This window comes from Chlamydotis macqueenii, chromosome 5 (assembly GCF_036417535.1).
Source record: "Chlamydotis macqueenii isolate bChlMac1 chromosome 5, bChlMac1.mat, whole genome shotgun sequence".
Classification (NCBI taxonomy): Eukaryota; Metazoa; Chordata; class Aves; order Otidiformes; family Otididae; genus Chlamydotis; species Chlamydotis macqueenii.
Genome location: NC_141560.1, coordinates 42,822,136 through 43,110,493, shown reverse-complemented (window position 1 = coordinate 43,110,493; position 288,358 = coordinate 42,822,136). Strand labels below are relative to the sequence as shown.

General features: G+C 45.4%; 2 protein-coding genes and 1 long non-coding RNA gene across 7 annotated transcripts; 1 reads left to right on the top strand and 2 right to left on the bottom strand.

Moving 5' to 3' along the window:
• The first annotated feature begins 50,173 nt into the window (after positions 1-50,173).
• Positions 50,174-59,402, top strand: CHST1 (carbohydrate sulfotransferase 1). 2 transcript variants are annotated; one of them, XM_086748874.1, is made up of 2 exons: positions 50,174-50,372; positions 57,420-59,402. In XM_086748874.1, the coding sequence occupies exon 2, from the start codon at positions 57,464-57,466 to the stop codon at positions 58,715-58,717; it is 1,254 nt and encodes a 417-aa protein (XP_086605000.1). In that variant the 5' UTR covers positions 50,174-50,372; positions 57,420-57,463; the 3' UTR covers positions 58,718-59,402. The 2 variants fall into 2 exon arrangements, with proteins under 2 accessions (XP_086605000.1, XP_086605001.1); XM_086748875.1 differs by lacking the exon at positions 50,174-50,372 and adding an exon at positions 50,530-50,635.
• Positions 59,403-61,933: 2,531 nt separating this feature from the next.
• LOC147600559 (transmembrane protein 263-like) lies at positions 61,934-274,449 on the bottom strand. Of its 4 annotated transcripts, none has more exons than XM_086748851.1 (5): positions 273,822-274,449; positions 272,862-273,326; positions 258,382-258,469; positions 66,201-66,762; positions 61,934-65,907 (listed from the first exon to the last, which is right to left on the bottom strand). In XM_086748851.1, exons 2-4 carry the CDS (start codon positions 272,922-272,924, stop codon positions 66,476-66,478), a joined length of 438 nt encoding a protein of 145 aa, XP_086604977.1. In that variant the 5' UTR covers positions 272,925-273,326; positions 273,822-274,449; the 3' UTR covers positions 61,934-65,907; positions 66,201-66,475. The 4 variants fall into 4 exon arrangements, with proteins under 4 accessions (XP_086604977.1, XP_086604978.1, XP_086604981.1 ...); XM_086748852.1 differs by having other exon boundaries at positions 272,862-273,081; XM_086748855.1 differs by having other exon boundaries at positions 273,131-273,326; positions 273,822-274,446.
• LOC147600560 (uncharacterized) lies at positions 197,225-243,270 on the bottom strand. The gene is made up of 3 exons (XR_015258672.1): positions 243,201-243,270; positions 239,320-239,446; positions 197,225-197,546 (listed from the first exon to the last, which is right to left on the bottom strand). It is a non-coding gene; the product is annotated as an uncharacterized LOC147600560 (long non-coding RNA).
• Positions 274,450-288,358: the final 13,909 nt, after the last annotated feature.

The following is a 288,358-nucleotide window of genomic DNA, read 5'->3' as shown; positions in this document are numbered from 1 at the left end:
GTGCTTCTGCATCCCGGTCCCCAGCAGGCAGTCACGCTGCACGCTCACAGCTGCGGTGTTGACCCAGAGCTCATTGCCTACAGCCTCCTGTCCCTGGGAGGTGCCAAGCCAACAAGCCCTTGCACTGGTGGTGTTGTGGGGTTATCCTCCCCTTGGTAGGGAAAGCAAGGGTGGAAGAGCCAGAGCAAAAGCAGAGGCATTTCTTTGCCCCTCAGCTTCCACCAGGCTACTTGTTCCCTACCCACTTTGCTGGACTTGGCCATCTTATGGATCAAAGGCCCAACTAGCAAAAAAAAAAAAAAATCACACATAGGGGGGGAAGGAGGCACGATGCAGCCCATGGGCTGCAAAACTCTGCTTCCCTCACTCTTTCTGCCTTGCAGGACTGGTCCCATCCCCTCCCAAGACAGCCCAGGCTCTTTGTTTAACTCCCAAAGCACCTGCGGCAGCTCAGCTCGCAGAAGTCCTCACCTCTACGGAAACCTCCTCTTTTTTATTTTTTATTTATTTTTTTTTAATAGAGGCCTTTGAAGATGCTTGTTGCCATGGAAACATGCTTTAAAGAGTGCTTTTCCCTTCATCTTGAGAGCTTCTGTTGCCATAACAGCCGCATCCGACTCCTCCCTTCTCCCCACCGGCTGCCCCACTACGGAATGCAATGGAGTTCTGCCTTTGGGGTCCCTGAGCCCCCCATGGTCAGGGCCAGAGGAGATGCTTATACTCCCACAGGTGGTTGGTGTCCCACCTTGTGCCCATACGTGCGGGGTGTGGAAGAAGCAGCCCACTTGAAGAGCATCTCTGGGCCACACCGCTGCCTGCAAGACCCTTGGTTACAGAGCGGAGGGGCTCTGCCCTTGCCCCTGGCCCTTGAGCCCCATGGTGATGATACTGAGAGGTTTTCTGCACCATTTATCCTAAAGCCCTTGACTGAACAATTCCCCTACAGCTCAGCGGGCAGCATCGTGGCTGAGCTCAACGAAACATCTGCGATTACGGGGGCTTTGATCTCTGTGGTACCCAGTGTTGGGCAGCTGGGGATATTTTCTGGTCCTCGCAGAGGGCAAGGTCTCTTGTCTCAGTGCCAGCCTTCCCTGGGCAGTGGTGCAGGTAGGAGGAACACGCTTGCTCTGGGAGCACCCATTTTCAGGGCATGCTGGCTCATGGAACCCATCATGGAGAATGGCAGAGACCGTCGTTTCATTGCTGCTGCAGGCAAACCACAGCAACTAACCTGCTTCTTTCCAATTTGTTTTGCAGCCAGCAGCTGCTGTGGCTGTGGCTCCTGGTTCTTCCCCAGCAGCTGAGCAGCCTTGGACTACCCTTTGAATCCTGCCCTGGCAGGCTTGGGAGTCTGAGGTGGCAAGTCCAAGCTTACCAGCGATGGCTTGAGACAGAGAAGTGAGTGGCATCATCCCTGCTCTAGCAGCTTGGCTGAGTGGCACCAGGCAGGATCTGTGGTCACAGGGAGGAGGCTGTGAAGTGACAGAAAGCAGGACCTGGACCACATCTAGCTGTACTCCACTCCTCTGTCCCACTGTGCTTTCAGCCAGCCAGGTCTATGGTCACTCACCATCTCTGAGGGGCCAAATTCCTGCCTTGGCAGCCCTGGGTGGCCAAATTTTTTCCTTGGTAGCCCTAGGCTCCCTGCTCAGCTTCACTCAAGCCCCACACTCCTGGCCTGCATCACTCCCCTCTCCTCCCACTCTCATGTGTTGCCCAGGCATCATTTTCCCTTTGCTGCGATGAGTCATTTGGGGACAGGGTGCTGCAAACACCCCCAGGGCCTGCAGTACCTCCAGGCATGATTCTAGCACAGGTGGGAGGAGAGGGGGCGAAAAGGGGGGGCTGCAGCTCCCTTCCCCCTCCCTGCTGGGCACACACATGCCTGTCACAGATGGCTGCCTGCCTCCCACCCTGCGGCTGCGGCAGGCTCCTGCATCTCTTTGGCAGGATGGTCCATGGGGCAAGGATCCCCCAAGCACACGTCAGCAAAGCCAGTTCCAACGCTGGACACGGCGCAGCCCACACCAGCATGGTGCTGAACCGCAGTGATCGGCAGAGGGGCACCTAATGGGTACTCAGAGCACCAGGGGGAAAAGGCAGGTTTGGATGCCTGGAGCATCACTCTAATGAAACGGACCCTGTCCCCTGTCCCCACGGGTTTTCTGCTTCCCCACCAGCTGCTGCAGAGCCAAGACTAATGGAGAGCACATTGCTGACTGCCGTTATGTCAATTAATGCAGCCCAGCTTGCTTTAGCAATTACCTGCCAGTGGCTCGCAGCCCACTTCCAGCTGGAGATCTCCTGCCAGCATTTACAGCTGACGAGCAAAGTGGGGAGCAGACATGGAAGGCACCTTCCTTCAGCCTTGTCCAGATCCTGGATGCCCTGCGGGCTGGATGCCCTTTCTGCCAGAGACACCTCCGTGCCTGGGACAGGCACCCAGGAATAGGGCAGGGACCAGCTGGCCACCGTAGAGCTGGAGGCGAGTGTATTAGCCCTTGGCTAATGGCTCCCAGGAGCAAAGCCACCCTGGCCAGAGAAGGGTGGTGAGGCTCGTTGCACAAGCATGGCTTCTGTGGCTGTGCCCCACACTCATGGTGAAGCTCTCTATCATGAGAGGATGTCCATGAGAGCAGTGCTATGGTCGCCCGTAGCCACCAAACGCTGGCTGGCGGGTGGCAGCACTAGCCAATCACCGGGAGCCACTGAGCATCCTCAGGAAGGGGCACAGAGGCCACACTGGCTTCTTCTGCACTGGCACCACAACCACAAATGTCCCAGAGGCACCAGCCTTAAAAGAAGAGAGAGAAAAAATTTTCTCCTGAATCAGGGCAAAAAGGGTTTTAGGAGATTGCAGAGTTTTTTTTTTTCTTAAATGCGATTTTTTTTAAAATCAGAAGAGAAAGCGCTCTTTTTATTTACTTGCTGCTTTCTGAGCTTTTAGGGTGCACCGGGGTCAGGTTTTCAAAGTGTTCCTCTGAGCAGTAAGGGATAGAAGCTTATTTAAAAGCGAAACGAGGTGGGGGAGAGAGAAAAGCAAGCCAAGCATCTCCTGCCATTGGGAGCTGGGTTTGCAGTACAAACAGCAAGTCCTGAGAAAGGCACAGCACTGGGAGTACACATGTAAGACCTTGTCTCTAGCCAGATCCACCCTTTGCAGCTCTCCAGCTTGCTGCCAGCCTCAAGACCTTGTCCCAGAATCCTCATATTTTTCCAAATATCTCCTACTACCTTCCTTTCCCACTGCGGCTTGCCTTGCATGGCCCCGTGTGGACTGTGGTACGCCAAACAGCATCCCAAAAACCTTTCCTCGCCTGGAGCTCAGCTCTCCAGTAGCCCTGCGTCAGCTGAAGTAGTCACGCAAAACAGAGTCACAGAGACAAACACTGTTCCAGGAGAGGCAGTAACATCCTCAGCCTTGTCCAGAGGGCAGCAGCAGCCGAGATTTAAACGGCCACAATGCAATTTTCTTAAGATGTTGAAAACTGTTACCGGGCTTCACTTCTAAAATAATTAGAGCTCTTTACACAGCATTAGTATTTTCTCCGCACCAGAGCAAGGTCTTGCCACACTTAACTCGATCAGAGCAGTTTCCCCTTTGGCTGTGCATGCACGAGGACTGTGTGTACGTACGCGTGTGCACCGAGCCGATCAAAACACCTCTGTTGCTAAAAATCAGAGCTCCTTATTGCTACCCAAGTCTTAAGATTTTGCCACCGATCAGCATGATCAGAGAACTTTAAATAAGAGGTTTAGAGTCCCTGCACATCCCAGGATGCCCCTGTGCCGCAGCTTTTCGTGGTCCCCAAGACAGCTTACACACTGGGGAGCAGCTGCTGATGTGCCATCCTTCTCTCTCCGTCAGGCAGGGAACGGATTTCGGGAAGCAGCTGTGTTTTCACTAAAAGCTGTCACAGGACCATTAATCAATAGCTCTTTGAATGACGATGCCCATCAACTCTCCTTGGCTTTATGGGGACGGTGGTCCTGGCGGCATGCGTCTCCTTCAGGGTGGGGGACAGTGGGTGATGGGGCTCAGTAAGGTCCTGCAAGCAGTCGTGCTCTCCTCAGCCCTGTTGTGGCCCATCAGCAAGCAGGGAAGCTCCATGCCTGGCTCTGGGGATGGGAGATCTCTGCAGGAGGCACAGATACCGCAGAAAGCAGCCTTGGAGACAGGGCAGGCAGCCTCCATCCTCGCAGTCAGCACCAGCTCCCACCAGCTCAGCTGTCCTGGCCACCTATGCCTGGCCACACAGGCACCTCTGCCAGCCCAGGACCTGGCTGTGCCCAGGGGACAGACCATGCTGTGGGGCCATCTTTAACCTCTATGTGGTTGGAGCAGTGTGGATATCAAGTGGCTGCTTTGTGATACCCCAGAAGAGGCTGGGGGCAGTGCTGGCTGCAGGGTTCCTGGGTGGCAGGTTGCACTGGGAGAGGTAGCGGCGAGGTTCTTTTGGATGGCAGCCCGCTGTGTCCCCAGGCAGGGAGCTCCCAGCCACCTGTCAAGTGGTGGCAGCCGAAAGGATGCTGCGTGCGCTTGCTACAACATGTGAGTACCAGGCCCCTCACACAGGTCAGAGGTGCAGCAGCTGGACTTCTCACAACAGGGCTTGGCTGGCAGCCCCAGAAAACCAGTTTACGTATGCACCTGGGTGCTTTCCAACCAACTGTGCCTCATCCCTACATCTGCCATGCCCGGAAACTAGATTGAAAAGGGAAATGCCAGCTTTGTCTGTCTCCGAGGGGTTGATGCTTACCTCTGCCTGTGCTGTACAAAGTAGTCCCATACATTTTGGGTAACAGGATTGCAGAGGGCCAGATAGCAGGGGACCAACCACGAGGCATCGTGGCTCAGGCTGGGGCTCACGCAGTGCAGAGAGGTAGGGTAGCCAGCTGGGCTGTCGAGCTGTGTGAGGCCGCAGGACCAGCTGCGCCAGAAGAGGGTCCTCTCCTGCTCTGTTTGCCACATCTTTCCTTCAAAGGATTTTCTTGGCCACCTCTTGGCCAAGCAGTGGCTGGGTCTCAGTGCCACTGCCCCAGGAAGGCTGCTGCCCTGTGCTGTGTGGCTGAGGCAGAGCTACCCTGGCTGGGAAGGAGGGCCCGGCAGCGACGGATGTGCCTTGCCAGCCTTGCCGAGCTGGCTGCTGAGCGTGCGGTTGCGTCTGACAGGCCTGTGCTGGCACCAGATTGATGTCCTTTTTGTTCCTGATAAGGATCCGAAGTCTCCTCTGGGTTCCAGCAGCAATTCTTTTATCCTTCCTGATTGTGGCATCCGCGCTCCCGGAATCCCCGGAGATGCATCAATCGCGGAGCTGCAGGCGCCGCGGCTGCTATCGGCAGAGATGATGGAAAAGCTACAGGAACAGCTGTCATTTCTCCCTGTTTGCGTTTTGTTCTCGGGCTATCAGCAGGATGTTTTCTGCCAGACACCTATCAATCTGCTACGGCGGAGCCCGGCTTTGTGTGCCTGCCGCTGCTGGTGCCAAAGCTTGCCTGCAGCCTCTTGCCTGTGGCCAGCCCGCTCCAGTGCCTTCTCCCTTGCTGTGGCAGGGTGGCAGGGAGCCAGTGCAGGGCTCCATCCTGGGCCCAGGGGAGCAGGCAAAGCATTGGGATGCAGCTGGGGACCTGTGCTTGCGCTGGCCCCTTGCCTGTCCCCATGTTGCGTTTGTTGCTCTCTTCCTCAGGACTTTGTTTCAGCAGCCCCTTGCTTTGGGCTGGCTAGGCTGTGTCCTGCAGGTCCCAGGAGACAGGAGGAGAAGGGCACTGGTGTCTCATTGGTGTCCCACAGTGGGCAAATCCATCCCAGCTCCAGACGAGGAGGAGCGGAGAGGCAAGGTGACAGGCAGCCTCCACGGCAGCCTCAGTGCTAGGTGGGATGGCAGCTCCTGAGACAAGCTCTGCAGACCCCAGAGTCAGGGCTGGGATTTAGAATTACACTGCGGGTTGCCCCATTGTGGTGGTTTAGCCAGGACACCCATCCACCCTCTGCCATGCTGGGCTCACTCTGGAGCACTGCCCTGGGAGCAGCTGCAGCCCCTGACAATGAGCCAAGCCCATCCCCGCAGCATCAGGGCTGACAGTGCCAGGGAGAGGGGATTACAGGGACATTAGTGGCAGGGGATGCCTCTTTTAGCCTCATGTAATGAAGCAGAATATCTTATCTAAAAAGCTAGGTTTGATTTGCCTTGTGCTTCCTCAAATTCTTTGAATTTTCAGTGGCTTCTGGGAGCACATAAGACTCATGGTTCAGATTTTAGTAAGCCTGGGCAGCAAGAAGTCCAAATACATTTTGTTCAGAAGGAAGCTTCCAGAGCATCGTGCAGCAGAGAAGGCTGCAGGGTCTGCGGTGCCCCCAGCCCCTCCTGTGCTCTGCTGCTGGCGTTACCGGCCCCCAGGCCAGCAGAAGGGAACAGCTCCCAAAGCCTCAGTGCTCAGCATTTAGCTCACCCTCGTCCGTGATAGCTGGAGACAAGATAAAGACAGGCACCGAGTCCCATTTAATGCCACTCTCTATCCATCACAGAGCTCACAGTCGGATCTTGCCTCATTACTTAAAACCCTCAAGGCAAGACGACCTGTCTGCCCTGCTACCCTCTGCAGGAGGCAGCACCGAAACCAAGCTCCTGCAGAAACCCAAGCCCTCCCTCCCAGGTGGGACAGGACTCCAGCGGAGTCACTGTCCCCCTTCTGCTCCCTGCAAACGGCCGGAGGAGGACGTGGTGCCCTCTGCCCTGTCCCACTGGTGCTTTCACATCCTCCCGCACTGGGCTTTTCCCCTCCATACGAGACTGCCCTCCTCCCTCTCCCCAGCCTCGCCTGTGCTCCTTTGCCATCAGTGGAAACGTGCTCCTGGTGTTCACTCCGGAGGGTGTTTGGGCTGGCAGGTGGCGGCTGGCACGTCAAGGTTACGGCTCTCGCCCTGTCACTCCCGCTCCTGGTTTGGTTGGGGGTTATTCAGGCAGAGATGAAACACCCCAAACGCCAGCTGGGGGAGCAGACTATTCTTAAGTCATGTTTTTTCTTTCTCTTTGGGTTTGTGTTTTTTTTTTTAAGCCTCATTTAACTCGAATGAGTGACATATGCTGCCTTTGGTGAAAAACCTCTGTTTTCTGCCACACTTGGGCTGGGATTGCAGACTGCCACAACAGCCCCTAGCTTTTCTTCCTCAGGCTAAAGCAGCTTCTGTCAAAGCCAAGAGCTGATTGCCCTGCTTAGGTACCACGTTGGAAAGCCTCTCCCGGCTGCTTGTGCGGGAGCGATGAAGCCATCCCAGCGTAGGAGGCTCTTCAGCCGCAGCCTGTTCTCTTGGGGGTGCCCGGAGTCCAGCTCCACGTTAACCTGGCTCTCTGGTGCAGCTTTTCCATCCAAGTCTGTGTTGCAGTGGTGCTAATTAAACAAAGACATCTCAATTTTGATGAAAATCTACATGGAAATCTGTGTGATGCTTCACAGCAGGCTGCATTTTAACCATCAGCTCTGCAATCTCTTACACGTCCCCAGGGAGCGTCAGCTGCATGATCGATGAACCTTAATGGGGGCTGAAACCCCCCAAGCCCTCCTGCTTGGGAAGCAGCACTTTGCTGTCTTCACACCCTGCCAAATCTGGCTCTTCCCCCTTGCCTCCCTGCACAGGACTGTGTGCCAGGGCAGGGGCTGATTTTTTCTGGGCGATTCACTGAGCCTTGCTTTCGCCTTGTGCAGGAGCAGGAGATCAACCGCCTCTTCAGCTGGGACAAAACCCCCAGGTACCAGGTGAAGGCTGAGCCAGGCCAGTCAGGCTCCATCTGCGACACCCGGGGGCTCCAGAACAGCACACGTTTTTTCACTACACAGCCTGACCGTGCCACCCAGCCTCTGCATCTCTTATTAGGCTTATTTGCTTTCCTCTCTTCTCTGGTGAATGAACAGAAAGGGGAAAGAGAGAGAGAGAGAGAGAGGGCTTTCTTTACCTGTTTATAGACTCAAAGTAATTAGAAATAGAAAGGTTGCCTGCCTTTTTTCAGTGAAGATAAACTTCTTGAGAGACAGTCTTTGTGCATATTGAACACTGCTCTTGAAGTTTCCTCCCGCTGCTACCGGGATGCAGGCTGCACGTGAGATGTATCAAAGGCAATATAATATGGCTGAGATGCTATAGGGGGTACTGTGAACTATACCAATGACATTTTCATCTGGGGAAAAGAAAGAAAGAGTGAAAAAAAAATTCTGCTTAAAATTCCTGCCTGAGAAGATGAATTTGCAAATGCGTCTGATCACAGAAGGGAGCTCTGTGGGGCACTGCCAGCTGAGGTTACCCCCCCTCTTCTTCCCACAGGGGCTCCTCCAGCACTGGCCTGGGCACCAGCAGTGCTGGGTCTCCCACTTCACCGCCAGCTTGGGACTTGCTAGCATTTGAACTCTCCCTGCTAATACAGAGTTTGGACGATGAAAGGCTGGTGGGGTGCTGCTGCTGCTGTTTGTCCCTGCTAAGCCTCCTGGGAGGAGGACAGCAGACAGCTACCAGCCGCCCAGGGCTTCTCCTCTCCCTCAAACCAGCACTGAGATGTAAAAGCACAATAGAAATTATCATCCGTAGTGGCTGTGTTACCATACTGGGGTGTCCAGCCCATAACCCCCACCCCGGGAGAGGCAGACTTTCCCTCCTTTTACCCTGTTTTTTCCCCAGCAACTAGGAACTGGGAGAAGTTTCCATCTGTCTGCACCATCTTGGAGATTTTAATCATCAGCCATGTGCTGGCTTCTCCACCTGGGACTCAACTTGTTGCAGCAGTGGCATGTAGGAGAGAGAGAGACCCGTCAAAGATGCTCCTGGAGAGATTTGCCAGGGCAGGGTGGGAAGGGAGTCAGAACACCCACCTCATCTCCCACCTGTGGGTCAGGCAGAGGAACCATGTGCCAAACTTATAATGAAGCTTTGCCTTAACTTCTGCAACATTTAGGTCCCAGTTAAATGAGGTTTAACTTCAGCTGGTCAGCCAGAGGCTGGGGCGACTTGAACCAGACCCCCGGGAGAAGGGATGAGCCCTAGTGTGTGCTTGCTAGAGCTGCAAGGGGCATACGGTCAGGTGTCGGCAGAAGGTGGCCCAGGGCACTGGGTTTACACAGCCAGCGCACATAGGCCAAGCGCATCAAAGGCCCTGCCGCCCGCAGAGATCTCCTTGGGCTTTTTTCTAACTAGCGATCAAACTGCACAGTCAAGCAAAAATGTGGGACGGGGACTGCGGAACATGGGTAGGCTCCATCCCCGCTACCTGCATCCCCCTTCCCTTTTCCCTCTCAAATCCACCCTGCTCCTTTGCATCTCCGCCTTGTAGCGCAGTTAAGCAGCTTAACATCTTACCACAAGCCATGCTCCAGAGCAATTAGTCAGTGCAAACGGGGATTTTAATTGCCCCTGTGATTTATTGAGCCTGGACAGTGTAATTAAAATTCATTCTCAGACACAATCAACGAGCTGTGGAGAAGCACCATCTTCTTATTTGTGTGATTGAGGAACCCGCCGCGGCTGGGAGGGCTCACACCCCATCCCTGCCTGCCGGGGCCCCCTGTGCGGTAAGTGCCCCCATGGTGGGGAGGATGCTGCTGTGGCATCCTTGTCGGCTGCTGTGCTGCAGGCCAGGGTGGGTGGGCCTTGGGGTCCAACGGGCTCCTCTTCCTCCATCTGTTGTCCCACTTCTTCCCTTTCAGAGCAACTGCTCCCAAGCCACTTGGGCACCGGGGGTCCCAAATTACGCCATTTCACTCCCCTGCCCCTTTTGTTTCCCGCATATGGGTAAAGGCAGGCTGCATGCGCGGGATTTCCAGCCGGCCCTCTCCCCACGGTGGCTTGTGAAGCTGTCTGCTGCAAGCCATTTGGCAGCCACACGTGCCGGCTTGCAACCAGGTGCTGACTGACAGCAGCTTTGGAGCAACCAGCTGCGATTTGCCAGGTTGCTGGGGAAAAGGTTTGGCAGCCTGGCGCAGCCTGAATAGGTTCGATCCCAGTTGCTGTGACAGAGCAGGACCCCTCTGAGGAGCAGGACCAGTGAGGTTCACCCTTGCCTTGCCCTGCTGCCGTGTCTCTGTTGCAGGGGCATGGATTTGCCTCTGGCATGTTCTTTCCATCCACAATCTGTAAGAGCGAGAGCAAACCAGAGCAGGGAAGTGGCAGGGTTTGTGCTGGGATGGCACTTCTAGAAAGTCGGGGTTTGTGCCAGGTTGGCACTTCCCTGCTCGAGCAGCTGTGGGGCTCGTTCTGTCCCTCCAGCCGTGGCCGGCCAGGACCCTGAGCAGCAGCTGTGGCAATGGTCTCTGGCTGCTGCTCTGCCCTTCGCTCACAGCAACCGCAGGCTGCGATGAAACTTTGCGATTAACCATGCAGGAACTGTGCTTTCCCCTTTCTTCCTCCTCCTCTCGTCGACATTTACTTCTCCCTCCCTGTGCTGTAAATAAGGAGCTTCGTCTCTTGCCAAATCCCCCGTCTGTGTTGGGGGATTGGGGTGAGCCAGGCGTAAAATGAAAATAAATCACTAATTCCTCCTAATAATGCCTGATTTCCTGATTTGATATCCCACATTAATTCTAATTACTCACCCAGAGTCAGGGCATTAATCAACGTGTTAAAACTTCTCCTTGCTTAGCAACACTGATGTGCCAGGCATCTGGCACGGCCGGGGCGCCGGGGATTTGTCTGTCACACCAGCCCCATCTGCAGCAGCACTGCGACAAGGGGGTGAGGAGGGGGCCCTTTCCCAGCTGGGTGTGTGGGGGGCACAGGAGTCTCGCTGCGGCTTTGGGGCGCATGGCATTGGTGGCAGGCGCCCAGCATCCTGCATCCCTCCTTGCGAAGGTGAGGACCGCCTTTGCTTACGCCATGCTGGCAGCATCCTCAGTGTGAGGCTATTGCCAGCGGCACGGCTCCGTGGCATGATCCAGTCGCTACAGCTTTCTCTGTTCAACGGGAACGCCCTGCTGAACAGTATCTCCTCCATAGAAATACTGAGAGATGACCCACTCATCTCACAGTCTGTTGGGTTTTTTTAATATAAACTGCGTGAAACATCCCTCTATGGAGAGAGGTGAAGAGGGACTGAGGGGGATCACACGTGCCACCATCCCTGATCTGCCACTGTTGTCATCTTCCTGAGCAAACACCTTCCAGGCAGGAAGGATGAATTGATTTCAATGCAAGTTGACCTAAATCTGTAAACAGGAAGCCTTTAAATAATCCACTCTAATCTTGTTTCACATTTCAGCTACTTCGCTGTTTTCCTAAAGCAAGCAGACTGGCGCTGGTCAGCAAAACCCAGTACTTGTTTTTCGCCAGCTTCCATTGTAGTTAAAGCAGCTTATTAGAGCTATTATGTAATTAACATTTATTCAGATTTTTTTTTACTTTATGTTGAAAGGCTTAATATTGCATTTATTCACTAGCTGATTAATTTTTTTTTAAATTAATCAGTTGAATAAGCTTTAATTTGGATGGTAATTAACTGAAACATGTGCAAACTCAGAATCTACACTTGGTTTTATGAGCCTGGCTTACCTGTCCTAGATACAGGACAAAAAACGTCTCTCAAAATACATTTGTATTTAAAAGCCATACAATTTATTAAAGGCAGCATTAGAGGTAGCTAATGAATTCTGCTTGGTTTCCAGCTCTGGGGTCCTTGAGGATTTTCAGCAGTATAGATTTCAACCTTGCGGATGTCACTGCTAAGACAAGGGTGGAAAATGAGCCTTTGTGCTTTTTGGGGTTTGCAGCTTCTCAAATGTACCAAGCTCCTCCTTGACCTGAAAACAGTCCTTTTGCTGCACTTACAGAGCCCATTGCTGTTGCCAAATTCTGGTTTTGTATTTCAATTCAAGCTTCGGGTGCCTCCTGAGTTGTTGGCTTAGCTTTAACTTTTGAGCCACAAACATGCATTTTGTGAGTGCTGATATTTAGATGGGGTTTAATAACCTATGGTAATTTTGTGCCTCGACTTTGAGTTTCAAATCAAGAGAGTTAATTTTTAGAAGAAATATAGACCTAAAATACTCTCAATTAGCAGTAACATTTAAATACATCCTGCCTCTAGGGCTCAGGCACCAGCAGCCATCTGAGCTCGAGGAAGAAGCAGAATCCTCCCACGCTCAAACCTAAAACTGGGTTGTTGATTGATGGCATCAAACCACACTCACTTCTGTCTCCTGGGCTGCAACCAGGCAGTTGTCCTTCCAGTGGTGACAGCCACTGGCCTACTGACCAAGCCCTCCAAAATTTTCCTTTAAAAAGAAATCAAACATTTACATCAAGACAATAAACGGAAAATCATGCTGTAGACCATGTGCATGTGAACGCCATCGCATACCAAGCCTCATCCCCTGCCGGAGCCCAATGGAGGTGGGACAGCTGCCTGCTCCCCCTTGGAATGCTCCCGGGATCCTAGGGACCATGCAGCCCTTGGCCTGGTGGTGCCAGGTTTATAATGGCAGGCAGCAGTTTTTAAACGAACAGGCTGCCCCGGCACCTTCGGTGTGCACGGCTTTATCTGGGTGGAAATCATGGTGCTGCCCTCTCGTTTTCCTCCTCTACAAGCTGCAGGTCGGTGGTTTACAGCTGGGGGTCAATGGATCCCGAGGGTGCCATGCACTGTTTCTAAGTGTAACTAAGAAAAGTGAGCCTCTCGTCAGCAGCCTTACAGTTACTCTACAAGAATTTGTGGCTCCATGGGAATATTTTTAGGAGGTATACAACTGGGAAAGCTCGCAAAGCTCAAACCAAGATGGATGCATTCACACGGGAGAGTTTTACAACCTCCATATTCAAACTCCCCTTCATCCCCTGGGTAGCATGCAGAATTAATTACATTTCAGCAATGCTAGCATTGCCCTATAGCAGCTGAATTGCCATCATCCAGCCCAGCTGGACAAATCTGTATCCCAGAGCCCCTCATCACCTGCAGAAGGAGGGATCGTGCTCAATCCCACTAGGCAAAGAGGAACTGGGGACTTAGCTGTACCCCTGCCCAGGTGACAGCATGCTGGTACTAACAGGGACTTCATTAATGTGCACGGCCTCCCCCTGCCATCTCCAGGTCTCTGCGTGCCACTAAATCATCTGGTTTGGAACAAATTCACTGGGAAGAACTATAGCAAGTCAAGCAGAGGTCTTGGGCACGGGGAACAACGGCCCATAAAGCAAACGTGCAGCAGCGTGCTGAGCTGCTGGAGATGCTGTTGGCACATGCGCTCGGGAAGATTAATATGCACCGAGTAACCAGGATTCGGGAGGGAAGCTTGCAAGGTTCCTCTCATTAGCTCATCCTTCCAGCTGAATTAATGACTCACAAGTTTTGCCCAGCCCTAGCTGGCTCTGCTGTTAAATGGCACCATGGATTAGCGGGGAGTTTAGTGGGTGCACATGTGAGGGGGGGCTGAAAAACCTCTTAGTTCCTCTGTGGGGAAAATGAGGGAGAGATCCACTCCCAAGATGCTGGGATCAAGTGCAGACAGGCAGGAGGGGAAGCGCTGTGCTCTGACAGTGTCCTTCGTTGCTCCCTTCCCTCTCATGTGGGGATGGAGCAGCAGGGTCTAAGATGCAAGAGGAAATCACAGGTGAATTTAAAATGAATATGCTTTGGGCAGAACAAAGGGAGCTTGGAGGAGAATATGCATATGGGATCAGGGAAGAATACGAGGAGTACGGGAAATATGGGTAGTAACAACTGACACGCTCCCTGCACATACAGCGAGACTTTTGAGGGCCCGTTGCCCTCACCGTGGCACCATGCCTGCAGCCAGCTCCAAGTGAAGGTGAGGTCCCTGCTGAGATGCCCCACAGGGTCAGCAGCAACCTGGCTGAAGATCCAGTGTCCCACTGGTGCCGAGGGGGACGTGCCAGGGGCGTGAACAGGGAGCATGGGCACAAAAGCATGGAGGGCTTCAGCCAGGCTCTGAATTCAAGGTGCTTTTATTGGGGCAGAGATTAAGTCAAGGCAAAGCAGAAGGGGGACGAAGCAGACTCCTACAGAATGTTCTGGGATGTCTGGCAGGCAGCAGCTTGGAGCTGAGGAGGGGAGGATTGCTTCTGTGGAGAGCACTGTGTGCCAAGGATGTTTTTTATACTAATGATCAGAGGCCAAACCCAAAGAAGGAACTCAATAGGGATTAGGAATAATACACTGGCCTTGTAACCCAAGGCAGCTTGGGGCCAGATCCTGCTCCAGGCCCAGCTGCTTGGCAGGAGCTGTCCTGGTCCAACGTGGGTGTTCATTCAGACAACCTGGAGCATCCCTGAATCGGAACAGTTCAATCCCCATGGCAGTCTCTGACCGAGAGCACTCCAGGGCAGGAGTGGGGACTGGGACCTGGGAATCGCTGGCAGAGGTGGCTCCCGAGCCAAGGGAGCTGGGGTCCCCGGAGGGTGGGCTGGGGCAGCTGGGCAGGGCAGAGAGCGGGACCCTGGCTCGGGAGCCTGCAGCCTGGTGGGAAACCCTGCGGCTGGCTTCACAGGGCATTACAGAGGCAGCAAGGAGTCCCCACGGAGCTGGGAGGAGGGGGAAGCCAATACCTCACCCACACTGCTGGAAGGAGGAAATTGGCTCGTGCCGCATCAGTTTGTTGGCCGAAGGGTCAAGGCACCTGGTCGGAGGCTTGGCAAAGCCAGCTGGCTCCTTCGGCCCTGTCCTGCCCAGTCCTGCCGTCTGTTGGTGCAAAGGTCCCCGCTGGGCTCTCTGGCACGTCCCAGGCCCCTGCAGCCCCTCTGCCTGCTCTGACTCACCTCCAGCCACTCAGCCTTTGCTTTCCAGCACTGTCCCCTTTATCAAGCCAGCGCCCTTTGATTGCCTCCTCCTGCAGCACAGAGAGGGCCAGCCCAACGGAAAAGCCGTGAGCAGCTGTTCTCCCTTATCGTTCTCTCTGATATTTCTTTCCTTTCTCCTCTCCCCCACCTTCTCCTCCTCCTTTATTCTTTGACTCAAGAGCTGAAATGAAAACACCTCCTTCTCCAACAGCCCCTGACAACTGCAGGAGGGAAACCAGCTCCATTCTATTGATTTGCAAAAAAAAGAAATACAGAGAAGCGTCTTGATAGCGTTGTATCAAAAAGCTGACGCTGTGCTGTGCTCAGACATCTCAGGAGACCAGGTCTCAGCTCCTCTGACTGTTTGAAGACTCGCTGAGTCTCCAGGGATCTCGACGACTCTAAAGCTGCCGCAACGGAGTGAGAAAAATCAGACACATCCACTGCTGGCAAAGGCTTCCCCTGTAGAAATCAAAGGAGGCAGTAGAGAAATGGAGGCTGTGAGGGGACGCCAAGGGAGCCACACTCACACTGCTCAGGAACGGGGCTGGGAGAAGGCATGCCTTCTCTCTTCTGCCTCTAGCTATTATCCAAGTGACAACCCAAAGAAAGGAGGAAGGAGGTGTGGTCAGCCTTGGCTGATCAAAGGACTTGGATAAGTGAGCTGGGACCAAGCGGGAAAGCCAGGACATCAGAAACCTTGACTACCGGAGGAAGGAGACGGAGGTGAGCTGCATGCCTCAGAAGAACAAAACCAGGGATGCTGAAATACATCATGATGGGTAAATTGTATTACTTTCTTGCTCCTAGTTTGCACCATTCGTTAGGAGAAGTCCTACTGGGTGCACTATTTTCAATGTATATTTTCACATTGTGTTTCCTAACCCTTGAGAAGACAGTGATTCAGGGACATCATTCCCCTTAGATTTACTGCCGCCTCTGGACAACTTCACATAAGGGTGCAAAATCACCCTGAGAGAAATCCAGGGCAATAGGCTCTGTCCTATGTCCTATTTCTGGTGCTCTCTGCACATTCTTCCTCTGTCCAAACTGTAATTGTTCGTATTCAAAAGCTCTTGCTTAGATTTTCCTGCCAGAGAAGGAAGCCCTTTCCAATCTTCCAGGTGCCCTATGCTTGCAGCCTCTCCTGAGCTTAGAGTCAAGCACAAAGAGGCATTAGGTGTTTGAGCAGAGCCTTGTCCCACACTCACCTTCAGCATCTCTGTGTCCCGGCAGCACACCAAGAGCACTGACCAGTGCAGGGTTGCTCTCTTTGAGAGAAGGAGTGCAGGCAATGGGAGCACAGGAATTTCTGGGGAAGAATTAGCCACGCTGATAAAGATTTTTTCCTCCTTTCCTCTGTGCAGTAAGCACCAGCATGCCAGGAACTAGGTGAACTCCAAATTGCTGCAGCAGGACTCCTGCCTCCTGTGCTGCTAGTGTGCCATCCTCCTGCCCACATTTCTGTCATGCATGTTCTCCAGCCCATTCATCTCACCATCTTCCCACCAGAGAAACATGAAGTCACTCTAAGGTAGACATCTCAGGAAGTCAAACGAGCTATGCTCCAGAAGTGCCAGTTTCTTTACATTGTCATGCAGACCAGAGAGTTGGTACAGATGGAAGGAAGCAGGACACACTTAGTGTCTTCAGGAGGAAGATGATGGGTCCTGTTTCCCACAGGTTGGGATAGGCGTCCCAGGGCTGCTTATGGCATCAGAGCCCTTCTCTCCTCAGTGCCTCAGTAGGATCAAGGATGAGAGAAGGCTGGATCTCCTTTCTGGGAGTGGCTGCAGTGTCTCCTGTTCACTGCCTCAGCATGGGCTGGAGAGTGGCCACGCTCTCTGGGAGGGAGAGAAAGTGTCCCTCTCTCTGTCCTCAATAACCCCAGCAGCTAACTCAGGATAAAGGCACAAACAGACAAAGAGAATGAAGAAGGCAAAGATAAGATGGAGCTGAGGGTCAAGGTGGGACATGGGATCACTCCTGCCTCACTTCTGATCCCAAGTAGGAGACCAGACAGGGACCAAACGGCCACAGGCAACATGGGATGCTCACCGTGGCCACCAGCAAGGAACCAGCCAGCTGGGCAGGAGAGAAAATCATGCTGCACCTCTCCAGATGTTTCCTAGCAGGTGGGCTGGGTTGGGAAATCAGCTCATCAAAATTTCCCCTTACCTCCCTGGAATAGTCTGTCCTTTCTGAAACACACACGTGGCAGCTGCAGAGATGTGCAGAGGCAGCAACAGCTCCTTCCCCACCTGCCTGCACTGCACTATCGTCCTCCATCACCCGGCTCTGACTTGCATAGCGGACTGATGGACCACGCTGGGCCCCACCAGGCCCAGAAGTGCAGAGACCTGATGGTTCCACCATCTTTGGGAAGGATTAATGCCAGAGGTTTTCCAAAGTGATGCTATAGTCATCTACCATTGCACAGACGCTGTTATTGCATTTACAGGCAAGAGCATCAGGTAATCAGCCACATTCATCAGGAGCTCATCAGCTTTACGGAGGTTTCCTCCTCACTGTGGACTCAGTTGTCCCTCCTTACAGACACGTTACAGCATTTGTTCTGCAAACAGCTCCAGCAAAATCAATAAGAGCACTCCCATGGCAAGATGCTTTGTGGAATGAGGAAAGGTGTTACCGTCTGGCCGGATGGAAGCACAACACAGAGCTCTCAGCTGGCAGAAAACATCCCCTCACATTCAAAAGCTCAGCCACCAACATCCTAAATTTCTTGAATGACTAACTCAGCTATTGCTACAAGGGCAATAACATTTCACAAATAACACACGGAGGTCTTAGCTCTTCTTCATTGTACCAGCTGCAAGGCTCACATTGCTGTTTTCTAAGAGATCCCATTACGTTTTCTTAAGATTCACTCAAAAGCTGCTGTAAGACCTCAGTTTTAAACAAAACACAATTCTTTCTAGCGCTTTGATCCTCCCATCGCTCAGCTCTTTTCAAAGGGCTCAGAATGTTTCTCCCTTTGAAGACATATGCTTTTAGCTTTCCTGAGAATGCTGTGGCAGCTTCCCCTGGACCAGCATCCTTCTACTGTGTTGGGGTCTCGGTTGCCCCTCTGGCTTCTGAAGCCTTAGAGGAGACCTGGGAGGCCTGTAATGACAGAGCTGAGCTGCTCCCTGTGACTCTGGGAGCCCTTTCTCTCTCTGAAAGCATCGCATCTCCTGTCCCTACTGCAAAGGCTTTTGTGCCCAGAAAAGATCTAACGTTACACAAAAGGGAGCTGAAAGTAACCTGAATCCCTTACTTAGCGTTGCAAGCACCAAATTTGGTACCAAGGGAGCTATACTGACACTGAGAAAGGAGAATATGCTGGCTTATGCTGGGGTAAACCAGAGGGCATGACCATAGAGGAGTCTGGATGGCTCTTGGGGGAACCCTGCTGCAGGGGCTTGCCCTGGTAGGCAGGAGTGTAGGGAGGGAGGGGGCCACTCTATGTCCCAGTAAGCTGAAATCAAATCCCTTTCTATTTTGACATATCTGGGATAGGGTACAAGAGGCATATTTTGCGCATGTCAAGACATTCCCCAACTTTTTACGGGTGAGCATCACAGGGGCTTGAACTCACCCTGAGCTCTAACATTAATAGCTCTTTCCTGTGGTACCACAGAGCCCCTCCATGTGCACCCCACAAATCACAGCCCCTCCAGATGGCCGAGCATCCCACCATAGGAAAGCCAGGGGCCCAGAGCCGGGCCGGTGACACTGAGCAGGGACAGCCTCAGCCCAGCCATCACCAGGGAAGTCCAGGCTCACACCAGTGGGTCAGGGTCCCATCAGTGACGTGGATGGGCTGGCGCGGGTACAGCTGTGACATAGCTCAAGCAGAGAGCGAGGACTGAGCTGATTCCTGGGCAGCCCTCTGCCTCCCTCTTCTCCCCTATGCCAGCCCCACTGTGGGCAAGGTGGCAGCCTGAAGTGGGGACACCTGGGGGGCTACAAAGGCCTGGCCGTGCCTGGCGTGGATGCAAAGGAGTGGGCTGCCTGCAAAGCCACACGAGACGCACCTTGTCAACATGCCTCGCCATATGTTTGCCCAGGATTAGCAAATCCACTGCCAGACCCAAAGCACCACAATTTTGCTAGCAGAAAACCACTCAATATTCTCTCTCACGCAATTCACTCAATGCTACTTTATTAGCGTGACGAGCCAAGCCGAGGCTGCCAGCTCTCGGCCGTTTGATGCTCTGCGCTTGTGTCCAGGGATGATGCCGGCTGCCCCTCCTGCAGGGCAGTGCTGCAGGGAAGAGCTTCCCGGGGATGCAGGTGGGACAGCCTTTCCCAGTCCCCGCTGAGGGGTCCTGTTTCTCATTTGCTGGCCCAGGTCCCCTACCTCTGCCCATCCTCTTCCCGACACGGGCTGGGGCTGGCCTCAAGGTGGTGGCCGTGGTCCCACGGTGCTGCTGGGATGCTGCCGTGCCCCAGACACCCACCAGCAAAGCCAGAGCTGTCCCGGCTGCCGCTGCTGCTGTTGTTGTTTCTCAGTCTCTCAATTTTTTCCAGCACCGACATCTCTTTCCCTGGTGTTGCCATAACAACTGGCGTTAAGAGCTTGTTGACATTGCCCTGTTGTACTAATTGCACAATTTTCTGTCACTGTTACGTATCAGTTATTTCTTTCGAAGGGCTGAAATTGCTTTCGGCCACCTCGTCCGCTCCCTTCCTGCCTCCTTGGGCCTAGTTAGGGAGCTTGAGCAAGGGAGCAAATGATCCTGAAAAGCCCCAGGGAAGTGTCATTTAACCCCATCCAGAGCAGCTGTCGACTCTGTAGCTGAAATGCAAGCAGTTCCCAATATTTTGCCTACACTGGTGCTTTCACTGTTGCGCTGGCTGCGGGCATTATGCCTGCAGCAGCAGCATGAAAATTTAGGGATGAGCGGCTGCCGTGTGTGAGGTCCAGGACAGAGCTCAGGTAACATGCCATGGCCAGTCTCTTCCCCTGCCAGCACCACCACCCTGGGTTAGGAAACCCATCTCTGGGATGAGGGAAGCAGCCTGGAAGGGATGTGCTTTCCCCAATGCCGAGGGTAGCTGCCTCACACTGCCCTGTGCCCCCTCCCCCTGGACTGCAGGTCCTGGCACACCAGCAAGGAGCTGGAGGAGTCCCAGAGGTTCCCATCCACCAGGAAGGGCTCCCCTCACCCAAATGGGGGTTCCTGGGCTCCTGGCTGACCCCTGGGACACTGGCATGAGGCCAACGGGCTGCCTGTGAGCTCAGGGCTTTTGCTCTGCACTTTGACAGAAAGAAAATGATCAGGAGGATCGATTGCATTGATCCAGCACAGTTTTCAAAGGATGCTCAGGTCACCTTGAGATGCTTTGTTGTCTTAGCCTGTGACAACCCATCCTCTCTCCAGCCAGAACTGTCTGATCTCACCTGGACCCGTACTTTCGTTGTCCCTGACGGGTGCTGCAGGATGTCTGTAAACCCTGTGCCATCCCACTCTGGGCTCTCTCGCAGCTCTTCATGGGTCACAGCAGACAGTGGGAGGTCAGCCCCTCTCTGATGGCTGCAGGTGGCGGGGAGAACGCAGGCGTTGTACCGGAGCTTACAGACAGCGGTCCCTCGCGGTGTTTCCATGCAGGACGCTGTAGTTAGCGTTGCCACAGCCTCATGCTGCCGAGCTCTAGCTCTCAGCAACGAGACCCTGTGTGTGGAGCCGAGGTTGATTCCCAGCTACAGAGGTGCCAAAGCCCAGGAGGCAGCATAGCCAACTCGCGAGAGACTTTCCCGATTGGTGCACCCAGCTGAGAGGAGCAGGATTGTTACGGACATTTAATTTGCATACAGGACACTCAGAAGCTGCTTTCAGCCCAGCACCACTGTGCCAAGGTGAAGGCCAGGACCCAGGAGCTATGGGCTCAGCTGCGTCCCATTCTTGGTACCGAGTTTGTCAGTGCTGTCTGGCATGCAGTCCTTGCACGTGTCACTCCGTGGGCTCCCTGTTTGCCCCCTTGCTTGGAGGTGTCCAGCTCAGACACCAGCTCAGTCCAGGCATCTTGAAGTTTGGCTAGGGGAACGAGGGACCCTGCTTTCCAGCCCTGCAGACCTATCTGTCCCACAAAGCCAGCTAAATCTAGGGATGCTGGATGAGGGGCACAGGCAGACTGGATGCAGGGGAAGCTCCCAGTCCCCACTGGGCACTCCTACATGAGCAGCAAGGCTGCCCCGTTGTGTTCTTTGGTAATTTATCACCAACACACTCACTTTATAAATATTAAATAAGGGTTCCATAAATTTTTAATGCAGAAATAAAACTGCATTTGATGGATGGAAAAAAAAAAATCACTCTTCACCCCTTCCTGTTGTCTTTCTTCCTTTACCTGGCCTTGCCAATGGTGGAAAAACAGCGCTGCACTCTGTCCCACGGCTGCTAATGTGCAGACGGAGTTGATATTTCTGCAGGGTGCTCACAGGTGCTTTTATCTGCGCAAGAGCACATCATTAGCACACCTGCCTAACTCGCTGGGTACCGAGGAGGTCACACTGCAGAGCATCGTGCTCTGTTGCATCATTAAATGGAATCGTAAAAATGCTGCCTCCTGAATGAGTAGCACCCAAAGTGGCCTGGAGCCACTGCCCGTGTAACATCCGTGCCCGGCACCATTCTTCAGTGCTTGCTTCAAGCCAGCTGGCACAGTTTGGGCCCAAATTCAGTTTTGTATAGGACTAATCAATCCCAAAAAGGTCTCTGACCCACATGTGTGGTGCACAGGCGTGATAACAGGTCTCGAAAATTCTCTGAGAAGACCACGGTGAGGGCTGTAAGCAGTCCTGATGTGCTTGGGGCAGCTCTAAGTCCCTCTGTAAGAGTTCTGAGAAGGGCTCTTGTCCCTCCTGCTCCCCTGGGTCACACATCTTGGACCTAGCAAAACCAGCAGTGAGCATTGCTGTGTGTTTAACGCTGCAGCTGTGGCCACCACCCCGGTACTCCAGGCTCCAAGTAGGGTGAACAAAACCAATGGCAGTGGCTGTGTGAGCCACCTGCACCATCAGCGGTGTTGGTAGCAGGGAACAAACACGCCACTGTTCCCTGGCACACTGGCCAGCGTGTCACTGCCTGTGATCATTTTTTTTATTTCCCATTCAAGCTAGGGCTTGCTGCTGGTGTGCTCTTCCCCTCACCATGACTTTCTACTGGGCCTCTCCATTCCTGGTGCTCTGGAGATGGAGGAGAAAGAGGTGGCCACTGCTGAGCACAGCCATGTAGGCCAGGTGGCATCGATTTTGGACTGGCCAGGCAGCTGTTTTGGACACAGCCGTTTGCAGGGGCTGCTAAAGAGGGGCAGAGCACTCCCAGTACAGCCTTCGCACCTCTGGGAGCTGCAGAAACACACTCATTCCTCACTGTCAACCTGCTGCGATGAGGAGCACGGATGAATCACTAGGACGAGTGCTACTACAGCCCAAGTGCAAATCAGGGAAGATTGGACCTTTGGCAAATAGCAGCTCTTTGCTCAAGTGTGCTACTCTTCTGTATTCAACTGTGGTTCCTCGTGCTGACCCCGTGCAGCCCTTAGGGCCCTGCACATGCGCCTCTGCAGTCCAGCTGCAACTTGGTCACCCCGGAGGACAGCAAAGGAGTGGCCAGTCGTCAAATTGGCCCTGAAGATCGTTACGTCCCATCAGCCGCTGCTGTATCTCAGCATCTCTATGCTGCTTATCTAGTAGAAAATGGAACTCAGCTAGAGAAGCCTGATGCTTCTTGTTTCCCCTGCACCCTCTGCGAGACCTGCTTTCTCCCCTCGCAGCTCTCCGAAGTGCGAATGCCAGTGAATCCCTGCTCCTGCAATCATTAACTGCAGGGAGGAAAAAAAAAGTCTGCAGCTTTCTAATCAGAGTGGATGAGGTGGACTTTGCCTGGACTCCCCCCAGCCGGAGAGGGACAAAGAGGAATCCCACAGAGCTTTCTCCTTGCTGCTGAGTGCCCTGACAATCATCTTGGGCCTTACACTGCAGGAGGACCCTAACTCTGCAGCCAACCTCAAAAATACCCGTAAGAGTTCATCACTGCTTCAACAAACTCCAACATTTTGCCAAGATTTTGTCGTTTCTCTGCAAGTGAGAAACATCAGGGTCCACACTTAAAATTTCTGTGTTGATGCAAAAGGATTAATTGCCCCAGAGCCCCTGCTGAGCAAGGTAAAAACCAAGAGATGCAACTTCTCTGTGCACCTGTAAAGCATGAACGACCACAGCCAAGCCTTCCCACCCCAGGCTGCCCTCACCACGGGGCCACGGTCACCCAGGACCTCATCCCCATGGCAGGGGCTCGCAGGGAGGAGAGGGAAGCGGCTTGCACTCGGCGGTAACGTCCCGCAGCCCAGCAGGTAGGGGAGGATTCCCAAGCTCCCAGCTGCCAATCCGCACGACAGAGCCAGGCATTAAACAAAACAGAAACTCATAAAAGTGATTTTAAAAATAATAATGGCAACACAAGTTATTAAAATTTGCACTCAGCTGGGCGTGGGGCTTATTAAGCATTTTCCTGGCTTTTTGTCAGACTGTGGGATTGCCCCAGACACCGGGGCAGGGTGTATGACAAGGAGAGACAACGATCAATTTTTAATATTGCATATTTAAGCAGGCTTGGGCTCCAATCCATCATATCCTCCGGCTTTCCCTAAAATTAATCTTCAATAGCTTATCGAGAACTTCAGAAAATTAATATCCTAGCATTTCACCTTAGGGGAACAGCACTTTCTCTGCCTGAATATGCATGCGAGAGCGAAAGAGTGAGAGATGAAGTGTCTCCCTGCAAAACTTCAGGCTCAAAAGATGGTTTTAGCAGAGCTACCCGTCACCTCCACAGGGCTCCAGCTCTGCAGGCACTGGAGAGCCAAGGAGAGGCATGGCAGGAAAAGTTTGATGGGAAAGAGCATCCCAGGAGCCACTCAGAGCCTGCACTGAACCCACTGCTGTCTGGCCCCTACTCCTCTATGGTGTTGCTCCCACCAAGGATGGGACGCAGGGTGGTAGGCAATGCAGAAATGACATGACAGGCAATTCTGGGCACTTAACCTTTCCACTTCCTATCCAGGCCCCAAATGATTGGATTTGCCCTTGGTGTCAGCCCAGGGAAGCATGAAGGGGAACAGGAACAGGTTGTTTCCCTGTTGTTTGGCTCCAAGGAGCTGAACATCTGTGGTCTCACTCCCAAATTCAGCTGCAGGGGTGCGGCGTAAAGGCTCCTGCTGGGAACCTGCGGGGCACGGCAGCCTCCAAGCCCCACTGCCCTTTCGGAGGAGGATGGTGGGAAGTCAACAGGGGAGTGCAGGCTGTCAGTTGGGCATGGCTCAGGTCCGCCAAGGACCACATCGCTTGACTGCATGCCTCCCAGGAACAACTTGTTCATGTTCAAAAAGCTCTTAGGGCCACACAGGAGGGTCAGAGTCCTCCGTGGGCTGGTGGCGACCCAGCAAGCCCTGGCAAGTCACTAGGAGATGTGGCCAGCTGAGCTAATGTGGGTCTCACCCATCCCTGGGGACAGTTTCAAGATGCAGAGCACTCACCGGGCACCCAAGGAAACTGCTGTGAATGTGTATCTGCACCCTCAGGGTCAATGTTTCCAAGCCCGCTCCCCTGGAAATACAAATGCAAACACATGTGTAAGCACCAGCAGGATCAGTGAGGAAGGGCTGTGTTTCCAGCTAACCAAGACCAGGAGGACCCAGCTGAGGTGGCCGTGCTCTGCGCTGGTCCCAGGAGAAGGGACCCACTCACTAGCAAGGAGGACGTCAGCGGGGCGGAGACACAGCACAGCGTAGTTGCTTTCTGTTTGCCCTACAGGAAGGCAGAAGCAGAAGACCACTCCTAACAGAGAGAAGATCTGTCTGAAAACCAACTTTATTCACTCCTCCAGAGGAACCCCAGACACACAGCAAAGGCTCAGGGACCAGTGTCCCATCTCCTCCATACGCACCCAGTACTGCCCCTTGGGATCACCTGGGGACACAGCTTGCCGTGTCTGTGAGTTGGAGAGGCTGAGCGTGTCACATCAGCTTGCTAAGAGACTTCATATATAAAACCACTTCCCTTTCCATCAGACCTCGCTTTAGGTTTTATAACCCCAATTTCCTCTCAGCGCTCTCCTTACCATTGCTGTCCGGGCACTGCCCTGCGCATCAGCCTCCTGCCCAAAAGCCAGGGCATGAGGGAGAGCTGCTCTTCTCTCCCCCTCCCCACCATGCCCCTTTCCAAAGCAGAGCAAGGCTTGCAAAACTGGTGTCTGGCTTGTGTTGCCAGACAGATCACCCACAGCTGCCCGGTAAATGTGTCTGGGAGCTGGGTTCCCCTTCCCTGCCTGCTCCTCGCTCCTGGGCAGCGGAGGGTCTCTCTCAGCTAGAGGGGAGGAAGGAGACCTGGGAAGGGGCCAGACAGAGAAAATTTTGGTGCCAGATCCGTGTCGGGCAGGAATAGGGGAAGCAAGAGGGGCAGACAAAGAGTTGGGGGCCAGAGGGATGCCCCAAGCCATTTCAAAGAAGCCCTCACCAGCTCCCCCATTAAAGAGGCTCCGTGGCAATAGGATTAAGGGGTCAGGGAGCATGGGACCACATCCAAGACTGGATTATCTGGAAGAGAATTAAATGGAGATTATCTCCAGCCTAGCATGCACTGCCAGGACCAGGTCGCTGTGCTTGTTAAATCTCCCTCTCCAGCAGCCCCCTGCCCCCAGCAGCACTGGCAGCCCAGGTCCCTTGTGATCACAAGGACTGGATTTAAACCTCCCCCACGTCCTTCACCTTGGCCCCATATGGGGGACCCAAGGGGCTACAAGCTCTTCTGTGGCTCCCTACGTCAGAGTGGGACTGGAAGGATTTGTTATTAATAATTAAGCACCCACAGAGCAAAGCAGAGGAGGGCTGCAGCACCCCGGGGGACGCGGGGCATCCCAGCAGCGCATGATGAAGCATGCCCTGAAGGACGCCAGCGTCAAGCACGCAGCAAATGAGCTATGCCATGGAGGAGTATGGGGAGAGCTGCTTGGGGTCCGGATGTCCTGGGGACACGGATGCAGAACTGGGATGCAGGGAGGCCTTTTCTGGGTGGCAGGGGCACAGGGACAGCTGGGAGAGGGGTCTGCCAGGCTGGCACTCGTCCCCACAGGGGATGTGCTGCAGGTGGCAGAGCAGGCTCTCTGGCCAGACATGAACTCCCTCATCTTTCTTGGCTTTGCTCTCCCATTTCCTGAGAGGAAATTGTGTCTCCTGGAGGAGACGCAGCTGACCACCTCCCTCCAGCTGCCTCCACCCCACGCTGGCAGCTCCCCAAAAGGAGTGATTACCCATCTCCGTAAAGAGGGCACTTATGGTACATTTGTCTTCCCCAGCACGTCCTGACTGCGCTCTACAAGCACTAATTAATTAAGCCGTATACCCGGAGCTGCGGTGGAATCGGTGTCTGCCTGCTACGGCGGGGAAACCCAGGCAGGGTTACAGCAGAAAGGATTTGACCGCAGAGCAAATCACTGCCAGAGCCTGGAACGGAGTCCGGGTTCCTGCAGCTTGGTTGCAGCACACCAGGGTACTCCCAAATGGGGAAACCAAACGCTGGTCTGGCAACAAGAAATTACAGCAGGTAACAAGAAAAAAAAAAATGAGCCAAAATGGATTTCTGGAGAGCAGATGGCTAAAGGTGTAAAAACAAAAAACAACAAGAAGAAAACCTTCCGCCCCAAAAAACAAACAACACATAGTTGGTAGCAAATGTTACACTGACAATAAAAATGAAGCCTCCAGGGGTAATTTGGGGAATTACAGATCAGTAAATTGCACATCTGTGTGCACCAAATTGATTGGAATGATAATTAAAAACAGAACATCTCATAATACAGCCCAGTGTGCATGTCTTGGAGGAAAATTGTGTCTCACTAATCTCCTAGATTTCCTTGAACGTATCATCTCAGTGGTGGATGCAGAACAACGAAGTGGCTATTTATTTAGAGCTCCTCTGACAAAAGGTTGTCCAGACAGCTGCTAAAAAAGCTAATTAGCTGGGTCGCAAAAGGCACCTTCTTTCCCTGCGTGGGAAGCTGGCAAAGAGTCCCAAACCAGAGAGGATAAATAGTTGGGGTTTGTAACTGCAAAAGATTAGCAGCGGTGAAGTTGGGATGTGTGCTAGGCTTCCTGCTGTGCAAGGGTGTTATTAACGGTCTGGATGGAAGAGCAGGAGATAGGAGCAAGCACAAACTTCTTCAGGTGATTCACGAGCACAGAAGACAGCAAGGAGTTTCAGAGAGTCCCAAATGTGCTGGATGGATGGATGCTGCACTTCGCAGCATCAAATGTGCAACCTGGGAGGGTTTCTGTACCCAGAGGAAGCCAGGGCTGCGCTGGGAACAGTTCGGTCCATGCTCCCTGCTCAAGGTGCAGCAATGGCTGGTGAAGCCTCGACACAGCCAAGATGGGTTGGGCAACGTGTGACAAATAGCGCAGGGATGAGCACAATGCCGCAAGGCGAGCACGGCAGAGTTGTGGGGAGCCCCAGGCGTGGGGAGCCCCAGGCATGGGGACCATCACTGTTGGGGAGGGGAGGCACAAGGGAGATTTACAAGATAACAAATGGCAGAGACAATACAGGGAAAATGGGTTTTCCCTGTCACCCGGCAGGAGAGCAGGAGGCTGGTCAGTGAGGTGCGCGGACAAGGCAGGAAAATGTCACTTCACCCGATGTGAGATCAAATGACAGTGTTTTTTCCCCAGGAAATAGCTGTTTGAGACCAGAAGCTCAATAAGATTCAACACCAGATTTACACACAGATACCAATGAAAGCCAGAGCATGACTATCACCGACGACACTTTTTGACAGTGTCATAATTTAGCCCTGGTTGGGACCAGGCTACACAATCCCCCTACACGTCCCCCACCCTCCAGTGGGACAGAAGGGAGAACTGGTAAACAAAAGGCAGCAAAAATGCCTGGGTTGAGATAAAACAAAAAGTAAATTTAAGAGCCATAACAGAAGAAAACAAAACAGTGATGGAAAACAAATAAAGTACAATGGCTTACAACAAATCTCCATACCCAGTTTCTTCCCACATAGCAGGAGTCTCTCCTCAGCACTCTCCTCACTGATATACTGAGCATGATGTCACATGGGATGGAATAGCCCTTTGGCTAATTTGGGTAAACTTACCCCAGCTGTTAGCTAATTAGTAAACTACCCCAGCTGGATGCCCCAGCCATAGGGGCCACCAGCTCCTGTTCTCCTCCCAGCTCAGGTGGATATTAACTCTATCCTAGCCAGAACCAGGACAGACGGGGATGAGAAGCCTTGTGCCTGGGGCTCTGGCTACCCTGTGTATGCCAGACCCCTGGGTGGCCAGGTCACCCCACGCCTGCCCTGCCAGCCTCACTCCTTACCCTACTCTAGTCACTGCCAGGGGCACGGCATCTACCCAAAGGCAGCAAGACTGCTTGTACCTGTCTGGGCCTTGCTAGCAAGAGTTAATTTTGCTCTGCTGAATGCATTGATAAATGTCTGATGGGAGCGGGGCACAGGTGAAGTTCTTGAGAGCAAAAACTCCCCTCTTTGGCACCCTGTGCCTGCAAACTCTTGATAGTCTTAAGGCTTATCAGCAGAGATCATCCCATAGTAGGGGAACTGCCCCAAACTTGGCGCACGTTGCCCCATCTGCACTATCCCATCCGCGTCCTGGTTCGAGTGACAGCTGCTTACCTGTCAGCCCTCCTGGCAGCACCAGCCGTGCTGAGCCGCGGGGGAATGCCACACCAGGAATATCCTCCATCTGTGCCAGGAGGAAACCTCCCTGCGTGAGAAGGCAGGCAGCTGGCTTCAGCCCTCCAGCCCACTGAAGAGGCTGGCAGCTTCGCGAAATGGGACAAAACCTTTGAGCCGAGACAAAATAGGAAGTAGAAAGCTTTAAGGAAATGCCGAGCCGGAGGCTCCTGGGGCTGCTCCAGCCCCAGCCAGCTCACACGCAACCCTGGCACCTCGGCCGCTCCCCAGCCACCCCCCACACATCCTAGCCCTGACCTACCATCCTCTGTTTTTTTTTTCTGCCCGCCAAACCCCCTGAGAAATGGCTCCACTCATGGAAATGTGGGGTTTTTTATGCCAACAAACAGAGCCTGCATTAAGCAAGTGAATCTTACAGCCACACAGGCTCGGAGATGGGCTTGCAGGGGCGAGTGCATCAACCCTTGGCACCTTCCCCCTTCACCCTTTCTTTGGGAAAGGTCGAAAGGCTCCTGGCTTTTCTCTTCGGCTCCTATCAGCCGCAAAATTATTTCCCATTGCAGGAAGCAGATTCAACTGTCCCCTTTCCCACAAGTCTAGCGATGCCAGCCGCATGGCTCACCTTGTCAAACACAGCGTAGGACGCTTGCAATATACTCTCCCAGCCTCCTCATGCTCCTTTCACGTTCATTTTTAATCAAAGGAAGAGAGTCCACTTATGCCCCAAGAACACGGCCCTTACACATCTCTCTCTGTATCTTTTCAGAGAGAAGAAACTCTTCCCCTCCACTCCCTTCCCAACTTCTCTCTCCCAGATCCATCATCATTAGCAACTATAAATGTCAGAGCTGCAGCCATTAGGCTGCTATTCCTAGATAAATAATGCTTTTCATATTTAATTTACAAGTGGTTGCAGAGCCTCATTGGGGTGCACGGGGTTAATTAAGAGCTGAATTAGATGGAAATGCTTCTCCCTGAGGAAATGCAATTAAACCATTCTGGAAAAAACCCAAGGATGGTCAGGATTTCTCCCCAAACAGTGATGCTGTGCTGGTCACCCCGACTGTTGTGTCCCCTCTGCCTGGAGAAGGAGCCTCTTCTCCCACCTAATGCCAGGCACATGTGTGCCAGTGCTGCCGATGGGCATGGCTGGCTGCCCCTAATCCCTGTGGGAAAGGGAACTGGGCACCGAAGCAGTGGAGGTAAATACGAGGTAGTGATGAGGGACAGCACTAAGGAGTGCCTAGCATCCACGGGGGACACACACCAGAACAACTCCTGCTTTTGAGTTTGAGTTTCGGTCAGACGTGCCAGTGATGATGCTTGCGGTTAATCCTTCCTCCTGTTGCACAAACAAGTTGCCAAACGCTCCTCAGGAAAGCGATCTCCAAAACAGGAGGTGCACCAAGACCTTGATATGCAAGTGAAGGAAGCTCCTGGCCTCCTCCTCCCAGACATCTGCTCACCAAAGCAACGCATGCTGCGAATTGCAAACTACCACAGGCCCCGTGCGAGCTACACATCCTTCCTGTGGTGCTTTATGGGCAGCAGCTCCTTTCCTTCGCAAGAAAAAGACCTATGGACAGAGCAGCATTGCTGGAAGAAACAAAATAAAATAAAACACCCCCCCCCTTCCCCCAACAAACCCTCTAGAGAAGGAAGTGAGATATTTTGAGATGATAGCAAAGTTTGTTTACTTGGGCTTTTCGCTCTGATCCCAGCCAAACGAGAAAGGCAGTGTGTCAGGGAGTGCATTTCAGTTTGCTAGACAGGCTGAAAAAGCTGAAATTGAAGTGCTCTGTGTCAATACACACCTTGTAAAGACCTGTCAATCCAAGGAAGCGTTTGGTGGCCCTGATCAACAGCTCTTCAAGCTCATACTCATTTGATTATACTTTTGCTTTGCTGTGTGTCCTTTCATCAGGAAAATCCAAGAGGCAAACGGTCTGGTGGCATCTCCATGCCACCCCATCCTGAGTGGCTTCAGCTTCAAGGAGGTGGAGGACTGGTACCAGGAGTCTCCCTGAGCAGCAGGTGCTTGATGGTAGGGACCTGTACACCCCACAGCTCCTTTCCTGGCTCCATCCCTGCACAACACTGGCTGGAGCCCCTCCTGAAAGTGATTCAGCTGTTCCTTTGACTCTCACAGCACAAGGAAGATGAACACCATGTCATCCTTTCTAATATCAGCCTCAGTGTTTGATGTGATTACCCACTGTGTTCACTTGGCACTTGAACATCCAGACCTATCAATTTTATCTTAATTGCGCCCTTAATTTGATCATTGTGTTGTTTCCCCTCTAACTGGCTTAGAGGAATCTGGTAGTAAATTTGCCCTGCAACGTGCTTGACTTAAATGTACATTTGCTTGATTGGCCATCGTACGAGATTCGCGAGGCAGAGCACTGAATCAGCTTATTCTGTCGACTTGCAGCACGGATAATGAACTTGGGGGGCGGAATTCCCTTTGGTAACATGCTCTGCTACCAAACTGGAGCTCCTGCCCCATTGTCCCCCTGGCCACGGACACGCTCAGGCGGAGACGCCTGCTGCCAAGCTGAGCAGCCTCAGGAGAGCCAGGCAGGCTTCCTCCAAAAGAATTTCCAAGGGTGGCTGGATAGGGAGAAAGAGAGCCAGGTATTTGCTAAACCTCTACCAACTCATTTTTCTCCCTTTGTCTTTCAGCTTGGCTGCCGCTTCGCCGTGTGCAGCCACTCGCAGTATCTCTCTGTGTCTGACATGCCCTGTCTAACTGCGAGGATGACAAGGGAGAAAAATCAGACTCTAGAAATTTTCAGCCCCTTTCTCCAGAAGCTGTAAATCCTCCTCTCCTTGCGGCTACTTGGGTGAAGTTACTCACACAAATGTAGCCTGGGCAGAAGCAGGAGGAGCTGAGAGAAAGTGGGAGCAGAGCAGAAGAAATCCTGGGCAGCACATTCCTTGTCCCAGGACGTTGCAAAGTCCACAGAGACTTCCCCCAGCTTTGCTGTGGGGAAATTGAGCACCTGCTGGACCAGTCCCACCTGGGCCTGTGGGTAAGTGGACAGGCTAATCTGAGTGCCAAAAACAAGCTTCTTGCTTACAAAAAGCTTCGGGAGCCTGGGCTCTGTGTCCTGAGCAAGGCCGGGCTCCCAGGGAGCATGCTAGGCCGGACTTGCAGGGAGAGCCAAGGATACCCTGGCATGCCATCTCCCTCATCTCCCTAGGAAATTTTTATATTTAATTAGAAGAGAGTTAAGGAACGAAAGACAAGTGCATGTGTAGGAGTGAACTGTCACCCGGGTAGCTGATTTCCTCCATGCAGGAGACAGAAGCAAAGGAACATTTAATCCTGCTGGCTGAACACAGCCAAATTGAGATCTACAGGGACTTCTCTGTGCAGATGCCGTACGGCGACGAACGGCCTGGGTAACAGGATAAGCTTTATCTGAACAATCAGCCACTTCAGCGCAGCCTTCCAGGGCCACCGGCACCGGCCAGCGAGGGGTCGCCTGGGGACAACTCCTCCAGCCAGGCAGGAGAGTTAAGAAAAGGAGCTGCTACAGAGCAGCCTGGGATACGTGGGAGACTTCGCCAAAAATCCTCTGCAAGCTCACCCTTTGTCTAGTAACCACCCTGTTACCCACCTCACCTTGGCAAAACCCTTCTGCTTGCAACCCCGGGACGGGAGGCTGCGGCTGCCTGCTCGCTGCCCACCTCCGCAGCCCATGTGCCCTCCAGCACAGCAGCCCCTCACCCATGGAACCGGGCTTTGGGCCACCGTCGGCGCCCCTGCCTGCGACTCGCCTGCCTTCTGAGAGCTCTTGCGAGCGCAGGGATATTAATGATGCTGCCTTTTGATATGCAAACAGAGCACTCATTACGCCTCTCGCCCCACATCCTCTGAGCTGTTAATTAAAGAGTGTGCAGCAGGCAGAAAATTATTGTCGCCTGCAAAATAAACCAACCACGCTCAGATGGCTGCACCCCACCCCCACCCCCCCCCCCCCCCAAAGCGTGTGCAGCAAGGCCCTGGCAGCAGCACGACGGATGGACAGATGGACCCAGGCCACCCAGCACTCAGGCAGGTGAACCCCACGGCTCCTGCGCAGCTGCAACCTGCGGCATGGAAAGCTGCAGCCAGGCCATGGCGCCTTTGCATTGGTACCGACCAGGCTGAGGGCAGCTGTGGCACATGGGACAAATGCCTGGCTCCCGGGCTGCAGAGGCACTAGTGCCACCTGCCAGCACCACCCTACTCTCTGCCTAGCCTCTCCTGGGCTCCAGGCAATCAGGAGAGACCTCTTTCCATCAGCCCAGGGAGGGATGGCTTTCCCCTTCCCCAGCCCCTGCCTGGATGCTCACCGCTGGAAGTGGAGATGGGATCAGGTTATTTTAGTGCTGACCTTCATAGTGCCTCTGCTTCCTGGGTGAGAGGGAGGCCTGGATCCAGCACAGCACTTTGCAGGGAGGGCAGCGATGGCTGGGTGCCCTTGATCGTAGAATCATAGAATCATTTACATTGGAAAAGACCTTTAAGATCATTGAGTCCAACTGTAAACCTAACACTGACAAGTCCACCACTAAACCATGTCCTTAAGTGCCACATCTACACATCTTTTAAATACCTCCAGGGATGATGACTCAACCACCTCCCTAAGCAGCCTGTTCCAATGCTTGATAACCCTTCCAGTGAAAGAAGTTTTTCCTAATAGCCAATCTAAACCTCCCTTGACGCAACCTGAAGCCATTTCCTCTTTTCCTATCACTTGTTACATAGGAAAAGAGACCAACACCCACCTTGCTACAACCTCCTTTGAGGTGGTTGTAGAGAGTGATAATGTCTCCCCTCAGCCTCCTGTTCTCCAGACTAAACAATCCCGATTCCCTAAGCAGCTTCTCATAAGAATTGTTCTCCAGACCCTTCACCAGCTTTGTTGCCTTTCTCTGGGTGTGCTCCTGCACCTCAACATCCTTCTTGTACCGAGGGGCCCAAAACTGAAGACAGTATTCGAGGTGCGGCCTCACCAGTGCCAAGTACAGGGTCACCATCGCTTCCCTACTCCTGCTGGCCATATTGCTCCTGAAGCAAGCCAGGATGCTGTTGGCCTTCTTGGCCACCTGGGCACACTGCTGGCTCATGTGCAGCCAGCTGTCAACCAGTACCCTCAGGTCATTTTCCCCCAGGCAGCTTTCCAGCCACTCTTCCCTAAGCCTGTAGAGTTGCATGGGGTTGTTGTGACCAAAGCGCAGGACCTGGCACTTGGCCTTATCGAACCTCATACAATTGACCTCGGCCCATTGATCCAGCCTATCCAGATCCCCCTGCAGAGCCTTCCTACCCTCAAGCAGATCAACGTTCCCTCCCAACTTCTTGTCATCTGCAAACTTACTGAGGGTGCATTTGATCGCCTCATCCAGATCATTGATAAAGATATTAAACAGAACTGGCCCCATTATTGAGCCCTGGGGAGGACCACTTGTGACCAGCCACTAACTGGATTTAACTCCATTCACCACCTCTCTTTGGGCCCAGCCATCCAGCCAGTTTTGTACCCAGTAGAATATGCCCATCCAAGCCATGAGCAGCCAGTTTCTCCAGGAGAATGCTGTGGGAAATGGTGTCAAAGGCTTTGCTGAAGTCTAGGTAGACAACATCCACAGCCTTTCTGTCATCCATTAAGCAGGTTACCTTGTCATAGAAGAAGGTCAGGATAGTCAAGCAGGACCTACCTTTCACGAACCCACACTCACTGGGCCTGAGCCCCTGGTTGTCCTGTACATGCCACATGATGGCACTCAAGATGATCTGCTCCATAACCTTCCCCAGCACTAAGGTCAGGCTGACAGGCCCATAGCTCCCCAGATCATCCTTCCAGCCCTTCTTATAGATGAGCATCACATTTGCTAGCCTCCAGTCAACTGGGACCTCCCCAGTCAGCCAGGACTGATGATAGATGATGGAAAGTGCCTTGGTGAGCACTTCCTCCACTCCCTCAGTACCCTTGGGTGGATCCCATCCAGCCCTGTAGACCTGTGTATGTCTAAGTGGTGTAGCAGGTCACTAAGCAAATGGAGAGGAGCTGCTGCAGCCCAGAGGCAAGGTGCTTTGGCCTTGATGAGCCTTTTGGGGAGGGTGGGGCAAGCTGAGCAGAGGCCAGGTGGAGAGGGATGCCCTAATTGCTCACAAAATGTGCACTCCTCTCCCACCACTGTGTCACCAGGAGAAGGGGCTCTCCCAGGCCCTTCCTCGTACTGCCTCTCGCCCTGCTCTGGTGTGTCGTCTTGCAAACAGCCAGCAGATTTTGAGGGCTCTGAATCCAGTCCTTGCAGAAAGAAGCAAGTGCCTGCAGCAATAATGACAGATCAAAGGGAAGGGTGGGAGTTGGAGCCCACAATTTCATTTTGCTCTGACGAGAAATCAAATTAACCTGTTAGTGAGCTGAGCAGAGATCGCCCTGACCCACTTTTCCTCTTAGGTGGATTCATGTTTAACCCTGGAGCATGCTGGCCACAGTGGCTCCCAGAGGCTGCTTCTCCCCACTTTGCTGGACCAGAACTTCAGCTGTGACTCTCCAGCAGAGAACAATGCTCCTGGAAACTCCAGGTCCCAGAACATAGCTTTCCTCCCTCCTTGTTGACCCAGAGAGGAGAGGATAGCCGTTTGCTCTTGGGTGGGTTTTGGGTGTCCCCTGTCCTTCCACAGATCCCCTGTGGCTGAGAAGGGAGCTGCTTTGAGGTGTAGCACAGCCTTTCGCTAGGATACATTGGATTTTTTTTTCCCCTGCCATTTTTTTTTGGACACAGCCCACATTTGTCTCTGCTGTTAGGAAACAGGGATTACTGCAGAAACGAGATTCTCCCACTCACTCCTCTCACGGCGCTGGTTAGAAGTGACAGAAACAGCGGGTGCCCTGTGGACAGCAACGGACTCACTGCATCTCTTTGCATCCGAGGAGCACTGCCTGGTTTGCAGCCCTGAGGAAGAGGGAGAGCTCTCACGCGGGAGGCAGGCTCAGGAGCTGCCTGATGCTTTGCAGAGAGGCTGCTCCTTTGCACATCTTTGCCTAGCAAAATAAAAGCAAAGCCCTGCTCACCCCTAGGCACAACTAAAGGTTTGCTACATGGGAGCAAACACCCTCTCTCTGTGTGCTCTCAGGCCCCCACCTCTTCACTTTTCTCCTCCCTCCTCCCAAGTGTTTCCATAGCCAAGAAGGAGGCCTCTCCGTGGCAGCAGGTTGCTCTCTGCAGCTGGAGATGGGGATGACGGAGCAGCTCAGTGCCATGGTACAGACCCTGACCCCCATGTCTCTCACACCTCCAGCGAGAAAATGCTGGGAGTGGGATCTAAGCAGCCCCTCAGATACTTCTACTGCTCCTAATCAGTGCTGTACCCAGGTGCCATCGTCCCTGCGGGGACTTTGGAGGTGCTGACTCCACAGGGTCTGTGCAGAGAGATGATTTGTCACACTCCCCTCTGGGATTTCCTCCTGCCTCCGCAGGTGACAGTGCTTCGTCCTCTCGGGGTTCGGAGTGGAGGGGGCCGGGGGAGCCAATACTGGGAGTTGCCAGCTCAGCTCTCTCCTGAGGCGGACGACAGCCGCTGCCTCCTGTGACTCTGACACCTCAGCTAACCTGGTAATGACAAATGTGTGACTCACCCAGGACTGGAGATCATGGCAACCTATTTCCTTGGGGCAGCAGTGGGCACAGGACAGTGGTATTCCTTCCCCTCGTACCCCATCCTACCCTTGCAGGACAGGGACAAGGTGGAAGATGCAACTTAATCCAAACAACTTTACTATTCCACCTCCTCCCCACTTGCAGCTATTTTTTCCCCCTGCACCCCAGCATCCTGGGACCCTGCTGCAATGCCAAGGGTCCGTAACCCCTCTGTCAACGATTCTGCATGGCTCCAGTGACCACAGGCTGCCACTGCCCTTCAGCTCCTGCTCCTCCCACAAGGGGTACCATCCGTCTCCTTGTCTCAGGACTCACCGTGCCATCCATCACTGCCTCCCGGAGCACATTATCCTTCACTTTTCCAGATAGCAGTCGAGGAAGGCAGCTGGGATGAAGCAGTTACTCTGCTGAATTCCAGACGCGCTCACACCTTGGCTCTGTGTGACTGTGCCGTGGGGCTGCAGCTTTGCTGACTCAAACTCTCCGAAGACCGACAAGGTCCGTGGAGCTGCTTGGCATTGCAGGCACCACCTGCTATCCATGGGGATGGAAACTGTGGCAGATGGGACAGTCTGAATAGCACTGTGCTGGACCACAGGCAGCTAAATCCATCCTTGTTGCCACATCCTGGCCGGCACCCCAGGGCTGCAGTAAAGGTTATAAACTGCCAGGAGGGAGTGCGGTGCCCTGTCTTTGCCCAAGGGCAGCAAGGAGGCTGGGAGTGCCCAGCAGCCCAGCACCGGGGCACAGGCGTGGGAGAGAGGATGGGGACAGTTTTTGCCCAGCGCTTGAATGATTTTGCCTGAGACCATAAAGTTTCTGAGGCTGAAGCCTATTCCTTACTCTGGGATTTTTCCCAGATGCTGCTTCTCTTGAGTTTGTCTCCCACTCTTTAACTTTTTCCACTCCTCAAGGCAGGGGCTTTTGCCTGCAGCATCCCTGCAGCCCCTGGGTCACCAGAGCTTGGCACTGCCTGCACTCTCAGTGCTGATGGCTTTGCTGTACAGCCCTCCTGCAGCGAGATCGGTGCTGGAGCTGCCCTCCCGAGCCCCTCTACCTGCAGGCCCCTCACCAATCACTCCTTCCCTGGCCACCAGATCCCCGAGAGCAGCTCTTGCCCCTGCTGCCCCCCATGCCAATGGACGTGGGCTCTGGGGGGAGAAGCAGGCAACCGCATACTGTTCCACCACCTGAGTACAGTAGAGAAATAATTACAACAGCATTTGCTCTGATTGGTCCAGCATAAAAACAACAGCAGGGAAAATCCCAATACTTCCAACTCCGAGATTGTCACGATAACATCTCCTGCGCCAGCGGAGAGGCAGGGATGTGCCCGTGGGGGAAGAGATGGCGTTGCTATTTCAGAGCCTCATCCATTGCAGTGACATCCGTCCGTGCTCTTCAGATGATATAGCTATCAAGTGGTCTCAATTTGACATCAGGCCAAAAATAAAATGGTCTTCTCTTTAGGTGTTCAGCAGAGGCACAGCATCTGACCCATGCTGACCCAATATCTCAGACATGTTAGCTAGGTAAAAAAGAGTTTGGAAGGACAAGAATCATCACAGCTTCTTGTGGTATATTATATACATTACAAAATTATTCTGATAAATTTATGGTTTAACATGAGTCGGTAGTAACAGGTGCTACAAATTTAAATACCTCACTGCACACTCAGTGCATAGCTATGCAGAAACACCAAGCACTTTGGATTAATACGCATTTAGGATAATGCACCAGCATTTAGTTTATATTGAATTGCTGCATTTCTATGTGCATGCTAACATTAAATGTACATCTACATGTTGACTGTGTAGGTATCAGCAGATATTAAGATGCCAAAGCTGGTTTAGAGCTTTAAATGACCCTAAAGCAATACTTTTGAAGCGGCATCTGATGAGCAAAGGGACGAGTAGTGGTCAGGCCCTGCAGGCTCCTGTTTGCGGGTTCTGCTGGTTTAGAAGAGCAGGAAAGGATGAACAGTCTTGGCTCCCATAAGATGCTTTTGGGGGTGACTTGACACCATCCCTCAGTGCAGGAAGCTCTCACCTGCTCGCCGGGGCTGAGTGGCACCAGGAGCGGAGCTCCGCTGCCCTTGCATCACATCCTGAGGGACCATGTCACCCATGTCCCCTCCGAGCCGCTCCCTCCCAGGGACAGGCCTGTCAGCTCCTGCCACTTAGCCAGCCCATCCTGGCTGCCACTTAGCTCCGAGGTGCCGCTGAGTCACTGGTGTCACATGAAAAGTTGAGTCCTCTAGAGATGTCACCTGGTCCTCGCTGCCACTCTGCTCACAGCAGCCCGGTGAGAAGCCACTCCACGTGCCCCTCTCGTGGTGCGCAGCTCCCTGGCAGCTTACTGACACTTGATTCCCCCAGGAGTTTTGTCCAGGCTGGAGCAAAAGCTTTCCACTTCCTTCCCAGGGACAATTCTGCAGCCTCGGAAGTGGGATCACCAGGCAGCTTCTCACCCCCTTTCACCCCTTTCTCTCTAGCTTCATCCCCCTTCTCCCTGTTCCCCTGGGTGTTTGCACCCTGCTACCCTGTCTCCATCTAGCCAAGCCAGACATGAGGCTTTTAAAGTTTTTCTTCACACAGGACCTTTCCAGCCTATTCTCCTGTTTTTCTACAAACTGCTCCAGTCTGTTTCAGCCTCTGGCAACCACCCTAGGCTGGCTTGCAGTGCCTTAGGACACTGGTGGGGCTCTCCAGAGGCACAGATTGCCCATTGATTGCTTCAGCCATGCCAAAGACATGCCCAACCTCAAATCCTGCTCTCAGTGTCCACCTGCAGCTGCAGGGACCCACCAGCCTTCCACCCCTGCTCCTGAGCAAGACATGAAGTACAGCCACCATGCCAAACAGGAGTTGTCCCTTCCCATGCCTCACTCTAATTTTCCCCTGGCAGGTGGAGGCCCAATTTCCCCACTTGGTTCACTGTCCTGGGAACTGGGCTTGGTGGAGGAGGAGAAAAAGTCCATAGATGTCGTGGCATCCTCCATCCTCAGAGTTTTGCAAGGCCTGACTGGATAAAGTCCTGAGCAACCCAGTCTGACCCCACAGCTGACCCTGCTTTGAGCAGAAGCTTGGGCTTGAGACCTCCTGAGGTCCCTTTTCCAGCCCAAGTTTTCCTGTGACCCTAACCCCCTGCCCTAAGCACACACTTGAGGGATGGCCCCAGACCTTTCCCAAGCTGCAAGGGGCTAAATTCTGTGCAGGCTTTGGTTGGTGGCAGCATCTTCTTTGAAGGTCTCCTCTCACAGCCAGAAGCAGGCACTCATGCCAGCCTCCCTCCTCCACGCCTTAGCCTGCTCATGGGGTGCGCTCAGGGTCTCCCTTCTTTGCAGATCCCCCCAACCTTCCCCCTTACCGCCTCCCTGGGGGAACCCCTCTTGCCCTGCCAGCACCGTGCTCCAACCACGTTGCGGATCAGTCAAAGCTTGTTCAGCAGAGCGGGGAGGCACACATCCTCTGCTGGGGAAGTCGAATAAAATGAGCAGAAAATGCACTAAAGCCCTTGCCTCTTGTTTGTGGCTGATAAACTATTTTTGCATTAGGTTTTTAATGTGCCTGGCTTGTCGGCTCTGCTTGGAGCGTGGCTGGAGCAGGCGGTGCAAGGGGGAGAGGGGAGGGCAGCGGGGGCAGCAGGGACAGGCAGCATCACGCTGGAGCAGATGGTGCCTGGGCATGTTGGATGCAACCCCATCGCCAGGTACTCGGGCTGCCCCAACTCTGGGAGACAGCAATGAGCCTTCTTCCCCACCACCCTCAGGGCTTCAGAGGGCTCCTGCCTGCAGGGGAGGAGGAAGAGGGGATGCGTTTCCAGTGGGCACCGGGCAATCCACGTGCTCTCCTGCAGCACTGGCATCTCCAGCCAAGTCCAGCCATACGCCTGGTTTTGTCCCTTCCCTTGGGAGCCACAGCCACCATCCTTTGCAGACTGGGGCAGCTTGCTGCTTCCACTTCTTCATCTGGCAAAGGTGGTGGCTACAGTTCCCCAGTGAGTGTCTGAAATCCCTGCCTAGCTCTCCTCGGCCTCCTCAAAGGCTACAGGAGGTCAGCCGAAACCCTGACTCTGCAGGCACTGTGACGGTCTCCAATTCCATCCCCAGGAGGTCGCAGGAGTGGTCTCAGGGTCCCAGAGTAGCAAGTGGGCAGGTGAAAGCCATAGTGAAATGGGGCGGCGTCCAATGTCCTCCTTGGGAAAGGGCAGTTTCATCAAACCCGAAATATCCCCCCTCGGCTCCCACCAAATTGCTGCCAGTTCTGGACCAGCTGTAGCGGGAAGTGGGTGGAGCGTAGATGAGGCTTAGCCAGCTCAGTGGAGGCTGTTTCAAATACAGCAGACCCAGAGCTGCTGTAGTTTACACTGGGGACTACATCCAGGCCTTTCATCTACACATAATCAGGGGTCTGAGGTGTCTTCTTGCTTGCAGAGGTTAGCAGGGTGAGCATTTTCAAAGGGAAGTGAAAGGATAGTGAAAGGTAGCATCCTTGGCTGGGAGCGAAGAGCAGCTTTTGTGGAAGTTACGCAAAGGGAGAAATCAATACAGCTCTGAAACAGGCACGACAAAAGAACAAGTGGCAAAAGCAAGTGGCCCACCAAAATCAAACCAGAAGGTGCAAGAAAGGAGCTTGACAGCTGCCTGGGACAGCAGGAGAAGCCACTGAGGAAGAACAAGGACAGAGTTAGAATCTGAAACACCTGAGGCTACAAAAGGGCTCAAGACATAAAACTTCCAGTATCGATTCCCCACAGTGTCCTGATGTGGAATTTAAGCCCCTTCTCTCTACAGAGGTCTCCTGCTGCCAGCCTGGGGAGCCAGCAAGGCCCCCTGTGCCTCAGCTGGCCTTTTGTGCTGGTGCCTCCTAGTCCATCCGTGACCCTGTCTTCTTTTCAGCTCCACTGTGTGACATCTAACCATGATCCTCAGGGAAGGACCAGGGCCCTGAGACAGTCCCAAGACGTGCTGCTGAGAAGCCAGGAGACTCTGCCTGTTCATTGCTTCTGGCCCAAGAGACTCCAGGACATCTTCTCACTGTCCTCTGGGGACACTAGCCAGTGTCCCTGCCCCAGCCAGTGTCCTTGCCTGCTCCTGTTCCTGTGCTGGGTCAGCAGCCTGGGGATCAGCTCCAGCGTTATGCCTGGAGGAGAAGCAGCACTGACACGGAGGCTCAGCAGAAGAGGTGCCTCATGGGGACAAGGGCTGTTCCCCTGTCCCCCCTCCAGCAGAGCCATCAGAGCAGCCAGCGCTGGAGGTTGAAAAGCTGCAGCCAGGAGTGTGGGCAAGCCCTGAGAGGGGCAGGGGGAACACAAGGCGGGCAGGAGGGCTCAGAGAGCTGGGGGACCTTGGAAGGCACCTGTTGAATCTGTATCACAGAGCTAATCTGGGATTTTGATGCTCAGATACCAACAGCAGCAGCCACAGGTACGCAGAGGAGACAGCTTGCAGAAAACAGCCCAGTGCACCCTGGCAGGCATGCCTTGGCCCCGTGCCAAGGCACTGTGGGCTCTTCAGCTGCCTGGTACCCACCTCAAGCACTCACATGGCCCTCGTGTTCCCTCAGGGCCATCTTGGACTCCTTATCGGCATCTTGGCCAAAGCCCCGTCCCTCCACCCTCCTCCCCAGCCTGGTTTCGGGGGAAAAGCCATGGATACCAAGCAAACCACTTGCCCAGGAGCAGAGTGAGCTGCAACAGTAGGGTGACAGGGTGGGAGATGCCCCTGCGTTTGTAGGAGGGCACCCCGACTCTCAGGGACCCCAAGCACGCAGCCTGCGGCCCGTTCATCCCCGCTGCCCATGCTTACAGGCTGGGCTGCCACGGCTGGGCTGGCCCCGGCTCCCTGAAAGAGCTCATTGTCGGCAGTGGCGAAGGCAGGGACACAGGCGGCATTGAGGGCGGCGGGTGCCCCACGCTCACGGACGGCGGCAGGGGCTGGCCTGCTCCGTGTCTGGCCACTGGCAGCCCCAGCCTCCCGGGCCCCCATGAAAAGGCTGGTTTGTAACACTGCCTGCAGGAGAATGAGGCACCCAGCATGTGCTTTTGGAGCTCCCAAAAAAAGAGAGGCCTCTGCACTTATCCTTTCACTCCCTTCTCCCCTGGCCCCACTGCCCCAGCGCAGCCTTGCATCTCCAAACTGGACTTTCTCACACAAGCCTGCCCTGGCCCCTAAGGGCAATGCTGCAGCTCTGCTCAGGACGGCCACCACCACCCCAACGCTTCTCAAAGTGGCTGCTGGACACTCCCCAAGCTCTTGGCTCCCCCGGTCCCAGCTACATGGAGCTTGGGATGAAGCTGAGCAAGACCCAGCCCAGCTGGGGAGGGAGCAGTGGCAGAACTCCAGCTCAGCCTGGGCCCTCCATGTTAAGCTCCTGTAGCCACCAGTAAACGTGCAAAAACAGAGGAAGGAAGGAAGGACGCCTGCCCTGGGGAAGCTGGCCCCAAGACATCCGGTGATGGCAGCCGGCAGCTGCGGCTGTGCGGGACCAGCTGCCCCAGGCTGGGCCGCACCCTGCACGGGACGGCACTGTGCTGGAGGCAAAGCCTCCTGGCCCACGGTGTCCCACAAGGTGCGTCAAAAGAAAAATTACTTCCGTGGTGACCTGGCTGTGTAACCCATCAGACGGCAAACAGCCTTTTCTCTCCCAGCTGTGGAGCCAGCAGGCTATTTCCAGCTGCATGGGTAGCGTGTCGGGGGGCCGTGGGCAGGGCAAAGCAGTGGCTCCCCACCTTTGGCAGCACAGACCTGGCAGGGAGCACGGTCACCCCCTTCCCTCCTGGGGCAGCCCCGAGCACTGGCAAGGTGGGGTGCATGCCCACCAGTGGGGGAACCCTTTCCCCATCTTGTGGCTACTATGGCGGTTTGAGGAGGGGGCATGGGTTGGTACCAAACAGAGCTCACTGCTGGGGTCTTCAGGGCACAGCTTCCTGCACCCTGTGAGCAGCGGCTGGAGGGTGTCCTTGGGGATGGACAGGGTCTCCTCTGTCCTTAGAGAGATAGGCAGATGCTCAGGGCACTTTCCGGGCTCGCAGCGTGAACGGCACTAACTCATGTGCATCCCGGGTGCCTGTGGGCTCCTAAGGAGCCTTTGTGAACTTTGCGTGATTTAAGACGAAATGAGAGACTCCACTGATGTCTCCTTCTTCCCCAGGGACTTAATGATGGCTAATTTGAGGCTCTGCAGAAGCATAACACCCACATCAAATGGACTGAGGAGGCGCAGTGAGTGCTGTGCGTGCCAGTTGTGTGGGTCACGCCTGGCTCTCTGGCAGAGGCACGGCTCCAGGATGCAGAGTGCTGCCGTCTCGGGCCCTCTGCCACAGCCCTGCCTCTTTGGGTTGGAGCTGGGGGCACAGAGGGTCCTGTTGCCTCCTGCTGCTCTGTGACCAGGCAGGTAGCCCCTTCCTGTGCAAGCACTCCGCTCCCTCATGCCCCTTTGGCAGCTGTGCCCCTCACCATGTGCAATCCCCCAAGTCGGGGCAGAGGCACAGCCACCTTGGGATAGGGCTACAGCTCTCTGACCAGACTTTTCTCCAACCTCAAGCACTGCAAACAGGATCCATCAGCCTCCCCCTCTTCCCTGGGGACTGGCTGGTTCCCCCCGAGGTCCCTCCACTCTGAGGGGATCCCCGTCAGATGCAGTGGACACAACCATACCAACCTCAGAGCAACTTTTAAAGAAGAAAAACCAAAACAATTGCAAGGAACAATAAGAACAACCAGCAGCACACAAACTTTAAAACCTTGCATCCTTCTTTTTCCAAAATGGGAAATTAATCTGACCCAAAACCCCGGGGTAGCAGTACCGGGACAGAGCTGCTCCAAGGTCCAGCAGAGCAGGCTCTTCCATGCCCAGGAGCCCAGCCTTGGGCAGCTAGCAAGGAGCGGTTCTCATTTCCCCCTACACGCAGGACACCTGGCATCCAGGCCTAGCAGGTGGCAGGCTGTTCCCCTTCTTAGTCATTGCAGAGGCTTTTCACGGAAATATTAAGACTGGTATGAAAAATGGACAAACACAAGCTCATGTGTGTATGCACTGGGGGACAGCAGAACAAGGGCTAAAAGAAGGGCTGTATCCATCACCAAGGATGTATTTCCAGTTAGTCAAGCTAAGCACCACCAAACACAGGTCTGATAAGTCCCAGCAGAGAAGCTATGTTAGCAGAAGACACTAGAGTGGCATTATTTTCTGTTAACCCAGCAGCAACATAATAGTAAAAGACAACTTTTAACAGATAAACAAGATCTGTCCAAAAACCAGTTCATCATTGCTCAGCAAGAGGAACAGAGCAGACACAAGGAGGACGCAGTGACCAGCATCCCCTGACCTCTGGATCACAGAGATCCTGAAGATCCCATGGGGAATGGCATCTTGGTGTTTGTACATGGGAGAGCATGAATGGGTAAAACCAACTTGCTTAGAGATTTTTCTGCAGTAAAGTCATCTTCCCCTTCTATACGAACTTGCCATCTTACACCATGATTGAATAACACTCCACTCTTCAGCCACTTACAGAAGTTTTTAAGACATGCAGGTACATGCAGAGCATCTTACCCTCGCATGGCACGGAGGTGGCACAGATCTCTGATGTCCCTGTCATTCGTTATGGGATCAAAGCAACCTATGTACCTAATGCCACCAAGCAGCCCTGAGAAAGAGTTTCCCAAGGGCTTTCATACCTGCCCAAGCCAGCTGGGGAGGGTGGCTGGGACTGGTGGGGAGGCAGCGGGGAGTCTCTTAGTAAATAGCCTCCTAGCCCCTCTCTAAATTCACAATACATGAATGAATTTTTATTAAAAATAACAGAATCAGTGCTAAAGTTATTTTGAACTCCCAAGACACCGGGGCTGCAAAAGATAACGGCAACATGAAAGTGTTGACTTGGCTACAGTGTGATTTATGGGGCATGTTGGACACTGTGATGCCTGATGTACACTTTTAGAGAAGAAAATAAAAATACTATGATATTTGAAAGTCTAATATGGTTTTGGGCCTCTGTCAGCAGGTGATTTGCCTGTTGACCTCACCTCAAGGGAGGTGGAAAGAGGCCTGGGAGGGATGACCATGGCTGGGGGCTGAGCAGCGAGGCTGGGGGACTACTGCGCTGTGTCCCATTTGCGTTGTTTTCTGTGCTAGGAGTAACGCAGACCCCAGGAGCTCATAAGGTTTGACCTTTCCCTGGGACATTTCTGGGCAGTAAGACGAGATGCTAAGAGGGCCATCCGCCCCGGCTGGTGACAAGGGCGTGGGGACCAAGGAGGGCTAAGTAGGTATGCCGAGCCAGGGTAGGATCCTTAGCTGAGATCCGTTAGCACAGCTGCTCCCGCAGTCAGTCCTGGGATGCTTTCTGTTCTTGTGGGGTCCATGTTTCCAAACAGACATCAGGCAGGCTGGACAATGATGAAAAGCCCAGAAAGCCCTGCTTCATCGTGAGAGATAAAGAAGTTTAGTCTATTTAACTTCTCAGAGAGAAGGTTAAGAGGTGCCTTGATCATGATCTATTAATACCTGCACAGGAGAAATAGTTCAGATGGTAGATAGCTCTTTAATCTAAAAGGCAGAGGCATAATACAATCCGGTGGCTGGAAGCCAAAACTCAATGCTTCCAGACTAGAAATAAGGGGCACGTTTCACCATCAGGCGCATCAAGCTCTGGAATGGCTCACCCACAGCAGCGATAGCATCTCTCCTGTGAGGAAGGAGTGCCTGTGCCCAGCTGACGGCTCGGATGCAGGAATTACTGGGTACAAGGTGGTAGCCTGTCACTCACAGGGACAGGGCTGAACAGTTGCAATGACTATTTGGCCCTTAAAATTTGGGATTTAACATACGGATAGTTGATTGTGTTTATCTTTGTACAGAGGAGGAGAATCTCCCTTCCCCTCCCAGCAATTTAAAACTGATCTGTATCCACGATGCTGTGAGTATGCTGAAGTGACAACGTAAACATCGAGATGGTTACTTTTGTCCCCATTCATTTCTTTTATGTTGTGTGCTGTATCAACTTGTCATGACTCTTTGGAAGGAAAACCAAAAAGGAAGGGGGAGTGAAAAGTTGGGATAAATAAACACAACCTTAGCTACATTACCAGTCCTGCAGACACGGAGTTTATAAGCTCCTCAAGAGAAGGGATTATAGCATGAGCTGTTTATCTCCGCTTCTCAACTACAGAAGGATGTCAAGTCTAAAGTCTTTTGTTAAAGCTTCTGTGCGAAGGCTAATGAGAAAGGACGTTTTCTGAAAGTCAAGTGTCCCCAAAATATTCCAGACTCTGTCCCTTAAGATCAAGGTATCAAAAAATCACTCTGAGAAATCTCGGCTGGTGCTCCTACAGGGCTTAGGAATTATTTTGATAACTCGGCTGGCTCTGCAAACTTTTGTGCTCTGGCAGACTTGAGAAACTCCTCGTGGGGAGGCTTGCACCCCACAACCCTGCAAAGGGAGCCAGCAGAGAGGCGGCTGCAGCCCTCCGGCTGCTCCCATCCTGCTGCAATGCCCCTGCCGTCGCCAAACAGCTGCCGAGCAGCCGCCAGCGAGCGAAACAGTGGCTCTTTCTCTGCAACATACCTGGCGATCCTCTGCACATACTTGGCCCATGGGGCAGCCGCAAAGTTTTTACCGTCTCGGCACTGAGTGGAGCTTCCTTTGGAGCATGGAAAGTCTCAGCCAGGCGAGGAGGGGACCTCCATTGCTGCTGGAACCCGGCTGGAGCAATGCCCTGGCACTGCAGCCCGCTGGGAGCCTCCTCTCCTCTGGTAGAAAAATCATAGGGTGCAGGTGGGTTTCCAGACGCTACAGTACAATCTGACACAGGCTCTCAAAGGCTGTGCTTAAGCACACAAACAGTATTTTCTATTAGTCTGCCCTTAAATGGATGTGCCTGAATATAGTACTCTTTATGTTAACAGCATTTTGCAAGATGCACGGGGGATATAACGTGGCCAGATTACTGTGAGAATTGTAACTTTGCTCCGAAACTGCATTTTGAGGGATTAGAACAGTAACCTTCATATCACCTTAACAGCCACGTCGGTATTTTACTACATATATTCCCAAGCAGATTATGTTGTTAAGGTAAATTTTTTGAACCATAACTCAAGAGGAGAAAATACAAAGCCTTCGCAGAAATCTGTTGCTGGAGAGCATGGAAATTGGATGCTTTCAAACTGCATTTGGGCTTAGATGAAAATTTCAAAAGGCGAGCTTTTTTGACTCTCCAAGTCACCAGCAGCCTCTCTGCTCTCCTGCCTAGAGCCACGCAGGGGAAAAACGGTGCCTTTTTAACAGAGGCAAATTTTCTTGATGAGGGTGAGGTACAGCCACAGCAGTCCTTCCCTCTGAAAGGCAAACTGACCATAAACACACACCACGGAGCCTAATTAATATTTTAATACTCAGTGGTCAGAGATACTGAGCTATAATATGCAAACTTTCAAACCAACATCATCTCTCTAGATTAACACTTAAAATACCAGGGAGCATTAGAAAATGTGATCATGCCCAGATGAAATTATCAGAAGCATCTGATAATTCAACCTTGCTTTTATTCCTCATTTTTTTGCATCTTTTCCTCAAATTTCTTTCCTTCGTACGAGACAGCCTCTATGGCCATGTTACCTTGGTTGCCCTGGGTTCAACATCACCGTTTTAAGCCCGGGTGTGGGGCAGTGATTGACGTGCGTCGCTGCTATTAGAAGTTCTCCAGGCACCCATGCCATTCCCACCTGCAGGTGGGGAGGGACGACTCCCAGCACCTGGAGGTGCGCGTCCAAGTAGCTCCGGGATTGCTTGTTGTGGGGTGCCCTGGATTTTTGCAGATGGACTTTGGAGGTGTGTCAGTGCCCAGACTGTTCCTGGGCTGGTGTCTAAGAGAGGAGCAAATCCTTACTCTTTGGAAAGACAAGGAAGCACGCAAGTGCCCGTCAGCTCTCATATTCTTACTGTGAGCCCCTTGATTTCCTCCTGGCACTGGTCCCTGGCCTCGTTTATGCCCCGCTTGGCCAAACTCCTTGAAATCCTGCCACTCCTGCACTTCCAGTGCCTTGGCCCGCAGTGGGAGTGGAGCACAGTGGTGGCCATGAGCCAGCTGGACGCCTGCTCCCAGCTTCTCCCCACCGCTCGCTGGAAGTGCTGAGCAAGTGTGAGCGTACACCAGATGCACATCATGGGCACCCAGAGCTGCTGGTGGCCTGCATGCCGTGTGGGGGTGGCACTCAGGGCTACTCTGGAGGTACTACGGGTCCATAGGTATGAGGTCAGCTATGCCACGGCAGGTGAATCAGCAGCTCATGTCCATGGATGGGGGTGGACTGAGCAGGTGCATCACCTGAGGAGTGCTGGTGATGGAAACCGCAGGGGCACCGGCACATTTCCAGCGGCAACCAGAGTTACGGCTCTTCCTCAGCTCTGTGAAGAGAGTCAGGACGCGCAGGAGCCTTGGTCCTTGTCCTTCACAAGGTGTAAGAAAACAAGCACGACAGTGAGCGGCTTCAGGGCTTTCTCACTCCAACCAGGGATACACCGATGCAATAGCACCGTATAGCGAATGCTACGATGGGGAGCTGTTGCTATGGTGAGGGAAATAATATTTAAGCACCAACTGTTTATAAATATAAAATCCCTACAAAGTTTTCTAAAATTAGATTAAGGGGGCTAGGGCTGTCAGGATTGTAAAAGACTTGAGAAATACTGGTATTTTTGGACACACAAGATCTGGGTACTCCTGAAACAGCAAATGCGAGTCCAAAATGCTAAACATCAAAAGTGACGACTCTGCTGTTGTGCTTCCTGAGATTTAAATGCAACCTCGTAGCCCTGAACTCGCTGTCACAGCCTGGCAGGCCTCTGAGAGCAGAGGCGAGACCAGCGTTCCCAGGGATTTATTTTCCTCTCCACGCAATTGCAGCGCAGGGACCTGGGCTCTGCTCTTTCTCGCAGCCCGCTCACTGCCAAGTGGAGTTGTTCCAAGCTGCCGATGAACACGCTGGTGCCGTGACCTCGCAGCAAGACTTTGTGAATCCTAAGAGTCGGAGGTGAAGATGTGGAAATACCTGAGTTCGGGGGGTTGTCAGGAGCTGGGTGTTACTCTCAGGGACATAAGAGGAAAACCGCTGTGATTCCTTGTAATGCCCAGGCAGCACCAAAACGTGCATGAAGTAAAACAGGGATATAGAAAAAGAAGATCCATTGTAGCGTCTCCAGAATCATAAGCTGGCTCTGGTGGGCAGCTGCCATTTCAGTGGAGGTGCAGTCAAAGCGCTAAAAACGCAGCTTAGTTGGCAAGCGCCTGGGGAGCGGGAAACGTGCAAAGTTGCCAAAAGTAACAGCCCGGCCCGTTCAGAGGGGTTGAAGAGAAGCAGACCCCGGGAGAAGCATGGCCACCAGACCTCAGCCCTCTCCACAGACCTGACACTCTCCTGCCTTTCGTCTCCCCTACCCCATCCCACCCTCCCGGGCTGAGGATGGCTTTGCTCCCTGCCCAGAGTGGGGGGATTCCTGGAGCTGTCCCCACGTCAGATTTTTTTTTTTTTTTTTCCCCGAGGAGCAAAGGCCACTGGAAAATAAGCGAATAAATGCGCACGGCCATCGCGGTGCCAGACCCTGCGGGGCAAAAGTAGCCTCAGCACCGGAGCGCGGGGTGGGGGCGGAGGCACCCGCCGCCCCGCACGCAGCCCCCGCCTGCGGGGTGGCCTGACCCGGTCCCTCGGCATCCCCGTGTCCCCGGCGTGGGGGGCACACACACGTCCGGCTTGGGGAGGGGCTCTGCTCGCTCCGGCCGGGCCGCCTTGGGGAGGAAAACAAGGAAACGGAGAGTTTCCTACTCCGCAAAGCCCGGCGGGCTGAGGGGCGCGGGGCGGTGCGGGGCGGTGCGGGGCGGGGGCTGTGCCGCTGCCGCTGCCTGTGCGCTGCGCTGCCGGGCGGTCCGGGGGAGGGAGGGAGGGGAGAGCGGGTGCGGCCCCCTCCCCTGCCCGCCCTCCCCTCCCTTCGCCGCCGGCGCAGCGCGGAGCGGTGCGGTGCGGAGCGGAGGGGCGCGGGGAGGCGGCTGCCCGCACGGGCAGGGCAGGGCTGGGATGAGCCCCCGCACCGCGGCCCGCTGAGCTCCGCCGCCAGCCGGCCCCGGGCCGAGCCGGGCTCGGCGTCCCCCGCCCCAGGAGCCGCGGCGGGGCCGCCGGGGATGCGGGGGGGAGCCCGCTGCGGGGCTCCGCCAGGTAAGGGGCGCGGGGGGCGCGGGAAGGAGGGTCTCCCATAACCGTTTCGGCGCCACCAACTTTCCAGGGCGCCGAGACATCGCCCGCAGCGGTGGGAGGGACTTTTCCCAGTGTCCCGGTGTTTTTCGGGAGCCCCGGCCCGGGCTGCGAGCGCCCGCCGAGCCGCCGCCTGGAGCTGCCTTGGGGCGGGGGGTCGGTCCGGGACCCGCGGAGGGGGAGCGAGCTGCGGCGAAAGTTGGGTGAGGAGCTGCCGCAAGGAAGAAGTGAGTAAAGTCCGCGGTGGCGGAAGCCGGGGCCAGGCACCCTGCCCGGCCGTGCGAGCCGCGCCAGCCGGCGGAGCAAACGCTGTCAGACCTCCAAGGGCTCAGAGGAACCCACCCGTGGCGAAAAAAACCTCGCCGAGCGGGGCTGCAGCACGCCATCGCACGGAGCGGCCCGTGCTTTTCTCCCCAGAGAGCCCCCAGGTTCGGGCTCCCGTGGGCTGGGTGCGTTGTTTCGAGGTGACGGAGGAGTGCCTTCATCCCAAAAAAGCCTTCCAGCCTCTGCCGGGGGGAGCGAGTGTGCACCAGCCGGCCCGGGGGGAAGGTGGAAAGCAGAGAAAAAAACAAACAAACAAACGAAAATTTTACCAGGTTTACCCAGAGCGTACGCATCCTTGGGAGGAGACAGATGCAGTTCAGCAGGTGAGGGATAAGCAGGCACAGGTGGATGTTGCGATAAGAAAACTCTGGGACTGTCTGGGGCTGGCGATACCTGATAGCGATTAATGAACTCACAATGTGTATGCCGAGCGCCAGAAGGGAAAAACTGAAATCCCCATTGAAAGCTCTGTGATGCTGTAAGTGCAGGTCGAAGTGGGCAGCAACCTGGTGGCAAGGGATCTCTCGGTCGGTCCCTCTGAAACACAGAGGGGATGGGCGGGGAGCGGGGACATGCCGGGAGTGGTGGTGAGCGCTGGGGTCTTGTGCCTTGGCGTTAGAAAAGTGCCCCAGGAGGTGATGTCCGCAACAGCAGAGCCAGTCTGGGTCTTTCTGGCATGAAGCACCTCTGCTCCGCGTACGGTACAGGAGGGTGACGGGTGCAAATCCCCACCTGGTATTCGAAGCTATGACCGTAGGGAAGCTCTAGTGCTGTACAGCTGAAGAGGAGGCAAGGCTGAAGGCTCACTCCTACCCTGTCAGGGTCTCATGTTGGTGGGCCTTGCTGGGGGGGAGGCTTGGGGACAGCGACCAGCCCTGCTGGGGGTCTGGGTGAGCAGGGCTGGTCTCTGTCCCCAAGCTGGCAGACGGGTTGACGTCTGTTGCAGTACCCAAAATCAGGTAGTGCCGGGGGCAAGGAGGGCTGCTCAGCACCGCTTTTCTCAGCGGTCCCCCTTTCCCCTGGGGAGTGGCGGGTTGCAGCCTGCTCACACCCAGGGCGTGTGGGCCACAGCCGCGCTCCGTGTCTGCCTGACTTCGCAGAGCCACCGGCATGACTAAGCCACTGCGACCGAGTCGGGTGCTTGTCGTCGTTAAACCCCGTCAGGAACCCGTCTTCCCCGCCTCAGTGGCCGCAGCATGTTGTTTTATGAGATAAACTCTTTGCTCAGTGGAAGGATGCTGGGAAGCGGCAGGGCCCGTGCCAGTGGCTCCCTGGCCCAGCGTTGTTTTGCAACCCTGCGATTTAATTTCCGTGCCTGGGTGGTGAGGCGGGGGGGGAGCGAGGCCACAGGAGCCAGGCTGGCTGGGCAGGGAGGCACCGTGGGGCACTGGCTGCGGCTCCCCGCTCCCTGATCAGCCCTCCAACAACCTGCCGTGCCCTGGGCATGGCACCCAGGGGTTCTGCTTGTCAGGCAGGGGACAGGGGTGTGGGGCTGAGCGACTGCTGAAGTTGATGCTGCGAACTCTGGGGGTGACTTATGCACGTGTGGGTCCCCCTCCCTGGGGGCGGGGATGAGGGGTTGCCTGCGATGAGGCGTGTTTTGGGATGTGTCCCCCGGCAGGCGTGCTGCAGTGATGCCTTCCAAGCACTGCAGTCGCGCTTGTGTCAGGAGAGAGCTTTTTTTGGCTTACAGCTCCTGGCCTGGGCTTCGCCTCATGCGCCCCTCTGCACTGGCGCGAGCATGCCCAAGCGCACAGGCAAGGGGGCAGCCCTGCCCGGTCCCAACAGCCATGCACCTTTCTTCCTTGCACCCAGACCCCGGCACCTCCCGGGCGTTTGCTGCTCACAGTTGAGTTTTCCCAAAGTCCTGAGTCACTCCTCTGTTTCCATGGAAACAGCCTTGCTGGCGGGAATCCGTTTTGGGGCTAGAAGGTGCCGGTAGCTGGACTGTGACTGGGGAGGCCCCGGGGAGGACTCACAGAGCATGGGCACTCCTCCGACACATTGCCCCGGTGCCAGGGCCAGAGCAGGCACCTGCACGGCACAGACCCTCGCACCTTCTTCCACTCCCTTTTCCCTTCTTCTCTGCCACCAGGAAGTGCAGAGGGATTTCCCTGGCAGTGGTGAGAGAGCCCAGGGTGAGCCCAGCCTGGCTGAGGGCACAGCTTTTGGGGACCTGTTGAGAGAGGGCATAGCCTGGAAAGCAGCTGAAAAGAGCAGGGATTTTTTTTACTGCCCTGTGAGAGAGCCCTGGAAACACAGCAATGACAGCGTCAGTTACTGCATGGTCTCCTGCCTAAAGCTGCCACCCCTCCCAAGTTGCCCAAACACAGCCACCTCCACGGAGTGGCAAGGGAACTGGCAAGGAAGGCTTGGAGGAGGCGGGGCTGCTGCGCTCCTTGAGATGCTGCGGGAGCCCCCCCATGAGAAGAAGCTTTGGCAAGTCCAAGGCACTGCCCCGTGTAGCACCTGGCAGCTTTTGGAGGGGAGAAGATGTGCGAGTCACACCGATCCCTGCAGCAGCCCCGCTGAGTCCAGCCTGCCTGGCAGCGCCCGCGCTCAGCCATCAGTGCAGCCTCCGGTGCCGCGGTCCTGCTGCACGGCTCTAAAAGCAGGTCATTCCCATCAAACCTGGGAAGTCCGTCCCTGAAGTAGGAGTCCACCACTCAGCATCTCCTCGCGGGCCTCCGCTGCGGCTGGCCGGCCGTGCTCACTGCTCCCTGCCACCGGTGACTCACAGATGCCATTCAGCTTAATTCATCACCTCCGATCTCCCTGGCGCTCCTGGGCTGTCTTGCTGGCTTCTCACCCACTCCTCCTCCCTGGAGCGGTGTTGGGAGTTAGGGGAGGAGGAGGAAGGCAGGTGATGCTGCCGTTTTGCGGGTGTATGGGGTGGGGGAGGCTGCACTGCTTTTGCCCATCCTCTCCCTTCCTCTCAGCTCAAGGCTGCGGGAAGTGGGGCAGGGGTGACGAAAGGCTCGACACTTTCCTCTTCCCATAGACAAGGCTCCTGTCCCTGTGCCAGGCACCGGCCGGCCTCCTGCAGTGCTCGGAGCCAGTTGCCGGATGCTGTGCATCCTTCGTGGACAGCCTGGTCCTGATGCGACTGCAGGCAGCCAAACTGAGACACGGGCAAGGCAGTGGAGCACAATCTGGCGTGCTGTGACCAGAGGAGGGGAAGGGGCAGTGGTGACCCCAGCACAGCACAAAAAAGAGCCCACATGCCCTCTTGCAGGCCCCTTGCAGCGCCAGCAGGACTGGGAGCTGGAAGGTACCAGTCGCTTACCCCCACCCCGCCTCTCTGTCTTGTAACCGAAACTGCCTGGAGGCATCTACCAGACTCGACTCCCACCCTTGGGCTGCATTTGCTCATCATCTTTGGTGGAGCTAAACTGGAGAAGGAGCAGAGGGAGATTTCAGCTGGGAACACTTTATAGCATGGAAATATCTGTGAGGCCAGCATTTCGGATGACTCCTGTGGTCGCAGCATCCCATGGTCTAGGACTGAGTAGCCAAAAGTCTGTGTTTTGCACAGGTGCCAGCTGCTGGTCTGGACTGCTGGTTCCAGTATCAGTGCCTGAAGGGGAACAGGTCAATTTAAGAAGAAGGTTCCCTGGGGCAGGGATGGGAGAGCAAGTGGCTGTCCTGCTGCCCGCGTGCATTGAAGACATCCTCCCACAGCGTCTCGGCTGCAGCCGCTGCTCGGCCAGCCTGCTCCGAGCCGTGCAGAGCCACGCGCGGCTCCTCCTCGGCAGGTGTTTCACACCAGCCTGGCTGGGTCCGACAGATGAGCAGGGGAAGCGTGAGTGGAAGCGATCCCCAGCCGTGCCGGCAGCTCCCGGGCGCCACGCGCTTGCGCTGCCCCAGGAGCTCCCCAAGAACACCCGGCTGCCGGCCACCGCTGCCTCTCGAGCCCAGGGCTGGGTTGGGCGGGAGCCGCAGCCCCTCGGGGACAGGCAGCGATGGGAGGAGGCGGGAGAGCCAGCTGGGGACTGAGAGAAGGCTCTGGCTGGCTTTAAAGGCCACAGATGAGACATCAGGGAGGGAAGCCTTCTCCCCAAACCTGCCCCTCCCTGGCTGGGGCTCAGCAGGCGGGCAGGATGAGGTGAAGGGCGACGAGGGGCAGCCAAGGCTGAAGCTGGGCTGTCATTTCACACTGCTCTGCTGAGGAGGTGAATCAGTGCCCTGTTTCTTCCCCTCCACAGCTCCGTGCGTTGCGAAGGGGAGCAGGTCTGGGTGGGTGGATAACCTGGAACACTTGCGGCCAGTGATCCAGTGGGACCAAGGACTCTGGTTGCCTTTTGCAGGGGAGCCAGCAGCAGGTTTTTGCCACATCTTGGGACAATTCGAGTCCCATCTGCTCCAGCATCTATCAGCAGCACAGCAAGGAGTAGAAGTTGAGGTTGTGCGTGAAGGATGCAATGTGGCTGGCCATCACTAGAGAGCAGGAAAGTGTTCCCACTGCAGCTTCCGCCTTGGCAGAATACGGGAGCCACCTGGGCTAGGAGATGCCAGTAGGGACCCTCCTGTCCTGCCGTCACTTAGCAAACCTGGAAAAACACTTTATCCAAGGGATAGAATATCCCATGTGGACACTGGGGCCAGGTCTTGCCTCTGCAGGGTGGGTTACCCCAAACCAGGAGCAGCGATAGCCAAGCATCTGCGACTTTGGTCCCCTGGCTACGTGCCACATCCCTGGCAGGCAGCAACCCAGAGGATAGCATCCTTATTTGAAACATCATTATGGGTCTAAAGCATGGCTCTTTGTGCACAGACATGACGGCGAGGGCTGGCAGGGGGTTGCCTGCAGCAGCAGTGCCGGAGCCCCCGTGCTGGGGTCCTGCTCTAAACCTCTGCTCCCGGCGCAACGTCTCTGGAGGTGATAGCTCCTGCCTGCACCGAGCAGCTGGGGCAACTGGTAAATAATAAAAATAATAATTAAAGAAAAAAGAAAGTAAGGAGATTTTGAACTCACCTGCAGGTCTGAGCAGCTCTCCTGGCTCCCAGCATCGCTTACCCAGTGGCAGGGTCTCTCTGGGGAGTGGGGCATGTTGAGGAGATGGGTCACTTACCCAGTGCCAGCTGCTGTGGGCTCTGTGGGGAATGCATGCTAGGAGGTCCCAAGCACGTGCACACATGTGTGGTCTTGAGCCCATCAGGGATGTCAATGTGCTCTGGGCTTGGACAGACCCTGCGTGCTGAAATCAGTCGCTGGCCCCATTGGCCTCCCTTGGAGACTTGCTGTGGGAAAGGCTCTGCTGGGTGGAGAGTGGAGACATTGGGTCTGTCCCCTTGGTTTTGCCCGAGGAGGGTGGACAGGTGGCTGCAGAGGCACATGCACAGGTGACCATACCACCGAGGCAGGGGGGACATGGAAGGAAGATGGGCAAGGGAAAGTGGTTGCAGGGGACCTTCAAAGCTGTTGCTGATACTGGGGTGTTCCCCCTGCACAGGGATTTTGTCTGGTTTGGGGTTTCAGGGACAAGTCCGTCACCTTTTCTGCCCCCAGCCCTGCTGCCCTTGGGGAACGATGGCATGTGGGTGTGAAGCCCTGTGCTTTGGAGAGCAGCAGGGCAGAGGCTGCGAAGGTTGTTTGGTTAGTGAACAGTGGGGAGATGTTGAAGCACCACAACGGTTACATTCCCTCCCAGCAATGCTGCAGCTCCCCAGGCACAGCAGCGGTGCTCCTCACCTAGCCACCCCTGAACTCTCCTCCCCAGTGTCCCCATCCTCGCTCATGTGTGAGCAGCAGAAAAGCAGAGGTTGGCACCACCAGACTGAAGTTGCCCTGTGCAGCTACAGCCCTGCTCTTCCCTGCACCCACCTCTGTAGCCAGGGCTCCTGCGGCTGCACTGTTGCCAATAGAGGATGGAGGGGATGCAGTTTCTCATGCCTCCTTCTTTGTAGTATTGCTTTTCCTCTCTGGCGCTCAGAATAGCAGGAGGGCCTGAATCCCAGAGCTGAGCAGGATCTGGCCAGCCCCACGAGCTCAGTGCTGGGGACACATTGGGCTGGCAGCTCAGACACCGCTGTGGCTCCAGCTGCAGAGCTCAGGCTGCTGCTCATCCCCAGAAGATGATAGACTGAGCTGGCCAGACCGGTGGACCTCTAAGCAGAGGCTTGCAGCTCTAGGAGAGCCATCACCCCTCTCCCAAGTGGGAGGTTTTTGGCCTGGATGGGCCATGCCTCGTCCTGCCAGCTGGCCAGAAAGGATTCAGATGAGCCTCTTCAGGCAGTGCTTGGCACCATCCTTCTGCCCTTCCCTGCACTGGGTGTTGAAGGCACTGGCTGATGGGGTGACAAGTGACTCACAGGGCAGCTGGGGAGGAGGGTTCACTGCAGCTGGTTGGAGGCACAGTGTGGCCACTGGGCTCTAACACCTCCCTGCCTGGGCTGCAGGGCACGGGGTGAGCTGTGGGGCACAGGATTTGTGTACACTCCCAGCCTAGAAGGAAGCAGTCCCTGGGGCTGAAGTCCTGGCTGGAAGTGTCTCTACAGGCTTGCCAGCCTCTAGCTGGTCCTCCTCTCTTCTGAAATGGGGCTCTGCAGTGCATGACTGGGGCCCACATGGTTATGGCTGACGTACGTGCACTGTGGGAGGGCGTTTACTGGTATGCTCAGCAGTAGGATACTTGGATCCTCCTTGCCAGTCCTTGTTCAATTTGTGACTTCTCTGTTGGGTTGCAGACACCAAGACGACCTGTGAAGAAGCTCCATGAAGGTGACCAGCCATGCAATGTTCCTGGAAGGCTGTCCTCCTACTAGCCTTGGCATCCATCGCGATCCAGTACACAGCAATCCGGACCTTCACCGCCAAGTCCTTCCACAGCTGTCCCATCCCCAACCCCGTGAACTGCAGCCAGGACACTGATGCGGCCGACAGGCTGTGCGACGAGAGCCCCACTTTCTCCTATAACCTCTCCAGGAAGACACATGTCCTCATCCTCGCCACCACCCGCAGCGGCTCCTCGTTTGTCGGGCAGCTGTTTAACCAGCACTTCGATGTCTTCTATTTATTTGAGCCCCTCTACCACGTCCAGTACACCCTGATCCCAAAGCTCACTCAGAGCAAGAGTACGACAGACAGGCGGGTCATGCTGGGGGCCAGCCGAGACCTGCTGAGGAGCCTGTATGATTGTGACCTCTACTTCCTGGAGAACTACATCAAACCCCAGCCCGTCAACCACACCACCGACCGCCTCTTCCGCAGGGGAGCCAGCAAGGCCCTGTGCTCGCCGCCCGTCTGTGAGTCCCTGGGAGCCGTCGATCTCCACCTGGAGGAGGGAGACTGTGTGAAGAAGTGTGGTACCTTGAACCTGACACTGGCCACCGAGTCCTGCAGAGAGCACGGGCACGTGGCCATCAAAACCGTGCGGGTGCCCGAGGTCAGCGACCTCCGGGCCCTGGTAGAGGACCCACGGCTGAACTTGAAGGTCATCCAGCTGGTGAGGGATCCCCGGGGTATCCTGGCGTCCCGGAGCGAGACTTTCCGGGACACCTACCGGCTGTGGAGGATCTGGGATGGCACTGGCAGGAAGCCGTACAACCTGGATGTGACCCAGCTCACCACGGTGTGCGAGGACTTCTGGAACTCCGTGTCCACCGGCCTCAACCGGCCGCCGTGGCTCAAGGGCAAGTACATGCTGGTGCGGTACGAAGACCTGGCCAGGAACCCCATGAAAAAGACCGAGGAGATCTATGATTTCCTGGGCATCCCCATGGACAGCAACGTCGAGCGCTGGATACAGAACAACACCCGAGGAGACAGGTCCTCCTCCAAACACAAGTACGGGACGGTGCGCAACTCGGCGGCGACGGCGGAGAAGTGGCGGTTCCGGCTGTCCTACGAGATCGTGGCGTTCACCCAGCACGCCTGCCAGCAGGTGCTGGCGCAGCTCGGCTACAAAACTGCCAGCTCCGAGGAGGAGCTGAAGAACCTCTCCATCAGCTTGGTGGAGGAGAGAGACTTCCTGCCCTTCTCCTAAGGCAGCCCCGGGAGGGCCCAGTTTTGATACGGACGGTTTCTAACTGTTGCCTTATTTTATTTTCTTTCGTTTTGTTTCCCCCTCTCTCTCTCTTTGTCTTTTTCTCTCCAAAATTTGCACTAAACCTTGAGTGGGAATCTCAACAGAGTCCAGGGGAAGTGACTGCTGCCCCTCAACACGTTTTGGACGCATCAGGATTCGGGTCTCTCCAAGCAAGAGCTAGAACTGTGGATGGGTAACAATGTTTACAAAACACACAAAATGTATAAAGCAACCTTCAAGCTTTCCAAACCGAAGGGTACCTGGGGTACTGTACTTTTGCACTGTTTACTTTTACAATGTAAGAGGTAAATATAAATGTAATTTATGAATGGTGTTGTCCCCGCCCCTTGCCCCCGATGAGCAGGTTAGACTGGAAGCTGAGCGTGGAAAAACCTCCTCGTTTTGGATCTTGGTGTGACACATCTGTCTGTTTAAGTTCTGTTACTGGGCTGAGCAGTTCGTCAGCTGCTCATACACGGTTGTTTGGTAACACCTGTGATGTTTCTTTGTGCCAAAAACCCACAAAAGAAGTAAAAAAAAAAAAAAAAAGGGAAAAAAAAGTGATTGGGTGGTTTGATAAAAGCCCAACATGTTTAATGCTTTATTTCTGTGTTTTCTGTAAATAAAAGTGCAATAAAACTGACCTGGGGGTGAACTTCAACTGAAAGACCTCAGTGACTAAACTGGGGTGGATGCAAAGAGCAGCATCTCCTGGTCTGCCCGGCCCCTACCAGGCTGGGAGCGGGTGGGGGCAAGGCTGGGGGGAGCCGCCCCACAGCCCCCCAGGGCAGCAGCGAGCTGCAGTCCCCTCCTTGGGAGTGTGCACGTTTGCATCTGGAGTATGTAAAAATGCAAGCAGTTAAGCCAAAGGTGAGAACCTGTGGTTATTTACAGACCTGAGAGCTTGTTGGCCTGCGCGGGGGCACAGGACCTGCCGCAGTGCCCGGCGGCAGAGCGCTCGCGGCACCAGCACTCAGCCGTGAGCCCGGCCCCATTGGGCTGCCCCTTGTTGGCCCCCTTGCCGTGTCTGATGCTGCTGATGCCAGTGTTGGTGTGCCCTGCTCTGGGGGACCAGAGAAAAGTGCTCAAGTTCAGGTCACAAAATTGCCAGAATGAAAACGAGGCAACCAAGACGACGGTCCTGGCAATGCTCGAGTTGTTCTTCGCTGGCCCTCGTGTGCAAGGCACCTTGCAGCAGCGAGAGAGCCCCTGCCTTGCAGGGCCTGTGGGCAGAGCACGGCGGCAAGCCACGGGACGTGGAAGCCGAACACGCAGGGTGGGAGCAATACAGCACTACAGCAGCGCGCCGAGAGCCTGACACAAGACGTTGCTGGTCTGTTTGACCTCTGCCTGCTGGAACAGCCGACCGGCTCCTCTGACCCAGCTGGGACAGACTCCTCCAAACAGCCCAGCCCTCGAGGCACGTCTCAGAACACCGGAAGATGCAGATGGGAAGGCACGGGGGCCAGTCCCCAGGGGACAGAGGACAGCAACGTCACAGCAGTTTCCTATCTCTGTTGCTCCTGGAACAGGGCAGGATGGGGACCCACAGACAGATGTGACCACAGCTGGTCACATCCACCCACAGCTGCCCACTCCCAGTGCTGGGCCTGCTCCTGGCACAGACGCCTTTGAGCCAGCTGCTGCCCGCCTACCTGGGCGGGTCTCCCCTCCAAAGGTGTCTTCCAAGGTCTGCTGCCCACCAGCTTCCAGCCCGAGCTGGGGAGAGGGTGAGGTTGGGTGCTGTTGTCACACAAAGGGAGCTGGGACACACTGCCCACACACGCACTGCTGGGCTGAGGCAGGGGAAAGCTGTAACTATTTGTGATTTTCCAGCATCCTTTTCCCCTTTTAAAGATGGCTGGAGGGGCAGCTTGTTAGCGGCATTTTGCAACCTGGCTCAACATGGCAAACCTGCTCCAGCTGGGCTGCAGAGAAGGTGAGCAGGGGTAATGGCCTCTCCTCAGGGCTCGCAGCTGAGCATCAGTAATTTGGCTGTGCTGTCCGCAAGGTGACATAGCCAGCTCCAGCCCCATGAGGAGCAATGGGGCAACAGTGCGCGTGTGCTGTAGGATGGACGCTTCCTCCACCTGCCTCCCCACAGAGGGCATGGGGGCAGCTCCTAGGAGGACCCCACCACCCCAGGCACCTTCACTCATGCGCAGGAGCAACCAGTGTCTTCACCATGTCACCTCCCAAACCTGCTCCTGCCATGGCTCAGTGCCTCCCAAGCCACGCTGCCCTGGCTGTGTCTGCGGGTGAGGACAGAGGAGCGGGCCAGGCTGCAGCGGTGGCCGCAGCCAGCCTCATCAGCACACTGCTCCCTGCTCTTACTGAGCAGCTGGCAGCAAAACGTCAACTAAATAAATGGCTTGATTGCCCCGTTATTAGTTACTAAATTAATCCTTTTGTCAGCACTTAACAAATGCTGAGCTGTTGGCTGCTGGCCTCGACCCAGGAAAAGGGACACCCTGTCTCGGGCCCGATCCAGCACAGCCCGGCCGTTGGGCTGCAGTCCTCCCTGCAGAAGGGCTGCGTGTCCCCGGAAGCACTGGCAGCTCTGCCCTGGGTAAGCGCCCGTGGAGCAGGCGAGGTAGCCAAGGTGACTGGCTGTGCCCCCCATCCCAGCACCCACACTGCCTGCCAGCTGGCGAGCAAACGCAGAGGGTCTGGCTGCCCCATGGGGCTCCCTGCAGCTCTGGGGAGGGATGTCAAACAGCCTTGTTCTGCTGCTGCAGTGGGAACCGGGCTTTCCCTCGCTTCCTCAGCTAGGAGAAGAGGCCATGCAAACATGCATGAAGAAACAGCGGCTGTAGAGGCAAAATTTCCCATCTTTGGCTACCGAGATCCCACTTTCAGGGCTAGCCCAGCTGCCCCTGGCCCGCAAGTCCTCTCGCGCACTGATCTTTAAGCCAACACAGGAAACTAAGTTTAGAAGTCTTATCCAAGCTGTTCTTATCATTCCAATCAGGAAACGCACCTGCAGCAAAATGGCTTTCGAATCACAGTTGAAAGCTGTGTCCTAGTTTAAGCAGGGACGGAGGTTCAACCCTGCTTGGTGCCTCATGTAGAGCCCTTAGGGGAGAGAGCTGATTTCCCAAGGAATCTCTAGCATCTTCCTTCAATTGTGCTTCCTCTCCTCGTTTTCCCCCACTGGAAACAAGACCCAGCGTAACCAAGGTTTTTATCCTCAAATTTTACTGTAATTAAAATACAGAGATGCAGAATATTCCCAGAAACACACTGCAAAACAAACCAAGCAAACAAATTCAGTAGGAAACCAATTACAGACAATGAAATGATAAAGAACAAAAGTGTTCTCCAGAGCCCAGCACTGTGCACAAGACCGTGTGGCTGCAGTGACGGTTCTGGGTTGCCAAAGGGCTCCTCAGCTCCTAGAGAAGCCGAGTTGAACCCCGGCATCTGTCCCAGCAGCTCTGTGTCTCTCTCTAGCCATCTCCACGTTCCCACTCATGCTGCTGTTTTTACAAGGATGACTTTGCAATGGAGACACAGAAATGACCCACCCACAGGGACAAGAGCCAACAAGGGAATCAAGAGGAAAAGAAATGGGTTAAGATGTACCAGATGCAAAACACAAGGGGACAAAGAGTGGTGGAAGACACGCACTTCTGCAGGGGCAGAGCCACCCTCTCTGCCCTCCCAGCCAATATGAGTGTGGATGTTTAACAAAGGTCTCAGTAAGAGCTTTGGAGAGCTCTACCCAGGGCCAAGACAGAAAGCAAAGGCAGGGATAAAAAAGAAAGTGAAGGATAGTAAGATAAGCAAAGGGAAAAGGGAGGAGAGGATGTGCCTGTGGGCTCTCCTCTCAGTCAGGCCACATTGCTTGGAACAGGGCTGCGTGTAGGGCCACATCCCACCTCCGCCACGGGGAGATGGTGACAAAAGCCTGGGGGAGATATGGGGAGGCAAGTAAGGAGGGAGCTGATCTGGTGCTTGGACCATCCGTTGGGCACATTGGTCTAGCTAAACAAGAAACCTCTAGCAATGATCATTACTGTGGAAGCAGGGCGCCAGCCAGGAGTGCACCACCACCACACATCAAAACCCACATTCATCCACTTCCCTTTCCATACTCTTCTCTACGACAAACTCTATCACTTTCATCCTCTGATTCAGAGCCTGTCCTAAGAAACAAATTCCTTCCATGCTCCTCCTTTTCTTGCTCCCCTACTCCTCACATCCTCCTGTCACCAGTCCATCCTCATCTTCTGTTACCTGAAAACTGGTGATCTTCCTTGTGCTAACGCCCTTCAGTCCTTCCCTCCACCTCGGTGCTGTCCCCCACCCCCCACATCCCAATCAATGGGATTTATGCACAATGTAGTTTTTGTCCATTTTGCCCCTCTTATCATGAAGGGGCGGTGGGAGAAGGGCAGCATCAGTGGCCCAGGTGGACTCTGAGCTCACTGGAGTCTCTGTAGGGGGGAGGAGGAAAGATGGGGCATCTGACAGGAGCCAACAGCTTCTCCATCCAATCCAGATCCTACTGTCCTGCAACCAAAGCTGTCAGGAGGAGTCTTTGCTCTTAGACTGGGAACACAGACCCTGTTTTCCTTCTGCTCTGGCACTGAGACTGTCCAGAAAAGCAGCCTGGGGCTGGGTCACCTGGATGAACTGAGGAGGCCTAGCATGCCAACAGAGACATGCTTTCCAGAGGCCTTTGCATCCTGCACAGTTATGTATTCCTGAATGCCCGTTAAGCAGTGTGAGGCCTTAGTTTTGGAGTAGATTTAAGCTTCTACCCCTGCCTGCTAATTTGATCTCTTTCTCTATTTATGGTGCGTGACTTCACCATTAGCTGGGCCGTAAGAACACTGATTTAGGCTGTGAGTTCCCCTCACACCTCTTTTCCCCTTCTCCAGGCCATCCCACAAGGAAATGGCAGTTCCAGACAAATGGAAAGCTTTACTCAATTTACTGCAAGGATGCACAGAAGAGCAGAAATAAAAAGATGGGAAACCCTCAGGACTCCTACGGCCTTCCTGAATGCACCTTTATCCCATTTTCCATGCCTGCTCTGCACACATGGGGCCTGCAAGCACCTCAGGAAGGATGCATCTCCTCCTCCAGCAAAAGCCTGTGTGGGACACTGGTTAGCCAAAAGCATGATGGGCTTCCCAACACCTGCCCAGGGGTGGCCAGTGAAGTAAAGGCCCTTAGATACTCTCTTCTGTCCAAGGCCTGGGAGATGCAGTTAGGAAGAAGACCATCTTCTGTCCCAATTAATAAGAAACTATCTTTCTAAGAGGGCTGGTGACAGCACGCAAGCAGCCATTAGCTTTGGGGTGAGAGCTGGCTTCAGGCGCAGCCGGTGATCTGGAATAAGAAACGAGAGGCGCTCAGGGAGAGCAGTGAGCAGAGATCCACAGAGTGCAAACAGCCCTCCCACTCTGCAGGGCATTTGAGACAAAGGAAGAACAGACAAGACTTCTTCTGGCCTTGCCAACTGATATAAGCATCCCAGCAAAGTGCAGGTACACATCAAGGCCTGATCTTTCTGTGAAGCTGCTGCCTTCAGAGACAAAACTGACACGTCTGGGTCAACTTAGCCTTCACCAGAACAAAAGAGACAAAGCGAGGAAATGCACATACATACCAAATGCTGCTTCCTCTTCAGAAACAAAGATGTAGGTTAAACCACTCTCATACTATCAAGAGGAACACACTGTGGAGATCAGCAACTTCTTGCCACTGCAAACAGCAGGGACTACCCAGAGAAGGGTACGGAGAGAGACTAACACCAGTGTGACTAGTGCAGGGACGCAGCGACTCAGGCCCCAAATGTGGATTTACTAAAGGTCAGAACCAAAACTGCTTCACAAGCCAAAGAACATTCAGCAAAAATGGTGGCGGGGGTGTGGGGGGGTGGGGTGTGTGTACTTAAATATTCCCTGATGTCTGAGTCCCAAGCAGAAGAGAGCAGCCAGGAAGCGCAACGACCTCCAACAGGAAATGAAGATCAAGGAAGTTGGCTTCAATGTCCAAAAGATAGGACAGAAAGCAAACAAACCGCATAGACGGGAGAAAGGGGATTTTTAATATTCCTTTGGTTTCAATAAACTACGCTCTTGGGCCACAAAGGGGAAAACATCCTCTAAAACATTATTTTGACCAGAACCCTATATAAAAACTACATGCTGGAAGTGCCGACGATGACTATGTAAGCTCCTCCGTGGCAGTGACACAGTTTTGTTTACCTGGCTGAAGACACGCATGTAGACTGATACACACACGCTAACGGATGCATACTTTTCAAATACTGCACAAGCACTGCTTCACTTGCCTATGCATCCAACACCTAACAACCTAGGCTAATCACCTGCCAAAGCCAGGAGCAGCAGGGTTAATGGCGGAGCCTGTGGCTTTCCTCATCCCGAGAATTACAGGAGATCTTGGAGTTAGTGAGTGTGAAAGTGTGTGTGTGTGCATGTGCAGGATGCCACGTGGCCCCTTGAGCATCACGGGCCAGGCTGAGGATGGCTGTGACCGCCAGTTGAATGCAGATGTCTGAGTTCCTGCGGCACTACGACTGTGGGTGGGCTATACAGTGCAACAAGGTCATTTAGAGGAGCCAGGCTGGAGCCCCAGGAGCAGCATGTGGAAGAGTTGCCACTGGAGCACGCTCAGCCCCTCAGGGAAGCGTTCTCCAATGTGGCACAGCCTGCTCACAGCCAGGCCACTGCTCCTGAGGTCACAGGGAGAGCATCCTCTCCTACTCTGCCGCAGAACGAGGGTGGCATTTGGGAACACGTTAGTAGTGACATCCATGGAGTGAGAGTGCGGCCTAGAGCCAAAATGTGCCTGTTGTGGATGGGGATACTGCCAGGACTTCAAGGGTCAAACCCAAGAGCTCAGTTTATCTCTCTGTGGAGCATCACCACCTGTGCTGCAGTATCACAGAGGCCTGGCAGATGCCATTGTCAGCTGGGAATGGGAACATACAGCAACTTTCATCTTCCTGCCTCTCACCAAGAAAATCTGTGTAGAAGTTGATGGCCTAGGACATATGATACTCTTGTGTGGCATCACCCCTGGAGCTGCTCTGCTGAGCTTGAGGGTTCCTTCTCTGAAGGGTGCAATTCCACCAGGGAGTAAGTGATTGGGAGCAGCTTGTGGGATGGGCCCTTCAAAGAAAAGGTAAGAGGTGCCGGGCAGGAGGGAGGTTTCCCCCTCTTCACAGTATCTCTCCTTTGTGTCAATGGGATTTTCTTCTATAGTTCTCCCCTAGGCAGACCCCTCAAACACACCTCCCAGAGCCAATGGGAGGGGTGTTTCAGAGGCTGTCTTCCCAGCTGAAGTTGAATTTGACTACACAACCCACACTTCAAGCCAGGCATAGTTCCTCCCCCTCCCCTGTTACTCCCCCCGCCTCCAGGCAGATGGAGCCCAACACCCTCTCCCACCCCTCTGTGCTTACAAGAGCAAGAAGGGAGGAAGGAAACTTCAAGACAGAGACAATGGTGCCTTTAAAGCCCTCGGAGTAGAGATGGTTCCTAGTCGGTGATGGGAGTGAAAGGCATTGACAGCGGCTCTGTGAGCTCTGAGCCAGGCAGGCGGTGCTTAGCAGGCTACAGCTGGAGTCTGCTCGGGTGCCTGACCCTCCCTGAAGCGGCTGGTTCCAACTCAAAAGAGGTGCTGTGTAGGGGGAAAGTATGGGCAGGTTGATCTTTTGGAAGGAGGCTGAGACAGGGATTAGTCAGCCTTGTCCTTCTTCTTTGCGGTGAAAGGGACTTTGCTGGCGACCGCGCTGCCCACGGCTCCGACGCCACCGGTCACTGCCGAGACGCTGCCCTTCACCAGTCCGACGCCAGCAGCAGGGACGCTGGTCACAGCTGTTTTGGTGAGCTCCAGGCTCTTGCTGCCCACCCAGGCAACTCCTCCCAACGTGGCCCCCACAGCTCCCCGAGTGATACTGAACAGGCCGCCCGTCACTCTCCAGATCACCCCTGCCTGCTGCTGCGGATGGTCCTTGCCGACATCTGTGGGGAGAGAGAGAAAGGGAAAGTCAGAAGTGCTCATGCCAAAGATCACCTCCCTGGGCACCTCTTCCAGAAGGGTTGTCCATCCCAGCACATGCTCCCATATGTGCAGTGCCTTGCAGTCCCAGAACTCTTGGTGCCTGAAGGAGGAAGCAGGGCAATCCCAGGCCTAAAGCATAGCAGGAGAGGGCTTTGGGAGGGCAGAGAGTGGGAGCAGAATTGCTCACATGACAAAGACGGGACGAAGGTGGCTCAGTTACAGCCCCAAACTCTCAAGCCTCAGCGTGGCAATGCAAAGCAATTCCCACTAACAAGAGATGTGATTCCCCTCCCCTGCATGCCGGCTAACGCCAGTAAATCACAATGACTAATGCCAGTATAGGAGGCACGAATTGGAGACGGCAGCAGCCAACGTTTGCGTGGCCTGCAGGTCCTCCGAAGCATGTTTGGAGGTAGGTCTGCGCTCATGTCAGACAAGGGGCCAAGGCACAGCATAGTCCTGTTTGCGAGAACTGTAATTGAGCTAGCACAGATAGCAAATTGCGGGGAAGATACAACCACACAAACGTCACCTCAGGTTGTACAAGCCCTCTGGAGATCTCAGCGATATATTTAATAGTGTTAAGACAGTTCTTAAGCTGCTACACTATGTCACTACTGGTTTACCTGTGCCAGCTGGATCAAGGCCAGCACGATATACCCACCCAAGCTGCCATCGCACCTGCCCACAACACTGCAGACAGAACATTCACAGCTCGCCACGTCTCGGGAAAGGGTTGACTCTGAACTGCTGCTCACGGGATTCAAACCTGACAGCTCTCCTGCCAGCCTCCACGCAACCCTCTCCCTTTGCATCAGCTAACAACGTGGCAGCAAAGGAGGAGCTGCTCTTTTCGTGGGGCGAGATATTCTGGATGCTCTGACTTCTGATTCACTAGCAGTTCCATACATGAGATGAGTTACTAATATTGCAAAAATACAATAAAGCAGTCCTGACAGGGAAAAAAGCAAGTGCCAGCTGGGAATACAGAATCCCTGGAGCAGCCTTTCTAACCCATTATCTACTCAGAAGAGAGGCTGCATGGTGCTGATACAGCAGAAGGGCTTTAGCCCCCTGCTAAATGTGCACCTCATCTCCTGAGAAGAGGGGGAATGACAGAGATGGAAGTGGCCTCCAGTGATGCCTCTGCAGAGATCCCAGGACAGGGGCTATGCCAGCACCGGCCACTCTCTCAGAGTAAAGCACTGCAGAGGCTCCACCAGCACTCCGAGAAAGGAGTCAGTCTGCACCCCACAGCTCTTTCCTTAGCCCCTTTCCCTAAAGCTCCCTGCTCCTCAAGAAGAAAACTCCCTTGTTTATCCAGCCCAGGCAGCAGCTTCTTTCCTCAAGTGTCAATAATATTCCAGGCAGCAGCAAATTCCACCTGGAACCCCTCTTTGATGTCTTCATCCACTTTCATTTCCACGCAGATTGGAGCCCGCACTGATACAGCAGTGGATTTCCTTTGCCAGCAAGCAAAGACCTTGCGAGCGCTGGGAGGCTAGCCCAAGCGCTCATCAAGTTATGGGGCCTTCACACACCGGACGCCTTGGTTGATGGAGATGTCAGACCCAGTCAGCCTAAGCAAACAGCTTCCTCTTACTGCTCATGCCGTGTCTTTACTACACCTGCTACCCAGTGCACTTCTGCCAAGCGATGCTGTGAATCCTTTGGAGCAGAGACCATCTTCCAACAGTCCATGTGTAATGCAACACAGTAGGGTCTCTAAGCGCTGCTGGAAAACAAGCTTTCTTCTTTTCTTTTTTTCTTTTTTTTTTTTACACAAACCAACCAGAAGTCTGACAGAAAACACTCAGCAGCAGCAGCAGGGCACAGATTTTATCCTTGGAAGCACCAGCTGCCCAGGGTTCCTGGATGCACACAGCTGAAGGGACAACCTGACCTTGCCAAACGGATCAGAGCCACTGCCTGTACCACAAGCACCTGGGCGGCCAGGAGGCCAGCTACTCACAGCGGGGACTCTCAAATTGCACCATGTCCTTGGTAGGAAAGGGGGATTTTCCAGGCCTCTTAGGAAACAAATTAAGATGTCTTCAGATTCAAATTGCTAACTTTTAGGCACTTAACATCGCTCTCTATTTCTAGCCAGGGAAGAGAAGGGGCTTCTTCAGAGGAGGCTGCATACAATAGCCTAAACTAGACTAGGCATCACCCTGAGTCAGGTGGTGTGATGATTCTTTCCTAGGTATTTTTGTGCTGGATTCTTCTAAAATTCTGCAGATTTCTGAGTATTCTTGGAGTCGCAGGTTTGCCCCTGAGCTTGAGCCAGGCTGTACAGAGCTCTCACTTTCGGGCAGGTCTCAGGACAGCGCCTGTGAGGAGTACGGTGTTCACCACTTGGAACAAGCCTTAGGTTACACACCCGTCTGATAATCTGTGCAGCAAAACGGAGTTTGAGAGGGGCCTGTATGGAGTTTTCTGAAGCAGCCACAGTTCTACTTAGTATACAACATATTGCTTGCCTAGTCCTCAACAATTTTTTTCCCTCTCCCGCAACACTGAGTCCCCTTGGTTCCATTTCCAGTCCCGTTGCCAGCCCCCCAGCTGCTGCGCACAGCTTACCCAGTACAGCCATTTTTGTGTTCTGTCTTGAGACTGAGGCCGGGAAGAACACAAGGATCCAGAAATCCATGAGACTTTAAAGCTGGACTCTACTCAGCAAAAATCAGACTCGAACTCCAAACAAAGACCATACTGAGAGGATGGCAGGTCTTCTGTTCCCGTTCCCACTGCCACATTCAGGGAAGCAGGATCCTTTGTGTACCATCAGAGGACTGCAATGCAGAAGCTCTGGGCATGTAAACACCCACCGGCGTGCTCAGCTGCAGAACCAAGAGCTGTATCAGTGCAGCAATCATCTTCCTGGCTCTCCCCAGGTAAACCTGTGTCTGTAGCTACCTGGAACCCCTCTGTAGAAAGATTTAGGCCTCTGCCCACATTTCAATCCACCCTGTCTGAAGAACACTAGTGTGAAAATCTCTTAGATGATATGTTGATGCTTGCAGGTGGATAGCCCAGGGACCAAAGGGAACAAGGCAACTGCAGATGAGATTGACGAGGGATGTTACTCTGCCAGCAAAGAGCTAAGAGATACTGGAGAAAGTGTCAGGAAATACTAATGAAAAAAGACAAGGACAAAGGTTCTTTTTTATTAAGCTAGGCAGAGACAACAAAGCTGCAGCACCCTGGAGCACCAGTGCTCGCATGCTGCCTGCACCTGGTCTCCAGCCACTCTCATGGTCCTTAAAACTCCACAGGTAGATGGGAGGAGGGATGCAGGATGTGATCCTAGGAAGCATCCCAACAGCTCCAACACAGAACAGAAGCTGTACCATAAAAAAAACCAACCAAACAAACCAACTTGGGTTTGAACAGATCTGAAAAGAGAAAGAGAAATCCCTTGTGACCCCAACCAGAAAGGACCACGTCCTAACCTGGCAGCAAGCTGAGACAGGTCGCACTCATTCTATACTCCAGATGATACGTCAAAAGCTTTCTAGCCATCTCGGTTAGTTTGTCTTCAGGACTGCAATAAACCCCACAGTAAGCTGTCATGTACGATAAGCATCAGATTTACAGTGCAAATTAGTCTCCCAGACAATGGACTGAGCTAAGCATTTTGTTGGCACAGAGGAGCCCAGATTAAGGGCAAGACAGACAGCAGAGATGAAATACACAAAATAATCAGAGAGACAGACACACAGCCTGAGCAGGGGAACAATCCTGTTCCCTGGAGCCTGCTGCAGCCCATGCTGCTCATGAAAGCTCTTCGCAATCTGCCAAGCCCTTTTTCCTTTCCACGAATGACCTGGCCTTTTCAAGGGTCCCTTCAGCTTCACGCACCCCATGTCAGCTTAGAACAGAAGACGAAGGAGAAAAAGAGATGAATAAAACACGCTGCTGTACGGACACTGGCTCTATGGGCTGGGGTCAGCACCCCACACAACAAGGTCTGCTCCTTGGCCACAGTCCCCACCGGCTTCTCCCCAGAGCAGGGGTCCTGCCTGCTTCTGCTCCAGACAAAACCAGGTTTTCTCCTCTGATCCTAGCAGCATCTAAGACTCGGGGCATAAGCGAGATCAGTTTGTCAGTAATAACCAATACAATTTTCAAAGCTGCCTGGGTGACTCCTCTGGGCTTTGCATTGCCTTTATTTGGTGAGATAAAATGACAGCCTGCGCTGGTACCAATGGCACAGGCGTTACTCTTCCCCTCGGCCCCTGCCGGCAGGTGACACGACAAGCAGGGAGAACCCTTTACTATAAGACTTACACAAGTTGCTCTTTCCTACTAACTTACAAAAACAGCCCTGAGCCAGGAAAGCAGTGTCAGGGAGCAGCACGTATGGGTTTGCATCTTTAGGACACTTCCACCTCTCCTGGGCCCCAGGAGGAGGAGCTGGGCTGGCTCAGAGACCAAAATGTAAACAGCCAATGTCATCAGTCTGTCCCTTCGCAGAGGCGAGAGGAAGGGATGAGGTCACCAGCTCAACTCTGACTTACGCCTCCGGCAGCTATTAAGTGACCACTGGTGGATTTAGGCAGGTTCCCCTACCTAGAAAAATGTTTGGTCTGGAGGAACAAGCAAGGGGTGGAGGGTCAGCTGCTCACGCAGTCCAGTCCCAGCTTTGCCCAGCTGATCTTTAAGCAACACTGAGCAAATTGCTCTGACCTTTACTGCCTCTGAACCAGTGTGACTAAGAATGTGTGATTTTCTAAAAGCCTTGGTTGTTGAGTGCACATACAAAAAAGTGTGTATGGGAGACAAGTTTCTAGTCCTGATGTTTCTTGGAGAAAAACCTGAAAGTTAGATTCAAGTGCACTCTTAAGGCTCTGAGAATCCCAAATGCATTATTGTTATTTTTAACCTTGTGATTTTTCTGAGCCTACCTCAATTTGAAATGCATGGGGCTAGCACTGCTGCTTCTCTTCCCCTTTTGTAAAGCAAAGCTGAAGTTAATGATCCCTATTTCCTTGTATTGCTGTGCTGTCGTGAAGGTTAATTAGGTACAGTTGGTGCCGTGCTTTAAACGGGAAATGGTGTTTGTATCGTCATGACTGGTGCTGACAGATTCCTGTTGACATTCTCTGCAGAGACGCCAATGACAACTTCCAATTTATCCCCGAAGAGGTTCCCCGTTCCCAGACAACTCACAAAGCCTACTGTTGTAGACCCACACAAGTTTATCCTGTAGCTGAGACTTTCCGTTTGGGCAAGACACTTCTAGCACAAGCAGCTGAAACAGGTAGAGACCTCTCTGACTGCTGGGCACAATCGGAGTCACGCTGCACACCTCCTAGCAGGGCCCTTCTGCAGGGAATGGCCAACAGCACCTTCTTCCAAGCCTTCTGCGTGCAGCTGGAGAAGGCTTAGCTAACCTTTGCAGGGCACAATTATAGCAAGCGTTTATGCCCGCGACGAAGGAACTGACATTCACATCCTTTCTGGCATTTTAGGCTCAAAGCTCTAGATCCTGCAGTGTCACAGACAAAGCATTAAAGGGAGCACTACAAAGCATTAGCTCTCTAAACACTCGTACTTCACTCCTGCCATCAGTTCCACGCTGCAGCTGGTTGGGAACAGCTTCCCAGGTTCAGCAGCTGCGCGCTGCCCAGCCCTGTGCTGCCCAGGCACCGAATGCTACAAACCAGGAAGGTTGCCACCAGCAAAAAGCCTAGAAATGCCACATTGAGTTTAGCCCTTAAGTTTAAAGTCTAACTCTGCAACCAGCAAGACGTACTCGCGGCAGGATTGTTCCGGAAGCTGCTGCACGCAGCAAAACGGGGCAGCTGTCTCCACAGCCTGGCTCACCTCAGGGCTCTTCACTGGCACAATGAGCCTTAATTGTTCCTTGCACATGCCCCAGGAGCAATATTAGCTGCTGAAGTATCCACCTTGAAGCACTGAGAGACAGGGTTCAGGAGGGTAAATGAACAGTGATATGGAGTGGCTTGTTTTCCTCGGCTGAGCCTCCGGGGAGAAGCACTAGGCTTAGACTTGGTTGGGAGTGTTCTGACACTTTTTGTTGGGAAGCGTCATGTCACCAAAACAGGAATTGTTTGTAAAGACGCAGTGGTACTGTTGAAACTTCCACTGAAAAGAGAATTCAGGGAGATCAGCCTCAGAGCAGCTAATAACCCAGCCTTGGGTCAGCCCAAGGGCACTCCCCAGCCTCACACACACCCCGTAAATGGCCCAAGCATCAGCTGAATCCCATTTTCACTCTTTTCATTCAACTGTTTCACTTTGTAAGAGATATTAATTGGAGAAGGAATACAAACTTGTTCTCTCACTTCCCAAGTGCTTTCAATATGAGAGCCAAGATCTGCCCTGAGATGGGTCTCTCTCTTACTCTTGGAAAAAAATCAGCAGTTCCTTTGCTTTGCCCTCCTGCAGAAGATGACTGTTTTCTTGATCCAGAAAATCTCTTTTACACAGCTGTAATGGCCTGCAAGGAACAGCCAGAGTCCCCCTTCAACTGGCATTCCGTTGGATCCTTTTGATTCTTAAATCCTTATTTCCCCTCTAGGCTTACAAGACTTCAGCTACTTTTGTGGCACAGACATGGCCTTCAATGATGCTGAATATCAGGATGGCCCACAGCCCAGAGGTGATGCTCCTTCTGCTCTAGAAAAACACAAGTCAGTTGCAGGACAGACAGCACTGTCTACTAGAAAGGACTTGGATCAGGTATGAGCCTGGAGACCCAGCTCTGTTCTCAGCATTATTGCTGACCTGTTGGGTAACAGCTACATCTCCTCTGCTTCCTCTCCACCTCACTGGTCTGTTTCAGCCATGGGTGGTGTGACTGCCCAGTCAGCATGCTGGGGACTCCACATGTCCTGCAGCAGAGCGGGCTGGCAGGTAGGAGCTAGTCCCAGCTCTGCTGAGCCCAGCAAGATGAGAAAGGCAGGAACCCACCCTTTGCAGAGGGGAAACTAATGAGCACTAACTGATTAGCCGCACGGTGCTTCCTAGAGTCAATCTCCTAGCTCCCACCCGCACACTTAACCTCTAGTCTCAGAGAGAAAGAAGCGCACATCAGGACAAAGTCCTTGCAAGTGTGCCATGCTCTGATATAGATCACAAGTGCTTAAGGATGAGGACTCACCTTTTTTATAGGCTTGTACAACAGCTGGCTTAAGGAGACCCTTGTCTCATTTGAAGCAAATGTCATCTCCCACTGCAGTGTATAGCTTGTAAGAAAGATGAGCCCACTGGGAAGTCCTAGAGAAAAGCCACAAGTGGCATTGCCTGTTCAGGAAGAAAGAAATCTGGATGTACCACTTCTATCTCTATTGTGACATCTCTTTTTCTCAGTGTGGAATATGTGCAGAAAATCAGGCTTTTGCTACTGGCCAGACTGGTCACTAAAAAACCTACAGGATGTCTCACGGCCCCTGACAGCGTGGAGAGATGATCCCGAAAGGCATGAGATTGCAACTCGCCCCAGAGAACTCTGCACGGCATCTGCTTCCTCCCCACCCTCCTGGTCCCATGTGAGAAACTGCTGTGGTACATTATGGCAAGTACTGGACAGCCATCAGCTGGGCTATACCTTCCCTCTCCATTGTGTTAAAAGCATCAAAAGTGGCCATCACACTTTGTTTGTTTGAACTTTATGTCCCTATCTGCCTTCAATTTCCACTCTCTGCTCCACCTACAAGCTCTTGAATCAGTCAAGGGGCTTGTTTAAAAGCCTGGCTAGAAAGAGCATATAAAGCTGCATCAGTGCAATGGCTCCTTTTCATACTGGAGTCTCACCACTGCAACACTGAAATTTTGGTTCATAGGGACAGGAATCACTTCTTGTTGTAAATATGGGCTCTTGATCCCACTTGGGGATCTGTGGGTGGAACTGGAATAATCCAGTGGACTCAGTGATTTTCAGCAGCCTCAAGCTTTAATGGCCTGAGGAGGAGAGCTTTCAGACATAAAATTTTATTCCTTACAAACACCTCTTCCTAGCATTTGTGCCTAGGCTGAAGAGACCATCTTTTTAAGCCTGCTCTTTGACCCATGCTGGCTCAGCTCTTGTCAGGGCACATCACCGACTCTGTCAATTCTGTAACAGTGGTTGCACATTCTTCACTGAGCTGCTTTCAGCTGTTTGTGATAGTACCTGGCACAAAAAGACCCCAAATGAATCAGAGGCTCTTGTTAAACAGCCTTGTTAATTCAGCTCTAATAAAGACACAGGAGAAAAAAAAAATCAATATTTGTAAAATGAAAAAGGACAAAATCCATAGAGAAATAAAGGTCATTTTCATGGTTCTATGAGGCCCTTACAAACAATGGACAGTAAATAACATAATCCAAGTTTATGTAAGAAATTACTTTTCTTCCATGCTCTAGTGCTACTCAGTGGATTTTAAACAAAGGCAGACTCAGCTAAGCCTCCTCTGTCCAGTGAGGCTAGAAGTCCTTCCCATGACAATATTGCTAACTCACAATTTATCAAAAAGTGCCCAAAGTTTGTTCCCAGCAGCAGTTTGGGAAGGGGCATGAGAGCCAAAGACAGTTACGGCTAACCAGCAGGAAGGTGCTCCAAGCTGCCAAGACCAAGACATCAAAAGTCTGCTCTGCTCATTCATCAATGGCTGTGAATATTTTGTGTACTCCGCCACCTTATTATTAAAGGCTTAATCTCGCTACCTTATAGAAACATGTGATCATCACTCAAGCATTTTACAGCTGAGATATCTGAGAATTTGTCCAAAAATACTCCCAGTAAAGTTGGGAACATATCCTGCCTTGCTAAAAGGAGAGGACCCAGGTTCAGGCATTTCCTCTTCCCACTCCCGGAGCAGCTGAGCAACGGATGCTGATGCTTTCCAGAAGGATGGCTGACACCAGTGAGAAACCCAGAAATCCCCCACTTATTCTGATTATGTGCTTCCCTCTCCCCCAGAGCACTTAGAGGAACTGAAGAAAAAAATGGATGGTGGCTCAAAAAGCAAGGCCACAGATTTTAACTGATCTGAGGTCTGAGTGAAGATTTTTCGACTCAGAGAAATGACCTATTCATCCCAGAGGCCTTTCAGGAGTCTTTCTGTCCATCCAAAGGATAACAAGGCAGTTAAGCTAAAAGCTGTGTGGTACAGAAGCAGCTGAGCTGGGGATTTACTGGGGAGGCACGAATACGTTTGCCTGCTCACATTTCAGCATGCCAGCAACAGGCAGGATGGGGCCTTTGTTTTTCTGCTGGTGGTAGGTGTTCGATGGCATATTCTCAAAAACTTGTTCCCTATATCAGCTGTCAAGAGGAGAGCGCCGCAGTGGTGAGTGGGCAAGCACGCTGCCTCTAGGAGCAGATGAACAGATAGAGCATCCCTCCCCCACAGCCAGGCTGATCGAGGAAGGACAGGACCCATCGGTGCCTCAGATTATTAGACCTATTCTAGTGCAAAAATTAAACCCCCCACTCTATGCCCAAACTTCTTGCATGTTCCCTCGCCTCTGTCGCTCTGAAGTGAGCTAGCTAGTCCTACCTGTTGTGTTCCCCATGAGCCTGCCACCTGGAAATCTCAGCCCTGAATACATAAATTAGAGGCAGCACTAACACTGCCCAAGGAGACATCAAACCTCCTCGTCTGCACCGCACAGACAAAGAGCTGCTGCTTAGGAATGTGAAGCTGCAAGCGTGACAGTTCCCTTTGCTTCCTTCCATATTCATGTTATTGCTCTTTCCAGGGCAGATTTCGGTACGGCACAGCAGGGATCCCATGTGCGCTCGGCTTCCTGGTGGTTACTGAAGGGCTCTGCCTGGTGCTGCAAGTAAATTGGATTTCCTCTTTGACACTGCAGCAGGACTGCCAGGAAGCCAGGGTCTAGATTGGCTCTCAGAGATGCTGGGATATCTAGGCCTCCCTTTGAGATCAGTGCTTCATATAGCTGGAGGAATATCCGGAATAAGAGAGACTCCTGCCCACCTCCTCGGCAGAGCCACTAGCTCAGATCCCCCTCTCTGGGGCGGTCTGTCAAAGCTTGCTTCCCTCCCTACCCAGCAGCGATAAACAAGCTCCACTTGATCTGAAAGGAAGGAGCTCCTGTCACCTCCCAGCTTTCTCCCGAGTCAGTCTTGACTCTTGCTCAAGGTACCCCCTTATCACTGCCCGGAGGAGACTGGCTGACCATAAAGTACCCGAATTGTAGTGTGTGCAGGCAGAAAGCCTGATTCCCCTTCCTCGCTCTGTTTCCAGTTTCCTGAGGAGTTTGTAGTCTGCAGTGCATCTCTAATCTCAAACAACCTCTCACCCATTTCAGCAGGACCTTCCTTAACTCAAAGACATCCATCCCTTCAGCCTGGTGAACCCAGCTCCCAGCAGGGATTTCATGTGAAGCCAGTATCAGAAATATTGCTAATACTTCTGCTCTCATTCACTTCACCAACTGCTGAAAATTCTCCCATATGCCTGGCTGGGATTGCGATGTGCTGGGGAAGGCTGAAAGCCTGGAGAGCCTGAGCCCCCTCTGGGATCGCTGCCCTTCTCCGCTACCTACCTGGTTTGAATCAAAGCCAAGCAAAGCCAGACTTTGCTCTCAGAGCAAAGGGCTCAGTGGAAAAATTCAGCTGCACACCTACAGCAGCCTTTCAGGTCTCCACGTTGAGACAACATTTACTGTCCTGATTCGGTAATGTAGCCCCTCCTGGCAATGCTGTCATGCTTTTGCTATCGGGAAGTGACAGGCAGCATTACCCTCCTCCACAGATTCCCCTTAAACTTTCTTCTGCAGTTCTACACACGTGGGAAGCATCAGGGCAGAGCAACTGATTCCTTTAAAATGGAGAGAGTGTCCAAGGATGCTTTCAAGTACCATGGTACAGAGCCGCGGGATCTGTGTGTCAGGTACCTTCCCAGCTTTCACAACAGGGTGCCCAGCTCAGCTTGTGGCCCACATGCACGCACACATTACCCTCATTCTCGACAGGATAAAACCTTCAGAAACTCCACATCCCAACATGCCACATGCTAGCTTGGCTGCTGCAATCATTACAGAAACTCATTTGCACCTTTATTTTCCTCCCTTTGTTTCCAATGAGATGCATACAGGGAACAACTGGAGTGACATGAATCTAATCAGAGGCTCATGCCACATCAGAAATCCCATCAAGCTATCTTCCAGTCCCAACAAGCCCTCCACTGAAAGAAAACATCTTGTCACGGCCTGAAGAAGCCCTGTGTACATTGTGTCCCCAGCAGGGATTTTTAACAGGCTCAGTAGTAAAAAAAACAGGCTTTATTTTAGAAAGTACAAACAAAAATCCTTTCAATACCCTCCTACTTCTTAATGTCGCTTTTCCAGACTTTTTTCCTAGCAACAACCAACTCTGTATTAAGGAATTCCAGGCAGAGAAATTTTAATTCTCCAACAATGCTACAGCAGAGCCCAAATGGCCTAGGAGACCCCGCAGACGCACTGCACGCCTGCTGTGCGCAAGCACACCTCTGCTCAAGCAAAAGCTGCGGCAGCAGGACATTTGCAGCCTTGTTCACCGTTCAGCTACAACAACCTAAGGGAGCCACTTCAACCCTTAGACACCTTCAACTTGGAAAATCCAGCTGACGCCACCAACCCTAGCCGAGGCTGCAGATCTTGCCATTCCTAAATGCTGAGCCGTTTCCGGAACGGAATAAAATGGCCCCTGATGTGCACCTTCCAGATTTCTGCTTGAGAAGTTTTACCAAGCCTTCTATGGCCGCACTCAAGCATCCTTCCAGCTAGGGGCCATCCTGAGCACGGAGAGATGCTGCCTGGTGAGCACTAAAGGCTTCTCTTCCCCTACAGCAACAACTGGGCTGCCTGAACTCCAGCTGGCGGATGGCAGCACCTGGATGCCATCCAAAGGCAGTAAGTTTCTTGCAGCTGAATACGTTTAGTCCCTCTCCTAAGGCACCGTCTCCATTACCCAGCTATTGTTTATGACCCCAATTATCTCCCAGAAACTGGTCCTTGCCTGCAGTTAATAACCAAGGCTAAGTGATCAACCGTTAGGACTCCAGCACACTGGTTGTTAACTTCTCTGTCGACCAAGTTCAGAGTCTTTTACTGCTATTAGAAACTCAGATTAATGATGCATAACAGAAATGAACTCTCCTGTGACACAGCTAGGTGAGGGCAGGTGAGGGGGAAAAGAATCACTGCTTTTTCCTGGAGGCATCAACTGAGCAGGGAGGAGGCGAGCCCTCCTTTAACTCTCTTCTTGACCTCCCTGATGTCTGGGAGATGACGAAGAACACCTTATTTTGTGGACTACTTTAAACTTTTCTTGGGATCTGGATCACATGAGCAGATCTAGATGTAAAATGGGCTCACTCTCCAGAAATTGCTTTCAGGGACCTCTTCCAAACTGTAACTCATAGAACCACAGAACGGTTTGGGTTGGAAAGAACCTTTAAAGGTCATCTGGTCCAACATCTCCAACCAGGATCAGGTTGCTCAGAGCCCCATCCAACCTGGCCTTGAATGTTTCCAGGGATGGGGCATCCACCACCTCTCTGGGCAACCTGTTCCAGCGTTCCACCACCCTCAGTGTAAAAAATGTTTTCATTATGTCCAGCAGTTAACAAGAGCAGGCTAATACTGCAAACCCCTGTAGGGCAGGAAAATGAGACCTCACTTCAGAAAGAAATGCTACATAGAAGCAGCACGTAGTGTACAGAAATGAATCTCAGGTTTCAAGGGGACATCAACATTCAATAGCAGACGCATTGTCAGCATTTTTCAGCCTACTCCTCACACGCAGCTTTGTAAAGCAGCCCTGCAACAACTCATCAGAAAATAGCAGTTTCAATTCAGAAAAAGCCAATGCTGCTTCCCTTTCACAGTCTGACACTGGAGAATTACCACCGTGGTCTCTGGCAGCCAGTCTGTCCCAGTCCATACAGAGACACCGAGAGCACCAGAAAAACAAACCCAAGCAGCGCAGCTGTGCAACCATGGGGCTCTGGGACAAACGGACAATGACATGGGAAGGGGAAGAGTGGCTAGAACAAGCGTAAGCATTCCTGGTTGGTTATGCACAACATTAGGAGTTAGTGCCTACAAACTGCTTTGGGTGCAATGAGCTCACTGCCTGAATCTTGGAGCATGACTGTCTCCTCCTGCTGCCACGGGGAACAGGGAAGGAACATGGCACTGTTTGCTGAAAGCTCTTCTGCAGCCAACCTCTCCTACTCAGATGCCTGCCCCTCCAGCTCCCTTCTGACATCTGAGGAGCCAGCGCTGGGACAGCTGACATTCAGGACCCCTCCTCAAAATCTGCCCTATGCTGTCCAAAAGTCATTTATTCTCCTACCATTCTATGCATCAGCTAGGAAAAGGCAAACAATGAAGGAAACCATCGAGAACAAAAGAGAGCACCTTTCTCCATCTGATGGATTGCTGGATGATAGAAGGCCACAAACGTGTGTCACCATAGGTGACAGGTGAGGATGGATGCCTCTGTGCTATCAGTAGATGGTGAAGGAAGACCCAGTGATAGTTTGAGGAAGTAAAAGATTTTCTGGCAGTGTGAAGAGGATGCAAGGATCATCCTGCACTGATGGAAGAGTAGGCAAAGAGTCCTGCAGAAGTTTGCTAGCGCTTTTTCTGTCCTGCCCAGTCCATTCCCAGCCACAGTCTCCAGAACCATGCAAACACGGTCACACTTTCTAATGAAACTGGAGCACTCACTACTTGTGTGTGGCTACCATCAACAGAGAGGCTCTGTCAGCAGACACCCCGGCTGCCCCACAGAGGCACCTGAAGTGCAACTGCCACAAGCACAAATGCTTGTGGTGTGAGGCCATGCCTATAAGTCAACGGCCACCAGCTAGTGACCACAAAACAACTCACGGAGCACCTGTGGGCCTGCGTGGTCCAGAGGGCAGCTGAGCAGCTGCTGAGTCCTCAGCTGCTGTCCTCCACCAGGGCTTGACAAGAGCGACACGGCCACCACTCCCAGAGACTGCTCAGGCTGCTTTAAAAACACACTCTTTCGTCCCTATGCACGGATTTACTTATTCATGTATTCTCAACAGAAGCACTAACGGCCATAATTGGGTCCATTACTGGGGTTATTAGAGCTCTCCGTCACTGCCTCCGCAGCCTCGCCAGCGCTGGGTAATGCACAGGAAGAACAAACAGGGCAGAGGCACAGCTAGTGGCAGGGGCTTTAAAAATTCGTTAAGTTGTTGCTGTGGCAACTAAAACAAAATTTCTGGCAGGGACTGCAATGTGTGGGGAACTGTAAACTTCTCCATTTGTGGAAAACATTGGTCATGTCTCTGAAAGGGAGGTGGAGGAAAGACAGAAAGAAGGGCTCTTTTCAGAGACTGCTACAGCAAGAGCCAAAAACGGTCTGCTTGCAAATTTATCCTTATGGCAAGCCCTGATGACGGCTGGATACCAGAGCTTCCCAGGAGCCAGAGCTGGCACATATGGAAGAGCACTTCTAGGTATTCAGTCCAGCTGGTCTGGAGTGCCAGGAAAGCAACTGAACTGCTGCACAGACACAGGCAGCGCTGGAGGCCAGTCACTTCTACCCTCACCTGTCTCCTCTGCCCCACAGCCTATAGAGGGTCTCCATGGAAAATGAAGCTCTTCTGGGAATTAACTTCCACTGAGACGATAGATTCTGGAACACCAAACTTTCCATCCATAAACAGTACCAAATGAAAAAGCAGTGGTTAGGTCTGGAAATACTAAAATTTGGCTAGAAAGACTGAACCTGATCTCAGAAAACACTGTCATTGTTCAAAATACTCAGTTCTCTCTGAGCAGTCAGGACAGCAGTAACCACCTGGATGCAACGTCACATACCCTGACAAACTTCAAGAGGTGTTCGCTACTTCAGCATCTCATCATGGGTTGCAAACTTTCAGGTTGTGCCCAGGTTGAGAGAGGTGATTCTCCCCCTCTACTCCGCTCTGGTGAGACCCCACTTGGAGTACTGTGTCCGGTTCTGGAGTCCCCAGCAGAAGAAGGACATGGACCTGTTGGAGTGAGTCCAGAGGAGGCCACAAAGATGATCAGAGGGCTGGAGCACCTCTCCTGTGAGGACAGGCTAAGAGAGTTGGGGCTGTTCAGCCTGGAGAAGAGGAAGCTCTGGGGAGACCTTATAGCGGCCTTCCAGTACCTCAAGGGGGTCTACAGGAAAGATGGGAATAAACTCTTCAGCAGGGCCTGTTGTGATAGGATGAGGAGTGATGGTTTTAAAATTGAGGGAGATAGATTCAGACTTGATATAAGGAAAACATTTTTTACAATGAGGGTGGTAGAACACTGTCACAGATTGCCCAGAGAGGTGGTGGATGCCCCATCCCTGGAAACATCCAAGGCCAGGTTGGAGGGGGCTCTGAGCAATGTGGTCTAGTGGAAGATGTCCCTGCTCCTTGCAGGGGGGTTGGACTAGATGACCTTTAAAGGTCTCTTCCAACTCAAACCATTCTATGATCCTATGATTCTAGGTTCAGCATCTTAAGTTCATGTTTAATTACAATGCAGGGCCTGCAAAAGCAGAATCAGCATTGATTTAATGTTGATTGATTTAACGTTGATTTAGGCCAACAAGCTGTGTTGTGCCACTATTTAATTTTCTGGGAGATCCCCCAGTTCATGTCTGAGCCTGCTTAGCTAGCAAAGTTCAACATCTCCTGCTCCCCACCTTTTCTGCCCAAGGATCATGGTTGATCAGTTTGTTACTTATGAAGTAATTAATTTAGTTTGGAAACTCAAAACGGCACAGATGCCTGATGCGAGACTCCGCATTCTCTCAAGCTTAGTGTATAGGCTGGAGCTACCAAATGGGCACTTTGCAAAAAGACTCAAGAGTGACAGCAGAAGCTGCCAGCAGAAAATTTGCCTACTGAGAGATATCGTATAAGCAAAATGATTGATGAGGATTTCAGTTTTTCTCTGGAGTCAGCAGCTGAACTGCAAAGGCTTTATTGCAAGTTAGACTCGCTTGGTGGGACTGATTACCGTTGCGAAAGGAGAAGCAGAGGGAAGGGGAGGACAGAGATATGGGACTGGCATTGGGTCAGCATAGGGGAGATGCATCCAAGCAGCCCCATTGTAATGCCGCTGCTCTCCTCTCCTCTGTCCCCTTGTGTCATGGAGGCTCATGGCTTCCTGACCCTGGCCCTCACGGCTCACACGAATTCACTGCACTAATGACCTCAGTGAGAATTTTTTAAGCTGACTGACAGCAACCTGGGAAAAAAAAAACCCCACCTAGGAGCTATGAAATTGCACCATTGCCAAAGGGAAGCTTAACGCAGGGCAGGAAAGAGGCACTGGCTAAGCGCACAGGAGGTGTTTAAGTAGACACCTGGGGTCTGCTCCACACAGCATTAAGGATTGCGGTGAATCCCTAAGGTCAAGGTAAGAAATGAGCACTTGCAAAGCTCAGTGAAGCTTATGCTTACAATATAGCTCTAATTATCCTGTTAATCAAAGCAAAAATCCTTCAGTTTTGCAAATCCAGTTCGTAAAAGGATGCAAATTCAAAGCTCAATCACTTAACCCCCAACTGCCCTACAAGCTAGAAAGCCCAGGAATAGGAAGTTTTGAAATACTTGGAAATTTTACTCCACTCCACCTCCTTACAACCTTCTACCTTCATTCCTAGCCTACAACGCTTGGATAAGGTCTTGTTAACACAGAGGTTTAGAGAAGAAATGTAAGGCATTACCTGTCTTCAGCTGTTAAAATCTTAAATCTGTAGTATATGAATGTTGTTTGTGCAGACAAAAATCTTTTGTTGGCATAAACATCACCTCAATCCATACTTCTGACATCCACTGAGGTGTACAGCATATATGAAAACTTTACATATTTTATTCCAGTAAATGGAGTTCATGGTGTGGTTACTTTTAGCGAGCAACAGAATTTTCTTCAGTGCAAACTGCTTATTTTAAAGTAGCTCGCTGCTTTGAGACACACACACTTTGGTTTAAATGCTACAGTAAGGTAGGAAAAAAAAAGCAGTCTATCAAATGAGAGAAAGGTAGACCACACAGATCACTTCTCAATTTCCAGAGTCACTGATGCAGTGAAGATATATGTTGCCTGAGAACAGGCTTGTCACTGGCTTTGGGTGGTGAAACATCAGCAGCAGTTAAGGTTGGCTGGGAAATTTTCACTGTGCACACATGACAATTTTAATCTTGATGTTAGAGCTGTAAACATCTGCATCTGAGCATTTTCAAACTTTTAAGCAGTCCTAGACTATGAGAAAACAGTCTGCTCTTACAAATTAGGACCCTATCACAGTTGATTAGGTAAATACAAGTTGTCATAGTTCAGCCCCGATCGGGACCAGACTATGCGGTCTCTCTCTCACTCCCTCCACCCTCTGAGAGAATAGGGGGAGATGATATAAGGAAAAACGGCTCGAGGTCAGAGATAAGGACAAGGAGAAATCCTTAAAGTTACCGTCATGGGCAAAACAGACTCAATTTGGGGAAAACTATTCATTTATTTCTAAAACTAGCAGGAGAATGAGACAGGGAACAAGATAACCTCCCCCCACCCCTCCCTCTTCCTGGGCTTAACATTATCTCTACTACCTTCCCCTCCAGAGCAGCACAGGGGGGAAGAGGAAATGGGGGTCGCGCTCAGTCCATCACGTGATGCTTTATGCCGCTACTTTGTCGTCGGGGGAAGAACTCCTCGCATTCCTCCTCTGCTCCATCGTGGGGTCCCTCCCACGGGCCACAGTCCTTTGTGAAACTGCTCCGGCGTGGGTCATCTCTTCCACGGGGTGCAGTCCCTTCCAGAACAGCTGCCCCAGCGGGCCCTCCACGGGCCAAGCCTCCTTCAGGCCTCCAGATGCCCCGGCGTGGGGTCCTCCACGGGCTGCAGGTGGATCTCTGCCCCTCTGTGGACCTCCATGGGCTGCAGGGGGACCACCTGCTCCACCATGGTCGTCACCACAGGCTGCAGGGGAATCTTGGCCAGGAGCTGCATTACTCCTCCCCTGACCTTGGCGTCTGCAGCCGTTCCTCACAACAGGCTGGCAGACGCCTCTCAGGATCCTTTTTACATCTTATTCACTTCTCATCTCCTCTCCACTTCTTGCAACCGGGCTGGGCCGAGTTGGGCCCAGTCAGCTGCCCGGTGGGAGGCCAGAGGGTGAAGCCTGCAAGGCCCACAAGGCTCGCACCTCCCCCTCTCTGCCCCTGCTCAGCTTCTTCTCAGCTGCTTTTTTTTTTCTGTTTTCCCCTTTTTAAATGTTATCGCGGAGGCGTTATCACGGGACATTCTGCTACCAATTGGCTCAGCCTTGGCCAGCAGTGGGTCTGCCCTAGGCCCGGCTGAGTCCACTGAACAAAGGGGAGCAACTTCTAGCAGTTTCCTACAGAAGCTACCACCTTAGGCCCCCCCTCACCAAACAAAACCAGAACACAAGTTTTACTTTAAGTTCATCATTTTGGGGGGCTGGCCATTTACTTAGGAACTCTTTTTAATTATGAAGAATTAAGTAGCAGAAATTATTGTGAAGCACACAGGCTAGACGTACGATGTCTCTGACTCTGCAGGTATCAAACATGGAGACTGCTTTTTTTCAGAGTGATCTTCCCCCACACATGAATATAAAACCACAGGATAATAATTTCAGTCCTCCACTGCCAGGTAAGGTAGTAGAGGCGCCACAGCTAAGCACATTATTTAATTCTCATATAACTAACCAAATCCTATCTTTGAAACAGCTAGGTTATTTGACCTAGTACTCTTACTTGGATATCTAAAATCTTACTGGTATTTTGCTTAGAAACTTAATTTGCAGATTAAATTTATTCATAGGCCATTTATACCCACTTCCTCCTGTGCCAATGTTGTCTTTTAGTTCAAATTGCTCTTTTCCCTCCCTGGTGTTTACTCCTCTGATGTGTTTATAGAGAGCATTCATATCTCTCCTTAGCTGCTGCTTTGCTAGATTAAACAAGCCACACAGTTCTAGTCCTCATGTATACAACTCCATTGCCCCCACCATCCCTGAAGCCTTTTTCTCTACCTATGTGCCAGTCTCGTGCCAGTTTTTTTTTGCAGATGGGTGTTTGGTAGTGCGCAGAGAACTGACAACGCCATGTATACTATCTTCTCCCTAAAGGGACAGCTTGCCTTATACAACCTAAGATTGCTTTTGGTTTTCAGTATATTGATAGGGTATAGTAATGTCTTTCACTAACTGACATATTCTAACATTTTTTGTCCCTCAACTCCCTAATGAGCTCACAGCTTACACCAGACATTCTTGCTATCAGTCCTTAGGCATATAGTCCTTTTTTTGGTACTGTTAAAAACTGTTACATTGCTATCATTTTGGTTGTTAGTCATTGGTTTTTGCTGTATGATACCCAAGCATTGCTATCAGTAACAATAACACGCTAACTGCTTTGTATCATGTCTTTTTGTGTGTCCACACCCAACAGAAAATCTACACTGGAATCCAGAAACTGCTCAAGTCATCCCAGGTGTCTGTTTCAGACTAGGAAGAGGAGTGGTTCTACTTCCACTCCAGCCTCCACCAACTGAGAAAACCACTACTTCATCTGCATGTGATCTCCTCCTGATAGAGGGCACACATCACTTTCTGCTACTGCCCGAGACGCCAAACCCTCTTGAAAGCAGGCTCAATCAACTGAAGACCTTGGGAAGAAGCCAGTCACCCAGGTGGTGGTTTTGCGTCAGTCTGGTTGCAAGGACAGAAGAAGGGCCTGTCCTGTGCAACAGTGTTTTCCATGTAGCAGCCGACCTTCCTGTTCTAACTCACGTGGTCAGGGGAGAACCACTCGAAGATCAAGCATGACTTCCTCTGTCCTCAAGGCTCCTGCAGCTTTTCATTTTCATTGAGGACTAGGCTTTTCACAATCTCCTCTTTCCAACATCTCTTGCTTGCTTTTGGATGCTGGGAAAAGAAGCACTACTTTCTTCTCTAACTACCACAGCTGAGGTATTTACAGCCCTCGTGCTACAGAATCTGGCTTTCCTCCCCTAATTACCTCTCATTTCTCCACCTCTAATTTACTTGTTTTGTTGAGTCGAAATTCTCGAGGGCAGCATGGCACTGTGACTACAGCACTCATCAGAGACCACAGAATGCATCTACAAAATACACCAAAGTCAGTAATACCTCTCTCAGATCGCTCACTGCCTCCCTACCACAACAACAGACATTTGGAAATGCTTATCAGTAACACTGATTACAGCCCAGATGCTTAGGCTAGGTAAATATTCTGTAGCGCTCACAAAAGCTGCCTGTGAATGAGAGTCTTGCTCTAGGAGGACTCAGGTTGTTTTAGATAACTTTGGGCCAGAAGCAAATTGGTTTAATTAACACCCTATCCATACAGGGCTGTAAGCCAAAGAGCAGAACGAAGCTCTTGCGGGAAAGGAAGAGAACAGAAAAGCCTGGTCCGGAGCCGGCTGTTTCCAAACCTGTTTACTTAACTATTAGTGAGAGTGGCTTCTCCTTAATTTATTTACATAGAATGTTTCTGTAACCATCTGCTCTTAAGCTAAATGAAAAATTATCATCTTTCTCCCACTGCTCCAGAGACTCCCTTGGATGTTCTTAATAATACAAAAAAAATCTATCATTTTAATGCAGACAGCTTGGCTAATAAAAATGATCTGTACCATTAGTAATTATGCCACAAATACAATGCAAACAAGCAGCCTTTCCCTGAAGAGGCCAAGCATAAAACACCCCTCTCACCAAACAGGGGCCAGAGATGACAGCACAGCAGTGGGACCTGGCTTCTCACTTCCCTACCAATGAGCACAAAACCAAAGAGGGGGGCAGCTTAATTAGGTTGCCATTACACCCTTCTTTAACAAACTGTAGGTGCTTCAGTCAAACCTGCCTGGGTCCCATTTTCCTAGGGAGCCTTTTTGCAGACTATTAACACAAAACCATATTCCTCAAGAGGGCTGCTTTGGGTTACCTGCTTCTGCAGCTCTCAGGGTATCAGAACCCTTTGAGGCTCTGATGTATCCCCCTTTGCTGTGAAATGGGCTGATGTGGCTAGCCCCAGCTGACAGATGGGAACCTGAGGCAGAAAGCAACTAAAAGTAACGGGAAAGATGATGGAAGAAAGCAGTGAAGCAAGAAGACGAATTCAAGCCACAAAATCATGACTGAGAAAACTGAAGGCATCACTTAAGGCAGCACCTACTTAAAAACACCTCCACCACGGGCAGTTTGCTAACAAATGGAAGGACAGTACTGCTGGCCCTCATGTTGCCTTATACAACGTCAGGGTGGCCAGCACCGTACTAGCAGGCATGATACCTAGATGTTGTTTCTTATCGACTGCTGTTCCCTTCTGTGAATGGCAGCAAATCACTTAGCCTCCACAACTCAGTTTTCTCCCACAAAAAAAAAAGGAATAAAATGCTTAGAGGCTCAGGGATGAATGAAAGGAAAACAAACCAAACAACACACAAGGAAGCATTGTTTTCTCTAAACAAGTGCTGAGGGAAAAGGAGTAAGATTACACCTCAAATTATATCAATAAAATATGAACATACCTCTTTACTAAATAATTCAATTGATAAAGAAATGTGCGTAAAGAAAGATAATCAATGTCTTGGGGATTTTCAAACACTTCTGTAGAGAGATCAGCATTGTAAAAAAATGAAATGTGAACAAATTGGAAGGCCAGTACACGCCGCGAATTCCTGCAGCCCAGAGGTCTGGGCGCTTGTGCCTGCTGCATGAGGAAACAGGAGTGCCTGCTGCGTGAAGAAACATGCGGCTGCGGCTGGGCAGGGGTTGCAGAAGGGCCACTCATGGGAACGTTTATAGAAGCAGAAGACTGAATCCCAACTTGGCCAACCCGTCTGTTGGTAATTTCCTTTGCTTCTGTTTCTCAGTGTGTAAAATGGGGCTAAGGGCAAGGCTGTTGTGGGATGCTGGGATGGGTCATATTTGCATATGATTTCAAAAGCTGAAGATGCATGAAGGATGGCAACTCTTTGCTAGGCAGGTAAGAAAGGCAAACTACAGGCAGGCATGAATTGACTCCTCTGTGAAAGTACTGCAGGAAAGCACCAAAGCTGGTGCATCATAGGGACAGATCGTGCAAAACACAATCAGCAATTTCCTGAGCTCCAGCAGAAGCAGCGATCCACAAGGAGGGAGCTGGAGCCATGGCCATGAGCCAGTCCCAGAACTGCAGGGAGATACAAGGACTTTAGCCGTTGATGCTTTATACTGAGGCTAGAGATGCATATAGATCATTGACACGGATGGTATCTCACCCATGAAGGGGGTTATTAAGGATAAGCCAAGCTGCTTTTAAAAACAACTCTGCATAGTTGGAGAGCTGATCTCAGCTTGCACCTGCCAGGGCTGCTAGGGAAGACTGACGACTGGTGCATAGGGATCGGATACTTCAGTTACAGTTGTACCTACACAGAGGTCACGAGCTGCAGCGCTGAATCTGGTTCAGGGAAGCTATCAGATTCCTGAGCTGCATCCCTGACTCTATCAGGGTTTGTGACTGACAGGCCGCAGGCAGATGGCGGGGGAAGCAAGGTGAAAGGGAGGCGGCTGTGCTACACCAGATAGCAGTTGCTTATCCCCCACACCTCATCACCATTTTCGCTTTGTATTGTTTCATGGCCTATTAATATTCATAAGAGCCTTTCTATTGTGTTTGCACTTTTCTATCATGCTCACAGGCCTGATCCCTGCTTGCCTTAATAGGATGCAAACCTCATGACATCAGATCTTATTAGCAAAACTCCATCAGACACCCTCAGCAACGCAGTACCTCAGTCCCACTAAAGTGAAAGGGAAGCCTTTCATGCTGTTGACATCTGTAGAGCTCTTAATGCAATATGACATTTCAATCTTAAGAGCAGAAACAAATAGGAGTAAAACACAGGGCAGGGAACGCCACTGAATGCTACTGAGTCAAGCCCCACAGCATCACAGCCAAGAGATGCTGAAGACCTTGAAAAAAAGTTTCTCATCCTGGCTGGCAATAAACCTGACAGAACAAAGGTGCTGGTTCAGTAACACCTTTATCTCACCGATGGAAGGCTGCTGATTTATCCCCAAATGAGTTCCTCTGAACTCCCAACTCTCTGTTCTAACATACGCATCTCATGACTTTCTCCCACATGACAGCAATGCTATCTTGGTACACAACCTCACCCCTGGGGGCTTGGCATAGACAGAAACAAGTGGAATTAGCAAGGAAAGGCAGTGCTGAGAAGTGGTGACCTTCTTGTCCACCATCTCTGCTCCCTGCCCCTCCTCACTTTTTAAACTACTGATTTGACCAACGTGCATGAATTTTCACCTCTTAGTCTTGCAGAGCCAAGAGAGGAGAACAAGTCTGGAGCCTGGAGTGCAGCACCAACGAGGATGCTCTGCAGTTCTAGAACATGTGCCTTGAGTCCTGCCTTATGTCTGCTCCATACATCATCACTGGTGATAAAGATGCCATAGATTGATTTTTCTAGATCCCAGGTGAAGTCTGCGCCTCTGGCAGAAAGAAAAAAATCATTGCTGGAGTTGGAAAGTGAACAGATTTTAGTTTGTAAGTCAACGAGTGACAATAAATACAAACCACACAGTTTCACATTCCCACTCAGTCATTTTCCTAAGTAGAATAGTACGATAGCACATTAATTTTAAAAGAATTTCCAGCTGCAATAGCAGGCTCTTACTCACTGAATAAGAGCTGCTCAAGTCTTGACCCTGAACTCCCCAAATCTTTTCTGCTGAATTAATGACCTTCACTCTATATCAACAATAATTGATAGCAATTTGATGGAAAATTGCTGACCTAACATTCAGGACACGTTGCCAGTCAAGATTGATACAGAATGGTTCTGTAGTGTATATCTCCTGCTTTCAATAGATGGGAGCATGAACTCTTGCCAAAGATCACATCTTATTCTTGGCACATGGTTGAGAAAATGAGAGTAGGCCCATATGGATCCAAATTGTTGAGAGCAGAGTTGGGATTTAATCATAGCCTTTCTTGTCGTGGAGAGGTGAAAAGTTCTCTCAAGCCACGCACATTACCAAAAGGTCTTGAGTGCAAGGACTCAGAAGTGTCTTATCTTTAGTTACTTCTAATTACACGGCTTTAAAATTTCCTTTTTTTTAACCTGTTGTGTGACTATCAAAGGAAAGGAGAAATTCGTTGCCATTATTATCTATTCATGCTTACAGCAAGGAAATTCAGCCATATCATAAGACCATTATCTCTGACTACAAAGATTCTTCCAAGTGTATTTGATAGGATTAAGGGGAACTCGCACTGGGACCAAAGGATAGCTGCAAAGTTTCAAAAGAATACTCAGACATTTAGATTTTCAAATTACTCAACGAGGTGCAAGCTGTAATTTATAGCCAATTGAATCTGCTAAAGTTACCCAGACAAGAGTGGATTATTGTATCGACTAAGGCTTTGTACAAGGGTGGCACCCCAATTCAGCATCCCAATTTCTAAGGTCAGGAGGGGCAGTGAATTCTGACATGTAAGAAGGTTTTAGAAACACTGTTCTTCTCTCAGCTTAATTGCCACTTTCTCTGAATCAAGATGTCTCTGATTAATCTGCAGACCTCAGAAAAGGTTTCTCCAAAACACAGGAATAGGTTCTTCACCTCTGGAGCAGAATTACAGGATACTGCAGTGGCTGCTACCTCAAGGTTGTACGTGCAGCACACTGAAATAATAATCTCAGCAGAGTATGACAAAGAATGCCCTCTAGATCCCAAATGTCTTAAACAAATGCAAGCTTTCCCAGGCCTTTCAATCAGTGTCACAGATACAGAAACTTCCCCCCCCTTGATATCATGTGGGGGTCATTACTTGGGTAGTGCCTGGAGGAAAAGATACACTGTGCTTTCCCTGCTGCATTCCACTAAAACTTGAAGAAAGCTCGTTCCCCAAGCTGTGCCAACATCACTTAGGTTGTTGGTGCGCAAACAAGGAGGCAAACAACAACCACTACAAAAAAATCATGTTAATTTCAAGCTCCATTAGAAATGCAGAGTTTGGGAGCAAGAAAAATCAATGTTTGCCCAGTGGAAAAAAAAAAAACCAAAACCAACCAGCACCGATAGGGACAAAAGGGCTGTTTTCAAGTTTCTAAGAGGATGTAAAAATCCTGGGACTCAATATCCTCTGAACCGGGGGAAAATTATTTACTTATCACAGAGACTATTTGATTCTGACACAGAGCGTATTTTGACGTGAATTATCCAGCCCCTGATACTGTCTGGTAATGCGTTCCTCCTTTGTACATTTGATCAGCTCTGACACTAGGACCAATTGATTTCCCTCCTTCTTTTCTTCCTCCCTAAAGATGTCGTCAATTCTGGTTTGTCCTGATGAGCTCCACAAATGCTACACCAGATACATACATATCTCCCAGGGCTGACTTCCAGTTTAGCTGGGCTGGATAACAAGCAGAAAAGCCATCATTCTTAGGTGTTACTAGTTGTCTGGGATAAGACTTAATTCACTGTGACACGAAAAAAAAATCTAAAAAAAGGATTGGAGGGCTGACCTTTCAGCAGCGCCTGAACCGAGGCCAGTTTGAGTAAGAAAAATCCTCCCTGGCCTCACTTGAGGAAGAAGTGTTGTGAAGTTTCAGAGAAATAGCAGGTCCCCATTCGACCCACAGTTTGTTCATCTTTGGGAAAAATCACCATCATTTGCTACCACGACTATGTTAATTTGTTTAAACGCAGCAAACCTCTCAAGCTCTGGGCCCTCCCAAAGCACCAGCATGCAAGAGGCGGAACTGCCGTCTACCTCATCCACAAATCCACCAAGCATCGGGGCTGCTGCCTGATGGGAAAATCCCCAGATCTGCACACCCCAGTAGCCCGCTGGCACGCTGCAGGCCACACCCTGCCCTTGGCCATGCAAACTCAGGAGGCCCCTCTCCCTTTTAATGAGCTCTGCGTGACCAGCAGCCTGCCCCCACGGCAGAATTCAGCACCAAGGGGTCGCTCGGAGCATGGTGACCGATCCACCCCCTGCAGCTGCCACCTTGAGCACTTATTTTTCCTTACAGAAGCATGAAAATATTCTCCTGTCTGAAAAAAAAAAGGCAAGCCAGAATGTCTAAACTACTCCATTTAAAATAAAAAGGTATCATCATTTTTGTACCTTTGCTGGACATTATCACTCTCCTGCTGGCACACTCCAGCGTAGACAGACAACTACATATTATGTGAGGAAGGGAAAATACAGAAGCTACAGCATTAGCTCCTCTCCTGTCAATGGTTGGATTTGAAACGCTCCTTGCCCGCAGGTCTCCCTACAGGAGTGTGAAGACCGGAGTTCAGCCAGAGATGAAATCTACCCGTTCTGCACAGCAGTCCTAACACGAAGAGAGACCTCCCTTCCAAAAATTGAGAAATAATTCTCCTTTGTTCCCCATAGATTAAGTCTGTTTTCACTGTCAAGAATGAAAAATATCCCAGAGAAGATCTAAGCGTCCATGTAGCATAGACTACACATTAAAGGACTCATAGCAGACAGGGCTAACCTTGTCCCCTGGCAAGTGCTCCCTAATTTTCTATGGGAAGTATCACATTGTGTGTCAGCTCTTAAACAGCTGAAAGATCTCAAAGTAACATGGAACTTTTGGCAATCAGAGAGCCAAGATCAAAATGAAATGCACCAACACTTGGAGTTAAAGCCTGTCTCTAAGTGCTGGAGGGTTTCGCAGCTTGCAATCTCTCCGTTAAGAGGAGGAATGCGGCTGCTACTGAAAAGGCCAACACCTGACAGCGAAATGCGTAAGCCAAGTCAGAATGGCTCACTTCCAGATTGAAGGTACAGCACTGGGATGTGTAAGCTTCCCCTTCCGCTTACAAAGCTAACTAGTTGCTTCCCAGCTTGACTTCGTGCATGTTTTTAAATGAGTTATGGCAGAAGTGTAGATGCTCAGTCTCCAAGGAAGACACGTCTAGCCCCGGGATACCAAGGAGAACGCATATGCTAGCATGTGAGGGAACCAGTGAAGTCTCAGATGATGTGGATAAGTAAACAGACAAACAGCTTTGTAAGTCTTACCAGCAGATAAGAATGATGTACACTTCAACAGCGATACAGCGTCTATTACGCACGATCAATTAAAGAAAAGACCAGGCAGTTCTGGTGAGGGAGGGTAAGGTCAGTAGCTGCGGAGTTTCAGCAGCTCTTGCTTCAAAGAACAAGCACCGCCATCTGTCAATTCATTCATGAATTCAGACACACCAATTTAGGCTAAGTCTGTCTTTAATTTATAACTTTTTGCATTTTGACAGCCCTCTGGGACTGTTCATCCATTTGTTACTTCCCTAGATTTCATCGTGTCTGTAGCATATATATCAAAGGATGGAAAAACAGCCCAAATATATTACCCAGGTAGCAAAGGGGGGAGAAAATACCTTCAGTAGGAAGCCTTTTTTTTTTTCCCCAATTAAAAGACTTACTTGTCTAAATGTAAGGTTCAAACGTGATTTTTCATTATAAAGTTATACTTCCAGGACCTAAAAAGTCCTCAAAATATTAACCTCTCATATTAAAATTCCGTATGCCCGCACTCTCTTCAAAGACACTCGTTTCTTGGGACGTTTGATCAAATTGCTTCTGACCTTTTTGAGTATGCTGAGAGGCAGCGAGGAAAGCAAGAGAAGGATGGTAGGGGAGGGATCTGGAGAACAGGAAAAAATCTCATAGAAGAAGAATTCTTTTTAGTCTATTCTTGAACAGCTCTAGAGTCAAAAGGTTTTGAAGTTGAAATTGGCACGGAAATATTTCTGCCTGGAGGATTTCAAAGAATAATCCCGGAAGGGTTTCTTGGGCATGGCCTGACTCCAATGGGAATTAGTTTTCATTTGATCCAATTATACATGTTTAAAAAGCACACGCTGAGTATGCCTGTGGGGTTTTCTGCTAAGCTCATTAAGGAGTTGATTTTGTCCTGCATCAAGTACTCCACCTCAGTCCTGAAAAATGCTTCATAAAAACATGAGACTCATAAAAGTCCATGGGACACTGCATATTCCTTAAAATTAAGCAGGTCTCTGCGTGCTTGCCTGGATTAGATTGGAGCTGTGGTTTTCCATGAACTGAATCCATGGTCCCAGAGTGGTTTTCTAACAGAGCTCTTGATCTCGTAGAAATTTTGCAGATTTAGAATAGTTGTCTTAACCAACTTTGCAGACCCACTCAAAGGAATCCAGAGCCTCCCAACTGTTCTGGTGTCACAGACTGAAAAGCACTGGGCTAGGACATGCAGTAGAAGTGGTCTCAAGCTATTAAATAAAAAAAAAGCCCAATAATAACAACAACAATAATAATAATCACAACCACCACCACAATAACAACAAGAATAATACCACCACCCCCAAGAGTGCTGAAATTGACATTTTATGAAAAAAATATTAAACTGAGATAAAGATCTGCTTCAAATCAAGTTCAATCTAAAATTCTTCACCACAGAAAGGAGGCAACTGGAAACCATTGCTTTGCTCCACAGAAAACACTCTAGTTTATCCAAAATAAAACATGCCCTTTATAGCACTTGTTAGAAGAAAAAAAAGAAGTTATGAAAATGAATGGTTGGATTCACAAAACTGGTGGTGCATTTAGTTTTTATGTAACAGCTCAGAGGCGAGAGTGTTCACCAAGGATAGATGAGAACTAGGCTTAACGGCCCTAAAGATTCAAATTTTTCTCTCCAAATTGCTTGCAGAGTACTATATACTGAGGCTATTCTGTATTTTGGGATGGACTTCTTTTAGTGTTTTCTTCTATGCAAAAATAATTAACCATGCAATGGAGCGAGAAGTGGATTTAAACCACTCTCTCTGCCAGCTCAGCATTCTCACCATTAGGCTCAGGATTTCCATCAGGACCTTCACAAGACTGTGAGAAGCACGAATAAGGGTAGTGGCCCCAAAACACTCTCTAGCTGGTTGGAAAAGGAGCTTTCTTACGGGATGGAAAGCCTCCTGACCTGAAAGAATGGACTTTCTTCTGTTTCTCCTGTTTTCTCCATGAGTGCTTAATCTAGAGTCTTAGATAGGTAGGACATGATCGAGATGATAATTTCTTTTTATATCTTTTTGATATTTATCTCCTCCCTCCCACTTCCTCAGTGGACATTACTAGAAAATGTGGTTTTAACTGAGCAAATGATTAAGTAATTACCTCCCATCCCTCTCCCTAAACTTACTTACATTACAAAAATATTGCCAAGCTTGACAATGTACGAGAAGTAACTGCAGTTAAAGAACATAATTTAAATGTATTATAAGCAGACTGACCTTAACAGATCACAGATCTACTTTATTCCCCTGGGGGAACAGCCTAAGTTGGACCACACATAGGGTTAATGCAAGACTGCACATAATTTAGATCCCTATTTATTTACATTATTCCCTAAATTAGAAGCTAAGGAGAACTGCATTGGGGATATGTACAAACGGTCAAATCAGGTTCATCATTAGCTGCTTCAGCTCCAGAAAAGAACACTTCTAATGAGGTTACTTGCAAAATTATTGGTGTAAATGATTTACTGACAACCTCTATAAGAAGTCTAATTCAGACACATTGTGATAATGAAAACAGGGAAACCTAGACCAAGAAAATTAAAATCCTACAACTGTTTCTAAACTTGCAGACAAATTATCATATTCCATTACAGTGTATTATTCCAGAACTATTGTCCCAGTATTATTAAATATAACATTGTAATGCAAATGCAGCGAAAAGCAGAGATAGGATTTCTCCGTGAAAACTGGCGATATGCATTTTCTTATTTTTGCACACTTTCCCTTGCATCCTTAACGTTCTCCTAGAGCATACTTACTCTTCAACTGTATACAGCCTTGTACTCTCTATTGACCCACGGTAGGACACAGCCTATCAAGTTCAAGTTCAATACAAGCTGCTCACACCAGAAGCCTACAACTCCCTGTAAACACAGCAAATAAAGAACTGCTGCTAGACCCCAGACTGCTGCAACACTAGGAGCTTCCAAGCCATCTGCTGAGACGGTTCCTAATGCATTTTCATCCCAGGGGGAAAAGCCATAGCTAGATGAATGAAACGCCAATACCCACCCTAAAACCACTCCTCCACTGGCACAACTGTTTCTAAAGGAAAAACTGGTGGAAGAGCAAACCCATTGGGAAAATCCACTGGCTGCAAGCACCAAACGGTCCAAATCCTCTGTGGACCACAAAACAGACAAATGAATATGTGATAGAAATATAATCTGAGAAAATCAAAGCCCTGTTCTGCTTAGCAATGAAATATACTGGTTATTTGACCTGTCGGAGGAATAAATCTGCAGCATGCACCAATTACATCCAGACTGCGATATGAAAAAAACTCCCAAACCAGTTCCTGAGGAAGCAATATAAACCTTTAACATAAAAAAATTACTGTACACCAGGACAGTATTTCAGGGGTCACTGTTGTTGTAGTTTAATTACTTGCCCTGTAAGTACTGCCCAGACGTTGTGTTATACTGATGTACTGTTCTACTGCACGAGCTGAGGTCCTGCCAAGCTTAGAGCAATCCTGCAGAAGCCGCCAGCCATTAGATTTCGTCCTCAGGATGTCTTTGAAAGGAATGAGGTAAGACTAAACACAAAAATTGGGCATTAAGGAGTGAGAGCACTATGAAAAATGCACTAGAACACAAAGCGACTCATAGAGGACTTTGTACAGACTTTGCTAAAAAATGGGATTTTGTCTGGTCATTTCTTTGTAAAGGAGTAGCAGAAAGGACAAGAAACATGAAATGTAAAAGAAAAATGAAGGTTCTTTAGTGACATTTGGAAATCAGTGGACAGCAGGCAAACGATTCTGTCTCTCTCATCAGTTACATGGCTGTCAAGGTCTGCAGGGTCCCACCCCTGCTCTCTAGCCATGTGACTTCAGGGAAGCGATGGAGACCTGCTAAGCAAGAGCTAGCTGAACCAATCCATGTGCTGAACACTTACTATGCCATTACTATCTTCATCTTCTTCCAGTGTTTCCTCTGGACATTTCCTCTCCCCTTGCTCTACCTCCTGCTTCATTTCACCTGCCCCCACTCCATGACAGCTCTCCATGAAGAGAGCTCACTCCCAAAGGGATTGTGAGAAAATCATGCTCAATACACCACCACCTAAAGAGAGGCAAACCATGAGCACTCTAGCTCGTGCAACCATGGAAATCATTACCTTGCACAGCATCTCTCTTCCTCTGGACTTCTGTAAACTTTTTGTAGCAGAGATCTTCATTTCTTTGTCATGTCCAATATGAAGAGAGATAAAGAGGAGATCTAAAGAGGAGACTTCCATCTAGTTTTCTGACAGTCACAGAAATAATGAACAGTACTAAAGCTGATTCATGGCAGGAGATGCAGAGCAGAAGGTTCATACAATTATTCTGTAAGCCCAAGTCAGAAGACAAGAATATAGAACTACGTGTGGAAAGTACAGGAGGAGCCCTGAGACGAAACCTATCCACTGGTTTGAAACATGTCCACAGAAGTATTGTTTTGCTCTCAGAAGTTACAAAGGAGAAGGGACCAGAGAAGAAACAAAAACGAAACCACATAAAGAAAAAACAGAGGGGGCAAAAAAAATTCCCCACAGATGTTTCCTCGGGATTTTTGCAGCTACTGTCTGGTTTGAAATGAAGGGTTTAATTCCACAATTTGACAAGTATGACACATTTTATAAGTAGGAACAGAAAGGGAAGATAGTTTGTCATCATGGTAAGAACTGAGGTGAGTACGCTCTTAGCCTGTGAGCCAGACTCAGAATTAACATCTCATGAGTGAATCATGCCGTACAGATTGACAATCTGACAAACCTAACCCGAGCTACACAAAGAAACCAAGTTTTTAGAACTACCTAGTCCTTCATCTTAATCATCACCTCTGTCAGGCACCTCTTCTTCCCGGATGCAGTTTGTTTATGCGGTTACAGTCCTGGGGCCCGCACCAGCGAAGCACAGGTGACAGTCATTTTGAAACAAGACAACCAAAAATCCTGCAGCGCAGGCTGTCTGAACACATTTGGCTGGTATCTGTGTCAGAGACGGCTGCATGACACGTCAATACAGACTTCCCAACACTTCTGCATTAGGCTCCATATGTGTTCTGATAGAAAAGATCTAAAAAAGCATTGGGACACCGGAGAGAGATGTATCTGAATGAGAGACAGACTAGCAAAGTTCTTACGTTACCATTTGTCCCCAAATTAAGCCTCTTCTAGAAGAAGAGTCGTGTACTAGGGATTAGATCCGCTAGAAATAAGAACCATTACAGTTTGCGCATTAAAGGGATCAGGCAGCACCTGCGACCAGAAGTTGGAGCATATCAATTCTGCATTTCCACGCTCATGGCACCAGAGAACAAACAACGTTACGGCTACAACTGAATCATACGATTTTGATGATTCACTCGCAACAACCTTGGGGCACAATAAAAAATTGTGGCTTCCATGGTCTGTTGTCTCTCATAAGGGCTGAAATTTCAGACAGCCGCAACTCAAGAGTTCAGATGCATTGCAAATGCATCGCTTGTCCATTGCTGTCAGCACAAGGAGGGGAAGAGGAAGACCGTAAGTCCAAAGAGTTATGCTTTTGGGCTTTGTGAAGTGAAGAAAGCGAAGATATTCTAACACACACATCACAGAGCTATGCTATATCACAGCATGTACAGGTCCTTGGGTCAAAACACTTTCCCAAACACCTGGAAAAACTGTTGTTTTAAGAATCTCAGCACAGATGAGGGCTCAGAGGGGAAGAGAAAGGATGGTGTAAGCACAGTATTCAAGGCGACAAAAACGTTCAGGTGTCTCTTTACACAGCCAGCCAGGTTTTCTTGCAGCACTGCAAGTGGCATTACACCACCGGGGACTAAAAACATCCTGCAGACCCACTGTCATGATCCCTGGCCAGGCATCATGTCTTTGCACTGGGTGACAGCAAATCTTGAGCAGATCTACGCAAAGAACCTTCAGCCCATAATTTGATACATCTGGTTTTCCTTCTTTTTCCTCCACACACAAGTTGTCAGGAAGCTGGCTGCAAAAATCTCCATCTACTTTAAAGTAGTTGCGAATGCTTTCCACAGGCTGTTCTTGTTCTGCATGCAAGTACTGTGCCAGCGTGGTGGGTTTCAAACTGTATCCCTGCAGAGGGATGGGTCGTTTGTCTTGGGAATGTGCATCTCCAGAGTCACTGGCAGTAGAAGGGGGATGCAGTGAAGAGAGGCGGCTGGTTTGGGAACAGGGATGGAGAAATGGAGCTGCCAAGAAAAGGGCCGTGGGAAGAAGGCAGGTAGCAGAGAGAAGAGAAAAAGGAACTCACGTCTTCTAGGAATAGCAGAACAGGGCCACAATGTTCTGCAAGAGCTACAGGACAGGACTCGATCATAATAACAATTGTCCAATTGTCCAAGCATTTTTCCTTTGCTCTACTGGGAAGCTTTGCCTTCTGTTTTCTGAGTTCACCTTTATATTAGCTGGAGTTTTCTTAGACAGCTGCAACTGTGCAGTCCTTGAGTTGCCCCTGACAGAGCCACCTCCTCCCACATACATCTTTCCTGCTCTGCTGCTATGGCAGGTTCCCAACGATGTCTTTTTGAAAAGACACTCCCCGAGATCATGTTTTCCCAAGTTGCGAACAGTGGCACACGTGATTGTCAAACAGTTCAGTGGGACATGGAATTTGGGGTGGCGGAAGAAGTGGCAGATGAGGAAAAGTTTTTGGATGTGGATACAATTTCCAGTATGAAAACAAATAACATTCTGATCTTAGCAATCCAACACACAATTCAAAACTCATGTTCCTTGAACATTCACCTCAAATATTACCTTTTATGGCTAGGAGGGCTGTCAAAGCTTGAGTACTCTGAAACCCTCCAAACGCAAATGCGAATGACAAAATCACTCTTGAATTAGAATGTGCACTCGTGCAATGTGGCTCATGCCACAAAATAACTCAGTAATATAATTTTTCTCCTACTCCCTGCTCTGTGCCTCTTAAAAAGGAAGGAAAGTGGTCTTTACTTAGGAGATGGGTGTTGCACTAAATTAATACAATAAAGCAAATTGTAGGCACTTGGCCTTCTATCTTAAAGCAAGTTGGTGTTATTAAGCAATAACTCTTTGAATGCACAGCATCCTCAGCAAAAATAAATAGCTGAGAAATGCAAGGCATCCAGGAGTTAATTTCTCTAAGTAAAAAAGAAGCAGAATTCACCTACATTTCTGACATCTTCTATTAGTAAGTTTTCTATATGAACAATTCAGGACACTGAAGAAATGAGAACATTAGAATGTGAAATGAAGGGCGATGGATGGAGACCATAGCAAAGAAAATGATAAATCATGACTTGAGCTGAAGATCTGCAATTCTGGGGAACACAGCTTCTTCTGACTCCACCGCACTGTGTTAGACCACAGCTTTGCAATTACATCCCTCTGTATTCTTCTGCTGTGAAATTAAGCCAAGGATGTAGCTATCATGAAGGAATTATGAACAAGAAGGAATTAAGAAGTCCTAAATATGCTACTGTATAAATCAATAGGGAGCGTGTGTCTAGAATGCTACGCATAATTACGTTTTTTCCACCTTGAAAAGGACATAATGGAACTAGAGAAAATGGCAATAAAGTTGCAATGCTGTTGGTTGAGAGGTATAAAGCAGTTCCCAGACTAGAAAGAAATAAATAGTTTAGATCTCAGTAGCTTGGAAAAGATATGACTGAGGATGAATATGATAAAAAGCTTTAAAACCATGAATGGCATACAGAATTTGAACAAGGGATGATTATTCATTATTTTTATACCACAGGAACTAGGAGGCAGTCAGTAAAATGATCAAGCAGCAGGTTTAAAACAAATGAAAGAAATGATTTTTCAGACAACACACACTTGAATTGTGGAATTAAACTTCCATGGATTTCTGTGGAGGTCAAAAGTATAAATGGCTCCAAATGTGATTAGATAAATTCATGGAGGACAGGTCTATCAGTGACTATCAAACATGATGGTTCAGATGGAGCCTTTGGCTCAGGAAATGCTTAAAATGCAGATTTCTAGAAGCAATGGAGATATATTGGGGAAGAATCACCCCAAATCTCTTCTAGTAGTGGAGTGCAGAACACACACACTAACACTTAAAAGCCTCGAGAATGTCTCACTCCAAAGGCAAGTCTGACCATCACCCTGGGCAGATACACCACGGCCTGTGGAATGGCATGCCTCGTATCACAGATCACCTTGAAAGTGCCAACTAAAAGAGATTTAAGGAGAGGGTAAATCAATTTTACAGTATTACAGAACAAAGGCAATTATTTGGATTATACAACTGAGAAGAAAAACAGGTGCAGTATTTCTAGAAGGAGCTCTGCTGTAGGCTTTCATTGCCTCCTTGAATACTGGGTGTGTCTGTTTTGTGTGATGACTCTCAGTTTTTTGGGGAAATGAGGAAAATAACAAAGTGAATTAATATCTACCTGAAACTTAATTCTGAGTTTCTGTTCTGGATTCCATCCAATGCTTCTGCACACATGAAGGCATAGAGGACAAGTCCAGAAACATTTCATTACTGAGCATTATTTCAGAGAATTAAGTCAGAGATGCTTCCTAGGCACTGGGGCAGAGGGCCTGAATTCACAATGGAATTTGGTGTCCCATGTAGTCAAATCATGACCTAAAAGTATAGTCTCACTAAACACCTAGAAGTGAAGTTGTTTTCTCTCAGGGCAAGGACACCTGATGGTATCAAAGACAACTGATGTTGCCTTCCCTTCACTCTTTAATATGGGTAAACACACTCTCCTGCAGCCAGAGTTAAGTGACATACAGGAGGCAAGCAAAGGAAATGATCCTAAATTCATCCGGGGACAAGTTCACCTTTGGTTGTCAGAGAGTTTTTAGATGCAGTGATTTCTTATGAGATACTACATGCTTGGATTATCACAGATTTGGTTCCTTCCCTAGACAACAAAATCCCCTTTTTGATTTCACAGCATTGTACAGGTCACATAACATAAAACATAAACATCCTGTAATAATTTTCTGATAATCTTATGACCTCTAACAGGTTGCAAGATGCAACTAGATGCTACACATATTGCTGATGACTCACTTGACAACAGAGGGTTTATACATAATCACCTTTTCCCTGCAATACAAGTGAAACATCCCATGCTCATCTGGAAGTTCTTCTCAGCTGTTCAAAGCATTTTGGAGTTGACTATGTTACGCTTAAGTGTTTCACCACTGCAAAGATGCAAAGAATAGTTCACACAACCTTTTATCACACTTCTGATTTTCAGCTAGTCTCTGGCAGCATGCAGAGACCATATATGATACACAGACAAGACAAAAGACAATTTAAGAAATGAGGCATCTGTCCCGTGCAGAACCCATTTAAGGCCTGCCTGTCCAATGGAAGGGTAACCCCATGAAAAGTCATCTGTGTAAAGTACCAGAGTAATAGCTTAATTATTTGAGCAAAACAAGGAGATTGGGTCTTACCTGCTATATTTTTACTTAAGGTACAACACATGCATCATTTCCTGCTGCAACTTGCCATTGAGATAGCCTTATTTTGCTCATTTCACTTCCTATGTTCCAAATGTCACCAGCCATCACTTGTCTATAGTCTTTTCACACTGAAAAAGGCCAGTGATTTCCCAGACACTAATTTTTTTTTTCCAGCACATTAGGTATCTATAAAATCCTTTCAGGCCCAGGGTCTATGAAGACAACGTTGTTCAGGTCTCCATGGCTTCCCTGAAAGGCCCTTAGGACTGTCTGAGCCATGGCACGGTTCGCAGTCTCTGCAAGGCAAGGTCATTGTCATCTAGAATTTAATCTCCTCCAGGCCAGTATCCGTTTCTTACCCTTCAGTCTTCTGCACTCTGACTTCCTAGGGTATTTGTAAATTCTTTATGTCTGTACCTCAAGGTCCAGAGTGACTGGGATCCACACTGTCTCACCACAGCAGCAGGCAGTTCAGCAGCCAGAAGCCTGAAGAGCCAGTGCCAGGAACTCTTTGAACAGTGATGTGGCTCAGAATTAGTTTGGTGCTTTTGCCCACGACTTCACCCTAAACCTGGATAACCAATGAGCAGGAGCCAACCTGTGATCTCTGTTCTCTTACCCACTGCTGTCCTTACTGGATTCTCACTGAATAGGTTTCCCCTCTGCTTGGACTGCAAGCTCTGCTGGGACAGAAACGGCATCTCCTTTATTCTGAGGAAAATCCAATACATTTTGCCAACAACAATAGGTTTCAGTGAAAATTCTGCACACGCAAGAGCTACAGATTTAGGTACAACCTTACACTGGTGATAAGAGCTGTGGCATCTTTCAGATATTTGGAACAGTCACTGGCAAAGCAAAGAGGTGGCACGCTCACCGTGTGAACACACAGACTCATGTCTGCCTTGGCTCACAAGCTTTTTGCAGTCATCACAAAAATGTCAAAACAGGTCCGGTGCTTTCATGCCCAGATCTCTTGCTGGGGAATTCCTGCTGTGGGTGGCGTGGAGAATGCTGGGTGAGCAGCTAGAGAATGGAAGAGAGAGAGATGGGCTGCAGAAGTGTAAAAGGGGATACTACCAGAGCAAACACAGATCTGAAGCAAAGGGTCAGCTTTTTCCCTTCCTGAACTGCTCAGCTTTGAGTTTTGCTGCTCAAGAAGTCAAAGTGCACTCTGAAAAGCAAACATCTAGTGCTTATAAAATCATGTTACACTTCAAACATGTTCATTTGCAAGCATCTCCCATGTGAACAATTTTTGCTAGTTAAATTTTTCTTTTAAGTGTAATGAAAATAAAACTGTTGCGCATTAAAACAAAAGAAGATGCCATGTTCCCTTTTTCGTCATTGTTGTCCCTGGAGTATAAGCCTCACCGTAAATAACCCTTTTGTCCTTAAGGTATACCACAAACACACATATCTGCAGACAAAAACATTTTCAGCTCCTTTTCAGGAGCGAACGTTCTTTGCACCCTGTAGTGCATTATCTCTAAAACATCTTCCAAAGATCAAATCCATCCCATGGTTCCTATAAAAGGTCACATTTTGCAGTGTAGCCTACAGAACAATGACATTTCAAGGATCAAAGAAAAGGTTAAAATATTCCTATAAATCTATTCTTGGGACTTTTAAGTATTTTCCGCGCAGAGGGAAATGTCATTTTTCTTCAGGAGTAACTGAGGGCTCTGTGATGGGTAATGGGTCTGTTAGGTTTTATACGGTGAAAGAAAGATGCACTTCACTCCCCAACTCATGCAAATGAAACCTAATTTAATTTTAAACCTCATTTATTTATTTAGATTTAATCTAAAACTCCCACATCAAAGCAAACAGAAAAACAACAAATACTATTGGGGCCTTAATAAAAAGAAATTGCGGCAAGCCAAAATAAAACTCGGAGGAGCAGCTTCTGCATAATGTTTTAAATTATGGCCTTGTAGAGCACCCCAGCCCGTGAAATCCTTTACTCAGTCAGGCTGACGCCGAGTGAATGCTGAGGATTTAATTCAGTCGCTTAATGCTCTGTAAATCTGAGCTGGCGTTGAATTTTGAGACCTGGAGCTCGGTGGTTAGAATTACAGCAGTGGGGTGGAGAAGCTTTTGTGGTGAGAAAGCAGCCGGTACCCTCTCCAGGCTCCCAGGAGGCCATTTCCAGGTTCTAAATGAAATGAGCTTATGGCTCCCACTCAGTTCTTAATTAGCAGTAAATTACACTCACACAGACGGCAGATACTGTACGCAGGGGAAAGAAGGTGGCAGCCTAGAAAAGACTGGGAGAGAGTGGGAGGCAACCCTTTCTGTTCCCCCTTTGTGAAGCGGCGTGGCTGTCCCACCCCTGCAGACCCTTGCCGTGTGGGTCCCTCTGGCTCCCTGTACATTTCTAACTTAACAGGTTCTTTATTCAAAATTGATGTGTAAAGGGAAAGTGAGTGGCTCAGGAAAACAGGAGGAAGAGACAAAATTTCCCAGGTTTAACTGGAATTTGCTTTATTCAGGCCAGTTCCTAGTTGGGGAAGACTCTCCACAATAAAAATCTGAATACTGTGAATGCTAATTGGGTGCCTCGTTCTTGCAGTCTCACCAGACGCATGGAGGACAGAACATCTCAGTCTTTGATTCCTGCATAACAAGGATAAAACCCATTGGCAGGAAAAGTACTCTGTGCATTTTAGACTGGTTCATTTGATGAACAATGCACTTGTTCACAGTTACAAAGCAGAACAGTTACAAAGCAGAACCGTTTAACTTTACAAAGCTAGCATGAAAATTTTTAGGAGTAAGGTATTGAGGGCACGAACCTGATAATGGCCAGAACAGAAGCTTACCTCATACCTGACCGATGGGAATTCTTCAGAAAGGAAAAGAATGTTCCTCCGGTTTCCTTTAGGAGTCTGAGATCCCCATCTTTCACATTTGTGGCTACAGCTTAGGTAACTGGCCTCTGTCCCTTCTGCTTCTTCTTGTAAACTTCAGTGTTGGGCTGGCATTGGTGTCAATAGTGGCTTTGTGGGGCATCCTAGCAGAGTCAGGCTAAAACCAGAACACCAGGAACTAGGTTTTACAATATTTGGATCACCCACAGCATCAGGCAGAACTATTTGGAGGCATCGAGCAAGCAAGCCACAAGTACTCCTGCTCAGCCCAGACACAACCTCCACCTCATTCTGCAGATGCTTTTGTGTTACACAGACTGGTTTTGTGAACTCCAGACTGGATAAACTGAGATTCAGAATAGCTGAGACCTCTTCGGCCATGTCCTAATCTTAGTAGACCCCATTTTCAAACTCAGTTTCTGGTTATGCCAGAGATTTCATTAAATCTTCATTCCAGTTGGAAAAATCCTCATTCCAGGTATCAGTCTGTCATCACGCTCTTCTGCATGGCCTTACAGTTCTCCTAATTAATTTCATTTATTTACTGTTTGTTTGCTGATGGTTTGGGTTTTTTGTCTAGATTTCCTTTCTTTCTCTGGATCTTCCTTGTTTATTAATCACCAGTCACTGAGTCATGCCAGAAGTCTTCCCAGACCGAACTGCTGAAAGGTTTATTTTTGTACTGCTTGCTCTTTTCTCATGTTCATAATTCCCCATTTACCATACTAATTGTGTAAATTCTGGAGATCTTCAGTGTTGCATCAGACTTCCTATTTGTGCTTTTCCCAAATTTTTAAGCATCCAGATTCTGCTGCATGTTCTTCTTACACCAATAGCTTACATCCATTTTAGAATCTAGACAGAACCCCTTCAATTCTTAAAACTCTTGGTACCATCTCAGATCTTAGCAATTATATTCTATAAACAGGACTTAACTGAGCTGTGACTGGGAGCCAAATGATTTTTAACCATAAAGGCTTCTGTGACATACAGAAATAGGGTTGTACAATAGATGGATTGCTTGTGCAAAAGAAATCGCTGGACCTATAAGGACCTGTTACTTCAAAGCTCACTTGTCTTTTGTTCTGTCTAGTGCTTACAAGACATGAGGACACCAATAAAAGATTCCAACCTTCAGCACCGCCCTAATAAAGACTTCCAGCTATGATGAGGAAAGAAAAGAAAGAAAAAAAAAGTTAAAAACAACTGTGTTATTTCAGAATTGCCTTCATTACTTCTGGTAGATGACTTTGCTCTGCAACACACCAATGTATTCTGTCCCACTTTCTTAAAATAAACAACTGGTCTATGGCTTGTCAACAAAGCTCCATTTTCAATCACCCAGGGAGACCAGGCGAAATACATCTTGCAGTGTCCTTATTGCTATAAGAAGGTTTGGGGGCACTTCAAGCTGAGAATTTCTTCTGCTTTGCCTTAGAGTGATTTGCTGCCTAAGATATGACAGATTTGCATTGACAACTGGACCTAAGAGTTTAAGGAAATCCTAAAGCAGGAAGGGAATATTTATTGACAAGCTTGTGTCTTGCTGTGGACTCTAAATTCTCTTCGTTCCAGGCCAGAATCACCATTAAAACAATGAAAACTAAAGATGATAACACAGTGGCTAAAAGGACAGTGGAGGGTGTAAAGGCAGATCACCTTGTACAACTTCATTCATAATAATACATGTCTGTTGCAGAAAGAGTGATGCTAGTTTGTGGCTTTCAACAGGACTTACGGCATTTGCTTTTCATATTGAGTGTTATATCTTCACCTTCTGCAGAGTCAGGCTAAGCAGACAAAAAAGCATGAACTGAGATTTCAGCAGAGAAAAAACTACCAGGGATGCAATTAAAAAAAAAAAAAAGTAAAAATCAATCTTTCCCTTCCACTAACGAATGCCATAATCCTACCTGTACATAATGTAAAACATCTTTGAACCTTACAGTGCTGCCAGGATTAAAGAAGATTAATTTTTAAGAAACGGGAAAGATATTAAGATTCTTCAACATGTATAAGGCATTGGCAGCAGCTGAGCTATGTAGTTTGAGCTGAGAAGCAATTTGCATTATGTGTGTGAGGGAAGAAAGTAGTTGCTCACCTGGGTTGCCTCACGATCTTCAGAATCAACAGACATATAAAAGATAAACAGATGAGGGCAAAAATTTGCAGAGGAATTGAGAAGACAGGCTGCCCTGTCCCCTTCTTCTTGAAAAATCCACGAATAAATCAAAGAAGGGATGAAGAGAGAACAAGCACAGAGAGCTGTCAGCACACTGCAGTTTTCAGCCGTTCAGTTTCCACACCAGGGAATCAGGGATCGGTTTCATGTGCTGACCTGACCAAGGAAAATGACAGTGAAGGACAAGGACACGTAGGAGGGTGGCTAGCCGCAGAGTTAGTGGTAGCAAAGGTCTCAGAACTGGTCTGAATAAATCAGCACAATTAGACCTCAATTACAGCCTTTATGTGCTACCACAATATAAATATTTAATAAGAAGCATGGTGGCTAGAAGATCATTATTAATCTCCAGTTAAGCAGTACTAGCGAAAGCATAGCTTCTGGAGAAGACGAGGTGTTCCCAGAAGTTACACAGAAACACAAGATCCTAAATTTAGAACAAAGACACCTGGAAAATCTGGTCCTGTAACGTCAGTTGCTTTGGAGGTAGCGATTCCAGCTAAGAGACAGAAGAAACCCAGACAACGTGAAGAATAAACCCCCAGCTGGGATCATCTTCTCCTTTTTGCTCAGACTCCAAAGAGACCAGCGCACGGGGTGCACAGCAAGAGCTCCCTGGAGAGCATGGACAAGAGAAGGCGGTCCAGACCTGCAGGTATGAGTGAAGAAGCTGTGAAGGTGTTCAGAAGAGAGACCTGGGTGGAACCTGGAAACCCTGCAAATACTTTTCATTCAAAGAGCTGTAGGGAAGATGTAGACTTTAGCAAGACAAGCATTTTTGGTTCAAGTGCCAAATATAGCCCTTACAAGAGCCTGCATAAGAAATACTAGGCTTTAAAAGATTTTTAAAAGGCTTTACAGAGTAAGGTAGATCCTAGCTAAAGCAATGTCCTTAAAGTGGCTAACAAAATTCTTTAAAATTACGAGACATGAGATAAAAGACATAGGAGGCCGTTGGAAACCAGAAGTTAAATTACAGAACTTCCTTAAAGCAGAGGGCATCAGAGGAAATTGTCCTCTGTAGTACAAGAGATAAAAAGCATACAGAGACTAGAACAGAAGCTTAAAAAAAGTCTTTTAAGTTTGAGTCAGTGTGCTTTCAGCAAGGCACATCTTTCTCATGTTTACTGTATGTTTGCATATAAATAACATTCCTTAATAAAAAAAGCCCACAGCTTATAAGAAATTCTGTGTCTTTAGAAGTGTAAATAGCATGGCCAAAGACCAGCCCCAACAACCAGATGAGGGTGGCAATATTTGGTAACATTCCAGTGTGACAAGAAAAGAGTCAAGACAGAAGGCACCTTGTGTGATAGGACAGCAGCAATTCAACAAACCATTGAGCACAGAAGACAGTGTGAGCTGTTGAACACAAGCACAGTGCTGCCTGCCTCTGGGGCACGCAGACGAGAGAGCATCGGGGGACAGAGTACGCCGGTAGGGTGCACAGATGGTACACACAAAATGTCTGGTAAAAGGGTTACAAATATACAGGGAAATGTAATGAGAGCATCCTTTGCTTTTATTTACAAAAGCAGCGAAGTGGGCTGTGAGGTGGTATGTAGTACCTTGACTGTCATATGGCACCTGCTTTTATGGGACTGCACCTCAGCCTTGGGCAGGATGGTGTAGGAACCCTACTGCGCCTTCAGGGAGGCAGGAGAGGGGACAGCTCAGATTCCCACCCTAAGCCAGGCTCATCACTTCACACCTACCAGTTCCTGAAGATGTACAAATTGTTAAAGAAAGGCACGGTTTGTCTGGAGATTAAAAAGAAACTGCCATAAAGCTTTAAGAAGAAAAATAGTCTATTTATTTCCTCACTCACTTCCTCCTCCACTCCAAATTTTGATACGCTCTCCAATGTGGCAGAGACGATGAGACACCATACTCCAGGCTGGGAATGCTATAACCAGATACAGAGAAGCATAGCTGCACTGTCCCTCTCACCAGAGCTCTGGCTGCCACATTGACGAATGGGGAAGCCAGACAGACTGAAAAACTGTCTGCGGAGACAGCAGACACCTGACAAAAAACCATTCTGATTGACACGGCACTGTTGCAGCACCCAGCGCTCTTCTCAGCTGTCGGAAGAGGTCCTTCCTGAAAAGCTTCTCTCGTAAGGGAAGGCAGGCAAGCTCTGATTGCCACAGGAGGACAGAGAAACCAGAAAGGTGAAGAAATGCATTACTGAAAAACAAGCAATTCTGTTATTATGGTAACACCTGAATAGAAACATCTTCCTTTGACAGGGAGACTGTTGCCAGCACCACACATTTAAGGGCTTATATTCCCAATTCTGTCACTGCATCTTAACGAGATACCAATGCCAGCACAGCAGCTTTAACTGCAACAAACACAGCCCAACCCATTTTCACCATTGGCTGAATTAACGGTGCTACCGACTGGGCTTGAGTTTGGCGCTTCCACGACACACCCACTTTTAGAGAAATGCTGACTCTCCTTGGGTCTGTCTTTCACGGACGCAGGCTGGGCTGTTTTGAAGTACTCTGCAAAACATTTCATGTGTGTGTCTAGATGTACGGAGGAACTAGAAAAGCCACGACCCAAGACAGATTCAGTTTGAAAAAGATATTATCTATGACTCCACAAGCACAGATCTCTCTACAGTTCTATGACAGTACTGAGGAGACACCAGGATGTGCCTTGGGACCCTGCCCAAGTTGTGTAACCTGCCTCTATAGCTCAGGTTACACAGACGTAGGACTGGATATAAAGCAGAGACCCTATTAAAACCAGATGCTAAAGATGAATGGAACTTTTCTGAAGAAAGGTATTATACAACAAGATGAGAATTTGTTCACTGGCTAAACTTGCCCTGAAGCTAAAAGTAGGGATGCCTGACCCATTACACAAAGTTAAGGGCCAATAACAAATTAATGGGATCAGTGGCCCCATCAATCTTCCCATAATGAACATCAGCTCAAACAAACCCTTCTTCCCGAAATTCTTGAAGACATTTTATATTGGCAAAAAATTTACCTTATTGAACCTAAAATCATATAAAAGTGATTTAAATGTACTGAACCCAAGACATTCCCTGAAATGCAGAAGGTATTCTGAAACAGCATCATGGCAGAAGGTAGATTGATACCAAAAATTAGCACACTAACCTTCAACCCCAGGAGCACTGAGCGAGGTCACCAGGGTAATAAACTTTGGTGTTGCCCACACAGCCTTGGGTGGATATTTGCCCATTGCAAAAGTGACACAGTACAGGAACGTGCTGCAAATGGCATCATCTCCTCTGAAATAGCACACAGCTGGGACAGATGGGGATATCACAGGCAGAGCTATTCTGAGTTCGCAGCCTCGGAGAAAAGGATGGATAAACAGAAATAGAATGCAAAGTTTACAGCAATGGAGGACTAAGATGCACTGGCAAATTACGGGACATGAGATGCCCATTTCCTGCTCTGACTTCCTTTTCTGGTTCTTAGTTACGATTCCAGCTCTTTTTTTCTGATCTCTTTTACACAAAAGTCTGTGCAAGCAGTAATGAAACCAGGCTTAGCAGTTAGTATTACCAAATTGAGATGGTGCTTTCATCAAGTGCAGAGAGCTAAAAAGACTGGCTAGCACAAATTACCAACTGCATTCCTGCCTCTCCCAATTTCAGTGATTTCTCAGTAAGATACAGAATGAGATGTCTGAACAGCAACCTCAGAAGTATGTTCTGCCTGCTCATCAAGCACAGACTGGAGCCAGCTTTTCAAAATATTTTATTTCCCATGGAGGCACTAAAGAGAAATAGCCAGATGCTCAGTGGGAGCTGATATTGCTCTCATGTTAACGACTTTTGAAAAAAAAAAAAACAACAAAAAAAAAACTGGCAAAAAAAGACTTGACTTCAGGCCAAATATGATTCTCCTGGAAGTCAGGTTCGCATTACCAAGAGGTGAATATCATCCAGGATGACAAAACATCCCAAGTACACTTAAGAGCAACAAGGATATATTCTCAGTCTCAGAAAGACTCATCTCTGTGAAGGCCTAGGGCTTCCTGTGTCTTGGAAGCATGAATTATAGCCAGATTGTTGCTCAGGGACTGCTTTAAACTAAACCTATGTTCTCCAGAAATCAAGCACTGAGGGAATTAAACAATAAACCCAAGCAGTATTTTCTCACTTATTACCCATTTATTCCCTTGTGCTGCAGGTAAGGAAAGAAAAAGAAGGAAGGGAGGGAAAGTAAGAAATCCCGGTGAGCACATATTCCTCCACGGCTCACGTGCACTCCTCACACATCCTCATCAGGGACAATACCAGGAGCGCAGCACATTTGCCACAGCTGTGATCAAGTCGTTTTAAGAACCAAAGGAGAGCATGCAGATCACCTGGAAATTTGGGATCATGTTTGAAAAGCCTTTCTGTACTGTACTATCAGAGCACATTCCTCCAGTGGGAACCTACCGCGTTTTATAGCAGAGGAGGCAATTTATTTTGTCGCACGTGTGCTCACACATATACTGCTGTCAGGACTTGAAAATGGTTTCCCCAGAGCGCGCTTGGATTCTGCGCACATCCTGACCCAAGCAAAGCCACAGAAAACAAAACAACCGGTCCTCCCCCTCCACCAAAAATGACACCAACTGTGACACTGTTGTATTGGATTTCTGGAAATAACAGATTTTAAACCACCTAAAACATAGCGCATTGCTCATTAGCTCTGGCTAACAGCTAGAGTTCACTTGGCAGCCAAGTTTGCCTTCTCTATTTAGACCATGAATTTACTTCCATTATTGAATCAGGAATTTGGGTGCTGAATGTAAAACGACACCCATAAAGCAACTCTGAGGAGACTGCTGAAGGATGCTGCTGCAGAAAGGGCTAGGATTACGCACAGACTCATGTCCCACAGAGGACTATACACTAACTCAAATGAGATTTTAACAGGTTTTCAACGAGAATTTCCATTTCCATTTAAACACATTGTGAATCTATGTGCTTTGCCAGTGAAATTGCTTAAAATGGCATGAAATTGAATGCCCCCCCCAAACAAATGCCACCTGACAAGACTGATAAAGCAAATGCTGATATTGAGACTAGACAAGATTAAATTCTTCTATTTAGAGTGTAACAGTTTGTAATTAGGGCAGCAATGGTCTTTGTTGGAAACGTAAAATGGTTTTGTACCAAATGCATTAGAAGGATCATCAAATTCTATCACTACTTCATAGCTTCGAATAAAGATTTTATCATATACTAGGGAACTCTCTTAATAAACACTTTACCTGATAAAATAAACCTATTAATATTGAATAACTCCCTACTCATCTGCAATAGTGAACCCGAGATGTTGAAAAGGACAAAAGTATTCAATGAAAGCTTCTGCTCAGATACAGCCATTTGTTGATAAGAAATTGCGGTAAAGACACTGGACACGGACGGAGTTTTCTAACTGGCTACCGAAGCTGCTGCTTGTGCATTTCCTATATCGCACACAGCATAGCAATGAATAAGACTATATTGCTATTTGCTTTGTGCTCTGCATTTCACAGTGGCAACGGGACAGGCCAAACAAAGTATTTCTTCAATAACAATTATTTACACCCAGATAATTAAATCACTTTGGTTTAGGTCATATTTATATACAGGGTGGGAAGTAGTACACTGTAACTGTTCAAGAACATGGATTCTTACATGGTTGTTTCTGCTTTGCAATAAAATAGAAACTTCTTGAACTAATACCTGTTCAAGTGATTAACCTATTATAAAGAAAAGATAAGTCAATGCACCAAGGTTATGCATCTAAAAGAACTCTGCTGTGTTTCTTTCATTTAAATTTCAAAGTCGATGTCAATGTTGTTTCATATCTACAAAGACAATTACTTCATGCACTGTCAGGTTACTTGCAAATCATCACAAATACACCAGGGTCTACCAGAATACCGACTTCAAAGTGCATTGGTATTCCACAGTCTTCTCTCTCTGTAGTAACTGGATGGATTGGATTCCCTAGTCTACCTCTTCGTTATTAAACTTTTCCTTCTTCCAGATGAAGAGAACGAATACACGATGCAGACGTTTTATGTGATCCTTGGCTTTTCAAAGTTTGATCTCTAGAAATGCGGGTTGTCTCCAAACTGTGTTGCTCATTTTCATACGGATTTACTTTTGCAGGCTCCCAGCTCTCAATGAAGAGAGATGCTCCTGCACAGGACTGGCATGCTACGCTAATGTGTATGGTGTTAGGAACAGCAAATTTTTATGCACCCTTACTGTACTACTATTTTCATACCGTGTGTTGCTTCAGGCCACTGCCAGGTAACTGAAGATAAGCGTCCCCAGGTTCATGTCTGTCATGCTCTGATTTTGGATGAGAGGAAGGCCCCCTTGCGTTCTAGCCGACCTCAGACGAGTCTGGGAGGCTAGGGGCGGCTGGACCAACCTCTCACACACCGGAGTGAGGTTTTGCTCATATTCTCGGGAACACAATTAAGACTCAAAACGGAGGCAAGTGCCAGGTAACTTTATTAACCTGACAAGAAGTTTGTAAATGCAAGAGAAAAGAGAGAAAGAAAGGAAAGAGGGAAAAGAGTTTCAATTGCAATAGCTACCACCACAGAGCTGCGGCGTCCCAACAGTGCAGTTCACTTGATGGAGGAACGATCCGTCTGATGTTGGTCATTTCGATATTGGTTCTGTGGATGTTGGTTCTGTGGATGTTGGTTCTGTCGATGTTGATTCCCCTTTTATGTTTGTGTACTCATTGTATTCCAAGAGCTGGTTTTCCTAGCCGCACCCCTCACCTGGCGGTGATATGTATGCCCATTACTGGATGATATGCATGCCCATTACCATCTCTGGGCGCATTCCAGGTGGAGAGGGGGGTAGGGCTAAATTTCTCAGAATCAGCTCTCCATTCAGCTTCGCAGGACAACAGGAGTTGGCTTGCAAGATAACGGGAAGCCATTGTTCGGGTGGTGGTTTGATGTTTCAACAATGTTGAGACAAATATTCGACACAGTCTTTTACAATGTCAACCTTCATGCCAGTACAAACGATACTGCTTAAAATTCTGACTTCTCCAAGTTGTGTACTTAGTTTCAGTAAGAGTTTGCTATTTAGCTCCTTCTGATTCTTTGGAAAATAATTAACAACAGTAAGAACCCTTGGGGTGCTCAAGAGATACCCTTTGGAGCCTGGACTTCTAGAAACTGAAGGTGCTTTGCAACTCAATTTCAAGAACATCTTATAAGAGTTAAACAGACCTCGTGTTATGAAGTGTTGTTCTATATATTAAGACTACTTTGTTTTGTACAAAGAAAGTGATAGAACCTTTTTTATTCAGAATGAAGATTTTTTATATCTGTATCACAAAGAGTTCTCATACTTGATCCTTTGCTTAAACTGAAACCCCATTAGATCACCCTAAACAATTATCCCTCTTCCTGTTACTTTCAAGCTCCGAATACAGTTTCAGCATGTCTTATAAATTGCTTGGTAGTCAAGTTACACCTATTGAGCTTTTCAATGTCTGTTCTCCTAAGTCACTCCCACACTTTCTTTAGTCATCACTGCTGCTTATCTGCATGGGGTTTTCACTATGAACCTATAAACAGAAGAGATACCAAAGACATTTTGTGTCTTGTAATGCGCAACAATCGAGCTCACTTATTGGGACCCAATACTGAAAAGGACCCATCAAGATTATTAACAGGACATGTAACTGGACCACTACGGATAGCTGCGGTATACAAAAATAAACATCTGATGCTGGTGAGCAGAATGAGAGTGCACTGACAGCCAAGCTCTGAAACAAAGGATTCCAGGGAAGCCATAAGCCTGAATGAACATCATGGTTTCGGTAGAGAGTTATGATTCTGGCAATTTTTCTATTCCCCAGGCAACAGTATGCACCTGCTGTCTTCAAAAAGCAATGTACTTGTCGCATAAGCAATTGCTGTATTTGTTCCCTACTCTCTTAGTGATCATCCTTAAAGATCAGCTTTCCATCTCAAATACCACAGTGAGGCTGCTGTTACAGGCAAGAGCTTGACACATGCACATAAAATCTGCTGCAAAAGTCATGTCACACCCTCCTGAACCAAGAGTGCAGCAAACGCTTCTTCCCTCTGATGCACACGCGTTTCATTCACAAAGGTACCTCATGGATCCGATGACATTAAGAGACTGGCTTTCAGATGCCGCAGATCAGATCCTACCAGGCAACCCTTCAGAAATGTGAGCAAAAGAGAGGTCTCCCTGAGCCCTGCATACAATCCCACACCCCAACAGCTACCTCTTGCCGCAAGCAGATGGAGTGGAAGTGTGCACATCACAACAAACTGCAGAGCGAAATCCTGCTATCTGATGATCCTTTCCCATGCAACCCTTCCCCCTTCCAGAAAGCCAGAACAAGCAGCAAAGAAGCTTCCACACTGCTCACACCGAGCCCCTTTTCAGTCTAGAGAGAGCCCTTCCTCCAGCGCTGCATCCTCTTAACAGGTGGACAACTCCCAAAATTCAACAGTCGGAAACACTTTACCTTTAACAAGCTCCAGCCACTCTAAGCAGATTGTCAATAAACAGAGCATATTGCACAGATGGACTAATAACGCAACCCTAATTCAATTGCCTACAACCATCTTCTGTGCACACTCTATTAAAAGCAGCCACTCGGCTTGCAGCAGCTTCGAAACGAGGACAGGGTCCCCTTCTGAAGGAGAGAAGGGAAGAGTGCTGACTTTGATTAGCTGGCAGCTGGGAGCCAGCTCCCTCAGCAGCACACTCACAAGTCGCCTGCGACCTTACGCCTGCGTGCGGTGGCTCGCAGCCACCTCAGCGGCGAAAGCAGCTTGCTCTTATCCTCGGCTAACCCTTCAGCCATGCGGCTTTTAAGTGAGTCACCTACCTGAACCAGAAGTCTAATGGCCTCAGCCACCATTCTGCACCAAAATTTCTATCTGAAGAGAATAATTCAACAGCGAACGCTCAAACCCTGTTAAGCAACGTTTTTCTCCTTGCCCTATTCGCCCTATTGGGGTCCCAAAGGAGGGGGCGTCCTGAATTATGGTCAGGTCATGGTGTGACTCTGTTTTTTAGCTTACATTCAACTTCTAGATTGATTTCCATATGCTTTCTTTCTCTCAACACTAACTAGAGGTACGAGCAGAGGTACGAGCTAGATTTGGGTAGGGGAAAGAGCGATAGGAACCAAAATCCGCTGGTATTATTTCAAAGTTTGCTCTACCTCTTTTAAAGTCAGACTGCCAGAAGCCATGGGCTGATGCATAGCTAGGGATTATCTTTTGCAGGCGGTACCTTTGAAGTGCACAAGATTTAAATCAGTTGCAAATAAAGGACCTGAGGCCCATCAACAACCATGCTGCTCGGGGCCAGGAAAGTCCGAAGCACGGGCTCATGCTTCCATCTGCACTCCAGATCGAAGGGATGTAAAGCAGGCCACGCAGAGCCTGGCCCACTTTCCATACGCCATTTCCCCATCTGCCCTGGTTTCAAGGTGGGAGCTACACAGTATCTGACACCAAGCACTGGGACCACAGCACATGTACACAGTGAGGACCGATTAGAAAAAGAATTTTAGAAGAGCTTTCCATGCCATTCGCTGTTCGTGTTTCCTGCCTTGCTGTGAGAGTGCCCCAGAGCCTCCACGCTCCTTCATGGAGGAAATGTATTTATGCAGAACCGTGACAATTCCTACTTTTCCCTTAATCTCCTTTCACTAACTGTCAAGTGGGCAACCTAGTCTGCCCCCTTTGAGCGTCCTTTCCTCCTCTCTCTGCTCCTGGACGGTATTAGTATGCCTGAGAGAACCCATAGATGCTGAGAACCCCTTTGAAGTTAATGTGACCAGACAGCCCATTGCGGCCAGCCGTGATCAATTCACTCCCTGCTCGTGGCCGAAAGCTCTCTCTAGCCCACAGTGTGGTGGGATTAGCTACCTCTTTGCTACTTTCCCTACCTCATTTTTAATATGTAATTTACTTCAGCATTACCCCAGGGCAAAACTTACTGGACATTGCCATGGATGTCATCTGGGGTAAGGGCTTGGATTTTTGCCGCTGCTGTCTTCTCCTCTGCCAGCTCAACAAGCCGTTGGACAGAAATACTTGAGAACTTGCAGCAGTGTTTGCACTTCCAAGAGCTCTTTTACAACAGCCACCCACGGGAGAAAAGGCCAGTGGATGAGTAACTAAGCAAGAAGAGATTTTTATGTTAATACCGCCGTGTCCATGTGCTTTTTAAGCAGTATGTGCAGAAAGAGGCTGTGCATTTATAACCAGCTCTTTTGAGAAAGCAGCTGCAATAGCAATGGAAAACTCAATTTAGTCAAAGAACACATTGTGATGAATAATAAAAAATTACTTGAATCCAGTGCCTGTGATGGTGAGGAGCTCGATAAGCCTAGCTAGAAATAAGCATAACATACATAGAGAGGCTGCCTTAAGTCCTGCCAGTCCCTTCCAAAGGGGGGAATGAATACTAAATACCCTGTCTTAAAGTATTAGGGCTCTCTAGATACCACACCACTGCTGACCTGGCCTGAATTCCTGCTCCTCTTTTTGGCACAGAAAACAGGGAAAAGTATAATTTCAAAACAGGTAGCATGGAAGGAGAAAGCATTTAGCATGTTCCAGGCAGAGTTTTCCCAATTCATTTCACCTGTGACCCATGTAAAATCTGAGATCCAGTGCAGTAGTTCATTGCAATACTTATGGACCTCAGACTGCTTAAAAATAAGCAAAGAAAGAGATGTCTGATAGGCAGGAATTTAGCTGACTGATCTTGCATGCAGATAATGAGCTAAGAAAAAAAATACTGATGCAAAAAAGAAAAATGTCTATCAAAGTCCAAGTATGCTAATTATAAAGAATTTAATGGGAACTCACTTCCTGACAAATTGCATGTTAAGAAATTAGACAGACAGTTGAATATTTTAATACCACATCTCCCTGGGGGAAAAAAAATAAAAGAAAAAAGGAAATAATTGTTTTCTTCATAAAAATATGAAAGTCTCATTGGAAAAGTTAGCTCCCGTTACATGAAATGCTGGGAAATAAGGCAATGTAGCTGTTCATCTCGAGAATGGGCAGTGATGCTCCTAACAGAGACCTGCAGCCAGGTCCATTCTCCCATAGTATCCTAATTAAAGAGTTGTCATTCACATAAGGGAGACAGAATGGTCGAAGAGACACAACAGATAACATGACACGCTAGCTAGGCCAGCTGACAAGTACTCCAGTGAGTCAAGTCTAAGCGAAAAGTGGAAGTCTGAACACTAGTAAAATGATTAGAGAGCACTAACTTCTCCCTGCTCCATGATGTGCATTGACAGTGCAGGTTACTCTGACTTAACTGACTGCCAGAGAACATGCCAAGACTAGCTTTCCTTTTATCCATTTTTTTCTATTGCTATGCAAAGGATAAATAAAGGGCATTCGGTTCTGTCCGGACAGTCTTGGATGGGTTCTTCAGAAAGTGTGACTGATCAGACTTCTGCACTCACAGCTACGGATCACCGTGGAGCTCTGCAAGAAGAGCAAGCAGCCAGCTGAAAATCACATTGCTCAAGGAATTAGCTGTCATCATAACAATATTTCTGAATACAGCAACAGTTGGCTAAGTCTGCAAAGCTTTTCAAAGCTACAGTCAAGGAAAGGCTCACTAAGTTTTAAACAGAGATTAACTTACAGAGGAATAAAAAAAATCACCCTCATTTGCTGAATTATTGTTTGGTCATTGCAAAGTTTCAAGATGCGTAAACATAGGGTGTTACAGGCTCACAAGTGCTTTGGGCAGCTATTCAGTAACTGCTGAGTTCTGCCTCGTGGGCGGTGGTGATCAGTGGGAAAAGCAAAGTGAGGTAACGCAAATCCAGTAATCCTCTCACTGGAAAATGAAATCAATCAAATTCCCTCACCTTGGATAAGAGTACACATACAAGAAGCCATTCCAGTCTGGTGGACACAGATGAGTTTGATACTGAATCAGAGCCCTTGGTTTGAATGTAACATTGCTCCCCAGAAACTCATCTTCGCTCACCTGTACCTGGCCCGCAGCTGCTGCAAGCAGAACTGAGCTGGCGGGGTGGGCGGGGAGGGGAGGCAGGTACTGTGGCAGCTTCTGCGAGAAACTTCTAGAAGTTTCCCCTTTGTCCAGTGGACCCAGTGGGGTTTAGGGTTACAGTGCTAACACCTCCGTGATAACGTATTTAAGAAAGGCGGGGGGTGGGGAGGGAAGAGTGAAGAAGCAGAAGCAGGGGGCAGAGAGGGGAAGGTGTGAACCTTGTGGGCCTCACCGGGCCCATCCTGGCCCAGCCAAGAAGTGAAGAGAGAAGTGAAAAGAACCTGAGAGGCATCTGCCTGAGCTGATTGTGAAGAATTTCTTGTGAGAGGAATGGCTGCAGACGCCAAGGTCAGTGAAGAAGGAGGTGGAGTAATGTGGCTCCTGGCCAAGATTCCCCTGCAGCCTGTGGTGATGACCATGGTGGAGCAGGTTGTCCCCCTGCAGCCCATGGAGGTCCACGGAGGAGCAGAGATCCACCTGCAGCCTGTGGAGGACCCCACGCCAGAGCAGGCAGATGCCTGAAGGCGGCTGTGGCCCGTGGAGGGCCCGCTGGGGCAGCCGTTCTGGAGGGACTGCACCCTGTGGAAAAGGACCCCACGCTGGAGCAGTTTCATGAAAGACTGCAGCCATGGGAGGGACCCCACGCTACAGCAGGGGAGGAATGTGAGGAGGAGTTCTGAGGAGGAAGGAGCAGCAGAAAACAACATGTGATGAACTGACTGCAACCTCCATTCCCTATTCCCCCCCTTTGCCACTCAGAGGGGAAGAAGGTAAAAAAAATTTGAAATGCAGTTAAGCCTGGGAAGAGGGGAGGGGTGGGGAGAAGTTGTTTTCATTCTCTCTCATTATCCTGCTTCAGTTTTATTAATAATACATTGAAATAGTTTTCTGCAAGTCGAGTCTGTTTTGCCCATAATGGTCAAAATTATCTCAGTCATTTGATTATTTCAAACCTTGAGCTCTTTGTTATATTATCTCTCCTCAATTCCCTTGGAGGGTGGGAAGAGTGAATAAGAGACTGTGTAGCTTGGTCCTGAGCAGGGCTAAACTATGACAAAGCAGGAAAGATGCTCCAGCAGTAGGAAAAAACAGAATTTGCATTAAACAAAGAATCCCAAACACTCGTAGCTCTCCCCACCCTATCACTGGACAAGGGCTTTCCTAAAATCTCCATGAGACTATCAACGCAGGCAAAGGGCAGATCCCAGAACAGCAACCGCATCAGAAGTCTTGTATGGAACAGCAAGCTTTACAAGAAGCATCAGACAACATCTAGAAATCTTAGACAAGCAACTCTCATCCCTGTTACCGCAACCCACAATTTGCCAGATGGAACAATAACCTTGTAACTATCAGTGTTAACTTTCTGTTCAGTTGGGCAGCTTTAAACCAGCTCATAACTGTCCACTTCCATACGTAAGGATGAGACCACTGTGGGCTTCATGATATTTAGACAACTAAATGGAGTATTTGGTTTGAGATCAAAGAGAGGGGTTGAACAAGAAGGCCATGAATGTCAGGGATTAGAAAGTGCTAATATCCTCAGAAGTAGCTGCCCTGGGATATAAGGCACCAGAGAGAGGGAAAACACCAACAGCAACTAAGATAGACGCATTAAGATGAGTACATCTAAAGTCTTAGTCACAAACGTCTCCAGCTGGCTCCCAGAATTAAACAGAGGATTTAATTTGCACTATAGAAGCAACTGCATTAATTTTTATTTTCAAGGACAGTGACAAACCTTCAATTTCCCAAATAGCAAGGATATTAAACAAAACATCTCACTTCTTTAAATGGGAGCCAGGACTGAGACTGCAGAGTAACTGAAGTCCCATACCTGCTAATGAAACAGGGAAAACTCCTGTTTTAGAACTGCTCACTCCTTCCTCCAAGCTCAGGCAGACTCCATTTTCTTGCTGCTTATCAATTACCTGTAGCCTGTACTCACGTAATCCACTCCTCTTCTAATCCTGCCCTGCTGCACTGGCTGCCAGCAACCCTTTTTGCAGAAGGCCAGCGTTGGGGCTGACCTGGGATCACAACAGTCTGCATGGCAGCTGAACTGCTGGGGCATGTATGGTGGGATGGTACAAAACAGGGTTTTCTCTCTTCCTAAGGCTGCAGCAAATCTTTGGGACACCAATACCTTCTGTGACTTATGCTAACAGTACTGGAGTAACTAAGAACTTACTACAAAACAAACAAACAAAGAAAACCCTGTAAATGTAATGGCCATGTAAAGACATTTCAAGTAACAATGGCCTTGTAAAGACATTCAGTCAGTACTTCAGGAAAAAAAAAAATTATAAACCCTAAATTCCAGTGGTCTCTGATGTGTGAGGGAACAGACATAACACCATTACACAAACATTTAAGAAAGGAAGCAAAGATGAGAGAATCCAGCTGAAACTGCTGAGAGATGCATGCTGTCAGAACCACATGCGCTGAAATCCAACCACAGTGCCAGTTTTTTTGACAGCTCAGCTTTTTCGAAGAGACCTGGATGTCTGAGAGCACTTCAGGATCCAACCAGATTTAGGGTGTTAGTTTGGATGGCAGGGCGTGAGAAATCCCAAATAGTAACGCTGGCGTTCTGGTAATATCCTTAAATCTGAAGCCATGGTTACAGATCCCTCTCGAGTACCAAAGCTCCTGGTGGCAGGAGAGAGCCGAAAAGCTAAAACTGTGTCTACTACATTCAGGTGCTTTGCAACATCAGTGTGGCACTAACGGTATTTCAGTCCCTTCCATCACAGCCCAGCCTTAATGTACCTAAACACAGAGAGACAGAAGTTTCCTAACAATTGCTGAAAACATAAACAAGGCAGAGATTTAAAGGAAAAAAAAAAGAGCGAGAGAGTATGGCCAGATTTCATAGGTCACATTAGAGATTTTATTTCTTAACAAGTTCTTCATCAACACAGCTCTTGTTCAGGGTGGCAGGGATGGTGTCACATGTGAGGGGACACACAAATCCCATTTTGGATCAGAGATGAAGACAACTCCCCACTCAAAATCTTGTCAATTTGCAAAGTTGCTGGAAAGATCTCTGTTTCAAGAGACCAGTTTCCCTTGCAGTTCCCAGCGCTACCCTCAGACAGCTGAAGAGCCTGTCAGTTCTTCCAGAGCCCCCACACCAAATGCCAGCATCAGTTTGCTCCCACAGCCTCTTCCTTTCTTTGAGTGATTTTGAAGGACTCTCTGCCTTGGAAACAAGACTCCGGAAAGAAAGAGCTGGCTCTAAACGTTGCAATGCATATGCCAGAACAGACCCGCATGTGTGCCTGCCTTCCTAGGAAAGGCTCTAGCTTGGGGCCATGATAGTCTTGCAGTCAGTGGACATTTGCAGGAGTACGAAATGCAGATCATACTTATCTACAGATAAGGTTGATGTGTTGCCTGGTAATATTGTGCAGGATCATAGATGCATTCAAGGGGCAGAGTGGAGGCTTAGGTATGCAAGACAATAGGTGCTCTTTCAGTAAGTAAACCTCCCAGAGCACATGAGAAGGTAGGCCGTGCTCTAGCCAGAGAAACAGATGGCTTCTCTCTACCCAGATATTCTCCTCTTCAGCCCCAGTGGGATCTCTGTGTCTCCACAAGCCATGCACATGTCAAAATGAACCTTCTGCCTCTGGTAGCCAAGAAAGATGGTTTTGCTTTCATCTTTTAGCACAAATTCCAAAGAGAGACAGGCAAAAGGGAGGTGTGGGGAGAGACAACGTTTTGACAGTGTGCAATAATAAAAAAAATGACAGAAGCCACAGACAGAGGAGCAAAGAGCCTCCCTGCTTCCCATGCACAATGATAGATAAAAGGGAATGGATGATGGATCAGGCAGGCTGCATGCAGAGCAGACAGTGCACAGCCTCGTTCCACTGGGACCACCAAGTTTTGATGAGCGCGCAGGCAGCTGCTATGTTAGTCCTGCGCTTTTCCTGAATTCTTAGGTAGCACGGATGAGGACAGTTACACTTTTTCTGATGTTATTCTAAAGGGTAATCTAGCTTCAAATTACCTACGCTGTGACCAATACTTCATTTGGGCAAGTTGACTGATGTTCTGGAAAACGCAATCCTGCTGCCTCCTTCACAAAGTGTGTCATTAATTAAGAATCTTCCACTCTCCAGACTGTATGTGCAAAGTGGACAAGTGATTTTGCTGCAGGGCAATATTCAGCACAGTGACCCACTAAATCTACTTAGCCAGATCAGACTAAGTAGCTGTTGGCACTTACAAAGACCTCCAAGGACTTTGGGGGTAGCAGTAGAAAATCTTAGCATCCGTCAGCTGATATCTGCTGCTCCATTTACGTTTTACAGCTGCCCAGTAACTCCTATGAAACAGCACAGAAAATATGAAATAGCAGTTGAGACAACCAGTCCAGTTTGCGGGAGATGGCATCCACATCTCATTACTCTGTATCTCATGTGGTTATTCAGCACTGTTATCTATAGCTGAGATTTCAGCAGAGAGGCCAAGGGTGAAATTGGCCTACTCTTCCATCTTCCTCATGCTTAAGGAAACCCTTTGCTACACAGGAAAGGCAGAAGAGCGTGGGGCTAGTATAAGTACATCACCCGCTGCGTGCACTGCTGCTATCGGTGCTTCACCACAAGACTTTTGGAGGGTCGGTTCCTTCTCTCTCAAAACATCCATGCGCTGCTTTAGAATCAGGAGATGGAAAGAAGCTTTTAGGAGTAGCAAAGGCTCATGTGAAGGTTAGTTATCCCACCACGGACTGGGCATTCCTTCTTAACCCAGTTAACCGGCCTCTTTGGAAGCATCTCTCAACAGCTCTAACTCATCCTTCCTCCCTTGAACACTTCCCCTCTTTCTGCTTCCCACTCTACTTCTGTGAGCATTATCACCATTGTCCTCCACCATTGTCCTCTCCAATGCCTGTGACCTTAAACTTCGCCAACTTTTCTCCTCCTTCCACTCCGTATTCATACCGTTACTAGCTCTTTTCTTTTTCCTGATGGAAACAGTGTCCCGGCCAGAGCCTTCTGTCACAATAAATGCTGTTTGCTGAAGCCCCGTGGGAAAGATGGGATCGTTAGATGCCAGGACACGTGCTCAGTCCATCATTATGCAAGTCAGCGCTGGAGCCATTTTGTTTCAATTTGTTTCTCTTCAGGGCCCAAGGATCTGCTCACTCGTTATATTAAATGAGGTGGTTTCCCAGCTTGAAAGTGCATTTTTAAAAATCTTACTCTGCTTAATGATTCTTTTTGTTAATTTTAAATAGATTTTTAGAATCGTTCTTTCTGCTGTAAAGGACCCACAGCAGTGGAAACCGTGTTTGGAACTTCTGTTCCATGTAATGCATTCTTAATGACACAAATACTTATCTGGAGGAACTTTTCTCTCTATAGGTGACATAGAGATATATATCTCATGCTCTTGATTAACACAGAACTTCAACTGAGGACAGGGACTGCATTAACTTTTCCTTACAGGGAGCGATGAAGGAGAGATGTTGTGTAGAGCACCAGAACACCTGAAGTTCAACCTCATACCAACACAGCGTTGCAACAGGTATCACAGGTGACAGGTCTGTTGCTCAGGATCTGGCTCTGAGGGAAATACTACCTCAGAGATCACTTCTTAAAGGTCACCAGCTGCGAGTCTGTTCACTCTGCTGAGGTGTACTGATAGGGCACAGGTTTTCCGGGAGAATCCAGCTGCCAACACAGGCCGAATGCCTCCCTCACACTTGGCTCCTTCCAGAAGAAGGTCATATATAAGTGCCAGCCCATCTCTTTCCTTAGAGTGTCTTAGAGGTGGCCTTCAGCAACAGCAGGGATCATTCTGTGCTGGTGGGGGGCTGTTTCAATAGATCCTGTTCAGCCATCCCTCGCAAAGGCCTTGGGCCAGGGAGATGTCCTGGCAACCACAACTCGGCACACAACAGCCCAAATGGCCTCAAAGGAGCTGCTTCCTCCGACCTGCTTTTTAGGATGAAAGCTAATAAACTGCAGGAGCAATGGAGCTTCCTCCATGTTACCCGAGTTACTCAGCTCTCCTCAGAAGAGCTTGCACTGTACGCTCCGTTCTAGAGGGAGAAGCCACAGACTGCAGGACACTAATTGCTGTGACGCTAATTGCTGCCCATATAGAAGGCGGCATTGGACACACTCTCCTCTTTGCTAACAGAGCTGAATGCTATTGATAGTTTAGTCATATAAAGAAATTGATTTTGAACTGTCAAAAGATGCAGGAAGACAATCCACATATTGAGGTGTTTCTGTCATGATTCTTTTCCTCCTCTGCTTCCTTGTTGCATTCACTTGATGGGTTTCATCTTAGAACACAGACAAGCTCTTTGGACCAGAAACTGTGTCTTGTCATGAGTGCACAAAGTACACAACAGGCTCCTGAATGCCTTGGAGCCTCCAAGTTCTACCTGACACAAGCAATAAAATCACAAAAAATTGGACAAATCTGAAATAGTATCACACTCAGTCAGTATCTAGCACACATCCAGAACAAAAAGACTTCAGCACCATGATATTCCCCTTTTCCACCACAGTCAAACATGAGCAGGCTCCCTGAAGGGATGAAAAGTTGGGAACTCCATGGGAATCAATACATGAGGAATGCTTAAGAGGCCAGGAAATGCTGAAATCAAAGTGAAGTAGTGAGTACAAGAGAGCGGACTACTGAGTGACGCTCAAATTGCATGCTACAGACACAATGTTCAATTAATGTGCAATCGTGGTTAAATAGTAGATTCAGTGAATATTTGTCGCCACTGAATAACCATATGTTCAAATGAAACAGCAAAAAATATTTGTACCCCTACAGATTTCAAGGAGAGCTTTGTAGGGCAATAATTCTCTCTTGACCAGCTAATTTAATCCTTGGACTAACAAGGGCTCAGCTCACTTTTAAAGTCTGTATTTCCTAAAAGCACTGCCTGTTTTTACATATGAAACTGCAGTAATAGTCCAAACTATTTCCTCTTCCTTTCAAAGGGGATTGCATTTTAAAAAGGGCTGAAGTACTGGAGCACACTAAGGAGCACTGCGACAAGTTACCTTGTTGAAATTGCATGGCTGACAATATTCCCGGGAGTTATTCTCCACTTCAGAGCAGAACCTAAAATTTGTACCCCAAAACCATACCATATAAGGCTGGATTTTGTATTGATTGCTTCTGATAGCAATGCTAAGCACAGCAGCCAAGCTGCAATAGTTGGTTAATTTTATTAAGCTTGGGTACTAAAAAGCCCTGAAGACATCTAAAGTGGACTTTAATATTTTTGTTTAACAATTTGCATCCCTTACTGTCTCTCTTAATGTGTTTGCATCTGTTTAATCTTCTGTAAACTCTTACCTCTGTCCTTCTGATGTAGACAAAGTACATTTGAGGAGGGCAGCAAACAGAAATGGAAATTCTTGGTAAACAAAATTCAACACATCCCTTGAAGGAAACATGTTTATTGCCCACACTGTGCTCTAAGAGCAACACACTATATTGTGCAAGCAGGGGTTCACAGTGCAGACACCAAGCCAGGCTGCAGCAAAAGCCCCACATTAAAGTCTGCCTCAGGCAACCATTTATTATTGCATGATGCATCTCTGAAAAATACTGATGCAAAAGATGTTATCAGTTTTGCCACACGTTCGGTTTTTCAAAGTCAATTCCATTGTCTAAGCAAAACTGGTCACGTTTCCGGCTGTTGTCACGTGAATCTTCACTTCATAGAGTAAGGGGAGAGAAAATAATTTTGTTACTTTGATGAAGACGCCTTGCACGTTTTGACAAACTCAATTCCCTCCAGGGTGCTTACCGGCCATGAAGCTCTTTCATATCTCATTCATTATTGGAGAGAGACAGGAAAATACTTCCTCATTTCTCTTGCGTATGAGTAAATTAGTGAAAACCACAGAGACTCAGTTTCATTAAAAGTGATGGAGTGAGACTGGCTGCAGCCGCTGCACAGTGGGGACTGGGCTGAGCTGACTCAGTGCCATCTGACCGGCAAACGCAGGAAAAAATATTGGCTGGAAATTTCTCTACTGAAGCACTAACTGCTTACTGCAGCCAAACTCCAAGACAGCTTGATGCTGTAAAACCTGAACTCCGAGCCCTCAACACAAAAGCTAGTTGAACATCTCATGTTTCTCAGCTCCATCACTCCACAGATTTTAGATGTCCATATGCTAGACCTGCGTGTCCCTGCGAGTTTCAAACCAATGCTATTACCATCACCAGTTGCTTACAGTTGCTACCAAGTGACAGCCAATGGGTAGCATGTCTGAAGAATCTTTCCTCATAAGTTTGCCAGGGAAAGAAAAAGCCCTTAAAGCCCCAAACCCTGGGATTTACTTCAAGCCCAGCTGCCTCATATTACAAAGCAAGGAAACTCTTGAGATGCAAGGGAAGTGGGACAAGCCATTTGAACAGCAGCTGAGTGAAAACTCTATCATTCCATTGAAAACTTGTATAAAAACTTCTGTTTTCCCTGAGACATTCATCATTGCTGTGTAGCCCCATGATCAACAGCATCGCAAGAAATTAGAGTGAAGATGCTGATGGCGCATGACATTCAAGCCTGTGTGCTGCCTGGGCCTTGCCTGAACAGAGTAGTAGGAGTGCCACTGCCCGCTGAGGTTTTGTGTAGGTCATGGTCTAACTGGTAGTTTCAACTGGCAATGCCCACAAGAGCAGGATAATACAGGTGGTTAGCATGAGATAAAACCTTATGTTACAATTATATGTGAATTTCCCAAAATCCACATGGAGAATAATCGGAGTGAATGGTGGGTTAGAGCAGCAGTCTTTCATTTCAGAAGTAGGGCAGCAAGGGAGGAGGAGTAATTGGGATCACTCTCCTCTACACCATAGGGTCTTCATACCAGCAGACAGCATGATGCCTACCAGCCCCATCACAAAGTTCAGCCCTCAAGCCAGGCTTTAAGCTCTCTCTTGGCATTAACTGATTATCTGGCAGTACGTTCAAGAGAAGCCTAGAACTGGCAATAGAGGGACTGCTGCAGTCCGCAAATTAAGCATACCCTGATTTCTAAATGTGCCACACTACCTACCTATGTTAGGTTCGACTCAACCTACTGCTCCAAGTCCCTCCATTTTATACTTTTGTTATTCCTAGCCTCTGCTGACCTCAAAGATGGCAAAAGAAACACCTTTAATCAAAATCAAGCCATTGGCAAGTGTAAGTCTTGATTCTTGTGAAGAGCGGAAAAAAATCCACGTGGCTCAGCTTGTCATAAGATCCCCAACCAGGTGGCATAATCCTGTTTGGATGACTTAACACAACTGACTTCTAGCTCTACTTAGTTCAAATTTCCAGAAAATCTGTGTTCCTACTGAGTGTGATAATATACTGCACATGCTCCTTTTCCAATGTTTTCTCTCAGAGAAAGCTCTCATCCTTTTGTAAGCTATTCTCTGATGAGCACTATCACCCCTTAAAGCTCACATCTCACACACTCAGGAGTCATGGGCATTTCACAAATTATCAGATCAGCTACATGAAAATGTGAGATTCTGGGACATCCAGCATGCAACCCACTGATCAAGGTCCCATCACCAGGCTATCCAGACACCTGGGTCATAAGTATTATCCTGCTGGGCTCAGATCTGCGGGGAGCAGGAAATAACATGCATGCTGAGCTGTGTGCAAATTCAGTCCTTAGAAGAACACAAGGAATGGAAAGACAGTCAGAGAACAATAATGCAGGCACATGGTGATCACCTTTTTACAAAACTCAGCAAATCAGACAGCCAGCCTCTGAGGTGGAAGGGTAAGAAAATACAAAAATATAACCTGAAGAGTCCTGCTGTTACTGGACATCACAAAGGAGAAGGCAGTGCCTTTTTCCATCTATGAGGGAATTAAGAACATTTTTCTCACTGAAAACTGTAGCAGGCACAATGCTCCTGGTGAAAATAATTCAAACCACCCCTTCTCGAAGATGACTGGTAAGACAACAGTACACTGCAGTTGTCATGCAAGTGGGTTGAGATAGGATAGGGAAAGAAGAGAAGAACAGCTGCTCTCTGACAAGACGCCTGATGTAGGCTGCCAACAAAACAACGCCAACTGCAGATAAGTCATCTCAAACTACCACAAAAAAAAAAAAAAAGCTTATTTGCAGATGGGAAGGCAGAACAGTGCATGATGTGGAAGGTATGATGCTGCCCACAATATGTCCATGAATACACCTTTGCTTCATGCAGTGCTGTGCAACTCCCAGAGACCCTACACATTCTACTATGAAATACATTACTTGGAGCTGCACAACCCCAAACCGATCTTTATTTCACAGCCCATTGCCAATGTTCTTCAGTGCAGAAAGTTAGTTCATGTGAGTTATTCTCTCATCAGCACCCAGGAGATATATAGGCTGCACTTACGTTTCATGTTTAGGAAGAAATACTAATACTGTGCTGAAACGCAACCTTTCACCACTAGCAAAAGTAGTTTTGTCAAATAGCGTTGTCATAAAATGACTGCTATGTTCCTCTTGAGAGGCAGCTATACTTCAGCAGTGGGACTCTCTACTCCAATACAGCCAGCAAGACTGTGGCCTTGCTCCTAAGTGTGACAGTGTCCTTCTAAGGCCGGTCTAGGGCAACGCGGAGCTGTTTTGGTGATCCAGGGCGAGGTCTCCAAGGGAAAAAACATGTGTTTACAGCAGAAGTATGACTAACGCCCTCCTCTTGGGGCTTGCGGACAGACAGAAATGGGTGTGCAGAGCTGGGGCCACAGCTTTCCCCTTGCTCAAGCAGCTCACCTCTGCACTACAGAAAGATACCAACATTTCTTCGGGGGAAGCGATGGATCTGACTGACCCCGTCCCCCGTCTCTCTGCAAATCAACTACGAAGCAGGAAGGGAAAGACAGGAAAGAGAGGAAAACGAGAGCAATGTTTGAAACTTTCAGGTAGTTCCTTCCATGAAAGAGTTGGTAAAAGACAGGGTTCTTTCCTTTCTGCTCCTATTACAAAGGAAAAAAAAAACAAACCAACTTGTTTTGAAGCAGTTGGATTCAGTTACTGTATCCCACACCCAGCATAATCCACCAGGAGTACGGTGATGGCAAAGGGCGCTGATCCACTACTGGAAAGCTACTATTTCACCACTGTTTAACAAGGAATAATTTTTTTTTTCCTTGCTTTTGCAGACTTGTGTTAGACATGTGCATAGCGCCATTCTGCTTCACAAGTAAGATCTGTACTTGAAACTTCTGCTTTATTTACTTATTTGAAGTCCTTAGCCTCTGAGAAAGCCTTCAAACACCACACAGACCAAACATTTACTCTTTCTTTGTTAAAGCAGAACATTTAACAGAGAAGCATAATGTATGAAGGAGAAAATCTTGTGTTTGCCAGTTCATACAATTGACCCATTCAATCTTGTCTGTTTCCAACCCTCCAGCACTTCGGCTTATATACAATGTGCACAAACAAAAGATGATCCTAAATCCAGTATAAATATATATATACACACACACACACTAAGGCCAATTTACTCAAGATGCACTTCTGAGGGATCCTCACAGACATGGGCAATGTATGTTTTTAAATTCTCTGGTCAATAACGAGAACCAGAACTGCCAAGAAATACACAATTCAGCCTTAATCCAAACTCAGTGACCTCCTATTAAACTTTTATAAAGAAAAAAGCCAAACAACAATTACAGAGAAACATTTGAGAACACAAGAACTAATTCTATGTGTAATCTGTCCCTGGCTAGTCACGTTCTTTCAGAAGTGAAAAAATACACCCCAATTAAAACTCCTTTCAGCATACAACTGTAACCATGGCACTACTACCACAAGGCATCTGGTTTCAGCAAGCTTCCCAGCTGCTGGCTCGCTCTGCATCAACGGGGATGCAGGCAGTTTCCCCTCAGTCACTTGTGTTGGATCACATGCTGGCAGGGTCAGGGTTAAATACAAAGATTTTTCTGATTCCAGCTATTTGTTTTCACCACAGCTTCAATACTTTCACTCTAAGAACCAAAAACATAAATTCAGTTCTGGAAGAGCAGAAGCACAGAGTATCTGCAATGCAGACTCAGGCAGACTTCAGATGGGGGTAGATGACCACAAAGGGATGCAAAGTCTCCAGTTTAACCAGCCAAGTCATTTCACTGCGAGCAGTGAAGGCAGAACAAAGTGGTCACTGTATGACCAAGACTATACAAGATTGCTTTATTCCTGTTTGTGTTGAGGTCGTCACTTGTTTAAAACCACCACCTCAAATATTTCAAAAGCCCAGCGACCTCACCTAGCCAGCTGGAGTCAGTTTGTGGAAAACGCATTCACCACTCTGCTGACAGTCCTCCAAACACAAATCATGCTGGGATGAAGAAAGGGAACACTGATCCTCCCTTCCCCTTTTCTGCATCTGATTCTGCTCCCCGTTATTTCATATCAATACCTTTTTAATCTCAGTTGCTCCTCCTCTGCAAGAATCTTTGTGCTGATGCACAAAGCATAATGAATGCCAAATCAGAAGTACAGCAGTAAAGGCACCAACTTCACATCTGTAGGATCCAGACAATATCAGCTACTGTCTACATGTTTGTGCACTGGCTTCCTTGCAGCGGTGTGTTTACAATCCCTCCTCAAGTGCCAGTGAGCCAAAGAAAACGTCTTTAATCCAGTTCTGCTGCAACATTAGCCCTTCGCCTGTGGCTGACACAATTCTTATGATCACAGTTGCTTTTCTGTTAGGGCTGAGATGAAGCATGGTGTTGTAATCAGAGCTCAAAGACCCACAGACTCACCCCAAGAGTCTTTCACATGAGCCTCACCCAGTGTCTTGGGACCATAAACAAACTTGCGCTGAAGTAAATTTGTAAGAATTAAAGCTAGTTATTTCTGTTCAAGCTTATACAGACATTTTCCAACCCAAATATCTAAACCCAACATGTACTTGCCTAGTGAAGGCCTTATCTAATGTTTTTCCCAATATAACTAAGGGGTGACAATCCCTCTTCTAGACATTCTTATTTCAAAATATGAGTAATTTTTTATTTGACCTGAATTAAGTAAGCATTAAAATGTGCCTTCATACACAAATAAAAAGGAAGAGAGCTGAGAGATAAAGAATTAAGCATGTGGAAGAAGCTGGGGAGAAGATGGATGGGGATAACCAATTTGGACAACTCAGCACACTGAGATAAATAATACCTCATATTGTTATGCAGGAATGTCCCTAGCTATGTCAGGAACAGCGATGCAGAAATCTGCACATGTGTATTTATTCTCCACGGCTGGGAGAGGATGACAATGTGTTGAGAATAAAGCAGTAGGAAACCCAGAAAGCTCAGTCTTGGTTCAGATGATTTTTTAAGACAAAGAGACCAGGGCATGAATAGTCATGCCCAGTGGTTAGGATCAATGTCTTCAACTGGATGCAGAACAAGGACAGGAACTGAACTAGAAAGAGAAGTTAGAAGTCAGAACATAAGCTGAGGCACAGGAGAAGACTTAGAACAATAGCCAGAATCTCATCTGTCACGGAGGAGCCACTGTAAATTCAGCCTTCATTAATCACGGAAACCAATCAACCAGCACGCCCATCCGCAGCTACCACTGTTCAACTGAAAGGCTAGCTTGTCTTGTAACTGCTTCAACTCCCAGCTGAGGGACAACTAGCTTTAAGGCCAGCGATCTCTGTCATTGTTCAAAAGGCAAAAATAATTCACTTATTGTGAGAGAAAGGAAAGGGAGTGGTTTTGATGGGCATGTTACACTTGACTTTATGAGAAACTCATTGCAGTTGTTTGATCCTGTTTATTTTTCTGTTCAGTGATGGCTACAGATGCCAATCTTCCAATCCTCTAGAGAGTGGGTGCAGCTAGGAAAGAACAACATGTTACTTGATTTACCAGTGCACTCTACCACTCTACATGGAAAATTAATGGATAACTCTGAGTGTAGAAAAAGTTAACGGGGAAGAATGCAACTAAGTTTGGGGTTTGGGGGTTTGTTTGGTTTTTTGTTTGTTTGTTTGTTTTTTTTAAGAAATAGGTGGAGGGGGGTTTTAATAGATTTGGAAGACACACATGGTCTCCAGGGAATCATGAAGACTCAGCTGTCAACAGGCACGAATTCAGGGGGTTGCATGCAGAAAATGGGTGCACCCACAAGCTTTGAGGGCATGTGAACGGAGGCGGCTGACGCGGCAGCTGTGCAAGTATCTTCCATAGCTACAACAAAAATTCTCATTCTTGGAGTGAGACACATTCTCCTGGTGCGGTAGCTCTCTGAAAACCCAATTACACCGGCCTCCAGTCTGATCCATATTAGGTATGCCTCAGTGATGGACCAGCTTGGCAATAACTCTATCTGAAAGAACTTTCATTGGAAGAGTGAACCCCCAGCAGCAAAACCAACCGAAAAGCAGGCAGCAGCAAGTCTAATCCATTTAAGCGAGACTAAAACAGCCTTTATTATTAATAATAATAAAAAATAGGCTTAACTAGCGATGCTAGAAGTTATCTCTGTCGGTCAAAAAGCACAGACCATGCAGCTACTAAGTCTAACCAGATCTGTGGGGAAGGAGGGAAGGAAAAAGAGCAGGGGGACTGAGCAGACTTGGAAAACGGCAATGCACTATCAGCTCCGAGTCTCTCACAGCTTTTCATTGGCTTCACCCCATCAACTCAGAAATCAAAGAGCTTCAAGCACCAGACATTTGCGTCTGCTCCATCTTCATCACTGCCAGACACAGCTCTGCGATTAAAAGAATGGAGAAATAAGGAGCTTACAGATTCACTTTCCCCAGCTGATACGGTGACTCACTGCACCGAGGTATCGATCCACAGGTCTGGCCTCTGCCGATAACTACACGCCACAGGGGTTAATTTAACTCCCCACCACCTGGCACTGCCTCAGACACTTTGCAAAGAACAGTTATAAATTATATAGCCCTCCGAAGGCAGAAAGCAGGAGAGCATTTCTTCAGCACATTTCCTTTGTTACCCATCCTCCTGCAACAAGAACTGTTTTGCTGCTTCCAAGTCTCATTTGTTTTCTTCCTGAAATTATATTGCAGTCATCTACTCAAGCACAAACAGCCCACAAGATACTGTAAATTAGAGTAACAGAAAGGAAAAAGCATTTAAAAAAAAAAAAAAAAAAAAGTACCTTTCCAAAGTAACCAGTTGTTTTATATCGTATACCAGTGCTCAGACACGCATGCACATGCATGCATACACAGACCAGGAAAAGCAATTTCTGCAGGGAAGTTTTAGGTAAACATACAACTAATCTTCATCTTACAGAAATGCTGGTGATTTTAGAAATAGCAGTACCTTGAAAGAGTGTAACAATGATAATTGGAGGGATACGCACACATGTTTTCATAGTGATAGGTCCTCCAGCTCAATATGGCAATGGTGTAATGGTGTAAAGCAACAGGGCAATTTGGGGAACAAAAGAAAAAAAAAAAAAGGGAAGAAAATGGAAGTCTCCTCATTTTAAAACTTCCTTTATCCAGTCCTAACTTGTACCTGGTTTACTGGTAATAAATCCTTTAAGATGTAGCAGACAGGGATGAAATGTAGTACTGTTCAATCCTTGCAAGTCTGTTGATTGTATCAAATAGATGTCTGAGTTTTACAGATGCTCACCATGGTATCTCTCTGCAAAATTTCTGATGAATATAGTCCCATGTGAGAAATGAACTGAAAATCTGACTGCCCATTAAACTCTATGCTCCTAAAATATTAACCACTAGATTTAGGCTCCTGATCCTCCCTAAAATCCCACCTCTTCCATTCAGCCTATGTACTGCACAAATCCCACCAACAGCCCAGTATGTTTCTGAATCTAAGTAAACATTTCTCCTGGATATTACACAGTAGAGCAACTGTTATAATCTCCTTTCAGTTGTGGCAAGGTATGAGCTGTTAAGCTGATTCATGGACAAGACAGCTTTCCTCTTCAAGGGTGGAGGGGTGTTCAAACCTTCATCACTTTCCAGGGGAATAGAACTTTGTGTTTGGTTGCCTTTTTAGTTTGGTGGGGGGGTGTTTATTGTTTTGTTGTTGTTCTTGTTTTGTGGTGAGTTTTTTTTGTTGGTTTTGTTTGTTTGTTTGTTTTAAAAAACTCAGCCCATGTGTTTTCCCTTTAGTGGTAGTAATCACCAAATTCTTAACCAAGTCATTGTGTCTTCAGGTATTTCTGCAGTTTAGGACATCCTCCTCTTCCCATTTCCTTAGCATTCAGGTAAGAGCTACAGCTTAAAAACTGTGAATTAAAATAGAAATTACCAGATACTGTTATTCTGAACAAGTATTTTTGTCTGTTGAAATGTTTGGGGTAGAAGTATTAGAAAACTAAATTCTGTTTCATGCACTGGCTGAAAGAGATGCTGTTAGCCTTGCCCGCAGCCCTGTCACAGAGGCTTAGCTCCAAGTATGGAAATTCCCATGTTCCTGAATCAGCGCGAGATCGTCTAGCTTTCTCTTCTATCTCTGACTGTAGTCAATACCACAACGTTTAAATGAAGATGCAAAAATACACTGGAGCAGACTATTATAGAATAAATTCTCCCTTTCCCCTTACTCCTTTAATTTCAAGTGCTGTGCAGTTTTCTTAAGGAGATGAAATTATTTCTTTACAATCAGAGATGATTGTCTCATGAGCACAGGTAACTAACCATGCCTGCCTGAAAGGGAGAACAGGACTTTTATCTGATGAAGAGTGACTACTGCTCTCCAGACTCTGCTGAGCTAATTAAATATGGTTTGTTTCACTTAGGGTATAGCTGCAATCAAGGGAAACTTCAGCAAGTTAAGCCAAATTAAGTACAGGTATGAGTTTAAGGTACATTACGAGTGTTGAAGGGGTTTAGTGAGCTCTAATGTATCTGAAATTCAACTCTTTCATTAACTTGGTTTCACTTAACCAGTATTTATGTGTGGACAGGCCTGCAAAATCTGTACATGACAGTCCTGACAGAAGCTCTCTACAAGTCACTCAGGCCCTCGTGATTCTCCTAGACGTGGCACCTGAACAAATGGAGGAAAAGCCTAATTCATCTTTGAATCTAATTTTTTCAGATCTTACACAGGCATTTGCTTGTTCAGGGCTGAGTATTTGTCAGCAGCAGACATAAAGAGGAGATACATACCTCAGCTCGAGATTCTGGCAATATTCTGCATATAAGCATGTGTAAGATGCAGCATAACAGCCCTTTCATTTAATCTCATTCTTTTCTGTGACGCTTTTAGAAACCAAAGTAGGACATTTGTGCATTCCATGATTATAATTTTATTGACAGAACAAGATATAATAGTTACATCTAATGTATCCCTAAGGGTCGATAATTGGATGTAGATTGTATTCCGGGATGGGAGATCTGACATAAATGCATCTAAATCTCTGAAATAGACTGGAACGTGATGGGCTGGAAGGTAGAGGCGGGAAAATGATGCATCAGGTATGAACATAATATGCACTTTCATTTCATCATTTCCAGCAAAATTTAATGGTTATATTCATCTGCTGTCCCACTACAGTTTCCCCACAAAAGTATATAGCAAACAAACAAACAGAGGGAACAATGACTGCAAAGAAACCTAAGCAGTCTTGGGGCTCTGTAATTTCTACCAGTAGACATAAAATATTAGCTTATGAACTCAGTCTCATTCACAACCACCACTTTCTGAGCCAGGACTACAAACCAAAACATTATCCCTCTTGCTCTGAAGCATTCATTAGGAAACTGCAGCAACTGGGAGTATCATGGGTGAGACATGCTGCTGCTTTTCCTGGTCAGTGGAAAGCTGCAGAGCGTGCACAGACACAAGGGCAAGAGAGACACATTACGGCCCCATCGCTTGACTCACGGACTAATGCTAAAGGGATTGTGCACAAACACACTGAACTCCTGGGAAACCAAGTGCCATCTTTTTTAGTTGACTGCAGGATGAAGTTAGGATGGGTAACACTGGGGAAGACGCAGCCCCTTGGAATGGGAAGCATCACCCTCTCAGCTGTACAAAAATGGTCCAATTTAATTTCTCAGTACTGTGCAGAGGTGACAGCTAAACTTTAAGCACTTATCCTGCATATTAAAAGCTGCACAGCTGCATTTAACACCAAGGTCCTTATGGGGAAATTTGCCTATGCACTTGCAGAACAAGCATACGGAAGTCAACAGACATCCAGAGGCAACACGTGCCATGTCTACAGGCAAGTGGCAATGGTTTATTGATCCCATGCCACTCCAAGATTTCATACATTGTCCTGTTCCCTCTCTGAATTAAACCAGGAGGCTTTTCAGACTTTGCTCCAAGACAGACCAAGCAAGAAACCCCCCATCTAAAAGCTGCCAAGTCATCGGCTAGGACTCTCATCTAGTATGGGAGAAATGAAGTTGAAGCCCTGGTCTTAATTCAGGGAGAAAAAGAAGCTGAAGTCGGATTTTTTACATCTCAAATGACAGTACTGAACATAGCAGGGAGCTTCGAGTTTTACTGGAAATTCCTTCCAGGAAACAGGATACTCTTCTCCCATGAAAGTTCCCATACTGCAAACCATTCTCTTTTGACAAATTGTAATTTCCTAAGTATTTCATTTTCTCAAAATGCCTTCAGGTAGCTTCAGGTACAAGACTTCTGAAATGTCCTGCAGCAGACCCTGTTTCACTATTGGTGCCACGCTGCTTGGGGAATCCTGCCCACCAGACTGAGAAGCAGCCTACAGCAAGCATAAGAAAAATCAGGGGCGAGGACAAGAATAAAATTTTGATGTAGCAAATAAAACTGGAAGTTAATTTGGTTTTCAATTCAAGGGATGTAAGAGAGACGCATGCTGCTTCTGTTTCATGAGAACATCTATCACCACATTTGCCACAACTCTCACAAACCAATGTATTACAGCACAGTTAAGAGAAATGCTTGTGCTTTGCTGTCCAAAATGTTTCTATTTATAGCATTAATACTGACAGATTTAATGGTGATTCCTGGTGCACAGATTTGTTTTTCTTTACAGTGTATTACTCGGTGTTTTTCAGCCTTTTGCAATTTACAAACCCCTGAAGGCATTTTCCAGGGAGAGTGGAGAACCTTACAAGCAAGCCTAAGTCCACAGACAACTGATTATTCTTAGTTGCTTTTAATAGACCTCCCCACCCCCCAAAATAGCACATGGGTCCCCAAGGGCCTGCTGATTGCAGCTTGGGGGCTGCTGCTCTGCTCTAGCAAGGCAATTCAAGGGATGATTACAGAGAACGCAACACTGGTATGATGTTGGTGTAGGAAGCTACACTCCTCTACTGAGTTCAAGAAAACTTGCAAGAGCACAGCAGTCAAAAGGCAGCCAGAAATCAGGCCAAGCCAGAAATCTTCCTAAACACAGTAGTTCCAGAATTGTAGTTTAGGAAATAGGTATAGGTTACAAATTAATAAGTATCAAGGAATGTGACAAGTAGAGCACATCCTGTTCTGCAGATGGAAAATTCTCAGAGTAGTAATGACTTATCGTGCAATCATAGAATGGTTTGGGTTGGAAGGAACCTTCAAAGGTCATCTAGTCCAACCCCCCTGCAAGGAGCAGGGACATCTCCAACCAGATCAGGTTGCTCAGAGCCCCATCCAGCCTGGCCTTGAATGTTTCCAGGGACTTGTCGAGCTAGGTAGGTTTTTTATTCCGAAACCTTATGCTAAAAAAGCTTCAGCTAAACAAAGAAGAATAGGAGCTGAGGTCTGAATGAAGCATCACCTCTGCTTTGGAGAGACTGAACAACATGCACACGTAACAGCAGCATTAGAAAGCTGCTGCCACCTATAGTTAACCACCGGCTTTATTCACCCATACTCCAGTTAGAGCAATGGGGAGGCAGCTGCCTAATTGGCTCATACAACAAGCGAAGGTGAGCCAAAGCATTTCCCCAGTTCATACACCCCCACTCCTTATTATCAAAGCTGCTTGTCAACACGCCTAGAAAACGATGTCATGGGACGAGAGCAGAGGTTAATCTGTAAAAGGCGCACGACAACCAAGGAATACCCACAGCTGCTGTCTCTGCCAGCCAGCCCATACAAAGCTGGTCAGCACCTCCACTGGAGGGACTACGTTCAGGCTGGCCAAACAGCAATAACATAGACTCTCGTGTCTCAAAACCCGCTGTAATCAACTCTGGCTAAGGAAAAAGCAACTCTAGCGCTGGTCTGGCATTCAAGAGCAACAAGAATCTCTGAGGACAAGAAAGAGTAGGAGCAGGCAGCATACAAAGCACGCTTGGAGCCTCAGCTAGGAGGCTCAATCAATGCCTCCAAAGACAAAGTAATCAAAAGTAACAGCCACCAAAAAGCCCAAATGCTTTGATTTGCTCTTAAGGGCTGCAATTGTCATAAAAAGGAAATCCAGGTGAAATACAAAAATGGCCAGCCTTCAAAACACTGTATCGTATCGAGGAGGGAGGGGACATTTCAGAGGGAAACTGGTAGGGGAAACACAACTGGAAGAGAAGGTGAGAAGTGCCCAGGCAAACCGTGCTGACTCTGCTTCCAAGCAGCTTCTGGCTGGATGTCTACCTACTCCCAACTCCTTTGACATTTTATTGTGAGACATGGAAGAAGAAAAGGCATTTCTTAATTATCAGATATACAGTGAGATACTACTTTAAGAGAAAAGATCAAGAACAGGGAAAGGGAGAGGAGTCCGGGAGAGCCTAGCGCTGCTGAAGAATCAGCTCACCCTTCACCTTTGATTTCTCCTCACCAAGCCTCCCTGGACAGACCCTTTGCTGCAGGTACCAGGTACCCAGCACATCAGCTGCAGACAAAAGCAGAAGTGTGAGGAGCTACATTTGAAGAGAAACAAACAACAAGGAAGGCTGCCCAAAACCTTTAGCTGCACCAGGCTGATGTTTTCCCAGCACCTACCCAAACGGAGTGATTTCCAGTGACAATGGAACAAAGACCTAGTGATCTCCTGCACGTGCTATTTGCCTACTCGATTGTTACTGCTCGTTCAAGCTTTGTCTTTCATACGCTACCCTCATATTTCACCTGTCAGAACGGGGGAGGAATCTGATTAGCTTCTAGATGCAATAAGGGCACGGTAGACTGAATTTCTGGGCAGCAAAAGGCCACCTCAAGTACTATGACAAGGTGTTCACTGTCTGATAGTGTAGATTAAGGAGGAACCTGGCTCTTTCGGCTCTTCAGTGCGTATGCAGTTCCCATTAGCATTAATGCAAGCTGCCCATGGACACTGAGAGTCTGCCAAGTAAGTGACAAACAGCAGCTTTTCATTGCACACACATGAGCAAAAAAGGGGCACAAGACACTCAGCCATCTATTGCAAGCACCTGACAACTATTTAGGCACCGAGTCAAATCCAGGAGTTTTATATAGCAAAATGACACAGAAAACATTCACTGAGAAAGCTATAGAACACGGCACACATTCTACAGCTTTGCAGTATGTTTCTGCATGGAGTGGATAGTTCCAAAAGATTATAAATATGCATGATAATATACATAAATAATAAAAAAAACCAAACAATGGCTCTTTTTTGAGAGGGAGGGATAGATTGCCCAGGGCGTAAATCCTCAGAAGCCTGAACAGGCTTAAGCTAAGCCAAGTTCTCATGCAACCAATAAAAATGTTCCATTTTCTCCTTCAAGCACAGAATATTCCATCTTTTAGTCTATACTTTAGATATAAATCTGGAATAAAGCTTCAACCATTGCCAAAAGAAGCCAACAAAAACCAAAGCAAAGATTATGGAATGACTCCCCATCTTTGACTTGCCATTGAGACACACATTATAAAACCAAACCTGAATTCTTCAGTCTCTAAGATGAAGAAAAAGTTTAAAACTACTGTATTTCCAAGGGTAGCCTTTCACAGGAAATGCCACTTCTCTACAAGAAGGTTTGAGCATCCGTAGCACAACTTGACATCAGTGGAAATTTTTAGGGGCTGTCAACCAGATGATGAACGTCAAGCACGATCATCTAGAACCCCAAAACCAGAAGCAGCCAAAACAATATTTTGTGCATTTTGTGCCTTGCAGGTGCCTATGCTATGCTTAATGATTTTATGTGTAATTTCCACCTCTGTCTCCCAGTCTGGGGCCGGGAGAGAATGTTACCAATTAAAGGAGCAAAATCACAATGGTTCTATGCTGTAAAAATAGACATTACTACTAACATCTACAGTTTTATGCTGCACAGAAAAATATTTCCTCAAATGATAATAATAGCAATAATAATACAGTGCTGTGTAAGTTTATTGAAAACAATACATTCTACAAAGCCCCAGAGAGCTTGTTAAATATTTACCAAACAAGAATATTTAGTATTTAATAAGACACTAAAGATTAATGGAAATAAAAAGTAACAGGCGTTTTTCTGATGCTTCCAAACATTAATCCCAGTCAAATGATGCTCTTCTACCTGATATACCACAAATGCTGCTCAGTACTGGGACATCCAAGATGTTCAAAATTGTTGCAAGGCAAGCACTGTTAATTTTTTCAGCAATTCATAGTTATTTTAGCAGCGGTTAAAGTTAATTGAAACAAGTTCTTAATAAACAGTAATAGATTTACCTTCCCACCCTCAGGGGCTGTTGGGAGGATTAGTCGATATTTGCTCACAGCTTTCAAGTTGGAAATGCTGTATGAACACAATTATAATATTCTTACAGAACCATTCTTTAGCAGCTTACTCTTGTCTGTAATTAGATGCGGTGATCAGATTATATTTTATATTACGCTGCCATTTTCCTCTATCAACATACAGCAAGCGGCTCCAGAGAGCACCTATGGCTCTTTAATGACTTTACTGTTTTTCACCTAACGACCATCAAATAGACTAATCATATTCCAAAAGAAAATGAAGTAACCTGCAGGTATACACACAGTGAAAAGCACAATGCTTCCCTTATTCCACTGACTGGGCTTTGAGAAATTAGCTAACGATAATGGTTTAATAATGAAACAGATGCTCAACGTTGCTTGGCTGCTTTATGCACGAATAGCCCCATAGGAAACCTCCCACCCCCGTTCACTCCAAAAGCACAGGCAGGTGAAATTGGTGGCAGACTGCAGAGCAACCTGCCCTTTCATTTCTCACCTCCTGGAAGTGACAGGCTGAGTCTCACAAGTTCTTGTCGTACCTTTTCTCTACATGGTCCTCCCTCAAACGGATTGAGGAGGCTTATTTCTGATGGAGGCTGGCAAACACCTATCAGTACTGTAATAACGGGAAGGAAACAAACAGGGAAAAGACAGACACACGGACAGGTCCTCACTGGGTACTGCAGGATACAGTGTCAGAAATCATATTTTCACTGCCTGTCCCATGTCCTTGCCTGAAACAGTGTTAAGCAGGTGAGGAAAGGTTCATGAGAAAGATAGCAGCAGCAAAATTACATGAGGTTTGTGCCTTTGGAGAAGATGGCTTCAGTGCTGATTGCTCATGCAGGATAAAGCCAGTACAGCTGCTCCTGTATTACCTGCTCGGGGCGATATGCTTCCACCTGCAAAATTGCTGCCCACGGATACAGCACAACGCAGAATCTCTTACCCTGGAGAGGCCAGCGAGAGTTTGAAATGGCATCCCATCAGTAGCCTGTACACAGCTGGGTTGTCTTTGTACAGCCTACACTGCTCAATGTCCACCTGCATGTGGCTGGGGACGCTTTACCTAACCTGCACAAAATATACCAGAGGAAGACAAAAAGGACGCACCTCTCCTTTTTTTTGTGGTTTGTTTTTTTTTTTTTTTTTCTCCCCTCCTTCCCTTCTCCTCCCTCCCAGGCTCTGAAATACATACACTCACTGCATCACAAGACAAGAAGGCCAATCTGGGATATGTGAAAATGAGAAGGAGCTTCATATTCAGTTGTATATAAATCCCTGCAGATCATGTGGGTGGGATTCAAATAAAACCTCTCCACTTATGTCATCTTTAACAAAATCCAACTGCCAATGCTTTAACACAACACCAAAAAACTTAAACATTTCTGAGACAGCTCAAATAATAGCTTTGCAGGCTGGATGTGATAGGTCTTCTATCCTGATTCTACACCTCTCCTCTCTCGGCCACACTAGGAATGCGAGAGGGAGGCTGAGGCTGTGGGGTATTCATTTCCAGCCATCAATAAATAAGTGAAGTCTGCTTCAATTCCTCTAAAACAATCAGCTACGAAAGATTAAAAATAGTAACCACTTGATGCTACCGTGACAGGTCCAAGAGAGGAACTGAACATGGCTCAAATAAAGTATTTATCTTTCTGGAAGATGTTCACTGATGCAGGGAGTCAACATCACCAGCATCTGCAAGCATGGCAGTCCAGGGCAGAGCTAGGTTTTAGATGAGGCTACAGAGCCGTCCACGCCAGCCATGTTTCTCTAGTTTTAAGATTACAGACTCTCAGGAAGCCAGTACTGCTAATTTCCAGGTTTCCTGCTAATCCACCAAGCAGGACTAGAAGAACATTCTGCACCATCACTGTTGCAAGCCAGTGCACGGCTTGAAACGTGTCACTTCTGCAGACATTTTTAGTCCCAGGCCAAATGGTGTGGTCACAATTTACATTCACTCTCCCTAATGCAGAGCTCTAAACAGGGTTTTTCTAGCCTTAAATCAGCTGCAGCCCATTCCTAAGGCAGCGTGTAGCAGTCAGGAAGCTAATGGATTTAAAGGGCGGAGGTATTGATGGCTGTGAAGTGGAAACTATTTATCCTGTAAATACTGTAACAGCTAAGACAGCTCATCTCATTACAATTTATTTGTTTCAAACACCAGCGCAGGGAAGGGCTGGCAGCTGCAGGTTCTGTTACTGGAAGAGATGGGGGCAGAACTGCCGCAGGGATGGCTGTTGAGGGTGAGCTACGGCAGGGAATCTGTACTTGCACCTTTTGACCCCACCAACCAGGAGACCTTCTCCGAATAACACACATAAATACTGCTCCAGGTCTGCTCTCCAAGCTGTGCTGCCTGGCGTTCCGCACGCACTGTCAATACTCTGATAGATAACTGACGCGGAGATGCTGCATGGGCTGGGCTAGAACGTAGGAGTGCCATCCCAGGACAGTACACAGATTGCCAGCAAGCCCCTGCTCACTTGGGAAGCACTGCATGGAAAAACGTAATATAAATTGCAAGCTGCCACAGCAATTTTCAGTACGCTCTGCCAGGTTGAGATCTCAGAAAGCTGAGACGCTTACTTAGCCTCCCGCCCTTCCCAAACCTCAGAAAATGACCTTGAGGAAAAAAAAAAAAAAAAAAAAAAATCTAAGAAGTGGGAAAGATGGATTTTTCAGCCAATTAGTAGCACATCCAATAAATATCGAGCTGTTCTGTCCGGATAGGAGCCTGCAAGCATCTTAAAGCCTCTAGCTTAGTGACTCCCAGGCTCCAAACCGTTCAGTTCTGTATAACCTCTCAACTGAATTATCTGAGAAAAAATTGGGAGATAATCCCAACGATTTCCACATAAAACCCTGCTAGGCCCTGTGAGCATTAGAAGACTGGAGTGAGAAAGAACAAGAGGAAAGGAAGGAGACAGTAAATACTCTGCACTTTATTTTTCTTCAAGGAGTAGAGAATTTATAGCTCAGTTTTTAGGTTTTGGGTTTGGTTTTTTTTAAACTTATTTACTCTGCTTTGTTATCAACCCAACTAGGACGCAAACCCATCTCCTGCCTGTACAGAAAGATGTCTGCAGGCCAGCAGCAGACCTGCTGTTTCTCATTCCCTGCAAAAGGATGCTGCAAGTCAGCATTCTCTATTAGATGCTCTTTCAGCAATAATACCAACACCGGCTTCTCCTGCAGCTACAATTCTATGCCTGTTGACCACAGAAACACTTTGTTTTTACATATAACTGATGAATAATTATCTAGTGATTGATACTTACAAGTTTAGGCAAATGCCTCACTTTTCTGGAAGAAAGGGACTCTAATCTTGAGCACCCTATACATGGTGGCATCCAGACCTTGTCTCCAAGGCCTACCTTGGCCATCAGTGCCCCTGAGGCCACCGAAGCAGCTACTGAGACTCTCTCCGCTTGTGAGACATGCATCAGGTTAAAGTATAAGGTTAGAGGCTTGTGTGGCCATACCAGTTTAAAGCACATCAAGACAGGGCTGTGGGAATGTCCAAAACCCATCAACACTAGCTCTCTTTTTGTTGCTAGCATACATGAAGTAGTACCGGAAGTCACTTCATACAAAAACACAGGTGTGCTCTGAAGTGGCTATGAGAGGAACCAAGACTTCAATTCTCAGATGTTAAAAACAAAAAGCAGCCCTTTCTCTTCCCTGCTCTTGGCTGTTAACTTTCATTTGTTTAGATGCCAGCACACTACACTTCATAAAAATTAACACTTTTTTTTTCTTTAAACACTTACAAGCTTATTTTCCTTTCGCTGGTACCAGCTGTTTATCTCCTGACTTGATGATTCTCTTTGGAAATGAGAGTTGACATCTGGGTATGAGCGGATGCTGTAAATTGCCAGCATTTCTGTCTACTTATGCAAGCAGAGATTAGTTCCTCCAACTACAGTAGCGTCTCTCCAAAGAATGCTAACATTATGATACATAACAACTCTCTTCTTTCACTGCTATTACCCCTTTCTTTTCATTCAAGTACCTTTTTCTTTTGCCGAAGGCAAAGCAATGTATTAAGGCACAAGGCAATACAAATAAATGTCACTTAAAGAGAAAGCTTCCCAGAAAGTTCACGTTATCCCTTACAATACACAGCAAGGAGTAGGTGAGAATGAAGTACAGATCCTGGAACTGGTCAGAGGACACAAAATGAAGAGAATCCATGGGCTTTGCCTAATTGAGCTTGAGCACAGCAGCCGAGGGAACCTGTCTTCTTGGCATTTGACCCGTCAGAGGAAAAGATTCCAGACTTGTTTCCCTCCATCCTCCATTTTAGTAATTTCATTCACAGCTTCTGAGATTTTGCCTATCTCGTGCTCGTATAACATCAGGAGACGTGTACGCAGAATGCCATACTCCACACATTCCCACAGAGCTCTGCAGAATAAGGGACTTTTGCCCCCTGTGCCCCACCCCAGCCAACACTCCTTTGTCTTCCATATCCAACACACAGAAGAACCCATCATTCATCTTAAAGGATGGCACATTCACACACGGCAAGACAACACACAGAACCAAAGACCTCAAGTTAAACTGTTCCTCCTTAAACCAGCTGGCTGTTAGCAGGACAAAAAAAAATCAACAGATGCACCCAAGCTATATCACGCACCATTCGTTCTATTGCAGGCTTTAAAGGTTAAAGCCAACACCTTAAATTACACAAGGAATGCAAGGCAGGCATGGGACACAAGTGTCACATGCTTCCTTGAGAAAAATGTATGTCAGACAAGGAACACCACAGTCAAAAGCAGTTTTACACATAACCAACGCAGACGGAAAATCAACACTGTTTTGAGGTTTGTCCCATGGCTCTTGAGTTTGGGAGAATCAATGGGTAACACAGTGGTCTCCCAAATACAAAACAGTAACTGTTTTTCATGAGCCAAGTGGGGTCTTTTTGTGTACTGAATAAAAATTGTCAAAACTTTTTTAAAGCCTCCATGCCTGAGGTATGGAAAGCCTTGGCATTCTTTGCACTTGCAAAAGCTTTCTGCTCTCTGAGTTTAACTCATAAATAACAATCCTGAAAAAAACCACCCCCACCATGATGAGCAGAAAAGAAAGCACAAAGCAGCATGGAATAAACTGAGTGGTTGTGATTTCTACTGAACTTGTTATTTGTCTACCATTGGATATGGGGAACAGTGAGGAATAGAAATGAAGGACAGGGGAAGAAGGAAAGTGAGTTGGGTTTCTGCCCAGAGAAAGAGGATGCTATTTGGTTGAATGACGTCAGCTCCACAGAAATGCTGACAGATGGTGGGGAAATAATGTGCTGTTATGAAGGAGGAAAAAATACCATATATAAGTTTTATAGGTGTTTGTATATGAACAATCCCTTAGCCTCTGTTTAAAGGCAGTCTACCGTTGTGGAGTTCAGGCTTCAGAGGAAGGCGATTGATGCAACCAGGCCTTCTACCCACAGTGAGTATTCACTGCCATTTTGATAACTCTAGCTGATCCCTCCACTACAGAAAGAACTGCTCCAAATGCTCAAAGCTTGGGCCATCACATTTCAGAGTCTCCTTGCAGCCTTGTTATTCACTTCAGGAGAGAAGCCAAGTCCTACACAGACATCTGGAGACACTATGGGAAACAAAAATCACAGCCACCTACGATTAAACGTATGCAGGTTACTTTACAATATAACAGAACAAAATAGTTCTGAGGCAAGGAAAAGGAAAGCAAGAGGCACACGCTGCTATTAAATTACATAAACGCTACCTTTGATTGTGCTTAGACCCCCCAATCAACAGACCAACTTGCTTGCTCACTTATCTCCTCCTGCTTCACTCCATTCCCCCACTCACCCTCTCTTCCAAAACAGCCTCCCTTTACTCTTTTTGATTTTTCAACCATAAGGGAAAATGTTTCTGAAAATAAAATAGTTCTGACATTATTTGGAGATCTTAAGTTCTTGCTTTCCCCAACAGCCCAAGCCACTGCTCCATCTGAAGGAGAGTATTCAAATATGCTCAGAAGCCAAGGTAGATTTGTTTGCATGACGTGTGGTTTGCAGAAGGGCTAATTTGTTTGTGATTCCCAAAGTTCAAGAAACAGTAATTTAAGGAGGCACCAGAGACATAAGCTCTTAATGGAGACTCTTTCACATATTATGCTTACCCATTGCAGGCTTGCTGGTCATACCAAAATTTTTCCATTTTGTTTTTGCAGCACCTAGCCAGAGATGAGTACAGCTTAGAGTAGAGGATCAAGAAAGGAAACAGCAGAAACGTTTACAGAAATACATATGGAGCAGCAGGAAAAATCAAGAATTTTAGTGCTTTCTACTGCTTGTGCAGTGTCCTTCTCAACTTGCTTGTAGTTACACTTTCGGATAGCAGCAGTTTCTGGAGGGAAGAAGTGGGAGACAGGGCTATACGCAACAGAAACGTGGGATTGTCGTAGTTCAGCCCCGATCGGACCAGACTACGCAGTCTCTCTCTCACTCCCCCCACCTTCCGAGAGAACAGGGGGAGAAAATATAAGGAAAAACGACTCGAGGTTTGAGATAAGGACAGGGAGAAATCCTTAAAGTTACCGTCACGGGCAAAACAGACTCGACTTGGGGAAAACTATTCATTTATTACTACAAACAGCAGGATAATGAGACAGAGAACAAGATAACCTCCATCCACCCCTCCCTCTTCCCAAGCTTAACATTATCTCTACTACCTTCCCTCCCCGAGCGGCACAGGGGGAAAGAGGGAATGGGGGTTGCAGTCAGTTCATCATATGTTGTTTTACGCCGCTGCTTCATGGTCGGGGGAAGAACTCCTCACATTCCTCCCCTGCTCCAGCGTGGGGTCCCTCCCACGGGCCACAGTCCTTTGTGGAACTGCTCCGGCGTGGGTCATCTCTTCCACGGGTGCAGTCTCTCCAGAACAGCTGTCCCAGCGGGCCCTCCACGGGCCACAGCTGCCTTCAGGCATCCACCTCCCCCGGTGCGGGGTCCTTCACGGGCTCCAAGTGGATCTCTGCTCCTCCGTGGACCTCCATGGGCTGCAGGGGGACAACCTGCTCCACCATGGGCTGCACCACAGGCTGCAGGGGAATCTTGGCCAGGAGCCGCATTACTCCTCCCCCTCCTTCTGAACTGACCTTGGTGTCTGCAGCCGTTCCTCACAACAGGCTGGTAGGTGTCTCTCAGGATCTTTTTTACATCTCATTCACTTCTCATCTCCTTTCCACTTCTTGCAGCCGGGCTGGACCGAGTCGGGCCCAGTCGGCTGCCTGGCGAGAGGCCAGAGGGTGAGGCCTGCAAGGCCCATAGGCCTGCGCCTCCTTCTCTGTGCCTCTGCCCCCGCTCAGCTTCTTCACATCTTCTCTTCTCTCTTTTTTTTCTGTTTTCCCATTCTTAAATACGTTATCGCAGAGGCGTTATCACGAGACATTCTGCTACCAATCGGCTCGGCCTTGGCCAGCAGCAGGTCCGCCCTAGGCCTGGCCAAGTCCCCTGAACAAAGGGGAGCGACTTCTAGCAGTTTCCTACAGAAGCTACCACCTTAGGCCCCCCCTCACTAAACAAAACCACGACAGGGATTTGCTACTGCATTGAACCTGTGGGAAAAGTGAGCAGCAGAAACCCTTTTTGAGCACAGGCAGCTTTGGCTGTCTCACAAATGAAGGACAGTGAAGAAGATCGGGTGAAGAGGAAAAAGATTTCGGGAAAACAAACAGCAATACCACTGACAATCACCTGACTTGTCTGCTTATTACAGCTAAAAACAGATGGAAGAACATTCCTGCCCCAAGAACTTTCTCAACCGTCATAAAGTTGTTAAAACATAGAGCAAGAGTCCTCTGAAAATGGTCCAGCTACTGATTACCAAAAAGACAAGATCTGCATCTTCCTGAGAAAAACAGACACATCCAAAATAAGTATTGCCGGTCTTTTGGTCATCACTTGCAAAGCAAAAGTCACATTGAATTGCTAGGTAAAGTTAGATATGGTAAGTGCTAAATTGGCTATTCTATAATTCATTAAATGACAAATCCCAGACATTTGGAATATTGTACCTCTACAGATGTTGCTCACACAGGAGGCAAAAGAGGTACTGCACACTAGGAGATTGGAGGCTGACCCTCCTTTCCCATTTCTTTTTAGTCTTTCACATGACATGCAGTACTTGCTATTCTCAGGAGAGAACAACTCCTCGTCCTTCCACAAAGAACATACACAAAACAGATGAAAACTCCTTGCTGAATACACAAGTTGCAATCTTCTCTAGTTTTTCGCTACAGGTGAAGGTGCCTCTTCTGTGCCTGCATAGCCCCTACCACAACAGGCTATCGACCCTAACTAGGCCTGAGGCGCCGGTATTTGCTGTCAAGCTTCAGATTGCCAGAGTCCCATCAAAAGACAGCCTCAGGGGAGCGAACTGCCCATCCATCCCAAGGAGCTCGGCAGGATGCTGTCCTGCACGACAGGAGTGCCGCTCAGCCCGACGTGCCGGCTGACCTCGGGGAGGCTGCATTCTCACTTGGGGAGGCAGCTGCAGCCCGGCTAGCAAAGCAGCTTCCACAGCATCACGAGTCTGCAGACAGACCTTTTGCAGATGGCTTCTGCCACAGCCGGGCCCTACAGCAAGCTCACCCAGAACAGTGCTTGGGGCCCACGCTGGCTTCCATTGCCCCAGCCAGTAAGGTGACTGCCAAACACCTGGAGTCTGCCCTTTTGCCAAAAAACACCCCTGTTCCTTGCAGGTTTGCAAAGCGCTTGGAATGTCAGCATACTAAAATTAAAAAGTATAAGCATCACCGCACCCCGTCTAGCAAGTATTTAGGTTGAGAGGCAACAAAGAAGCTCTCCATTAGTAATAAGAAAAATAATTAAAACCATTGACAAGGCCTGACAGCTCACCAACACAGGGCAAAGCACTGCAGGAACAACTGTCCCCATGGGAACTGGCAAGTACAGAGCACAGGAAAATGAGAACTGTTTGAATTAACAGGGAACATTTGCACTAAATAAAAGCTATTTTGAGGAATTAAAGCAAACAAATGCCAGCTCCATGCAGCGGCGTGTTGGGATGTGATGTGCTGTAATGTGTTGTGACACTTCATAAATTAAAGCTTTTTCTTCTCCCCAGGGGGAAGACAATTCAAGTGCAGTCAAACACTTGAACTTGGAAGGTCTGCAGGCTTGACACTTACCAGTCCATGACTCTGCTGATCCCCTGTGTCAAGACACCTTGGTGGCTGCCCTGTGGGCTCCTCTGTCCTCCCTCGGTCTCCAGGAGGACACTGCTGCACAAGGAGCCTGGAGCTCACATGCAGACAGCGCTGCTGTTGTCTCACCTTGGCGGCCAAGCTCCAGAAAACGCTCATCAATCCACAAGGTGAAACCAACTGATGTCACAGCCAAAACTCTTGGTCTGAGATTACATTTATTTTATATTCTACTTATCCAGCCAAACACACAGTATTAATTCGAGCTGTTTACTGCATATGAAGCCACCAGCCTCACAAGACTAACTGTGGTATGAGAGGCCAAAATCCACCTACTAACAACACCATCTCACTTTAGCTGGCAGGATTCAGAGATGAAATGAGAATGTGGGCTCAAGTAAGCGCCATTGATCAATTCTCTGGCACTGGGAGTTGGACTGCACAACAGTAACCCTATTCCTGAGCTAAAATGGCTCAACACGAGAACCGTAATGCTTTGTGAGGAAAGACCGCAATTCTGCTTGCACAATGCCCGGTGCGGTGGATGCACCAACGCTCACTATATTTCTTTGTCACATGCTGCTCTTTGAGAAGACCTTCAAAAATAAAGAAGGAACAAAAGAATGAGGAAAAGATGCAAGAAGTAAGACAATCTAGATGACCTTGCTTGTAAAAAACCAAAACGAAACAAAACCACACAACCACTACCACTTTCTTCAGAGCATTTTAAAGTTATTGTTTGGAAGGTGCCAATAATGAGCTCAGAGCTGTACAACCTACACAGATGCCAAGGGAGTTCATTAATTAGATGTGAAACCCAGCAAATCAAAAGGCACCATGAAATTACACAAATAGACAACTTCAGCTCTTCTATCTCTTTTTATTTTCTGTCCACAGGAAAAAGTCATTAGAACTAATTTGATTATTAACTCAGACCTGGAGCACAAGTGTGTGTTTGTGACAGGGACCCGCAAGACAAGAGGTGCAGGCAACAGCAAGACGTAGCAAAGCTGAGGAAGACGTAGTTGCAAATTACCTTTTAAAGATCCCAGATATGTATACACCATTTCAGAGCTGCAGAAACTGAGGCATGGCTTCAGCCGCAGCACAGCGATATTGCAGTATACAACTACATCTCTTATTGATGAGCTGAATATTTAAGGATAAGTGTAACATGTCCAAGCTATTTCCAAGTGCGTGGCTGTGTCCTTACAGTGCAGCCATGGCAAACAACATCTGTGTGAAGAGACTTAAGGCTTCCTCCTTGTGTGAGTTGCACAGCAGGGGCACAGTCGGCTGCCAGAAGCTGAGACCTAGTGGGAAAAGATGCTCAGAAAGCAGCCTCTGCAATGCAGCATGGCCACAGCAGAGCTTTGCCAGCAGTGGGGAGCAACTGCGTTCTGGCACGGGCACACAGCTTTAGAGATAGCACAGTCCCAACAGACCACAGGCTCCGGGAAGAGACCTTAGCCCTTGCCACCTCCCATGAGCCTCTCACAGGGCTGGCACCACCACAGCCACCGTGTAACCAGCCTGTGGTGCTGAAGTCACACAGAAGAAGGAAGTTGAAGCTAAGCCCAACAAACATGACAATGACCTCTCAAATTTCCTCCTTCCTCACCTAAACCCCAGTCTGTGCAGTGCAATGCCATACAGAAACGCCAGCATAAGTCCTGACAGGAGCACAGCCAGTGTCACGGAGGGAGCACGCCTAAGCTCATCAGCCCTGTGTCTCACCCACACTATATCACTGTAGCCTGCTCACTTCCAGTTTTGGAGCAAATCCACCCACAGCTACCTCACAAGTTTTCATATCATAAGGTATGGATGTGCTCTTTGAAATATTCAGGAGCACCTTACTCTACCTCTGAGACAAAGTAAAAGCCCAGATCTGCAGAGGTCCAGACCATCACTTCTACTTCTGTTGTTAGGCCATTGGGATGATGAGAAAAAGTTTGCTGAGAAAAGCCACCAGAGATATTTCTTACGCTAGTCAAGTGTTTTGCTACCTTAGGACCCAGTGTTGCTTCTAAAGAAGTCAACAGCAGTACTCTGCCTAAGTTTGGCAGCAACAAGATTACACTTTTCAGCTGGAACTTTGCAACTACCCATGCAGACAGGCTTGTCCAAGAAAGATAGCTGCTTACCTCAAGTCTTTGATCTATTGTCTAAACTCTTGAGTAATAAGGGACACTTTGCTCGCACTTGTAAGCTCAGACCACTACGAGGCTCAGACAGATGCACTCTCGCAGTTCTCAAGGGAACATTTCAAAGTTTTAATGGCAGTGGCAGCTGCTCTTTATAAGCTGAAGGCAACAACACTTCAGTTTTTAAATGGAGGCAGATTGTGATTTATAAATATGAAAAATTGAATGTATGCAAAAGCACAACCCTGCTTCTCTTTGCACATACACAATTCAAACAACCGAACTGATCAGTCACCAAACTGGGTTGAAAGTCATTATGCTGAAGAAAAGACCTGGCTTGCCTAACCTCAATCCAGAATGAATCTAAACCTCTACCTTCCAACCCTCTGAATAGGAATAGGGACAGCATGAATACGCTGACAGGTCTTTTATTATAGCTAGAGGGTGTAGCAATAATTAAAAACCAAATCCTGTATGTATGTGGCTATGACACTTTCCTGAAGAAATACTCTGACTTTGTCTTTTTGCAAGATTAGGTTGTCAAAATGATAATCTTTTTAAGTCAGCAAGAGAGCACAACATCTGGGATTTCCAAGTAAAGAAAGCTTGAAGAAACTGCAAAAGGGATGAAAAACTAGTGAAGTTCTCCAGCCTTCCCTCCGCCAGCCTGTGCCTGCAACTGTGTGCAAAACACAACAGCACAGCCTTGCAGCCGAGATGGAATACACAGAGATCAGGAATTTCCAACTCATGGTTTCTTCAGCAACAACTCACTTCTACGAAGCCAGCATCCATGCTTCCTGGAGAAAATGGCCAGCCATAAACCTAGCACTGGCATTTTGGCCAGGCTGCTGCAGGAGCCCTAACACCTGTAGGTTTAGCACGTCAATTAGCAGGTGAAACATAACCCTCCACCTACATCATTTTAACTAATTTCTCAGTTGATCTTTCAAGCTCTGCAAAGAGCACATTTCTCACTGAGCACCACAGGTAGCACAAGCAAGTGTGTGAAGTCAAAAGGGATATGAATTATTAAGAAGTCTGAACAATTGAGGTCGAAGGGGGGAAAAAAACAGAGAAGAAAAACTCTTTTTTAACTAAGAAACAACAACATGGTTATTTTAAAACATTAAAAAAAAAGGTCTTTTCAAGGTTGAAGCAAACAGTGAAACAGAAAGCCTACACCATGAGGGGTCTGGTAGACTTTAGACAGGGAGTAAAACCCCAGGGCACACAAACATCACGAAGGATCTTAGCATTGGGATGGGGCTCATCTGTGTCCAGAGAAAGAGGCTTTTCCCATGAACTTCACAACTTTGCTGCTGCCTGGTCACAAATCTGGAGGGAGAATGCAAAAATAAAGCTAATTTATATCCTACTACTTCAATTCCAAGTTTGAACATTAGGCATGAGCCATCCAGACTCGACTCTCAGACAGCGTTTTAGACAAAGTCAGCTGTTTCCAAGGTCCCTGTTAGGCAAACCTAGTTTTAAATTAACTTAGCCCCATCATGCTTGGGAGTTATTTTTGCATCTGTCACCCTGGAAGACTTCACAGCTTTGTCTATAAACTGCTTTCAGCATACTTCTACCCTATAACAACTTTCTTTGGCATAATAGCTTGCTCATGGATTCAGAAATGGTAGTATCCAACACCCGGTCCTAGCGCTGTTGGCCTCGGCTGTGTTTCAGGACGACTGCTCCCTGGACGTTATCAGCATGGACACCTGCCTTTATCAGGTCATTCTGCCCTGGCCCCGTAGGTCACAAAGCAACAAATTGCCACACTGCTACAGATCCCATCACCTACAACTCAGTTTCAAACCACAACCTCATATCTATCCCTGAATGCATTACTTTTAAGATCATCATTGTCCCATGTTAACATCCACCTCCCCCTTTTGTCAGGCTCCGGAGGGTTTCCAGGCAGCTGCTTAATGCTTTTCTTCTCCAGGGACTGATAGTTTCCCATATGCTACTGAGCTGCAAGTTGAACTGTTGTGCAGTATCTCACATGCCTGGCAGAAGAAGGAAACGTGATGGAATCTTGAATTATTGTCTCTCAGTCTTGAGGATATATTATAGTTTTTCCTCATTTTCAAAATATTTCTTTTATTTTTCACATTTGTCCTGTTCATTCTTCTCAGAAGTCAGAGCAGCATAAAAATACTGTTGCCCGAGTCAAGAGAGAAGGGAAGACAACCTGTATTAGGTCAAGCAAATTGCAGCAGTGGGCAGCGCGGCTGGGGTCCTCATCACAGGAGAGCAGCTGCGCGCCGCAGACAGCCTTACCTGGGATTGCGGAGTGCCCCTGCTAGGCTCCTATCAAGGCACAGAGCACAAAAAAAAGTATCTCTAATAAGCTCCATTTTCCTGAATTGTTGAGGAGGAGGAGATAGAAAATCATTCCTGTAACACTTCTGGAAAACTTGAAGAGGTTATTGCTATGGAAACTGCTCCAGCAAAGCAGGTGTGGAAAAGTGGAGCAGCAGAGAGAGGCGCGGTGTACGGAACAGGAATTCTTAACGGTCGAAATTAAACCCGTGCACCTCTGGCAACGCAATTTATTTAGGGTAACGTCAGCAATTTGCCCTTGGTTTTGTATCAATACAACCACAGGTAAGGGACAATGAAATTAAAATCTGAGGCTGCACAGGAGAGCACTAGCTGCAGAACCAGACTAGAATAAAACAACACACATCAGTGTATATGGTGGTAGAGAAAATCTGGTACAGGACTAGCTGGTTTTTTTTTCCGACTGAACTAGGCTAACTTTAAAATAAGCCGGAAAGCAACAGAGTTTCTTTTCAGCAACCTTTGAGGGGAAAATAAAGCCAGGCTGGAGGAAGCCTTTAGCAGAAGAATGGAACAGAGCAGCTCTCATTGTACCACACCAATGGCTCTGCCACTGAAATTAAAAAACAACTCTACTGAAATGGGGACTGAAAAAGGAAAGGTTCAGCAAAGAAAGAAAAATCAGTTAAAAAACAAGGTGACAAACCACAAGCCCCCTGAAAGAAACTTTCCCCTAGAAATAAACTGAAAGCCACATCAATGCCTTTGGGGCAGTTTTAATACCAGCTACGAAATCTCTTCCTTCAAGCTCACACGCACATGTGGGTACATGCGTATTTTTCTCGAGAGAGAGCGTGACCCCAAGTCAGTATCAGCAGAGTTTTGGTATGCATTTAGGTGTTCTGCTAAATCGAGGTTTGCGCCTGTACAAACACATCCACAGCAAACTGGACATTTTAAATGAGAAGATGGAGTCTTTTCTGATGCAACTATGTCATTTTGGTGAGCTAAAGATTTTTAGATGAACACTCTTCTAATAGAGAACAGATTACAGAGAACAGGGGGAAGTGATGAACTACGACACTATAAACTCTTTTGAGGTCTTCATATCTTCAGGAAAATAAAAGCCAGGCCCCTGGGATAGAATTTAACAATGTCCCTGTAAAACTGGCTTGTTTCCTTTTTGATTGCATGAACATCTGTAATCCCAAAATTCCTGTCGCTCTTCCCACCAGGTGGCGAAACTGAAACCAATCCAGCAGAGAAAGTCTGATCCCCACCAGCCCAACAGAAAACGTATCACCCTTGGGCATGACGCAGCTCCACCACAATATAAAACAGTGCAGCACATTTGTAAATTCAAATACGAACTATTTCAGAGACACAACTGTAAGGCTTTGCTGAGATACGTTGTTTGCCTCCCCCGGCCAAAGAAATCCTGCAGAGGTAACAGAAAAGGGCTCCCTAGGAAGGCACAGGTGAGGACAACCACTCTGGGCTGCTAAGGGTTAACCTTAGCACTGGCAGTGTATTTTCACTCAAGTGTCTAAGCTTCTGCTGGAGGGGAATTTCACAAATAAACTTGCAGGCTTTGCAGATCAATTTTCTACTTGGTTTTATCACTCTTTTCTCTCAAACAGACCCATTGCATCGCACTTTCTTTCTCAGACACATTTTAAAGTTTTAGTGCCATTTTTGAAACAATACAGAGGCCCCTCCATCCCCCCTTCTCCCAGTACTTGAAACCACATATGGAGCTTTGGTGGCATTTGTATTTCCATCAAGAGTATTTAGGAATAAACAGCTACGAAAAACATTACCCTAAGGCTCCAGCACTGCAGAGCAGGCAGTACAGACCTTCACTGCCTGGATACTCAGCAAGCATTTAAATGATAATATTACATTAGAGTGCCGGCTCTAGCCGTGTAAATAATTGTGCATTGTCCCTGCTCATTGATTTATTTTCATACGTGCACACATACGTGTCTGAAAAAAAAACACTTAAAAAAAATTCAAAACCCAGACAGCAATAATCTAATAAACTCTAAAGTGAATCAATAGACTACTTAACAGCAGGGAGATAAACTGCATTTAATAAGAGTTAGAAGGGATGGAGAGAACACTGTGCAAGATTCAACTAGTAATAAAAGAAGAAGCACAGAGACCAAGAACAAGAGAGGCAGGAGCCTGACATGAACGGAGAGAGAGAGACCAGGCAGCACAGGGAGCAGAACACTTTAAAAAACAAAACAAAACAAAACAAACCTTTCAGTCTTCAAAATGCTGATTATGAAGCAATAGGAGTCAGGAGATTTCTTGACAGACGTAAAATGTAACAGAACCTATTGAATATATAGGACAGGATGACCTTCAAAGGAGCACTCGGCAGCTGTTAAATTTAGTTTCTTGCTAATGCAGGGGCTCTCATACAGATGTGCAGCAGCCATATAAAAACTGCGTCTCATACAGCTGTGACTTGGAGGTTCCCTCGTGGGAAAGCAGTAAACATTTTTATTCCAAAGTTGTTTCTAGGGACTGGCGGCATTTAAAGATATTGAAACTGAGGCACAAAAATTAAGTGATGTGCCAAAGTTTACGAAGAATCAGCAGCAGAGCTGGACATGGGCTTAGTTCTCCTGACTAGAAGTCCTGTGCTCTGCTCACCAGCCATGTCTTCTGGTTGCACTGTGCCCCACAATCGTTAAGATGAAGAATCGACTGCAGGAGATTACAGGTTCTCGCGTGCAACGCGGGCGGCACACTAAAAGAGAAAGCAATGTACAGCAGGACCTCCTCTTCTGTATTTATCAGGACATTGTAACACAATCTCTTCATAGTGTGTCTTTGACTTCCAATTTATGAAGCTTCAGCAACAATTCACAACTACTCTCCTCTGTCAGCAAAAAGAGCAAAATTGGAACAGACAGGGGATCAAACTGTTTCACTCCCTCTTCCCAGATCAAGTCTAAATCACCACAAGTAAATATGGAGAAGTCTGGAGGATGCAAAAAAAAAAAATTATCTACTTATTTCTTCTTACAAATTGACATCTATGCACATCTAGCATAAAGACAACACTATACTTTTTAAGGAATTCTGATATATTACATTTATTTTTTATTATTAACCAAAACCTTGCAAGGCATTGTCGTTCTCATTCTGTGTTACAAGTAGCTCTCCCTGATGGATTTTGCTGACAGCAAGAGCCTGAGAGAAACTTAAAAATCTTTAGAGAACAATTGAGTGGATCCATCGCTGAAACTATTTCCTTCTCAGTCAGCAGAAGAAACAGATGAGATGCCACCTGAACCACCTCGTTTCTCTTATGTAACAAAATCCTCCAGAACTAACGCCTGGCACTCATGCTCTGGTTTTCCACTCAGCTGCCTCGACAGTCTATAAAAATTATTACTAGAGAAACACGGTTCATAGATCTTACCAAGAACCTGTGGTTTGAGTCTCAGACTTTCTGGTTGTGCCCAGTGCCAGACTCATTCTCACTCTCAGTCTCACAAGCATTAACTTGCCCCAGCCCAAACAACTCCAACCACACCACTCCGACAGGGCAAATTTTCAGGGCTAACATCCACACTCGAGGCCCATTTTTATCTAAGGCTGTAGCACCAAGGTGCTCTCGCCCTGCAGTGAAGGTATGCAAAACACTCACAGAAGTTTTAACCAAGCTTTCTGTAAGCTCTTAAGCAGATATAGCACAACATATTTTAAAAACAAACTTTCTTGAATGCAACACCCCTCACTGTAGCTCATCTTTTTCTTTCAAACCTTAGCAGAAGGAAGGTGAAGAGGAAGATGTCTTACCTGTGTTAAGGAAAATGAGACCCGGCCTATGGCAGGAGTTCCTATAATCTCAGGCTAGCGGAAATTCAGCAAAATAAAGTATCTTCTTGTGTCTTATAACCTTCTGGGGACATCCTGGGACTGAAAAGAAAGTATCATAGGGTACCAACCACAATGAAATGCTAGATCAACTGTCCTCAGTAAAGGAGTTTTCTTAAGTTCTAGTCAACCTCAACAGAGCAAAGTAAAAGTGTTAAATAATCTATGGCAGGCAGTGAAGGATCCTGTCTGCTTAATTCTACATTTCTACTGAATCATGAAGCCAAGTTGTGATCCTCTCCTTTACCTTTTATCTCTCCCTTCCAAATAACATTTTCTTATTCTCTTTCCAGTAATTATTCTAGTCTGCTCATCAAAGACAGAGATGAGTCTCATCATCACTGACACCATATATGCTACTGAAACTGGATGGCACCTCATAGCAACGTGGTGATGAGCTGGCAAGGAGAACCAGCTTCCATACCATGTAGCACAGTCTCTCTGGTCTCACACAAAGCTTTCTCCTCTGTCTTCAAGTCACATTTCGTATTGCAATTGTATCTGGGTAATGAGGAGATGCACTGACACTTACATCCATCAATGGGCCACAGAATGTGCTGGCTTTCACCAGAGGGTATTCTGCACTGGCTGCTTCAAAGTACAGAGGACAGAGGCCAACAGCCAGCACTTCTCTCAACAGACCTACCACTCCTTCCAGGTAGCACTGAGCACTGCTGATTTTATTAATTCTACAGATAATTACTTAATCAAAGTCAGGTTTTGAAGGAAGGTACAAGGTTGGGTTAGAAGAAGTAGGAAGGGGAGGAGCAGGGCAGACCATCAATCTGCTGATGCTGCCAGTGCTGGGCTTTATTTTGCAGATCCTCAGTTTTCAAGTCTAGTCATAGGCATTGTGCACTGAAAGTGACATTTTGGAGGTAGAGCTATTTACTACAGGAGGAAGAAACAAAAGGCTGCAGCATATGAAAATAAAGTAGAAAAAAAAAAAAGGAGAGGAAAGAAGAAACAAAGTTGTTTTAGGTTAGTTCCTCTGGTTTTATATTAATGAAAACCAATTGGAAGTAACTTTTGTTTTCATGCAGAGAGAAAAAAAGAAACACAAACAAATCCCCATGGATTTGCAACCATACTTTCTCCAGCTATCTCAACAGGCAATCCAAAGTCCTAGCTGCTACTTTTTTTCACTGGGTCACACCTGAAGCATGCTGCCAAAAAACACAAGTGAAGATTCATCTGTCCTAGGGACTACCAGATTAAAAACCTCCAAAACCAGCAATTATAATCAGATCCTTTCCTTAACAGAGTGTTAAAACTAAGACAAACAGTATAATTTTATTGCTGGAAAGGTCTATGGCTTCCCTCCTCTTGCCTCCATTCTCTTCTCCTTTCTTTGGGGAAGAGCACAGCGGGTAGAAGAAGAGAACGGTGTTTGTAATTAGATTTACAGCCCTGCTGCTTTTCAGTACACTAAAACTTAAGCTAATGTCATGTACACTGGATTAGAAATGAAAAATCAGGATTGCTTCAAAACAACATAGGACCTAGCATCTTGTCTCAGGGAGCAAGTGCCACATACTTCTGTCTTGAAAAAGCAAAGCAAATAGGCTATGAAAAAAAAAAAAAAAAAAAGCAGGCCCAGATACACAGCTTTTTGTCACAGCAAAAAAACAACACTTGAGTGCAGTGATTCAGTTTAAAGAGCAGCTCAGTTTTACACAGGTAATTATAGCATCCAATCAGTAACATAGCCCTATCACACACCAAATCTCTTGTGTATCCCAATACACTCAGAAGAAAAAAAAAAAAAAAAAAAAAAGAGACAGCAGAGACATTTTCCAGCACGTCAGTCAGCAAATCCACATATGGAGATAAAACTACTCAGTTAATACAAAGCAAACTAAGGAGCTATGGTGACATGTTACAAAGCAGATTCCTTCAATCTGGTGATGATGATTGTACCAGTTGAGCATAGAGACCCTTTCTAGAAGTTAGCACGTAGCTCATCTGGAAGAATAGTCATAGACTTATTTAATAAGGTGCTAGCCAAGTCTCTCTAAGCCATGGAAAACCAAGCAACGTGCATACTTATGACTCCAGTCAGCACAGGCTAATAATAAGCACACTTGAAAGAAAAGCAAAGGAATTGGTAAACAAAGAAAAGAGGCAGAGGATGTCCAGATGATAGAAGAAATGCAAATGAGATGTTCTATAGAAAAGAATTAGGGTAGAGGATTGAAAATGACAGGCAAGTGATGATTAAAAAAAGCACAGGGACAAGCTAATCACTTGCCACTGGAACAACCCTCACCCTCCCAAATTCAGCTAAAGTAGAGAAAGCAAACGAAAAGATAAGGCAATGAAGTATTTTTCTCTTTTACCAGCTGCTAAGAATTTTAAAGGTACAGTCTAGAAAACAGAGAATTTAACACAAATTATTTTTATTCTGTGCACTGAACCTGAAGATTACCTCAACTCCAGATGCTTAAAAAAAAATCAGGTTCATTAGTTCCATGTATTTTCTCCACAAGACTGTCTTAGTTCCAATTGAAGTCATTCAATAAAATTGATTACATTTGTAATTTGATTAATAAACATACAATTTTTGTTAAAGCAACCATGTAAGGAAAAGCCTGAATCCAGCCTGATTGCTCTCCAGCTGGTTACATTATTTCCCTTGAAAATGGGTAAGGTTCTCAAAACCATTCACAGTAAGGAAGAGTAAAGGCAGGTCAGCACAGTCCCAGAGCTGGTCAGGGCCACTTCTCCATGGATTCTACTTCAGGTTCCCCTGGCAGCACTGCAATTCCAGTCCAGTTTATCTGCTCACCTCAAACTAAGTTGATAGCATGAAGAGCTGTTGTGAAGGCACTGGTGGTCCTCTATGGCTGCTACCTGTTTCTGCTACACTCACTATTTTTTGTGACCATATTCATGTCCATATTGACAGCTCACACTGAATAAGGTTAATCTGGCTTTCTAAGGCTTTCCTCAGTTCAAAAGCACTGAATACGCAAATGCTCCATGCTATACTGGTGGAGAGCATTAGACGGCATCTAAAGGGCAGAGGACAACAAAATGACACACTTATTTCTGCTTAAAAACTTACCTCACCTGTTAGCCCTGAAGGTCACTGCCAGTCTGTAAGAAGGATCTGGTTTTTATCTAATACAGACTAAGACAAAGCAAGGAAACGCAGAAGAAAAGCTTTTCTGCACAGTGAGCCATTGTATCAATGAGCTTAGTTGATAGGAAATACAAAAACATTTGATCATACATCACTGAAGGGGACTTTTTACTTAATAAAAATGCAAAGTATGTTTTTGGAAGGATTTACAGCTCCTTTCTGTTCAGTAATCCACCATTTACTGGCCTTTACAAACCAGAAAGCTCCCTGATGTCCCAAGAGGGCACAAAACACTTGAAAGAAGGCAAGATGGTCACTGCTCATTTCCAGCTCTGCTATGTTCCTTATCGCTTACTTCCAGCTGCAATCCAACATCTTTACAAGTAAAGCAGAGTTCTTTCTCTGTCCTTTTATGTACGTTTTATCCTCTTGAACATAATCATTACCCTCATAACAAGCACTTGCCAGGACATGGCTCCTCAGTTTCTCCCAGACTGGTTACCTGGCATCTGACTAGTGAACCTGGAGACTCTCTCCGACCAAACAGCTTGATATTCTTCACCCACCGACTGAATTACAGCTGAGTCATGCCCATGGATGAGATGATTCAGAGCAAAACCAAGGAGTCTGAGATGAGTTACTTTTATAATGTGTTGGTGTTGAAGCAGGTGCACACACACTCCAAAGGCAAACAGGCACAGGACAATTTAAAAGGTCAAACATGCACTTAATCCATCCAGGGTATTATCAAGCAGAAACCGGTTCCTTGGATTTAGGAAAGTTTTCTCATGCAACACACCACCTGGAGTCTATACTGGTTTGCAAACCTTGGTTTCAGGAAATGACTGATGCTTGCTTTCTGAAAATTCCCAGAGCCTCCAGCTGCGGGTATCGCTAATGGGTAAAGCTGCCATAAGCTGACACTGCTACTCAAAGGAGTTCTGTCCTCCCTACCACCTCTTCTTATCACCCTTGGGCTGTCCTGGCCAAAAAACCCATGTCAGCTCCCCAGTCTGATTTACCATAAAGCTGCACAAATGCTTACACTGACAAAAGATGGAATGAATGGCTGGGGGCAGAAATTACTTCTGTCAGAGGCAAAGCTGATTTGAGACAGTATCTTACCGGAGTCAAATCACAGCTAAAATACTCAGTGAAGTTTGGATATTGCTTTATCGCAGAAAGCAGGAATTCTTCAGGCTCCTTCTGAAAGCAGCTGTATCAGCAAATCTTTCCTTGTATGAGAACTGTTCTGGTTACAAACAGCTACACACATACACAACCCTATACATAAAACTACATACCTACATGGTAGACCTAATCAGGACCGTTCTAGTGCAGCCCACAGCCGAGCTTCACCTCCTGAAAACAGAGAATCTGCTTGGCAGTTGTCCGTGTATTTAACATAAAAGCCGAGAACAGACGGCAGTATAGCTGTCCTTAATAAGGGAACACTGTAAACCCAGTTTGCCGTCTGTCTGTATGATGTGCTTACTTAAAACAAACAAAGCCACAAACAAAAATGCAAAAGCCCCAAACCCAGCAACAACAACAAATAAAATCTGCTCCATTTCATATAAACTACATCATCATCTGAGTTTATGACAAGGTACTGCGGCATCTGCTGACAGAACAGCGACCTTATGTAAATCGAGACAAGATTACACACAGCGTAATGCTTTCAACCAAAAGCATTTTCAGGAATTGGCTTCTTTTCCACATTATAATCTGTGCTTTTGAGAACAATTACATTTCATCATAATGTGGAAGACACTTTCAGAAATTTTCTTTCAAACAAACAAACAAGCAGCACCACAAAAATCATGCCAGAGCAAAGCTAGTGTTGGCCTAACAGACTGTTAAGAGTGTAACTTACAAGCACAGAAATAATCATCACAAAGCTTATGAAGTCTCAGGCAAAGGAGAACTTGCGCATGAAAGATAAATCGACATCATTTTGGAAATGGTCACTGCCCTGAAAACTAAATTCATGCTAAGAAACCAAACACCTTATGACTTATTTCATAAAGACAGCATTTCCAACACACTCCATGTGGTGCCCCCAGACAGCACAAGCAAGCTAACGCTGCAAAGTTGCTGACGGCAAAGGGGGGCAAGGTTGGAACCCGAAACCATGGAACTAGAGAATCATTCAGGTTGGACGGGACCTCCAGAGGGTAACAGTTCAGCCCCCTCCTCATAATACAATTAATCCAAGTAGAAGCCAGGTATATACATAAACGAGATGAACGATCTTCTGTAGAATCTCAGGATTAGGAAAAAAATACATAGGCCTCATCCACATAAAGACAGCCTAAAAGCAGCAAAACAGTCTAACTGTCCCATGTCCAATCTTCTGCAGAGCCCAAACGTTATTCCTGAGAACTCCATGTCATCCCACAGGCTCTTTAACTGTCACTCGCTTAATAAAGAGTCCAGCTAAGTTAGCAATTCTTTTGTGGAAAGGGCTGTTTAGCTCCATCAAAAGTACTGCACCACCTTCTGCAGTTTCCTGCTGCAACCCGGTCGCTGGCCTTGCCTTTCCCTGGTTCCTGCTGCATTCCCCCATGCAAGTGGGCAGCACAAAAGCGGTGAGGAGCAGGAGTTAAGCAGGTGCTGTCACAGCAGAAAGATAAACAGCTGAAACAACTTTTCCATTTTCCTGGGACTCCTACAACACAAAGGCTCTGAGGAAAGTGGTCTTAAACGGCCCTATGAGCCAAGACCTTGGAACACGGGCCAGGTCACACTGACAAGGGAAATTAAGGCCATTCACAAATATAATTAATACATGAAAAAATGATGAGTGTTTTACCAGCAACTGTTTTCAGCAGTGACTCTACCTGTATCTGCTTGCAGAGTGGTACACCATACATAATAACAAACTAAATTAATGCCATTGCATCTCTCAGAGGTTGAGAAGATCTCTTCAGCCTCCCTGTGCTTTCCAGTACATCTGACCCTGCTACAGACACATCATCAGGGGAATCTCACTTTCCTATCATTGCCTTTGTTAAACAGGCTTTTATGCTGCTGATTGTGGCTGCTCATATAAAGGCAGAATAGACAACCTTTGATGAGAATGAATAAGCATCCCTAGTATTGAATTAAATCAAATCAGTTATTTGATCACAGGTCTTCTGAGGCTGACATTCTTCTTGAGTGGTGGCAAGTCCAGAATACACAGGTTTATTTGGTTCTCCTGCCTTCAGGAGGCACAGCGATGGGTAGCAGGGAACTGAACCACCACTGCTAAATGTACGGCATCAGCCAGAGCAACACAACGACTGAACTCAGTATTATCATTCCTGTGCCCTGAAAAGTTAGGAGAATTATCTATTGCTGAGAAGCTACCTTTGCCTTTTGGTATTGTGTATTAACAAAAAAGTAAACCAAAGTTCACAAAAAAAAAAAATGCATTCACAAAATGGCTCCCAACAATAGTAACCTATACTATTCCACAAAGAAGACAATACAGCTTCAGTCCTATGATCCCCACATAGAAATTGCACATCTAATACAGACAACATGAAGCAGAAAAGCATTAAAACTACTTCAGTAATTTTTTAGTACAATGAGAAAGAGATTATACACTTGTGAATGTCTGTGTGGAAGAGTAAGAATATTGGCTGAAAGACAGATAGGCATTATGAAACTCCATAGTGGCTTCTAAGAAGGGGGTGACGTAACATCTTTTGTGAGCATTCATTCAAGTTTCACATGGGCTTGGTCAATAGGGCAGCATGCCACTAAATAATATAATAAAAGGGAGCTGGCCAGCTCAGCATACTAGCAATGGAAATTTTTATTTATAGTTTACCAATCTGAATACAATTTAGACTGGAATCCAGCCAAACATTCATAGGTCTACATGGAGTCGGGGCTCTAGACCCATTTACTAGACAGAATTGCTGAATTATCACCAAAGCTAGCCAACCTGATTGCATTCACAAGATTGAAAAGGTCATTATTACCTTTCTCTTTCGCCCGTATTAGATTCTGAGGGATCAAGACAGGTGGTTTAGAAAGGGAAATATCCCTCACTTTTGGCAAACCTTTATGTCTTCTGGGAATAATCAACCTTAGTGGGTTTTAAACTAAAAATCTCTCACAAGCTCCAAACATACTAAATCCCTTCATAAATCCACCTTGATCATTTAATCTACTAACAGACCTGCCAAAGCCACAGAGAAAACTGCTTCTGGGATCTGTGCAGCTTATTAGTATGAAAGCTGTAGGGGACGAAAGGATGAGCGCAAGAGCCTCTCACAAAATGTCCCTCTTTCCATTTAGCTAGAAAGTGAAAACACCACGAGCACATTTCAAAAAATAAGGAATAATCCTTGTTAAGAAAACTCCTCAATAAAAAGAAAAAGTGGCTCCTTTTACAGATTTCTTCCTTCTCCTCGGTGTACTGGTAAGCATTTAGTAGTACGGGGTATTTATTTTCTTTATTTTCATTTTTTAATTCAGCTCTGACATCCATGCACTTACCAGATATATGTTGAGGCTCCACATTGCAAACAGACCCCTTTGTTAAGCAGTACTTTACGGGCCTTGTTTCCAGAGACAGACAATGCTCTGACCTCTTGAATCATGGCTCCTTTAGCAAGATGGATTTTCCCACCTATCAAGGACAACCCGATAATAGTGGCTAGAAGCCTGGAATCGCGCACCGAAAGCCATAATGGTATTTACGAGGGAACAAAATAAGGGAAAGATTAAACATCACTTTGAACTTTGCAATTAACAATGAGCTTGCCATTTAAGTCTGGCAGAGATCAGGGCTGTGCTAAATGATAAATACAACAGTAATGAAGAACTCCCTCCTGTGCCATTCTACGTGCTGTTTGCTCTCAGTTCATTTTCACACACCTCCTTCAAAAACCAGAACAACAAAAGATCACTTGAAAGCCACCACAGGTCTCACAAATTCATTACGTTTATAATCTGAAGCAACTTAATCTTCTACCCATAACATCACCAGTATTTTGGATTTTGTCACAAAGCTTGCAATATTAGCATTATGTATAAAGCTTAAGCTCCCAGATTTAAGTGATGAGACGAGAATCTCATCTGGAGCATAAATAAAAAACCAGCTTCAGTGTGTGATCATTAAGAACAAAAACATAAGTTATATGCATTCTTATTTCTTAATATACATTAAGATTTGCAATTGTATAATCTCATTTTTATGGCAACCTGAGAGTTTGGGTGCAACAGCTAATAACAGATTTCATTCCCACCCATGTCTGGGGTCTAACATTCCTGAATCTCATTTCTTTTCCAAAGTCATAAGACTGCTCTCTCCACAGACTAGAAAGTGAAGGTCTCAAATGTGTAACTGCAATTTTTAGGTGTACATATATTTTAATTACTATTACAAAACTGACATTTTTGCCTCAAGCCTCTGCTCTTACTTCAGGATCAAGAAGCGTGCATCATAAGCCAACTGAAGTGCAAAATTTAGTCTTCAGTTGTAAGTCTATCTCAGAGCGTGCAATACAGACATTGGGTATTATAACACGGGATAAGATTATAAATGTATTATTTAATTTCTCCATGTCTATACTCTAACATTCTAAGGTTTTATATTCTGCTTGTCAAGTGCAGAACAACATGCTGCAGCACAAGAAAAAAAAGAAAAGTCCCAGCTTAAGCTATGCCATGATTTGGAAAATCTGCCAATGTACAGATAAGGAATCATCCACAGTACTGAAGATCATCCCTGTACGTGTGTCAGGTTAAAAATCTCCATTTCTGAATGTATGACTTGTTGGTACCCTGTTTCAGGTGGCACTTCTCCCGTCTGGATTCCTCCTATGATCATCCCTTACTAAGATGATCTGCTTAGCTGTGCAGACCAGTTATTCTGGATGACAATGGAGCGCTCTACCTAACGTGCATTTCTGCAAATAGAAGATTATTGACATTTTAAAACCTTCTGTTAATTGGCCATTGACAAATGTAAGGATGACAGCCAGACTCCCTCCCTGATTCTGACGAGAAACCATCAGCAGAAGATGATCCTGGACACCCCTCACTGAAACGCTTGATGAGGGAGGCAAAGCAGTTAAAACATCTGAGTGTCTGGGTAATCAGTATTACCTGCAAGGCCAAGCAGCTGGAGTGCCACATCTCAGTTCTCTGATAAATCGCAGATCTGCACCTCAAACACTGTCCAAATGCAAAGAAAGAGCACGTACCTGAACTGCCCTTCAACTTGAAGAGATTAAAATTATATGGGGTAAAATAAAAAGGTTCTCAAAACAAAAAAAAAAAAAATATTTTCCAAGTCTGTAAGTTACAAAATAATCAAATTACAGGTTTTAAATTCTGGAAGTAGAAGGGAAAAAAAAAAAAAGATTAATTAAAATAACTGTATCCCATGGATCTGAATGTGTCAAAACATGAGCAAAGAGAAACTGCTGAATTGTTAAGAAATACAGAATTGTATGTAAAGTCTATTGCAATCTGTGCCGTGAGTTTCTTGGCGGAGGAGCGGTGTTTCTCAATGAAGGGAAGAAAATCATTTGGGGAACTACCGACTCCACGGCTGTTACTTTACTGTCGTTAGACCACACCAGAAACTACATAAAGAAAGGAACTGAAAGGTCAGAGCTCTTTTAATGATCGTTTTACAGCTGGACAGGAGCAAGGTACACTCTGTGACACAGGGTTTATCTCTCAGGTCAAAAACAAGTTTACCGCTTTGCAAGATGAATGGTGCCAGCAAAGCCATCGCACAGGCAGACCAGGGACACAGACATCATCTTGTCCCTCTATTTTTCATTTAACGACAAAACACTATCTTTCCAATGTTCAGCAGGCGAGTCAAGCGAGACAGTAGAATAATTTATCAGGCAACCCCTTTAAGCATCTCAGACATCAGTAAATATGAATGTCTCAGTGGAGCACAAACAATTTTAGGTCCTTGCCTCCTTCCCAAATCTAAGTTCCCTCGGAGAACTGTGCGCTCTCTATTGGGCACAGATGTTAAATGTCAATGATCAGCATCTTCTTAATAGGAAACAGGCTTGTCTGGAGGAAATTTGCAGACCTTTGCCACCTGCAAGGCAGCAAATACTGATTTTATTTTTTTTTTTTTTAAGAATCCTTCATATTAATACAGAGATTAGATCACTGCTGACCCAACCACAAGCCCCCCACAAAATACAGAGAAGCCTCAAGTACTTTCAGAAGCCAAGTAATAATTGTACATTTTATTTTTAAAAGATATCAGAAAGATCTGATCATTGAATTGCTCCTTCCGCTCTATTGTGCGGCAGCATCTCCCCTTGTAGCCACTGCCACATGCAATATTTCTTCTAAGTACGTTCTCCGTTACACTAACCATAAAACATTTACCCTCTGTTGTTTACCTCTGTCGTCTTAACCTCTCATCTTCTGCATTTCATTATTCCAACTAAATAAAACAGAACTGTATTTTTTAAATGTGTTTGTAAGAGAAGAAAAAGGACCTCTGCACTCCTTTGGTACAGATGAAAGTTTTTTGCTCTCCTAGGTCACGGACCAGCAGAGATCCATCCACGTGGGTTAAAGCACACACTTAAAGAAAACCCTCGCTTTGTTGAAACAGCAGCAGAATGAAACACGGAGCCTTTATCTCAGCTACTCTGTGGAGTTAATCCATTAACTCCCCTTTTCCTTCTGCCTCTTTTTTTTTTTTTAATTTCTAGGTCAAGCTACCAGGTTTTATTCTGCTGAGCAAAAGAGGGTATTTTCCACAGCTTCCAAGCAATCGTGTGCTATGAGTCAACCACAGCTTCTACAAAACTTACAATACAGAATGGCATGTCCAAAAGATGGCTGCAGCGGAGAGTCACAGAAGGCTGCACGTGAAGCACTGCAAGGCTGCAAGCTGTCATCCAGGTTCTTCAAGGCAACAGAGATCAGATGGGCAGGATCTCACAGGAGGACCAAACCTGCCCTGCTGCTGGCAGAATTCTCAGCAGGCGCCAGAACCCAGCGTGCCTGCAGACAGCTACAGACATCACAGAGCGTGCGATGGTGCTCACAGACCCACTGCAAGGGTGCTAGGAAAGGTCTGCCAACGGTGTTGATAAAACGCTTTCTGTAGCCTGTTTCTTTGAGATCTTTATTTAGAGTACACTCATCTGGGGCTAAATATCAGCCAGTTTGCAGATGGTAAAACTATAGCTTTACCTTTTTTTTTTTTTTTTTTTTTTTTTACAATATATGGCAAGGGATCGGTGCATTTCCAACATTTGCTGGTAGCATGCTCTGCCAGCATTTTACAATCTCTCCAGCCCTGTCTTCTGGCCACCACTGACTCTCCTCTGTATTTCTTCTCCTGTTTACTTCAAAGTCTGACACGAGCCTAAAAGGTAGAAGCATCCTCATTACCATTCTAGAGACAAAGTTGTCTTTTATGTCACCACCTAGACAATATTATCTTTATTTCAACACCTCTGAATACTCTCATTAGGCTGTTTCCTCTCTGGTCTGTTTTCTGCTGTAGCTAAATGTCATAAAAAGCCAGTATTACCAGGTAGACAATCTTTCCCAGCCACCTCTCCAGTCGTCTTTGATGCAGCACACTGGGTTTCTATGAAATACTCTAGAAAGAGATAGGCTTTTGGTAAACATGCATCTTCCTGGTGTATTCCTCTAAAAAAAATCCCAAACCAGCTGCCAGCCTTCCTCTCCCCATGCAAATGCCCACTCTGAATAACAATTAGGCTTCCCCTGTTATCTGCATGAAGTGCAAGGGCATGTGTACCAATAAGGTTATCAGTTACTCTCAAAAAATTCTGCATTTTAATCCAATATGTCACCCTTCATACCCCTTTAATTTAGTCAATGTATGAGCAGCCATGTTTGCTAATCTGATTCATTATATTAGACTAAAATGTTGGGACTTCAATATTTGTGGGAAAAGTTGCCTTTATCGCTCTTTCTTTTCAGGATAACAGGCACAGTAAATATGATTTTTTCACATGAACCCTCTGTTCCTTAGATAACTTGTCTTACTGAGGTAAGCTGCCCTTTAGATTCATCTTCTCCACACAACACTTGAGTTAAAGAGAACAAAACCAGGTGTGTCCTTAGCAGTCTCACACATCCTTTTCTAGCCCTACACAGCACAGTCTTGCTAGTGCTTCTCTACTAGACAGGCTGCCCCAGTAGAAGTGCTCTACAAGTGAAGTTGAGCTATTCAGTTGCCTAAAATCCTAGTGACTTGTCCCTTTCACACAGTCATATTCTAATTTGAAATCCCACTACTGCTGGAAATTAGTTTAGTGTCTGAATTGGGAGATGCAAACCCAACTTGGAGCTTTGCTAACAGCAGAGCCGTAACCTCCCACCTGCACATCTGCGCACATTTACTGATGCAAAAGAGTAATACAGAGGTTCCCAGCCAGCTCAACTTTTCTCTCGCTGCAGCCAAGTCTATTAAATGATGCCAACATGTCAGCTAAAACCTGCCACCTTCCACCTACTCGCTACAGTCTCTGTTAAAGACAGGAATGAAAAAAATCACATGAGGAAATGCTAGCTTTATTTTTTAAACTGGCGGACTTTCAGGTTTCATTTGGCGCTGGCATGGTTTTCCTTCACCATCAATATTAAACATTATTTGAGCTGTTTTCAGGTGTTCCCTTCTTCACGAACAAAATACATGATCGTCAGGGCCTACTCTTTGCTGAAGGGACTGAGAAGTTTTAGGTGTTCTCGTACACATCACTCAGAAACACCTATCAAACAGCTGGCTGTTCTGCTGTCATTTCACACTACTTCAAAAGGGCACTGTGTCACCATTGCTTGCATTATTCCAACTCAAGCATTACTTCTATGTAACTAAACCGAATAATCCATGAGACAATCCCTAAAGGTAGATATCTCACCAGGATGCAATGTCTCTGAAAGATTTTCCTCCCAAAGGGCACAGCTCCCAAAAAGAGGAGTCCTAGCTGCCCAGCTGCCACTGCTCCGCCCTTGGTGAAAGGAGAAGATACTTAACCAATTGCATGGTGGAGTCCCAGGAGTAATCACAGAATGGTCTGGACTGGAAGAGACCTTCAAATATCATCTAATCTACCTCTCCTGCCATGAGCAAGGACACCTTCAACTAGATCAGGTTGCTCAAGCCCTGTGCAGTGCTCCAAGCCCTGTGCAGTGCTCCAGGTGGGATCTCACAAGAGCAGAGTAGAGGGGGAGAATCACCTCCCTCAACCTGCTGGCCATGCTGCTTTTGATGCGGCCCAGGATATGATTGCCTTTCTGGGCTGCAGGTGCAAGTTGCCAGCTCATATTTAATTTTTCATCTACCAATATCCCCAAGTCCTTCTCTGCAGGGCTGCTTTCAACCCATTCATCACCTATAATCTCTCTTTAATATCCAGTGCTTGCATTCAGGCCAGGAATTCCTAAAGGTTTTGAACCAAACAAATATAAGGTAGCATGGTGTGATGAAAATATTTAAATAGGTGGCAAACAAATTATACTGGTCATCTCAAACAGAATAGAAATAAAAATTTTATACTACCCACCATGCTGCTCTATTTTAGGCTATTTTAAAGAGTTCTGAGGTATTTTATTGGTACTATTTTCCATATGGCCTATAAAACCAGGTCACCTTATTACTCTAAGTCCAACTGTGCATGCCCTGGAAGCAAAGGGAAATTGTAACTGCTATATTTTAAAACCTGCAACATCCCTAAAATAGTTCTTAAACATATAAAAATGGTGTTTTATTAAAATTCCAGATATGTTGGCACTTTCCAGGATTAGAAGCAAATGTATATATTCTGGCAACATTATTTTTCCAGTAAAAGTGTCTTTTTGTAGCCCTTGTAATCCTAGAAATTACCCAATGCAGGGAAGGTTATTATTTGAAAAAGAAATGTGCAACTTGCACTTATGGTCTGCAGCTCCAACCCTACACAGTTGTAACCACCTGGGCAAACACTTGTGCCTCTGAAGAATCACATTCACTTCATTCCTGCTCTCTACACGTTACCCTTTCTGCATGTAATGAATTTGATGCCAAGATCAGTCACAGACAGAAAAAAAAAAAAAATCTATAAAAATTCTAAAACATAACAATAGTGAGAGGGGCAGAACAGAGACAAGATTAAAGGAGCGTAAAAGCTACTCTCCAAGGGATCTAAGGCTTGTACAAAAGCACACACGTGTCCGAGAGGCCCTATGCGATAAGGCAATTAGATTATAGTATGCACAAACATACTCACATAAAAAGAAATAAGGCCCTGAATACAGCACTAGTGCCGTTATTGCTTGAACTCTGAGCATAAAAATATGTAGAGAACAGCATTCTCAGGCTTCTTTTTATATTGTGTGCTCATATGGTATAAAGAAGGGCTAGAAAGAAAACTCTATCGATAACATCAAGGTCCAGAGGGCCCACTTTCTACTGAACTATAAAGACTACAGATTTGAAATATTTGTTTTGCATATCTTTTCAGAGCTGGACACCTTTTCTTGCAGAGGTCATACAACAAATCAGGTAAAAGGTCTTCAAGGAGTCATACTGTAAGCACCAAGCCAGTCTTCACTGGAGGATGCAAAATCACTTCTTGTCATGGAAGTGCTTCCATGATAAATTTCAGCTTCTTACTGAGACTACATAGCTCTGACAAACCCTGCACACTGTCTTCAGACATTTTATTCATCCCTCTCATACTCGGAGAACTCTCCTTGAGATTTCTCAGAAATATTTACCTTTGGTGGAGAGGAAGTCCAAGAATTTAATGCCAAGGCTGACAATGTAAGCAAAACCAAGTGACTGAAAACAGGTCATTAAACTGAGAACACTTAGGTGCCTATAGATCCTGAAGGAATAGCTGCCACCCATGTATATCAGAGACACACGTAAAGATCCATGTAAGAGGCAGGCAAAAATGCGTGCCATTTCCCCTTTCCACAGGTAGGAACCTACTTCAGTCCTGGCTGGCTGAAGCTTTCTCTGCACCATACCTTAGAGATCTTCACTCTGGTACAGAGTTCAGACACAGCTCAACGGAGAGGAGGCTGTTACACATAACACAAACATTAAACAAATATGCATGCACACGTACTAAAACAGTATATCCAGCTGTGCATTAAAACATAAGACATTCTAAAACAAACCTATTCTAGATTCATTATGCACTTCCTTGCTATTCTTTGAGAACAGAGCTTCACAGAAGAAGCCTGATGTGAAATTGGAGTGTGGGCTGGAAGCAAGAGGACAACTTCAATATGATGGAAAAGTACTCATTTTGTTTTCTTGTGAAGCCTGAAATGAGACAGGCTAATTATATGTGAGGAATGTGTCCTATCCCCCAAGACAATGAGTATTAAGGGGTTTATCAAAAAGAACATGTCAAAATCAGATTTTTCCAACAGTTACATTGAAGTTGCACATATAAAAAACACTCTTTCAATCTAAAGCAACACCAAAAAGCCAGTACCTGTTCAAAAGTAATTTTTCATTGACAAATCACTTGAAGAGTCCCTTAAACCCAAGAGGATACCACAAACCAGCCTCCTCCTACTCAACCAGGTTTGCAGAGGAGCTGAAACAGTGTGGTCACTTCAAAGAGAGAAACAAAAGGAAACATGGCCCATTCCTAGAGTCTGCTTTCTGAACACCTTTTGCTTGTGAAATCCCAAGAAGATTCACTTGTTTGGTAGGGGAAACAGGAGACGGGCAATGCATGGCATTGTTCCTCTGAGTGCTTCAGGGACATACGGCCCCAAATTCCAACTGTCACATAATCCTCGCCATCAGTTGAAGGGGACAGGCAGAGTTCACTCCCATCACCCCTGCAGTTTTCAGAAATAACCAAGCCCCTTGAAAATTCCTGGCTACACGTACATCTCTAAGTAGAGACAAACATCTTGCTGCATCTTGACAAACATCTTAACTACAACTGCCAAAGCTTGGCGCTGAAAGCTGAACTCGAAGCTACATACAGTTGGACACCTAAAGTGACCCATTCCTCATGAGCACAGAACAGATCCTACCTGTTTTTCATATTAGTTTTAGTATCTCCTGCTTCTGGAAGCATCAGGTTAGATATCAGTGGAGCAACAATAACTTAATTCCAACTATCAGAGGAGGAATAAGGCTACCGTGCTTTCTGTGGGAAACAATCAGAAAGGTACAGTGAAATCAGCACAGTTTTACATGCAAAATGCATGTTGTAATTTAAAAATAGCATTATTGCTGCACAAGATGACTACTGCCAATAAAAGCCTCATTTTTTCTGAGTAGCAGCATATTAGTCATCCTCTGATACCTAACAAAGAGAAAACCAGACAAGCTGCAAGAAGGACCAATTGTGATGGATACTGAAGGGACGTTAACAAAACTGGTTTAGCCTTTACACTTACTGCGTCACCTGCTTTGAAAGACTCTTCTATCATGTCTTGTATACTATTATCAGCTCTTAGAAGATGGGGCATTTCCTCTACCTTTCCTCACTCTTCTGGCTACAGGTTTATATGGGTCTGCCAATGGCCAAACAAAATGAGTTGCTATAAATGGCAGCTGTACTCACAGTGACACAAAAAAAAAAAAAAAAAAAAAAAAAAAAAGGCCAGTAATTCAAGTTTCAGAGGTGTACAAGGACAAAATTTCTCTAGCAATTTCAGGATTGCACAAATCACCTTAGTGGAGATTTTTAAAGGAAAGTAAGAGTCAAGTACTCAAAATACTATTGAAAGTCAATGCAGGTGGGAAGCTAACATCTTCAGCATCTCCTGCAAATTTAAGCCTTGAGGGAACAGTAAACTCTGTTTTCCCTCAATGCACTGGATATCGCCTCCAGAGCTGATATACTGCCTCTCATTCCTTTCCACGCAAGGCATCACAAGTTATTTTGCAGGGCAAGAAGATCATTAGGAACAGGCATTGTTGTTAACTAACATCAGCAAATATCTGCAGGAATAGAAGGCCTAGTGTGCAATAATGGAGGTGAAGCCCTTTTCTAAACAACTTGGTATTTACATATCTTCATAAATAGCAAAAGGCATTAATGAGCAAGAGCTGGTGCAGCAGGGAACCTCTCAGATGCTCTCAGGAGATCATTTAAGATAGACTTATTTGAAATAAAGCTGTTTAAAAGGACACATGCAATGTAATTCAGGGCAAGGGAAACTCCCTGTTTAAACCAAGTTCTGATGAAATTTCTACACTTGTTTTAAAAGTAAATTATAATTATAATTCTAAAAGAAATGGAAGGCCTGAGCTACAGTTTTCCTACTTGTTGCTTATTGCCACAGATAATGAAGGAATATATCAACCTGAGAAGGTGACCTTACATCATTCAGCAAACTATGCAGTTTCACATGGGAAGTGGTGACAATTATTTTGTCATCCAGCGATGGCTTCCCCAAAATCTGCCTCGCACAAGACCCACGTTTACCTCAGAACAGAGACAGTCATTGCTGAAGACAAACATTACCGGACAAGTGGTAGATGCTACCAGCAATAAAATCTGGAAACTGGGGTGAATCAGGACATGACAAAAATGTAATGGCTTAGTCTAAATACTCATCTTGGAAAGGTTTACTTGAAAGGCATCCCCAAAGATCCTAAATAAGATATGTTCTCCTGCCAACAAGTGTTGTGCAAACAGTCTAATTAGGAGGTGCTCTCTGCTGCCAGAGGCAGGCTGCTTCACAGCTTGGTATTTCTGCCAAATCACTGTAAAGGAGATGTGTCCCAGTCTTTGTTAAGATGCCTACTGCAGTTTCTCTTGTTGAAATGCTAGACACTCTTCTTCACAGACCCCTCTAGGTAGTATTTGAGTTAATCTTCTAATTAATCCACTTGGCAATATCATTAATCAAAGGCAGATTCTGCCCTGCTTATTACAAGACTCCTTACATTTCCACTCCCCTCACTAGATTTAATTAACACTGTAGTTGGTTGAAGCTCCTTCCTCTCCTATTCTACAAAGATCCTTTGCTGTGAACAACTACAACAACTATGCTTCAACCAACTAGGGTATGTTCACTCACATTTCACAAGATGGCAGCTGAAGAAGTGAGAAGTCTCAAGAAGTCAGAGAGATCTTACACAAGTTAGTGCAGAAGCCAAGTTGGAAGAACAACAAAGAAAGAGATGGTCTTTGGTGGCACATAGCTGTCCTGCTTGAAATTTAGAATTAGTTTCCCATAATGCCTCCTTTTCATAACATCATTATCACACAATAACTTACAATTAGCCTCACTAGTTGCATTAACAGTCTCTTGCAAGTTTACAAAAAGAACACTGTAGCAAGAAAAGTCAATTAAAAACATGTTAAAACAGATGCACTGAGACTACAGTGCTATAAGAATCAGCCAGGTTACAGTCTCAAGTGCAGGAAAAAGAAAGGTGGCACACGCAGCCTCCACAACTTTTTCAGTACCCGTCCCAAAGGACTCCAAAGAGAGCTTCTTTCTACGTTGAAAGATGATCTCTAGGATGCATGGAGAACAGAGGATCATTAAAAGAAGATAGTAAATCGTCCTGAGGACACAAAAAAAGCAGTAGAGTTGTCTCTCAGCTACTGCAGACTGCAAGAATCATACAAATTTATGTGGTTAGGTGTAATTACTTCATCATTACATGAAGGCAGAGATCAGAAACCTCTTTCTGAGCTCAGAAAGTATACTAACAGCTACACGCATCCTCCAGATTATTGTAAATGTCAAAAAAACCCCACCACCAATACTATGCTAATTTGCACAAAAGTAATGTCTGTAAATATAACCAAGGCAGGATTGGGACTGTGAGTTGGAGAGCTCAGGCTAACCTCCTTTCACTGTGCCTGAATAAAGCAGGGATCCGAAGAAAGCAAGACACGGGTAGCAAATTGTTTGTACTAACATTTAACCTCAAGTGGATTTTATTCTCAGAGCAGGAAAGCAAAAGGAGAATGGAGAAAGGGCTTATGCTGACAGCGCTGACGGTCCATTAACTACAGCAGCCTTGCTGCCCAAATTATCAAACTTAAGTCTAACAGCAGTATCGTCTTCTCTCTTCACAAGGAAGGAACAGAAGGGGCTTATAAATGTTGAGCTTTTAGTCTAACTGACAAGATACAACTCATTAACGGAGACCTACGATCTGAAGGAACTAATAGTATTACTGACTTACCACAGCACCCAAACACAACCTCTAGGTTCCCTAATTGCTCTGGTGTTTCTCTTCACACCACTTGTGCAAGAGCATCAGGGATATTAAGACCACTTTCACGTGCTCAATGAAAAGAACACAAACTATATAAGCTGAAAGCCTTTAAAACTCCATAGGCTTATGAAAAAAAAAAAAAAGTGAGGTCATTATGCTCCGGCATTCTTTTCAGCTGCCCTCAGTGGGTATCAGTCATCATTACAGCACTCTGAATCATAATGGACTCCAACAGTTTAATAATGATTGCAACACCCTTCCTAACGAGGTTGGTGCTGCCCTCTGATGTGAATATTCATAAAACTGGGCTGGTAATGGGTTCTGTCTTGATTAGCAGGCTGTGGTTCTGTATCAAGTTTGAGACACATCTTTTGATGAAAAAAAAAAAAAAATCAAATTAAATCCTTGTTTCAAGCAGAGTAAATGAATTTGACTTTAGGTGATCAAGAGGGGAAAAACTTCTAATTAGGGACGCAAGCAATCATCTTGTTCAGTGTTCTTTCGAAGAAGGGCTATAGGGACACAGAATCCTAATAAACCTTCCCTCAATCACCTTTTAGATAAATGTTAAGGATTAAAATTAAATGTAATTAAAGTTTGTTAATCTGATGTGTTTTGCACTGATAGCCCTTCATTTTTTTTCTCTGCCCTGTTATCCTTTGCTTATTCCCAAGTCCCTCTCCTCTTTTCCTACCACCGTCATCTCATCCAGCATGGAAGGCAGAAAGGCAAGCTGCTGCTTGGGATATGGGACCCCAGCTGTAATTAAATCGGTGGACTGGCACTTGCCCACCCCACGCTGCATATGGCAGCCACTGCTGCATCTGCTTTTCAACACGGGTGTCTTCACAGCTTTCATCGCTGCAGAACTAACAGTACCTCCCAAGTAACTGAAACACCAAACACTTCTCTTTCCTTTTTGTGAAGGGAGAGGTGGGCACCTAGTCTTCTTTTTGCAATTGTTGACAATTTCACCTCATCACTAGAAAAGTAAGTAGAATCAGCCTCTAAATACTAGGATTTAAGCTTCTGTCCATTAAGTGGATGGAAAGACTTCCATTTCTTCCTAGGTCCAGAATGAGGCCATTACACCCTCCGGGATGTCCTTGAAGCCAGCCGACCCACAGAGATGGAACTCACAGGATTACCCTTATAAGTAAGAAGTTTCCTGCCTAATAACACAAAAATTGCAGCTATCCTGCTGTTGATCTAGCCGGGCGGAAAGAGACTGATTCCAGCTAAGCTTCCACTCACTTCTGGAAAGAAAAGAAACCAAACATTTATCCCTCTCTGTTCATACAAGATGCTCGCTACACAACATGAAAAAGAGGGAAAAAAACAGCCTATTTGTTCACTGATAAGAACTGGACTAGACTGGGACTTGAGTAATAATAATGATGATGAAGCTTTTGCACTCCAATGTCAGTCACACCAGAACGGAGCCTGCAGTAAGGAAGGGATTTCTAGCCAAATGATGGGGTGAGAGGAGAAACAAAAGGAAGAACTGGAAATGACTCCAGGGGTAAGCAGGTCTCTCAGTCACAGTACAGAGCCTGATATAGATGCATAGAACTTTTAAAGCTCTAAGAAGGCGTTAATTTGAGCTATCTATCCCACTGCAAATACAGCTTCATGTATTGCTGATCTGTATGATGCCAAAACCACAGAACAAACAACATCTAAGAGGCAGGTTTTTCCCCCCGCTCTCCTCCATTTATAATCAGCCAGAATTAACTTGGGCAAAGCATGCCTTCCCTTTCCTGCTTGGATGCTCAAAAGCATGATGAAAACATGAATTCATTACTGAATTCAGCCCTCCCTGCCCTCCCACTCTGCCTTCCCTTCATTAGCGCAGATCGTTCCCTTCCCTTTACTCTCCAGCGCTTCAGAAAACACTGTTTACCGGAGCGCTGTTTGCTCCTCCTGGCCAGTGACATTTTAAAACCCCCAGCACGTAGGTGCTCAATCGCAAGAGCGCTCGGTATCTCGGCGAGCAGCTGCCGTGTCACTGCCAGGCCCCTCCTGCCACAGACCTGTCGCTGGCCTCTGCAGCGCGGTGCCAAGCCCGCGGACCACGGCGGGCCAGCAAGCAGATGGCTGATCTCAAAGTCTAATTATCAGCGCTGACTGAAAAGCCCGCAGCCGAGACCAGCGTGGGGCAGGACTATGTCAGGTTACTGTTCAGGGGAAACTGTGGCAGAATAGGAGGGGATGAGGATGGATGGCTGAGGTTTTCCTGCCAGGCTCCTAGTGCTCCACAAGATGTTGGGAAAAGCAGGACGGAGTTCTGGTCTGCGTTCTGCTGACACCTGGCTTGTTGTGAACAACACCCTGGGAAACATGAAATGTCTTTTACAAACACAGAAGCAAAATCAAAATCCTCCCATCATTCTCTTCAGGTTTCACAGAAAATGGTGCACCAAGAATTAACAATACTTCCTTCTCTTTTGTCTGCGGTAAACGCTGCGTGCTGCACTGAGCTGCACAGACCATACTCGATCTGAGCTGACAGCTCAGAACAGTTTCCAACCATACCTTTTTTTTTTCCCAGCTTGCAATGAAAAGAACAATCCCAAATAAGTGAGCTAGCAATCTGACTTTAACCACACCCGTTTTGTTCACTTTCGGAACAGAAGAGTAACAAAGCCATATTAGAATGAAAAAATCAGCCAGGCAGTTCTGAGATTTGTTCTTAAATCTAGGCAAATTTAGAACTAAATCTGAGCTCAAATCAAGAAGTCAGTAAGACTGACACAAGGCAAATACAGCCCAGCATGCCAATGCCCCTCTGTCCTTGCCAAAAAAACACCCCAATGTCCTTGGGCTGGCTTGGGCCATCCATGCTGCTCTGCACTGGTCCTCGTTCACAATAGTATCTGCTCTCCAGCAGCAGTACGTACTCAGCGTTGTCCTAGATGCCACCGATCTCATATCTCCTCTGTCTGCAAAAACTCTAGGTTTCAGCACCTTGTGTAGTACTTGGTGTGGATCAGACCAAGACTCAATCAAATCACTTCAGTTTTGAGAAAACAAACTCTCCTCTCCCTTCCCAGACAAATGAGTAGTTGAATACCATCTTACCAAATATGTCGTTCCCCAAATTGTGGTGAAAAGCATCTGTTTTCTTCCAATTGTGTCACTTACCCTTCTGTATCTGAAAATGCCAATAGCTGCATTACTCATATGTAGTTACTATGATAGTAAGAAATTCTCCAATGACAGAACAAAAGTCTCTTTGTAGCAACTTCTACAAAGGGTTGAAAAGTCCCAAAGGAAGGACTACATTATTTAGAATGGTCTTAGTGAGACAGACAGAAACTATTTAAATGAAAATGTGAGGAAAGGAGGACATGTCTGAAACTCAAGCAAAATATTCTCCAGTTCTGGAAATTAACTGTCCTAATCAAGAAGATTAAAAGGGCCATGTGTTGTTATATTAAAACCACATGGGTAAGGGCCAAGGCTTCTTTAAAGAGGAGAGCATTCGTATCAACATCAGGAATTAACATTTGTATGTGTTGCCTTCTACAGCCTTGAAGGAACCAACATTTGTTCAGTAACTCAGTATGTCACCAGTTCTGCGTACCTCCAAGTAACCTGCCTTTTTGCACCCACATGTGCAAAACAGTCCATGACAGGCACTTAGATACTCTATTTCATGCAACCTACTACTAGGGAGTAGAGGAGAACTACAGCAGGAGATCACTTACCCCACCTGAACCAAGGTTAAGGAGATGCATGTAACTGGAGGCAGCAGGGGAGGGCAGAAGAATCTCCTCTAGCTGAGCATCTGCTTACCTACAACTCTGTAAAATGCTTTACATGGAATAAAAAGAGACCAAATATTTGTATGACTTGAGAAATAAGCTGCTTCTTCCATTGTACAGCTTATTCAAAGCGTGTTCCACAGTAACTTGAAGCAACATGGGGACGATGTAAATCAGCAGGCTGGCAGTGCTCTCCAACAGGCTACCTATCAGTCGGGGCGGTGGAAACGCTAGAGACAGAGAGGTCTGCAGAACGTAGCGCAGATCTGCTTAGGCCATCTGAGGGGACATCTTTAAGCTAGCTAGTTTGAGTGTAGGACACCCAGAGCAGCCAGAGTTCAAAGTAGGCTTGCCTATGTCGTTACTTGCTGCATGTACAATACACTGCTGCTGCTTGTATGACCACAATACAAATGTGCCAGTACCTGCCCTTGGAGGTGTTCCCACGCTTGGGTATATTCGGCACTTCATTTGTTTCTCCTGAGTAGTACAAAAAGAGCAAACATGAGGTGAAGATCTGAACTTGTCAGGTCAACACAAGGCATTAAATAACACTACATAACATTGGTAACTCTAGATTTCAATTTTACATGAAAGGTGTCAGTACAGAAAATTAAGAGTAATTTAAACACTGTCAGTAAAGTACTCCTAATTACCATAGCACCAGTGTCTCCAAGCACCTGTATGATTTCAGAGTTCACAGTATCCTTTTAATAATTCCATTATCTCCCACAATTGCACTGAACACCATAGCTGGGAAAGTATTCTATAGTTTAAAAAGAGAAAACTTACACTGGAATGCACAGGCACAGCAAGATACAATGCACCAGCTGAAATTGGTAACAGGTATGATTCAGCATGACTGCTTCCCACAGCAATCACTATCAGGTGTTCTACAGGTAAGTCCTGAAAAGCACATACAGGAATTAACTAGCCTAAAGGAAACATCAATTATGGTTTTGGTTTGTTTGTTTTTTTTAAGTGAGAACAACTGAAAACTGGATCAGGCCAAAATCCCACCTTGCCCAGAATCTGTCTCTCTCAGTAACAACACCTGGGCTCAAATGAAAAGAAGAATAAGAGAAGTTTATAATTAATGATAATTCCTCTGTAGGCTTTCCTAGTTTCTAGCTATTTACAGCTAAGGCATTTGAATTCAGCTACACCTGATAGCTTTGTGTTTAACGGCTCCTGATGGATTTTTTTTCTTCCTCAAATTCTTCTGCTCACTTTCAAAACCCATGTAAACCTTTGCATCAAAACAACCCATGGCACTAAGATCCCAGTTTACAGATGCCATGAAAATAAATGTTCTTTCATTTGTTTTGAGCCTACCAGCTAATAACTTCATTAATGATCTCCAGTTCTTTATATGAGGAGAAATAGCGAGCAACTATTCCCTGTTTTGATACTCATTATTTCAGAAGCCTGTATCCCAGATTTCCTCCATGTGGTTTCTTCTCTACAATGCAGAGACTCAGCCCACAGTCATTCCTCAATACCGAAATTGTTGTAAACCTTGACTTACATTTGCCACCTTTCTCTGCATCTTTTCTAGTCTTCCTAGCTTTTTTTTTTTCCTGAGGAAGAGGGAGTGATGATAGGAGGGACAAAGAAACCTAAACCACACAAAAAAATTGGAGATGCAGATGCTCCATGAATTTATTCAGTGCTATGATTATGTTTTTGGTTTTATTCTCTGTTCCTCTCCTAACAGTCTCTAACATTCCTAACACAAAGTTTGGTTTCTGAAGTCTATTTAGCAGTAATTTTGAATGCTATTTATATTCATAAAAAATAGAAAGCCTTGTCTCAAATCTTATTACAATGCCCTAACTCTCAGCAAACTTCTTTCTGCCCAGTTCTTCCCATTTTAATGGTGTTCTGGTTTTGTTAGTGAGGGGGGGCCTAAGGTGGTAGCTTCTGTAGGAAACTGCTAGAAGTCGCTCCCCTTTGTTCAGTGGACTCGGCCGGGCCTAGGGCGGACTCGCTGCTGGCCAAGGCCGAGCCAATTGGTAGCAGAATGTCCCGTGATAACGCCTCTGCGATAACGTATTTAAGTAGGGGAAAACAGGAAAAAGAGGAGAAGAAGATGTGACGCAGCTGAGCGGGGGGCAGAGAGGGGGAGGCGCGAGCCTCATGGGCCTTGCAGGCCTCACCCTCTGGCCTCCCGCCGGGCAGCCGACTGGGCCCAACTCGGCCCGGCCCGGCTGCAAGAAGTGGAGAGGAGATGAGAAGTGAATAAGATGTAAAAAGGATCCTGAGAGGCGTCTGCCAGCCTGTTGTGAGGAACGGCTGCAGACGCCAAGGTCAGTGAAGAAGGAGGGGGAGGAGTAATGCGGCTCCTGGCCAAGATTCCTCTGCAACTCGTGGTGAAGACCATGGTGGAGCGGGTTGTCCCCCTGCAGCCCATGGAGGTCCACGGAGGGGCAGAGATCCACCTGCAGCCCGTGGAGGACCCCACGCCAGAGCAGGTGGGTGCCTGAAGGAGGCTGTGGCCCGTGGAGGGCCCGCTGGGACAGCTGTTCTAGAGGGACTGCACCCCGTGGAAGAGATGACCCACGCCGGAGCAGTTTCACGAAGGACTGTGGCCCGTGGGAGGGACCCCACGCTGGAGCAGAGGAGGAATGCGAGGAGTTCTTCCCCCGACAATGATACAGCGGCGTAAAAAACAACGCGTGATGAACTGACCGCGACCCCCATTCCCTTTCCCTCCCCCGTGCCACTCGGGAGGGGAAGGTAGTAGAGATAATGTTAAGCCCGGGAAGAGGGAGGGGTGGGGGGAGGTTATCTTGTTCCCTGTCTCATTCTCCTGCTAATTTTAGAAATAAATGAATAGTTTTCCCCAAGTCGAGTCTGTTTTGCCCGTGACGGTAACTTTAAGGATTTCTCCTCGTCCTTATCTCAAACCTCGAGCCGTTTTTCTTATATCATCTCCCCCTATTCTCTCGGAGGGTGGGGGGAGCGAGAGAGAGACTGCGTAGTCTGGTCCCGATCGGGGCTGAACTACGACAAATGGCCACTAAATTGAGCCTGGATTTTCTTCATTACATCAGTGAGTCTAACTTGCTATCTTATATTCAAAGGTAATGCCCAAGAGCAATTTGTTAGTATTTATCCTTTTTCTACTTAAAAAAAAAAAAAAAAAATCTCCTAAAGTTCCTTGGGGAAAGAGGAGGGAACCTGAATCCATCTGCCTGCCTGTATTCTCTCCAACGCCTGACGGACATTCTAGGTGCGACACCCCAGGTGCCAAATGATGGTAATTAGTCACTTGACAGAAGTGAGCACATCCACAAATTACACAGGCTACTGCTGGCCTTTGGAGACATATCCAAAAAGGAAGGGACATCTCTGTTCCAAAGCTGTCTACATTGATCAGGCTGCGTACCAAGCCCTGTGTATGAACTAGCTAGTGTCGCACAGCCGGGACACCTTGGGCTCACTCTGCTAAAACCATGGCACTTTCTACAGCGTGTCTTCATAAGAAGCCCTTAGTCTTTAGCAGCAGAGCTACTATAAAGCTCGCCTCGTGTTCAGTAATCACTATTCTCACCACCATCAGTAGCAGACACTGTTTTATAGCTCTTCAGTTCATCTGACGCTTCTTCACAGCGAGCCCCAGCTACCCACCCACCTCCACAGAGCTCCAACGGAAGCAATATTGTGGTGTTTAATCTCACCTCATTTTTCCACCTCAATACTTTCCGGTTGAGACTGTGCACCAACATAACATCTGCCATTAAGCATTCCTTGCTATTTCACCTATGTACTTCACCCGCTTTTGCTGCTGGAAACCATTTCTCTCGTTGCTCTGACTCACAACACAGCAGTAAAGAATCATGCTCTGATCTCTCACCTTATTGTTCCTTCAATTTCTACTTGTGAAAAACTCAAATATTTGGAAATCTAGCCTATATAAAAGTCTAAATATTTTTTTTTCTAGTCTCTTTGATAGGTCTCCAGGCTTGCAGAGACAGACCTGAAATCCTCTGAAGGCAGACTGTTGTCACAAGATTGGCATTAACATTGCTGCAACAAAGCCAGCTTATTAAATTAAGGTACGTGAACCTTTGTTGTGGACACATCCATGCATAATTCCACAATGGCTTGATATAATAGCACAGCTAAAAATCTTGACATAGAAACTCGAAGGGAAGACATTCATCTCTCCTTCCCTCACCCTACTGTTCTCCGCAGACTTAAAGCAGCATCTCATGCACCCAAATACTCTGAGTGACAACACTGTACAAGATGCTACATAACAACATGCACCTGTGATTAAAATTGTCTAATAAAAATATTTTTTAAAAAACACTCTATTGTCTCCCACTTGGCCTGCTGTCTAACATAGCAGATGGATGAAATTAATATTGCAGTATATAGTTCCAAGTCAGTAAAGCAGAATATCCACATTCTACTTGCTTACATGAATATAAATTAATATAATCAATAAATTAATATAAATTAAAACTTTTTTTTTGCAGTAGCACCAGGCATGGATGTCCACTGCCTGTCCCTTCTGACAAAGAGAAATTAAGATTTAAAAAAATCCATTAGTAAAGTAAGAATATTATATCTACATTTTTACTGTTAATAGAGGTATTTCTCCTAGATTAGTCCTTCACTTCCTCTCACTTTTGGCATCTCCTGCTAGGTGTCAGTAATTTCAGAAGAATCAGCAACTTTAATGACTGAATGGGCCGTTAGTTGGTCAATATAAATCTGTTACTCTCTTTTTCCAGTGACAGAAAACGGTCTCACTCTAGGAGAAAATTACCTGCAGAGAAGAGAGTGTGAAATACTCAACCAGCAAGATGTCCCCTACACATTAAAAACAGAGAATTACAGGGTAAAATATGCTCACATTTAAAATTTACTTAGAGGTGCATTGACTTAGTTTGAGTGTGCCTGTTGCTTTGAACGTCGGCTAAGCTGTACAATTCCCCAAGCACTCTACTCATTACTAATGACTTCTAAGTATTGCAAGCAGATATGATATACAATAACGTATTGACTGTTCTCTATACATCCATATCTTTCTTTGCATCCACAGTAGGATGGAAAACATACCTGTGCTAACTCAATTTTTTTGCAAGCTGGCTGCCTTGCTCAGTAGCAATGACTCCCAACAACAATAAAGCAGTCTCTTGTTTTGTCACTATCCACTGCAGCCCAGAGATGTTCCATAGCTTTGGGAGATTTCCAGACATGTGGGAATGAAACCTGGCTTTCATGAAAGCCAGTATGTTTGGGAGCATTTTTCAGTCATGTGGTAAACTGGAACCCAGTCGTTACTGGCAGGTGCAGGAGCAGCTGGGACAAGGGTACCAGCATCAGTTCCTCCACTGAAGCCTCAGAAACATGAAGATCGCCTGAACACTCACATAGCGTGTCAATAAGTGTCTGCAAGGTGATAAGCATACTTTTTTTTTTGGAGAGTAAACAAAGGCTACAGTGCTGCCCTGTCTACTGTGCCAGCAGCCTGGAATTTGTGTGGTGGATAGGTGAGGTCCTGGGGAAAGAGACCTGGGGTGGGTGTGGGCCCAGAGTCTCTCAGGCAAGGCTAAGACTTTCAAAATTAAACTCCTCTTAATTAAGGAGCTAGTCTGTGCAGCTGGATTTGGATGAAAAATGTACGTGTGGAAATTAGATGGAATCATGCCTAACTTTAAGAATTAAGCTCCTGCACTGCAGGGACAATGCATACAATGCCTGTGTATGTAATGCACGTTTGCTATGGGAAACCAACCACAACTGTTGCTAAGTTAAGTCATTGCTTGGTGTTAACAGGTGTTTTTTATCTAAGCTGCAGTTTTCAAAATTCCTGTTCTTGTGCTGTTGAGTCATTTGGACAAAGCAAGCAAGACTACAAGAAACCATTGTTATGCTCAACAACGGTTTCACCGATCATCACATTATCGTATCTGCTCTTTGGCTTTCATACACTGAACCTCTGAGGTATCGAACTTCTGAGTTATCGAACTTCTGGTAGTTCTCGAGGCAAAGACTTAATCTTAACAAGACACTGAAAGACCTGGTGTTCTATGACCCACAACCACTTCTATGCAAACACAATACTCTGGGGGACGTAAAGCTGTAGGGTAGATACAGAAACTAAGAAACAAATAAAAAATTTAGGTAACTAAACTACTTTTTTTTTTTTTTCATGTTTTCTCCAAGCTGTTTCCACAGGCAAGTATCTTCATTTCTTTTTAGCATGGACTGGAAAATATCAGTAGAGAAAACTATAAACACACCTTTTTTTTATTCTGTCTCAAGTTTTGAAAAAAGCTATGGATCCTGTTCGTTACTGCAGATTTTCAAAGTCGTGAGGATTTTGTAGCTGTTTTTTTTAAATGATGCTACCCAACTGTGAAGGGAACAAAACAGAAAAATCAAATCATAGCCATGGGAAGGCAGTGTGCGTAAGCCCACTGGTCTTCAATGTGCTGAGCAAGAAAATCCAGTGGGGTCCTCTTACTCATCTCACCTGGTTTACTAAACCCCAGAGACAAGACTTCACTCAAGTCAAGAATACAGAGGGGGCAGGAGGGGACCCTGAAGTGCAAAGCAGATGAGTTTTTGGTTCAGCTAGGACAGGTTGTTGGCAGAGGGTGGATCAGGAGGCCTACTCAAGTGCAGGATGATTGACAAGCTCATTGTTCCAATTGCCCAGGGATAAACAAACTTCTCTCTGATGAAATCAGAGCATGCAGCAAATTTACATGACTGACGAGCAGGTAACACAACAATGTTCTACTCAACTGTCTTCTAAAGAGGAGACTACAGGCTGTTAACCAAGATAACTTATCTATTCTTTACATGTATCCCTTACATTAATGAAATTCTGAAGGTTTTCATTTTTAAAGTGTGTAACATGAATTATGACTATTAAAAATATACTTCAGTCAATGAGTTCCTCAAAAATTATTCTAGTAATCATTGCAGCTAAATTTTAACATTGTGATTCATCACCTTAACTCCCAAATATTTTCTTTGTTCCTTGACTAGGATTCCTAACCATCCCACTGAAAAGACACAAAGGCTTTCTGTAACCGCTTCCTCCAACTTCAGCAAACAATGAAGACACTTCCAACACATCACCAGTCTTAAATAAATTACAAAATCCAGGACAGAGACTCCAAAACACAAATGCTCACTTTACCAACTGCTCAAGTGCTTTGATTTTCCTGGTTGTGCATGGCTACATTTTAACACCATCTTAAAGGAAAGTACAACCTGGAGCAAAACTCAGAAAAGATTTTCAATACCAGCAATGGCAGCCCAGAAGGAGCTTCTGGCATTCAAGTTTACCCAAAGCTTGCTTGTTGTCCAGACTTTTGCCACTACTCTCTGACTTCAGTCAAGTGAACAAAAGACACAGACAACAGAAATATTTTTAAATTTTAAAAAGTAAATCCAAACACCTTATAAAAAGTGTTGCCCAATAAAGGATGATACAAAAAGCTAGCTATCTTGGGACTTTCCAGCAGGTCTACTGCAACAATCTCCAGCTTAGGCAGGGAGAAGTGACAGCGATCACCTCTGTGCTTCACAAGGCCACTGGCTCCGCTTAAGGAAATCTCCCAGTGGAGGACTACGCGAGTCCTATGGTACACATCCACCTTACAAGATGGGCCACCATAAAATGAAACCAAATTCTTCCTCTCAAGATACAACTGAGGAAAAGTAAGAATACTATAGCTCACAAAAAAAAAAAAAAAAAAAAAAGAATTTCCACGGCAAGTAAACACAATATAGCGAGGAAGAAAGAGAAGAGAGGACACGAGGTTCTCCGCAGTGAGAAAAGGAGGCTGCACAGGAGGTAGTGCAATTCCACTGGGAAAATGAAATGGAAAGGGCACACTAAGGGACGAAAGAGGAGAAGCACACGTGAAGGGAGAGAGAATGCAAAACAGAACAGAACAGAAAGGCTGCATTTAGGCGAGAACAGAACTGTGTAGGTGATTTCTGTTAACATGGCCAGACACCAGATAGGAGCTAGGTAGATCGCTAGTGTTTTTCTAACAGAGTGTCTTAAGTTTCTAACATCATTCATTACTTTTTCATTAATGTACCCTTTCCTTTATTGTTTTGGTTAACTGCAGCCAAATAATTCTGTGCCTATGAAGACCGAGCCTCTGACCTGAACTCTGGAAGGGTAAGAGGTTTGTCCACAGAGCATTCGGTAATTACTACAGCAAATTCACTCTCCAGTAGCTGCCTACTCCCCATTACATCTCTTTTTAACAGCTATCAAACTATCAAATCCTCTAGAAAACAGAAGCTCTTTGGATGTGCGGTTGTTTTCTATACAGAAGAGCACGGCAGATTCAGTGCAGTGCACGGATACTTAGCTACACAACCAACGTTAACGACCTCTTAGCAAAATCTTGTCACCAATGTGTTTTTCTGTTTGTGTTATACAATACACTACACTTAACTAATACATTTCTCAGAACTGCGCAAGAGTAAATGACGCTACATCCGCGTCCCCATATCAACATCTTTTTTTTTCCCAAGCAGACCAACAAGTCATTAATCCAGACTGTATTTATAAGTAAACAGCTATATGGCCTGAACTTTAAATTAAACCCAAATATTAGAGCCTGTATGTGGCAACATTTCTTCAAAAAGATAACCAGTCATTAATATTGTATGTTATGAAATGCTAGTGGATCACATTACTGCACACCTGTACCTTTCATCATTCATTTTCCTGAAGAAATATTAGTTCCAAAAGTCCTAATATGGCCTACAAATAAATCTTCTCTAGTCTGCTACACAGGATAATCTTCCTTGATTGCCATTTTGGAATATCTCTTATCTGAGCTATGCAACAATGCTATCACTTTTGAAGGTTTGTTTTCATTTTTAAATGTTTTGCACACAAAAATGTACAAAAATGCTAATTTAAAGAAAGTGTTAGTCTTCTGTTTATTTTTACACGTTACTCCATTTGGATGCTGAATGCTATGCGTTATAAGATGACTGAAAACCCACACCAGTAACAGTGCAGAAAGTGCACAATGGTTTGACATTTCTTCTTAATCTCTTGCCCAGGTTCCACTACAGGAACGAAAAGGAATAAATATTTTTAAAAATCATAAAACTAATGAGTAGCTAATGCTGGGAGGTAACACAGAACAGCAAAGAAATTCAAAATCTTGTGCCTACAGTATCTAGATGCTTTTCATATGTATATAATATACACATGCATATATGTTTTACAGATACTACATCACAAAATGTGAACGGAGGAGTTAGAAGTTGTTTTTTTTTAATTTGAAAACCTCTTCTTTCAGTGGAAAAAGCAGGCCATTAGATGAATACACTTACAGTCATTTTCACTGCTAAAATCAGATAAAGGTTTTGCTTCAGGGAACTAATGCATAGGAACTTCCTTGAAGTAAAACAGTGAATGTAGGCACAAGATAAAGAGGGCAGGCTCAATCTCAGAAAGAAAAAAAAAAAATGCTGACCTCACCTAAATTATTTCAGGCCAAGATGGAAGATCATCTTCTTCCTTGTTATGTCAAGATAACTCAGTTTCATTAAAATAAATCAGACATCGACACCAGTATCATGTTGTTTTGTGATACTGTCTACACATAATCTACCCGTCCCAGAGCAAATTGCTGCCCTCCTAGAATCTCGCATTAAAATTTGCAGGTTTCCCCACCTGCTTGCTATCTTCGACTCCTCAATAATTTCTTTTTCCTTTCTTTTTCTTTTAACTAAGAAACAAAATAAGAAATACAGATACAGTCACTCGAACCTACTTCCTGCCTTGTCCATTCTTATTTTCCCTTCTGATAACTCCCTCTGATCCCTCTGCTATCCCTTCTTCTAACCCATCAAGGTAACAACAGCTTCAAGATACCCATTATCTTTACTTCTGGTCTTCACAACCTTAGGCTCTGACTCCTCTGTTGCTGTCTACAAAGGCGTTTCACCATTCCCTTGCTTGCCCTCTTACTTTCAACCCTCCAATGCCTGTCAGCTTGCACTTTTAGCTTCTACTTCTTCAACTCCACCTTTGCTTGATGGCGTTTACGGGAGATCCATTTCACTGAAAATATATTAAGACCTTGCCACAGCTAGCTCCTAGAGCGTAAATGCTCTATTCCCAGCTATTGGTTACATCAGTCAGAATGCACCTAAAAGAGCTAAATTAAGCAATAACTCAATAGGTCGATAGTTTTCTTTAATTACAGTAGAATTTACAGGAACACAGGCAGGTGAAAGAGAAAAGCAAGGCAATGCCAGACCATTACCAGCCACAGAAGGCCTCAAGAAGCTTGGGAGGTAACAGGAGGCTAGAGCGCTAGGGACAACAGAGGCTGTGCTTACAAGTAGCCACTCCGCATTGATCGACACCATATTTTATTCAGGAGATCTTTCTGCAAAAAATTCCAGTTTTGTGGATTCTCTCTGACCCATGTTGGCCTAGCTGGGCATATACCATCTGGGCAGATTAAAGGCATCTGAAAGCAACCGGGTGAATGTGAATTCAAGTAAAAATCATAAGATGATCTATTAAAAGTAATAGGTTTCTTGTGTGCCTTAGACTGATAAATATTAAAAATGTTTGACCTAGTTGTGGATGGACATGTTACACCCTTGTAGGAAAAAAAAATAATCTAATTAATTTTAATTTTACTCTGCCTAGATATTTATAGTTTCTTCTAGTCCCATGCTGTAATAGTAATTTTCTGAAAATTGCACAGAGAATATATTGACTCCCTATGCAGGGAGGATAACTCTTGAGGAGAGATGCATTAGAAAAAGCACACATTTTACAGGAGACAGACATGTGGAGCTTGCTCCTCCATGAAAAGCATTATTTAATACTGAAGTTCTTACAGTACGGCTATTCCTACAAGGCAAACGAAATTCTGGATAGATTGTAGCTGAGCTCTTAATGATTGCTTCTCTTTCATTAGCTGTGGGTAGGAAGAGGACTGCAAACATGTATTCATGATTCTCATTAGCAAAAATGGCACTGTGCAAATCAATTTCCATGGATCCTGCTAGGATGGGCTTTCTAATTAGTCCATCATTAGACAGCTAACTTCTCACCACTTCTCAGACATCAAATAGTCCACCACCCCAACACATCACCCGAACTAACAAGGAGAATTTTAATGAAAGCAAGTCAAATTGGCTGCTACCACAGAAAGCACACAATAGGTTTTGTTATTAATCTTTCCCTACCCTCATTTCTATTCAGTATTTTAGTTTCTGTTCTTATAAACCTTTTTATTTGCACCAATAATTTTTTTTTAACCTCCTGTTACTAAAGAATAGAGCAGCTGCAACATGGAGCGGGGTTGCGGGGGGAAGCTCGGATAAAACCCAAATAAGGCACAAGCTGAGATTGCTACTGGGTATTTCAGAGCTTTCCATCTTATGATGCTGAAGAGAAATGTCAGCTTGCTGCTTGTGGTTTTAAATGGAAGCAGTCTGTGAAAAGCATTTGGCTGATTGGCTCCGCGGTGTGGTTTAGATGAGCTTCCAGCATGGTCATCCTGCTTTACACAGGGCAGATGCTCCATTCCAAATGGTGGGGTTCGGGCTTGAAAAACCTATCAGCAGGCAGAAAAAGGGAAACTCCCTGAAGATTACAAGTAGCTTGACAAACACATACACAAAAGAATAAAAGAAAGCTTGACAAAGATGAAAAATCGCTTCCTGAACTGAGTAGTCATTTCAGGATTTGAGTAGCAACATCAGTATTTATATTTTTTTTTTAATTGAGGGAAAAATATTTAAAAGAATAAATTCTACACAGACATGTCCTTAATTTAAAATAGCTGCTTCTGCCTGAAGGAAAATCTGCTGCCCTACTGTTCAGGCACAAGTCTGCTCATACCCATTTTCTGTTTCTCTGTATTTTGCCTCTCTTTCTTCTTTATTACCAGGGACATTTACATGAAACAGCATTTTTGCTTTTAAGAGTTCATCTGTTCCTGCTGCTTATCCCCCCACCTGAAGTCATAATCCTCTGTTTGTGACGACATAATAATTTCCACTGCAACCAATTGTGATGCCACAAACGGAGGATTATGACTTTAGGTGGGAAATAAACAGCAGGAACAGATGAACACTTAAGAAACAAAGATCCTGTTTTCATGCAAATGTCTTTTGTCATCAAGAACAAGGTTAGAGAAATGCAGAAAATATACGATAAGAGCAAGCAAGCAGAATGGGTACTAAAGAGAAACTCTCAGCATTTTCCAGCAGGCATTCAGCTGCTCTTTCAAATTAACTTCCTACATAACTAGGAATTTTAAATGTTTCTGAAACATAGGTAACTTTGTATTTGATTGAATTGCCAACATAATGTGATCTGAATTATTGACATCTTCCCACCAGCAGGGCTGGTGCACTTTGCCATGGGAGCTGATGAGTGGATTTAAAAAAAAATCAGAAATAGGATCAAGAGAGGTTTCTGATGTCAAACCTCAGCTGGGCTATTCTTGTCCCCCTTCTTCAAAACCAAGAAATTCTCCAATTTCAGGAGTATCACTAGCTGAATAAATATTCAGGTGATCCAAACAGTGGGAGCAGCAGCAGCAATTGGGTTTTTAATTTAGTTTGGATCAATTTTGTAGCAGTTGCAGTTATAATTAGAGGGCTGCAGCGACTGGTGAAGCTCCCTCTAAATTTAGTCTGAACATAGCCTATAAGATGCAGTCCAACAGGACACACCTAACAAAGCTGGGCAAATATTTTTGCTGTGGTTCATGAACACATAGAAAAAAAAACATGAATCAGTGAAGAAGAAAAACATCCAAAATTTTCTTTCCTCCTGGAATAAGACCAACTCTTAAGCAAAACTAATTAAGAACCCTAACTCCATTTTCATTATGGACTTTTTGCTTTAAAATAGCAATGTTCTAGAAATAAATACTCAAAATACAGGCTCAAAATCATTTTCTGTGTCAAATCAAATGGTTTAGGTTAATTCTATTTGTCTTCAGCTCAGTCACTGAATTTAATATGTGGACAGTCCTAGTGCCTACATAACGGAGTTGAGTGAACTTAACGGGGCTCACACGGTAAGAGTTTCAGGGATACTTTATTTGGTCCAAACCAACTCTGCCAATGTGGTGCGGAACTGATATACTGGTAACACCACCACAGAGGTGAGCAGAACTGCTCTCCTGCTCCATGAGTAGGAAAACTGTTCTCCTCTCCCCAGGAAAAATTCCAGAAATAGTGGGGTGGGTGGGGAATACGAGTGTATGTATTTATTTATTTTACTATAGTAAGGCTTACTGTGAACCGATTTCCCAGCTGGGACTTTAGACCACACGAACCATTTTTAGTTCCCATGTGCAAACTGGTATGCCCATCTAAAGCCTGGAAGATGGCCTGGCACACATGCCAAGAGCACAAGCAGGGACAGCAGTCTCAGCACGTTGGTAACTCATGTTAAAAGGTCATCTCACGCCCTGAAACAGATTTAACAGACTGAAGCAGCTAACACCAATATGATTTGTCATTTGTTCTTTAATTTTTACTTTTCAAAGACACAGAGACCTTGGCTCAGATCCATCCACCCTAGTTTTAAGCAGTTGACTGAAGCTCTGAGTGAAAGGCCCAATTTTCCTCATCTTCCTACACAAACAAGACCTCCAGAAGATGATTCACCCCAAGTTCTGAATCACCCTCATGAAGTGCTTCACTCGCTGCGGAAGGAACAGAGCAAAGTACATTTCCATGAGAGTGATGTCTATGTGTACACACTACTCAGCTCTCCAGCTCCCATTCTCTTCCCAGGCAATCTAATTCCATCCTACAAAACTTCTTGCCCATTCAGCTGTAAAAACAGGTGATCTGTGATCTTCCAGTGCTAGCAGCAAACTTTTCAGCCTGACACTCACAGCGCTATGTTCAGACAACCATTCAACGTAGTCTCTGCTGAGAAGCAGGGGAAAAAAAAAAAAGTGTCCTGCTATTATATTGTCAGATTTTCTAATCACCTTAAGGTTTAATTTCTGAGACTATTTTAAGTTAATTTCAGACAAGCTACAACTTTATCTTCTGTTCCTTACTGCATAAGTTAGGTTGCTGTGTTTTTAAAGTAGTATTTTACTGGGCTAATTGAAATTCAGAAATAAAAAGATCCCAGAAAGAAAAGGGGGGAAAACCAAAATAAAATCAAATGTGTAATTTTTCAAGTATGTTTTCTCAAAAATGTGTTTTTCTCTACAGCTGCTCCTTTAAGCCAGCAACAGTGCTGGATGAAGCATAGAAATCAACTCTCTAAAAACCAGTCTTTAATTATTAAGTTACACAAATTGAACATAATTAAGTTATACCAGCTGGGCATGTGCTATGTGTATTTGAATTATGAGGTCGGCAATAAAAAGCAATACAGAATAGACATTAAGGTAATTTCTATACAATCTCCCACTTACATTAATTGTGCCAAGATACTCAGATTGTAAAAGGGTCTTCAGTAAGTGCAAGAAGCTAGTCTATATTTAAAATTCATTTAACAGATCAAATTATAAAGTGAAACATGAAAAATTAAAACATCTCTCCACTATTGTCAGTTTGATAAAGTGGAAAGGAAAAGGGACAATGAAAGAATTTCACTCCCTAATTTGTGTGTTGTTTTTGATGTGACCCCAAGACATAATACTCAAATCATCACAGAGGAAAATTATCCATTCTTGACAGTCTCCAAAAGCTGGTATTCTTTGTAAGAGTACTTTTGTTACTAGATCTTGTTCAGAATTGTAGAGAGAAATCTGGAACCAGAAGGATAATTTATACTAGTTTACATACTTGACATCTACTGTTTACAAAACGTCTCATCCTTAAAAGCACTTGAGACAGATCTGCAGTCCAGTATAAATTGCAGAAAAGAAAAAAAAAAAAAAAAAAAAACCACCACACCCCACATGGCTACAAGGAATCTTAGAAAGTCATCTAGTCCACGCATTGTCCACAGAAGAATCAAGGGTTATGGTTTTCCTGGAAAAAAAACAATAGGAGAGAAAGATATCCAACGATCAAGAGCTCTTCCTGTTAGAAGTATTTTCCCAACTTGAATCTACCTTGGTAGAACAGTTCAGAGCTCTTTACCACTTCTTCTAGCCACTATGTGTACAGAGTTCATGTTCCTTTTCTTTCTTCAGGAGCCTTTTAAATGTTTAAAGATTATTCTTAAGATGCCCTCTCCCATCTACTCTAGATTAACCAGCCGGTCTCCTTCAAACACCAAGTTACCCATGGCTGATCTGCTCTCCTCTGCGCCCTTTTCCACTGCTTCACCTCCTCCCTGGAACTTGCCCAGGACCAGACACCACGCTCCAGTTGAGGTCTTAGGCTAATGAGTCTTCTCGTACATACCCTCTGACATACTTTTTTTCAAGTCTAAGGCTTTGACTTAGGTGGATCACAGACTAAATGCTAATATCAGATCTTTTTTTCCTACAAAACGACTCACTAGCCAGTTATTCTCTACTCTTTTTTTCATGCATTTTATGCACTTTATTATTCCAAAGCCTAGGAAAATGGACATTTACTTAAATGGTGCTATTTCACCTTCCTCCCAAACCACCTCTCCAACCTGCAAGACGATACTCCCATTCTCACTGTGTCCTTCAACATATTTGCAATCCCTCCCAGTTTCCTATCATTTGCAAATTTAGTAATTATGAGAGAATGGAGAGCACTAATGGAAGCACCGAGTATTACTGGTCCAGCACTGACCCTGCCGATCGCTCTCTCCCTCCACCTGAGTGTGAATCAACGGGTACAGCGAGCGGACGGCTTCGGCGCTCTTCATACTGGAGACTCAGCTTTTTTCCAGATATAAATACTACCACAGGAATCTTATACTTTATTTCCCAAAACAGATCTATAACAGACACTCAAACTGCTCCCAAAATAATACCCAGATACTATTAAACATGTTATTGAAATTTATATTGGCAGAGACAAACGGAGCAATCTACCAGCTCCTCACCAGAGGACCAGCCTCAAGCTTTATCTGAGAATGTATGTTTATATACAAGCAGATGTGTCCTCACATACAAGGCAGTTAAAATGAACATGCTACGAACAAATGCAAGTGCTGAAAATTTTGACAGGCGCCAAAAAATCCAATGCTTTAGTCTTCCTACAACCTGCAAATCCAGGGATTATGAATATAATTGCACTATGTTCCTTGTCCATTAGCCCTTCTATTCCTTGAGAAAGATGAGAATAGGCTTGGCTTTGGTTTCTCTATACCTCACGTGAATCCAGGTATTTGATTATGTCCATAGAAATGAAGTATTTTGACAGCCTTCATCCAAGAGATGTCAAATGATTATTACACATGCAGCCATCATTACTACAGCTCTTGTTTTGATATTATCTGATTTTAGAGAAATTGAGAAAAAGGTGTCACTTCTCCAAAAGCGGAGGAGAGATGGTGCTTTAGTGAGACAATTCCTTGGTAAAGTCTGCTAAAGTCTTGGGGACCGCCTAAGGCAGAACCAAACACAGAACTTGGGATAACAAAACTTATCTTTTTTTTTTTCTTTTCCTTTTTTTTTTTTTTTTTTTAAACTTAGGAACACATCTAGCTCATTAGAATTACTAACCCCATCTATTTTTCCATATTGTGACAGAGAAATAAAAGATATCTGCTAAAGTAGAATAGCAATAAAAATGTTAGATGGACATCTATCTGTCTCCCTTAGAAACTCAATACAGTATTGCTGTAATTTGCTCTCAAATAATCGACCATCAATTAATCTTTTCACAAGAAAGGTTTATAGCCATAAGCTTCCATTGATTTTAAAGTTAAGAATAAAACCAGAAAACAGCACATGCAGAACACCTTCCAAAAGCGTATCGCAAGGAAGACCTTTTGCTTCCCAGCTTAATCTCTGCAAGCTTACGTACTGAGAAAAGCTGAAAGAAAGTCCTTGCTGAATTCACAGCAGTGCAAGTGTTGCAGAAAACTGCAGTAAAAACTGGGCCTGCTGATGCACTGAGAGCTCTTTGCCTTAAAGAGGATTTCACACATTCTAAGCTTCTTGAATTGAAGAGGAAATCAATGTTTACCACCCAGAGCAACATATGGAATTAGATCCCATCCAGCTTCTGAAAAGTCATTTATTTTCTACCCTTGAAAGAGCTTTACATCTCAGAAAGTTAGAATACATTGAGTGAGGCCTCCAAATAATCTTTAATACTCCATCTCAGAGCTTTCTGTCTACCTCCACAAGCCACATTTGGGTGAATAACTTTTCTAAACGAGAATTGTATATTGTAAAAGCTTTTTGAACTGCCTTATAAAACTGGAACCATTAAGGAAGGGGCCTTTGTTTCAAGGGCCAATGCACTGGAAATATGACTTCTCCCTGTAACTCACTAGAAATTAATTGTTTCATCATTTATAATCAAAATACTCAATAAGATAAAAGTCACAAGCTACATTTGCTGTCAATGAGAATCAAAAAACTGGGAAGAGATGCAATATAAGCTACCACAAATATAACAGAGCAGCTCACATGTTAATAAAGCTGACAATGTAAAATCCCTTTGCATTTAGGTCTCTATCCCATGTTATGTTGCTGCTGTCATTTATGAACTCGTGATGCATCACCAATTTACAAGCCAAGAAGTCGTGCCAGCTGAATGCAGGTGCAAGTGACCCAGGAGATCACAAACACCTATGGACCCTTCTGTCAGAGGGCAGGGTCGGGAGCAGGGAGAGGGATTATACCTTTCCACTTTAACTGCATGTCATAAAAGCAGAAATTAGAAAACAAACTGTTTTAGTGTTTTCCCAACTAATAAAACACTCAACTTCTGAAAGACTCTTTTGGGTACCACTGTTAAACACTCCGGGGGTAAGGTGACATCAGTTCTCATACACCTGAGCAGTCACTGAAAGCTGTTCTCTCTCCATTACCAACACACGCCTTGCTCCTTTGTTCAGACACAATACACATATGAAGGAGTATGTTTTAGAATTGTCTAAATTTGAAGTGGATTCATCACAAACAAAGCCTTACTGATGCTAACACACCACCTGACAAACCACACACAAGCTTCCAGACTGGTCAGACAGGTCCAAACCAGAAATCGGTGTCCCGGGAGACCACCCCCATCTCATCAGCTGCTCCTTTCCATAAGCAGGCATCATGGTTCGGCCCCACTCAGCAGCTAAAACACCACATAGCCTCTCACTCACTCCCCCCTCTCCACCCCCCGCAGCAGGACGGGGAAGAGAATTAGGAAGAAAAGAAGGAAAAACTCATGGGTTGAGATAAAAACAGTTTAAGAGAACAACAGAGGGAAAGAAAACAGAAATGGAAAACAAACAAACAAACAACATTTTTACAATGGTGGGAGGTTGCCCAGAGCAGTGGTGGATGCCCCATCCCTGGAAACATTCAAGGCCAGGTTGGACAGGGCTCTGAGCAACCTGATTTGGTTGGAGATGTCCCTGCTCCTGGCAGGGGGGCTGGACTAGATGACTTTTGAAGGCCCCTTCCAACCCTAACTGTTCTGTGATTCTAAAAAAAAAAAACAGAAAATACTTAAGCATGTAACTTACAGTACAAGAGCTCACAGTTGATCCTGATGCTCAACTTCCTCCTAAGCAGTGGGAACCTCCTCTTAGCACCAGCTCCCCTTTATACACTGAGCATGGTGTCACAAGGTGTGGAACAGCCCTTTGGCCAATTTGCGTAAACTACCCCAGCTGTGTCCCCCAGCCACAGATGCCCCCAGCTCCAGTTCCTCTTCCAGCTCAGGTGAAAATTAACTCCATCCTAGCCAGAACCAGGACAGCAGGACAAGGAACACAGGAGCCAACAGCCTGAGAGCTACGGCTGTGCCAAGAGCTCAAAGCTTCAGTTCTTCAGTGGAATTTTCATGTAAATCTTGAAATAATTATTTACATTTGAAGTCTCTTCATGTCTACCTTAATGGACTAGACTACAGCTCCTGTTACTACCGATGTTCACTCTAGCATGATGATATTATTTTAAAAAAATATAGAGATTTATGATTTAATTTCCAAGTCATCTTTAGAGGGAACAAAATAGGATGGTAGTATTGTTGAGGAATGCTGCATTATTAAAACTATAAATCCCTCCAAAACAGAAATAAGTTGTCTTATTTTTTTTTCCAATGTTGAAAAGGGTAAAAATGGTTTCCCAAAAGTTCAGTAGACAATTTAATACCTTATTCAACAAAGTAAGTGTTTTGTTGCATTTGTTGCTTCCCTGAGGAATAATGGGTACTCTAAAGGCGTACAAGCTTGGAAAGCCCATGCTCAACTCTTGTTCAGAAAAGCAGTCGATTTCATGTCTTACAACCAACATGTGCCCAAGGTACCCCAACTTTAACCGGATTTAAATGCTGTCTGAAGCATCCAGTTAGCAAGCCTGCTTTCCTAGATCATCACTGAAGTGACCCAGCAACTAAAAAGCACATATATACCACACCAGAAGATGATATTAGAATTGAAGAAAGATGGCTAAATCAAGAATTAAATTGTCCACAAATGAATGAAGGTTGAGGGCATTTTTCTGTTTGGGGTTATGTTTGTTTTGTTAACTGCACTACAAAAAAAAGTCTTTCTACTACTGAGTTCATTTAGGGCAAAATTTTCAGACGTGCATCCACAGTGCATACATGCTACTGCGTCTAATTAGAAAAACAATCAATCAACTGCTGCTTTTGCTCAGAAAAGTCACAGCAAAATTCTTACATAAAAAAAAAAAAAAGGTACATCATGACTGCCCTTCCTCCACTCTCCCTAGGTCTTTCAAGGTGTTCTTTCATACTTCCCTTCCTCCAGCTGCACATGAAGATAACTCCTTCTCTTTCTCTTTATACATATCTATATATATAGATATCTATAAAGTACATCACTTGTTATTTATTTCTCTGACACACTCAGGCTTTACCATTAGTTTCATTTAAATTCCACAGCCTAGAAAGAGCACGTGCATTAACAAGACATCCACCCGTTTGTTTCAGCCAGGCCTGAGAACCGGAGCTGGGGGAGCAGACGCAAGGCAGCGTGGTGCCTGCCCACCTCCCACTGGTACCCAGCGCTGGGAAACCCTCCTGCACAGGGGGGAACCAGCAAGCAGGTCACAGGCACCACAGCTTCGCGGAAGTCATGGCAAATGCCTCCAGCCCCCCAAAGGGAAAAGAACAAAATATTTACGTGTTCCTTTTCTGTCTTGGAGGAGATTTATTGCACACACACATTGTTTTCTATACGGTAAATAGACACCATTTTGAAATCTGAACACTTTAAGCAGATGCCTCAGTACATGCCAAGGTTAAACTCGTCTCTGTTGTGTGACCACTTCAGCATGATTTGCAGCCTCGCCTGTGCCTCCATGATAAACTCCAAACACAGCCCAACCTTCCTTCCAGCACTGCTTCAGTGTTTACACTTCCACTGCTTCAACCACTGCTCCAGACCCCAACACCCCACTTCTGCTGGGCACCTTTTCCTTCTCAGTGTGTCCTTCTTACTGCTGGTTACGATGGTCTTCCTTCCTCAGGTTTCCCACCTCTGAAAGCAGCCTGTCCCTTTGTTTTCTCCTGACCTCCCTATCCTTCCAGCAGTGGAATGAGGCAGCAAAGAAATGGAAGCAGCAATGTATCATCATTTAGCAATGGTGCAGCCCCTATCTGTCACACTTCTAAGGCAAAGATGAAGGAAGTATCTTTTCTTGTCGCTTTCTCATCCAGTAGGTGAAAAATACCAACACAGAAAAGGCTCAGAAGCAAGGAGAAAACAAAGGCCCATTCCAAAAGGCAGCAAATATCTGTAACTCTGTCCCAAGCACTGATGTAAGCCATTTTGCAGCACGAGGAAGAAACAAACACACATCTGCTAACTTTACGTTTGAGAAGCTATGAAGCAGATTTGTTTCCATTTCATCTCCATATGACTCGAGCACTCAGTAGGCATCTGTGTGTGTTTCAGGACAGATTTGCAAATGAACAGTGTTTTGCCCTTGGTAGCACCTATGCAGAGCCCAAGCAAAAACTACTCCGCATTTACTCCAGGGTGTGAGAGGACTTGATTTGCTGTCATCACAAGCCTCCCACTCCAGACTCTCATTCTTTCCTCAGCAGAGACTACACGCTGACTGCTCAAGCGAGGAGATGGGAAGGTAAGACACCAGCCTGTTTTCAGGACAGATATGCAGTACAAAAGCAGCAAAGAGATATGAGCAAATCGGTTAGGAAAGTTTACTCAAACAGCTGCAGAGAGAGATAGAGGTGAGCCAGCTGTAAGAGCTCAGGAACGGTGGGAGCAGAGAGGACAGAGGACTGCCGTCTAACCTTGCTGATCCTGTCAAACCTGGGGCTGAGGAAGGACCACGGCCAAACACTTTTCCAAAGGTCATCTAGTCCAACTCCCCTGCAAGGAGCAGGGACATCCCCAACTAGATCAGGTTGCTCAGAGCCTCATCCAGCCTGGCCTTGAACGTTTCCAGGGATGGGGCTTCCACCACCTTTCTGGGCAACCTGTTCCAGTGTTCTATAACTCGCATTGTAAAAAAATTTTTCCTAATTTCCAATCTAAATCTACCCCCCACTATTTTAAAACCATTACTCCTTGTCCTATTGCAACAGGCCCTACTAAACAGCCTATCCCCATCTTTCTTATAGGCCCCCTTGAGGTACTGGAAGACCGCTATCAGGTCTCCCCAGAGCCTTCTCTTCTCCAGGCTGAACAGCCCCAACTCTCTCAGCCTGTCCTCATAAGAGAGGTGCTCCAGCCCTCTGATCATCTTTGTGGCCCTCCTCTGGACCTTCTCCAACTGGTCCATGTCCTTCTTGTGTTGGGGGCTCCAGAACTGGACACAGTACTCCAGGTGGGGTCTCACCAGGGCAGAGTAGAGGGGGAGAATCACCTCCCTCGACCTGCTGGCCACGCTCCTCTTGATGCAGCCCAGGATGCGGTTGGCCTTCTGGGCCGCAAGGGCCTATTGCCGGCTCATGTTGAGCTTCTCGTCCACCAGCACTCCCAAGTCCTTCTCCTCAGGGCTGCTCTCAATCCATTCCCCGCCCAGCCTGTATTTGTGCCTGGGATTGCCATGACCCAGGTACAGGACCTTGCACTTGGCCTGGTTGAACTTCATGAGGTTGGCACGGGCCCACCTCTCCAGCCTGTCAAGGTCCCTCTGGATGGCATCCCTCCCTTCCAGCGTGTCGACGGCACCACACAGCTTGGTGTCATCGGCGAACTTGCTGAGGGTGCACTCTATCCCACTGTCCATGTCGTCAACAAAGATGTTGAACAGAGCAGGGCCCAACACGGACCCCTGAGGGACGCCACTCGTGACCGGTCTCCACATGGACATTGAGCCGTTAATGTTTTGAAAGCCGTTTCTTGTTTTTGAAAGCAAACCTGTTATGAGGAAGACAAAATTCTGTTTCATGTTCTGGCCTCCACTTTTTCATCCTGAGGGGTGGGAGGGCAGCTCTCAAATGCCTTACGTATTGCAGCCAGTCGTTTCTCAATATTGCTCCAGGCACCCGTAAAGCCTCATTGGAAATATTTTACCACCACTTTGGTCATTTACATTCAAAGAAGAGGATCTTAAAGTGGGAAAGTTGCAAAGAAAGGTTACAGGAATGATTAGGGTAATGCAGTCTCTCTAAAAGAGAGAAATGACAAGAAAGTACAATGACTCTTTTCAAATGTGGGAAGGGTAGACAGACAGGAGAAGCAGGCAGGAAGAACTACAAATTATTTCAGTCAAAGGACAATGTTTCAGCTGGGGACCAAATAGTCATAAAATGGCTGCACCCAAGTTCAGACTGGAAGTCAAAATGAATGAAGAAACTAGCACGAAGCTCCAGAATAGTTTTCCCGTATTCAGGAGAGGGAGCAAGAAACACTTGTAGTCTTCGAAGACATCCTGAAAAGCTGATGAAGAAACAGTGCAAGTGACTGGCTCTCTGAAGGCTTTAAGCAAGACAGGATCAGTTTGTTTCCACTGGTTTCATTTTCTACAAATACCAGACTCAGATACTCATGAGTCATTTGGAGGGTTCAGAACAGAAATCTTCCTCCTTTCAGTCCATGCTTTCCTCTCTTTCAAAGCCCTAGAGAGTAGCCACATTTGGGCAGAAACTTGAGTGAGATGTGTTGCTGTTCTCAGTGCAATTATAAGGACAGAAGCCAAAGTGATGTGACCTGCTCATGTCTGATGTGAAATCATTTACAAAAACTGGGAGTGGAAGGAAACTCTATACTGTGCCACTGCCTCATAGCCCTGTTAGAACTCTAGGAGGTTGGGGTTTTTTGCTCTGGTTTTTGCCATCCTCTATAATGAGGTACACAGTCTAATTCCTAGGTTAATCTACAAATTTTACCTAATAAATACTATGCAAATGCATAGGTGCAAGACTCCAGCGATATCCCGAAACTCTCCTGCTCTGCTTTATGGCACATTATAGGTGCAACATCTGATCTTTTATTACGGGTTATCAATTCACACTACATTGTTAAGTAGCACGCTATCACCCATAATGTGTGGAGTTCATATTCTGTGAATACTTCTAAGCTTAACACAGTTGTTGCTGTTCTGGAGAAGCACACTCAATGACCCAACAGTCCCCCCTATCCACGTACCAGTAAGAATATACAATAACAGTGATAATGCTGTGCGACTTGAGACTCCCTTGCTAACAGTTACTGTGAAGTCAACTCTCCTTTTTTTACAGTATGTGCTACATGGAGGTGTTAAAGCAAAGCAATTTAAGTGCTACTATACATTTAATAAGACAAAAACAAGCAGTGAACATTACCACTCTAGATGCATCACTAGAGTTCAAAGGCTTTTCATTATCCAGCATATTTCACTTATTTTTACCTAGATAGTTTTAGATAGTTTTAGAACTATCTCCTCTATTAGAGATATTCAAAAGCAATCCTTCAGATTTCTTTTAAAGGCTGTACAGCACTGAAACACATGGATGCAATCAGCTCGGTGATGGGCATGACTCCCGGAAAGCAACACTCCCAGGGTATCCGCCAATTTTATTTCAAGTTCACACATGCAGTCTCTGGCTGTTTAGTGAGATCTTCCAGCCGCATCTGTGCACACTGCGGGGAGGGCTGGTACTTCTGTTAGCAGATGGCAGCTGACCATTTCCCTGTGTTGTCCAAATGGGAACTGAATATCCACAACAATGACTGAAATTGGAACAATTTTTCAGGAAGCATTGGAGAATTAACTTAAAAAATAGCTACAGAAATGACATTTAATTTCCTATTCACATCTCTTCACAGCTTTCACTTAAACACGGTGTTTCCAACCAGCTTTTTATGATTTACACAAGAGGGATGGCCTAGCTTTAACGGGCCATGGGTCATTACGCCACACAGCACGCCTTTGAAGACGACGTCTGGATAATTCCTCCTCTCTCCTCTTCCTCCAGCCCTGCTTTACAGAAGCACTGCCTGAGAGGGTCGTACACTCTTCCCCGGGAACTGAACTATTTGGTTTGTACAGCTGCCTGGGAAGCCCCCAGGACCACTCCTTTGCGCAGGCAGCTAGAAGACATCTCCGTCCTTCCAAGGGCAAAGCCTTTGGCTGAGATCAGTAACTCAGGAGAAAGCCTGGGTTCCTTTACAAAAAAACCAGAGTACTGAAGTAAGGAAAGCATGCAAACGCCTTTCTAGGATAGAAGCTGGACTAGCTGGTATTTCTTTTCAAAGACCTCAGAGAAACCTGACCGGCTGAAATGGTCAAAGCCAATCCTTTGTCAGGAAAAGGAAAGCACATGCTGTGAAGTTAAAACTAACAATGTACAGCACTTTTCATGTTTATTGCAACTTACTGACATTTATTAAGGCACGGGAAATCCCTGAAATGTATTGTGGGGATGAGGCATCTCGGCTGGGGGTTTTTGTTGGTGGTGGTTTTTTGTTTGCTTTGTTTTTTTTTTTTTAAATCAAAGGGTGGAACAGCAGAGATGAGGAACATATTTGGACATAACTTGTCTAAAATCCAAGGACAGAGAGAGGTTTTGAGAACAAGTCCCCAGACCTCACTCTGCTGCTTAAATCACAACCACCCCACTGGAGAAATGAACATTTCTGTACTCTGCTCATGCTCCAACACCAAATCCCCTGTCTACAGTGATCTGCACAATTAAAAGGAACAAGTGGTCAGTACCAGCCACTTGCGTGGCAATGCTTTGTTAGCATGACAACTTAAAAAAAAACCCCAGCAAACAAACAAAAAAAACCACCACTACCACCACAAGAAAATGCACAGACTAATAAAATGTGTCTAACTTTCATCAATCTACTCAAGGTATAAATGATACCCCTGAGACCTCACCAGGTAGAAATCAATTTTGTTAGTCCACTGAAAGGGGGTGAGAGGGAGGAATCAGTGCTGCAGGCGTACAGGTTCCCTAAATTGTTCCATTAATGCATTTGCTGGCTCAGTATGCAGTGGACTAAACAACATTTTCCCCAAAGTCGTGAGACTTCAGACAAAAGGAATCTTCAGATAAACACGCAGCCACGAATATCATAAAAAACACACAGAAACAGACACATGAAGACAGAAAAATATTTACAGTTTTGAAGATAAAAGATATTAGATGCCAAGATAACAGCCTGCCAATACCTTCCGAGTGTCTTTGGAGAGGCAGTAAAATACCCTACTCAAGATGTTAGCAAGAACATAACTCTGGAGAGAATCGAGTGTTGCTACTAGGAAAATCTTCCAGAGTTAGAAACATAAGAATACAGCATGCTCTTCAAGGCAAGAGTGCAAGCACCTGCTCCTGGGTAAATATTCAGAAATAAACTAGATAAGCCTTCATAAATATTCAGGAGGGACAATCTCACACACCACAAGGACTCGGGAGAGAGTAGATGACCAGCCATGTCTTCACTACCTCTTATATCTGCCATTAAATTAGTTTGGAAAATCTGAACCAGAGCTGAAGTAGGGACATCTGTGGAATTATTCCAGCACCTCCCTGGAGCAGTAAGAGGTCCTTTTAGCTGATTTGCAGGCTGGATGGCTCTAAAACACATCTTCTGTTTATCTACAGAAGAGATGCAATGTGGACAGGGGCTATGCAAACCTTAGGTAGTGAAAAAAGAACAGTACTTCAGGACTAAAAACTTCAGGACTAAAATTCAGGTTGCTTTCGCCACTTTGTCCATTCATTTAATGTTTAGGTTATGACTGAGCTTTTCTTTTATCCTACCATCAAGACCCTCTCACATTCTCCCTTTCATACTCATTCACACCCCACATCCTCCCCCCACACCTCCCAAGAGTCTGGGCATCGCTTTGAAATTCTTATCTAGCATGAACTTTGTTGTATTTCCAGATCAAATCAGGAACTACAGAAGCGACTGTCTGTAGCTACAGTCTGCTCCTTGGTGGCATTGCCTGTCTTCTAGAGAGGATTATACAAGCTATGTGTCAGGAGCTCTGAGCTCTAATGAAGCATAAGAAAATTGAAAATAATTAAAAACAGTTTCTCAGAGATCCACCTTAGCTTTAAGCTGGCAAAGGGACACTTTGCAAAGGATGCCCAGAGGCTGCAGGCCCTGCTGCAGTCCGCGTAGCACACAGCCGGCTCAGCTAGCGCAGCTTTGTGCTGGTGGAGACAAGGCCCCTTTACACGGCTGCGGTTACTTAGGGCAAAAAGGCTCCGAACGCATTTCACAATGTTACGTACTGGTCACGATCAGTTGAACCGAAGCTCTTATCAGCAGCGTTCAGCAGTGTAGATGGAACTGTTCTAACTCAACAGCTTTCCTGTCTGCTCTTGCCAATCTGGCTGGTTTTCTATAAGACCTTGATTTCCCAATTCAAGCAAAATCCCGGCTAGAAATCTAAAGCCTGGCAAGTAAACTCACACATCCTGTGCTTCAGCACACAACAGCTGCAGATTTATAAGCTAATTCTCTTGTTAAAAGCACGCAAGATTGGCTCCATGTGTTTAGGACTCAGCCTTATGGACCACACCATAAAGACAACTACACAATTCCCAGCTGACTCCACATTCCTTTCTGGCGCCTACTGAATAGGAAGTGAGGATTGTCCAGGTCCCATTTGTTTATGCAGCCCTCATTTACTCTTGGACAGAGTACTTTGATGCCCAAGCCTCCTCTATGCTCGCCTTCCCCGCCTTTTTTTTTTTTTTTGGTACATCTCACAAATTTTTAAAGTTAGAATTATCTGCCTGCTTGCATCACTTGAGTACCCTTTTATTTTATATATATATCTGTGTGTGTATGTGTGTATATATATATATATATAATCTCAAGTGCTTGAATAAACTCCATTGGGAGCTAGTGACACAAGAGGGGCTAAATATAGAAAAAAGGGTGGATTTTTTTTTGTCTGTAGACATAGTATGGAATATCAATTTTACTTGTCAGAAAAGATACTTGAGTACATCAGAATATAAAATCTAACTCCTTCCAACAATTTTCTCCAAGATGGAAAGACAAAGCTTTTCCATTACTTCAAAGAAAAATTAATTTAACCTGAGGCTAACTAAAAAAGCATTTCAGACTTCCACATTACAATTGCTACTTACTATGTGCCATCAAAAATATCAATGCAATACTCGCCTTGTGGAAAAGGAACAAAAACAAGAACAACCCTGGACTACACAGGAACGACCTCACTGCACATCACACTGCTCAACAGAAACTGGAAAGGAAACCCTTCAAAAGGAGTTTATTGTTACCTCCATACGGTCTGCCACAGAACATCCATTTTATGAAGAAATGTTTGCATATGTTCTCCTACAGCCTCACTTGGGCCTCTCTTTTCTGTAGGCTCAGAGACAGCTATAGTGGTGTCACTGAGGCACAGTCTCTGTACTGTTCTGCAGCAGAAACACACTCATACGAGTCAAAAATAATTCCTACACATGTTACCAGAGGAGATGTTGAAAACTTGTGCTATTTAGTTATCCAGTTATTTTGTGTTGTGACCTGCTAGAACTAAAAGGTTTTGGGTGGCAGGTGGAATTAGAAAATGAAGGTGAGAATAATTCATGCAGAAACGTTTGGTCTATGACCAATTAATTATCAAGGGCTGTCACAACACAAGAGTGACTTTACATCAAGATACAATCAAAAGCCAACCACCACTCATTAACTCCTAAAGAATATCAGCGAGCAAAAGGCAAAACACGTGACAAACACATAACACTTGCAAACCCTGATTTTCCCACTTTAAGAAATCCAAAACACCATGGTTTTATTTGTTTATGAGCTTTTGAAAAAATCCATTTTGCACATCTCAGCAGGAAAGAAGATCACAGCCTCTGACTCCACCTGCCTTGGCCACCTGGAGCAGAGCTCTTCACAGCTGTAGCTCTAGGTTAGGTCAAGGCACTGAAGCAGAGGCAGAAGAGCTTTGCTCTTCAGGACATGGTTTTGTAGGCATGGTAGGCTGATGGTCAGACTTGATGACCTTGGAGGTCTTTTCCAACCTTAAAGATTCTAGGATTCCTACCCCACCTTTCTGCCAACACGAGAAAGCTACCCAGCCACGTGCTGTGACGCTGATCCCAAAGCACATCTGAATCAAAGATTCTGTTATGCTTCAGCATCTGTCAGGATGAAAATACTTCATTTCACTGCTGCAGTGCAACTATACGCATACTTGTCAACTGCTGGTATCGCATAAATATTGCAGAACTGCCCATGAGAAGAAATTATTTCTGACCTTACCCTAAAATTTGCATTGTATGCAGTACTTAAGACGTAGTCCCAGAAAGAATGAGAAAAAGCAAATGCACTGAGCCAGATGTTCTGTGAGAAATTGCAGTAATATGTGAACATGTTACTAAACAGTGCCATAATACAGATGAACAGAGGAAGCGGCTAAAGGTTGTCTTAACTAAAGCATTTTTTAGAACATGAGTGCATCACTTCATATTCTTTTCATGTAGTCTATGTATATGCAGTAGTTACAACAAATATCAGTGGGACAAAATAATACCCATTTTAGAACATCAAAATACTGGCTGGCATCACTAAGTGCACGATAATTTTTTTCTTCAAGTACTGTAGGAACAGGAAAGAATGACAAAAGGGAGAGGAAAACGTTGAGAAGGTGGCACTCATTCTACACAAACAAACCTCTCCACTCTTTGTACAGCGATTTTAGTAGAAAAATATTTATAAAATGAATATTTAAATAACTAGAGGATAAAAATGTGAGCAAAAAGCAGCATTGTATTCACAAGGACTAGGTGTCAAAAAGCCTTGTCTACCTTCTTTTGGTAAAATTACTGCACTAAGTGAATGCAAGCGATCCAACAGATGCCGTTTTCAACAGCCGCAGGCCAAATGCATGCAATACTCTCAATTAGCAATATCTGAAGTACATATTTTTGTCCCTTTATCTTTAGCAGATATTTCATTCTCACTTGCCTACCTTGTGTCAGGACACATCTTTTCAGCAATAATAGCAGACACCAACACTGAAAAACACATGAGAATATGGGTGCTGCACTCAACTGGCTGGCATTTAAAGTCACAAATATTTCTCCCCAGAGGAGCCTATCTAATTTCTGTCCTATGGAAAACTGTAGTCTTTCACATAGAAGCAATACTCTCAGAGGCAAAACACAGCTGTTTCAACAGTATTTCATTTACCTGAGAGATGAAGAGTATGAAAAATCTGAATCGGAGACAGAGCCAGGGCTGCAAAACATGACAGATTTAAAATAAATTCAAGGCTGTGCACTAGAAGTTTTTCTTCTTGTGAGATGGATTATTAGGAATACAATGGAGCTGTCAGCAATTTATTCATCTAGTATGCGCCCTTTTTAGACCTTTCTCTTCTCAGCGCTTTGCTCTTCACTGTGTTTTTAGAGCATGCCCTTTCAAGGAAATCATCAGAGCTGACAAAGCTGACTTGCCATCTCCAAACAAACACAGCAAGAAGAGTCTGTAACTTCTCACTTCTCTTGAGTAATCTATAGAAAGCCTTTACTAGATTCTATACTAGAATCTAGTATATGATGGATATTTTTATACGAGCATATTTTAGCACGCCCGAAAGCAAGCTCACATACTACAAGTCAAGCAGAGAGAAGGCAGATGCTGTTAAAACCTTCAGAGCGCTCTGATGGCACAGCTCAGCTCTGACCTGCAGCCCAGACAGCTACTGCAGTTCTGACCCCATGGGTTAAATTTATCCCTATGCCAGTTTCTTATTCTTGGACCAAAAAAAGCTGTTGAAGGCCAATTCTAGTCCACTCCTCCACCACTTCTTTGACATTGTACATCACACCTAATTTGCAAGCTCCCCAATTGTGTTATTCCTCTCCCGAGACTCATTTCAGCAGACTGATGTAGTGCTGAGCTATGTACTACCTAGCAACACAGAGTGTGTTGAGAACCAAAAGCAATTAAGATCTCGTCTAGAATCACCAATCTCATTTCAGTTGCAAAAAAAAAAAAAAAAAAAAAGAAAAAAAAAGAAAAAAAAAAAGCATTTCATATTGAATGCTGCACTTCCAACACGTTACTAAGAAAATGGCTGCAATAAAGTGAAAATTTGAGGGTGGGGGTGGAAGCATGCATAAACGGAACCTAAATTCATCGTTTGGGTTTTGTATTTCTGCTGTTACTAGAGGAACACAGTTTCAGGATAACTGCAAATAAATACCATAGGTGTGAATTTTTCAGACCCACACTATTCTTGCTGCCACTGTAAACTCAGGGCCAACTGCACTGATCTGGCAGCTCAGTGTGAAATCTGTTGCCCTTCTTAGATGCAACAGATCCTTTAAGCATGGATATAGCCACTGAAAGTTTATGGGTATTTTTTAAGTATCATGAACAGTCATTAATGCAGAGACCCTTTTCTTCTGACAGTCATTAGAAATTCAAATTCCAACAACTGCCAAGCTCACTGCAGTCTCATCTTAAGGGAAAGCAGAGATGGAACTGACTGTCCCCAAAGAGTTACCCAGACAGCTCACCTTTAAAAGGTTGTGACACAAAAGTGACAGAGCCAGGATATTTTATAATAAGAAAACAGAAGCTTGAAATCACAAAATATACTCAGTGTTCGGTGCAATCATTACTGAGGAAGAGCAAAACAACAGGATTTTGACTGCTGTATCGAAAGAAAAATAGAAGGAGTGTATGCAATCAAAACATACAATGTTTTAATTTTTAGTGCCTGAACTAGGGATTGCATTTGTCAAAGGGCTGGTCATGTGGCTTGAAAGTTGTGACTGATCTCTTTGTACTGTCAAGGATCTAAACTGCTGACAGGCTCTACTGCTCTTTTAGACAAGGAGTTAAGTGATTTCTGACTGCAAGAGGAGATACTTACTCCAATGGCCAATAATTTAACTAGCCTCAAGAGGCCCTCCCATCACTTTACACAGAAGGTTATATGGCCCTGCCCGATATAAACAAGGTACCAGACTTGCACATTATGATGCAGGATGAAGATACAGGAAGAAAACTCATCCATATGCATTATTAGGAAGAGCTTGAAGAAGCTAGGCTTCTTCTGAAGGCTGTTCACAGGTTTCCGTTTGTAAAAATACTAAATCATTGATCAGTTGTATGATTTTACAGGGGGAACATAACAGATGAGTTAAAACAAAGTGCCTGTATCAAACACTAGACCTACCGAAGTGAAAATCACAGCTAGGGTAGGCCAGTGCCATTGCTCTCAACATTCTCTTTCCTGTTGCTTCCTTAAGGCAGAGAGAAAATTCTTCTGGAAGGTGAAAGCCTAGATTTTCACCTTTTCAAGTTTAGAAAAAAAAATAAAATAAAATAAAATAAATCACTTGAGCTCTGGACACTCATCAGTACTCTACTTCTGTGTGCTTGGTCAGAATCCTAAAGTCCTGCCAAACCCATCTAACACTCAGCGTTTGACAGTGCCTGTCGGCATTTAGCAGCTCGTAGATTCCACAGCTGAACCTTTACCATTGTCTACTAAAAATACTGGACAGTGCCTAAGTTGTAATATTACAACTTTAGAAGAGAAAGTTAAAACTGTTTTCATAAGTTTGGACTCTGAAAAAGCTTTCCAGAGTCCTCAGAGTACAGGCTCTTTACAAAGCAGTCTATTACGTACTTTTGACAGCTGAGGAGACAATTTATGCAACTGAGGTGCGCAAATGAGCCGACAAAGTTGATTCTGATGCAAAAGAAATTAAAATGTAGAGACTTGAAGTCCTGATTGATACAGTGAATTGAAAACAGCGGCCAACTCAGCTGACTGCGCAAGACACTCTGCTTAAACAACACTTCAAGTCATTTTAATGAACATTTCAAGGCATCACCACCACCAGTGAGCAGCAGGAGCCTTCCAAGTGATATGGAATCCATTAAAACTCTATTTATATCTTACCTGTAGACTGACAATATAATCACATTCTTGCTTTGTATTGATGTACATTACAAAGACAGCATTATGTGACCAAAGACCAGGTTGTCACTGGACACTTGCAAGCAGTTGGAATCTTGGAAAAGGTAAAAAAGACTTGTTCCCCTCAAAACCATTGTTTTTATTTTAAATTAGGTTATTTAACCACTGTTTCTGCAAGAGCTCAGATAAGACTTAATTTTGATATGTACTACTTAATTAATTTTGAAATGTACTACTACTGTTGGTATGGTTGATTTTCCAGATAAGAAACACCTGAAGGAGTTTAGAATCTGAGTATACATATAACTGAATATCAAGAGATCCTACGCAATAGAGACTCACAGAACGGGGGAAAGATGCACCTTAGAAAAGAAGACGGCAAAAAAGCTCTTAGGAATGGCAGTCTGTAACAAAAGACTGAAACCTCACAAATGTAGATTATAGCCTGTGAGCAAAGAAAGACAATATCAAATCTACTTCTGATGTTATCAAGATCATCACAAATTAACCCTTAGTGAGACCATTTAACATAAAAGTGGTATCACTATGAAACCAACATTCCATGAGGTTACCAAATCAAACCACATCCATGAGCATTGGTTAAAAACACTGGGGACTGTTTATAATGCATAACTGTAGGTCATGGATCTGCAGCTGTCCCTGTGCAGTCAACACAAGGAGATGAAGAGTCTTCTAGGCGACAGTCCAGAACAGTTACATCAGGTTCTTGCTTTATTGTCTCCCTTGGAAATACCTTCCTCTTTCCTTCCACTGATTGTACAGAGTCAAGGGAAAAAAAGGCTGCACTAAGATAAGAAAACTGATTTGTTACTTAAGGTGATAAGGTTGTATCTTAAAACATCTTCCTTGCCAAATACAAAAACATCAGGGCAGACATACATTGACAGCATTTAGGAGAGATATATACCTGTGTAGCAACACACATAAATTAGAAATGGCCACAGCTTCAGGAACTGGGCAAAACTAAGACAAAAGAAGCCTTTGTTTTCCCATCTTTAAGTATTTTGTTGGTTTTTACCTGCATCACAGGTGCTCAGAACACATGGACTTTCCTTGGCAGGGATGATAACCTTGTATTTTGGCAGCCAGAGACATGCTGTCATGACAAGTCCCCAGAGAACAGCACGGCACATGGGAGCATGCAGCAGCTGTGAAGTCAGTGTGTACTTGGCTGTCTTCTCAGGGTTCAGTGATTTGCTAGTTATGCACAAGCTGTGACTTTCAGAATTAAAGTTTATTATTACATCTGATATTTCTCCTATCAGAGGAGCTTGGAAGACCTCTTGGTGAAAGAACTTTCATATCTGACTGCAAAGATATCATCCCTTTTTGCTGTTTGGCTGCCAGAAGCAGTAACTTGAATCTGACTGGTGAACCAATACTTAGGAACTGGTGGCTACCTATTTTGGGCGATAGTTTGAAAAATTAATGAACAATTCTCTGCATAAAAGTCAGAATGAATATCATCAACGGAAAGATTATAATGTGCTTTCCTTCTCCCTGCTGAAAGCTCTCCCCACAGTACAGTATCTCTTTAAAATGGCAGCGTGATGTCTTTCAGCCTAGCTACTCAAAAAAAAAAAATTCCAATGTTCACACATGAGCATAGACTGTGGATAAGCAAAGGAGGATGCATTTCATGGTAGGATGCAAAGACAGAAGCAGAATCACAAATGTTTGCTAAAGGTGTTATCATCAGCATCAGTAAGGGAAACAGGAATAATACGTAAGCAAGGAACAAATTACAGTTTATAAAAAAAAAAAAAACAACAAACCACCATGAACTTCTATTGTTGATTTCTAACAATGCAGTAAAACAGAATTGTAAGCCTATATGCAGTACAAAAGCCAGTGCCACCTACTGTACTAGGTATTGCTACAGCCCTCTATTCGAAGTGTTGCTATAGGTACTCATCTGCAGGTAATCTCATAAAACAGAACTATATAAAGAGTTTTTAATAGATCCCTGTCAGGTGGTTGCAGCCTTGCCCCTGCAGAGAGCTGGGGCACAGGAAGCTAATCTGCTCTAGTTCCGCTCACAGGAGGTTCTATATCAAGGGAATTTTTAAAAGGGATGCAAATTAAAATTTATCTGTGCTGATCATTGAATCATACACCTGCCTCAATATGTGCCAGAGACTCTGAGAGACCCAACAAGGGTGTTCAGCAAAAAAAAAAAAAAAAAAAAAAAAAATCAAAATTGCATACTCTTTACTTTGAGGAACATCACTTATCTTTACAAAAGTAAAAAGAAGAAAAAAAAAGAAAAAGAAAAGAAAAAAAAGTGCTTGCATTCAGCATACTTACTAAAAAATTGCAATGCAACAAATGCAGTAGGTTTGGTTACAGGGTGTGTTCCGTGGGACCTCACAATCGCTCTCCCGTACTTCATGGGCAAGTCAGAGCAATGGAGGTACCTGTCACCAGCGTACTGCCTTTGCTTGTGGGTAAGCACTTCTGGAAACAGGTGTGAAGAGGAATGCTGCATCCAGTATACAGATTTTTTTTTTTTTTTTTTAATGTGAGCTTCTATAGCTAGCAGCAACAATGATCAGTTGCCACAGGAATGCAGATAATTCTACAAGAGAAACAGAGCTGCAGATTAGTGGAGAAGAAAAGACTGCAAACTTTCCTTTGAAAGCTGTCCCTGATTTGCTTGTTCATGAGGAAGAAAAATTAAAATGCAGCACATGAAGTCAAAATCGTACAGGTTACTTTTCCCAGTGCATTTTGAACGTGAAACGGTTATTGTTGGACTTGTTTCCTTTCACCCTCTCTGCACTCTCTCCACAGTCTTTGGCAGTACCATCTCTGATAACTCCGTCTCCTTTAACCTCTTTACTTCAGATCTCCTTCAGCTTTTGAGATACCATCTCCCCGTTTAAGTCACAGCAACAAGCATGAGATGTAGAAGGCCATTTTACAATTGCTCAGGTCACTGCAATCATCTGGCCCTACACAGATCTGGAAAATCACCCTTGGATCCCTTAGTCAATACACATAAAGTTGTGCCCTGAAGTAACTAGGTCTTGAGAGCAGATGCACCCCTAGTGATCTCAAGCATCAGAAGCCACAGGCTCTCAGGTTAATGGAATCTCTATTTTCACACACACTGTGTCTTTATCGCTTTCCTCCTTCATCTTCCTATTAACATGCACTAGCAAACAGCGACCTATTGGAATTCATAAACTAAGTCAGTCTTCAGATTCTTGATTCATTTGTGTAGACTTCACAGGTTTCAACTGCTGTCTCTGCAGGGAACTAAAGACCTGCACTCAATTCTGTATTATTAAACACAAATATATAAATGCTGCCATTTGGTCTTAAAGTGATGATAGCATAGAAACTCAGTTATTTGTGTTGCTGCAAAGCAAAGAGTTGTTTAACAGGTACATGCAAGAGGCTGAGACTACAGAAGTCTAAATTCACCATTTCCTTCATTTAAACACTTCAGAAAATTGTTTGTTTCATGCCGTAACACATCTCCTTCTCCCAGATGAGAGATTTCAGGTTAGACAAGCAAGATGATTGCCTCAAGCATCTGTCAAGGTTTCTGTATACCCAAGCCTCCCACACTTCTCCAAATACCTGTGCCAAACAGCTGACTTCACAGTTGTGAGTTTTTGACTAGGTTGTTAACACTAGGAAATAGCTAGACAGACATACAGTGACCAATTGCTTACAGGAAGACATTTTTGGAAGAGCACTCAGACAAGGAAGAGGCCAACTACTGTCCAGAGGCAAGTGAGTAAGAACAACAGCCTGAAGAAATCACTGAGGCTAAGACGTGTTATGAGGGCACACACACTGAGAAGATAGTGACAACTCACATGACATCCAAAGATCAAACCAAAATCATATTTTTCCATTTTTGTATCTGTCAGAACTAAAACAGAACATAGAGAAAGGGGAAAAAGGCAGAAACTAAAGCAAAAAACTTACCCATTCAATTTATGCAGATCATAATTTTCCTCTTTAGTTAAGCGATTACTAAACATATTCCCATCTTGCCGCACCCTACAAGTACAGAAGTATTGACAGCAAAGGCTTTCGTGTCCCTGAGCGAAACTGGCATAATTCTGTTGAGTTTAAACAAGAGTCCATCCTCAATGTGGTATGTTTCTTAGCATAAACGTAAGGTAATGTTTATCTTTAGTTTGCCTGACTGAAGTATACACCCCTGTATGTAACACACTAAAGGTGTTTCTGAAAGCAGATGCTGGGAAGCTCTAAAGAATTATAGAATCTTAACAAGATTTCTTATTTTATTAAGGCTACTTTTAGAAACCCTAATCAAGAGGTTGGCTCAGTTAGTCAAGAGCCATAAAAGAACATTTTTAAAAATGAGACTTACCACCACGCAGATCTCAAGCAACAATAAGATGATCTCAGATGGAAGAAACACAAAAAAAAAATAAACAACTCATCAGCTGTTTTAAGGACTCTCATTCTCAAAACAGGCTGGAACCTGTGACACCAGACTCTTGTATTCTCAGGTCTGCAATCATGACCTTCTGTACACCACTCTGCTTCTGTTTTCATATGTATAAAATTGATCTACTTAGCCTTAGCATCAAGCCACTGATTTGACAGAAGTGCTGCAAGTATTAATTTAATGTTTGGAAAGTGTTTAAACACTTTCAGTTGGAAAGTGCTGAAGGCAGACAGAGGATTACATTACACTGTCTACAGCTAACCTGTTTTTAAGGGAATATTAGGGTGGGGATTGCTTCTAGGCAGAGACCTCATACATTTAGTTTCAGCCTGAACGTACTTCAAACATCTGAGCTAGAGGATAAGCCTCTCACAGGGGAGATCTATAATGGAAAGGTTGAGCCGAAAGTACTACACAGCAGTCCTGCTGGTTGATATTACCGTCTTCGGATAAAGTCTTCCATGAAGACTGTAAAACGAAGATACACTAAGTTACACTCAAGATGTACCTGTAACTATACACGGCTCAGCCTTCTCACAGAAGCAACACATGGGATGAACAGCTTAGCTTGCAAGGATCATTACTCAAGTTTAGCGAAAAAGTACAATGCCCACAGTAAAGTCCTAGAAGAAAAGGTATTTTCACCATAGCCAGAGTCACTTGAGAGCTTTAAATGCCCGGCATTAATTTGCCACCTAATAAAGAGTTCTCTTTCATTAGACAGAAGAGCTACTCTTGTGTCCTTGCAGGAACAGAAAAAAACATTATAGTCCATTTCACGAGAACAATCTCCAAACCAAAACCTATTTTCAACAGTAAATCAGAGCTCCTGTTTATTCTGAACAACAGTGGGAAACTGTAGTTAAGAACAACCCCAATAAACCCGAGAATACAAATCCCACCACAACCGCACTGTGCTCCTTTCAAAGTGCTGATTTACCCCCCCACCCCACGCCTTCTGCTTCAAACTCTCACTGGTACACAAAAGCTGCTCTCAGCAGGAGGTGGAGCGGTGCCACGCAGCACGAGCACCGAATAGGACTCTGAGCGCATACCGGAGGCACTGCACAGCACTGGGAAATAAAAGAGGCCATTAACAAAAATGGGCTACAACCCTCATTTAGTCTAACCTCGGCAGCTGAGTGAAGATATACTTCATGCATGCTTCTGGAACACATCTGACTGCATCACAATTTTAAGGTCATAAACACTGCCGTGGTCAGTGAGAGAGTAAGTTGTCAGAGTAGGAGAAGTAGAGTATTAGGGATTCCCTGCCTTCATCACTCTCTTGCTGTGTAGTTTTGGGCAACTCAATAAGCTGCTTTTTTATTCAGTCTTCTCACCCATGAAGTAGGATTACCCACACTTCCCTTCTTGAAAGTCATGAGCATGAACACTTGGTGAAGACTTGCAACACCACTTTAGCAAAGTACTCGCAAAAATAGCCATATCTTTCTTCTTCTAAAGATTCCTCCTCCTTCAGTTTGTGTGCTTTAGACTAAGAAGGAAGAAAGGGGAGGCAAGACACAAAGAACTGTGACAGCCATCCCCATGCAGCTCTGCCGCACACAGGAAGGAGCTAACACCTCAGCATCAGCTTCCATCTGAAGCATCAGCTTTAATACACACAAAGCATTTCCAGAATTCTGCCTGGGAAATTTATTACCAGGAGAGAGAATGAATTTAACTCTACCCTTAAGAGTTTGTAAATTGAAAGTTTATTAAAAACAAACAATTAGTATGCAAATGCCAAGGCAACTTCCTTCCCAATCTGCTGTGGCTGATAAGACAATCGACAGGGTACCTCGTCACTGACACAGGACCATCTTTATAATGTGCACACTTCCTTTGTATCGGTCTTAAGATCTCCACGCAGTCTGGTAAGTTCAGAGAGGATGCTAAAGGAAGGAAAATTAGACAACTACTTAAGAAGCAGTCAGCCGAATTGTTCCCGTCTCCACTTTGCTTGTGCCATTAGAGACCTTGCTGTTCTAAACAGCTTTAGCCAAAATAAGGCAGCTTCTCTGCCTATATGCAACTCATTATCTACTACAGATTTCTATAGCTATATTAATTCTGGATATATGTCCACATGTTACTTTAGAAAGATCAATAAATGAATAATCCACTGTAATCCTGTAGTGACGATGACACAATCCATGGAGGTGACTGACATGCCAGAAATTAATTCTGGTTTGAAAAGGAGATGAAAGGTGGGCTTTGAAGGGCATGCCCTTACTTCGGCAGCCTGTACTTGAAGAGATGAAGTTACTTGACACAAGGAAGAATCACAATGATTTTATCTGAGGGAAGGATTTTATAAGTTTCTCTCACTTACAGAAGTTCATCCTCCATGTAAGTCACAGCAAGTTATCGGTCCCACTTATAAGAGAAAAAAAAAACAGACATCTTTCACTGAGGAGGAAGTATTCTCATGAGGGAGAGAGGTAATAGAACAGTATGGCCACAAAAGAAAACAGTCTGCTAATCCTGATAAACAATGCAATGCTTTAAGAGAATTTAAGACAATTATGCCAGATTGGCTGCCACTGTTCTGCCTGTGTCCACACTGAAACACATAATAAACATGAAGACGGGGGTCCAAACTCCATCCTACAATATCAGTGAAGTATGATGTACCCAGGGTTATGCAGGTTTAATGTCCAGCAAACGGGTAAAATTAATACATTCCCCATATCCCTGTTTTATCAGAACAGGCACACAGCTCACACATAAGATTTGTCCTACAGCCCAGCTACTCATGAAATTAATTTCTACTATGTGTGGTCTGAAGAACTGGAAACAAGTGTCAACTCACTCACTAAAGTTGCCGTATTGGACAAGGTGATTCAGTTTGAGACTGTAAGCTAAGATTGAGAAGTAAGGTAAAAAAAAAAAAAAGATAATTAATATACAAGACTTCAACTTTCCACTTCAGCTTCTACTTGCTAGACTATTTTAAGAAAGTCTTCCAACGCCTTTATTTATTTCCTCCTAGTGGCAGAAGTCATTCAATGCAGAAATACATAATCAGATTGTACGACAACTGGAAACTAAAGCGAAAGGGAAAAGCCAGCCTGCCTTTCGGCAAGGAACTCTCCCATTTTATTTCTGATATTGGGAACACATAGATGTACAACATGAACATAAACATACATTCATTTTGAGGAGGAAAAAATACATCTGTGTATTCCTTAAGCTTTGCGATTCAAATGAACACATCCGTTCCACTTTGCAATGATGGGGTACCCACTGTAACACACTCCCATTTTTTCACTGAAAGCCACGATTTAAACGATTGTGCTCCTTACGCCTGTGGCTGAAGGACCATCAGCTCAAAGCAGATAGAACATCAGTACAACAGTGAGGAAACTCGCTCTCTCATCTTGAGCTGTTTCCATCAATCTAACACCCTGTGTAAAGTAGTAAGAGTGAATTTATTAAAGACATAAAAGTAGATTCATGGGATAATGACACTGCTTTAGCGCTACAACTCAATAATGAAGACAACAATCAGCAAGCAGATCAGATTTTTCACACAGCACTAACTAATTAATAGGAGAAAGGTAGGAGGGAAAGAAAACCTACACACAAAACACAAAACCAAAAACATCTGAGACGCTGCACCACCTCTGAAATGCTAATTCAGTCATGACTTACTCTAACAAGGTCCATACAGCAGAAACAAAAGACAAAGGAGGTGTGGCGAAGGAGGAATTTTGCAGAGCTCTCTCCAGATCCGTTCCCGTTTGTGCAGAGTACAAACAAACAGGGAAGCTCTCAACAGGGAGGAAGCAACCTCTCTGCTAGTTGGCAGGCACATTCTTATTTCACCTTTTCTTCCTGAAGAAGCACTCAAAAAGCCGCTAAAAATCAACCAAACAGACAGCCATGCTTCGTATCTCAAGGAACATAGAAAACATTTACAGATATGATACAACAAAAAAGCAATAAAGACCCAGACAAAAAGATGACCGAGAGTAGCAGCAACAACACAAGGCGAGTTTTCAGCACAGGTTAATATACAGAGCGGCACAGTACTTTCTTTTCTCCTTAAGAGATAAACTGACTGAATAAACACCAACCACAAAATTAAGTGCCTGTGTTCTGGTAGCTATCCTGAAAGAGAATTATGAATAGCTCCAGCTTCCCCACTTCTCTATTCATACGACTCCCCAAATCTACCACATCTGTCGTAACAGATGCGTTGCAATACCTGAACGCCGCACATTGTGTGACAGGAAACAGTACAGATCAAATCACTCTGAACAAATCTGTAAAGTCAAGGTTTCCTATGAGAAAAGGCCTGGCCCCACAGAAACTACTCATCTATTTCCACGCATTAGACAGCCTCGCACAGCATCGGCACACTGCTTCATCTCCCCCTTTTCCCCCCTCCCTAGTACTTCACTGCGCACAGAAATGAGTCAGTGTAATATTGCAGCCCATGGCTATGACAAACATCTCTGGACTATTTTTGGTTTTTGATGCTATGAAGTATCATGAACGTATTTGATATCCACCACCAAAGCTGTAACTGAATTTGAGGGAGGAGGGAAAGGTCTATTTTCTTTGCCTGACGCAATGGTAGCTGAAACCAGCAACAATAATCTGCCAGCACACGGCACAAGGATGAGGATCGTATCTGACACCATTTTCCAAGCCAAGATGATGACAGGTGGATGAACAAATCAGTCTGGACAACCTCATGCTGCAGCATTAACGAATGCCACAAGGGTCTAATGCTTCATGACCCAAGCATCAACTGGGGGACGGACAGTATGACTTAGGACCATAGGACCATAGAATGGTTTGGGTTGGAAGGGACCTTCAAAGGTCATCTAGTCCAACCCCCCTGTCTTTTCCACCTTTAACCCTCTTTTATTAAAGTTACAGAATCAAACAGAAGCCTTGGACTTGCAAACTAATCCTGCGAGGTTACCACTTGCATTAAATCTGCCTGAGAGGTTCACATTCCCTGAACACAGGGACTGTTTGCCTCACAAAGCATTTACTCAGTCACAGAACGAAACAATGCCATGGGGTAAGGTGGCAAGGAAGAGAAGCTTGCTATGCTTCACTATTATATAACCTGACTTAAGAATTCCTTTCCCAAAACGAAAATGCAGTGAGCAGAACTAATCTGAATCATACCACCACATCCTTGGTGCAACTCTAAGTCAAATTTGACCCCATCCAAGTGTATTGTCCACAGACCCCCACCTCCCTAAAATAAAAGAATTTCTAATAAAGCAATATGGGAAACACATCAATCTGAGAACGAGTCCAGCCAGTCTTTATCAAAGAGACACTGAAATGTTTTAAGACTCAGAAGTTAGGGAGGATTGACTGGAAGACATACAGTGAACTACCACCATGCAGTATGAAATCTTGTACGAGGCTCAAGATTTCACTCCACACAAGGTTGTAGGTGCACCATTTCAAATTTTTTCTTGACCAGGGACAGTCAACATTCATATTGCTACTCTGAATGTACGCACACCCAAACAACACCCAAACCATCAGGAATCAATACTAGTGCATTCTCATAATATGCATCTTTTCTGCGTTTCTTTGCAGCCCTCTGGACTTGTATCATGGCCCCTATGCAGCCAATCTACTCTAGCACCAGCTGATGCCAAGTTCTTCCTCACCAAATGTCAGATCAAAGCAGTTACTTGTCAAGGTTTTGGGTTGGGTATTTTTGTTTGTTTTGATAGTTGAGTTGGGGGTGGGAGGAGCAAGGGAAGGGGTGTAGTATGCTTCTCCAGAGACAGAGAATGGCTTAGCATCAGAGACATACTGTTTCTGCACATAAAGAATTTGAGAAAGTCTCCAAAAGAATTCAGATATTCATTGGCTCAATAATGAAAACAAAACAGGTAGCTTCCTAAAATTCTATGCTGCCTGTGGTATCTACCAGCACAGCCTAAAGGAAAAAGAGTAGAGACTAGGGATGTGTAGGGTTTGTTGAACTCCAAGATACGGTATGTAGAACCATAGAATGGTTAGGTTTGGAAGGGACCTTCAAAGGTCATCTAGTCCAACCTCCCTGCAAGGAGCAGGGACATCTCCAACCAGATCAGGTTGCTCAGAGCCCCATTCAACCTGGCCTTGGATGTTTCCAGGGACAGGGCATCCACCACCTCTCTGGGCAACCTGTTCCAATGTTCTACCACCCTCAAACACCATCCCTCATATCAAGTCTGAATCTACCTCCGTCTATTTTAAAACCATTACCCTTCATCCTATCACAACAGGCCCTGCTGAAAAGCTTCTCCCTGTCTTTCTTACAAGCCCCCTTTAGGTACTGAAAGGCTGCTATAAGGTATCCCCAGAGCCTTCTCTTCTCCAGGCTGAACAAGCTTCTCTCAGCTTGTCCTCACAGGAGCGGTCCTCCAGCCCTCTGACCATCTTTGTGGCCCTCCTCTGGACCCTCTCCAACAGGTCCATGTCCTTCTTATGTTGGGGGCTCCAGTGCTGGACACAGTACTCCAGGTGGGGTCTCACGAGAGTGGGGTAAGGCAGAAGAATCACCTCCCTCAATCTGCTGGCCACGCTTCTTTCCTTCTTTCGATGCAGCCCAGGATGCAGTTGGCTTTCTGGGCTGCAAGCACACATTGATGGCTCATATTGAGTTTCTCACGACACTGTCAAATCCATGTCTCTCCAGTTTAGAGACAAGGATGTCATGTGGGACAGTGTAAAATGTTTTGCAGAAGGCCAGGTAGATTATGTCAGTTGCTCATCCCATATCCACCAATGCTGTAACCCCATCATAGAAGGCCAACAAATTTGTCAGGCACGATTTGCCCTTAAGGAAGCCATGCTGGCTGTCACCAATCATCTCTTTATATTCCATGTGCCTTAACATGGTTTCCAGGAGGATCTCCTCCATGACCTTGCCAGGCACTGATGTGAGGCTGACTGGCCTGTAGTTCCCAGGTCTTCCTTGTTTCCCTTTTTAAAAATGGGGCTCGCATTTCCCCCTTTTCCAGTCGGTGGGAACCCCACCAGACTGCCACAACTTCTCAAATATGATGGACAGTGGCTTGGCCACTTTGTCTGCCAGAGCTTGGAGAAGGTGCTTCTTGAATATTAACCAGCTTTATTGGGCTCTACTTCCCTCCAGGGCTTTAACTCTAACTTTGCCCAGCAGACCCCTGAGGAGGCCAAAGTCTGCACTCCTCGCTGCCCTAAGGATCTTGAACTCCACCATCTCATGGTCACTGCAGGAACCTCCTGGATCGCTTGCGCCCTGCTGTGTTGTCCCTCCAACAGATATTGGGGCAGCTGAAATCCCCCACAAAGAATAGGGCTTGTGACCATGAGGCTGCTCCTATCTGCCTACAGAGGGCCTTACCTGCTCGGTCCTCCTGGTCAGGTGGCCTGCAGCAGACCCCCACTGTAATGGTGCCTGTCCCTGCCCTCCCTACAATCCTGACCCATAAGGTCTCAGTCAGCTCCTCATCCATCCCCAGGCAGAACTCCATGTACTCCAGGTGGTCATTGACATAGAGGGTCACATCCCCTCCTCATCTCTCCTGCCTGTCCTTCCTAAAGAGTCTGTATGCCTCCATTCCAACACTCCATTCATAGGAGCCATCTCACCACGTCTCCATGATGCCAACAAGGTCATAGCCCTGCAGGCATGCACACATCTCTAACTCTTCTTGTTTGCTCCCCATGCTACTGCATATCCTGCAGACAGTCTGTTTCACCAGTGGTCCCTGGAACAACAATCCAAACACATCCATCTTCCTTGTTGTGGTGAAAGCAACAGGCAAAGCTGCTAACACTTTTGAGGCTTTTCTAGACCGTGCTTTTGCAAAGAAAGGTTGGATCAGATGATCCTTGAAGTCTCTTCCAAGCTGGTATTCTATGATTCAGTTCACTGACCATAGTGTACAGTACAGCACAATCTGCCTTTTTGCATGGTAGATCTAGAGTGTACCTACCTCATCAGCATTAAAGATAACCAAGAAGTGTGAATAAAAATGCTGTTCTAACTCAGTATTTCTCAAAATTGGAGGGGAGGTTGAGGCTAGAGAAAGAAAGAGATTAGAATGTCAGCCCGCAAAGCAGAGAGCACATATTCAGTACCTGCACTGCTGAATCAGCACGAGCTAGGATAAAGTACTCTTTATCGGAGCAGATTTCAGCTTGGCTGCCCTGTAATGCAGAAAAACAGTCAAACCCCTGCTCTCACAGTGAGGCAAAACTGTATTATCCATAGGCTTCTGAGGAAAAGCAATAGAGTACAGTGAAAAGAGGCACCACTTCAGCCTATATAAATTCAAACAAAATACAATATAGCAAAGTCTAACAGTGTTAGAGTCAACCGAGGAAAACTTCAGAATTACAGAAACTGCCAAGCGACAGACGCTGGGAAGAAAGTGGAAGACAAGAGCATCAGAGCTCTCACATTGCCTTATTACAAGCGTCTCTTGTTCGCACTGGTTGGTTTCAAATGCAGGGTCGACAGGCTGCATTTATTTTCATGTTATGTGAAGTTTAAGAGTTAGTACAGCTGTCAAAGCAGCAGAGCCCTAGCATGATAGCTGACTGAGGATAAGCTACAAATGAATTGAAGCAAGAGAATATGACTATTTAATTTATATAATTTATTAGTAATAAGTTTGTACCTTTTGCTTTCAAGAAAGAAACTTCATGGAGGAGGAGGATGCCAAACTGCAGTGTAACGTGCAGCTCCATTACTACACTGTAATGTTTGGAGGACTGCAATGATGAACATACTGCGGGGTTCAGAACAACCCACATACACACATGTGTGTCAGCTTACGGGGGCAAACAGTCCATGAGCCTGCTTATTTACATAAATAGAAGCCTGAACACTGAAGAAAGAACAACATCATCTGAAAGCAGGTTTCAATCTAGGTTTCAAATGTGTTAGCAAAACAGTGAAGAAAAGCAAGAGGTTTGACATACTACATTCCTTCAGCTATGCATCTTCAAGAGCATTATTTTGAGAACATACTGGAGTGCCAACATCCTCCTGTCTTTAGGCCACTAAACCTGATCCTTGCTCTCCATGACCCAAAGTCACACTACAAATGAGGTGACTTATGAAAGCAATGCTGTACCACCAAAAAAACCTCCAGGAAAATATATGTGGGAATGTTACCACTTTCCGAGGTCGCAACCTCCATTACAGAGCCAAGCCAGCATGTGTGTGCCTGTACCTTCATTCACAATTCAGCTCAAACCCACCTTTTTCAGCAGTTTAAGACAGCAAAGTGGACTGGTCTGAAGCAGCTAGGCAAAGGATGCATTTCCCACCATCCTCTACTATAGGGATAGTTGCGTACAGCAGAACAGATGGCTCTAGCTGCTAACACCTTAAGCTCTTGTTCCTCAATGCATCAGATCTTAACCTTTCTTAAGGTTTAAGCACTCTGCCTAAAATAGTTTAACACCTGCCTATTTAGGTTTTACAGGGACTTTCTCTATGAGCACCACTGGGAAGGCTGATGGGAAGGGAGGAAATCACAGTTATATATTTAAACTGTACTTTATGCACCCTGAACAAAGTAACTCAAGATGATCTTCAGAACATCACCATTAAAACGTTCACTGCCTCAGTTATCCTCCAACACACCTGAGCCATGGGGAAGTTTTACTTTTAAATTAAGAAGAGGCATCTTCTCACGTGTCCAAGGTACATATTAATGGTCCAGTAATGCTTGATCTGTTGCAATAGCCTATTGTTTCACTGTTCTGAAACCAAAACCATATGTTAACACCAAAGAGACAACATGAGATGAATCCTCTTGTTACGTGGAGTGATCGAAGGAGCTATAAAACAAGCTCTCAGGAAGAAATTTCATTTAGCCAATAACACTAGTGGGGGCAGTATCTACCAAATTGGAACCATGTGGATTCACTTTTGGAACCCGGCATCAACATTCACAGTTAATCATACAAAAAATGGGTTGTTCTGGGTTGCTGTTGTGTGAGAGAAGGAAAAGGTTTTCCCTTCTTTTTGTGAGTCACGCATATTACAGTTTCATGCAATGAAACAGATCAATTCCTTTTGCCTGTGCAATGGTCATTACCCTTTATTTTTGTGTACACTCAGTATGTGTTTGCTTATGAGATCAGTTTTTCCTTCAGCCTAACAAAGCTTTTATTTCCACCACTCTGTATGTGCATTTTTTTAATATACATATTTGTAGTTTAAAGTGCATACAGAGTGTTCTTGTACAAGTGTTCCTGCATGTTCTACACACTCATCCAGTACCATTAAAGCAGAAAGGCAGTGTTCTGTAGAGAAGAGATTATTCGCAAATTACATTTCTTTCCTGCTACTCCTCAATATCATCTTTCAGAACAACCAAATTCAAAAAACTTAAGAAGGGATACCCCCCATAGTGAGAGATCTCACAAGTTAGTTGGATTTTTCTCATAATTATTAATTCAAAGTCTTCCTGTCAGTGCCCAGCTTCAGAAGTTTGGAGATTGCCTTTCTACTTGAAGAGACATGACGCAAAATTCCACAGTTTTTTGGAACCACTTGTTAGTATACTCTAAACATTAAACACCTGCCAGACAGTACCAGAATTCAGCTGCAAGGCAACACTCACCACCTTTGCCAAGGCATTTTATTCACTAGGGAGTTTCTGCTTTGTTTTTTTCCCTTCTGCTGATTTTTGTACATTTCAGTAGAGTTAAGCAGTCTGCACAGGATAAATTAGGAACCTGATGACTAGTTACTGACAATTTGTCTGGAACTTCAGTACATGCAGTAGCTGGCGCCAGGCAGGCAAATACACCTGAGAAACATGGATAAACAGAAGACTTCTTCACCACCTTTTCCCGTACAAAAGCAAGGGGCAAGGAACATCAGCAGATTCAAATCATACAAACATTGTATGGTTTTTCACAAATGTGTGCTGTTGAGAGCTCCACTGTTTAAATACCTGCCAATACATCCAAGCTCATTCTGACAAGCTCAAAATCAAAATGGAAGTACAGATGTTCTGCAAATTTATTTCCAGCAAGAGGACACTGGATGTCTAAACAGCCAGAGGAACTCTGTGGCACTCCCCAGGTATGTAAAAAAAAAAATACACAAAAGTTGAGAGTACTCCAGTGCTTCTTCTAAGTACTACCAGCATTTCAAAAGAGCTAGCAAAAAGAGCTAGAATGTTTGGCAGTGACAAGCAGATATCATCCCCTTGCTGCAACACAGGGATTGGATATTTTTTTCATCCAAAAAGTCCTTGGGAAGCTAAGGAGAAATGATAGACTTTGGCTCTGTGCTCTAGGGTTTGCTACTCTTCATGCAGGGGAGGGAAAGTGTTGAGTGATGAAGGGCTTCAGAAAAAAATCCCTGTTCCATATCAAGGGAAAGCAGACGAGCCCTATGCCAGAAAAGCCAGATTGCAAGAGACAGAGCTGCACTCTGGGACCACTTGCAAACAAAGCTGGTAGCAATTGTGATTCACACTAGCACATATGCTTGTTTTGGTGTTGAAATCTCAGTCAAGGACTCCATAATCCTAAAGAAGGAACTCTAAAAGAAAGAGTAAAACAAACAATACAGATAACTTTCTCGTGTGTGAAAAACTAAATATTGCATTTGTTAAAGGGATGCATACAGACTTCATCCACCAGAACAGTGAGCCATCCAGCAGGAAACCCGACTTCAAATAGCTGGTGCATCAAACTTGTGTGAAGACCTTAAAAGACCCATCTTCCACATTCAGGCCATTAGTTTCAAAGATGAAACTCTTACTCATGTTTCCAGAAAACAATTTAAGAGACTTCTGAGCTACAGGATGAAATTAATCTCTACGTATGTTTTGTCAGATTTCTCATTGCAAAATAAAGTAAGATTTGTTAATTTAAAAAACAAACCTCACATTAGGAAATTCTCTACAGCCTATGTTAAAATGAACAGGTCACGTGATTTAAAAAAAAGCACAAGCAGAAAACAACTTTCTCCAAATGTTTCCGTTCTTGTTATTTCTTGTGATCTTTAACGTAACAAGGTGAATTAAGGACAAAGTAGCAGTTCCTCTGTTTCTCTCATGGGAAACATACCTTCAAAACATCATTTTAAAAGCAGTTTTCAAATATACATTATTTAATGTAGCAGCAACACATTGCACCTTACAACAGTGCTGCTCTTATTAATGAACATTGCAGTACCTTAAGAAAAATGGAAAGAAGTGCTTTCAGCAGAATCATCACACATTAAAAATTAAGGAATCAAAAAGGAAGCACAGCTCAGCACCCTTGTGATAAACAGATTTCTCATTTAAACAGATAAGAAATAGGAACCTACCATTAAACCTAGTAACAGATTGCTACAGCGTGTGAACAGCATCACTTGTCAGTATTTAGTCACCTTCTCTTTTGCACTCATGATGTTCAAAAAAAGAAGGAGGGGAGGAGGGGAAGAGGTAAGCACTAGCAATTTATAGATCAGACACAACTGATTTAATCCAAGTGGCTTTTGAACAAAGATGGCATTAGAAAATCCAAAATTTCAAATAAGTTATTAAAGAAAGCTTCTTCCTTCCCTTTCCTAACAAACTACTGACATCTCTTTACCTCTCTCCAGCTGGACTGCAGACCTCATGAGGAGCCATAACAAATTAGTTCATGGCTCTGTAAGCTTCTGGTTCATTACACAGCATAATGATAATTCAGAGAAGAAACTCCAACCCTGCTCTTTTTACATCCCCTCTAACTCCCTACAGGAAGCACTGTCTTCTGGTGATTTTGTTAATGGGTAACAAGTTTATCTGATATTCAGTCTTTTATTAAAACTTTCTAATTGCTTTTAATTTTTCACATCAATTGAAAGAAAGAATGATAGCTAAAAAGAATAAAATAACAAATTCTGAGAAAAAAAAAAAAAGTCTATCTTGTTCCAAAGGCAGCATACACAATCAGAAATACGGCCTCAATAAGAGTCCAGTTCATCTGTATGCATCCAGCCAGAATACAGCCATAATGGTGGTGAGCAGAGCTCCTAACTCCTCAGTGCAAACAAGTAGCCTAGGTACCGAACAACACACCATGATTTTGTTGCAGAGTTAAGACTGCATATCCAGCTTATGCTTTAGCTATTTATTCTTCTAGTCTTTAAGAAATACCATGAGTATATCTCCCATATATATGGGAGTATATCTCCCATATATACTCTATATATGAGTATATAACCAGGTGTGATGGTTTAGCCCAAATTACCACAGTTTCTCGCTACCCCTCCCCAGTGGGAGTGCATGTTACTGTCTTCCAGCACCAGTTGGTATCATTACCTGCTAGGCTGGAATTAAGTTCCGATACAAAACTGTATTTTAAAAAGGACAGATTTCAAACCACTGCCCCGTAAAATGCAACAAGGTGCAGAAGCCACCACCAAGTTATCAGTAGCCCCCTGACTACTGATGCCTCAAATGTCACACCACCTTAGAAGCACCAGTCTATAAAGGCAAACTGTTTTGAGTGAGAGAGGCCAACTAATGTTCATAGCATCACAGAATGGTTTGAGTTGGAAGGGACCTTCAAAGGTCATCTAGTCCAACCCCCCCTTCAAGGAGCAGGGACATATTCAGGATTTTTTAATAAGTGATAAACATACACCATTCCCCGAGGAATACAGCAAATGTATATAGCATATCACACAACATCTGGAACAGATTTCAACTTTTCAGTTGCGGAACAGCAATAGATTCATGGTCAGAATGAGATCCAACCATCTCGTACAGCTTCATCCTTCTCCAAGTAAGACCATCAGTTCTCAGCTGCTGTGGCCAGGGACCTGTTTCCCAAGTGTTCTGGTTTTGTTCAGTGAGGGGGGGCCTAAGGTGGCAGCTTCTGTAGGAAACTGCTAGAAGTCGCTCCCCTTTGTTCAGGGGACTTGGCCGGGCCTAGGGCAGACCCGCTGCTGGCCAAAGCCGAGCCAATTGGTAGCAGAATGTCCAGTGATAATGCCTCTGCGATAATGTATTTAAGAAGGGGAAAACAGGAAAAGAAGATGTGAAGCAGCTGAGTGGGGGCAGAGAGGGGGAGGCGCGAGCCTTGTGGGCCTTGCAGGCCTCACCCTCTGGCCTCCCTCCGGGCAGCCGACTGGGCCCAACTCGGCCCGGCCTGGCTGCAAGAAGCGGAGAGGAGATGAGAAGTGAATAAGATGTAAAAAGGATCCTGAGAGGCGTCTGCCAGCCTGTTGTGAGGAATGGCTGCAGATGCCAAGGTCAGTGAAGAAGGAGGGGGAGGAGTAATGTGGCTCCTGGCCAAGATTCCCCTGCAGCCTGTGGTGACGACCATGGTGGAGCAGGTTGTCCCCCTGCAGCCCATGGAGGTCCACGGAGGAGCAGAGATCCACCTGCAGCCCGTGGAGGACCCCACGCCAGAGCAGGTGGATGCCTGAAGGAGGCTGTGGCCCTTGGAGGGCCCGCTGGGGCAGCCGTTCTGGAGGGACTGCACCCCGTGGAAGAGATGACCCATGCTGGAGCAGTTTCACAAAGGACTGTGGCCCGTGGGAGGGACCCCACGAAAGAGCAGGGGAGGAATGTGAGGAGTTCTTCCCCCAACAATGTAGCAGTGGCATGAAACAACGCATGATGAGCTGACCGCGACCCCCATTCCCTCTTCCCCTCTGTGCCGCTTGGGGGGAGGGAGAAGGTAGTAGAGATAATGTTAAGCCCAGGAAGGTGAGGGGGTAGTTTATCTTGTTCCCAGTCTCATTCTCCTGCTAGTTTTAGAAATAAATGAGTATTTTTCCCCAAGTCAAGTCTGTTTTGCCCGTGATGGCAACTTTAAGGATTTCTCCCCATCCTTATCTCAAACCTCAAGCCGTTTTTCCTTATATCATCTCCCCCTATTCTCTCAGAGGGTGGGGGGAGTGAGAGAGAGACTGCGTAGTCTGGTCCCGACTGGGGCTGAACTACGACACCAAGCTTTTATTTTCAGCAGATCTACAGGGAAAAGAACTGTTTGAGAACCAGTATTTATATCAGCTTCCTTGTTTTTAAAGAACTGCAGCCATCACTCTGCAAGCCTTTTGAGACTATTTGCGAGGCTGCCTTACAGTGCATGCAGACCTTCTAAGTTGCTCTGGCCTCAGTTTCTTTCTCAACTGGAGAAAGAAAGGGACCTGCAGACAATATGAACACCTCTAGGCTTCTTCAAAAATCTGCTACTGACCAAATATTTTCTAAGATGTCTTTTTACTTCCACATGCAGATAATTGTGTTCTCAGTGCTAGAAATGGGAAAATTTCAGTTGTTCATACACAAAACAGAATTTGCAAAACGCTGCATATCTGACTTGGGTAAAAAAAAAAAAAATCCCAGACCTTTCACAGATGTTTGGTCATGCCAGAAAATATTTTCTGATCTCCAAATCTGACCTAAAACCTCCCTTTTGTAACCTTCCATTGCTGGAAGATTCAACTGCTATGGATGCCTCTTACCTTGCATCCCTTTGAGAAATACATCAAGGTGGTCAACTGTCACTGTGGTGACTGTCAGACCATGTGACACTGCAACAAGCAGCAGCTTTAGAACAGGCACTGCTTTGGCTGCTTTACATTCACATGGTTATGCCACCAACCACATCTTTCTGCATTGTTTCTGCCAGGAAAGACAACAGGGAAGAGAGAGGAAGTAGGACTGTGAGTGCCAGACATCTCACAGAAGTTTTTCGTCTAGTATTTTTTAGAAGTCCTAATTTAAATAATAAATAATTTATAAATAAATTCCGTTTCTTAAAGCATTATTTATTTAAGTAATAATGAGCTTAAAATCTCTCCACATCTTTACTAGTACAATACTGTAATTTCCCCAACATAGATGGAAGTAATGGAAGCACTTTTGGTGCAACATATTTGAACATCACAGCTTGTGCTTATTTTAACTTTTTAACTGGAGCAACCATATTTACTTTATTTTTCAATCAAGAAGTGGACAAATGAACACAGCCACCTTACCTTATGAATTTCTGTGGCTAAACCTGCAACACAGGATCTTAAACTACTCTGATAAAAGCAGAAGACATGACACAAACCAGTACTTCAGGAAAACTGAAGAAAGAAACACATCCTGTTTTCTTTGGTTAAACAATGTTCAGAGTCCCTCTGTATTCTCTGACCTTTATTCACGCAGAGACTTCATCCTTTCCTAGTAATTGCTCTTTGAGATTCAACAAAAAGTCCATGAAGCCAGAGAAAAAGTGATAGGACACCAGTAAATGAAGCATGAGTCATTATCATCTGCCATCACTCAAGCACATGAATGAGGATGCTGGCACAAACCTAGACATTAAATGCACTGATGACACTGACTCATAGGGTGCAGAAGTTAACCATCAATGTAGTCATCATACTCTCTATACTTCAAGCTTCAAGTGCACTCTGTAATAATGAGATTCTTCATGCTCTACACAAATTCAGCAGCAGAAGGCCCGAGGCTTCACATCAATTCAGCCTGTGTCAATGGCTTAAAGAAAGAAATTAAAAAAAAAAAAAGAAAAAAAAAAAAAAGAAAAGAAAAGCAGACCTACCAAGGTTCAAATCCTTTCAGTGAGAAACCTCAAAAAGCCTGAAGTTTACTGTACCTTTTACCATTCCAAACCCACTAAGAAAGCAGAACCAAATAATGCAAAGAGGAGTGTTAAAAACAGATCCTTCTCTGAATAAAACCCACTAAAACTCACAAACAAACAAAAACCCAGAACAATCACTTTTCCTTAATATTATCTCATCCCGAAATGAAACAGAGGAGACATTCAATCCTAAAACAGGTCAGGACAAGAAATAAAAGTAAGACTGTGGGAAACCAACATGGGTATATAGCTGCATGTACGTAATGCATGTACAGGAATCTCTTTCAAAAATATACTTTTGCCTCATGCAACAGCTAAAGGGAAAATAATGTTTTGTAAGACAGGAAAGAGGAAACTGAGGGTAAAATTCTGATGCTTTTCATGTCAGCAGAAGTTTTGAAATTAACTTCAAGTGGATCCACTCTTTAACCTGAAGAGAAGCTAAAATGAATATTTAAATTAACCAGTATAATAAACGTTGTAACTGCTTCTTTGAAAACTATGGCAACAAATTCTGGCTCACTGAAGATTGCTACCATCTCCTCTATCACAACTCATTCAAGATCGAAGTGTCTGTAATTGAACCATAAATCTCCTTTGTTCTTAGAGAGACTGACTGAATAAAACAAAACAACAGATATTTACAGTGATATACTTAGCAGTAGCAAAACAAAATATTATTTCAAAGTCAAATTATAATGATCTTTCATTAAAATCCACATCAAGAAAAAATGGAAAGAAAGTATGAAGAACATAAAGAGGAACAGCTCTAAAACTTGGAGTCCTTGGGTCGTAGTCACAAGTTCTTAAGGATAACATTAATACAATTAATAATCAATGAATAATAACCTTTGGGAAAGGGGGATTATAGTCTGTACTTGGAAAGTACCCAAGACGTTCTGAAGACTAATCTAAATTAACACAAGCTTCCTAAGAAACTCTCTCAACATCATCTAATTTTGAGTCACTGAGGTTATCCAGTAAACCAGAACTACAACGAGAAGACAGAAAGATGAGTTCTGCAAAACAATACACAGCAGTAATGGTCAGGGTGGGCCCTGGGAGACCGTCTCTAACCAACCATTTTTAAGAAACGGAGTGAAGTTGCCAGTAAATCTTTGAAAATAGTAATAATAAATTTTCCATCTCTTTCTATACTTGGAATCAAGTGCCTCACCTTTGGCCTTCCAAAAGTAAGTGCAGGTTACTCTTTGCCTTCTGAATTTGTCCAGTAACAAGAAGCAGGTTTCAAAACAGAGGCAGGCATGTGGCACTGCATGCTCCAAGCAAGAGTTCATTCACCGGCAAGCAAGCTTCCTTCCACCTCACACTGACGAGTAGTTGCGGGACCCCCTTACTCTCCCCAGTGCATGTCAGTAAGGGGAACGACAGTGTCAGATAACAGCCAGAAGACAAACCTTTCCAAGGCAAATGCAATTCATTATGCTTTTCTCAAGAGCATGCCAGTGGAGTACAGTGGGACACAGAAGTGCACAAGAAGATGGGGAATGTGGAAAACAACAATTCTTTTGAGAATCTGCAAATTTATAACCCTTGCCTACGATTAACTTCATAGCACTGAGCCACCGCATGAGACCAAGAAACATCAACTGAAATCAAGCACCACATCATTGTTAATTTTTGCTCTTTGCTTGAACAAACAGTTTGCATAGTGAGAAAACTTTTGATGCCATTGATTATAATGAAGTCCTACTGATATAGCTTAGCTGGGCTAGGTAGAGCTGCTCTCACGTAGCTCCATTTTTGCTTCTCTGATTAAACACAGAGTTGTTCTGCCAATTGCTTCTTCGCCCTGAAGCGTCTCTTCTGAAGATATAAAAGGACCTCATTGATCATCCTGGTTGAGGACTGTTGGGAAAGTTCATTAAGAGATGGGGCTGCGGCACTATCAGCACACTGTTGTCCTCCAGCTCTGTATTGCCACTTCCACAATGACTGAAATTAAGGAACAGTGTTCTCGTGTGCAGTGGGACATGGAACTCGGAGGACTAGCTAGCGGCAGCTATCAAAGCTAGGGGAAGCTGCTAGAAGGGTAGATGTAAAACATCATTGATCAAAGGCTGACTGCTTTACATAAGATACAGGAGCAAGTATTTTTGGGAAGTTAGAATCCTGAACAAAAGCAATCTTCATCTAACAAAACAAAAACCCCAGCTTCACATTTTACACATGAGGTTCCTCCCTCCAAATGAATTAGTTCTGTGCTTTAGGTTTCAAACATTCTCACCTCTAACATGAGACAAAGATCCCACTTCTTGTATCCAACTCTAGCAAGACACATACAGTGAAACAAATTAAAGGTACAACTCAGGTAAGCTGGTATCTGTCAGTGGCCCCAAACTTCAGTCTGGCATCTGCAACCGGTAAAATATCGATTTCCTCCCGTCAGCACAGATGGGCAAAAAGCCATACCACAGATATTCCCTATTATTTCTGTAAAGACTATCTTTGCTCTCCTTCACTGAGAGGGTCATCTCCCTGTGGAGATGCCTTTATGGCCTGTGCAAAAATAACACTGGGAGCCTAATGGGACTTGTTAAAGATTAAACAGGCACACTGATACCTAGTTCAAATTGAACTTAACACCTCAGGTTTCTCATGTCAATTTTCCGAAACATAGGGAAAAAAGGTAATTGTCAATTAATGGGACCATCGATTTGGGGTTGGTGGAAATCAATAACATGAAACAATATGAAGCTATACAATCGTAACCGGTATTCTATAATGAAAAGGCTTTTAGACAGATACACAGAGTAATTGGCTGCTCCCTTGCGGCCCATCCTCTAAGCTATACAAGAGTCCAATTAAAATATAACGTCAGTAGCAACACAGTTGTTTATTTGGTGGTTTGGGTATTTTATATGCATTAGGTTACATTTGCTAAATCAAAAGTTGCAGACACTGAAAGAGCGTGCACAGAACAGTAAAACATGGATCAAATCCAAGGGATCAAATTCAGGTCAGATACCACAGCCATGCATCTTAGACTTCCAATTCACTACCTTTCTAATTACACGTACAAGCTTGACCGTAAAATTCACATCTCTTGGGTTCCAGCAGAAAAACAACATTGCTCAAGTAGAAATTCCTCTTTCCAACACTGGTTGTAAAATCCTCTCAGGACAATTTCACACCTTTTATAGAAGAAATGAGACCAGTTTGAGATTAAATCTGCTTATTGCCACCAAAGAATAAGAATCCACATTGTCTTTAAAAAGCAAGAAATACCAAGAGTTCTTGAAGAGGATCAGAAAGGCTGGATGAGTACAGCACTTGAGAGCATATGCCCAGGAAAACTTTTCCAGACACTTCTCCCCCCTCATGATTTATGGTAAAATGAAAGGATTGTATCAAAACAGTGCCATTAGGTTACAAGTGCATCAGAAGTTTGTGAAGAGAAGCTGAAGACTTGCTATAGACAGCGTGCCCTGACGTATTAGAAGAAGGGTCCACATTCCCTTACCCAGATCTACCCTTTTGAGTTCATTATTGACTAATACGTTCTTAGACTAGTTTTGCCTGCTAGAAAATTTTATAATACAAGGCAAAATAGAAAATTTACCACATAACTTGCACTGCATACTGGCTACTAAATAACAGAGCAAGTTACAGGGGTTTCAGTTGGTTTTTAAATTATAAATTATCACATTGCTATCTCCAGGACTGGGCAAGCTGCCTGTGTTAGAAGCTGCCCATGTTAGAAATATGATCTTTTAGATCATAATTTACCCAAACATACTCTTCTTTTAATCCTAACAGCTTCATGGGAACCAATGAGACACTTAAAACAACAAACAACCCCAAATTATTTGTTTGACAAGTTAAAAATTAAGCTAGATTATTCTTTTTTAGCATATGCCAGGCCAGGCCCAGTACTGTAAGGAGCTGGTCGTTCAGACCCAGCGAGATAGTTTGATACTGGAAGAATGAATGGCAGAACTGGAAATTAAGCTGCCTGCCCAATGATGCAAACACACAAACCAAAAACTGCAGCTGTGACCCAGCCCATTATATCCCAGTTAAAAATTCTGATTGATTAGCTGCAAGAAGGAAGCCTTCATTTCACTGACGTTGCTCTTCAGCAACCCTATAAAACGTATTGGCACTACACAATAAAATGTATTTTGCATTTCCTTAAATGTGGTAGGTAGGCTGGAAACTAACACTACATAGACAAGCAGTTCTCACAATGCTAATCTTTTAGCCAGCGTGACAGAAGTGACCCACAAAACATTCAGGCTACAGAGGACAGCAGATTAAGCATATTCACTTTAAGAGGGGGAAAAAAAAAAAAAAAAAAAAGTATTTTTAGTTATCTTTAAGAGCTAGATCTCCCATGTACACTTAGGCAGTGCAACATCAGTGCTTCGGGCTTTTTTTGTAGAACCCCAAAAACAGTATTTGCTTTTCTTGTTTAATTAGAAACAACACCAGGTTATTACTTTCAGGCATCTAGATCTCTGATGCAGCAACACCAAAGAAATACTGTAGGGTTAGCAGAAAGAAGCAAACCAAAGAAAAAACGCTGTGCTTAGGATTAAGATTCCCAAGGTGATTTCAAAAGATTATTTAAGGAAAAGCATGGAAGAGGTGTCAGCATTCCATTAATAATGCACTTATCCACCATCGGCTGGAAATACTACAGCACTTGGCATCTTGTTAATATCAGAATCGCTCATTTGATTACAAATAGATTTTCGCCCTCCAAATGGAAGTGCATCTTCAGCTTTGGGAACATCACAGCATGTTGGACACTGTCACACAGGCCATTATAGTTTCAAAGCACAAGCTAAGTGGCAGCATCGCTACCTTTCAGATATAGACTGGAAAGCTGGGTTTGAATAGCAGTGTGAAACTGTTTAATTAAGGAAATTTTTAAAAAGAATTATTGAACTTATTAAATTTAATGTCAGGCTACCCAAACGTGTTAAACATTAAAAAAAAAAAAATAATAATAAAAAAAAAAAGAGATAGCTATTTTAGTAGCTCTATCTCAGCTTTATCACACGTTCCATACAGACAGAAGTAAGGAGAAGGCAAAGGGATGGGGGAGAGTAATCAATGCAAACTAGATCAACAGTTCTGGTCTGCAGACTAAAGCTGGCCGAAATGATTCAGAGTGCCACACCTGTTCTTCCAGTGCATTAAGTGTACCAGCATTACTTGATGAGGAAAAAGGGAAATGAGAAGTAAAACTGGTATTGTAGGGAAACTCTATTAAAAAGCCAACAGCCCTTCAGGAAAGGACATTTCTGTAATGGCCATCCCTTTTGTCCCTTTAGAGCCATTCTTCTGGGGTTTTACACAATTAAAAGAGCTTCACTGATACTGGAACATTTACCAGCTCTATAGCTTCCTTATTTTTAAAAAGTGTACAAACCCTACAACCTAGTGTAACATTTACAGGGCTTGTTAAAGGTCAGCAGCTAACGGTCATGAAAGCAAAGAGACAGTGGTAGATTACCTTTTCAAAGTGAAAGGAGAGAGAATCACTAAAGATAAGGGGGGGGGAGGGGGGAGAAATGGCAGAATTTCAGCAGCAGCAAGTGGTGCGAAAAAATTAAACCATCCTACCCTGCCAAGCATCCTCATTCTTCTCCTGCAAATACCAAAGCTTTTATCACACAACTGTCAAATGCCAAGGCATTGTTTACCATGGAATAGGCAAGTGCAAAATTCAGTGGCAGAATTTTCATATTCTGTAACAGTATATTTATACAAATAAAGGGAAGCTCTTTTATAATTTAAAACAAATTTTAAAAAAATCACACAGGATCTCCATTAATTTTTATATGAAGTCCTTGATGTCATTCCTATATTCATTTCCTAGTATACCAAATTTTCTATTTTTAATAACAGCACAGTAGATGTTGACAGGGAGCAGCCAGTCTTAAAAGACACGTTTAAGACTTAAGGGGTCCTGTGAAATTAACATTAAAACCAGTTTTGATTTGGCAAGGCAAATAGAGCAATAAGATCAGCCTTTTTCAAAGAGATTTCCCGTTACATTTAAAATGTGTCGAGAGAAAAATCCCTAGACATGAGAAAGGCAATATACAGATTTTGTTTTGAGCTATCTGAGGACTTGATCAGTTTGCCCATACTGACTTAATATAAGTTATGATCACTGAGGTCTCCTCTGCAGCCAACCAGGCCAGAGTCCTGTGAAGTCAGCATTTCCCACCTTGGGGGGGAAGGGGGGGAAATAATAAAAAAAATAAATAAAAAAAAAAAAAATTGACAAATTATTTCAGCTTCTTAAACCACCATCAATGTGCCTCTACTTGTCAGCCTTCCAGAAAAAGCAGGCAAACTCTGGCAGATACCACAGGTTTTGTGTAACAGGTTTACACCTGCCCGTTTTAAAGACCCCTGAATGAAGAAGCTGAGATTTCAAGCAAATCTCAAATGAGCCAGCAACCAAACTCCAAATGTATCACTGAAGCGATGACGGCTGCCCAGCTACGTAAGCCTCTTAAACAAAAATCCCTCAACTCCTGAGGCTTTCTGCCCCATGTTTGAATGACATCGCAGCTGGGCTCCTCAATCTCATAAAGCAAATAGGTATCACAGACTATATCATTTCATGTTTGCTTTGGTCTGTAGCATATCGATAGCTAATAGCAATTAAAATCTCCAGTAGATCAAGATCTAGAGAGAGACATAGTAGTGGACTTCAAACTTTTACTAAATAAAGCTGAGGAAAAACAACATAAAGATGCAGAGTCTACCTCAGCTGAGCTACTAGATCTCTGGAAAGACCCCAAGAATGTTAATCCAGCAGAAGAAACAATGTTTTAAAGATTCTTTCCATTCACTGGGAATTGATTCTATTAAACTTCAGATGGATCCTCTGAAGACCCCTACAGCATCTAATAGCTGCTACTCACCTTTTATGTGCGCTTCATCTACCAGCAGAAAGAAATGCTTGAGCAGCAAGAATGCATTGGCAGAAATGGTTTCTGCAAAAGGTTTCAAAGCGTTTGTGTGCTGGAACCACAAATCAGCATGTAAGCTGATAAGGTGAGAATGGAAAAGTACTTTGCTCTACTGAGGTCAGTATCCTCATGCTTGTCTTTCTCACTCCTCTCCCCTCCTTCATTTACGGATGCTTTACCATCACTATGGTATCAGACACATAATTTGGTTATTTCCTGAATACATTTTTGGTCAGTAGCAGAATAGTCCTGACATGAAACCTGCCTATATGTTCCAACAGACAGCACAACTTATAATGGATGACCTTGAAATACTTCGCTAATATGGTGACTGTTTACTGACTAGAGCCAGTGAGTAGCTCATTTGTGCTTGAAAAAACCCTAGCACAATTTTTCATTACAATTTTTCACTACAGATGCTCTCCTCCTCGTACCCACCATCACAATTCTAGGCTTTTGTTAATTTTTTTAATCTCTGATGTTCACTGACACAAGATTTCATTGCATTTGCATATTTTTACATACAATGAGCTGATAATGTTAATGTTATGTTCTTTAGCATCAGCTCAGCTATCTCATTCTTCCCTTCCTGTATCTCCCACTCTCGCCCGAAAGTCATCCATGAGGAAAACACAGTTGTGAAAACTGATCTGTCTGCACTATTTTGAAGCAAAAGCTGAGCATAACTGCCCTTTCTAAAGGAAGAGCCATTACTGCTTTCAAGGACATCCATGTGAAAAGACAGTCATACAAAACAAATTCAGCATATAAGGATCACGACAGTTGAAGAAGCTACAGATAGAAGGAACATATCTGCATGCAAAAGATAAAAAAAAATTGTGTTATGGGAAAAAGAGTATGAGTGGGATTGGTGGGGGTAAATGTTCTCCACTGCTTTTTTGTTTGTTTGTTTTCTCTTTGAATTCTTTCAAGCAAAGCCACAGTTACTCCTTTTCCTTGTGATGTGAGAAGATTTCAGAAAAAATTCATGACTTGAGTTTGATACAATTCGGTAACCTTCTGACCATCCTACTGTTACACATATATCAAGCACATGTTGTAGTGCAAGACTGAAAAGGAAAATATTTCTTCAGCTAACTCTGTGGCTGATGGTACTCTGCTCCTGTCAGTGTGGCAAATGGAGTCTACCACAGCGTACTCATCTGTATTGAGAGAGAAATTACTCCTGCCCATGAGTCACAGAATGGACGAGGTATGAAATCCATTCCCATGATGAATAAATCAGAGTTAAAAAAGGTCAGGATGTCTTCAGTGTCTATTGGGGACAAACCCCATTTAAGGTTATCACATTCTTGTCAAAATCTTGACCAGAGTCAGTTTACCTACTTCTTTCTTCCCTTCCTGTATTTCCTCCCTCCTTTTCCTAAAATCACTCAGCTTTGCATGTATTTAGTGCCTTACTTTTTAACATCACATTGTTTTCTCCAGCAAAGTAGGATATCTCGCCATGTTACAATGAAGACAGCTTTAAATTCAAATAGTGTCCATTCCAAACTTAGCACTGGAAATGGAAAAATACATAGAGGGAGGCTCGCCCCTCAAAACCCCTCTTTAAACAGTGTGAAATCCTAGTTATCCAACAAGAGATTGATTTCTACATCTGAAGGGCTTGATGTCTGAAAGGAAAAATCTGTCCACAATTTTTAGAAACTGGAGCTAAATCTGCAGTTAAAAGTTGCTGTGCAATTCAAAGACTACTGATAAATAGGAGAAGGATAGTAACGGCCCGTATATACCCTAGGTACTCCGAGAAGGGTTGAAGATTGTTTTCCTGTCAACTCATTACTCATAGATCTGATTTCTAGTGTGGCAGAGATGTAATTTAGCTCCAGTGACCATCTGAGAACAAGAGCTTTTTCAAGACAAACTGAGGGCAGGAGATGGTTGGCTTCTCTGAACTAAAAGCCTTCTCATGATCTCAAATCAAACCTATGACTACTAATGGACTCCAACTAGGTCCTTCTGAGAGGCTGTCAGAATATTTTTTTCCAAGCTGTCCCCCTCAGGATCCTCCTTATCTCCATCTGAAATCCTGATTTTTTTTTTGTGCTGCAGAAAGAAGTCTGGGGAAAAAACCACTCTGTTCCTTTACTCTGAAAACACTTTTTAGTCAGAAGCTGCTATAAATTCACAGGTCATTTAAAAGAACTGCTGATATGTCATGGAGACTACAGCTATTTGGAAACACTCTTATTTGTTCCATATTTTATGTGTCTTTACAGATTTCTCTTTCTGGCTGTAATTCATGACAGCAGCAGGAAAACATGTGTCCTCCCTCTCCCAGGAGCTCACTTGCTGCTGCTATTTTCCCTCTACTCTAGCCATACTCCATAATCCGCAAGGATAAAATCTGTTCCTCTGGAAAAAAAAAAATATTCCAAACAAAAGGACTAAAATCTCAACCTGGGAATCAGCAGGTACATTCCAAGATTTTTTTTTTCCCCTGCACTTGCCCCAAAGTAAAAGAAACCACATACTGGCATTCAAGAACAAGATAGCGTTATACAAGGTCTGCTTAACCCTTCCCCGAAATACTTTCTAACAGATTCTCACAGAGTTAGCAATCAGTCGAGGAACTGCTCTGCTCTGGGAATAAATCAGCAGGCAAACTGGAAGAAAAGCATTCAGCTGTGGAGCTGACAGCTCCCACCACAGCCACAGCAGCTGTGCGCCGGAGCAGCCGCAGCCGGCCCTGCCAGGGGCTGAGGGGTGCCCGCTCCCCCGGCTCTTCCTTCCGGGAGGCGCTGGCAGAGGCCTTCCTAGGCCACCCAGCTCCAGCCTTTGCCACGGGATGCAGATCAGCGGTTCCAGACAAGAGGATTTGTGTGTGTTTTCACAGGCAATGTGCGTCTGTCTGGAAACAGGTCAGAGGGCATATTTTGCATTAAGTGGAATTGGAAGCGCCCACGCAATCAGCGGAAGGTTTCCTGTTACGCTGCGAAGCAGGCTTCAGGTCTGAAAATAAAACTCAGGGCTACCGAGACTTCAACGGCCATTATGCACACTGGAGTTTTCACTCCTTTGAGTATTTAGTACCCAGAAACCTAGTTCCCTGCGTGGGTAAGGCTTCCTTTAACGATGCCCTGCTGCTGACCGGGAAACGGTTTCCACGCTAAGAGAGGGAAGGTTAAAAACCGCGCAAGAACGAAGACAGGAACTAGAGGGAAAAGCCACTTTGCTAACTCTTCAGTTTTTATTTGTGAAATTAATCAGTTAATTACAAAATAATGAAGTCCAGGCACATTCTGGACGTGCTAGGACTTAAAACTCCTGCAGACGGCACACAGAGGCCCGCGGCACAACGCAGGCCGCCGCCCTCGCCCCGCGACCCGGCCCGGCAGCAGCCTCTGCCGCCAGCGCCGCGCCCAGCCCGCGCCAGCCCCCTGCTGGCCCGCCCGCGGCAGCGCCGGCGGAAAATCCCCCCGGGCCGGGGGGCGGGCGGGAAGGCGCGGCGTCCGGCTCCAACACCGGAACCTCTAATTTGCCGTTCCCAGAGTCTGTCAGGAGGGTTTTAACCGCACAAGAGGGCGGCAGAAAGAGAAAAATAAGCAGTCGTGAATACAGGAGTGAACTCCAAAGTTGCCGGCGCCCCATGAGTAGAAAGGCCGGGAAGGCCGGTCCCGGCGCAGCCCCGCCGGGCAGGCCGCTCAGGCTCCTCCCTGCGGTGCCCTCGGGCTTCCCAATTTAGCATTAAGTGTTTGTTTTTAATCGCACATGTCAGCGTGCCGGGTGGTTAACTTACAACGTGTCACACAAAACAAGAACAAGCCTCCCAGTTAATCAAATACCAACAAAACGTTTCATGTCATATTAATGATACTCGGATCGGAGCCAGGAGGAGTAAGTTTGAAAGCCAAGATCCCTCTGCTTTCCTCACTGTCTTAATTATCCAGCAACGCTGAAGTTGCAAGAAACATGGCCATCGAAAGATGACCTCCAGTACGTTGCCACAAAAGAGGTTTTTAATGACATCTGTGCCTGCACCTCGCTAAAGTAAGGAGGAAGCCAGGAGAGCCCCACAGCACATACCAGACCGAAAACCCGACCGTAGGTGCCGTCCAAGCTGACATGCACGCTACCAGCTCTACACAGCTGCACAACCCATCCTTCAAGCCATGGTCCATGGGAATGACATGTCCACTCACTGACTCCAGTTATGTCTGCACTTTCTCCAGGAAGAGGTGCTCTCTCTCAGGGTGCTCTGCTGCTTTTGTGCTAGCAACCAAACACGCACAGCCATGCAGCAGGGCAAAACTAGTAAGGTGCAGCCAGGGCCAAATGTAGGAACATCTCTTTCAGTAGCTGTGTGGGCACACATTAAGCTTAAATCACTGACCAAGCTGTATTTAAATTACAACTGGGTTCAGCTAATCACAATCTTAAGTGTCGGCAGATCTCACAGGAAACAGATTTCTTTACATAATGCAAAGGAGATTTTTAGGCAATATTCAGACTTAGTAAATGTGTTTTTTCCTTTTTCAACATAAAGGTACAAGATCCATAGACTGGAAGCACTTGCCCACCTCCTTGATTAAATAAATCAAGTATTTTGAGCAAAAACCAGCCCTCAATATGCTAGGAACAAAACACTGCAATAAAGGTAACAATAACATTCTCAAGCTATAAAAACACTAAACCAAACTTGTAGCCTCAATTTGCATTTCCCAGAGCAAGCCTTAACTTCAACATATTGTAATAATATTATGTTAAATCTTAGGGGTTGGTTCTTTGGCTTTTGAAGGGACGAGTGCAAGGTACTAGGCACTTTATACAATCACACTTTCCAGTACAGAATACACACAAATGGCTGGCTTAACCCAAGAGGGTGACTTCACATAATTAGCTAGAATTATTCCAATTTTGTATTCAAGAGATATATGAACTTTCTAAGGGAAAACAAACTAATAATAAAATAAATTCAGAATACCTCACCACCACCACACACAAATCTCTGGGGAAGTCTGGAGAGGAGGGGGTGAGGGAAACAACAATCTCAGACTTTGAACTTCTGCATACAGAAGAACCTTTATTACTATTGTTTTTACTATACCTTTACAACAAAATTTAAGTTCCAGAAAGGTAAAAACAGTAGAAGTTATCGATATTACCAGTTTCTTTCTCAGATGTCAAATGGATGAACAGGTATTTTGGTGAACGGCTCACCCATTGTAAACTATTAATCTCCTGCCAACCTCTTGAATACCCCACACTTATTCCGAAGACCAGTTCTCAGGTGCTAAAAAGTATTATTTTTTTTTTTGGTTCAAGACTATAAATCAGTTCTTTCTACTGTAAGAAGACTCCAAAACATTCTTTTAGCAATCCCAGATCCTAAGACCCTCTCATAATTCCCAGAAGTATCATGACCAAATTTTTAACATTACTTGCAAACTAGATTTAATATTTTAATAATAATATTATTAATAATAATTACGTTATTTCCTTTTGGACATGAACTGAAAAAGACATTAATTTTTCATAATACAAGACCCAAAAATATAAAGCCACCTAAAATTTTTACAGCAGGTATATCCTACCAAATATTACATAATCTTGGCAAAAACTGAAAACAGTAGTATGTTAGTGGTACAGATAGGACATAGCAAAGGAGACAGGAATGAACATAATATTTAGCCTTAGCTGAACTCTTTCTGACCAGGCAAGTGTCAGCCGGACAGGAAGAGGACAGATTTCCCCATAATATTAAAAAAAAAAAAAAACAAACAAAAAACAAGTATTATTACAATGGCATGAGAATCCTCCACATTAATAACATTAATAAGAAACATGCATTTGTCTTCACTGTGATCAAAAAAATGAGACAGAGAATTCCAAAATCACATACTAGTGCAAGACTGCTCTCTATAAAAATTACTGTAGAGTTCCACCCAGTTTCAAAGTAGATGACAATTTTCTTTTTCTAGAACACTATCCCAGAGGGCAAGAAAATTGACACAAAACTCCTCATTTTTACAGCTCAGCCTTAAGTTCATAAACAGCTTTGAAAAGAAACCTATTCTTCTGCATAAGATAGGTTTTGTGATCCAAAATGATCAGTCCAGGAGAGGCCAGATTGGTGCAACCATACCAGTAATCAAAGTAGTGGCTCGAATTGTTCACAAACAGTTGAAATCAAGACAGGCAGCCAGGTTGAGACTACAGATGTTTATGAAACGTTAACTGGGCATTTCCCTCAGTTCGGAGGCAGAATTAACAGCCTCCTGTACTGACCTTATGATTTAATTGCCTGCTATAATACTCTAATAGTTTAGCAGTTCAAGGTATCATCATTGTTAACACACTGATAGACCGATTCAATTTCACTCCTGACCTGGATTTACTGCATTGCTCGTTCTTATTTAGTACTCCAGACTGTAGCTATAAGTGTGACTTGCTTGCCTTTTTAGTCTATTAGGAACAAATAAGAACCTCCTCCTTTTTCACCTTTACAACAGGACTGATAACTGCAAGTCCAAAAGATTTACTGAAAAACAATTGGCTGCATCCCTATGTTCCTATCTTTGCCCCTCAAAATGGAAAATACATTGTAAAATAATATACTCCTACATTCTTAATTTCATAGGTCTCTAAGCAGTACACAAACTGTGACAAACGTCTCCACGTCAATCAGGTAGTAAGACATTGCCTTCTCTCATGAAACAGATTTCTGTCACTCCTGCAGTTCAAAACCCTAGTGCCAAAATAAAACACATTCACTAGTAATTGATAAAGATGTGTCTTCTGACAGAGGCCTCCCGCTGGCCCGTCACCCTGAAATGTCTTTGTATTTGCATGATGCACATTACAGTCACTGTGCCAAGGCAAACAAAAAAACTATTGTTGCCCCATCCCATGTGCAACACCCTCAGGGAAAACCAGACAGTTATTGAGTCACTTCAAAACGTTATTGTATTAACAAGATCCACTGATAAGAGGTTTCCCACACTTAAGTTACGAGAACCTTTCTTCTGGAATCCGCCAGACACTTGGAGGCTATTTATGCTGCCATTAACAGCTTACGCTGTGCACACATACACCACTTAGTGACAGCATGATTTGCGGGGCACGGAGTAGGCTAGAGAAAAGGGATGCTGAGCTGTCAAAGTAACATCTCATTATATCATATGAAAATAGTGAAGAGGAAAGAATAGGGCAGAGGGAGAAGTGGAATAAAAACGATTTAAATAGCTTTCATGCTGTTTCTAGGAGACCATGTAACATAGCTGCTGAATGGAAGATGCCCATTGTCAGCAGCAGGCATATAGCAGCCGTAATAGAGAAAGGGGGCGCGGTGAAAGAGGGGAAAAAAGGGGTACACACAGACACTGGTGGAGTATTACTCCCATTTCAGATCACCAATTTCCCCCAGAGAACAACATTAAATAAAGCATGAGGAAGCAATATAGCCACTGGAGAATTTAAACAAAGAAGAATTTCAGCTTTTACTAAAACAGTGATGATAATAAATTAAACAGAAACAGAGTATTAGAACTTGGATAAATGTGAAAGTGTTTTACAACTCTACCAGAAATACTAAGGTAGACTTTGCACGGAAGACTGAGCTGACACTCCGGGTCATTTCTTTTTGCAGAAACAAGAACTGTTTCGGCCAACAGAAGAGTATGGCTGCACAGAATCTGTGCCTTAAAAAGAGACAGACGATACTGAAATGCTGCTCTTCGGCCTCAGGCCATTTACAGAAGTAGCTCAGGAAATGTTTTTACAGATGAGAGGACATGCCAGGTACATAAAGTCCCAGCTCCAAAGAACAGACAGACTCATTGCTAATTCCTTTCTCTGCTTTTTAAGAAACCTGCCTTTCTATTTGAAGTTATCTGACAAGTCAAATCACCTCCTTGAGAACTCAAAAAAAAAAAAAAAAAAAAGCCTGACAAGTTATATATCAGGCAAAGCTTTGTATTATTTATACATTATGATCACATTTTCTGTTTCAATTTTCAAGTATCTTCTGCCTCTAAAAACTTTAAAAGTTACAATTTGCTTTTTCACCAACCTCATTTATAAATGAGAACAGTCATTTCTGTTTCATACACAAAGAAGGTTCAAGGAAGGCCAAACTACTTGACTAGTGCCACAGAACAAGTCAACAGTAGAGCCAGGAATAGATTATAGCTGTCCCAGTTCCCAGCCTTTTGCTTTAGTTATAAGACCACAGAACTGCACAGGTGAATCCAGGCTGAGAACGTTGCCAATTGGCCATTAGACAGAAAGAACAAGATCCTTTAAAGAGCTCCTCTGTAGAAGGATTTGACTGTTGGACCTCACCAGGCAGCACACTGAAGAGAGTTATTTGACTCAGGAATGCAGAAGAGGGCTGAGCAGATAGCATAGTTTGGCACTGCCAGCTGCACAGAACTTCTCAAAGACATTAGTCTGGTGGACTACACAGGCACATCCATATGTCAGTACGTATGTAAGAGATGGCACTAAGTGCCGCGGGCAACCTTAACAAAGTTTGTTTATACCAGAAACAGCAACACTTTTCAGTGCAGAGCTTAACACTGAAAGGAAATGGAGTTGCCATTAACTGCATCATCTTCCAAGGTGATTTCTTTGCAATTATTTGGATATAGACAGTTTGGAGACAAACATACTAAACATTACTTGCAACAAGAGGATGCAAAACACAGTGTGGCTTAAGTCTGCAGCATTTAAATCTCGGTATGGTGCTTACTGCAGCAAGCATTTGGCCGAACAATAAAACTTTGTCTCTGATGGAGACTGTTCTCTGTAAAGAACACTTAAAGCAAACTAATTGGAAAAGTGCCACATATTCATCAAAACTGGATCTGTTTACAGGAATGTACCTTTTCAAAATCAGACACCTACATCATGGACTAGAACTCAATGTCTTCCATCTCAGATTAGATGCCTAAACAGCCATGTTCTTCTGGTGTCTGCTGGCTTCAAGAAATTGCCATGTTCTTGTGAGAGAATACTCCAACATTATCCCAGTATGAAGTTAAAAGTCTAATTAATTTCAGAAATTTCAAATGCATGGTAGTAGCTCAATTGAAATGCAACCTTGCTTTTTTCGAGTTCGACCTGTACAGATAATACATCTAGGTAAAATACTTGTATCCAAAGACAATCCTGAATGAGTGATTCACAAAAATCCCCGATACTTTGGATCGGAGAATCCCAAACTGTGGATATGGAGTCCTAAAGCTTCCCACAGAAGTATGCAATATACTTTTATCTTGTAGAAGATATAAAACAGCAGAAAAGGCTGTATGCCTCCATGGAGACAGATTATAAGGCTCACAGAAGATACTATGTTCTAAATTGGTGCAAATCATCTGATTTACAGTAACTATCTTTGTGTGCTCTTTACCCACAGCAAGTGTAAAACAATTTGAATTAGGAACACCACAGTTATTTGGAAAGTAAATTTCCCAAGATTTGTTATATACTGTAGAGCTGCTAAGACCCATTGCTTTTAATAAAGCTTTACTCCACAAGGCCCAATCTGTCTGCAACAAAGAACGGAGATCTCCGCTAGGTCTGAAAACTGCAGAAGAGAGAGCAGACGGTTCAGAAACAAGACTCACGCTCGTTGCCCAATTGGTCATAGTGGGTTGGCAAATAAAATTTGAATGCTTAATATTTAAAGATCATGGAAGAAATAACTGATGTGTAAACTCCCTAGAGGAGCTACTGCTGTTAACTAATGACACAGCTTTTCAATCAGACCATAACCACCTTGCACTAAGCTTTAGTATACTAGTACTAGTTAGAAACGTAGGGCCAAAAGAAACTGCAGTCGTACCCCAGTATCTACCAAGGATGCATTTCCAAGATGTGTAACATTTAGCAGTTGGACAGACTAAAGCTACTTTTCCCACAAGAATTTGTGTAATAGATGGAGGATATATGCAGAAACTTCAGAAGGAGACTTAAAATACACAGAGATGGTACCTATGAGGTAGAATGGTTGAGGCTGCGAGGGACCTCTGGAGATCATCTGGTCCAACTCCCCTGTCCAAACAGGGTCCAAAAGGGTCACTTAGAACGGGCTGCACAAGACCACATCCAAACAGCTTTTTAATATCTCCAAGGTGGGACACTCCCCAACCCCTCTGGGCAACCCATTCTAGTGCTTGGTCACCCTCACAGCGAGGAAGTGTTCCCTTATGTTCAGTCGTGTTTCAGTTTGTGTCCACTGCCTCCTGTCCTCTCACTGGGCATCACTGAAAAGGGTGTGGCTCCATCTTCTTTACATTTCCCTTCAGGTATTTCTGTGTGTTGATAAGTTCCTCCCTGGTCCTTCTCCAGGTTGAACAGTCCCAGCTCACTCAGCCTTTCCTCAATGGAGAGATGCTCCAGTCCCTGAATCATCTCCGCAGCCCTTTGCTGTGCTCCTTCCAGTATGTCGGAGCCCAGTGCTGGACACAGTACTCCAGGTCTGGCCTCATCAATGCTGAATAAAAAGGAAGGATCACTTCCCTCAGTCTACTGGCAACAGGATGCAGAAGTAGGAGTAAGGTCAGGGTCACTGATTCATCAAATAGAAGAGATCAAGATCCGAGTCATCCAATAAAGGAGATGCTGCTGTTTCATAACTGATCATGTTACAGAAGATTTAATCACCATCAAATTTCATCACCATCAGATTTCATTGCCATCATCTTCCTTGAGTAATTCAATGGAAAAGGACAGAAAAGTAAGGCAATGATAAGAATTAACACTGCACCGTAAATCATCCGCAACAGAACTCTGAAACGGTGGATAAAGAAGCACAGATATATAGCAAGGTGTTGCTGTACTTGGGTAACTGAATCTGCTTCTCTCACAATGGTCAGACTGCCGCTTCACAGCAAACATTCGAGATCACACAGAATCTGCCCGAAAGTAGCTCAGTGCTCACGCATGTGGCAACGCAGATCAGCAGCGCCGAATCCTCGCAAAGCGGAGAGCGTCTCATCCCATTGAGAACAGACTCGCTCCTCTCCAGATGGCCGCCCTTTGCTGTTCGGTGTCGGTGACTGCGGGGCACACAGGCTTCCCTGCGGCCCGGCCCGAGCAGCGCTCCAAACGCTAACGACTGCTGCTCCCCGCACTCGCCTTGGAGCTGGGGGGGAGAGAGTATGCTAACAAGATCGAAGAGAAAGGAAAGATGAAGGGGGGGAAAAAATAAAAATGTGTATTGGGCAGACGGATCCTTAAGTCAAGGGGTACAGTACCATCAGGAGATAAATAGCCTTCCTGAGGCAGAAAGTGCAGAGAGCTTCCCTCGTGACATCACAAAGCAGATCACCGGCAGGAGTTAATAGGTTTAAGCACTTTCTGAAACCCGGGCTTGGTCCCGCCCGAGCCCACCGAACCAGGGCAGCGGCGCCGCGCCCCCCGCTCCGTGCGGCCTGGCCGGGCGGCACCTGCAGCATCGCCGGGCCTGCAGCGCCCCCCCGCGGCCGCAGGCGCGGAAGCCCCGCCGCGCACGGCTGCGGCCCCGCCGAGCGAACCGCGCCGCCTGCACCTCCTCTCCAGACGGGGCACCAGTGTATCAACGCCGTTGCCAATAACGTGTCTCCATTATAAAATAAAAAGCCCTTCTTGATTTCTAGTATCACTTACAGGATCTTGTATCAGCTACACTTTTTATTGATTTACTCTGTTGACTTATTTAAATACAAAACAGTTAACTCTGACAGCAGATAAAATAAATGGATTCAGGTTACACACAGATACTAGACTCTGCCTTGGTTACCTTTTGGGGATTTCCTGGCAAATCTCCTTTTGAAATCACAAAACTTCCTCCTATAATGACAGGCCACCACACTACACCCAAAACCAACGTTTGCTATTCTGTACTGCTTGTTGCCCACACACACACATTCAATTCAGCTACGTATATGATGGACTTGTAAAATCGACCCTTTATTTGTAGGCGGCCGGCTGCAATACTGTTCAGAAACATGACAGTCCCTGAAGGGTAACCTTTTATTTCACTGCAGTATTTCTATAGCACAGTGCTTCCAATTCTGCTTTCAGGAGGGGAGTAAATATGCAGTGCAAGCTAGAAAAAGAAGTCACTGTGATGCAATCTGGTGAAATAACGGATTGTGCTAGAAGGAGACGGACTCTGGAGAGCTTTCCATCCCTTATGCGCTCATTATCTGAAGGCAAGCAGACATAGTCTCCAATTCATGGATCCCAGGAAACAAGAGTGCAGCAGTCATGACAACACGGTTGGTTTATTTATTGCACAGCATTTGATTTAACTAGGAAAGTGCTATCAGAATAAACCAGAAATCAGTAGAAGAGCAACAACAAGAAGATAGCACTTAATGACATTTAATAGTAAAAGACCTTCACAGATCTATTTCTTTCATGGGGTGTTTGTAATCAGTCTTGCAACTACACAGTCTTCATAGTAATTCTGGTTAGTCTATGTTGATAGGCAGCAGCTTCCAAGGAAGACTCCTGTTACTCAGCTCCACTAATACACAGAGACAGCTATAACTTCAGCATAATCCTGCTGGCTCTCTTTCAGGAACAATCTTTCCACTTCTTTTTGCAAGCAGTTTCTAGTTTCAGTTGTGCTCTCAATATCCCTCATATTTTGCTACTCTTAACATCACTGTAAATTCAAAAAGTACATACTGAGCTCAGACATTAAAAGAATTCACAGTACCTACTGCACCACTGCTTAACCAAATCAGCTCAACTGTTACAGTTCTTTTTCCTCACACCAGCAAAGCGTGCATATCCGGAGCACATACTTCTCAGACCACCCAACAGGTCACAGAAGTGGAATACTAATACCGACATTTTTCATCATCATTCAAACCAGCAGAGTTGCAGGCAGAAGCAAACATTTGCAATTGCAAAACCTTGGTTTGCGAAGATACTTAGACACATTAAAAACAAAAACAAAAAACAAACAACAAACCCCCTTCTAATTACACAGTTCAAAGCCATAGTCCAAAATCTAAGACTATGCCTGATACCTTGTCTCATCAGTTTATCTCCTGTGTTTTACATACCAGGATACAGTCTCTAGGCTCATGGAATCATCAGCTCAGGCTAGTGACCAGAATTCTTACTTCAGCAAGGCATTGTCACTACATGCTGACTTGGCATTACTTACGAAGAAAGAAGGGGGAAAGAAGAAAAAAAAAATTGTATCCTCTGTGTATATATATAGTAACAACAACATCTTCCACATTTATTTCCTTCTGGCTTTTTAGGAGTTGCAAAAAGCGAACTGCCTTTCACTTACCTCTATATACTGTAATTGCCAACACAGAGTGCATGAAATGGCAGAACAAGAAATTACAACCTAATGAGAAAACTGTAACAGAATGCTCAACAAGAAGGGATTTAGCAGCACGTTCCTAAAACCATCTACTTGGTTCACATTCCCTTTAGGAACGGCTGTCTGTATAAATACTATATCAGCATCTTATTTTCTTAAAGGAAAAATATAAAACACATTCACGTTTCCCAGAGACATGCCATGGTATTTTAACAGTAAGTTGCTAATACGAATCTCAGCACTTTCTGGGTTGTTTAAGCCATCCACAACGATTATGAGTGACTGTGTTTTAAAAGTCACTGAACTGCAGACAAAGCTCAAAGTGTATTGTCACTTGCGGCAACATTAGCAGCTTCCGTTCAAAAGAAAGCGGCACCTATTTTTTTGCATACATACAACGTCTACAACATTTACACAGTGGGAAAAAATCCATTCCTTGTATAAATCCAGGGCATGTCACTGCAAACAAGGTTTTTAATTAAAATTGACATTTTTGAGGCTTCTACTGACTGACAGCGTCTCACTGCCTCCTCCTCAGACAGTTAAACTGGCTTCCAAGAGAGACAGCGGAAACAAACAAAATCACTAGAATACCTAACTTCGACAAGTCTCTGCTGGGGACAATTTCAATAGCAGGATGCTGCAGAGACAGGTAAGGAGAGAACGGATGACTACTTAGGAAGTCTTCCCTAATGAAGGCTCAAAACATCATAAACAAGACAGTAGAAGAAGCATTTTATTCCTAAGCCTACAGACAGGATGATCAAGCAGGACAATTTTAATCAGAAACCATATTGTTAAAAAGAATGCAGAGCAACATCCACACCACAGTGGGTGCAGCTTTCTTTGAATGCAAAAGTAGGCTTAGACCCACCAGACCTCTGGCTGGGAGGCTGGCTCAGCTGTCAGCATTGACAAAGCTTTATCACTCAGAAAACAGGCAGATGTAGGCTCTCAGGTCAGACAGACAGACAAATAAGTAAGACTTCCTTAGCCAGAACATTTTCCCCAATTTAATGCAGAGAGTTTATATCGACTGCTAGTACTGTACCTTCGGGAGGCTCTTCCCGCAGATGAGGAGGCAGTTCTTCACTTGTCTCAGTTTCATCTTCCACCATCTGTGTTTCTAAGCTAGGTCCCTGCAGAACAGAACAGCAAGAGGAGGTAAATTGCAGAAAGTTCAGAAAGCAACCACAGAAATAATTACAGGATTAGGTATGCCAGACAGTAAGGACAAAAGGAGCTCACTTTAGCTGACGAAAAAGAAAAGCTGCTGGGAGATTTGTTTGCAGTTGAATTACTTACAGAAAGGGGGAGGAAAAAAAGAAAAAAAAAAAAAAAAAAAAAGAAAAGGAAAAAAAAAAAAAAGGGACTCCAAGCTAGCAAGCAAAGTTACAAGGGTCTGAGTAGACTAAAAACCAGGAACTGAATGGTGAAGGACAATTTCTAAATTACTATTTCTAAAATACACAACGCAATAATAAATTCAAATCCCCATTTACCAAGGGTGGCAGCAGATTTGCCATCACTTGAAATATTCAGGAAAAAAAATCCAATCTTTGATTTGTCTTACCAAGGCTAGATTCTGAAATGTCTGTGGCCTGTTCAATACAGAAGGAGATCAATACAGGTTATACAAATGGCCCCACACCTCATTTTCCAAAGGAAGACAAAGCAAACTTGTTAACAGTCTTCTAACTCGTCCAGGTCCACTGACCATGCAGTTTTCCCCTATATGCCCCTACATAACGTGCTCAACTAACCACTCCTGGAAAGCTACCAGATCACCCTCCCAAGTTTTCCATTTCCACTTTCCAGTCTTCGGGATCTAGGAAAGAGCCTGCAACGTTGCTGATGGAAGGATGTGAGCAGAGTTACCAGATTCGTAGACTTAGCGAGTATTCACTTGTATTTAAGGCTGCTGAACTCACTTTGCACACAATATTTTCATGACTTGTGGAGCTGTAACAGTGTAGTTGCTTTTTCAGTTTCAAACTATCACAGAAAACAACCCACTGTCTGCTTCGCCACCACCTTTATAAATAAAAATAATGGCAAAGTAAACAGTAGACATTGCTACAGAGCTCTTTGGAAAAAAAAAAAACAAACCCATTTTCTTCTTTTGGAATGCTAGTACAGTCAAGGGTGAAATGGGGAACTAAGTAGTCTTCAGGAAGTGAGGCTTTTGTGCATTTTGAAAACATGAACAGGTTTGTAGGCTGAATTCTCTGAAAATGTGTATTAACATATGCAGCTGGAAGGCTACAGGAGCCAGCTTAAACAGAGGTACATCAACAGCTTGCAAGATTTTATTATCTGAACTCAGTAAGGAAAAAGGCTCATAGCATTACAGCTGCAGTATTTATTTTCATACTTTCCAAAATCTGCGACTGCAAGGTTACTCCCAAACAGCAGTGCATACTTTCTCTGTTTCTTCATTTTGCATGTTATAAAGACTAACACACTTTAAAAATCTCTTCCTTTGCACAAGTAGCTTACATTTTCATCCATTCCCCATTTTTTCAACAAAACAGATAGGAAAACAAGAAGTACCACCACATCGTTTTAACGAGTCTGACAGCTGGGAAAAACAGACCACCCAGGTGAAGTGCACAAGTCTATTGTGTTAGTGCCACTGTCGCAACCTTGATTTCTGCCACCCATGACTATGCAAGCTTTACCTAAGCTATTTACCTATTTCTCCTCATTTAAAAACACCTGGTATCAATACTGCCCAGCTTTGGTCAATGAACAGTTCAAACATTTAGTCACGCCTTGTTGTAGCTATTAAGGAAAGGAGAAAAAAAAATATTTTTACTACAGGGTACAGATGAGAAAGTAGTAAGTTGCCTGACTTAGTCCAATTGAAAATCAAACCCAGGAGTCAGTTATCAACACCAAGGTCTAACAATCTCCTCACTTCACCTAAATAACATGGTCTAGATTTTTAAAATGTGTAAACAATTCTGGAGAGAAGCAACAAATTTAATATAGAATATGAATTTGAATAAGTTTCTACATCAACCACAGGCAATATATTTATATACATTTATTTCCTACCCATTAAAGCTACAGAGAGAGAAAGAAGACGAGGCTACATTAGCATACCAGATCAGAATGTTTGCAAGGCAAATATTGATACCTCCTGTCCTACATGTCCACATCTTTTGTATGAAAATAAACATTCTAATCCACAACTATAAGAACTCCTAAACTAGAAGCAGTCTTGAATCTTCTGCCTGTGCTTTCCAGTTTGCAACACCAAAATTATTTTAATTTAAAAGGAACAGAACCATCTGCACAAGCCAAAGCTCAAGTCCTTAATATGCTGCACAAGGAGACAATCTGACTTACAGAGACTAAGGAAAAGCCAATAAGAAAAACATTATCTTTCCTTCTTCAAAGCAGTTATCTCACTTTGCTGCTATGAGACAAACAAGCTCAGAGGTTTCTCCCAGTAACAATCCATGCTAGCAATGCTTCTTTGGGTTACAGTTCTTGCCATCCACACAAATACAAAGAGGATGCAAAATGCTATCAGAAGTGAGTGGTGGCATTACAGGTTTTTTTTTCCTCTTAAGCACGAACCACTACCCAGTGTTCACTAGCAACACAACTCTCCAGTATGGGCGTTATCATTGACAATACTTACCCTGAAATAAAGGTTTATCTTAGCTGATGGTCAGACTTAGCCCTAAGCTACTATGAACAAATCCAGCTGTGAGGAAAACAGAGCCCACTACAGACCACGATGAAGTCCAGGGCCAAGATGCCATTTGCCCTAACGTACTTCCCTCCAATTCAAAACCTTATCACTTGCTACTGGAATCCCACAGAAGAAAAATACACAATCCAAGATTACCGCTTTTATAGAACGTTCTTAATATCTAGCAGAAATGGCCAGAATTTGTGATTTTTTTTTTCAGTACTCAAAACCAATTAACCACAACACAGCATATTTTGAACTGCATTTGGTGTGCATTGCCTGTATTTTTTTGAGAATCTTCCCCAAAGAACACTGAAAAACTGATTCACAGATTTCTTTTATTTCAAAATTCAATGCTAAAAGTCAAAAACACAGTTTAGACTGTACCATGGCACGACAAGTAACCACTTGTCAAACTTTTCCAATAATTGCTTTGCAAGAAATCTTGGTATTTCCTAGTCCCTAAAATGAAGCTAGAAATGTTTTCCACACAATAACCTAAGCTCTTATCTCATTGATATCTTATCACTATATATAACCACATACAATACCGGCAGCCTCTAGGAGAAGTAGTCTCGTAAACATCTGTGTTTATCACACCTCAGCTTATCCATTAAATCGAGACCAGCGAGTAAGTGTGCACAGTGCTGGCACTGAATTTCACTGAGTAATTAAAACTTAGAACAGTTAACAGTAGATGAGATCCTAGGTTCTTGTATCCATATCTAGAAGTGATATTTAAGGCTCAAACACTGGCAGATGTAATTAACAAGATTACAATGTCTCTTTACATCTTAGATTAGCACATCCATTGCTTTTATAGTTATATCTGTTATATAGTTATTTAATTCAATTCACCAGGTCTGCTGCAAGCTTGGTAATGAATACATAAGATCTGCAGTTCTGGCAGCACAGTAACCTACAGAAATAAAAAATTCCAGGAAATTGTCATCTAAGAAGATTTATAACTAAGTTATAGTTAAAGTTGTTAGTCTCATTTTTTTTTTACACTATTATTTCAAGAATGAGGCATCAGTTACATCTAGCTTTTCATTCCCAAGGATCCTTGACCGATAACTAGGCAAATGGGATGCACATTACTGTATAAACTTAACAGCCTGCAGCTAAGCAGCCATGTGTAAGTGTCCAGCAATTCTATAATAATCTTCTTCAGCTGAAGCCATGGCAGAAGTAACATACACAGATATTGCTTTTGCTTTGATGCTCCCTCTAGGAGCACCTAGGATGCAGGAAGATGTATCAACAGTTCAGAAACATCTGTAGATTATTAATTGTATGATAGTCTTTCAATTACTTAGACTTTATATAGCCTTTTTAATTGATAATGTGGTTCCATTCCTCAATACAGCCATTGCAGAAGCACAGATTTTAAAAGGTATTATTACAGGAATAGTGAGAATCGTAGACTAGGAAGGGACCTTTAACAGTCATCTAGTCCAACCCCCCTGCAACCTGATCCAACCAGATCAGGTTGCTCAGAGCCCCCTCCAACCTGGCCTTGGATGTTTCCAGGGGTGGGGCATCCACCACCTCTCTGGGCAACCTGTTCCAGTGTTCCACCACCCTCATTGTAAAAAATTTCTTCCTTATGTCTAATCTAAATCTACCATCTTTTAGTTTAAAACCATTACCCCTTGTCTTATCACAACAGGCCCTGCTAAAAAGCCTGTCTCCATCTTTCTGACAAGCCCCCTTTAGGTACGGGAAGGGTGTTATAAGGTCTCCCTGGAGCCTTCTCTTCTCCATGCTGAACAGCCCAAACTCTCTCAGACTGTCCTCATAGGAGAGGTGCTCCAGCCTTCTGATCATCTTTGTAGCTCTCCTTTGGGCTCACTCAAACTTCTTATGTTGGGGACTCCAGAGCTGGATGCAGTACTGCAGGTAGGGTCTCAACAAAGCAGAGTAAGGAGGAAGAATCACCTCCCTTGACCTGCTGGCCACAATTCTTTTGATGCAGCCCTGGATGCAGTTGCCATTCTGGGCTGCAAGTGCATATTGCTGGCTCATGTTGAGCTTTTCATCAACAAACAACCCCAAGTCCTTCTCGGCAGGGCTGCTCTCAATCCCTTCATCCCCCAGCCTGTATTGATACCAGGAGTTGCCCCGACCTGTGTGCAGGACCTTGCACTTGGCCTCATTGAGCTTCATGAGGTTCTCACAGGCCCACCTCTCCACCCTGTCCAGGTCCCTCTGGATGGCATCCCTCCCCTCCAGCACGTCAATTGCACCACATAGCTTGGTGTCGCCAGCAAACTTGCTGAGAGTGCCCTCAAACCTGCTGTCTATATTGCCAAAGACGTGGAACAGCACTGGTCCCAATACCGACTTCTTAGGAACACTGCTCATCACCAGATTCCACTTGGACATCGAGCTGTGGACCACAACTCTTTGAGTGCGGCCATCCTGCCAATTCCTTATCCACCGAGTGGTTGAGATAGTTATATATATATGTGCCTAGGCTCCGTGCCATAACCTAAGAAAAACCTCTTGGCTCTCCAGAGACAGTCCCTGCTCTCACAAGCAAGCACATCATAAAATTCCTTTCAGCAATTGATGAGTTTATGACTATAAGCACTGTTAAGATTTAGTGGCAATTTTTATACGTCATATTTTAAAACAAGATCTAAGCTGACCAGAAACAAGTTAACTCAAGCAGAGGTAATACTCACCCTTCCAAACTGAAGTTATGGATGTGCTAATTTCAAGGTAGCTCACTCTGTCCCTCCCAAGAGTTTCAATGAACTACAAGAAAGCTGAAAAGCTTTCTATAAACCCAGCAAATGATAAAGACCATGAGAAAAAAAACTATAGGGATTCTCACAGAAACTGCCTGAGGAACCTATTATCCCATGATCTGATCACACTGTATGACTACTGACCTTGCAGCGCAGTTTAACTCAAATATTACAGGCTGCTGGGACCTGGTAAATTAGCATTCATTTTCTGTCTTATACTGTGTTTCATAGAAGGCTATGTATTTACGGACGGAGCAGACTGCCAGTACTGAACTAAACAAGTGTGACAAATCACCTACAAGCATTTCAGACTGACTACACCTCATGCTTTTCCATGGGATACAACTCTTTTGAGAATAATTCTGACCAGAACTTCAGTGATACGCTCATATTTTCAGTATATTTAGACTGTACATTTTACAAGTGCTGTGATAAATCCATGTATGACAGAAAGGAAGACGGCTCAAGGGTTAGTGTTTTCCACAAGGTACTGAGTTATGGTTATGATACTTAAACTAAGAGCTGCTTTTAACACCACATTTGCATTAACAAAAGATTTCTGCATGGTCAATCATAAAAACAGGCTATACTATCTCAGTCTCAGCAGAGTATTAAGTACTCAAAAAACCCATACAGTTCAGGAGCAGCGCCAGCACCAGGCAACCATTAGCAGCCTATTTTGCACATTAAAGTCAACAGCAACTTGAGACTGTCACTGCAAATGCCCAAACAGGTAAATCAACAGTGGAAACTGCTAAGCTTTTTAGAAAGTCCCTACAGACCATCTTGAAACAACAAAAAAAAAAAAAAAAAAAACCCTACCCTCCACCACCATCGCTTTTAGGCCTTTTATATTCTACTTTCATACTTAGCATTACATTAATTAGGGTATATAATCTGAAACAGAAGTAGAGTCTGCCAGTTGACTGTTAACTGATCCAGGATTAAGCTAATGAATAGCAAAAAATAAAACTCCAAAACAAAGGCTGATGGGGTGGGGAAGTGGAAAATCAAAGATAAAAAAAAGAATCCATCCTGTGAAAAATTATTACTGAAACTGAATGAGGTTGGCACAAACAACTTCAAGTGTTCTTCAGTTTAGAACTACTAATAGAAAGCCACTTCACTGCTGTTCCCAACCAGGGAGAAGTACGTATCTCACAATTCCGTTCCTTCTTGCCATTCCTACTCAACTCCTAGAAACACAGCACTCTAAAACAAACAAACAAACAAACAAAAAAAAAAAACAAAAAAAAAAAAACCAAGCCCCCCAAACAAAAAAAAAAAACCCCTACATAAATAAAACCAAAAGAAAATCCATAACATTAATACTCTTCTCCATTATACTGAATTGTATTAGTAATCATTTCCTCCTTACAGAATAGAAGGTGGAGGAATGTAAAGTCCACAGTCATTACTTCAGCAGCAGTTTAGGGTCTCAGTTCCGAGACAACCCTTTGAAAATTATTCTGAAATCTGCAGTTTTAGCTGCTATTCTCCGTGTGCACTTTCAAATGAAACTGTTATTTATTTCCTGACCTAGATCTCCATATTTCCATTCTTGCTTCTGAATACTTTACTCTAGTTTTTCCTTTCTGACATTCATCTTCACATTTATTTCCATTCTGGACTTGAGCCTAGAATTTCACTCCTTTCACTGTACAAAACTGCCTCATTCCTCATAAAGCCTCTCCTTAAGAGCCCACAAGGCCAGACCTAGTTCATTCTGTGCAAATCTTCAACTGCCAACCTAAATCGCACGTCTTCTGTCCTGCGTAAGACAGACTTTCAGATCTGGTATTCTATGTAGGCACACTTCCAATAAAGTAATTTAGCAGAGGAAAGTTGGTGGCAGCACAGGCTTCACCCCTCCACACACTCACCTTATGAGTGATTTCACTCATAAGCTTTCCCAGCACAGGTACAACACCTCATTATATATAGCATCAAATACATCTCAACTGGTAACTACAAAGGATAAATGCACCCCTACGGAATTACAAGACTCAGTGGGTCTGTGGGGAAAAAACCAAGTTAAGTAATCCCCAAGTACAGGATAGTTTGTTAAGTGCTTTGGGAAACTATCATGATATTTTTAAAGTACCTTAGTGAAAGCATTGACTATTTTAGCATTATGTTCAAAGAATGCTTTATTGCATGCCCACAAGACTAAAAGCCACGCAGTTTCCTGCACATGTGCATACTTAATCCCTTCATAAAACACAAAAACCCCAGCTCTTCTCATCCCAGGTTCATCTTCTCCAAATAGGTGAGAGATGACACATATTATGACTGCGCTGAATGTGTGCAGATGCCAAAGGACTTGTCAGATCCAGTAATAATGAAGCTGATCTTCATCGGGCTTTCCCACAATGACATCATTAATGACAGTGTTAATTTGTGGTCTATCTAATCATATCTCTATCCAATCACTGTTACGAAGTTCCTTAGAGGTTATCTTTGATATTTCATGCTGAATAAAATTACATTATTCTATCTATCTCACACATTTTAAAGTGGCTTGTGGCTCAGAATGTCCTTTCTGCTTCCACACAATTACATAAAGCCTCAAGTCCTACAGAAAACAAAGGGTTGGTGTGTTTAAATTTTTAAAAAAGGATTTTAAACAAGCAGGCACTGGGTCGGTAGTTCAACACGGTGACTCCCTTTTCCAGGGCGCTGAGGGTCTACAAGTACTTAACGGCAGCTGAAGCACATAACCACTCAACCATCTCCTTATATGCGACTGCTCAGATAACCACACTTAGACAGTGGAAACAAGTTTAAAACTACCACTGTACCTTTGTTAGGCTGGTATCTGTTGCAGCTGCAGCTTTTACTTCAGCAATGAATTTTCAGCACATTGGAGAATTAAGACTTTCATTTAAAGTTTTCTACATGTAATAGGAACGTTCCACTGAATCTGCCATCGCTATTGATTGCACACCCACACCTTAGGGGTTTCCAAAGTCATCTGCATTTTTCCTGTAGAGGGGGGAAAAAAAAAAAGTGATCTACAACCATAAACATTTTTTTCTGCTTTCCTGGAGGTTTAGGAAAGTCTCTTGATGGATGCTTTGCTTTTAATGTTGCAAAACAAGGTTCGCTCATAATGAGAGCTTCTGTGCCAGGTTTCAGCCCAAGGGGAATTTGAGTTGCAGTTATAAAACCCCTAGAATGCTAAACGAAAGTACAGAAATAGAAGTGCTGAGGATGACAGTAGCGTAAAATTATAGCACTTTGTTCAAAGTACGCTGGGAGACAGACCTAGAAAAGTTGCTCAGATTACTTGTTCTCTGCATTTGGACAAACACATTAGGGAGGCTACGATTTTAATACCACTTAATTTTGTCTTGACAACAGGACTGGAGGAGAGAAGCAACAAGAACAAGTTTTAATGTTGCAAATTCCAAATCAAGATTGAGTTCTATTGTTCTCAGCAGAAGAGTCAAATCCTATTTCTACAGCAATAAAACAACTTCATACTGTGAGTAATCCTAATTATGGTTTACTTGGCATAGATAATTTTTCAACAGCACTAATGACACCACAATCTATTCTCCATTCAGCAAGCCAGTAAATATCCTGGTTTACACTCTAAACATTCAGTCTTTATATGAGGCAGATAACATCATTTATACAACAAAAAGCCAATACAGTCTGCTTAGTGATAGTTCAGACAGTTCTGGATTTTGAACTAATTATCCTATTGAATTTTGTCTTGATCAACCATTTATTTTCCATCTGAATTTTACCTACTAAATCAATGTTAGCACAGAAATAAAGTAAGAGCATTTTTCAAAAAACAAACCAAACAAGCCATAATTAATTTGATCATGTACTGACCTGGCCCTCACACTGAGCAGGTTAACCAGTGTCATGCAGCAGTGTAAAGGCTGAAAAGCTATCCTGAAAGAGGCTACACAATTTGCTGTCAATTCTAGTTTAAACTACTGCCTGCACAAGGAAAGGTATGCCTTGTCCAGAACACCACTCATATTCAAAAACTGACTGTGCTGAATTGCATTTGTTTGGAAAAAATAAACTACACAAAGGCACAGTGTCATTGCACAGCGTTAACTCAGACATCAGCAATTGTTAAAGTTGGGGGCAGACTAATACACAGGAAAAAAAAGAGTCCTTAGAGAAACACCTCATGGAACGAGGAAGGACCAAAGCATGACTCTCCATCACAGCAAACCAGTTTGAAAGCAATTAAGTAATTATCAATAATGGTATCTCAACAATATAAATTAACTCACATTGGTAACTGACCCATTGAGGTAATTTCAGTGGGAAAAAGCCTTGCTACACTCTGTCAGTCATTCACTGTTTGTCAACAAAAACTTCAGGAAAAAAAAAAAATTCACTCAAGACAGTTGAGCAATAATAAGACTGAATGACCTCCAGTTTTATTGCATTTTCTACATAACTGCAATTAGCAAACGTAGTATAAATGTATTTTCTCCAGCCTGGCCCTTGACAGATGGATTTAATGATTAATGCCAGTTTTACTCAGACTAAAGAAATGAGATAATGTGCTCTGCAGAAAGAATACTTTTTATTTTCCTAATGAGATGTGGAAGTACCACTCTAGAAAGCTGCAGACAGCGTGAGAAGTTTGTCTGAAATAAAAATAAGAAGCCCTTTGCTTAATAATATAGGCTTGTACAACAGAGGTCATTAAGATTTCCCTAACCATGCTAGAGACTTTTTAAGTCTCCCTTCCCTTTATCCTCAGTATGGTCACAATTTCAAAGAAGAAAAAACCACCCACTCATGGAAGGATGCATTAAGCAGCGTTCTACAACAATGGTCTCATATGGCCTACTTGAATCACCTGACTTCCATATATTTATTTCCTTAGAAGTGCAGAACTTCTGTTTTAGCTTCAGTGACCTTAAATGTAAATATTTTTTTCAAGGGCTCTTACAGCTAGAACACAGTCATTTCTAGAATAAAACTTTAATTCAAAGTACATAAGCATTCACCCAGCTTGAAAAATACGAGCACTCTCTCCCAAAAGAGGGCCACGAGAGGCATCAGTTTGAAACACAAGTTGTCTTGCCAAAAATCTTGATTTCATTTTTTAAAATTAGACAAGAAAAATAACAATGCTGCAAATCCATTTGAAGTTTAAAAGTTGCTCCAAAAGCACCAAAATTCCTTTCAAACACTAGAAATTTATGTTAAAAAATAGTATTTTATTCAATCTAGAACTTATCTCTGTTTCCTTATTTCATTAGGAATTTCAAAATGCATTTTCTGCAAAACATCAAACATTTCTGAATTAGCTGGGAGATTGTAATATGATGTATTTATCACACAAATTTTAAACTGATTTTGTTGATGGCTAGGTAGTTAAGTATTGCCTTCCTTAGAAATGAGTCCTGAACTCGCATCAGAGCTTTGTTAGATCAGTGTTGTTTGTCGTTCTAAACATTTATTATTGTAACGTTTTAAAGGAGAAACATTTCAGATAAAATATTTACTTACTCTACAGAACAAACACTAAATCTTCTGGTACTATCAAGCTCTCCAATTTCACACCTAGCCTGCATGCCTTAAGCTTGACAGCCAGAAGCCCTGCCAGCAATAATGCCCCTTTTATCTCAAGCTTCACAGAGATCTCATTTTCTTCCTAGCTGCGAGAAGCGTAAGATCACAACTTGCTGCGCACAAGATTCCAACCAGAGTTACTTCACTCGGCAACTAAACAGCCATCGGACAGAGAAAACACTTGATCCTTACGAACACAAGCAACACAATTTAAAAGTAAATATTCATGCTAGCAGCAACAGCTTTTGGCAGTGCCTGCCTTTTACTTTTGAGGATCTGCAAGGTGCACAGGCTCTCCCTCCAAAATGATTTTTTTTGATTGAAAGGAAGCCAAAGAATTGGACTAGACCTTAGGCAGCTCTGCAGAAGTGTTAAGATTGTGAAGCACAAGCCACTTTTGTGACTTCCACTAAGTTCAACCAGCAATAACATTTCTTTTGAAGAAACTGCTTAACAGCTCTGCTATTGCCCTCACCAATGTAAGCATGTACCTTGCCCAGAACTTTGAAGGCATGTAACCTCTTCCCATCTCTCTGAAATGCAGCTGAAACACTGGGAAAAGTCCCAGAAAGTTTGTAAGGCAGTTCACCAATAAAGCAAAATGGATGTGACCAATCATACGCAAGTGTTTAAGTAGAATTATCTACAGAATATACAGTCCATGTTACCTTTTACTCTGTCACTTACATCCACTCTCCTCCTGCTTCCTACGACAAATTTAGGATTACATGCCAGGGAAAAAAACCAACCAAACAAGATGACTATAAGCCCCATAGAAAGCAATACCTTTTGTCTCTTCTCCTTTTTATAAGCTGTTCCTTTCCCAACTACTTTTCATTTACCGTCAAGTACTGTCAAGAGACCTGCTAAACAGCATCAGAGATACATTAAAAAAAAAAAAAGTTACTTATACATCAAGATTTGACAGGACAACCTATGCCACCCTTCAGGAGCAGAGCTGTCTGTAAATACAAGAGAAATATTTACTTAGGCTTTCCATAACTTCTGATACTTCATCTTCAAAATACCTTGCCTTTACTTGATCTCTAGGATTCATCTGCCAACATCAAGTATCACAGGCAGTCAGATAAACAGAACAACTATAGGCAGTAAGCTCACATTCTCTGAAATACAGCTGTAAGTTTCTCAAAGGAAAATGTCACATTTCTGACACCTGTCTTATCCCAAAATATGTAACTCAAATGTGAGCACATGCCAAAGCACTACAAGCTGTCACTCTACTTTGGAGAATCACTGGAATTCAATAAAAAGGGGAGCAGCTACGTAACTGAAATCACATCCTGAGCTTGCTTTCCTAAACAAGAATTTCAATACAACTTGACACTCTCAATGCCTTTCATTCCTCTGATTTTGGATTTGAGTTAGAGCAGTGACAGGAGCAGTGTCAGAAGCAGTCACTGCAGCAGCACCTGTACCAGGTAGCCATCAGGGACTATCCTAAAGCTCCAATTCATTCACCAGTTGAGGATAAGGCATGAAGAGGTTCTGTTAGCAAGGATGCAAGCACATCCTCCAGTGCTGCCTAAGAGCTGAGAAATCCAGTGCTTAGAACAGAAGAATACTGGAAACATACTGTATTGTGGGACAGTAACCGGTGGCTGGCAGTGTGATGGGTGGGTGAGGATTTGGTCATCTCCCCACAATTCTCTATTTCCCTAATGAATGAAACGGCCCTTCCTCTCCAAAAGACCTGTTACCCAGGCTTCTTGCCCTTGAAGGAAAGCAAACACTCTTGGAGTATTCATCACATATCACTTAAATATTCCTACATATAGGAAAGGTCCACTTTTGAGCTGATTACCTCTCATTCCTGCTCTATAACACAGGAAATGGGGGCTTCAACCAATTTTATATTTTGCATAGTGTGAAAGGGCCCAGAAATACTTATCTTTCAGCACTGCCATTGCTTGAAAAAGATGGGAACAGAAGCAAAGTACACAGAGACTATCTTGTATCCAACCCAGATTCAACATCTCAAGCTTTAAAGTATGACATTGCCACGCTACTTTATTTCATTCTACCTTTTTAATAGGATACTTACGTTATTTGATTCACTTAAAAATAAAATGCATCAAGCTTCAATTTCCTCAGCAACAGGCAGACATTAGTGACGGATCCTGAAAGGATCACTTCCACAGGCAGAACTCCCCTGATGTCATCACTTCTCTTCACCTACTTCTTCCCTCCTGTAAGTAGGCAGACCATCTTTACACATACCAGCATTCACTCGTCTTACTTTGACAGCCCTGCCTTTTCAGCAACCTGCTAACCAGCATCAATGGGAGAGGCTCATAACCAATACTGCTAAAAACACACAAACTCAAATGTACTTCCCAAGACATAACAACAATTAGGGGAGAAAGAGGCAGGATGACTTTTCAAAAAGCTTGGTTATGATGTATTCCCTGCAATGATCAACAACTTGAACTTTGATTTGTTTTAAAGTCACACTGAGATATTTGTGAGCAGGTCCATAAAAGGGATTCAGATCCAATTCCCACACCACAGAGACACCTCCCCAGCCCGCTTCTCCTTTCCTCCTCCTTTTAAGGGGTAAAAAACTGCCCACAAACACTTTGATGCACTTCACTTGTCAATTAAAAATGTGGTTATCCCCCCTCCAGCTCAGGAGTTTAAATCATGCATCTACAATGATCTTACGTACAGGAAACTGAGACAACTGCTACAGCAAAAGATGGTACATACAGAAAGAAATACACACTGAGAGAAATTACCCACTCAGAGAGAAAACCGTGAACTCCCTTATATTGAAAAGCTCCACAAAGTGCTTATACCCGATAAATTGGTTAATAAAAGAAAAAAAAAATCCTCTCCCTCCAAACACACACATTTTCCTTGCAATTAGAACATGACTCTACTCTCATCTTGCTGTATTTTGAGTGAGCTCATCTAAAATAGCCACGAGCATTCCCCACTCTAGTGGGGCAAAAGAGGAATTCAGCAGAAGTAATGGGCTTAGCAAGAATAATCAGCAATTTACTCTTCATGCAATAAAACAGAAGCTGAACGAAATCTTTTCAGAATTGGCCTCGAGCTGGATGTACTATTCAGCCAGCACTCTGAGGTTTTTGTTTTGCAGTGTAAGTCAAGAACTCACCCAGAGCCACTGCACTGTTTACTAATAACTGCCTTATATATATATATATTTTTTTTTTTTTGTTATCCCACATTATTTGAACTAACAAGCATTCAGAGAGAAAGAAGAAAAAAATTACTCTTTACTATCAGGCTTTGAACAAACGCAAAACAAAAAAAAAGAACACTGCAGAGAAGCAAACATTCTTTTAATATATATATTTATTTCATGTACTTGGAAACTGTCCCTTTTCTTTCCTCTGTCAGCTGCGCAGACACTGATAGTTGAGAGGCCCTTGTGCACAGAGGCGATCGTTAACCTGAGTGACTGACACGTGCACTGCCCAGAACCCAAAACCTGTGCAAGCTGGGGAACTTCTAACACATACTTACTTGACTCAGAGGCTTGGAGGAAGGCCTGAGCCAAATTTCTCCATCAGGATAGGTACAGACCATAGCTACACACAGTTTCTGCCTCAAAGAGCTTACAATCTAGCTGATCAATAGGGTTGTTTATTTTTATTGCTAGACAAATTCAGGAGACAGGGAATGCCTGGTGTGCCTCACGTTTCAGACCGATTAACGGGAGGGAACCGTTCCAAAAGCCATACACCTGCAAATCAAACAGATACGACAGAACATAATGGGAAGAAAAACAATACCACAGCACTGCCGGCTCCTGAGCAACACGACCGAAGAGACAGGCTTGCAGCTGAGAGCGAGTATACCGCTACTCTTACAGCCCCGGCAGCCTCCCCGGAGCTGCCAGCCGGCCCGGCTCAGCCCGTTTCTGCCCTCGGGGTTTCCAGAGCCAGCCAGCGAGAAAGGCCACCGTCCCCTCCACGCTCTCGGAAAGGCCTGCGAGGAAAGCAGCGGAGGTGAGCGCCGGAGCGACAGCCGCTGGCAGACCCACAGGACGAAACCCCACGGCTGCTGGGGGAGTAAAACCGCCCGCAAGATTACTGGGGTGAGGGACGGGGGCCGGGGAAGTGGGACAACGTCCCTGCAGCGACACAAGCCCAGAAGGGGAGCGGGCGCGGGCAGCCTCCCCCGGCTCCCACGCCGCCCCCCGCCAGCGACAGCGCCGCAGGAAACGATCCGGGGCTTAACGGAGAGAAGGGGGGAAATCTTCCTGGGGAGACGTTTCCAAGAAGCGGCACCACATCCCCCGCGAAGTGAGAAGCTTCTGGAAGTTGTACTTCGTTAAGAGAGCGAGCGGCCGCTACCTCCCGCCGCTGGTCACCGCCTCGGGCCCGGGGCCATCACCCCGGCCCGGCCCCTACCCCCCGCCACCGGGATCCGCCGCGGCCCAGCCGACCCCCGCCTCGCCCCGCTGCCAGCCGCCAGCATCACCTTCATGCCGCGTCTCCCGGAGCACCGCCCGGCGGGGATGGAGGGCGGGCGGCCGTCGCCGTCGGCTGCGTCCCCGTCTCCCCCGGCGCTGGGGCTCCGGCTCCTCCTGCCCGATGTAAACACACAGCGGCGGGAGGGGGGAGGGTGGGCCGAGGGGGGGCAGCGCCATGGCAACCCCGGCCGGAAGAGGAAGCGCGGGGGTCAGGGGCCGCCATCTTGGCGGGGTCGAGCGCTCTGTCTCGCTCGGCGGTGAACCCGGGCGGTGGGGCCTCGCCTTGCCGGGGGAGGCGGCCGCGGGAGATTGTGTGGGGCCCTCTGTAGAGCTGCGAGAGAGGCAGAGCCGAGAGGGTCCAGCAAAGCCAGGCCTCCGGGCAGCCTTCACCAGAAAACCCCACCACCCAGGCTGTAGTATAAACGCTTCCTGATGTTAAAGCGCTTTACAAATTGTAACATGTTCACCACCTCAGATTTCCATTGTGTACCTCATGGGAATGCAGCAAAGGGAGATGAATTGACCCAGCCGTAGTCAAACGAGGAGCTGGTGTTTGGCCAAGACGAGGAGCCTGTTCTCCAGGCTCCGGCCTCGCTCTACACTTGCCATCATCCAGCTGCTTCTAGTCCAGTGCCGAGTTACCAGGAGAGATCGTGGCCGTCTGGTGTCATCTTCAGCCAAAATAGCAGGTCTCCGGCCTGCAGGATGGAGTTGCGCCCACTGCTGCTGCTTCACGTGGGCATCTGCTGTTCGTCAGTGAGGATAAAAAGAGAGTTGGGAAATAGTCTTTGGCACAGGAAGTTTTCTTTCTCATGTATTGCTTTAAAACTACTACCGGGCACAATCACACATGTGGATCGAAGGACGTTAACTGATAGCGAATGATTTGATGCAATGAGTGAAGGCAGACAAAGTGAAACAAAGAAAGGTGGTTTGAAGGAATGATTGCTAGAATTGGGAGGTGAAACAACATTAAGCAAATTATGGTGATGAGAGCTTAGTTTTCTCTGGTTTAGTATTATTCCACAGGTGAATATTCAAGTTAAGGTGTTACATAGAGAACATAACTACAACTTGGTGAGTGGTTGAATCCAAAAGAGGAAAGATTGCTTTTGTTCCCTTTTTTTATCCCTTTACTGAGATAACTTTACAGCTGCTTCTTTAAAGAATATGCCCTTGGCAGCCATGTATGTCTTCTAAATCATTCTTCAGTACAGTGGACCTTATTTAGTCAGAAACCACCAAAAGGAGTAATGTGCTAGGTTAGAGGCTAGAAATGCCTTCTCTCAGTGCACTGTGGAGGAAAAGCAGTTAATTTTGTTTGTTTGTTTGTTCCATGCTGTCTTTTCTAATCTACAGAACCTCCTTGGAGAGCAGAGGTAGAGTGGTAGCCTAAGACTAGTTTTCATGTTTCAGTTAAATAGAAACTCTTGAAAGACACCAAAGTAATTCCCTCACCTGACACGGGCTGACAACTCCAGAGTCCCCTTTCCTTTGCTTCTCACAACACATCCCTGCCTTAAATCATTTTCTGGATCACTTCTCAGAGAAAGTATTCTGCAACCCTTTCCTGGCACAGATTGTCAGAGCAGAATTTACAATTTCTTCTGCACACGTACACATACTTCACCTCAAGTACGTGAATCTCCTGAAAAGACCAGTAGTGGAAGACGGTGAATTCAGGAAAGGTTTCCCAGACCACCACAATTTCTACAGACATGCACATATATGTATGTGTGCATATATAAGCACACCTCCTATGTGTGTGTTAGATATTGCCCTAGGTATTATATATATAGTACTAACTGTAATAACCAAAATATAAATTCTCTGCTCAGCACACTATATAACAAAATTTATATCAAATAATCTTGTCAATAGTATTAGTAGAATTAGATTGTATTAGATTTTTAATTGCGTAATAGAAATCCATATTTATGTTCTAGGCAGATGGTGAGCAGATGAAGTTCGTATCATGGTTGTGTTGAGTTTAATGTGTAAATTATAGCTCAATTCCTAATAAAAGAATATAGCCTAAATTATAAAGAGTTAAAGAGTAAACTGTCTTTTCTCTCCTCAAGGTAAAATGAGTTATTCTAGTGAAGTTTAAAATAATGCAGCTTTCTACATTTAAAATTCAAAATTTCAGATGAAAATAACATGATTTCTCAGGAAGTTCCTAAGCCCCTAAAATAAAATATGTGCAATCTTTTAAAGAAGTTAACATTAGGTTGTCATGTTTGTGATGCCTGTAGAACATTCAAAGAACATTCCAGCTTAAAAATCAGAATATTCTGGATGATAAGTAAATCGGGGGGGGGGAACGGGGACGGGGAAATAATTAGTAGTTTACTTTATGCTAGGCGAAGAAAGTCCTTTATTCCTGAAAATACCTCAGCAGCTACCACAAATATTCCCTAACAAAAAATTACACAACACAGGCTACATACACACTAACAGTGCAGCTCAGAGTGTGACTTTGTTCAGTGACACAGTTGGTGCTGAGCACGCTAGGTCTGTGTTATACATATTTCAGGGGAGGATTGCTTTGAAGGAGTTCCAATACTTTAAACTGAATGGCCATTAATGGCTGTAACAGCTCTGCACTTGGAATAAGGGGAATGGAATCAAGTGTAGCCAAGTGACCAGCATATTATTCCAGTCCTGTTTAGGGGACAGTAACAATAGGAGATTTATTAATAGTTTCTGAAAATAGTAATAGCTGGATTTGATATAGTATTGCCTAACTTTGTGCATATGACTTCTGGGTCTTGCAGATGGAAAGGAAGAGATTTTGACATTTCTAAATGATCTATTGCGCTCCTCATGTTTAAAGCAGATTTGGCAACCATAGACTATTAAAAATGTACAGTCCTGCTGCACAAAGTAATGCAAGCAACAGCAACATTTGAGAGAATTTGAAATCTAAAAATAAGGAAATATTTTTCTAGCAATGTCTTTTCAGTATCTATGGTATAGAACAGATCTGTTTAATAAAATACTTCATAATAAGGGTAAGTGTAACGTTGTGCGTTAAAACATACTCATAACTGAACGCTGATGCTGGGTCATTTGGTAATAATAGGGAAGATGGAGATGGTGTCCCTGGTATATCTGCATGTCTTCAGCCTTACTGAGAACAGAATGAAAAGTTGGCAAGGGGAACACAGTTTTAACTAGCTGTTTTCACCATCTGAGCTGAAAGGCAAAATATAAAAAACAGATACTGAGAAATGTTCATTAAAATTGTAAACTTCTTTCCACCTTACGGGTAATAACTATTAAGAACAAATTATTTTAACTCTCAAAGCTGTTCCCTTCATGGATATTGCACACAGCTGAAGAGATCTGTCATTTTTGGTCTAGAATTAATTGTTTCTCCAAGTTTTTTTGCTTTAGTCATACCTCATGCATGCATGAAGAGACAGTGCAGTAGCTCCACTGTGGAGTATCAAGAAAGTTTAAAAGTTATTTGCAGAACAGTGTAGTAGAGTGTGCCGCTGGCAAGCCATCAGAACTTGATAGACCTAATTCTCCTATTCTGCAACTCAGCTTCAGGTCACTGTGAGCTGCCCTGTTGATGGAAGAGCGAAATAACAAAGCCATTGACAGACTTGTCTCTTGTAACTAATTTTCACTACTGATGACCGTAATACTACATTCTCCTTTCTTACCGTAAGTGTTAAAAATACATGGGGAAAAAGATTTGTGATTGACCTTTGCTTTCATGTTTTTAATTCCCCCTTTCCCCTTCGTTTGGTGTTTTAACATTACTAACAGGCTTGGGCATGTTAAATATAAAAGTATTATTCTTACAGGGGAGCCTTAAGACAAACCATAAAGATGTGATTTATACAATACAGAAAAATGGCAGTAATAGAAAGAAAAATATATCAGCCCTTGTACTAAGTTGAAATAATCTAGCTATCAAGTAGATAAATGAAAAGAACTTGGTACATATTACTCCTTCAGATCACAAATGGTACTTTGGCTTTACTCTGTTTTTTTTTCCCCCTGTTACTGGGAAAGTTCTTATATAAAATAAATTTCAAATCTCTTTACTAAAGATCCTTCTGCACAACGGGAATACAACACTTACCCATTACCTTCTAGAGCTGTACTGTAACCAGTCTGTCCACTTCTCTGAATTTGCTCAATTGTGTAAAATCCTGAACTCCAAATATTAGCTTGGCTTATTGTGTCATTATTTTTGGTTCTTTGTTGTGTTTCTTTATAGTTCTTTGAAAGAGCATTGTTAAAAGAGGCTGACTGTTTAATGCTTCTGACAGAGCCTTTCACAAACTGTTCTATGGCAAGGAAATAAATATATCAAAGGTGATACGACGAGACGCTGAGCTATGACCATGGTCTGCTTGTTCTCAGACCACCAAGAAATAATGGTTGTCTATTACACTGTGGCAGGCAGTATCTCATGATGCTTAGACTATATGGCCAAGGCACTCCCACCCACTACATGATGGCATCTTCAAGAGATTTTTACAAAATGGGTTGCGTAATAAAGAGCATATTGTTGGCAAACAAGGATGCTTCGAGCTTGATTTTTTCCCCTGCCGTGCATCTTATATCATGCACATCCCTGCAAACACAGTACACACTTGGTGGAAAATGCTGCCAGCTGGGAGGATGACATAATTGATAAAGTAAGAATAGCCATTATAGAAGCATAACTGGAACAGTTGCACCTCCTGCTCATTAGATGATAGTTATAGGAGCATTCAGGGAATAAAATCCTTTCATTCACTGAAGTAATACAAAATTTCCACAAACTTCCACAGAGCTAGTATTTTGCTTTAGTTTAATAGCAATATATTAGATACCTCATGTGTTTAATAATTCTCAAACTTATCAACAATTCTATTTTGTCCAAAGTTTGTATTTTTACTTTTTTATTAGAATTTTCCTTCCTTGAGAATGAAGGAGATACTATTTTAGTGTCATTTTAAAGTTTAATAAAGGTAAGCAGTTTGTTCATATAATATATTGTTAGCTTTGCGTCACTAAGAAAAATAAACTGACAAGATTTGACAGCACTTTATACCAAATAAACTGTGAAAGCATCTATGCTTATATGGTTCCAAAATTAAAACTGAGATGAGACTAATTGAAAAATCTACAGAAATTCACCAGCCTTAAAAGCAACTGGAAACTGCATTTCATAAAAAAGCCCTGCATTTGGCAGTGAAGGCAGGTTTTGATAATTTTCATGAGGAAAAAAAAAAAGTGAAAATAAGTGGGTTTGAACTTTTAGGTTCACTTAAACAAAGCTGCTATATTTCATGTGCCTTTAGTTGTAGAGCACAAAGGCAATTTATTTTTTTATGTAGGCTTTAAAGTCTTGCAATAAAAAACTGTCTCTGCCAAAATGCCAGGATACATAACTGGGTTCACATATGGGCTTCCCAGACTTCAGAAATTTTCAGATTCATTTTTACTTTGAACTCATACCAAAGACTCCGAACTGTACAGACAGCAAAGCTCTCCTCGTAGATTCTGCTGACATTTGAAATCACCAGTGATTTGTTCTCAGGATGCCAGAACAAGTCTTTAGATAATATTTCACCCCTATCATGAACAACAGAATTCATATGGGGGTGTCTCTCTTTTCAGGGTATTTTTGACCTTTTCGTTTTAAGTATTTTTTTTCCACCTACAGAGGCAGTAAATTATTTATCAGGAAGGAGACATTGACATGATAATGCTTGCAAAGTTATGATGTTTCCTTTAACCTGTGCTTCTGGCCAAAATCCTCTTATGAATTTATTGTTGATTTTGTGATCTCCCGTCCCTAGAATGAAGTTTCTTCTCAACATTGATAACAACACGGATGAGAAGTGAACTAGTAGACTCCAAGATCAGGAAGGATCTGTGGTCCAGAAAGAATATTAGTGGCACTGAACCAAGATAGACTTATATTTCAGCATAAATTGTGCCTTACAGTGGTAAGGCTAAAGTAAATATTGGCCTGGTTAACCTTTTGCTGAGTTTCTGAGCTGGTTTTGGAGTAGGTGGAATTTTCCCTTCCTCTGTTTTCCCTGTGAAATACTCTTCTTTTTTTTCATCTTGACACCACTGCACACACATACACATATGTATATTCATTTAAATTAAATTGTCCCACAGTTGCAGATGGGAAAAGGTGAGTAGTCTGTCCCATGAGACAGAGAAGAAGAGGAAGAGAGAAGGAGGCCAAAATTATCTGTTTTCCAGTTGTTAAAACAGAGTGTGTGGACACAAAGGAGAACAAGGCCCTTTAATCCAGCCAGTGGTAGATTAAATGTAGGTAAGACATGAAGTATCCAGTATTTTAGATCACGCATACTACCCTGCATGTGTCAGTCAGGAACCTTTGGAGACCTCCTAAAGACGACCTTCTCCCAGTTTATTTCCCGGTCATATACATTACCATGCAGTGGTAAATACATGGAAAGGGGATTTTCTCCTTCACTTTTTGGCCTTCTCTACAAATACTGTTCTTGACGTTCATTCCAGGAGTTCATCATGGCTGCTTTTGCGTAGCATTTGGACTCTGGAAACATCCCTATGGTGTAGCTTGAGCAGGCGCTACTGCCCAGTTAATGTGCCTTCCTAACATAGCCACCTTTCTAGCATTTAAGAAGTGAAGGATGATACACTACATTCCTCAGGCTCTCTCTGGTGCCCTTTCACTGGTAAGAGTTCCTCCCCTCAAATGCTGAATCTCAGGCTCCTGCTCTGCTCATTGTCTCTATAAGGATGCCTGTGCACAATTAAACAGCTAAACAGCACTGGGCATTTATAAATTATTAACTGGAGTGTCATTCTCTCTACTTGCTGTTAGTAGTGGGAACCAGAGGGAAATAACATCATGAGGCATTGCAGCAGACTCAGCATGTTAGCTGTGGCTTCCACATACTGTTGGTGGAGCTTTGTTGCTTCTATAACCAGCTCTGTAGCTCTTTCTACATCTGTAGGGTCCGTGCCTTGAGATTCCAAGGATTTTGTCCAACAGCCCAGTTCTGCTAGGTCAAATTACATCCTAAGAGAGAGTCCTACCTGCAGAGGTGTCTACCACTTGTCAACATTTGCAAATGTGCATCTTGATTAAACAGTCACATGCTTTTATGCAAATTGTGTTGCAAAAGTAGATTGATGTCCTAAAGTACCTGCTACCAAAAGAGGAGATTCATTTGGTGTTAGCAGTGCTCTCAGTGGATTCTTCTCTGAGGGCATTAGGAAAAAGTCATTAGGCTCGGTGGGGCCATCCCACAATACGACATCTTGACTTGTATCTGTTTTTCAGATTGCACAACAGGAAAGGACTGTGTAAGTATTTCTGCTAATGCCAGGTAGGTTACTCTTTGATTAATAAATTAGTTGTGCAAAAATTAGTACTCCTAAAGAGGAGAGATTAACAGCAGTGGCTTCTTTCCCTGCTGGGCACTGTGTGAACTCATCTAAGCTCTACAGGTATACATGGAGCTGTAACCTAATTCCAGATCTGCTTGCCCACTGCAGCTTTAGCCACGTACCCCTGTCCTGACATAGTGCCCTCTTACTGCCTCTCCCAGCTCATCTTTCCAACCTGACCACTGATCCACAAAGCATCCACTGCTCTAGATTAGATCCATATTAATGTTCCAATGCACTCTCTGGAGTAGTGACAGTGTTGTTGAACTGCCTAGTGAAACAGGCAGAGACTAACTACCTGGCAATCTACAGTGAAAAGAAGTATCAGTGTCACTGTCTTGATACAGTACCTGGCAGAGATGCTTTGCTTCTCGGAGACACACTTTGTGTAGCAAGTCCAGAGGGCCACAAAGGTGGTGAGAGGGCTGGAGCACCTCTCCTAAGAGGACAGGCTGAGGGAGTTGGGGCTGTTCAGCCTGGAGAAGAGAAGGCTCCAGGGAGACCTTATAGCAGTCTTCCAGTACCTAAAGGGGGTCTACAGGAAAGCTGCAAAGGGACTTTTGACAAGGGTACGTAGTGGCTTTAAACTGAAAGAGGGTAGATTCAGACTGGATATAAGGAAAAAAATTTTGCAACGAGGGTGGTGGAACAGTGGAACAGGTTGCCCGGAGAGGTAGTGGATGCCTCATCCCTGAAAACATTCAGTGTTCCTGATCTAGTTGGAGATGTCCCTGCTCCTTGCAAGGGGGATAGACTAGATGATCTTTAAAGGTCCCTTCCAACCTAAACCATTCTATGATTAGGTACTACCTACTTTCAAGGTTTCTGCTCAAAACAAGTTTCCACTGAAAGCATCGGACAATACATATTAATACTGATGGGGAAAATCCAATCACTATGCAAAAAAATTCTAAAAACAACCCAGACAGCTTCCACAGAGTTAGGTCTGTGTTCAAGCTGCCTATTACATCAAGCTAGGGCAGATACCAGCACTGGGAACGGTGTCTAGTCCCAGAGGCCATTGAACACTTCAACTATTTGTAATCCCAGTGTCGTGGGCCCCCCCTCACTAACAAAACCACGACACCCAGAATGACTAGTACTGAACAAGGATCGGGGACATGTGTTCCCTTACTTGGTGTAATAGGCAATCCACACATAGCTTTTGCAGTTAATGGTCAACACATATATCGCTAGCTGCCATAGGTGACCAACTCCCTTTTTATAGCTTAAGTCTGGAGCCAGCTCCAGTCTTTGGTTGATAAATGAACTCCAGAGGACCTTCTCTTATTCTCTAGGTGATGGTCTCACTTTAATAAGAATAGAGGCTCCCAGATAATAACTTTGAGCAAAAGCTGCATGAAAGAGGGAATAATTCACCATGACTTAAACTGTGAACTGGGGATGCTGCATGAACAGGAATGATGGGGGCACACATGTGAAAAACAATGCCTGGCAGAATCTCAGTCAAAGGATGTGCCTTCTTATATTTATGAATATTTAATTGAAGTTGCACACAAAGTGAGTGACAACAGTGCTTCAGAGCTGATGATATAATACATAACCATCATTTTGACAGGAATCCAGTTCCATCTCAGACCCAGCTCACAGCAGTGGATTGGGGGGGGCTGGAGGAAGGAGATTCCTACCCTATGCTCACCACACAAACACACAGAAGTATTTTGCACAGACTGTTTAAGTTCCTGTTACAGATCTTATACACTGTCAATAATCCTTTGCAGAGCAAACATTTGTTAATGTTTGTATGCTTACGTGCTTGCAAGAGACAGTGCCCATATGCAAAACTGTGCTTCTGCATTTGTGCATGCACTTAGGCTTTTATGCATGCATATGGGGATCAGGATGTACAATTAGTCCTTTTACCACTCCTAACAAAATGTGGTAGGACCATTATTGCCAAGAAAGGGAACTTTCCTCTCCTTCATACCCTTCATACTATTCTCCACTAATGGGCTGTGCCTGGGAAATTATAGCCCTAGAAGAAAAAAAGGTGAGCTAGGCTTACCCGCTGTAGAGCTACCGTGGAATCAGGATAATAGCATTGCCCTGGAGATAAAAGCACAGGCAAATTATATGGATTCTAGTAGCTGTTGAAAAATACATGAAGTATTTGAAAAGGAAAATGCTTAAGGTGTAAGGTCTCAGCTCTCCACTGCGTCCAGGGAAAGTACTAACTTCGCACAGCAGAACTGCAAAAGATGCTGTTGTAATCCGACTGCTGGCAGACAGCATTCCCACAGCACTGCCACCTTCTTTTTCTCTTCCTCCCTTCCCTGCTTTCACATGACTGTTCATGAAGTATCCAGTTCTCCAGCTGATGGAGACAGCCATATGCCCTTATGTAGCTGTTTCAGCCCCTTTCCAGTCTCCAGGTGAAAAGCAGTGACAAAGTGAAATACTTCTCCCCCCCCCCCACCTCCCGCAGAATGTTGGGATCTAAGATACCACAGTAGATTCTCTAGATTTGCCTTTTCTATTATTTCCCCCCCTACTTCATCTATTCCACTGATTAAAAAAAAAAGAGCCTAGAAATCAGCTGCTGTTCATAAACATTAGAGGCAAAGCAGAGGAACTCTAGGCATGAATAACACACTAGAGAACACAACACCTCTCCGCGAATCCCAGCAACCTATTAGGAATTCAGGTAGCAGTCGATGCACAGGCTATAGGGCTGCATGCATGACATGGCCCCAGCATGAAAACTGCTCTTGAATGGCTCACCAACAATATGCAGTTGAAAAACCACAGTTTGGAGGTGTCTGAGATAATACAGCTCTGACTTTTGAATTGCTGCTAATGTCAAATCCCAGCAGGGCAATAAGCCAAACTCAGTCAAACTGCTACATGTCTCACTCTTGAAAGTCTCCAGGACTAAGGTTTAACATGCATATCGCCTGTACATGCTGGAAGTCCATCAGGTTTCAAAAGCAAACAAAAACCTGTAAAATTCCTGTGTAAAAGCATTTTTTCAGATAGGCAAAATAAATAGAAGAAATTGTGCTGGTTTCTAAATATATTGCTTTTTCTCCTGTGAATTATAACCAGCTGATATTCACAGCTTGATGTTTGAAGTACTTTTTGGCTGGGAACTCCATATTTCAGATGAGATATAAAATTAGGAACTCAAATATTTATTTTCATGACAGCTCGCCTAACACATTTTTTAAACATGTGATGTCAGGTCTTAAGCTGTTGAAAGCATACATATCCCAAAACTGAGGAAGGATAATGTGGTTATACTCATTCCCAAATTTTTCCTCTTTGCTTTTGCAAAGAACATCATCGAATGAAACTGTCTTCTGTCTCCATACTGCCCCATTCTTCCAGCACACCCGAAAACACCCATCCCTTTTGCTGACCATAAATCACTTCGCTCTTTGACCATTTATGCCTACTCTTCTCTGTCCTGGGCATCTCAGCTCCGATTAAGCAGCTTAATTTTTCCCTGGGAGGTAGAAGATATAGGAGTACTTGGAGACCACAAAAAAGGCCTTACAAGCTGATGTTTTTCTAACTGAAACACCAGAAATTTTGCCTAAGACAATGTGGGCTGCTCTCTTAAACACAGTCTTTCACAGCTCAGTACCCTCAACTTTTTTTCTCACTTCAGAAAAGAGCACCTTAGAACTATAGGATTGTAGAGCTATATTCCCTCAGGGGCTCTAAGAATTAGCAATGCTGACCAGAATACAGCTGGTTTAGTAGTAACAATATACTACTCACCTAATTCCAGGCTGAGCTGCTTGTTACAATCTATCTTCATCACAAATCTTTACATCAAAGGATAGTTTGGGTCATTAGCAGTGTTTCCTTAGATTCCAGTTTCTGCCGTGAACTGTCATTAAACCATCATTAGTACCTGTATGATTCATAAAGCCTACCTTCAGAACAGTATTCTAACAAGAGTGCATGTGTGATGTTGGAAAGGGGGCAAATTTTAAGTTTAAAAAGAGCTAACCTATGACATTAATACCTGGACAGGCAGAAGCTGGACTCAGTGGCATTTAAGGGTCCTTGTAGCTTCACTCAAGCACACTGACACCATCAAACATCCACTGTGCTCATTTTGTGCTGACAGACATCACTGCGCATACTATATTCTGACTCTGAGCATTTTCAGTACTAAAATGACAATTATTTAGTCACTTACAATAGTGGCACTACCCTCTCCCATCACATGGGAAAATCCTATACCAAAAACCCAGTCCAGCCCCTGCTGTTAACTACACACTATCCAGTGCCACAGCAACTACTGCCTGCACTCCTCGGGATTCAAAGCGGAGTACTTCATCAGTAAGTATGAAGACAGTAGCCACAGAAACACTGGCTCTAACAAAGCTTCCCCTGTGCCATGCTAGACAACTCCTTCAAGACAACTCTTTCAAAGCTGGATCCCTGATCTCTGTGAAAGCTGCAGGTATTAAGCACTTCTGAGAACTAGCACACCTGTTTCACATCCTAAATGTGTCTGAAGGTGCTTCTCTTTAGCAATCAGCTTTGAAAACCTGACCTTAATTGCTTGTCTAGAACAGAGGTAATAGCACCCAACTGCTCTGAAAGCGCTTGTGAGGCTCTGTTCCTTTGCCAAATCTTACTTGTCAGGAAAGTATAGCAATCCCCACAGGGAGAGATGACATGGGACCCTTGCTTTCTTAGTTCTCATTCTGCTACTGAGAGATCCTGGATATGCTTTTTCAGGAGTCAGCATCTGAATTTCTTTATTCATGAAATGCAGCTAAACATCCCATTTTTCAGTATAGTATTTCAATATATTTCCAAAATACTTTGAGACATGCTAAGAAAGTCCTGCACATTATTACCTGCTTGTACGTTTTTTGTGTCATTTTTTAGCCCAGCAGTGTATATTCCTGTGGTGGTTTAGCCACCTGAAACCAGGACAATTCCCAAGACATGCATTGTTCCTACAGACAGACATATTGAACCTATTCTATTTCTGAAGCTTAATTCTGAGTGATTTATGAAAGAAATGTTTGTTCTTGCCCAATCGCCTGATGCTTATCTACTAAGAAATTTCATCTGAAAGTAGTGTCTCATGTATGGAACCAGTTTTGTTTCTTAGGCAAGGATTCAGGTTTCTTTTCCTGAAAGCTGCTGTGAACACACAGATGTACATGTATAAATGTTTCCACATTTGTATAAAGTCCAAGTTCTGTTTGTACAGAAAGACCTGAAAAATGCATGATTGTAACACGACACTTTAAAAAGTGTAACTCCCTAAAAGCAAAGAAATTAGATAAAAGGAGCAACTGAAAGGATAAAAACTTGAAAATGGCAAGAAAATATATAATTATCTGAGATAGATAGAAGTACAATGTATACTAGACATTGTAAAAGGACAACAGTCATGCTTAGACATGAGGAGCAGGAGAAATAAAGAGTGGAAGTCATCTGAATGGTGACAATAAAAAGCATTGTAAATTCTGATAAATGGCAGCACATAAGATAGGTAAAAAGATATATATTTTTTTTAATTGGAAATCTATTGAAGTTGATGGAATCAGTAGATAAGCAAGATATAAAAGGGAAAGATAAGGTTACTGCAGAAAAGCTGTGCATCCCTTAGGCTAATGTGTGCCACAGAGCAGGACAGGGTTGTTCCTGATCGCACCACTCCTTACAGGGGTTGATCTGGGGAAATCTCAGGTTGAGGAAGAACATCTCAGAGAAAATACCATTGCTCGGGAGAGAGTTTTAGCACAAATCAGTGCAATGAACAGTAACAGCTTGCTAGGAGCAGATGACGCTCGCCCAGGGTTCAGAGGCAGCTCACGTATGAAACTGCTCAGTTGCTGAGTGAGCTCGGTAAGTGCCGCTTAAATCACTGCAGTGCCAGAGCTACGGGAACGTGCAATCAAACTTTAAAAAGGATCCAGGATGAGTGATTGTATTTCTTCTACACCCTGGGTTGGAAGAAATATGTAATAAAAATGGAAGTAGTAGACTGAAGGATAAATATCGTATGTTGGGGATTTCACAGAGCCTGAAATACAATCTCTAGAGGCCTCTGAAGAAGACAGTGATGATCCAGCAGGCAATCCAGTGAATGGAGTTACCAAAACTGCAGTTGTATTCATGGGACAGTCCACACTGGGGTATAGGGAGGGATGAAGGCTGTTGCAACGTGTTGTAATTTTCAGGGATGAAGGGTGCCAACAGACCTTAATGGCTCTTACTGGCCTCACCTGGGGCCTCTACTCACAACCTCTGCCCATTGGCCCAGGGGGCCATTTAAGCTCTGGTCTTAGAGCTTCCTCCCTTTTTGGGCTGTGTTGCAGCAGTACATATCTCCAGTCTGGTCTTGCTCTCCCTGCTGGACCTTAGATCTATGTTGTACCCTTGTTAGTCTTATTTCTGCCTTCAGCTTCCAGATGGCCTCTGGGTGTGATTCAGCACCTTGTCGACAGCAGTGCTGTGTGCCCACCCCTGGTGCGCTCAGGTACTGTGACACTGCTGCAGTCACGGCTCCTAGGGGAGTGACCCTTTTCTTGCCGCTCCCCCCGGCCCATTTGTCTTGGTTCTCTTGCAAGGCAAACCATGACTTATGTTGTGGAGTGAAAGCGGAGCTAGGGCAGGGCTGGGAGAGTATTTGGATTCTACAGTACAAGCTTTCCAAAAGTGTTTAGGAGGACTTATCAGTAAAATAAATCTTAACATTTAAAAATCCTTTAGGGAAAATAGTGCAGGTGAATGGCTCATCTTCTTAGCAGGCCATCAGAGCACCTCAGAAATCCATTGTGACATCTGTATGTATAATCTACAAGTATCTGAAGAAGGTGAATAGTGAAGTAATGAGCTGCAGATGCTAAAACAAAGTTTTAGGATGTTTTGGGCTAAAACTGATACATCACTTCTCAGCACACATTACAGGACAGACTCTTCATGCTTGGAAGCATTTTCTGCAGGAAGCAGTTACTGATCCATACTGTGCAGATAGGGATCAAAGGAGTGAACAGACTGTGAGTGGTGATGGGGAGTTCCTGATGGTTTCTGGAAATGTGTCCCACTCGCACAAATGGCAAACCACTAGAGAGCAGCATTCGGTTAGGACTTCTGTTGTGCCTGAACGACTTTTGAATAAAACAACGCATTAGGGTGG

Coding starts and splice junctions, on each gene's coding strand:
- CHST1 (XM_086748874.1), top strand. CDS start 57,464: ATGCAATGTTCCTGGAAGGCTGTCCTCCTACTAGCCTTGGCATCCATC.
- LOC147600559 (XM_086748851.1), bottom strand. CDS start 272,924: ATGGTCTGTACCTATCCTGATGGAGAAATTTGGCTCAGGCCTTCCTCC. Junction 258,470..272,861: donor CCTCCAAGCCTCTGAGTCAA/GTAAGTATGTGT, acceptor TCTGTTCTGCAG/GGACCTAGCTTAGAAACACA. Junction 66,763..258,381: donor GCGGGAAGAGCCTCCCGAAG/GTACAGTACTAG, acceptor CTCTCCCCACAG/ATGTCGGCAAGGACCATCCG.